The sequence below is a fragment of the Sciurus vulgaris genome, assembly GCF_902686455.1.
Source record: "Sciurus vulgaris genome assembly, chromosome: 2".
NCBI lineage: Eukaryota > Metazoa > Chordata > Mammalia > Rodentia > Sciuridae > Sciurus > Sciurus vulgaris.
The window spans coordinates 46,416,896-46,705,253 of record NC_136462.1 but is presented as its reverse complement, the minus strand read 5'-3'; the positions used below and the strand labels follow the sequence as shown (position 1 = coordinate 46,705,253).

At 39.6% G+C, this 288,358-nt stretch overlaps 1 protein-coding gene across 4 annotated transcripts; it reads left to right on the top strand.

The window, feature by feature from the left end:
* The first annotated feature begins 106,651 nt into the window (after positions 1–106,651).
* PELI2 (pellino E3 ubiquitin protein ligase family member 2) lies at positions 106,652–272,775 on the top strand. Of its 4 annotated transcripts, XM_079126307.1 has the most exons (8): positions 106,652–107,055; positions 124,754–124,827; positions 156,604–156,733; positions 184,101–184,205; positions 252,545–252,646; positions 262,708–262,905; positions 264,749–264,937; positions 268,037–272,775. In XM_079126307.1, exons 2-8 carry the CDS (start codon positions 124,793–124,795, stop codon positions 268,601–268,603), a joined length of 1,326 nt encoding a protein of 441 aa, XP_078982433.1. In that variant the 5' UTR covers positions 106,652–107,055; positions 124,754–124,792; the 3' UTR covers positions 268,604–272,775. The 4 variants fall into 4 exon arrangements, with proteins under 4 accessions (XP_078982433.1, XP_078982432.1, XP_078982435.1 ...); XM_079126306.1 differs by lacking the exon at positions 124,754–124,827 and having other exon boundaries at positions 106,653–107,055; XM_079126309.1 differs by lacking the exons at positions 124,754–124,827; positions 184,101–184,205 and having other exon boundaries at positions 106,656–107,055.
* The last annotated feature ends 15,583 nt before the right edge of the window (positions 272,776–288,358 follow it).

Genomic DNA, 288,358 nt, shown 5'->3' with positions numbered 1-288,358 from the left:
CTGGGATCCCAGCACTCAATGACCCCTAGGAAATTGTGAGCACCTTGAGAGCCATGTCTTATCTTTTTCAAGCACCCAATTTGTGTCAGGCACATGGTAGATGCTCTGTAAATTGTTAATGAAATCTCAAACATCAAGACCCATTTTTATGTAAGATATAAAAATGTAAACATTATACATTGACTCCTTTGTTATTTTCCTCTTGTGATTTTATGTGTTATTGCTATGATTACTGTAAGGTTTAAAGGAGGACATAGAATCTATATTTTAGTATAAATATTCCCCCTTCCTTCCAAATGCATAAAATAACCTTCTGCAGCTCCTGGGTTCTACACTGGAGCCTCCAGGTACTAATGGTGGCTTTTCCTCCTAGCCAACCTAACCAACTCATGAGAAATCACAGAATGTCACCAGGGCCCTGTTACATCTTTCTTTGATAGATAAGGAAACTGCAATCACAAAAGGATTAATAAGCTAACCTCAGGACATTTGGTTGGGCTGGTAAATAGAAAAAAATAATAATAAGAGGGGCTGGACCCCAGGTCTTGGTATTACTAGCATCCTGTTTTTTTAGTCGGTTTGCAAGTTAAAATGCTGTGCTCTGAATGTGAACTTGCACTTTCTGAGCATGGAGGTGTGGGGTGGGTGGGGGTGTAAGGGTGTGCCTAGGAGGCTGGGCAGTGGGGACCTTTTGTTCTTCATATCCTCTGAATAAGATTCCTTGTTGGCTGGTACCCACAGCCTTTTCTTGCTCTTTCAGCCAATCAGTCATTCCCTTAAAACAGTGACACTCATTATAGCTGGCAAACAAATGGTCGGGAACTAGGCAACTCCAATTATTTAACTCAGCATGAGAAATCATTTAACCAGAGCTCACAGGACTGAGGGGCAGTATGAGAAGGAAATAAGCACCCTTTCTGGTCCCCAGAATGAACTCTTTTCAGGAGAGAAGAGAGCCTATATTATTTATTGTGGCAGTTAGAAGATATACTATAGTATATATATGAGAAAAGAAATAGATGATAAAACTTTGGAGACAAGCATTCCCTTTGAGCTCTGTTCTTATTTTTTTCAGTTTAATTATAGAACAATTATTTAATTATTGCATAACACCATTTTCCCAACATAACATAGAACTGCCTTTTTTTTTGTACTTTTGTGATAGCGCCATGGGACCTGGTATGTGCCATCTGCGTTATCTTGCATTCAACTGTAAGGTTGCAGTTCCTGAAATACCAAAAGGACTGTATCTAAAAATGGTTTTAGGGACTGGAGCTGTAGTTCAGTGGTGGAACACTTGCTTAATATGTGCAAGGCCTGGGGTCCAATCCCAAGCACCACACACTCACACACACAAGAAGTACTTTTAACCCCAGGATGAATACCAAGGTAGCGATTCCACAGATACATTTTTAAAAGCTTAGAAGTCATAAACACAGATTTTTAAAGTAATTTTGTGTTCACCATCAGTTGCCTTTTTATTTTAATGGTATAGGCAGTCTTTTGTTAAATATGAGAGTGTAGGAGGTGGAGCATTGGCTGGAAAATGTAATAATTGGAAAACACATTGAAGTCTGATCCCAGAGAGAGATGCCACAGATGGCGACCATCCCTCCTCCATATCATTTCCAGTTTGGAAAGGAGCCTTCCAGGGCTAAGCATGCATGGGAACAGGAGGATACAGAGACAGGAACTCACTTGCCAACCAGTCATGCCTTGGAACAAGCAGGCACACTGGCCTGTGCTCCCTTTCTGTCTCTCCTGAAGTGCTGCCGTAATGCATGACATTGCTTGGAAAGCACTGGCTCTGTTTGTCCTCCAGAATCTTTCATGTGCTTTTTGGAGAAAAACAAATTAATACTCTCCTCCCAACTGACAGAATTTCAAGAAATAAGTGTACAACCATGGGAAATAGGATGCAACTTGTCAATGACCACATGGACCTATGCTTTTCAGAAATCATAAATTCATGGGCTAAACTCTAAGACCACCATTCAATAAATCTAATTTTGCTTTTTTTTTTTCTTTCAGTTCATATTGTCCCTTAGAGTTTTTTTTTGTTTTTTTGTTTTTTGAATCTTAGATGACTTTGGAAGACTGTGTACTAGCCACATATTGCATAGAAAATTGAAATCAGAAGTATGCAGTGTGGACTGTGTGCATTATGGGTATTGCAGGAGTTAGTGGGAATTCAACACGTGTTTAGGGTTCATGCAGCCTTCATGAAGCCTAGACCCTGTATGAGGCCTTGTAAGTGGACTTGATGAGGATTTTAATATGTACTGTCACTCCCATTTTCTTTAAGTTGAGCTCTCTGGGGTTCAATGTCAGTGGAGGAAAGTGGAGTCACTTGCCCTGGGCAAAATGTCATAATCTCTTGATGCATAGAGAGAAAAAGCTGGAGGAAAGAAGGCCTAACAGGAGACCCAGGGAAAGTGGTGAGCTGGCCTGTGGTAATTATGGTAATGTGATTGGTCAAACAATCACACAATAATGTCACTCTTGATATTTTTTCTTTCTGCCTCCTCTGTCTTTTTTGTTATTAAATTTCTATTTCTTTTTTTTTTTTTCCTTCTTCTTTTCTCCTGGAAATAAAAATACATATTCAAAAGACAGATCTTAAAAACTCTAACCAAGAAACGTCATTTTCAGTAGAAATATACCAAACCACAATTTGACTTTGGACCTGATGAAGTTGAGAAATGATCTTTTAAAATATTCTGATCAGAGGCTTGGAAAACAGAAAATGTAAAACTTCAGCTCAGAAGAGTGTGATTAACTCTGAGCGGATGTGCTGGTTCTAACCACGTAATTTTAGGCATTCTAATTGGCAGTTTAAAAATAGCAACCACAGCCTTCTCTGCACTGTTATTCTCTTTGTTTCGATCAGGACTTTGCATTGTATTTAGGGAGACTTCAGGTTGCAGGGGCTGTGAGGGAACCATGAGATTTCACCTACCATCTCCCAGGGTGGGCCAACGACCCTGCAACCCTGCTGGCTTATACAAACTTGTGTTTTCTTAAGAATACATCCAGCCTCCAACTCACAGACATATTCCCTTCCTTCTCTAATAACCAGGTGCTTAAGGGACAAGTTTCTATGATGCTATTCAATTAAATCTGTTTCTCGGTACCTTAAGCTTCCCATTGAACTTATTTCCTTACCAGGTAATAAGAAGAAGGCAGGACATCATCGGGAAAAGGAAGAAACTAATTTCAAATAACCCCACACTTATAAATTCTTTCTCCATCTTCGCAGACCAGTCCAGAGGCCAAAACAAGTGTTTGTTTCTCTTTGGGGCTATTTCAATTGGCAGCAAGATAATGCACTGGGATGGATACCCACAATGGAGCTGGTTTCCCCATTTGTATTTCCAAGGACTCCTAAGAGTTCCAGGTGGTCAGGTCTAAAGTCTCTCATTTTCACCTACTTGCAGCCTCTGAGTTTCTTTCTAGGAGACACTTGCTGCTTCACTAAGGAGGAGCTGAGGTACAAAGAAGGCTTGAGGTATAGAGCTGCTCATAGCAACACAGGACAGTTGCCCCAAGCAGGGGGTTCTCTGGGGCCTGGGCTGATGGGTTCTCAGTTGGCACTCACGTTCCCTGTGGGACGTTGTTAATCATCCCCGCTTTGAGTTTTATTTACATGGAATTTTTCACTTCCTAACCAACAAGGCCACAAACACATAAACTATATTAAGCCCATCAATCCCAGGCTGCCAAGTCCCTGGAATATCAGCTGATGAGAGCGCCTGCTCGCTAACCTGCGGTAATAAATTGCCCTGTCCATTTGCATGGTGAGCCTTTGGTGTGGGGAGAATGCTGTGCTTCCTGCTCTCCTCCCCAAGGGGACCTGCAGCCACTGCTGTCTCATGAATCTTAAATCCTCTTATGCAGCATTTTTAAAAACAGGAATAAAGAAAAGTTGTTTTCTCCTGGCTGGCTGAGAGCAGAAGGGTGGAGCCTGTTGATAGGATTCTTATCTTTCATCCCAGGCTCTTAGAAACAAGGCAGGAATGTTAATGGAAGCATGCCGCCCTCTCCCCAGGACCCTATCTCTTCCAAGACCCCATCTGTGGAGCCAGTAAGGCGTGTGAGGATCCACAGCAAAAGGCCAGTCCCTGTCTCACTTCCTGAGGAGACAGGTTGAGAAAGCAATCTCAGTGCTCGGGAGGGATGAAGGGGGAGCCTGTGCTCTCTTTAAGTCATTCTTAGTCATCCCTGGGACCTGACAAGTGCCCATGGAGAAGGGAGATGATCCAAGCTGGAAGAGATCGTGATGCCTTTTCAAAGAATGAGCATCAGTTAAGAACACACTCTGGTAGTTGTCAGTGAGGCAAGGCTGTGTGTGGCAGAAAAGGCTTGGGATTGTTATTTAAGTCACTGGTAGGGATACTGGTTCATTTTCCCTTTATAATACATAGTGGGATAAGGATCTGGGACATGGGAAGCCCTGCATCCCTGAGGTTCAAAAGTTCAGCCACACCCACTTTTCTTGGACTCATGGAATTCCATCCGGTCCCTGGGTTCCTTGTTTAATCATGCAGAATGGGCTTCCCTTTGTGCTTTGAAAAGCAGCCTCTTCACCTTCTCATTCCTCTTCTCATTCTTTACAACTTGCTGACCAGCCCTTCTGCCTATCTACGGACTCCGAGAGTGGGTCATCACACCCTCTTCCAACTCAGATCATCTCACTACTTCATGGGCACTTGTAATATTTGTGTTTCTTTTTAAAAATTAATGGATTACACTTTTGGAGCAGTTTTAGGTTGACCTGGAAATGAATGCTCAGTAGAGTTTCCACACAGACCCCCTCCCCACCAGTTTCCCTTATGACTAACATCCTTTACTTCCTATTAATGTTATGAAAACCAGACAAGGAGAACTGTGGTCATAAGCAAAGATTTTCACCTTCATTATCTCACTTAATGGAGACCATTCAGGAAATAAGAAAGTTACATGATCGTGACATGCATGTAGTTAATAATGGAGATCCCCGGCATCTCCACACCACTGCAGTTCTCACGCACCTACCTGGGCTCAGGATGGACCCACTCAAGGAGAGGCACCCAAGGTGAGTTCCTCAATACCCAGACTGTTTACCCAGAAGTTGGACTATTGCCTGTGGCTGCCATAACAAGTTACTCTAGATGCAGAGGCTTAAAACAGCACAGATTTATGACCTTTTAGTTCTAAACATCAGAAGCATGAAATGTCTCACTGTGTCATTAGGGCTGGATCCTTCTGGAAGCTCTAGAGGAGAATGTGTATCCTTGACTTTTTGCCTCTAGTAGACTTTCTGCCTACATTCCTTGGCTCTGGTCCCTTCATTATCCTCAAAGCCAACAATGGTGGTTGAATCTCCCGTCATATTTCTCTGGCTCTTCTTCTGCCTTCCTTTTCCATTTATAAGGACTTCTGTGGGACCTGGGGTCTCTGTTATCAGTGAATTCCAACTTCATCCAGGCCAAGAGTAATTAGAGACAAGGCCCAGCCTCCTCATCTGTTAAACTGTCCCTTCCTCCACAAAGCTCTCTATATTTGTTGATCGATGGAGACAGTAGACATGTGTGGCTTTGAGAATTTGAAATGTGAGTCTAAGTATAAAGGACATACCAGATTTCAAAGTCTTACCATGACTATGAAATACCTTATTAAAGTTTCTTAAACTATTGATTACATGTTGAAATGAAATATTTTGGTATATGGGGTTAGGTCAAGTATATTATGAATCTCACTTGTTAATATTATTATCTCACTTGTTATATTATTAATCTCACTTGTTCTTTGACTTTTTTTAATTTGGCTACCAGAAACTCTAAAATAGTAAACGTAGCCTGTGGTATACTTTGGTTTGGTCAATGTTGTTCTATAGTAGCTCTATATTCTTATCTCTAGCACTTAAGGTGTGATCATCCCTTTGCATGTCTACCTTCTTGACCCCATGACAAACTCCCGAGGGACAGAGGTTGTGTGTTATTAATTACTGTATCTCTACTAGGAACAGACGATAGACTGACTCCAGGAAAGAAGCAGGGATAGACAGGGGGACCTGCAGACTGCCTCAGGGTCTTCTGCATGCAACCCACCAAGTGGTGAGGTGGATTGTTCTGACTGTTGGACTTTTTTTTTTTTTAAATGTGGTACCAGGAATTGAACCCAGGAGTGTTTAACCACTGAACCATATCCCCAGCCCTTTTTCACATTTTCTTAAGAGACAGGGTCTCATTGAGTTGTTTAGGGCCTCACTAAATTGCTGAGGCTGGCTTTGAATTCTCGATCCTCCTTCCTCAGTCTCCCGAGCTGCTGGGATTACAGACATGTACCATCATGCCCCACTGACTATAGTAGCGTTACACTTCAAAATTATTCAATCCCTATAGCCTGGATGGAGGTTATCAAACCACAGTGTATGAGTTAAAAAAAATCACAATTTTTAAAACAAAAACTTATTTTGGTCCATGATTCCAAAGCAAGGAAGGAGTCGATCCAGTCTGTTGGAATTTCTCAAGTCACCAATAAATCATTTACTCCTGAGCACGTAGCTTAGCTTGTCTCTTTGCTTGGGTCTGTCCCAGAGGCCTGCCAACCCTGGCACACTCAACTTGTAATTTCTCTGGTTCATCTCAGACTGCTAAAAAGTCGAGGTCACCCTGCAAGACATGGTCTGTAAATTTCCAACTCCCAGCCTAAACGTGCACAAAGTGGTATACGTACATCTCCAGCCAGATTTCACCGCCACAGAAGGTGAGGAAATCAAAGGCAGGGATTGGTCTTTGAAGAGCCTGATGAAATTTATGACTCAATTTAAAACGACTTGTAGTTTATCAAAGCAAGGGAAATGGAATCTCCAACTCCAGGGCAGGAGTGGATTTTCTGTAAGCATGAAGAGAAGACTGTGCTTCTATATCCAGTCTTCCATGCCAGCAGAATCTTTTCCCAACTTTCACACATTTAGCAGCAACACAATAATTAGACGAAATTTATGAATGACTAATTGGAGAGTCCAAGAGCCTCCTGTGACAACCCAGAGCGGTAGAAATGCAGAGCCCGCCGGGAGAGGCAGGGTCCATGGCTTTGGGTTTAGTCTCGGTCTTGATCATTTACTGGATGACTTTTGTCAAGGCCATATTCTTCATGCCATATTGTCCATTTAGGGAATGAAGGGAGTAAAATAGATGGTCCCTCATCAGATGTTCTCTAGTTCTTTGCTAGTGTTCGGGAGTCCATTTTCTGAGTCACACGAACAGATACACTGAAGCACATTGGTAAGTTTCTGTATACGTATCATAGGCTCTGGAACATAACTGTATCTAAGGAGAATTGCATATTTTCAATTTGGTTGTCCTTATAGCTGCTAGGAGTAAGGGCCTGACCAAAGTGTCTTGAACACACAGGATCTATTTCTGTTACATATTGAGAAGTCTCGGGGTAAATAGAAACTGACCTTAGTTCAATAGCACAAAGATATCAGAGCTGAGGTCTCTGTGATTTGCCTGAGTATTTCCTCATTGTCTCAAGATGGCTGCTGGAGCCCCAAGCATTACTGAACTTCAGGTATCAGAAGGGAAAAAGAGCTTTATTGGAAATCTCCGCCTGTGGTTTCTGATTACATCACATCTGGCACAACTAACGGTAAAGGATACTGGAAAATTTAAGTTTTTTTTTTTTTTTCCCTTAGGCTAGGCACTTTTTTGCCTCCAATACAGAGAGAGAAGATGAGGAAGATGGAGAGCAGGTGGGCAACTAGAAATTTCTTTTTCAGTTCACAACCAACAACTCAGTAGTGTAGGAAGATAGGAAGACAGCCTTGAGGATCCTCTAAACTGAACTTGTGTGATGTCTGATCAAACTTTTCTATCTACTTATACTACTCTTTTGTCTCCTTTGAACATTTACCCAAAAAGCTATTTTGCTGTCTGTAAAGTCCCCAGAATTGTCTTATTTGCTCAGTGACCAGCACAGAACTTGGCCCATAGCAAGTTCTAAAACCCATGTTATTGAATTGAATTATTTGATGAATGTGACTAAATGGGGTGCTTGGTAACAGAAATGTTTGCATACATATGTACGTATCGTATGTAATGATAAAGTAATCACTAATATTCTCAATTGTTTCAGGTAAAGAAAACAGTTACCAGGGGGTATGTCTCCTTTAAAATCTCTGCAAGATACATCAGGCTGCAGGACACTGCTTGAATGAGGGAATAAACCCAAGCTTCCTGCTCATCCTTCTAAGCCCTTCTGGAGCTTCTCTCATTCTGTGAAACTTCTCTCTCTCCTTTATCTAAAAAGACAAGAGTCCCATCACCCAACAACAGCACCTGCCATGACCATGCAGGCCAGGGAGAAGCAGCTACTACTGGTTTCTTATCCTCACTGTAAATCAGAATCACTAGAGGAATTAAAAATACCAATTCCCAAGGCTCTGCCCTGGCAACTTGGATCCAACAAGTCGAAGATGGCGTTCCAGAGATTGATTTTATATAGTGTTCTAGATAGCTCTGAGGTGCAGCCATGTGCAGAGGTCCCTGAGGCGACCCTCTCTTCTTTGTCCCAGGCTATGTCTTCCCTGTGGAGCACTTACCATTGCCACAGGGGCTGGCTTACCTGCCCTAAACAGCCCAAGTGGGGGCTACCTTCTCCTTTAGTGTTCCCATCTGCAGGGGATGGCAAGAGCCTGGTGCGTAGGAGGTGCTTTGTACTGTTTGTTACAGTGTTTAAATAAATTGGATGTGTAAGTATTCACCTCCTCAAACTCCACACCATGCTGAGAACACAAGCCCAAAGTAGCTCATCTTACCTACCAAGCAACTTGTCTTAATTTAGATCTCAGGGGCAGAAGAGGCTATGGAAATGATCTGAAAGGAGTTTCTAATGCACTTGGTGGTAAGTCACCTTAAGGAGTCTTGAACAGAAGCTACCTTTTTACAAAACCTTTTTACAAAACATATTTATAAATGATTCTGGTGCCAGTTACCTAAAAATGTAATTGAAATAATTCATAGAAAGTGCTCACTCAGCGTAGTGCCAGGAGTCAACTGATTATTCAATAAATGTTAGACCATGATGATAATGACAACTGTAATTACAAGAGTAACTGCTGCTCGTTAAAAGAAACTTAGAACATACAGAAAAACATAAAGAAGAAACCCAGACTTTACCTGTAATCCTATTCACAAAAGCAATAGTTTCGAGGCATGATTGCATCTAGTTTTTCCCCCAGGAATCTATAGTAACAAGAATTTTTAAAATAAATAAAGTATATATTGAAAGTCTGAATTTTCTATTTTTAAATGTTTTACTAAATCATTTTATTTAAGATATGGTAAATGTTTTAGATATAAGAAATATAGGATAAATTTAATATTTTGTATTTCACATAATACAAATATTATATATACATGTTTCTATAATTCATATATAATACATGCATGCATAATATAAATATTATATAATGTATGCATATATAATTTATACTGTATATATGTTATATGTATTACGTATGGATATTGTTTGTATAATATATATGCATATATATGTAATATACACATTATGGTATATATGTATGTGTGTGTGTGTATATATTAGAAATAAGCACAGGAAACTTTGTGTCAAGCAGTGTTATTCCCCAGATGGCTTCTTGTACCCCGGTTTCCCCAGCTTCATTGGTCTGGGGACCTTCGTCCACCACTCTGTGTACCTCTGTCTGGAGAGCCGTCCTCTATTCAGATAGGCCAACCAGGGTGACAAAGCCAAATCAGTCTAACCAAGATGATAATGGTTGTGACAAGGAGCCTGCGTAGCCTGTCCCTGATCAAGGCTCTCTGCTGAACTCTTGGTCACTTTATGTTGCTAACAAAGGGGACTCTGCCTCTCAAGCTGTGACCAGGTTCACTCACTCACTCCTCCCTTCTTGCCAGTCAGAAGGATGACATGTGGCTGGCCCTCTTGGTTGCCACACGTTAAGCTTCATCTCACAATGGGCACTTGGTCTACAGTTATCCTGGACATTTGAAAGTGACATTGCTATTTCCTACAAGCTAAGTGAATCATTTCCAGCCAAAGGTAAAAATTTGCATTTGAATGATCAGCAAGTTTGAGTACATTTTAAAAACTGGCCAGAGATGCTCAGCCCCCATACACAGGTTTTGTTAATGAATTTGGCAGAGAGGAATTGCATTCCTAGGCTAAGTATGAGAACAAAAAGGACCTGTTTTCCTATGTAATGAATTGCTGAGAAATTATTCAAAATGTGACTTAAAAAGCCTCTAGCCAGTGAGCTCAATTCTGTGAGCCGTGACTTAGATAAAGGGCTTTTATGAACCCACAGAAGGAGACCCTCTGAGGATTTATGTGGGTGAGGAAAGAATGTCTCTCCGGTGCCACCACCCCCTCCCAAGGATTTGTGCATGATGCAGAGACCCAGAGACCTTGCATACCAATGCCAAGACCAACTGGAGCTGCAGCAAGGATGGACTCCGTGGTTCCAGCTTCACCCTTGCCCTAGACTCACCGCTACAGCTCACACGAGAGCACAGAGAACTGCACCTGCCCTGTGTCAGGAGCCCGATGGTCAAGAGTGCAGGGAAGGTATCCTCCACCGCCCTATCACCATCTTAAAGATTCTGTCCCCATCCTGTTTCCCAACAGTAATTCAGATCAGCAGATGTGAGCCTCCCGTGTCATGGAGACTTAGAGCTCTTGAGTGAATGTGGAGGAGACTTTGAAGAGGATTCCATGAGATTGGAACCCCACACAATAGGAACCGAATCCCCTGTACAAATAGAGCTCTAAGAGTGAAAGAAGAGTGGCCAATCAAGAAAGGATCAGACTGTGAAGACAGAACCTCATGATGTCCTTTAACCATGCTTAAGGATAAGGGCATTCCCGGGCACACAAAATGATGCAATGCATTGACTCTCCTCTTCCCACCTAAATATTCTCTGGAACAAAGGACACACTCTTTCTGCCCCCACAGGGAACCTCAACTTCTTTCACTTTGATTACCTATCAGGCCACCTGCCTGCCCTGAACCAGGAATACCTCAGATTGACTCCGCCTCATGCCCCTGCCCGCTCCGGCTGTGTGTGCCCTTGGACTGCCAGCTTGGAGCTCTGGCCTGGCTCCCATGAACCACTTGGGCATGAGGACAACCTGTATATGACATCTGTCGGCCCAATGGTGGCCAAGAGAGTCTGGCAACACCTAGTAGTCTGATCCCAGAACGTTCCAAAAACTATCTAGCAATCTCATGTGACCAGTGGCCATGGAAGCCACAAAGGATTTCCTCTATTACCTCAGTTTACACACTGTTTGAGAAGGAAATAGCAAATAAGGGGCAAGAAGGTTTTCTTATATTGGAATCAGAAAACTGCAGTCAAGAGTGTCCTGTAGTATTGTGCCAGATCATTCCAGCATAAAAACTAAAAAAGAACAAAATTTCTTCTTAGATAGTCACTGGATTTGGAAATGTCATCATTCTAGGGGTGAAAATTTCCATGCTTTTACTTTCTTAGTTATCTTTTCCAAGTTCAAGAAAGCATAGACCTAAGAGCCCACATCTCTTCCTATAAGCTAGGATCGATTGTTACTGACAACAGTTTTGGTGGACCCTGGGGGCAAGGCCCAGAAGCTGTTTGGCTCAGTTGGTTAGAACCCTGCAGCAAGCTGACTAAGTTTGAGTTGCCAGATGGCCCAGCCAGCTTCTTTCCATCTGTGGCTACACTTGTCACCCCTAGTTGTATGTATGGTCACATTAGGATAGATGAGTGTGTGTTTCCTCCTCTAATCCAATGTGCCTACATTGAGTACAATGCCCAGAATTGTCGTAGTCAAAACATAAGAAGTTTATGATTACACAAATGGTATGCCTTTACGCCATGTACAAATAGAAAAACAACATGTCTCCCATTTGTTTACAATAAATAAATAAATAAAAATAAAAAGTTAAAAAGTTAAAAAAAAACATAAAAAGTAGTGTAAGTTTATAAACTGGTTGAAGATTGCTTTAAGTTTATCATGTTCTTTTTCCTCTTTATTCTAAGGTTCTCACAGTTTATTTGGGGCTTCCCAGTTTAAGAGGTCTGAGTCCATAGACAGCAGGCTCCATTTCTCAGGGCTCCAGGTGAGGCAGAACATCATGGTGGAAGAGTGTGGTGGAGGGAAGCAGCTTACATGATGATCAGGAGGTAGAGAGAGACGCCACTCACCAGATACAAAATATATACCCCGAAGTCATGCCCCTAATGATTTAGCTCCTCCAGCCACACCCTACTGGTCTTCAGTTACCACTCAGTTAATCCCATCAGGGGATTCATTCACTGATTGGGCTAAGGCTCTCATAACCCAATCATTTCTCCTCTGAACCTTCTTGCCATGTCTCACATGTGAACTTTTGGGAACACATCGCATCCAAACTACAACATTTCTCTTATTTAAAGTAAAAAGATTCCTAAGAAATATCTGCCTTGTCTTTAGGTTAATAAGAATTTAGCCAGGGACTCAATGAAATTGTGGGGGAGACAGGTGGTAGGTGTTAATATACCCAATAAATGGAGAGGACATTTGTAGTAAGTAATACACAAGGCAAGCTCACAGCAACCAACCAGGTTTGGCTTTTAAAAGTATTTCTTCTCTCAGAGGGAGTGTGACATTTGCAAATTAAAGATTTACTATAGAAGCCCAGATAGTTATGACATGAAAACCACAGTTTTCAAAAATACTGGCTGAAGTCATTGGAAATCCCTGCATGATCAAGCAAACTTTAGGGAAATCCAACTGTTTTTCAAGCATTTGGAACTGAAGTGGAATGAATTAAATGACAAATCTCTCTGCCCTTCCACTTTGTCATGAAAAATATTGAGTGCCTTATCAAATGAACGCATCATGATGCATAATTTATTTTAGGACTGGGGTAATTTGCAGGCACTATCAATTGGCAGCATAGAACAGACAAAGTAAAAGTCGCAGTGGCTGGAACAGGATAAGAGCTTCCCCAAGGGAAGCCTGAAGCAACTAGACCAGAACTGTTCTGGGTGCTGTACTGAATCCTCAGAGACCAGGACCCTCAAGGCTGTCTGCTCTGCCCTCCCTGGGGCCCTGAGTTGGCCCCTTGAACTCCAGCCCGCATATCCCTGCTCCAGGCCGCTAGATGCATCTAGGGGCCAGGAGCACATTCCCCACCTCTAGAGAGACCTCCCAGAAGCCACATGGAACTCTGTGACCTGAACTAAGTCACCAGGTCACCCCATTATTTTATGACCTGGTGAAGTCTTTCAACTGGGTAATAGTAAAGATCAGGAATGAATAATATTAGGAAAAAGGACAGGGCTAGGGATGTAGCTCCGGGGTAGAACACTTGCCCAGCATGTATGAAGCCCTGGAGGCCATCCCACCAGCAGGGAAAAAAAGGAAAAAGAAAAGAAGATAAAAGGGCTGAATGGATATTTGGAGAAAACTAACAGTCCCCGTGTGTGTGTGTGTGTGTGTGTGTGTGTGTGTGTGTGTGTGTGTGTGTGTGAGAGAGAGAGAGAGAGAGACAGAGACAGAGACAGAGACAGAGACAGAGAGACAGGATGGCAGCAGGAATTCAGGGATCCTGAATCTTTCAAGGTTGAAAGTTATCAGTGCTTCCTAAACTAGATGCATCTGAGAGGAAGCTATTGAATTGTTCATGATGATGGATATTTGGATTCTTGCTTCTTTGAAAAACTTTGTGTTCTGGCTTTCTCCGCTTTGTGTTTCATAAAAATCAAGTCCTACCCCCACCCCCATCACCACCACGAAATGCACACACTAGACATTTCCATTACCCTTGGCTCTTTATTCGTTGGATCAGCTAGGCTGTTCATATGTTTGCTGATAATGGCTATAAGTCAAGATTTTAATGATAAAAGTGAAATATGAATATAGTATTTTTCTCTCTTACTATGCATCTTTTCAAGTTCACTCCTCTCTGAAAAATGAAAACAAAACAATCATAGCTCTTAGACTCAATAAAATTTCATTTGGTTTAAACATTTGGATGATGGCAGAAAGAGGAATAATTCAGTTTGAAGGAAGTAGGCTTAAACAAAGCTCCTTCTCAACCATTGTCTGTCAACCTCCCACCACCACCTCCCCACTTCTCTGTAGCCTTTCAACATCTAAAAGAGGCTTTACAGGAAGGAACCCTTTTCCATACACATAGAATCACATGTGGATTTTAATACACAGCTGTTCAGTTGACTGACTGGTAAGTGAGTTGCTTGGTGAGATAAGAAGAATCAAAGAATTTAGAGAGACCTCCAGTCAAGATGTCACGATGCATTCATACTTTGATGTACTCATGTGCAAAACAGGTAGCAGAAATGGGTTTATTAACATGCCATATAAAATTGTCCGTATTTGACAACAAACTTGCCTTTCATGTAACTCAGTCTAATAATGAAGAGAAAGAAAAAAAAAAAAAAGAAGAAGAAGATATATCCAGGATCAAGGATGAAATAAGCATAACTTGAGACCTGATTTGGAAAAGCATCACAAAGTGCTGAAAGGGGCTGTGACCCCCGTGGGATCTTGGACTCACAGTGACAAGTTGGAGTTTGCCTCTGGAGGAATCAGGAGGATGCCACATGCTCCAGGCAGGATCCTTAAGCTGTTGCTTGAATGAGTGAAGCTGCCCTCCTCCTGAAAGGAATCTAAATAAAGCCACTTTAGACTGTTGTCTGAGGCAGTGGCTCTTGGTAAGCTACAGGTCAAGGGAGCTAGAGAGACCCAGACACCATCTCCAAAACTAAGCCACTGGCTGTCTAGGTAGAGCTGTATCTCACCAGCATCATCTCTGAAAAATTGGACTGCTATTATATGACCAAACCTGGAGCTAAATAATGACATCCATAAAACCACTGCACAGGGAAGACTGAGGGAGAAAGAGAAAGGAAAACACTGAAAATCTAACTGCAAAACCAAATCCTTTGAAATTGAATGCTTATGGAGACAACCAACTTTTTAGTCTTTAGCAAGAAATTATTCTAGAGGAAATGAATTTTTTTTCGTCAAAAACTTTAAAACATGAAAAAAAAGGATAAACTGAATAAGATCAGAAAAAATGTAACAGGAAATTTTCAAAATTTTTAAACATAGTCATGGAAATAAAAATGCAATAGATACGATTTGATCAAGATTAGAGTGAATTAAGAGACAACAGATGAACTAAATGTCTCCAACATATACCTAACAGAAGTTCTAGAAAAAGAGATGGGAAAGAGTGATAAAGTTATTCTCTCTTCAATGAGAGAGAATAATTTGACTTCTAGTTAAAAAAATGCATTTACTGTTACTTGTTGCCAAGACTTTACCAGAATGACAGTTAAAAAAATAAAAAGGACACAAATCTATAAAGTTGAAGATAAGAGACAAAAATAAATATGCAACTTTATAAGATGGAAAATAAGTAAAAAATTATAGCATATTTGGCAGATGGAAGCTTAAGCCTAATCCAGAAAGAGAGACGTCAACAATAACCTATCTGATCCACAACGTAGGACATAAGAATGACTCAAAACAGGCTTTTAAAAAAATCTTCATAAAAATAACAAATACCTAGATCCTCTTTCTTATCAGATATATCCAGGTGATTGCTCCTTCTCACTTCCTAGGAGAAGACTGGAGTTTTGCTTTTGAAGAAGTGTACTGAGGGACTCTGGACTCAGGGAAAATAGGCACAGATGAACCAATTTGAGTGCAATTCCAAATACTAAAGAAATGCATTTCTAGATAGAAAGGATCACCAAATTCCACCCTCTCAAATGGAAAAGACCCATATGTCATTTTGAAATTTCTAGGCCCTGGAGATTAAGAGGAGAACCTGATGTATTTTGAATACTATTTCTAAAAATTCAAGTACAAAGTATCAAAAATAAAAAGTGGATGGGGCTGGGAGTGTGTGTAGCTCACAGGTAGACTAGTTGTCAAGCACATGCACAGCCCTAGATTTGATCCTCAGCACTACACACACACACACACACACACACACACACACACACACACACAAGTTCAAACTGCTCAACAACTCTCCAATCTAGAATTTTATACTCATCTGCTATAGTTCAGATGTTGAAAGACCCCCAAAGGCCCATGTATTAAAGGCTTGGTCCCTAAGGTGGTGTTATTGGGAGGTGGTGGAAACTTTAGGAGGTGTGGCCTAAAAGGAGATCCTCAGGCCATTGGAGGCATGATTTTGAAGGGGATTGTGGGACTTCAACCCCTTCCTCTTCCTCTTTTGCTTCCTGGACATAAGGTAAGCACTGTAAGCCATCGCTGTTTGGTGCCTCCCCCAAGGTCTAAAAGCAATCCAGTCCAATCATTCATGGACTGGGACCTCTAAAATAGTAAATTTTTCTCTTTATAAGTTGATTTTCTCAGGTGTTTTGTTATAGTAACAGAAAGCTAACACACCATTCAAACTGTTAATCAAAGGTCAACTCTGTGCTAGGTATGATATCAACATTTTAATGAACAAATTGAATGAGAATATGTTCAGAATAAGAGAAATAAAACATGCAAGGAAGGGAGGGGGTTGCTTACAGAACAGAGCACAGGTCTTTAAACACTTCCATTGTTCACATAACACTTAAAATAATTTTCAAAAACTATGAAACCCTTCGTGCATTTTTAGATTGACACCTGAAACATTTTAACGTAAGTTAAATTTTTTCAAAGGATATAATTTCCAACCTATTGTAACTTCTGGCATTTGAAAATAAAACTTTTACATTGCCCTTTAAAAATTATCCAAAGAAATCTAAATATCATAGTAATCTCATACATGTTATCCATTTTAAAATGGATGTGTTATAGCTAAGAAAAAAATTCTATTGCTTCAAAGGATATATAAAGATAATACCAAAATAGAAAACTGTATAAGCTCAACTTTAAAAATTGGAAATTCTACATCATTCTTTCTTCTCCTTCAGTATTCCCCCACAGAAGTTTACCTTAATGTATTGCTTTTGCTTAAAAATCCTATATTTATCCTTTTATTATATTTTGTAACAAAAAATTCATATATTATACCTAGATATATAAATGAATTTAATTTTTAAATTTCCTGTGACCAAGTCTTTGAATCATAACATTTCTTCTGGATTAATTATTACTATGAATATTAGAAACATTAAGTTAATAAAAAAAATAACAAGAATGTGTTACAAAGTTTGATAATTATTAAATGTAATATGAATACGGCATTTAAAATTTTCAACTTTTTCACACGTATCAATAGATGGGTATAATTGTTGCTAAAAAAGATATGGCTCATCAACAATTCTGTTCCCAATTTTATTTTTATTGATATAAACTGAAAAACTATATTCAGCGCAGCACAGCCATTGTCTCCACAGACTCTAGCACCAATCAACCCGAATTCAAAATCCCAACACTGTCACTGACTACTTGTATTAGTTAGTCAAAATCATAATTAAATACCCGAGGTAAGTTACTTATGAAGAAAAGAGGTTTATTTAGCTCACAGTTTTGGAGGCTCAAGAGCATGTGCTGGCATTGGTCTGGTTATGGTGAGGGCCCTTTCAGCACCATGACATCATGGCAGATGGAAAGGTGGGAGCACATGTGGCAACAAGTGACTGTGTCTTGATATAGGAAGTCAGGGAGAGGCCGGTGAGATTGGGTTGAGGCTTTCTTTCTTTTTTTTTTTTTTTTTTTTTTTTTTTTTTTTCTAAAAGAATCAACAGAAACAAAATTATGGATTGAATTTTTAACTGAATTTTTTCAAAATTCAATTCAAAAACAGTTTGCAAATGTGTTCAGTGTAATAAGGTATATTTCACAGAATAAAATTGCTTTAATATACACATATAACTTCTGAGGCATATTATTATAGAATAAATGGAAATAGACTATAAATGGAATATTTTATGGCATACATAATACTGAAAAAGAATTTTTAAAAATTATAGATTTCATAAGCTCCCAGTTCTACTTGTACAGTATCAGTTCTTCATTGTTCTGTGGTTTGACTGAAGTAAAGTGGAGTTTTCCTATAAAAGTAGCTTCAAAACATGGGTTTGTTTTGACTAATGCTACATGCACCTCTGTACTTCAACATCCAATCTATTTCAGTTCTCTGTGACTTGAATGTCAATATATCTATGTCCCATTTCTTTCTTGTTTTTTGGGTTTGTTTTTGTTTTTTTCTCACCAGGATCATTTCATATACTCTTCTATTAAGAGTTCAACAAAAGATGAAACAAACGCTTCATTTCTTCAGCTTTCCACTTCTGGCCAAAAGGGATTGAGGATCAGGAACCAGATTAATCTTATCAGCAGGGTTCTCATCGCCTCTGACCTTGACAGTGTGGGTGTCCTGTAAAAAGCGGAGCCTTCTTACACTTCACGAGGTAACCTTCACATCTGGCCTTGTAGTCTAGTAATCCGAAGAGCCAGAAGCAGAAGGCACAGCTGTGAACTGGGTTGAGGCTTTCTAATGATCCTCTTGAAGAACTAATCAAGGTCCTCTGAGAAATAACATGACTTTCAAGAGTATGGCCCCAATAGACCTAAGGACCTCTCACCAAGCCCCACCTCTTGTCCCACATCTTGTCATGTCAGAGACCATGTCTCTAACACATGACCCCTTGAGGACAAATCACATCCAAACCAGAGCCCTATCTCAGTACCTTTGGACAAATACTTACCCTCCCTAGACTTCTTTTCTTTCTTTTTTTTTTTTTAATATATTCTTATTAGTTGTTGATGAACCTTTATTTTATTTACTTATTTATATGCAGTGCTGAGAATTGAACCCAGTACCTCACACATGCTAAGCAAGCACTCTACCATTGAGCCACCACCTCAGTCCCTGGATTTTTTTCATGTGTAAACTAAAAACAATGATAAAATTTACCCCACAGATTTCTTATGAGTATCAAATGAGTTAACCTGAAGTTTCACATTAAGCATTTAAGCAAATGCTAAATAAGTAGATGAAATAGAAAGTTTTGCTATGATGGCATTCCCAGTGGTCCTCATTCTCTGAGTTATATGCAAAGAGAAAGAGAGAGAGAGAGAGAGAAATATCACATTATGTACTATTATACAAAATTATTAGATGACAACTAAATTAGGTCCTCCTTCATTTTCGTTTAAAGATGAGAACTGGAGATACCTTCTCAAGTGACTTTCACAGAAGCTGCACTAATGTCTTTAACTTTCCTTTGCCTGGTGACCCAGAGATCTGTATACCCATGGAGCATCATGGTGCATTTCTAAATGGAGCAACAATAATGGATTATGTGTTGGAAGGCAAGGTCACAAGAAGATCAACTTCAGGGAAGGGTGTTCCTGGAAGTCAGGATCTTCAGATTGGCCCCCACAGAACTTTCCCTGGCCTTGGACATCATTGCAACTCCCTAGCCAGGCTGCCCATTCGGAGGTCCGCCGATGGCATTCCAGCCCTGGGAGCAGAAGCACCAGACTGGGGTCCAGTTCAGTATACCCCAAATGAAGTAGCTGGAATAGCCTAGTTTATCAAGTGACCTGGAAAGTTTACTAGTTTACCAACAGTTTTGTACAATTTAGTCTTCAGATTGAAGTAGAGGAGCCAAGACAAGAAGCCACTTTCTCCAGAACCAGAAAGAGATCTAGTGACAAGAATCACCCAGGCGTAACTCCCAAGCTAAATACCTGGATCCTCACTGTTGCCTATTAAAGAATGGTACTTCTGACTCTTACTCTTATCTGGAGAAAATCAGGTTTTGTTTGTTAGTAAAAAAAAAAAAAAAAATTGAGATTTGTCTGCTGTTTGCTAGGATTGGGAGTACAGGGACATGGCCAAGTACTTGGCTCACAATAAAGTGACCCTAGCATTAGCAAACATGGTCAGGCAGAGCCTGATGCAGACCACACTGTCCAGGTAAGCCACTCTGTTTCCAGGACTACCTCCTAACGCTGCATGAAGCCAGAGGGAGAATTTCCCTCTGTACTGCATTCATCAGCACGAACCAAAGAATGGGTTTAAGTCAGAGATGTATTTGACTTTCCCTGTGCCTGTTGATTCCAAATTTTCATATACACCAACCTCCACTGTATTGCTTGGAATGAGATTTTTTTAACTGTATCCACACACATATTTTTTAAACTCACAAGTGAATTTTAGTCAAATAGCCAGTTACTGTAAAAATTACCAGTTATTTTAAAAATTCCAGATCACAGCTGGCTGAAAAAAGCTTCTTTGTTTTCATGAGATGTGTGTGGGTGTGATGTTGCCATGAGGTGCCCATTCGGGCTGTTATTACCCCAATAATGCATTTAACCTTCTAGCCTCACACACTCACACATCAAATACCAATTAAATGTCACCTGATGGGAGCTGCTCTCAGGTTATTATTTGTTGCCTCCCCCAACACTTTTTGGTAGAAAGAGGTATGCACAGAGATTCAAGATGTATGTTGAAATTCTATGTATTTGTAAGAGGATTCTCTAGGCCCTAAATGCTTTACACTATTTTACAAAGGTGTCCTGTAATCAAAAGTTGGAATTTAGAGAAGTTATAGGACATTCCCATCGACAGAAAGGATGAGAGAGTGTAAAAGAAAAGGCAAAAAGTTACACTCTCCAAAACCCTAGATTATTTGTAGAAGCGACATCAGACAATGAGGACTGGCAAAATTATTTTCCAACATTTGATGGTCTAGTATCACCGAGGGAACTTTCCATCTGATTAAAAATAATTACTGCTGGCATTAAATCCAATTGGAATCACCCCACACAATTTATCTTCTAGTTCATGCTGCTACCATATGCCCGACATTGTGGAGCAGAAACATTCTCTTTCATTCTGATAAATAGTACTTTGTAAATATTTAGAGACGGGAGCACTGGATCACTGAACAATTCTGACAGGGAACATGTGCAGACGATCCCATTACTCATGTTCCTGACAGAGACTGTCTTTGAGGTATAGGACCCAAAAGCTTCGAGAAGCTGTGAATTCCTTTCCCAAAAGTCTTGTTCAGAATCAACACAACTGGGCTCTCCAGCATAAGCTGTGCTTTCCAAAAGAGCATGTGTACTTTGGAGTGAGGCGTTTTACTATCTGGCTAGTGCTGTATACCTTGAGAAACTGCTCTATTTATTAAACAGGCTTTCCCTGGAACTCTTGATTTAAGGAAGAAACCATATCTATCAAGATTTTATTTGGAGAAAGCATACTCAATGCTCTTTGGGGATTTCTTTGTTTTGGGGGGGTACAGGACTTGGGGGGGTAACTGGGGATTGAATTCAGAGGCACTGGACCACTGAGTTACATCTCCAGCTCTATTTTGTATTTTATTTAGAGACAGGGTCTCACTGAGTTACTTAGTGCCTCGCTCATGCTGAGGCTGGCTTTGAACTCACAATCCTCCTCCTCAGCCTCCTGAGTCGCTGGGATTATAGGCATGTGCCACTGCACCCAGCTCTTGGGGATTTCTACGGAGGAAAGTTTATTAAGAGAAGGGAAACTTCTCTACTCTTTACGAGGGAGCTGCTTAGAAAAATCCTTTCTCTCTCTCCCTTCCTGTGAGGAGGTTGTAGATCATCAGATCACTGGCACTGGGACATAGGTGACTGACTGTGGGTGGCCTAGGCTTACTCCCTCTGGGGCCGTCAGGCCTCAGACTCACGTCTTCATTTCTCTATTCTTTCTTCCTTGCAGCAAACTGTCTTCCTCACCTCCTGCACTGGGTGACTGTCCTTTCTTCCTCAGTATTTCACTTGGGCTCCATTCAGAGAAAGCACTAAAAAGTCCCAGGTTCCACTCCGCAGGCTCTCCGGCCAACGTCTGCAGTAGCGAGTTTAATAGTGTCATATCTGTGATCTCAGTCCTTGGTGAGAATATTCTAGTGGCTAGAATTCTAGGACCTTTATTTAGAGTTTGTCTGATTCAAATGTCAGGTTGTGGTCTGGCTCTTCTGGGGACTAGAACATGGCTATGAAGTCCATTCTGCCTATTCGTTTGTGGGTATGTGCCCCTCAGAATTGGAACTTTTAAGGAAAGATTAAAAAAAAAAAAAAAAAGTAGTTGCCACATTCAAGTACCATTGGATTCAAGTTGGAAATTTCTCCTCGTGGCATTTATGGGTATTTTACAATTCCCCTCCACCCTGCAAATGAGGAAAATTTCCCCATCAGTGATTCCTCCGTGATCATTGGTAATGTTTCAAGAAGTGTATAGAAAAATCATTCTCTACCTATTTCTAGAAAATTTTTAATAGACTTTTTAAAAGGAGCACCCCCATCTGTTCATGGGGATCTTCATGGGGGGATCCTGCCCCCATTCCGAAGTCTTCAGCTATAACCTTAGCAGTGATAGAGGGCGAGGCTGAACATCTCAGGACATTAATTTATTTTTTGCCTGCTCATTGTTAAAAGTCATTTATCTATCTTGAATATATCTCCCTAAATATTTGCCAAGTGTAATTTATCAAGGTGAAAGAGTTTTTCCACTCAGCAAAGTCAGGAATGGTAGCTCTTTGATACAGAAAATGAATTCTATGAAGCTAATGTCAATTGCCATTAGAAACAAAGAGAAAGAGAAAGAAATAGGAGAAAAATATAAGGCCAGGAGCAACTGCATTGTTATTACAGTGCTCAGAAAAGATGTTCTAAGGAATTAGAGAGCCTGCTTTCCTTTTTCTTCTGAAACTATGGACCAGAGCCCAGCCATGCAATCAGAAAGAGGGAGCAAGAGATTAAAAGGGGACTATTAGCAAAGTTTTGAGATACAGAGGGGGGCAAAAATGTAGGGGAAATTATGTGTCAGCATATACTTTCTTCTGATTAAACATGCACAGATAAAATTAAATACCAGGGCTTTTCCAAATAGCCACCAATTTTTATAGCTAAATAGTAGACTTAATGATACTTTAAAATAGCATTTCTATAGAATATGGGTTTATAGTTCTTTATCCTTTACCAAATAAAAAATACTTTACATAGAAAAATTTGGGTTTTATAGGTTATGCGGCCAGCCAAGACGGGTTTAACACCTCCTTTATGGAAACAATGGATGATTTGAAAAGAGCAGTTTCAGCATTTTTCACCAACTAGTGAGAAGGAAAAGTTGTTTCACTTTGGTAAGAAGAACACACACGTGAGGACTGCAGCCAAAGTTGTTAAAGCCTGCACAATTCATCTCTGATGTGCGCGTGGCATTTTCTGGGTTTTGTCATGGCGGACTATAAGCTAGGCAGAGGAATACAGTTTGAGAAGCTGACAATCATCCTGATGCTTTTTGAAGAATATTGAAAAGTATGATGTAGACTATGTAAGAGGAGGAACCGCTTCTCCCATCACTGAGACTTGAAGAGAACATCTCAGGGAACAAAGCATTGTGCACAGTGATATATTAAACTTGCAGCTCCAGCTTACATGAGCCGAGTGACATGTTAAGAAGTACTGGGGACACTTTAGAAACAGATATGGACACTTCTTGCTTCGAGCTTCAGGGCCATCTCAAAGATGCCATTATTACCATGTGCCTTTAGAGCTTTTGAGAAGTCACCGGCACCTAAAGTGTCTGTCTCCTAGGAATGTGATTTTTGCACATGCCTTCACAATGTTGCCCTCCCCTCCTTTCCACCCTTATCCATCTCTTCCAGTCTTCAAGGATTCTATTGAATCATATTTTTTTCAGTGAAATTTCTTGACATACTCAGGTAGTGGTTATTTCTATGTCAGTCCACCAGACTTAGTATTTATATTGCCTTTGGTTGTTATGAATTTTGTTGTATTCCTATACTGGGGTGACAAAAAAAATCACTGTGTGAGGATTCCATCGCAGTACTCGGATATGATCACTTTATTTTTCTGACCAAACTTAAAGATTCAGAACCCACGCTGGACACACGGAAAACATCAGTTAGTTCTTATTTGGATTCCCCACCCCACCTACCCCATCACACGAAGGCCCAGTGGTTCATCCAGCATGGGCTGGTCTTCTGTCCTCACTGGGTACTGATGAGGGGCTCCTTGTCTATGCCCACTTGGTCCTTGATAAAAGTTAGTTCTGCCTTCCAGGTCACCTGGGGCCTGACAGTCTCCAAAGCAGCTGTGGGTTCTAGAGTTTAGAACGTAGTCTTCTCTAAGGACATTACTCTGTCGTTTGCCTCTTAGGTTTGGCAGACTCCATAGGGTACTTACTATAAGGATTAAGTCTCAAACACCTTAGAATCTGAAAAGCTCAACCCTAGTAGTCTCAAGGAATCTTCAGCTCTCTGGTTCCCTATATCATTTCCAACTTTACCACTCCAAACATTTCCCAGTAAACACCTTTCCTTTGGAGAATCCAAGTGACTGTCTTTCAATGAGTCTTAGGAGGTACATCCTGAGACTGGTGTAGGGGAAGGAGTACTAATGCCCATCAGTATTTTTCTTATTTACCCAATTATACTCTCGTTTATCACTCGGTCATATAGAACTTTACAGTATTACCTTTTCAAGTCCAGTGTCTCATCTGCCCAAGTAGATAGTAAGTTTCTGTTGACATTGAGTATACATCAGAAGTCTTGATGTTCCTACAGGGACAAGCATACAAATGATCTATTTTTATTGAAAGATGGAGAAAAGCTGGGGGGGTTTGCTGTTATTTTTCCTACCCATTCTACCTCTCTTCTCTTTGCTAAAACTCTCAATAAATCAAGTTTCTTGTAGGGTCTTTTGTGTATGTGTGCATGGTGCTGGGGATTGAATCCAGGGTCTTGAGCATGCTAGGCAAGTGCTCTACCACTGAGCTTTGCCCCAGTACCTTTTGGAAAGGAGAAGGAGACTCACTTGTAACTTCTAAATGCTACTTATTTTTTTAGAACTTGGTTTAAATATCATCCCTTCCATGAAGCTTTACCGAACTTCTCTAAACAGGAGCATTCTTTCTTTTCTATAATCGCCCCCCCCCCAGGATTATTTTATTTTTTCATTCTTTTGCTCAGCTGTAGATATCAAGAGAGGCAAGAACGAAGTGACTAAGAGCGCAGATTCTGAGGTCAAATTACTTGAGTCCAAAATATGGCTATGGATTTTCCTTAGGTTTGTGACGTTGAGCAGGCTGCCTCCCTTGGAAAATCGTGATTAATAGTAGCTATCTCATAAGAATTATATGAGTTTATATATAGAAGGCACTTGGGACAGAGCAGGTATCCATTGTGTCTTAGCGTGAACACATGCTGACGTGACTAATGGTATTTTAGTGTTGATTTAGACATCCCAGATCATTGTAGTGAGATGACAATAATGTGGAGTGAATGGAAGGGCAAGAAAGATACACCAAGAAAAATAAAATTTAAAATAAATCACTACAAAACTAAACAGATAATGTGTTTCCTAAACAAGGTCCTTTGATGGTCTGCTTTAAAGAATGAACTATCTTCAGTGAGCATTTCAATTTATTTTTCAAAGAGTGCTTCTGAAGTGCCTGAGTATTGAAAACAACTGAATCTGCTTTAAACAATGTATATTGGGTCTACACATAATGTTTTTACAAAACCAAATAAATAAGAGTGTGGTTCTACCTTTAAGAAAAGAAGACACCAGGGGCTGAGGTTGTGGCTCAGTGGTAGAGCACTTGCCTAGCATGTGTGAGGCACTGGGTTCTATTCTCAGCACCACATATAAATACATGAATAAAATAAAGATCTATCAACATCTAAAAAAAAAAAGAAGAAGAAGAAAATGAAAAAGAAGACACCAAGCCAGGTGTGGTGGTGCATGCCTGTTAATCCCAGAAGTCTGGGAGGCTGAGGCAGGAGGCTCTCCAGTTCAAAGCCAGCCTCAGCAACAGCAAGGCACTAAGCAACTCAGTGAGACCCTGTCTCTAAATAAAATACAAAATAGGGCTGGAAATATGGCTCAGAGGTTGAGTGCCCCTGAGTTCAATCCCCAGTACCAAAAGAAAAAAAAGGGCACACCATGTTATTTTAAATAAGTTTAGCTGGGAGTGGTGGTGCACACCTGGAATCCCAGCTGCTTGGGAGGTTGAGGTAGGAGGATCACAAGTTCAAATCCAGTCTCAGGAACTTAGCTAGACTCTAAGAAACTCAGCAAGACCCTGTCTCTAAACAAAATATTAGAAGGCCCAGGGATGTAGCACAGTGGTTAAGTGCCTTGGGTTTAATCCTTTGTACCAAATAAATAAATAATAAATAAGTCCAGTTACGTGATATCTAAAGGATAACAAATCCTAACTTGGTCCAAATCAATGATGTTTTCCAACTTTGTAATTCTTCTGGAAATGAGTTATGGCTATATTCAGCCTTTGAAAGGGTAGCAGAGATGTGGCTTAGTTTGAAACAAATTTTGTTGGAAACAAATTTTGAGATGGAGTTTTGTTTGCAGGTGGTGCATTGGGGGAGTGCTCAAGAACATACTTGTCAGGAAGTAAAGCAAGTATGATTGGGCAGCAGGAGAAGATGAATAATGAAGTTACAACAGAGGTCTCTTTTGATCCCACAAGGAGCTCAGAAGCTGCCCTTCCAAGTCATTCAATACTGAGGGAAGAGTCTGAGCCTTCATATAACCACCACAGCTCCACAGCTCCCCCTACACACACTGATCAGCCCAGGGAAGGAGGGGGCAAAACATTGGGCAAGGTAGCTTCCTTCAGCTATTGGCAATTCCTGCAGGCAGCTTAACTGTGACCCTTTAACACTTGACAATGTAGGAAGTTGGGGAAATGAGTATCTAGATTCTAAAACCAGGATCTGGGTTTCACACCACAGTATCCACTACACTACACTAAAGAGTCAACAATTCATATTACTTGACTCTAACCTTCTGGTTTATGAAGCAGGTGACATAGACCCTCCTAGTGGATCCTAAACAAGTACCTGTGTGTAAAAAACACAGAGGTCTTATGTGGAAATTGGAGATGCTATGTGAAAAGTGGCCAGGTTGGAAGAAAAGGGTCACCTGGATCTGTGTTAAATTGAATAACCATGGACAAGCACTTATCAAGGCTTACACGGCTTTAAGGATCGAGTTACAAATCCTTGTGACTTTTTCCCTAGGGTCAAAAGAATAGCTCATCCATCCCTTTCCTATTGAATTTATCTTGATTCTCCTTGGGAAAGTAAGGGCAGGGTGGAGGTAGAAGTGGATCTAATAATTATGTGCACAATGAAACTCACAGATTTTTCTTCCTCACCATCAAATCTATACCGAAAACAAGAAAATAGAAGAATTCTGCACATCTTTTGCACATCTTACTTATTCAAGATGTCATAACTCAGAGCATTTGTTTGAAATCTGAGAGTAAACAATGCATATTAATTGATCCATGCATTTAGGTGAATAATAAATTTGAGTCTCTAGATTGATTTTTCTGAGCAAGCCAATAAAGTGAATAAACCTTGCATTATTTATCACTGGTCATCCAGTGCAATGTTTAAGTCAACAGAACCGGTATGCTTTCTGCATCTCCTCCAGGAAAGCAGCAGGCTTATTTGGGAAAGATCAGATTTGTATAGAGCATCAGATTTTTACTCCTCGTTTTTCAAATTTAACAGAAGGGCCATCAAGAGCATTCTGCTTTCTTGCCTGTCAGGTGGGTAGAAATGTGTACAAGGACAGATAGTCCATCTGTAACCTTAGAAAGAAAACAATAGGCCAAAATGAAACCAAGTGTATTTCTACCAATCAGATGAGTCATTTTCCCCAAGAGGTTAATTATCATTAATGACTTTAATTAAGGAGTCATGTGAAGTATTTATCTTGGAAAATGTGGATCCATGTGGGTTTGCACTATCGGATTTTAGCTCTCTGCTGTGATAGCACTCTTTCAAAACACTATTAATGTTAAGTCTCTTTGGTGCTATATGCTAAGGCTGTGTAGCCTGAGGGTGTATTTTACAGTGACATTGACCAGGTTTCGCCTGGCATTTAACTAACTATGGAGCTAGAATTATTCTTGTTCATTTGAGGCTTCCAACTTGGAATTTGTAAGATAAATGAGTCAGTTGCATCTATTCTCTAGCAATTAACTGGTAATTGGGGCATTTAATCAGAATACTGACTTGAAGGACGTTTGCCTGATTAGATGCTGTTGGCATGAAAAAATATACTCCTGGTTTATCTCATTCATAGAATGGATTCACGTGCTAAGTCCAGATCAAACCCAGATCTAGCTTGTCAATTAATATTTTACAAATAAATGAGTATTTAAGAAAATATTTTATGGAAAATTAATAGTTTTAGGGGCAAATATTATGCAAAATACTCAGCTCAATAATATTGTCTATTTTTTTAATTGCATATCAGTTTGGTGCAAGGAAGTTACTTGTAGGGATATAAATACAAATGATATTGTTGCTGAATTCAGGAAGCCTAGTTGACCTATGTTTTACTTCAACCAGAGTATCAATCAAGGTAAATAACTCCCTCAATTTCCTCTCTGAAAACCAAATAACCATCCAACTTTGTGATATATACAGTGAAAACATAACAGATAAGCAAGGCTTTGTGGTTCATTAGCAAAAGTCAGTAGTTTAAGTCTGGCTATGTATTAGAATCACCTGGAATGTTTTCAAAACATGATTCCTAGATAACACCTGATAAGATGTGGAGGTGGTTTGAGTGTGACCCCAGGGGTTCACGTGTTGGAAGCTTGGTCCTCAGTGTGGCTATATTGGAAGGTAGCACAATTTAAAAGGTGGAGCTTAATGCAAACTAATTAGTTCATTAAGGGATGCTGCACTTGGAAGGGATTGGTGTAGTTCCCAAGGGACCCAAGTTAGTTCCCACAAGAAGGGTTATTATAAAAGAGCAAAATTGGCCCTCTCTCCTCCCTGGCTTCCTTTCTTGCCATGTGATTGCTCTTGTAGGCATTCCTGTCACAGTGATGTCATCAGCCATGAGGTCCCCATCAGCTGAACTGACACAGAACCTCCAAAACTGTATGTAAGTTAAATAATCCTCTTTTCTTTATATACTACCCAGCCAGAGATATTTTGTTATAGCAATGGAAAATGGACAATATAACAACTTAGATCTGTTAAATCAGAATATCTGGGATCCAAGATGGTGGACTAGAGGGTGACTGCATCTCTAGTCGCTCCAGAACCCAGGATTCAAGAAGGGGAGGCATTGAGAGACTCGGACTAAAATAGAGCCACGGGGTGAGTCTCCCCCACCCGGTGAATCTCGGCCTGGGCGGCAGGCCCAGATAGGGGCAGCTTATCAGAGTAGGGCAGGGCAGCTAGAGTGTTCGCCAGGCAGCCATGTGCACTCCGGCAGTGGGCTCCTCCCCATGGCCAGCTTCTCCAGCTTCTCCAGCTTCTCAGAGCAGGACCCCCAGTGAGAGCCTTTCTGCACAGAACCAGCTCCAAGTCCCAGAGCCAGCGCAGCGAGTTCTGGCCCGCAGGTAGCTTCAGGGACCAGGACAGGGCAGCCAGGGACTTTCCCAAGCAGCCCGGCTCCCTCCAGCAGGAAGCGCCTTTCCGGCTAGCTTCCAGGAGCAGACCGAACAGTGAGAGCCTTTCTACACAGAGCCAGCCACAAGTCCCCAAGCCAGCGGAGAGTTCGGACCCACAAGCAGCCTCTGGGACCAGGGCAGGGCAGCCAGAGACCTCTCCAGGCAGACCTGCCCCTCCAGCCGCAGGATTTTTCCACTGGGCGACCCAAGATGGCGGACGAGAGGGTGCCTGCATCTCCAGTCGCTCCAGTACCCAGGATTCAAGAAGGGGAGGCATTGAGAGACTCGGACTAAAATAGAACCACGGGGTGAGTCTCCCCCACCGGGTGAAGCTCAGCCTGGGTGTCAGGCCCACATAGGGGCGGCATATCAGAGTACGACAGGGCAGCTAGAGTCTTCCCCAGGCAGCCTTGTGCACTCCGGCGGTGGGCTCCTCCCACATGGCCAGCTTCTCCAGCTTCTTGGAGCAGGCCCCCCAGTGAGAGCCTTTCCACACAGAGCCAGCTCCAAGCCCTGGAACCAGTAGCAGGCTAAGGGCAGCTTTCTTTGGAAGCACTGCATTATCAAGTTACTCCAAGACTTCAGGCTACTGAAGGCAGGAAGGTGATACACTGGAAATCTACAGGGACACTATAAGCCAATAGAAGAAATCTGCAATATCACAAAATCCCACTGACATCTGACCAATATGAGAAAACAAGGGAAGAAAATGTCCCAAACAAACCTAGATACTATATCAATAAAACCCAATGACAGCACAGCAGAAGAAATGTCAGAAGGGAGTTCAGAATGTACATAATTAAAACAATCAGGGAAGCAAACGAGGAGATGAAAGAGCAAATGCAGGCACTGAAGGAGGAGATGAAAGAGCAAATGCAGGCACTGAAGGAGGAGATGAAAGAGCAAATGCAGGCATTAAATGATCGCACCAATCAACAGTTAAAAGAGCAAATACGGGAAGCAAGAGATCATTTCAATAGAGTTAGAGATACTGGAAAAAAAAAAAACAGAAATCCTTGAAATGAAGGAAACAATAAACCAAGTTAAAAACTCCATAGAAAGCATAAACAATAGGATAGAACACCTGGAAGACAGAACCTCAGATATTGAAGACAAAATATTTAATCTTGAAAACAAAGTTGAACAAACAGAGAGATTGGTAAGAAATCATGAACAGAATCTACAAGAATTATGGGATATCATGAAAAGGCCAAATTTAAGAATTATTGGGATTGAGGAAGGCTTAGAGAAACAAACCAAAGGAATGAACAATCTATTCAATGAAATAATATCACAAAATTTCACAAATATGAAGAATGAAATGGAAAACCAAGTACAAGAGGCTTATAAGACTCCAAATATACAAAATGACAACAGACCCACGCCAAGGCACATTATTATGAAAATACCTAACATACAAAATAAAGACAGAATTTTAAAGGCCGTGAGAGAAAAGAATCAAATTACATACAGGGAGAAACCAATAAGAATATCAGCAGATTTTTCAATCCAGACCCTAAAAGCTAGAAGGGCCTGGAACAACATTTACCAAGCCCTGAAAGAAAACGGATGCCAACCAAGAATCTTATACCCAGCAAAACTTACTTTCAGATTTGACGACGAAATAAGATCCTTCCATGAAAAACAAAAGCTAAAGGAATTTACAAAAAGAAAGCAGGCATTGCAGAACATTCTCAGCAAAATATTCCATGAGGAAGAGATGAAAAACAACGATGCAAATCAGCAGTGGGAGGAACTAGCCTAAAGGAATAGCCAAATAAAGGAGAAACCAAATCATGTCAAAAAAACACAAATGAGTCAAAAGACTGGGAATACAAATCATATCACAATAATAACCCTGAATGTTAACAGCCTGAACTCATCAATCAAAAGACATAGACTGGCAGATTGAATTAAAAAGAAAAATCCAACAATATGCTGCCTGCAAGAGACTCATCTCATAGAAAGAGATACCCATAGACTAAAGGTGAAAGGATGGGAAAAAACATACCATGCACACAGACACAGCAAAAAAGCTGGAGTATCCATCCTCATTTCAGATAATATGGACTTCAAGCCAAAACTAGTCAGAAGGGATAAAGAAGGACATTACATACTGCTTAAGGGAAGCATAAATCAGCAAGACATAACAATCATAAATATCTATGCCCCAAACATTGGCTCATCCATGTATGTCAAACAAATCCTTCTCAATTCCAGAAATCAAATAGACCACAACACAATAATACTAGGTGATTTTAACACACCTCTCTCACTGCTGGATAGATCTTCCAGACAAAAATTAAATAAAGAAACCATAGATCTCAATAACACAATCAACAATTTAGACTTAACCTACTTATATAGAATATACCATCCAACAAAGAACAAATACACTTTCTTCTCAGCAGCACATGGATCCTTCTCTAAAATAGACCATGTTTTATGCCACAAAGCTACTGTTAGCAAATACAAGAAGATAGAGATACTACCTTGTACTCTATCAGATCATAATGGATTGAAATTAGAAATAAATGAAAGAATAAAAAACAGAAACTTCTCTAATACCTGGAGATTAAATAATACACTATTATATGATGAATGGATAACAGAAGACATCAGGAGGGAAATTAAAAAATTCTTAGAAGTAAACGAGAACAAAGACACATCATATCAAAATCTCTGGGACACTATGAAAGCAGTACTTAGAGGAAGATTCATTTCATGGGGCGCATTCAAAAAAAAAAGTAGAAATCAACAAATAAATGACTTAACACTACAGCTCAAAGCCATAGAAAAAGAAGAGCAGACCAACACCAAAAGTAGTAGAAGACAGGAAATTGTTAAAATCAGAGCCGAAATCAACAAAATTGAAACAAAAGAAACAATCGGAAAAATTAACAAAATAAATATTTGGTTCTTTGAAAAAATAAACAAAATTGATAAACCCTTAGCCACACTAACAAAGAGAAAGAGGGAGAAAACTCAAATTACTAAAATTTGGAATGAACAAGTAAATATCACAACAGACACGACTGAAATACAAAACATAATTAGAAGCTATTTTGAAAATCTATACTCCACCAAAACAGAAAACCTCGAAGACATCAACAACTTTCTAGAGACATATGAATTACCTAAACTGAAGGAGGAGGACATACACAACTTAAATAAATCAATTTCAAGCAATGAAATAGAAGAGGTCATCAAAAGCCTACCAACAAAGAAAAGTCCGGGACCAGATGGGTTCTCAGCCGAGTTCTACAACACCTTTAAAGAAGAGCTCATTCCAATACTCCTCAAAGTATTCCATGAAATAGAAGAGGAGGGAACCCTCCCAAACTCATTCTATGAAGCCAATATCACACTGATACCTAAACCTGACAGAGACACATCGAGGAAAAAAAATTTCAGACCAATATCCTTAATGAACACGACGCAAAAATTCTCAACAAAATTTTAGCAAATCACATACAAAAATATATTAAAAAGATAGTGCACCACGATCAAGTGGGTTTTATTCCAGGGATGCAAGGTTGGTTCAACATCCGGAAATCAATAAATATAATTCACCATATCAACAGACCAAAAGTTAAGAATCACATGATTATTTCAATAGATGCAGAAAAAGCATTCGATAAAATACAGCATCCCTTCATACTCAAAACACTAGAAAAAATTGGGATAGTGGGAACATTCCTTAACATTATAAAGGCCATCTATGCTAAGCCCATGGCCAATATCATTCTAAATGGTGAAAAACTGAAAGCATTCCCCCTAAAAACTGGAACAAGGCAGGGATGCCCTCTTTCACCACTTCTATTCAACATCATTCTTGAGACTCTAGCCAGAGCAATTAGTCAAACCAAAGAAACTAAAGGGATACAAATTGGAAAAGAAGAACTCAAACTATCCCTGTTCGCTGATGACATGATTGTATATTTAGAGGAACCTGGAAATTCCACCAGAAAACTCTTAGAACTCATAAGTGAATTCAGTAAAGTAGCAGGTTACAAGATCAATGCTCATAAATCCAGTGCATTTTTATACATAAGTGATGAATCTTCAGAAAGAGAAATTAGGAAAACTACCCCATTCACAATAGCATCGAAAAAAATAAAATACTTGGGAATCAATCTCACAAAAGAGGTGAAAGACCTCTACAATGAGAACTACAGAACACTAAAGAAAGAAATTAAAGAAAACCTTAGAAGATGGAAAGATCTCCCATGTTCTTGGATAGGCAGAATTAATATTGTCAAAATGGCCATACTACCTAAAGTGCTATACAGATTCAATGCAATTCCAATTAAAATTCCAATGATGTACCTTACAGAAATAGAGCAAGCAATTCATCTGGAAAAATAAAAAACCCAGAATAGCTAAAGCAATCCTCAGTAGAAAGAGCGAAGCAGGGGGTATCACAATACCAGATCTTCAACTCTATTACAAAGCAATAGTAACAAAAACGGTATGGTATTGGTACCAAAATAGACAGGTAGATCAATGGTACAGAATAGAGGACATGGACACAAACCCAAATAAATACAATTTTCTCATACTAGACATACGAGGTGCCAAAAATATGCAATGGAGAAAAGATAGCCTTTTCAACAAATGGTGCTGGGAAAACTGGAAAACCATATGCAACAGAATGAAATTAAACCCCTATCTCTCACCCTGCACAAAACTCAACTCAAAATGGATCAAGGACCTCAGAATCAGACCAGAGACCCTGCATCTTATAGAAGAAAAAGTAGGTCCAAACCTTCAACTTGTTGGCTTAGGATCAGACTTCCTTAACAGGACTCCCATAGCACAAGAAATAAAAGCAAGAATCAACAACTGGGATAGATTCAAACTAAAAAGCTTTCTCTTAGCAAAGGAAACTATCAATAATGTGAAGAGAGAGCCTACAGAGTGGGAGAATATCTTTGCCACTCATACTTCAGATAGAGCACTAATTTCCAGAATATATAAAGAACTCAAAAAACTCTATGCCAAGAATACAAATAACCCAGTCAACAAATGGGCTAAGGAAATGAACAGACACTTCACAGAAGAAGATGTACAAGCAACCAACAGATATATGAAAAAATGTTCACCATCTTTAGTAATAAGAGAAATGCAAATCAAAACTACCCTAAGATTTCATCTCACCCCAATTAGAATGGCGATTATCAAGAACACAAGCAACAATAGGTGTTGGCGAGGATGTGGGGAAAAAGGTACACTCATACATTGCTGGTGGGACTGCAAATTAGTGCAGCCACTCTGGAAAGCAGTATGGAGATTCCTCAGAAAGCTTGGAATGGAACCACCATTTGACCCAGCTATCCCACTCCTTGGCCTATACCCAAAGGACTTAAAATCAGCATACTACAGAGATACAGCCACATCAATGTTCATAGCTACTCAATTCACCATAGCCAGATTGTGGAACCAACCTAGATGCCCTTCAATTGATGAATGGATAAAGAAACTGTGGCACATATATATACAATGGAATATTACTCCACCATGAAGAATGATAAAATTATGGCATTTGCAGACAAATGGATGAAATTGGAGAATATCATGCTAAGTGAGATAAGCCAATCTCAAAAAACCAAAGGACAAATGATCTTACTGATAAGTGGAGGAGGACATATAATGGGGGGTAGGAGGGTTTAGCATTAGGGTTAGGTTTAGGGTTAGGGATAAGGAGGGTGGTAAGAATGGAGGAAGGAAGGACTGTATAGAGGGAAAAGAGGGGTGGGAGGAGTGGGGGGGAAGGGAAAAAATAACATAATGAATCAAACAACATAGCCCTATGTAAATTTATGATTACACAAATTGTATGCCTTGACTCCATGTACAAATAGAGAAACAACATGTATCCCATTTGTTTAAATAAAAAAATAAATAAATAAAAAAGAATATCTGGGCATGGTGCCTTTACATCAATTTTTAAAAATAAGGTTGATTACTTTGATGTGTTAATAAATGTGAATGTAAGCAAATAAACTTTTATTTAGCTTTAAAGGTATAGATATAGAATTGTAATAAAATGGTAGACTGCAGCAGTCTGTGAGCCATAAGAAACCATAGAAGTGTATACAAAACGATGGAAAGGAGGTTGGGGGGCATAGGAATCAAGAACTCATCCTCTGGCCGTTCGAGTCTGGCTCTGCTGTTGCCTGTCCCCTCATGGAGGATGACCTCGCTTGCCAGCAGAAACTGCTGAAAGAAGGCCTCTGCTTCATACTCACCTTCCAAATCCCAAACAAGTATCACCTGAAGGCTAGCCCCCTGTGGAATGAGAAGACACTGTAACAGCGGGGCAAAATGTGGGTTGAACTGGGCAACCTAAGTATTCCTCACTGCCCCCAAAATAATAGCAGAGTTTAATCAATCAACCCAATTATTTGATAGGATTTCATCTGTGCCCTCCTTCAAGGGCTCCACCTGACCCACACTAAGGTCGGTGTCCCCAGGGTTCTATCCTAAGCCTGTGATGTTTCTTGCCTAACAGGCTAAGAGCCCTTTATAGGAGATCATCCTCATTTTCTTGATCTCAATCATTATTTAAATGATGTCAACCAAATCAATATATGTAGCTAACACCTCTCCCTGGACTTCAATTTTGCATATTTAAATGTCTGCCCCAGGACCACACCTAGATAGTCCATGTAGTGACCAGGTTCTACCTGACTCTCTTCTGATGACTCTAATTTCTATGAATGTTACTTTCGTCCACTCAGGTACCTGTTGTATTCATAGACTGTACTGTCTCCTTGATTTGCCTCATCTCCCATATTTAGTCTCTCACAACTGATTTCTCTCCTGTTTTAGTTAGCTTTTTGTTACTGTAGCCAAAAGACTTGATAAGAATAATTTAGAGGATAAAAGTTTATTTTAGTTCATGGTTTCAGAGAATCAATCCATGGTGGGCTAACTCCCTAGCTCTGGGCTCAAGGTAAAGCAGAACTTCATGGCAGAGAAAAGCAACTCAAGATATGGTGACCAGGAAGCAAGACAGAAAGAGCTCTGCTCACCAGGGACAAAATATCAACCCTAAAGTCATACCCACAGTAATCCACCTCCTCCAGCCACACCCCACTTGCCTACAGTTACTGCCCAGTTAATCCCTATCAGAAAATTAATCTACTGATTAGGTTACACCTCTCATAATCTAATCATTTCACCTCTAAATATTCTTGCCTTGTCTCATCCATGAGGTTTTCGGGGACACCTCATATCTAAATCATTACATCTCCTCAATCTCCCTCATTCATTCTGTCTTTTCCAGTCCTGTTGGCATTTTTCTTAGTTTAAGCCCACATCGTCTTTCTCTTGGACTCCTGCAACAGCTTCCTGGTTGATTTCCCTACATCCAGTCTTCAACTCCTCAAATCTGTCCTCCATGTAGTTGACAATGATTGTGTTAACACAAAGTGATCACATCAGCTCCCTCTCAAACCTCAGCTATCACTCTTCATCACCTATTGCAATGACCTTAAACTCAGGCTGTACATCAAAATTTATGAGTCTACTATGAGACATATCTTGGCAGCTTTAAAAAAACTATATATGCCTGGCCTAACTCTTCTTCTAGTATGTGCAGGGTTTCTGGTCTAATGCCTAGATCCTTGATCAACTTTGAATTGAGTTTTTTGCAGGGTGAGAGTTACGGGTTAAATTTTATTCTACTACATATGGATTTCCAGTTTTCCCAGCAGCATTTGTTGAAGAGGCTATCTTTTCTCCAATGTATATTATTAGCACTTTTGTCTAGTATGAGGAAATTTTATTTTTGTGGGTTTGTCTCTATGTGTTCTATTCTGTTCCATTGGTATTCTTGCCTATTTTGGTGCCAATACCATGCTGTTTTTGTTACTATAGCTCTATAGTTTAGTTTTAGGTCTGGTGTTGTGATGTCTCCTGCTTTACTTTTCTCGCAAGGGATTGCTTTGGTTATTCTGAGTCTCTTATTTTTCCAAATGAATTTCATGACTACTTTTTCTATTTCTGGAAAGAATGTCATTGAAATTTTAATAGGAATTCCATTTAACCTGTATAGCCCCTTTGTTAGTACGGCCATTTTTACAATATTAATTCTGCCTATCTAAGAACATGGGAGGTCTTTCCATCTCCAGCAGAAGGAAACTAATACCAGAAGGAAATCTGAATCTACACGAAGGCACGAGGCACTACGTTTGGCCAACAAAAACTTTCTTATTTTTAATTATTTAAAAAGATAATTTGCCATCTAAAAGCAAAATAATAACCATGTGAGGTTTATATCATCCACAGATGTTAAATATATGAACACCATACACAAAGACCTGGAAAGGGAGAATGAAGATTGTGGTATAAAGTTCTTATACTGTATAAAAAGTGGTGTAATATCACTTATGGCAGATTGTGATTAAGTAAAGATAAATAATATAAGTCTTTTAAACAATTCTTAAAATGAAACAAAAAATTATGGTGGTTCATGCCTGTAATTCCAGTGGCATGAGAGGCCGTGGCAGGAGGATTGCAGGTTTAAAGCCAACCTCAGCAACTTAGCGAGGTTGTAAGCAAGTTAGTGAGACTCTGTCTCAAAAATAAATAAATAAAAATAAAAAGGGCTGGGAATGTGGCTCAGTGGTTAAGTACCTAGACTTTAATCCCTGGCACATGCACAAAAAATTATATATATATAAACTAAGGTGTCCAACAAGATTACACTTCACTTCCAGAACTATAAAATGACCTTACCCACACTGAACTGCAGCAATAATGAGTGAGACTCAGCATGTGATCTAGCCTTCCACTCACTCTCATGGTCACTGCGGACAGTGTCTGTCAAGCTGGGAATCTGCAGCCCTGGTTCTTACAGGTCCACAGAGCTACCCCTCTGGAAGTGGAGTCTGGCTCCACTTCCACCTGTGGAAGTAGGAATCCACCGCTCTGGTTGTTGGGAGACTGGAATGACGCCAGTGTACCTTGAGGCCAGAGATCTTGTCAACACTCTGGCAAAGAAAGAAGAATGCTTTTCTGTATTTAGCCCAGGTAGGGAGATGGGAAAAGAGGACAAATGTTGGTCAGTAAGGTTTACTGAGCTCCAAAAGGCTATAGTGCTTATAGAGCTTGTTCTGTTTCACACAACTGAGCTCTGTTTCTACAATGACAAATTCTGTCACCTGGGCTATGTCAGAAAGAGTCTGGTATCAGCTTTTGGACCATTTCTGGAATCACCTCTCCATTCTGACTCCCTGAGCCCAGACTCCTAGTTCCCTGGAATAACTTCTCTCTGAAGACTCAGTTGTCCTTCTGACTCCTATTGAGGTCAAGCGGGTCCATCAGACATGGCTGTTTGGGTGTGATTCCCAGTAGTGGATGGGATTTGAGTCCTTTGTTTTCTCCTGGATGCTTCAGTCCCCATGTAAATTAGTGGATGGGAAAGGAAATGTCAAGGGGAGGAGCAGAGTCTAAATCTACTTATCAGAGACCTCGAGGGCTCAGTTCCTGCCTGACGGAGACTCTGCACTGTCAGCATGTTACCTTTATGTTTCCTTCATGAGCTTCCATTTGATTATCACATGCACTCTGTGAGCTGGATATTATCCAGATATTTCAATCGAGGCTCAGTGAATTGTAAGTGAAGGAGTAGTTTTAGAGAAAACAGAAGTTAGTTGGAGAAGGTAAGATCAGCCAAGCTTTGAAAGAGAAAGATTTAGACAGTAACTGCAAAAAGTGGCATTTGGAGTGCTGAGTCTTTGGACAAGGTCAATAGCTTAGGCAAAGAATTCAAAGACAGAATGAGCTTGATATACCATGTGGAGAGGGAGTGAGGAGACGGCCCCTGGGACAAGCTCCTGCCGGGAAATGCCTGGTGTGGTTGGGGCGGGCTGTCTGCAGGGGTATTCCTAGTCAGACAGGACAGGTGAGGAAGGTTAGTGAGCAAGGATAGAAATGTCTGCCTAATATAAAAACGATGTGGGGGTCGATAACAGAGTCAGGGTTTGAGAGGACAGAAGGAACTCGGGTCAGAAGTTGCTATTGTAATTCAAACAAGAATGACCTAATGTGAGGTGAGGACATAAAAGAAATGACAATTAAAAGGGCACTGTTGGAAAGGAGAGTCATTTTTGCAGGAAAGACACATTCTCTTTGGAACATGTTGAACTTGAGGTGATGGGACAGTTTGAAATCCAACAAAAGATACATTTAAAAAAAAAAAACCTATCTATTAATTATAAGGTTGGAGTTCAACTCTTGAGAAGAGCAAGGGAAGACTGAGGTCCCTCATTATAAAGCAACTCTGCAATGTCTGGCATTTCCCACAGGTGTACATGGGAAAGTGGCCTCGGGCATTGGAAATAGAGAGTCACCAGGAAAACATTCTGAACTGGGCGATGGATGACCAGAGGTCAGAAGTGTTATTGCAGAGGGCTGCAGTGTATTTGTTCCTTCTTCAGTCATAGCACATCAGAATCAGAAGTGTGCCCCCAGTGGATGAGAAGAGAGCAAGTCTCCAAAGTCTTCAGGCCTTTGGGTATTAGTTTAATAAAAGACATAGTTTAGCTAAAAATCTCAAGATGTTGATGGGAAACTTGGGCCAGAAGTTTGAATTGATTCTATAATGTGAAGAAGAAAAATGCTGCTGTAATCACAACTGCATCCTGGAAAACCCTTTTGACCTGCTGAACATCTTGCAGGTTTTAGCCATGCAAATATAATCCCTGAGCATTAGAAATTCCAATGGATATGTGTTAGGTGGAGAGAAACTGGAGAGTGGGGTTTAGAGCAGGGATCAGTTGATATGATATGATATGATATGATATGATACGATATGATATGGATATGATACGATATGGTATGATAGGGAGGAACGAACAGGAGGTGAAATTTGCCAGTAGCATCTCTGCAGAGTGGTCAATGTGGTAGTTCAGCAGAGGAGAGGCCAGCAGGATGATCTAACGTGCAAAATTGCTGAGATCCTTCCTCTTCCAAAGAGTAAAAAGTTTCTAAGATAATTTTAAAAACACAAACCATGAAGAAAAAGTTTGATAAATTTGATTTCCATGAAATTAAAAACTTTTACTCTTCAAAACACAACATTTAAGGAAATAAATAGGGAAGTCACAGAGTGGGAGAAAATGTTTGCAAAACTTTCTAATAGAGGACTTTTATCCAACATCTATAAAGAGCTCTCACAATTAATTAGCAGGAAGAAAAACAACACAATAAAAATGGGCTAGAGATTTGAACAGATACTTAACCAAAAAGAGACATATGAATGGCAAATAAACTCATGAAAAGTACAAAATAACTATTCATAAAGGGAATGCCCATTAAAATCACAATTAGGTACAATTATATGTCCCCGAGAACAGCTAATTAAAAAAGACTGCCAGCATTAAGTGTTGACACAGATATGGAGGAACCAGCATTCTCATATATTGTTGGTGGAATTCTAAAATGAAACAATAATTTTGAAAAATAGAATGACAGTCTTACAAAATAAATCCCACCTACCATGTAACTTAACAGTTACCACTCTTGCCTATTTTTTCAAGAGGAAAAATATCTACACACAGACTTAAATAAGTGTCTGTAGCAGACTTAGCAGTAATCACCTGACAATTCAAAACATTCAAATATCTACTGATATGTGAGTAGACATTTTGCAATATACTCATACAATGGAATACTACTCAGAGGGGGAAAATATACCTAAATATCCATACAAGCATTCACCATCTAATAGGAATATGTTCTGAGAAATGCATTTGTAGCAGATTCCATCTTGTGCCAACATCACAGAGGGTACTTAAATTAAGATGGCTACACCATTAGTAGGCAATATAATCTTATGGGACCACCATCATGTAGGTGGTTCATTGCTGACCAAAACATCATTTTGTGGTGTGCAACTGTACATATAACATGGATACATCTCAAAAACACATTGAGCAAAAGAAGCCAGACATGAAAGAATATATACAGTATGAGTGGACTCATATGAAATTCTAAAGACAGAAAGCAGATGAGTCATTGTCTGGGACTGGGGTTGGGGTGGGGTAGGGAATGACCAAAGGGCTCAGAGCATGTTTCAGTATGATGGAAGTGTTCTATAGCTTAATTATGGTGATGGTTACAAAATAACAACATTCGTAAAACCTCTTTTCACTGTGCTCTAGAAAATATGCGTTTTACTCATGTATAAATGATACCTCAATAAAATTGATTTAAAAAATCTTTTCTTATCGCCTATATTCAATATAATACCTACCATATACAAAGACTTGCACAAGTGTTTTTAGAAATTAAAACACTTCACATCAGGTTTAACAGAGTGTGAAATAAAATAACATATTTGCCTTAGTGAGAATGACCATAAATCGAAATAGTTAAGCAATGACAGGTTCCTTGAGCCAACAACAAAAATGTGAACATGAACTTGAACCCTCCCACACCCACCATTACTTCCCTGAATATGGCAGAAGTCTCAGGGTTGGGGAAATTTGGGCCTCTACAGGAATAAGAATCACACAGAATAAGGGTGTGAACTAAACTTGTCTACATCCCAGCTTCCCTGTGGGTGATGTTACGAACAACCTTCACCCAGGCCATTCTGAGATGGTTTGCTGAGTTTGGATCAGTGTTTGAAAACTTTATATCAGCGCTTGAAGGATTATTTGAACAAACTCTCAGTGCCTATTATTCTGTACTCACCAAGGAGATCTACTGATGATGTTAATTAAGCCAGCCATTAAATTCTTTTGTTTCTGCTCTTTGCAAAGACTTGCAAAGTCAATCTTTTGTCTCTCCCTATCCCTCTATTCTTTCCATCCTCCTCCTCTCTTTCATCTTCACTGTGCTTCTTTCTTCTTATTTTCTGCTTCTCTATACTTTATCTACCTTTATTGACTTAAATATTATGTTAATCAAAGCATTTCTGTCCATCATAATGGGACCACTAATTATGCAAGAATAAAAACTAAGATTGATTCTATAATATTAAGCATTATTTTTGTTCAACCCCCCAATCATCTACATACACACACACACACACGCGCGCGCGCGCGCGCAAGGCCAAGCTGGACTTCAGATGATTTGTTTAAATGGTATCGATCATGAGGGTGGATTGGATCCAGACTATTGAATTATCACCTAAAAATAAATAAAAATTGACCAAAAGATCTAGCTCATTTATGAATGGGGCTTTTGATCACTTCACACAAAAACACAGCTGTCCTCACATTGTCCTCCTGTTGCTACTTCAAGTCTGTAGCATTTCATAGTAAATACCAGCAAGTGATGTTACACCACGCTTGCAAAGAGCTGAGCAAATTCGCTGACAAGAGTGGCAAAGACGATAAGTGCTATTTTCATGTTTCCTTTGTTGGGATTGTTTTTTAGTCCGAACTTGGTGAAACTAAAAACACATAATCAGTTTTGAGACAGACATTAAAATCTTCTGCAGTTTTCTGGAGAGAACAAAAATAGAAAACTTCCAGAGCAAGAAATAACTGTGGTTACGTGGAAAGCTTCCACTCTGTTTTCTCTCTCCCTCTATCCGAGGGCTCCAAGAGCAGCTTACAATTAGGGGCCGGGTGGGGGGGGGACCTTTGAGAACTTGTTCTAAAGGGGGTTATTTTGGGGAAAGTGTAATTGAAAAAAAATCATGGCCAGTTGGTTTAGAATTTGCTCATGTAAAATGCATGCCTTCCACAATGTACAAAGGATTCTTGTTATAAATCTTCCTGGTACCACTGAGGAGACTTGGTCTACTGGCTAATTTATCTAGGGATTTCTTAGCTTAAGTACTATTTGCCTGTGAAATATTTTGCAGATGGTAAAATTATTTTAGTTCACTCTGATGTCCTCCCAATGTGAGAAGAAAGAAAAGAAAGAAAGAGAGAAGAAAGAGAGAGAGAGAGAGAGAGAGAGAGAGAGAGAGAAAGAAAGAAAGAAAGAAAGAAAGAAAGAAAGAAAGAAAGAAAGAAAGAAAGAAAGAAAGAAAGAAAGAAAGAAAGAAAGAAAGGAGGGAGGGAGGGAGGAAAAGAAACAGACTTACAAATTGTTAATGCTAGGATCTAATTAGACACACCATCCATATATTTTGCAAAAAATCCTAATGTCCAGTTGATGTCAGCAACTCGTATTTAAAAACAGAAATAAAGAAATTTGTCCCAAATAATTCATGTTTTCTGGCAGCAAACATACAACTAAAACACACAAAAAAGATGAAGACGAAGGAAGTTGGGTAGAAAGAAGGAAGGAAGTGGGAAGGGAGGAAAGTTGGTAGAGAAAAAGGAAGGAAGTTTCATTTCACTTCAGGAGAATTTTTGCTAGAGAATGAAATCCATTCATCTTCTACCAAAAGTGTCAGTTTTCAGCAGATGGATGACTGCTTCTGAATAAGATGCCAACTGTGTGCCATACATGCCGTTGACAAGAAAAGGTTGTGCTTTAAAATCTCAGGTTGGTGTCATATCACCAGAAAATCAACCAACCACCAGAGCTAAGGGTGGCATTAGTCTTAAAGACTCCCAATGAACCCTGCAGGGAGAGGTGAGTTTTCATGCTAAGGAAAGCAGAGGACCTGGATTCTCATCCACGGTGGTGAAATGCTGGAAGACAGTGTGTCTTGAACATGCGACTTGAGTACTCTTTCCATTTCAGTTCCAGCTCCTGGAGGGCACACATCTTTGCCTGTACAGTGGATAATCATAACGGGTGTTCAAAGGAGGGAACGGAGGAGGCTTCACTTTGGGAGGTTAAATAATGTATCAAGGTCAGAGAAGAACAAAGAGCAGGATTTAACTCCAGTCATCTGACCACAGATTCCACCTCCCACAGCATATGAGGTAAAGAATATCATTAGGAGTACTACTACTTCCAGTTTTCAGAGTTTTTTCCCAGGGTCCTTTAATCACTTCTCTTACTTTATCTCCATTCCCAAGTGGCAGTGCAGAGAAAGGCAAAGATGTCTCTGAAGATTTAAAGAGAGAAATAAATAAATGCCTACCTCCCCCATACCAGCAGCTTGTCACTGAAGCCCTGAAAAGCAATGTGAAGATGGGATGGGAAGGGTAGGTGGAAGGAGCAGAAATAGGGCAAAGAACACGCTAGACAGAGGGTGTATTTTTCTGTTTACCTAGAAATTTCTGGTTTGGTCTTATCCTGGCAGCTTTTCTGTGCTTCTTTTAATGAAGAAAGGAAACTGTCGCTAGAGCTGAAGGGAACTCTGAAGTTATTGGAAATCGCCAAGAGATTCCAGTCAACTGGTAGAAGAGGAAGAGAATCACTATTTATTGTCGCCCAAGCTTTGTGGGAGACAATCTTATCTATGTACCTGATTTCCTATGGTTAGCCTTCCAGCCCAAAGACAGACAAGCACACCAACTTGTTGGAAGATGAATCATTGAAAACTGGTTCTAAAAGAAACATCTTCCCTTTCTTACTTCAGGGTACAGGACTAACCCCAAGGGAGCACATGGACTGTCCACCCTTAGATATTCACACAGATATAACGGGTGGCAAAGCAGAAAGGACACTGGCCATCAAACACAAGGATTAAATGGACAGACATCAGAAACTTCCTAGAAAGATAGGCCATGAGAGGGCAGTAGCTGGTGAGACTCCATTCTGATGTCCTTGAGGCAGAAATTCAGAGGTACCCCTTGTGGCCCTGAGCCATGTAGCCTTTTGTTGGTCTCTACCTAATACAGTTTCTAGACCCCAATACCCATCCCCCACCTTGTTTCCATTTCCCTCCTCACCTTTCACACTTCAATGAAGAGACCTATGCCGTTTTAACAGTTCATTGGAACCCTCTATGCCCGCCCTTATCGACTTGCCTTTTTATCAATCATGTTAGTCTAATTGTTTTAATAATGCAAGTCTGCCTCACTTACTTGATAAATATCAGCAAAGATTTGTTACACAGATGTGCTTGGTGAGAATTTCTACAAACTAGAGTAACAAGTGCCCTGACCCTTGAACCAAAGCAGGACTTCTTTGGCCGTCAAAGAGGACCAACTTTAGACAAAAAATGATCTGTGAATATGGAACCAAACACGTTCTTTCCCAGTAATAGAGCAAAATAAAATAAAAACCTGGGGAAAAATATGCAATTGATTTAACAACAAATTCAAGTATTATTTGGTAGTCCAGAGCATATTTTTTCATAGACCTTCTTTGTTCTAACTTTTTTCTGCAAGGTTTGCGTAAATATAAAAAACCCTAATAGGAAAAGCAGAATTTACTGAGGGTTTTGAGTTAATTCCTTTGTGTACTTCCTGCCCAGGTCTTGAACTGGTAACAGAGTGTGGGAGGCCTAAAAACCACAGGATAGACTAAACCTATGTTTTAAAAATCAAATTAGTTAGTATCTACCAGCAGTTTAAAAAAAAAAATGGGGAAAAATAGGAAAGAAATTTAAAAAAAATCAGCATTCATCACATATAGGAAGAGTGAGCATCTTTACATTGGGTGTTGACTTCAGTTGTATGTGTTGGTTCTTCATTTTGATATTTCTATGGATCTCATAAAAAAAATTGAAAGTTAATGACCAGAGAGACAGCAGAAAAAAAAAATGGCAATTTCTGTTAGATGAAGAGAGTTGTATTCAAGATGATAAAAATCAAGAGGTGTCTAGCTTCATGTGGAATCCATTGTACCTTCTTAAGTGGAGAAATGACATGATAAAGGTGAAGGTTTCTTTTTTTAAGAGTTTGGCATGGGTGGCTGTTGGGGGCTATGCCATGCAGACTATGCCAATGGCGCGAGGAAGTCGGTTAGCATAGACACTCAGGAGCCTTATCATTGGCCGTGTTCAGGTGAGTCCACGCACACAACAAGTGCACGGGTGTTCTCGAGTGCTCCTGCTCGGGCCTGCTTGTTTTGACCTTGCCGTGATTGGGCAGCTGGCTCTTCACCTGATCTTCACTTAACTGACATGGCCCTGCCCTCCACCTCTTGGAGGGAATATAAGTGGGCAGTAGGTAGAAGGAAAAAAGGAAGCAGCAAAAAGAAGCAGCTAGCAGTAAGAAGAAGCAGCTAGAAGAAGCAGCTAGCAGAGAAGCAGAAGCAGCTAGCAGAGAGAAGAAGCAGCTAGCAGTAAGAAGCAGTAGGCAGCGGCAGAAGGCAGATTGTAGAGCGGAGAACTGAGAACACACCTCTAGGTTGCACCTTTTAGTTCACAGGATGCAGGACGCACCTCTAAGAAGAAGCAGCAGAACTCTAGGAAGAAATAGATCTCTGACAAGTGTAGAAGCCTCTCTTTCTCTAAAACTTTCTCTATAAGCAAAGCCTATCTTTCTCTCAAAGTCTCTCTTCATCTCAAAAAAGTCTCTTTTCCTCTATAAGCTAGAGAATAAGCAAGCAAGAAAGAAAGCAGCGCACTAAAGAGAAAGATAATAGAAGTAGCTCAGTTTCCAGTCCACCTCTGACAAATACCCATGCAATTGTTGCCGCAGGCGGTAATAAATATCCACGGGATTGTTGCCGCCACCGGCGACAGGTGGCATGCATGATAGCCTGTTGGGGGTAGGGCCGGATAGGGAAACTGGAATATTTTTGAAGTTTCTTGAAACAGGAGCTGATTCTTGCTGTCTTAATCATGAAAAGAAGTTTTCAAATGAATTACTGCATCCTCACTCATGGACATGCTGGAAAAGTTAGAGAACCAGGTTGAGGAAGTGAGAAGAAGTGCAGTGCATAGCAAAGGCCATGGTGGAAATGACTCCATGTTATGGTTTGGATATGAGGTCTCCTCCAAAAACTCACTTGTGAGATAATGCAAGAATGTTCGGAAGAGAAATGATTGGGTTGTAAGAGTCTTAACCCAATCAGTGAATTAATCCCCTGATAGGGATTAACTGAGTGGCAACTGAAGTGGTAGGTGTGGCTGGAGGAGGTGGGAATTGGGGGCGTGGCTTTGGGGTATATATTTTGTATCTGGAGAATAGAGACTCTCTCTGCATTCTGATGATGCGAGCTGCTTTCTTCTGCCACACTCTTCCACCATGACGTTCTGCCTCGCCTAGAGCCCTGAGGAATGGAATCGGCCTTCTATGGACACTAAGACTTCTGAAACCCTGAGCCCTCAAATAAACCTTTCCTCCTCCATAATTGTGCTGGTCGGGTCTCTTTTTTTTTTTTTTTTTTTTTTTTTTTTTGTGGTGCTGGGGATTGAACTCAGGGACTTGTGCTTGCAAGGCAAGCACTCTACCAACTGAGCTACATTCCCAGCCCTAGTCTGGTCTTTTTTTTTGCAGCAGTGAAAAGGCTAACTAAAATAGAGCTGGTCTGGGCAGGACACCCAGAGCACAACTGCTGAGCACTGAGCACTGGAGCTTACCTGACCTGCTGGAACCCCCTTGAGACCCTGAAGACATCCACGGGCATTGCTGGCATTGCTGGCACTGCTGCTGCAAAATAATTCTCAGCAAATTCTGCCCCTGTGCACCATTAGAACCACGCTTAGTGTCCAGGGTGAGTGCTTCTGATTAGCCGAGTCCAGTTGTGCACCTGAGCTCCAGCCTCAAGAAAAGCTGCTCTTTTTGGCTTCTCCAGCAGGAAGAAGTCTCTGCCTCCCATCAAGATTCACACATTGGAGAATTCTCTAAACACCAGAAGAAGGCTCAGTTAATCATGGACCAGCTAGAATACAGCAATGTGCCAGCTAAGGTGGTAAGGGTTTGGAGCAGGATAGTGACAAAGAAAAAGAAAGAACAAATCAGAGAGATTAGGGAAGGAAGAAACAGACTTGGTGATAGACTGCTTATAGATGATTAGCAATGGGGAATGGAAAGAGCCAACTTCAGGCTTCTGTCCTGGAGTTGATAAGAGAAGTTGGTACTGCTGACCATTACAAGAACTGAGAAAAGAAGAAACTCAAAAAAATCATGAAGCCATATTTAGTGGGGACAGATGACCTAATTGATTTTTGAGTTAGTGGTCATGGTAAATGTAGCTCCTTCAGCTAATCCCAATCTTTGAGATCATCTGTAAGGACCAATTGTACATCATTGTCTTGAGCAGGTCTTCTGTATGGTGTCACTGGTGGTCTGACATCTTGTGGATTCAGGACTTTCCAAATCAGTGTTCCCACTGATTGTAACCTGCACCCTGAACCCTTTTGATATTTATTTTTACATGCATTTTGTAGACTCAAGTTAGGAAAGAACTTTAAAAAGTGCTTTCTTTCTTTTAAAATTCTGACACATAGCACTCACAAGAATGACAAATTGCCATTGAGATTTGACAAATGAAAAGACCCAAGAGTGTGTATACAGTGCAGATGCAGAAGCACAGATATGCACTGGATGAGAAATCTGCAGGGGCATTCCCCACCCATGCTCTCCCTTGCCAAGATGAGGTGATGTTCTCTACCTGTCATAGCTCCAGTGCCTTTTCTTGTCCCCACTTGGGATTAGAACTAGAACCCCAACCCATTGACCCATCAAGTTGATGGTCAAACTTGCTCGTTTTGCATCTTACACCTGACTATAGCTTTTCACTACCCCTAACTTTGCAGTTAAGAAAGTATAGTGGGTTGGGCTATTAAGAGCAGATGAAAAGACCAGACCAGAGAGGGGTTCCAATTAGCTGGTAGCACTTCACATCTAGAAGAATGGACTTGAACACCACTAAAGGTCCTAGAGTATTCTTCCCTGGTATGCCCATTCCTAATTGTTCTTTCCCACCTCTTTTCATATGCAAAGCTCATCTTATGTGTTTCAAATTTCCTTGCTTTTAAGATGAAAGGGAGATATTGAAGTCACCTTAGTAACTCTAAAGCTCCTATTTTCCATCTGGCATCACAATTTCTGTGCTTCCCAAGTTCTCTTCCTTAACCTGTATTACAGAAAAGAGAAAGTGAGAACGTAGAAATAAGGGATTGGGTTTTAATGGGAGTTAGGTGAATATCAACAAACTGGGAAACTCAATAATCTTTTCCTGTTCTGGAATAATCTAAAAGAAGACCAAAAACCAATGCATTGATATGTTTAAAATGAAACCAGGCAATTTTCAAATTTTTAAGACCATACCAAACAAGCCATTTTAGACTCCACTTTTACCTTCCTCCAAAGCATGGCTAGTGCTTGCTGATCATTGTCAACAAGCATTAGTAATTGGGCATTATATTCTTAAATTACACCTGGTTAAACCAAAGGAAAGAAAAAAAAAAAAGGGGGTTGCTGAAAAAATAAATCAGCTATGATTTGCCTGATTCAGTGGACAAGAGTTAGTCACGGACCCTGGAAAACCCTTAGGATCTTTGCACCTGGAGTCCCTCCTACCTGGAATCTTCTACTCCCCAGGCCACACCCTTCAACCCACTAACTCCTACTCATTCACCTCTTAGATTTCAACTTAGATGTCCTTTCCTTGGGGAAGCCATCCCTGACCCCAAGACCAGGTCAAGTTCCTATTATCTTATTTTCATAACATGCAAGGTTGTACTTAAAAAATGTATTTCTCTCCACACAAGAGGGCAGGAATTCATCTTTTTAAAAAATATTTTTAATTGTAGATGGACACAATAACTTTATTTTATTTGTTTATTTTTTTTATGTGGTGCTTTACACAGTGCCTCATGTGTGCGGGGCAAGTGCTGTACCACTGAGCCACAACCCCAGCCCAGGAATACATCTTTTTGGTTTGTTTTAGTATCATGCATAGTGCTCAATAATTGTTTCCTAGTTTATTAATTAATCATGAGTCAGGTCCTGGGTTCCAATTCTAACCTTGCTTCTAAGTAGCTCTGTGGCCTGAAAAGATTTGTTTTCTTGTGGATCTTGATTTCTTCATCTGTAAAGTGAAGATTTGAGACTGGCTAATACCTCTGAACTTCCACTCCAGATTTCATGGTCCTGAAATGTTATGTGCAAAATTTTTTGTGTGTGAATCATGTAATATTAAAGTTTGCCTTTAAGAAAATTTCTAGAGTAAATCCTCAATGACAGGTGAAGGTAAGACTCCTCCTCACTAGCTCAAACATCAGGACAAGAAACCTGATTAATTTGAGCTGGGGGAGGATGCTTATTTTAAGATGTTGGAAGGTTTTATGAGTTCCTTAGGTTATCAGTTCTGAAGAAATTCAAACTTGGACACATCTCTGAGAACAGGGTGGGGGTTGGGGAAAGCATCCATTAAAAAGAAATGAAAAGGCTGTCACAGGACCAACTCATGGGAAAATAAAAAAAGAAAATGTTTCTGTAGACACATATAAACATGTATTCTGCCTTGCCTGGTGGATAATGAATCCTTTTGAAAGCAAATGGTTGTATGCTAAAGTATTTTGTAAATGCAGGTTTTCATCTAATGGGATTCTGAAAACCATGCCCAACCACATTTTGATCTTTCTGCATACTTCACATCGAATTCTGCATTCTACAGCCTTAAAGACAGTTTTTAGAAAGATGCCCTAGTTGAGGAGAGAGATTGAGCTCCACCCAGCTCCCTGAACACAATGCATTTCCATCTCAGATAAGGGCCAGAAGAAAATATCCTGTACTGATATTTGAAACACAGATAGAAGGTATTTGACAATTATGCCAATGTCTTTCATAAAACATCTGAAAATGCAGCTACCACCCGACCATCTCTGAATGATATCTCATTTTGCTTTAGGACATTGATCATTCTCTGTTCTTTCTTCTGCTCTGCTTTAATCTCATGGGGGTTTTCATTAAAAACTGATCTGAGGAGCAGAAGCCATGTCAATGTTATGAATGGGGACCAGCTTTTGATAACATCTTCTATCGGGCCAGGAGGGAGATGGCAGCTGAACCGGCATGCTGGATAAAAAGCAAATAGGAGCATAGAATCTGCTCTGGGGAAACAGCAGGGAGAGGTTGGCGGCTGAAAGCTGGTGTGTGTCAGTGCATCTTGGGTTCAACAGCTCCATTTTGTAAGCCAGTACCCAGTTAGAGGGATGAGAGAGAACATGAGGCCCAGAGGGCTCCTGCTGCCCACAAGAATCTATGCCATTTACCCAGAGAGGAAGGATGGAGCCAGCCCAGAGCACACTGCTCCTGGCCACCTCTCAGCATGACCTGGGGCATACAGTGCAGCTTCACAGCAGCCGCAGGAACTCTCAAAACCCAAGTAGGGAGATTCCAGCTCAAGATGCTCAACGGAAGTCACTTCCTGGCCCCTTGTGGCACTAATACCACTTTTCTCTTCTCCAAGAGGATTCAAATGAAAAGGTGGAAGCAGGCCAATCCACCCAAACAATTAATAATCAATATTTGTTAAGTGGCTCTGGACCATGCAATGTGCTAAGCGCTCTCCATACACTACCTCTTAAATCTGTACAGCAACTATGATGGAGAAACTATTTTCTAGGTCAGGAAACTGAAGCACAGAGTGAATAACTCGCTCAAGCCACAGGCTGGTTAATAGTTGAGCCAGGATTTGAACACAGGTTATGAAACTTCACAATTCACACTTGACTACGCCATCAAATAACTCCAAGCAATTAGCGGAGGCACCTGACCCATGAGTATTAACAAATGGATTAGTAGGCTTGTGGACTTGATCAGGTTTTTCTTTTTCATTATTTTTAATTTTTTGATAGGGTCTTGCTAAGTTTCTCAGAGCCTCACTAAGTTGCTTAGACTAGCTTTGAACTTGCAACTTGATCTGGTTTAATAGTAGGTATAGTAAAGATTAGTTGCAATAGTGCCTATCTTTACATAATTTATACTACCATTTCTTATTACCAAGACTGTCTTTAATTTTAGAGATAATTAAAATACTGAAAAAATGTGGGAAAATCATTTGTTTAGGATCAAATTTCAATTGGACTTACAAATAAAATCAGGTTTATCAGATCTCTGCCATAAGAAAACCTTTGTTTTTCTATGACTGATACTTGGGGGTTTATCAAACAGGGATGGAGAAGTCCTGAGGTTTAGATCTGCAGTCTGGGAGTCAAAGGGATCTGAACTTTAGACTGTTCTGCCATCTGAAAGTTTTCAGAACTGAAGTTCCAGTTTCTCATCTAAAAACCGAGGGTGATTAAATCAGCGTTGCTCTGGAGGCTGCTAAGAATAGAACTTCCCTGATCTAGGGACTGGGGATATAGAGCTCTTGCATGGCATGTATGAAGCCCTGCATTCGATCCCCAGCACCCCACCCTCACACAAAAAAAAGGAGCTCCAATTTGTAGTATTTGCCCATTTCTCTGGTGTAAACATTCCTACCACGACTGATTGCAAGCTCTAACTTGATGCCACTGAATGCAGGGTTGAAAAGAGATGTGCGATTAACTCTGGTGGACCATTGTAAACTGCTCCTGCCCACCCTGCTCACAGGAGTGTGGGTAAATCCATTAGATTGACTGTCCATGTGGTTGACACACCCCAGCAGCCAGAAAGCTCAGGATGGAGAAGAGGGTAACAAAGGAGAGGATAGGATGAAACGGAAAGATGAGAGATACTGTCTAATCCGTTGTCACTCCTTCAATAGATGCTCACAAATAGCTCTTATTTGCAAGCTTCTTAGACACTGTGTGGTTTGGGATAGGATAGCAGCCCATTAAGGTGGGAGCAGAAAATAACCCTTTTCTGCAATTGGATTACAATCTAGCTTTTCCCAGAGCTGGCTACTGTATCCCGGCCAGTGTTCACAGTGATAGAAGGTGATCCTTTCTCAGGTTATTAGACTCAGGAAATGGATCCTTTATAACAGTAGGGAGACCTGGTGGACAGGGTTACTGTGGATGTGGTTGTCTTGCTATTAACATCTAAGGGAAAGGAGCAGAAATCCATAATGCCATTTTGAGAAGGAAAAGCAAGATGTCCCAGATGTATTCCACCACTCACACGGAAGCAATTAGCTACCGTATTGCAATTGATCACTCTGCTCAGACTTCTTTGGGCTAACTACTCTTGTTTTGGGGGGAAAAAGAAAAAGGAAAACAAAACAAACCAATTCAGAGGAACTGCTAAAACTGATTTGACAGGAAGCTTGATTCAAAATGCCTGTTTTGCATCAGTGGAAGAGTTTAAAGTGATGGTATTTTGCAATATCTACTGCTTGATATCTATTTCCAGGCAACCCCAGTTCAGTTGCCTGACATATTTATGTGTTCTTTCATTTCTACATCAAGTATTTATTAAGGGTCTTCTAAGTGCCAGGCCCTGCAGTAGGTACTAGAGATACAATAAGAATAAGAGAGATACAATCATTCTCCTTACTAAAATCAACTGGAGAAACAGAAAAATAAAAATTTAAAATTTAAAACAATTATTTAAAAATTCACTGGAGGGATTCAGGTTTAGAAATTCACTGTCAAATCTATGGTTACCAACTGTGGAGGTACAGTTGAGCCTCCTAATCAGCAAATCTGAATTCTGAAATATACTAAAATCAAAACCATTTTCAGTGCTGACATGATGTTCAAAAAGTTTCCAATTTCAGAGCATTTCAGATTTTGAATCTGGGAGTTTGGGATTAGGGTGTTCAACTTGTGAAGTCTCTGCAAACATTCCAAAATCTGGAAAACTCAAGAAGAGGAAATACCCTGGTCCCAAGCAGTTTGGATGAGGGATATTCAATGTTTACTAAGAAGAAAACAAGAAACCATGATAAAGGAAAACATTGGTAATCTCACTTTAGGCTACTCAGGAAAGCCCTGAGTAGGTTGTATTCAGTGTAGGCATGAAAGATGAGGGACCAGTTCATCAAGTTGTGGAATGAGGAGGTGGGGAGACCTGAAGGGTAGATTGAAGAGCCTTCAAGGCAAAGGAAATAATACTTGCAAGGCACTAATGCAGGAGGAAGTTTAGTGTACTCAAAAGCTAAACACAAGACTAGACAAATCTGTAAAGACAAAGTAGATTAGTGGTTGCCTTGGGCTAAGGATGTCGGGGGATATAGGGGGTGTTTGCTGCTGGGTACAGCATCAGGGGTTATAAAATGTTCTAACGTTGATTGTGGTGATAGTTATGCAACTCTGAGCATACTAAAAAAAAAACAATGAATTATACACTTTGAATGGGTGAACTGTATGATATTTGAATTATAACTCAATAAGACCATTTTTCCTTTAGTTTTTTAAGCATCTTAATATTGGGGTCTGAATGAGCAAGGATTGGGAGAGAGAATAAGGTGAAGCTGGAATTCTCAAGCAGGCCCACATCATTTAGGGCCTATGCGCCCTTGGCAACAAAGTCAGATTTTATTCTAGGTTTAAGAGAAGCTATCCCATTGGTGCTGTGTGGATTTGGGGTGGAATGGAGCGGGAAGGCAAGAATGGAAAGGGCGAGAGTAGTTAGGAAAACATCACGATAACCTATGTGAGAGGTGATGACGAAACCAGATGGTAGAAGTGGGTAGGGAACAGATGGGATTCAAAATCCATTTTGAAGGGCAGCCCTGATAGGAATTGGTGAAGAATAAATGTAGGAGGTGAAGCTACAACAAAGAGAAAGCTTTCTCATGTTCTTCTCCCACTGTAACTTCTAGATCCTAAAGCAGGAAACATGGATCTCCAGAGCCTGTGGTCATTCCGGCCCAGAGAAGCCCTTAAGAATCATGTTCAGGGTCTGGACTAGAACAGGAGAGATGCCCCGCTGCAGGCTCTACTGAACTCCTCCACCTCTCTCAGAGACCCCCTGCTTCTCCATCTGGAATGGTCGCAAGACCCACAGATCCCAACAGCCCTTGGCGTGTCTGGCAAACTGTGGAGAATCCCTTCATTTTACATAAATTGTGTCAGGAAAAAGACATTAACTGGGCAAAGGGAAGAGGAGGGAGAGCCCAGCAAACAGAAGTCTGGATTTTTCTCACTTCCTCGGGAACCTGTCCACTCGCTTGCGCATCATCTGCACTGCAATCCCATTTGGCATGAAGTGCATTGGGGGCTGGACCAGCCTCCTCAGAATAACTAACTTGTTTGACTCCCGAAGAATATTGGGATACTCAGCCCTGGGCCTTCGGCCGTCTCTCACTGTGTGTACACGGTGATTTGGGCCACATGCTGACTCCAGGAGCAGAGAGCCTTCACGGAACGGCCTGGATCCAACAGTAGCTTCTCCAAGTCCCTGGAGCTCCCCTGTTATCCATATGGCTCTCAGGCCAAAAATATGTATTTCCTCTTCCCTGTTCACACCTCCATCCCGTCTTTCCCACCTGCCTCTAGAAGCAGAGTGTGGAGCGTTGGAAGAGTAGTTGAAGCGTGGACTGTGGAAGCAGACAGAATCCAACCTCCTCTTCCAACTTGCCGGGTTATCTTGACCAAGGCACTAAGTTTCTCTGAGTTTCAGTTTCATATACGTAACAACAACAAAAACATGGGTAAATAAGAATAAAGTAAGATGCATCCCCAGAATTGTTCCTTTACTCCGTCAACAAATCTTGACAGACACCTGTTTTGGGCGGGTCCTGCAGGTGATGGGGATACCATGGTGAACAAGGCACGTGAAACCCTGCCCTCTGGAGCTTATGTTCTTTTCTCTAACTTTAAAAAGTTTGTAGCTCAGCATGTATACAGAACAGGACACAGTTACTTAGTGAATGGTTTGGTGAGTTTTTGAAACCAGAGCCAGGCAAAGAAATAGAACATTCCCAAAATCTCAGGGGTTTTTTCTTTTTCTTTTTATTCATGCTTCTGCCTAATTAGTGCCACTCCCACCCCACACCCACCTCCACCAGAGGTAGCCGCTGTTCTGATTTCAATTACCATGGACTTGTTTGCCTCTTGAATTCATGTAGATGAAATTCATGTCCTTTTGACTCACTATTTCGTAGTTGACTTCTTTCACTAAAGAAAGATGTTTGTGAAAATTATTCATATACTGTTGCATGGATTACTGGCTTGCTCTTTTTTACTGCTATATAATATTTCTTTCCCTTTATTATTATTTTTTTTCAGTCCTCGGGATTAAACCCAGGACCTTGCACATCCTAGACAAGGGCTCTACCACTCAGTTACATCCCTAGCCCATATTGCTGTATAATACTTCATTGAATGAATATATTATCATCTATTGTTCTAAAGTGAATATGGGCATTTTTATATACGTCTTTTGATGGCCTTATGCATTCATTTCTCTCATACATTTAAGTGTGAAATTCTTAGTATATATGTAAGTTTTGGTAAACTTGGAACACCAAAGTGGTTGTGACAATTTACAGACTCATCAGAAATATATGAGATTCCTTCTCAAAAAACCAAAGGACAAATGATCTCTCTGATAAGCAGGTGATGACACATGATGGGAGGTGGGAGGGGGGCAAGAATGGAGGAAGGAGGGACAGTATAGAGGGAAAAGAGGGGTGGGAGGGGTGGGGGGAAGAAAAAAATAACAATGAATCAAACACTATTACCCTATGTAAATGTATGATTACACAAATGGTATGCCTCTACTTCATGTACAAACAGAGAAACAAGATGTATCCCATTTGTTTACAATAAAAATAAATTTAAAAAAAGAAATATATGAGATTCCAGTTGCTTGGGGGAAGAGGGAGAGGATCTAAATTTAATAAGTTATGCAGTGTGTTAGGTGATATATGCTCTAGAAAAATAAAATGGGGAAAGACGGACAATTTGAAATAGTGTTCTCATTTATGTGTACCTATTTATCCTTTTCTAACAATTTTATACTTAGCATATTCAGAGATGATTTGGTCATCAGTTAAATGAAGAAATGTTTATTGATCATTTACTATGTACCTAGCACTACATGCGGGGATATGAGTGTAAGGCAAGGCCTTACAAGACTGAAGTCTCAGGGGGCGCATTTGTCCTTTCCATAGACACAGCTCCGGACTTGGGCAGGCACTTTGCTAGATCAAAAGATACAGCTGCATCCGAATGGTCTCTGCCCTCGAGAAGTTTGGGGTCCAGCAGGAGGAAAAAATAGATATACAAATAACAACAAGAAAAGGGAAAGAAAAAAATGTCATAAGAGAGGTGTTAGTAAAGCATTCTAGGCATTTGGAAGAGAAAAGGATGTGGAGAAATCAAGTAGTCAAAATTCCACGTAAACAGCACACAGGCTCTCTCTCCTTCTCTTCCCTTCTCCCTCTCTCACAGACACATGCACACACACACACCCATACACATCACGCACACACACATACCACACCCACCATACCACACATCCCCCCCACATGCATACCACACCCACCATACCACACATCCCACACACACGCATACCACACCCACCATACCACACATCCCCCCCACACACGCATACCACACACATCACACACACACACCACACCACACACCCACACACATACCACACACATACATACCACACACACATCACATACCCACACATACCACACACCCATACCCACACACACATACCACACATTCCCCACACACACACGCCACACCACACACACACACACGCATGCATACCACACACATATATACCACAAACATTACACACACACACACACACACAGCACACACCCACACACATACATACCACACACACACACCACACTCCCACACGCATACCACACACATATATATCACACACACATACATACTACACACACATACCACACACCTACACCCACACACACCACACACAAACACACACACACACACACACACACATACCGCACACCCATATACCACACACCCACACACCACACACCCACACCCACCCAGAATCAGACATTTCTGCAGCCAGGAGCAGAACCCATTCTTGCCTGAATGACTGCATTTTTTCTGCTTTTAACTTTTTCTATCACAATCTGAGAACTAATTCTCTAAATGTTGTTTTTTTTTTTTTAAATAAGAAAACTTCTACCTCGTGATCCCAGCCATCCGATAGTGGGGATCTGGAATCCCCAGAGCAGCCTAAGGCAGCCAACCTTTCAGCTCTGAGTGTGGCCAGCTGGGAAGTGCGGCCTGTGGGAAGGAAGCAAGAGGAGAGAGCATGAGGGGGAAGGAAGGAGGCGTGGTGAAGGAAGAGAGGAGAGTTCCGAAGAAGCTGTAGAAGCGGGCTCAGACCCTGCCCTGGTCTCCAGACACTCAAGGCTTTATCCGAGTGTTGAACTCAATGAATATGAGGCTGGGGACTGAAAAAAGGACACATGGATGGTAGGTCTAGGACTGCCTGTCTTCTGTCCTTCCTCTGCTCTACTTCTGAGAACAGGAGTGAGACAGCTGGAGCCCCAGGCCCCATCTTGGGCCATGAGGATAAGGTCACATGCTGGGGATGGCAGAGTTGGAAACTGAGTTGAAGGAGCCATCAGGGAAGCAGAGCTGCCAAATCAGCCCTGGATTGTCTACCTCCAAAGGAATACAGTCCTCAACTTGTGTAAGATACTGTTATTTTGGTTGTCTGTTATTCATAGTTAAACATAATCCTAATGGATACAGAATTGTTTCTGATACAGAATGGTTTTCTTGACAAATTAAAATTTACAAACCAATTACCAGATGATTACTATTACACATGATGAGAGCAACTATGATCTTTCTTCCAATTATATTTTAAATCACACAAGTAATTTCATACAAACAATGTGAAAATATTATAGTAAAGACTGACAATTACTCTGAGATTCTCCTCCCCCTCCTCCCCTACCCACCCTATTCTACGCTCAGCCTCCAAATCAAGCATTCAAAGTAAGTGCAGAGATCATCTCATATGTCCCTACCTAGATATTTACAAACACATCAAGGCCCTGTTGCACTTTTGTTTTTAAAAATGTGGTCCTAGGCTGGTCTGAAGGTGGTGAGTTATCTCAATTGATTGTTCACAGTCAGTAAAAATGTGGTCCTAGCCAGGTGTGGCACAAGCCTGTAATCCCAGTGGCTTGGGAGGCTGAGGCAGGAGGATCACAAGTTCAAGGCCAGTCTCAGCAATAGCGAGGCACTAAGCAACTCAGTGAGACCCTGTCTCTAAATAAAATACAAAATAGGGTTGGGGATGTGACTCAGTGGTTGAGTGCCCCTGAGTTCAATCCCTGGTATCCCCAACCCCCCCAAAATGTGGTCCTAACATGCATGTTATTCTTCAGTGTTTGCCATTTAATGATGAAGTGTGACTTCTGTCTATTCTGGGATATTCTTTTCAACCCCTTTGAAGTACTTCATATGTATGGATGAATGATAACTAACCAGTTATACTCTAAGCATTGTTAAGAATGTTAAAGTAGCAATCTTTACTTTCATATCATAAATAAGGCTTCAATCAACAACCCTGTGCTTGTGAATGAGATTTTAGTAAGATGGATTTCTAAGTGGATTTGCAAGGGTTTGACCTTCTGAAGTGGACTTTAACATTTTTTAAGGATTGAAAATGACATGGAAGGTTTTTTTTAGCAGCTGCAAGATGGCAGAGCTAAAGAATGAGACAGGGCTAATGGGAAGGTCAAGTGCCCTGCTCACCCTCTAGCCATAGGAAGCAGAAAAAAGAGATATTTTATAAATTGTGGGAGGCCTTATGAGTCTAGTGCAGGGACAGAGACTATGGTCACATCTGACCCTGTGGCCAGCTGAGTTGGATGCCCCCCTAACAAGTATTTGCTTCACCCAGCTTCATACATTGTTCTTTGTGGCTGATGGAGTCCCAGGCTGGATTTGGGAGAGGAAAAGACCTTCCCAGGGACAATTATGCAGTTCTGCCATGTTTCCCATTCCTCTCATCATATCTGATTTTAACAAACAATTCTAACTCCGCTGCTTGATGTTCATCTTAAGAGTGCCCCGCTACTATGGGATCAGTGCACAGCATCACACTGACTCACAATTTCCCAAGAGCAGTAAGTGAAACCAGCTCATGGCGCATTTTCAGCAGGAGACTGGATCTATGAAGGCCAACTCTTTCGGGAAGGAGGCCAGAGGCTTCCTAACCAAATAAGCACAAATTTCGTTCTCTTTTGCAGTCAACCATTTCCTTTCATTCCCAATCTATTTACAGATCCCCTGGAAGAGGTCATATCCTTCTCAGCATATCAATGCTCAGCAGAAGTTCATGAATTATTGACCAGTTGTGGTGCCTTCAAACTCTGGACCAGAAGTTCTTAACCTTTTCTTTGGACCGTGGGTACATTTGGCAGCCTGCTGAAGCCCATGAATTCCTTCTCGGAATGATGTTTTTAAATACTCGATATAAAATACATGGGATGACAAATGAAATGAGTCATCCAAATGTCGTTAGTAAAATGTTAAAAATAAGTGTGTGATATAGTATGCATGCTTTCTATTTAACATTAAATAGTAATATTCAGCAGCAGGAGGAGTAGCTGGCATCATTCTGAAGAAGTGACAAGTGTGAACAGTGTTTGAAGATGTCTGCAATAACTGAAAAGTGATACGGACAGATCTGTGATTACTAAGGACAACAAACTCCAGGATACTGCTAATGCCACCGTGTTCTGTCGCTACCCTCGTAAAGGAAACACAAAAGTTTAGTCTGAGGTTAATGAAAAGAAAGATGCAATTTTTCTCCACCGAAGTTCACAGACCCTAAACTCTAGTTTAAGAGCCACGCCCCCGCCCAACCTCCGGGCTGGGGCTGTAGCTCAGTTGGTAGAGTGCTTGTCTAGAGGCCCTGGGTTCAATCCCCAGCACCACAAAAAAAAAAAAAAAAAAAAAAAGAGACTTATTTATCAGTCTCAACCCAGTTTTCAAGGTGTCCTCAATCTGCCCCCAATCCTTCTTCTCTGTCTTATCTCCTACCGGCCAGTTTCATGTACCTTCTTCAGCCAGACTGACTGGGTCAGGGTCTCCCCACACTTCCTTTCTGCCCCCAACTCCTTTGCTCACATTATCCCTATTACTCTTCCCCTTATTTCAAAGCCAGGTCTCATCTAGCCTTGAAGGCCAGTTCCATGTGTGGTACCTTCATGCAGTTTTTCCTAATCACTAGAACCTCCGTGTGGTAGATTGAGAATGACCATAAATCCTTTGGCATTCTTCCCATCAAGGAGTTTATTTTCCCACCTTTGTATCTGGACTGGTCTACGACATGTTTTGACCAACAGAATAAGATGGAAGTGACTATGGATAATTCCAGCCCAGGCCTCAGGAGGCCTTGAAGTTTTCACTCTTGGAACCAAGTGAGCTAGCTTGCTGGATAGGTGTGGTCCAGTTGACGATTTACACCAACCTATGGACTGGCAACAAGCCCATCTTAGGCCATTCAGACCTAACTAAGTCACCAAACTGTGGCCACAAGAGAGATCGAGACCAACAGAAGATCATCTAGCTGAGTCCAACCCCAAACTGCCAACCCAGAGAATCTCATGAGCAAATAAATGGTTGTTGTATTAAGGCAAAAAAAAAAAAAAAAAAAGAGCCTTCCTGCCTTCCTATTTTCATGCCTATTGACCTTCTCACCCGGGTGTCGCTCAGGCAACTTCCAATCAGAGTAGAATGAACTCCTCCTCTTGGCTCCATCTCCACTCCCCATCCACATAGACACCCTGCCCACTACCCAAGCCCCAAACCTGGTGCTGACCTGGGGCTGCTTTCTCCTTCCCTGTTGTATGACTCTTCTCCTTGCTGTTCCCCCCGTGAGTCTCCTCCTCCCCACACTCCTACTCCCTGCATTTGGTGTCACTGCGGTGGGCTTTTGCATTAGCCTTCTGCCCCTCTAGTGTGTCCTCCTCACTGAAATGGGAATGATTGTTTCAAAATGGCAACATGTTTACAGCTTCAATGATTAAACCCTTCTGTGACTAGGGGATGGGACCCAGTCTCCTTAGTGGGGCATAAAGGCTTTCTGAGTCTGGCCCTTGCCACATTTATGGACCTGTCACTTAATCCCTTACCAACATTCCACGTCCCGATTGTAAGAAAGGATTTCCACTCCTCTGGCATCCCCAGAGACCTGACCCTCCTCCATCCCCTCCCCTGGTTGGTGCCCTCTCGTCTGGACTCATCTGCCAAGACTTCCATGAACCTTGTCTTCTCAGCCTGGGTCCTATCACTGTCTTGCACAAGTGGCTGTGGGCACACATGCACAGAGACACACACACACAAAGTAGGTTGACCATTTTCTCCTTGGTTTCCTCACCACATAGTAAATACTTCATTAAAATCTCCTGTAATATTTGATTTGGCTTTTTTTTTTTTTTAATGTGACAATCTTTTTCTAGTAGACATTGAGGGTTCCTCAAGGACTGGCCCTGTTTTTGCCTTTGTTAGATTTCCTTTTGATTCACTAACATCCAACACACTATTTAGGACATAGAACATGCTTAATAAATGTATAAGCATTTTTAAAAGATAAACAACCTAAAAAGGAACCCATTCATGAATGTACATTAATGAGGAGAAAGAAATGCACCTGGAACTTCCAGCATTTAAATAAAATGTCAATTATGGCACCAAACCATAGTAAAAAATAGGGGAGTCAAACACACAGAAATTCTGTCGTCTCTTTCACTCCAGGAGGGAACGAGGCACAGAGGCCTGCATTCTGCTTTGTGTCTCGAGTCTGATAAAGAGAATCCTGAAAGTTCCATCCTTGGTAGAGCTGCTGACTTACTATGAAGCACATCCTGGAAGGCATAGGCACTGCTGACCCCAAGAACTTGTTTTCCTGCCGGTAGATGGGAATTCCAATTTCTGTGTAAAACACATTCCAGATCTGGAGATTTAAGGAGGTCAGTTCTGTATTTCTAACAGAACAAAAAAAAAAAAAAAAAATTATTCTTTTGGCTTTCTACTTTATCAGGTCTATGTTTTCTATTTTCTGGGATCAAATGTCTGGCATTCTTATTTAAACTCTGACCCCTTTCCTCAGTTCAATATATCCCTTTATAAATGGCTATTATTCCTCACCCACCATGTTAATTTGCAAGCAGCCACTAGACAGTACTGACTTATCCAGGCAATTATCTACTGGTGCTATGGAATCTCTACCCAAATGGGTGTGCAGCAGGGGTAAGGCAGGGGTTTCTCCCGTTTTCCAGAATTCTTCCAAATCAGAAATTTGGCCTTTTTTCTTATTCCAGCTCCATGCTCAGTCTGGTATGACTAATAAAGATGTTGAAGAGATTTTATGTTCACAATTTGAGGATCACTGTCATTGGAAACATTACTGCATTAGCATCCTATTTCTGTGTGCCTCTGGCCAGCAGGACTCTCCCTGGGCTCTTAACTGTATGTGGAGTAGCTGGGCAGAAACAATGGCCTCCAGCTAACTCACCAGCACATTTAGCTTCCTCGTTAGGAAGACCCTCATTATCACCAACTTGAGAATTGCAGCCAGGTTGAAGACAAATGGGATGGTGCCATGGTCATTCATCAAATGAAGAGAGAATGTGACCTCTGCCATCCATTGGCTGAGATGAAAAGCTTTGGCACTAACTCAGTTAAAGTGGTGTGCATGCCTGTGCCCACCCGTTCACATCCAGAGCAAGGCCATGGCTAGGAGTTATTTGGCTGAGCTTTCTACTCCTGCACAGAGAGAAGTTTTATATAATCCACTCTCTAATTCCAAAAGTCCAAAGCCTTTCATCGTTTTCTGTCTTGTGAGAGACTCCTCGTTCAGGGCCTTCCATGATTTTAAGAACAGGAAAGATCTTTTGCTAGATGTTTTTGGGTACAAAGACATTTAGTGGCAGCTTCTTAAAGGGAAAACAAACAAACAAACAAAAAAACTCTCCCACTAAAGAGCTATCTTTAGCAAGGTCTTCCCTTTTTCTTATTTTGGAGACATGAAGTACTCATTTCTTTGGCTAATTAGTATTTCAAAAGCAAGCTCGGACACAAGGCAGGGAATCCAGAAAGTTTTTAATTTGTAGAAATGCTTTGGTTTTGATATAGCCCAGGCAGTTTAAACACACACTTTATGAGAGGCAAGGAGGTTGGGAAACGGAGGTCTCCTGAGCGCGTGGTTGAGCGGCCTTCAGAGGGCCTAGTCCCTGCGCATGGCATTGTGTGCTAAAGATGCAGACTCAGCAGAGGGGGTCCAGGAGCGGATCCCCTCCACTCATCTTCCTGCACCTTCACATGAATCTACTTTAATCCCCTGCCAGTCCCTCTACTACTCAAACCCTCCAAAAGGGATGATTGCTTTTGAGGGAAAACTAGGGCAAGGTAAAGTGAGAGCGCCACCTGAGCCAGGGTGTTATATCCTCTAACGGTAGCAAGAAGTGTCGCTGGGTCGTCTTCTAAGGGTCCATGGGACAAAGTCACTGCCACAGTCCTGCATCAGGGACTACAGATTCTGGGATTCAGAGCTGAGCACCAAGAACTGTGCCCAGAGATGCCAGGCCAAAGGAATAAGGGAGAGGACAGTCCTGGCACTAACCCCAGAGTTCAGAGATACAAAACTTATATCAGAGCATACCAAGTATGGGCTAAGATGAGACTGGAAGGGCTTACTATTTTCTAGCTATACCTCTTATCAGTCAAGGGCATTCATGAGTTGACATCAATCCTCCATCCTCTATTCCAAAGCTAAGTCTCCATCAGTGTGCTAGATTCCACACCCCACCATTTTCCCTACTACCATTGCTATGGTTTGGATAAGCGTCCCCCAAAGGACTGTGTTAAAGGCATGATCCCCAGAGGGTGCTAATGGAAGGTGCTATGGACCTTTCAGAAGTGGGGCCTAGAGGAAAGATCTTAGGCCATTGGGGACAGGCTGTCAAGCAAGACTGTGGGACTCTCGTTTGTCCTTTCTCTTGTCTTCGCTTTCCGACTCAGGAGGTAAATTTTCTCTGTCATGTGCTCCTGCCTGATGTGCTGCTCTTGCCATAGGCCCAAAATGATGGGGTCACTCAATCTTAAACTGGAAACTTCAAAGTCATGATTCAAAATATACCTTCTCTTTTTATAAATTAACTGCCCCAGATATTTTTTTATAGTAACAGAAATTTGGCTAATATCACTGTGTTCTAATTATTCTGTCTCTGGTATCTTCAATCTTTCTCTCATCACTGGATTTTTTTTTTTTTCTTTTTTCTGGTACTGGGGATTGAACTCAGGATCTTGCACATACCAGGCAAGCACTCTATCACTGAGCCACATAAACTTGTTCTAATTTTTCCCACCTGAGGAAAAAATTCTTTCCCAAAACTGGCTCTTCCCTTCAGTGAGAGAAAGGAGGAGAGGGAAAAGGAGGGTTAGAAGAGAAAGAGAGGAGGAGGAAGTCCTTCATGTTTAGAAAGAAGAAAAAGGAAGAGAAGATGTATATTACACTTTTAAAAATTGAGCAATTTTTAAATATTGAAAAAAACAGTCACAAATCTTGTGCTTCAGTTTCTGTCTCTTCTCCAATCTCTCATCCTTCTTCAGCAGGTTCTCTACACAGCAATAAAGTTTACCATGGGCATACCTCACAGTTTGCAATCCAGAGTGAGAAAGGACAGCTATTCTCTGATATCTATATATCAAAACTCTGGGAACACATTCGTGCTCTGCATGAGTCTATGCCCACATTAGGTGTTCATAAATATAGTCTCTTCTTGGTAGAGAGGGAGGGGATTTATAGTGTCTACCAATTCCTGTGGTGCAAATATCTCTATCATGGAGATATCAGTGTGATGTCCCTTGTAAGCTGGAAGGAGCCCACTCTAGCACATCACTGATCAAATTACTGTGATCAGGATGATGAGATAGAAACTCCTTCCATCTTAAGGCAAAGGACCCAGTATAGTTTCTGCAGGACTGCATGAACATCTGCTTTAGCAGATTTACATGGAGTAGGGAAAGGGGGATGACCAAAGGATAGATGAGGAACTAAGATCAGAGAAATGGAATGAAACCCTGCCGTTGAAAACAGCACATGCCCATTTGGCTTAGGCAGTTTTGTTTGTTTGTTTGCTTGCTTGTTTTCATTTATCCATTCCTCTTCCCAGTATGTGTTTTCTCTGTGTGATCTCATCCATCTCCATGGCATCTACACTTATGAAATAATGATGTCCAGAGTCTTTACCTTCCACTTTGGCTTGGCTTCTGAGCTTCAGTCTCATATATCACCTGTCAATTGGATATCTACAACTGGATGCTCCCCAACCACAAACTGTATTTCCATAACTGAATTCATTCTCTCTCCACACAAGCATATTGACTTAGCAACATCAAAATCATCTCTGAGTCATTTCACTTTCCTTCATCCCCACGCTCCCTGCCCACATACACACCACTCAAGTTCTATTGGTAAGTACCTCTACAACATCTTTCAGATGTACCCCTTTTATCTCCCTTCCAGGGCCATTACCCTAATTCAAACACACACTGGCCACTGGCTGACACCTTGACTCTTACAGTGACCTCCTACTTGGTTTCCAAGCCTCCTCCTACCCTGAAAACTCAAACATAGTCTTTCTAAAATACAAATGTGATTGTGCCCTGTCCTAGGGTCAAACCCCTATAAAGGTCCCTATGTACCTGGGGTACAGTTCAGACTGCTTAGCATGGCACACATGGTCTGTGACTGTCTGGATCCATGTTCATCTCTTTACATGTGCTGTTCTTTCTGCCTGGGATTCCTTCCCAGCCATCTATTCTGATGCATAAACTCTTATCTTTCAAAACTCCAAGTGAATGTGAGTTTCCCCTCACTATCCAGCCCAACTCCAGAACTATCTGTGCTCCAGCTGGTTTGTGCTTTAAACCTTAATAATAATACACTGTATTAGGATCAGCCATTTATTAATAAATGTTTTTGAATGAATGAATTCCAGGTATATAGTGAATGAGAACAGCATATGGATTATATTCACCAAGCTTTTCAGTACTAGTCTTTATTTTGATGATCCAAATTCCTGTTCTCCCTTAGAAACAGTTAAAGATTTGTTTCTGTGTTAACAACAACAATAATAATAGCAATAATAAATCCTCTAGACAAAGTCTTGGCAGTCATCAGGCAACAATTGGTTGAAAGATCCTGACAGTTCAAGGAGAGCACATTTCCTTTATTTAAAAAGAATCTGTACATTTCATATCCAGATGAATATATGTTTTTCTCTTACTTCATTTATAATCAAATATATTTTACTATTAAAAATTATTTTTGAGACTTTACCTTCTGCTGCATCTGTCTGTTAAAAAGGCAAAGTGCTGCATAATTTAACAACAAAACCTCTTCATAGTAAAACTGGGATCTAAGACATTTTCAGCTCTTGGTATGACTCAACATATTAAAGTGCAGGAGAATTAACTCTTATATCTCTTATTTTGGCAAAAGACAAATTTAGGCACAAGAAAAGTCAAGTTTGACTTGAAGGAAAAGAATTGGATCAGTGAGCTCCCATTCCTTACTCTATTTTCTAGGATACATTTACCTTCTTAAGGAGGATTAAATAACTTCAAGTGGGAAATTAAACAAACAGAACTGATTACTAAATAAGTAAGGATTTTGTTATTATATAAATGGTAAGACTAAAGAAAGCTAAAACACAGTCTAACCAAAAAGGGTAGACTGTGGAATGAACACTAAATCCAACTGTAGTGGTTTCAAAATCTCATCCGCCATTTGCAAGTTCTAGAAGACAACATAGTTTTAAAGTCAAGTGTCATCCTTCTTATAATAATTCTCATGATTTCTTGATATTAACACTAACCTGAGTGTCTGCAACATGAAAATGAAGATTATTAATAGGACTTGACTAAATTATCAAATGCTTGACTCTAGACTGAAGCTATTGGCCCAGTCTTATCCACCATGGTAGATAGAGGCCTGTGGCAGGAATAGAAGATACATGGGATTTGGCTATTTGTGTCCTTTCTCCTGCACTCAAGGTCAACAATAACAGAGTCACAGCACTCATTACCATGATCTGCATGCCAGTCTTCAAATCTTCAGGGTAACATTATTGGTGGCAATTATCACTAAGCCATCACCGTAGGTTCACATTTTAGTCAGGGACCCATCAGAGCAGATGATACACTCAGAATGCTAATTTTAGGGCTCTTTGATACAGGGACTATTGTTAGCCTTTACCACTCATAGGCCTGAGGGAACAAGTGGTTTCAAAAATTTAGAAAGAGTGATTGTACGGAGAGAACAGTTGAGGAAGATTTTAGTGGAATGAAACAGGAAAACTTTTGCAACTGGGCAAGGAAAATACCCAGATCTTGCTCTTCTACCACCTCCAGTCTCCTGCCAGCGTGTTTCACTAACGAAGCCTCGTTGGTACAGTTTGTACGGACAGCTCCCTATTGCGTGGAACACATTAGAGAGCAGGTCTGGATGGGACAATGTAGGAAGTCTGATTGCTACCAGGTTGAAAGTGCACTGCCATTTGTCGTTCACCTCAGTGTACTGTCTCCTGCAGGCAAGTGCAAGGGCCAGAGAACACAAGGTGGGTGTGGATGGTAGGATGCCCTTGACCTTCCATGTCTTCATTTTCCCAGTAGTAAGGCAGGAGTGAGCCTGCAGACCTCTCCAATGGGTGATGCAATTCTCTAAGTTTAGCATTCTAAACCCTCTGGATTTTTGGCAAGAGAGTATCAGCCGGTGTTGTTAGAGGGATGTGATAGACTATTTTGTTTCTAACACGTCTCAAGCAGAGCACCCAAGAAAAATTTCCTCCTTCTTTTCATCTGTCTGCAGATGGGATCCTTGTTTCTCTGCAGTCATCTGTCAGAGTTATGATCTCCCCATCTGAGCCCCCAACCGGCAGAGAAGGGTGAGCTTTCCAGAGAGTTTATTCATATCCAGTCTCTGTATTCTTGAGTGAAACCTGAAATCTTGACTCCAAGTGCCTTGTAATCACCCAAATGTGTCTGTCTGTGAGGTTCCATCCCCATGGTGTTATTTTGTATTACAAATAGGAAGTTGTTGGTTTCTTTTCTGTTGTAGAAAATGTTTGTGTTCCAGTTTTCAAAAACAAAGAATGTCCATGGGACATTCTAGGAGGAATGGAGAAAATTTCCTCCGAGTAGGGTTTACAATAGCACCTGGCCTGTATTTAAATGATCACATAAGAAGAACAGCTGTGGAAGCTCAGCTTGCTTAACCATAATATTTACTGTTAATGCAAAGAAAAACAGGGAAAGAAAGGAAAATATTTGTTAAAAATGAATTTAACGGATCATTGTCTCTCCCTTTTGGAATGAGGGAACCCAAGAGGGTACCAAAACAAAGAGATGCAGATATGTATTCTATACATAATTGATCACTGTTTTTCAACTGGTCATTTAAAAACTCATTCAATGTTTTCAGTTAGGGTGGTCAGGGTATCTTATTGATAGTTTCATCAGGAAAGTGAAAAGAATATTTTATGGCATATTTTCTAGTTATCTTTAAAGATGTTTGTCTCATTTTCATATTGAAAGACTACTTACGAAACAGAAAATCTTTCTCTTTACACTTTGTGTTTGAAGACCTTCCAAAACTTTATAAATAATAAGCTTCAGAATATCCTTGTAAAAATGTGATTTTATTCTCCCTGAGCCAGGAAAATTAGAGAAATGAAGGCCCAAACCCAGGGGACTGAAGGAATGTGATTTTCCTCTCTTCTGCCCCCTCAACCCTCGCCTCTGTTCTTCCTAACTCTCCTGGGCCTTTCCTTTCGCTGTCTGTCTTCTCCCATGGTCCTGTCATCCCATGTCCTAGACACTTAGTTCACGTCTCCACTTTCTCCTTTGATTCCCCTCTAACATTCCTATTTCCTGCCTTCCCTGAGTCATCCTATAACTTGGAGTCAAGTTCAAAAGTGGTTGGGTAAACCAAATACTCGCTCACCACCCGCCACCCTTGTCCTTCGTCTTCTTTACTCATTCAATTCAAATCGGTTCACCAACCATGGAAAACACTACATTCAGTAGGTAAATGGGTGACTCGAATATGGTGCCTGCCGATGGAGCTTAGAGTCCAATGCAGAGCAACAACAGCTCAAAGCTACAAGACACACCATGATAAATACAGAAATGAATGCATATCTGAATAGTGACAGGTTTCCAAAAGAAGAGCTGATTCTGACCAAGGGTGAGGCTTTGGGAAGGAAGTGGCTGGCCATGGACCTCTACCAGAGGAGGGCAAGCAGGGAGACCTCCAGCAGATCAGAAGACCCACGGCCTGAGCTAGACACAGCTGCTCAACCAGGGGAGAGGGAGGGCTGTGGGAGGGGGCAGATCATGGAGGTAAAGAGCACAGCAGGGAAAAGAAAGGTGAACAGCAGAGGCGAGGAGACTGGCTATATTTGTGGAAAAGAAGAGGAAGTGTCCTAAAAGGGGCTCAGAGGATAACTGTCAGAGATTAAAATAAACTAGGAGTTCAGTGGCAGGAAAATTTAGGGATGAATTTCCAAAAGAGAGGGTAACTAATAATAGTTATGAGAAGAATAACAACAAATTTTAATAAACTTTTTACTATGTTCCAGGCATTATTCTAAAGCACCCGATAAAGCTAAGAAGTGGCAGAGCTAGGACTCATACCAGACCTGACCAATGCCAGCACTTTTTACTCTGCAGATGGTAAACAGGATGAAAACCTTGACTATGCATTTTCCTTCGGTCATCACAGGAGTCCACTGGAGGAATCTCAAGTGCGAGATTTCAGCTGGGTGATTGGGATAGGTAGCAATAAAAAGAAGTAAAGGAATCGGCCTTAGTGTCGTCTCCCAAATGTTAGCAGTGAATCTGAAGAAAAACTTAAGGAAGTAAGAAGAAACTTTCCAAAATGGGAGCTACTTAGACAATAGGTTGATTAGGAGCTTGAAAATTCAAGAGAGAGAGATTCCTATTAAGAAGATGGGAGGAAGTGGGATCAAGAAGAGAATAGAAAGATTATCTTGGAAAGATGAGGGACCTGGCTCCCTGCCTCTGAGTTAAGAGAAGGAGGACAGGATAAGTATTAAGCAAATCAGATGCAAAGGATGGTGGAGTTAAGGGGGTTCACTAAGGTCATTTCCACTTTCCCACCAAAGATTGCTAATGAAAGGGACTAGGACCTCTGAAAACAGAAGATGCTGTGACCCCTGTAGGTCACAGACTTGGGAAAAGTAGACCTAGACAAACTAGTAAATATCTACTTGGAATGCCTCAGAAGTATATTTGAGACACAGAATGCAGAATACAGAAACAACCCTGCATGAATGGAAACTGGTTTGAAAGTAAGCCTTCCCCCCAAAAAGCAAATTCACATTCCAGTTGGGTGCCTAGACTTCTACTCTTACTCATTAAGGGCTAAGAAAACAGTAGACCAAATACTTGGGACATCTATAAAACAGAGAGGCAGCTGATAAATTAAAAGTCACCCTGGCAGAAAGCAATGTTCAGAATGCCCATCGTATAACAAAAGGTTCTTTGTAGCAAAAACCACACAGAAAAAAACCACACAAGGGCTTAAGATAGGAGATTCTGCATTATTCAAAGAGATAAGGACCAGGTCAGGAAAATCCTTCCCTACTGACACTTCACCTGCCTCTCCTAATCAATCACAGAGCAAAGTATAGTGAAAAGAGCGTGGCCATTGGCCTCTGAGAGCCCAGGGTTCAAGTCCATGTCCCTAGCTGCACTAGTGAGAAGCTTTTAACAAGTTACTAATCTATCTGACTCTTATTCATAAAATGGAGACACTAAAACCCACCATCCCAAAGTGTCAGAATTGTGTGACAATCCTCTTTTCCTTTCCTTTTGCTACCTAATCTGCCTGGACACTTTGAAAACCTCCAATTCTAAGTTTTGGAAAAGAGTTAACAAGTCATGCAAGCAGAGTCCTATTTTGTGTCTCACAATGTACCTACCCCTGACCCAGCACTACCTTTCTCTTCTGTCACTAGCATGACCTGGTCTTATCCCTGTTCATGGCCAGAATTACCTGGGCATTATTAGCAAGCTACCTGAGAATGTTTGCCGTAGTACTTCTCCCCATCTCTCTCCTGCATCTTCAAGCTTTCTCTCCAGGATCATCCTGATCAGCTTACAAACATGCTGTTATTTTGCCCCACTTTGTCTCCTAGTTAGACCCCATTATTCTCCTTCCTTTTGGAAGGAAACACTTTGAAAGAGACATCTGTTCTTATGACCTCCAGTTGCTTCTCTCTCTCTCTCTCTCTCTCTCTCTCTCCATCTCTTCCTTCTTCTGCACGGTCTCTGCTCAAGGTCACCAATGATTACAATATTGCTAATTTTTTTTCAAACTTTATCTTAGTTTACCTACAGGCAGCATTTGACAAAGTGGAATAAATACTTTCCTCCTTAAAACACTTTCCTGTCTTGGTTTCTAGGCTTTCCTGGTGTTGTCCCACCTCCCTGGTTGGTGACTTCCTCACCTCTCCAACCTCTATGTATCGGACTTCCCCAGGGCAGTCTGTGGATGCTTTGTTCTTCTAATTACATTTTTCTTCTTGGTAAAGTTTATAGTTTTTTTGTTTTAAGACTAGCTCTAGGATGATGACTCCCAAAATTGTATCTTTATTCTGGATCTTTCCCTAAAACTTACAGAAACCATTTGCCCACTTGATATCTCCAACTGCATACCTAATTGGCAACCCCAAACTTAACATGTACAAAATGGAACCCCTAGCACACTCCCTCAACCAACTTTTCCTGCAGTCTCTGGTTGGTGGTTACTCCATTCTTCCTCTGATTTCATTCAGAAGATCTTAAGGGCACTCTTGATTCTTCTCTCTCTCTCTCTCTCTCTCTCTCTCTCTCTCTCTCCCCCTCCCTGTATATGCTCTGTCATCAGAAGCTATTGAATCTACCTCCAAAATGTCCACATCTTTCACCTTCCTGCCACCATCCTGGTCCAACTCTCCATCATCTGTCACCACTGTGGCCATCTAACTAGTCTCTCTGCTTCTCTACTCTTGAACCCAAGCAGTTTCTTCTCAATGTAGCAACCAGAGCTGCCTGTTAAAACATGAAATCTGATCATGACACTCATACTCAAAACTGTTCAAAGCCTTCCCGTCTCATTCAGAATAAAAGTTAAGTCCACAAGATGATGCTGTCTTATCTCTTGACCCCCATGGTCTCACTGATTTCCCCTCAATCACATCAGATCTTCAAATGCACATCGGGTCTTTGCATTTGCTGTTCCCTCTGCCCAGATTCCTCCTCCCCCAGATTTTCTGATCACCAGATCCCTCACTACCTTAGTTACTCCAATATAACCACTTCAAAAAATCTTGTCCTACTTTTCTGCTCCATTACTTTCATCTTCTAAATATTTATCACTATTTAACTATATGTATTACTTATGTTATTCATTATCTTCCCCAATAAAATGTTTGTCCTATAGGGTTAGGTGTTCACAACTTTATTCTGACATACAACAGCTCCTGGCATATGGTATTTGTTAAAAGACTGAATGAATTTTTATTAATTGAATGCATTTGAGCAAAGAAATGGTTATTAAGTTTTTTAAAAAGCTACTTGGAGGGAAAGGGGACTGAAATCTAGTGATCTAGAGTGTTCACACATATGCTGGATTTGAGGAAAATATTGCCCAGTGGGAACCTGGTGAGCAAATGTGAGATCATGGGTAGCTCTTGGTCACGTGCTGATGGCAGGACTCCAGCCAGAGAGCTTCCCATTGCCAGTGAAGAATCTACTCTGACTCTCCTGCAAAGAATAAGACTAAGGTGGTCACCCTACCCAGACAGTAGAATTGCTCCTCAGTGATTTTTAACATCAAAAACATGGGATAACACGCTGAGGCGGTGAGGGAAGGCAGTGTGTTATGGTCTTGGTTATGGTTATGGTTATGGTTATAGATGGGAATATTTGTTCTGTCAAGCTTGTGACCCAGTCACATTTAAAGGTCTCAGAAACCTGAACTGAACTAGATTTAAAGTTCCTTTTGTGTGAGTAAAACATGACCAACGTGGCCTCTTTTGTTCTGTGGATGGAAGCTGTATTTCAAGAACCTGGGTCTGAGCTTCATGGATAACCAATATGAAGTAGCACCTGAACTTGTAAAGAAATTCCTAAAACTTTCTCCCCCAAATGTTAATTAAATGACTAAATATGTGATGTCCAAGAAATTGCTTAACCTTTTGGAACTATAATATCCACATCTGTAATATAATAGAGTGCCCCACTATTTTACCCTCATAATCTTTTAATATGACATTAATTAACCCTTTTCCTGTATAATTATAATCTTTGTCCTACATATTTCTTATTTTGCTTATGAGTAGATATATTCTAATAAGTTATGGTAAAAGTTCTGGGTTAATGAAAACATTTTGCCCATACAGAGCATTTATTATTACCATTCTGCACTAGTTTGGTAAGATAGGCTGAGAATGTTACTGTTTCTAAGACAGTATAAAACTCTAGTGAAAAATGAATTTGAGTATCCCAATATATAAACATAGTTGGATAATTTTCATTTGAACTTTTTAAAATGTAAGCTAGCAATTATGATTGTTTTGGCTGTACATCCAGACAACATAATTCAAATCAGCCCATTCAAAACCTTGCATAAAAACTAAAGTACAGGGAATATCAGCTTTGGGTGTGACTCAATCAGGCTTAAGTGATGTAATCAAAAATTGGTTGCTTGGGCTGGGGACATAGCTCAGTTGGTAGAGTTCTTGCCTTGCATGCACAAGGCCCTGGGTTCAATCCCCAGCACCAAAAAAAGAAAAAAAAAAAAAATCGATTACTCTTTTTGCAGATCTTCTTCCTTCTTATCAGGTCTATTCTCAGATATTCTATAATCATAAGGTGTCTTCCTGAAGCTCCAAGACTACAACCTTCCAAATTTGAATACAACAAGAATTAGCAAGACCTTTGTCCCTCCAATCTTAGCAAACATCTAGCGATTCACATTGCAAACCTGAACCAATTTCTGTGAACAAGAGAAATACAATATGTTCATTGAGTATATGCTGTATGCTAAAACAAGGGCAGAGTCAGCTCCCCAGACCAAGAGTGAAACAGGAGTGGATATCTCAACAAAAATTTATCCATTGAGAGAGAAGGCAGGATGCATGCATTTCTCCTAAGAAAAATAGAGGCATCAGCTCTTGCCATTACTGCTGTATAATTTCTCCAGTTGCCAAGAAAGCAGCACATCCTTTCTACTGTGCAAACAAGCAAGCTGCTGGGAGACCATATTAACTTTTGCTAATAGAAAGCTTTGAGTTTGCAGAGTACAGCCAAATCTCCCTCAAGAGCTGGTGCAGTCAGCTGTGTTTATCTTGTCCTTGCTTTCAGGCAGTGCTGGCTGGAACAGATCAGTCATGCCGTGGATAACCATGAGACGTACTGTATTGTGCCCAGGCTCTGGTACAGACATTTCTGAGGTGCCGCAGTGAGGTATCACTCACGCACAGTTCAGGGAGGAAAACTCGGTGCAAGCTCCAAGAGCAAATTAAACACAACTTTGTGGGTTTCGTGGTTAGCTGCCAATGAGAAGACTGATCTCTGAGTTAATAGTTCATGACAGGATGACTCCAGAGTTCTTGGCAGGAAGCAATGTTCTCAATACTAACCTCCTTATGGCGAGCGAGACACATGCTAACTCGTCCATATTTACTGGTGGTATTTGCATAAAGGATCAGCTCCATTATTGTATTCAATGCCCAGATTTCCCAAGACGAAGGAGATGGTGGATCCTCAACATGAATATGGTGATCAGCGGCTGGTGCCTCTAGAAACCCTGTGAACAGTGTAACGGTGGGGGATGTGCCATCAATGTGACAGGTTTTCCCGTAAGATTACACTCTCCCACGAATACGAATTTCCCTCTGTGGCATACAAGTACTGAATCTTATAATGTAAGCTCTGCTACAAGGAGATTTGGTTAAGCTGTCAGACCATTAAATAAATGGTTTCACAATTTGTTTATACTTCTACTGAGCACAACATTTCAATAAGGAAGGGAAATTTTAACTGCCTGAAGGGAGATAGGAAATAGATTACAGGATCTTTGTTGGTGGCTGAACTTCATCTCATTTCAGGAACTTTATTTTTCTAACCATTGAGAAGAAAACATGAGGAAAGTTGCTTGTAGGAAAGATTCTATGGGAAACCCCACATTGGTTAAAATAACTAAGTGAGCCCCTGGTAACCAACACAGGGTCTTTCCTACAATAATCTGCATTGAGAAATGGTAATCAAGGTCCTTGGCAGCCAAGATAAATTTACCTTTTCTTTACTCTCATTGTGATGCCTTTTGATTTAAGACAACACTAAGCTAGTCCCTCCTGTGAAAGCAATATTAAAGAACAGAAAACATCATTCTAACATTTGGGGTTCACATTATTTTTCTTGCAGTTTTCTCACCTAAAATATTTTGTTTTTGGTTTTTTTTTGGGGGGGGGGCGGAGCTGGGGATTGAACCCAGGGCCTTGTGCTTACAAGGCAAGCACTGTACCAACTGAGCTATCTCCCCAGCCCCAAATATTTTGGGTTTTGAGGTTTGAGTGCTTGTTAAATTTTGTCCCAGAGAATTTGTCATCAGATGACTATTACAGAAAAGTTTGGTTAACAACAAAGTGTTAAAAACCACTACTACAGTTAATTCTGATGTTCCCACCTGTCAGAACCAGCTGCTCTCCACAAGGGACCTGTCTCTGGCCAGGTCTATATTCTTGTATACAAAATGGTGGGGAGAGATTGGCATAAGCATGCCAGTGGAGGCTCAGTTTGTGACAGGATTGGCAAACATTTCCAAGGTGAGCTTTCTCTTGAGAAGTTCTAAGGAGACAATCATTCAAATTTGCATTTGCATTCATCAAAGGTAGGTGGGCGAGTGTCATGGTTAAAAGGGAGCAGATGGTCCCACCTAAGCCACCTACTAACTGTGTAACTTTAGGCAAGTCACTAAGTCCCTCTGATTTCTAGTTTTATCTCTAATTTGAGGATAATAATAGCATCTAATGCAATATCGTCTTAATCGTTAAATAACGTAATGAGCACAAAGTTCTTAGCAGGGTTTCAGGCTCATATTAAGTGGTTGATAAATATTAACTATCGTTATCTGATTTACTTTAAATTTTTGCTTTTTTTCCTATTAATGGAAAACTCTAAAGGCAGAAAAAAGCTATAATAATGTTAGAAAATGCCTGTCTCCATGTTTTCAGAGACACAAATAGCCAATCTGTTTGACCCAAAAATATTAAATCTTAGAAATCCAAGATTTTAATTCCAAGAGCTGATTAGAAATGGCAAGGGATTTTAATTTTGGAGGTAACATAAGGTTTATTCAAGGATTATCCTGGTGGAATATTTACTTTTATTTTGAATGTGCTGTTTCAGAAAAAACTACTGAAAATTATCGAACAGGCTGTGAAGATAAAATACAAATTTCCCGGACAATTTTTCCTCCTTTCTCTCTCCTCTCTCTCTCTCTCTCTCTCTCTCTCTCTCTCTCTCTCTCTCTCTCTCTCTCTCTCACACACACACACACACACACACACACACACACACACACACACACACACACGATCACACCATCTGAAGCAGAACTGAATTTTCTCTCAGACCAGAACAGTCACCTCTTTGTGCTACTGCTGAATTTGCTGGAATGTTTGCATTCACGGTAGTGCATTTGAAAAGGGGATTAAAAATGTAAAAGTTTTGTGTGAACTTGACAGAGTTCGTCATTTCCTTGGGGATGCCTAGGCCTCTGGCCTAGAGGAGACCCCAAAGGCCAGTTTCTACTTACTGATCATCCATCAGTGCCTGGCCAGATGGTGAAGACCAGGGAGGAGAGTGCACAGCAGGCTCTGCAGCCACGCACTGGTACCTGACTGAGGGTTGACCAGACCTCCTTTCTGCCAACCATATAAAAGAAGAGAAAATGCAAATTCCAAATCCACACACTCTGGAAAACCACCCCACAGGCACAGACGTGTGCCCTGATTTTTAAGAGAAAAACATTCTTCACGTTTCCTTTCTATGACAAAGAGAAGAAATGTTAAGTAGGGAAAATAGGTGATGAGACCAAAAAATATTTTTATTTCCTTGGCCAATGACCTTTGAGAAATTGGAATTTCCTTTGGAGGAGTTTAAGTGGAAAATGAGTGAAACCCCAGGCCACCTTCCGGCTTCCTTTGTTACCCCACACATTGGTCCCCGCAGCCAGAGTGGCCACCGCAGGACGATTTATAGGCCTCGGTTGTTGAGCGGTGGTCTCAGGTGGCGCTTTGCAGGTCGCTGAGGCTTTGGCCTGCAAATGGAATGAGAAGGCCATTTAACAGTGTGGCGCATTGCTAATTAGTGGCAAATTTGGCCAGTTTCTGCACATAAGGAAGCTTGAGCTGACTCTGGCCCCATCTGCTCTGAAAATAATGATAACTGGATTTTATGCAAAGGTTAGGTTTTTGCAGGGAATTCCTCTTCTGTCTTTCACAGGAAAATGATCTATAAAGATTTTTTATTTGCACCATTGTGGTTATTTGTTGTTTAGCCCAATTACGGATGCTTTTCTGTATGACTCTTGTCAAGGGTCTGATGAGAAAGCCCTCAAATCTGAGGAGAAGTTCTCTGTTTCTTTTGTTAAGCTAATTCTCCCAGGAACTCTGAATTCTGCAGAAAACCTTCTAGAAAACTCAGTCTGAACTTAGCTCTGCAGGGTAAAGTAGCATCCCTTTTTTCCATCTGCCTCTGTTCAACTTTCACTGCTGAACAGAAGCTATGGCTCCAGACGTTGGTTTACTGGAGGTTAACTTTTCTTGGAGAAAAATGTCAAATCTGCCCTCTCTCTATTGTGGTTCTGAACTGGACAACTCACTTTTTCTTGTTCCTACTTGTGCAAGAATTGATGACTTTGTTCTATCATAATCATATTCACCTAGGCTAAAAACCAGAAACGAAGTAAATAAAACAAGTGCACACCGCCCCCACATAGAAACCACCAAAAATAGTGTATGGCTTTTCTCAGATCCCATGGATGGATTCCAAAAAATAAGCAGCAAAGGTTCAGACCTTTTAAATTTTTCTCTCTTTCTAAAGGTTTGAGTGGAGACATGTCCCCTCCCTTTTTGTTGTGTCAGTCTTTTTCCTGGATTTTCTAGGCGCTTTCATGCATAACCCTCATTAGCTGGATGCTCCAAATAACTCCCGGCAACTCATTTTCAGCAGCATTTTTTTTTAATTCAGGAAGAATGCAAAAGTCTTTGTACCACTTGCAGCAGATAGGCATTTCTCTCTTAATTAAGTCATTATGATCTTATTGCCGTGAGAGGGAGTTGGCCTGTGTATCTACCCACTCTGTAGCTCCGAATAATGAAAACTCTGCGAGACCCCCTCGCTGATGGGTGCACCTTTGAGTTTACAGAGATTAATGATTTTTAAATTGACTCCACAGACCACTAGTAATGAAATTGACCATATCCAATTTTGAAAGCCCTAAGACCCCAAGAGAAACTGCAAATTAGCAGTGAGAAGGTAGCGTGTTCCTAGTGATGTGAAGCCCAAGCTGATTATTGTCCCGTTGCAGAACTGGGCAGGTCAGGTTAGTATTGCTGCACTAGGTTAAAGGTCAACCTGGATATGGAATGTGTAGGCAGCCTTAGGCCTGGTACATTTGCAATTCCTAAAGAACTGAAGTAGTGACAGGATATTATCCTGTACCCTAATGGCATGAGACACAATTAAAAAGGAAGTAGCTTAGGCTAATATCTTGCTTCTGGTGAAGTAGTGATATAGTAGCAAAAATAGTAGCTAATATTTATTGATATTTGCTGTGCTTCAGACACAAGCATTTAATATGCATTATCGCCTTATTTCTCACCAGAACCCGAGTGGGACACACTTTCGTTATTGTCCCCATTGTGCAACTGCAGAACTAAAACTTAGGGAGGCTAAATGACCTGCTTGGCATAATCAATAGTCAAGTAGTGGGTCTGAGAGTTGAGCCTCCATCTGATTCCAAAGTGAAAGCACTTGGTCTTTGTCTTCCACTGCCTCTCTGTAGACACTGTTGCTATGGTTCATAGAAACACAAGAAACAGAAGGTGGAGCCAACAAGACCCTTACAACCAAGGCTTTAGTCATCTGGAAGTCTTAAGCAACATCTTCTTGTGAAACCTCTTTGTTTAACAACCAACTTAAATTCTTCATACTGCCCTTATAAACTTTTTTTTTTTTTTTTTTTTTTTTTTTGGTACCAGGGATTGAACCCAGGGTCGGTTAACTACTGAGCCACGTCATAGCCCTTTTGATATTTTATTTAGAGACCCTGTCTTCCAAAATTGTTTAGGGCCTCACTAAGTTGCTGATGGCTTTGAACTAACGATCCTCCTGCCTCAGCCTCCCGAGCCACTGGAATTATAGGTGTGCACCACCATACCCAACTCTTTCGAACACTTAACTGTCACTTTCCCTTTGTGCAATTAGAAGATCAATTGATATGACCCTCTTCTTTTCTCAAAGAAGATAGAAGCAAAGACAAGTAGGTCCTTATGCCTCCTTAGTTATAGTCTCCAGATTCCCATCAAGCCCTTGGTGAGCATCTTCAAGTTGTAAGTTTGGACACCCTGCTGGCTGACAAATAAAACTTGTGATAATCAAATGCCTAGACCCATAAAATGAGTGACTGAATGCTAAGGTGCAAGTCACATGAGGGAATGCGTGCAAGCCCTGTCTCACTGTTCCTGTTCTCCAGCAAATCAATTTCCCCCTTTAAATATTACAACATGTCATTTGAAATTCAGCTAAGGAAAGAGTTGTTCATTTTTTTTTTTTTTTTCAAATGCAGGTTTTCTTGGTTGTTGTAGGTTAAAGAGAAAGTGTGATTTTAAAGACTGACTTTTATGACATCTAAAACTGTATTCACCTGTTTCTCTTCTCTTTCCTCTCCACTGCCCAATCCATTTAGCATTTCTCAATGATTTTATTCTCAGCAATACCACTTTTAAATTGAACATGTGCTTTACAGTAACAAAAGCTGAAGAGTAGTGTGTGTTCTGGATTGATTTTCAATTTCTTTTCAAGGAAAACCAAGAAAGCTTGACCAAAGAAGGGCCATCAGAAACAGAGTGCTCTCCCTATTTCTCTCTCAGTGTTTGGTTTCCTTCCTTATTTTTTCTTTTTTGAGTCTTACTACGGATTTTGGGCTAGCCTCACCTGGACTATTCCTCAGGCTTAGCAGTCTCAGTGTTGGCCAGTCTCCAAGCAACTCCTATTTATGTGATAGGATATTAGAAAAATAAGAGGAGTTTGTCATCTCAAACACTAGAAAAATATGCCATGTCACTTTGCGGTTCCTCCTGCTCCATCTTTCTCCCCCACTTCATTAAGCTTCAGGGCAGCAAGGATACTCGGGAGCAAGTTTTCACTCTAAATGAAGCTCCCTCAAGTCTGGAGGTCATAAAATGGAACAGATAAATGACTTCCTTTGTCTTTATATGACTGCTTTATCAGTTTAAGAAGCTGAATGAAGCCCAGGTTTGCATTTCTATCTCATGGAAGATGGCAAAAAAAAAAAAAAAAATCTTTTGTAGCCACCTCATAGTTTATCTAAATTTGAATATGTGAGACGTAAGAACCCAGAGTTAGGTTCTCGGGCTGATTTCTATAGCAACTAGAGTACAGTGCTATCTCCAGGGGACCGCTCAATACGAATGTGCCAACTTCAGCACCTCTCAGCCTTCCACAGATGCTGGGAAGCTTCAGCAACATCCAGAGAGATAGAAATGAGAATGACGAGCACAAAATCAAAGAGGAATGAGTTATTCCTATTATCTCAGCTGCTTGCCTGGAGCCTTGGTACATTATGACATTGTGGGCTGATGTCAGCTTCTGATTTCTGTGGGAAAATTAAGGGAAATCCCAAGGAATCCACCAGGAAGAAAATGAACCATTGAAATATATAACTGGAAGCAAAATGACTATTGAAAATTAGAGGACAGGGAACTGTGACCCAAATTTGATGAAATCATTTAATTTAAAAATATGCTTAAGCACAGAAGACCAGGATGGAATTAATAGCACAGCTGGAGTGTTTGTTCACAAATTAGAGAAAGACCAGGATGTGGAGTGACTTGAACCTTGAGAAAGCAGCATGGAAAAGGAAGTCGAAAAACTCGGAGGTTTACACTTGTCTGTTCAGCACTACTTCCTGCAGCCTGGCCGCTTCCCCCTTCTCTCCGAAGTCAGCAATGAGATGGAAGCTGGAACTTAGGACCGCCAGCTCAGGGAAGGAGAAGGAATGAAGGGAATATTTTTACCGGTTAAATATACATTTGGGACCTTAGGCTCCTCTTTTAAAAGTAAAATCAACAATAATGATTTCATAGGGGAAACAGTAAAAAAAAAAAAAAAAAAAAAAAAAAAGGAAAGGCACAGAATTAACTGTTTGAGGCTTAGTTCTGTGATAAGGGCAGGTTACAGGACCTTTCCAAACTTCAGGTTCTTCATCTATCAAGGTGAGATTAGGTATCAACTTCTGCCTTCCTGGGGAAGAGTTGTTGGAATGATGTATGAAAAACTCACTGCTTACTAGGCCCCTAGAATGGAGGTGGTCAAGGTTGCTGGGTGTATTCATCTTCTAGGGCTACCATCACAAATTATCACAAACTGAGTGGATAAGATCAACATACATTTATTCTTTCATGGTACCAAAGGTCGGAAGTCCGAATCAGAAGTACAATTCCTCTGAAGGTTGCAGGGGAGGATCCTTCCTTGCCTCTTTCAGCTTCTGGAGGTTTCAATAGTAGCTTAGCTTGTGACTATTTGACAGTCATTTATTCTAGATAATAACAAATGTGCAATGAACATTCAGTTATGTTGTAAGCACTGTTCCAGGTTCTGCTGACATTTTATTTCTTTAACTTGAATCTTGCAAGGTAGGAATACCATTTTCTCCACAGTGAAGAAACTGATGATCGGAGAATTTAAATCACTTGCCCAAGCCAAAGTTGTAAAGCTAGTAGGTATGGGATCTAGGAATTAAATCCAGGTGTCTCTAACTACAAAGCCCATGCTGTAAGCCACAGCACTCGGGGGTTTACTCCTCAAGTTGCTTGCACAGGAGAGGGAATTGGGGAGAGAATCAGGCAAAGAGCAGCTTCTCACAAGGAAGAAGGGCTCAATGTCCTAAGTAGTGAGACAGGACAGGAACAGTCTGTCACTTCCTGGCACCCTTGCCTCTTACTTCTTCCTCTGTTAGCATCCTTTCTCAAACCCTCATTGGACAGAATGGATCTGCCTGCCCAGGAGAAGATGATGGAATCTAACAATAGGGTAGGTTTTCAGGTCAGCTTTTACTAGAACTTCTATTTTGGAATCAGGGAATCCTGAAAACATGAACACACACACACATACCAGATGGTTGTTCTCAGAAAAGTTTCTTTTAAGAAAAAGGATTCTCCGTCCTTACTTAACACATACTCAGTGCTGTCTTTGGGTGTCCTGTGTACCTAACCACAACTTTCCCACTTTTGGAAACATGAGAGAGGCCTCTCCACAGTGACAGCACGATGAGAGGTGGCACAGTTTGCAGACAGAGATTCAAATACATATAGAAATGTTAATTGGTAGAGGCCCTTTCTCCATATTAGCAAGGAGCAGTGAATGGCTCTGTATAGGAGACCACTGGTTATTTAAAATGCTCAGTAATAATTGAATACAGCTGTTGGAATATTGCTGCATGATTTCTATTTCAGAATTAGGAAACACCAGCAACTTTCATTGCTCCAGTTACAAAACAAAGAATTTCTTCTTGGGAACTCTAGTTCTAGAAAAATAGTTGTACACATGTTAGAGGAAGAAAGCCAAGCAAGCCTTTTTGACATGTCATATATAAACACCCATTCCAGGCCTTGCCCATCAACTCATAAAACAAACATATAATTTTAAATGTCTACTTTTCAAGTTACTCCCATGAATAACTGTGAAAAAGTCCATATTTTCTGTTTAAACTTTTTTTCATGTTAACTCCAAAAAAGTTGGCATTAATGGACATTCTCCTTGAGAGAAAGTATTTTAGGTACTATTATGGCATAATTAGCTGTCCCAACATATATCAGTTTAACCTCATAACCAGTTTGATATGCTCAGAGACTCTGCAGGTTGGGAATTTGGATAGAGCACAGAAGGAATGTGTTGATTCTGCTCCAGGAAGCCTGCAAAGATGAGGGTGACTGAGCTCATATCGCTCTTATATTTGGAACCAGCACTCAGGTGACTTTCAGAGTAGGCTTGCAGACCAAAGCACCTATATGTGGCTTCTCTGTGTGGCTTGACTTCCTCATAAGCATGACAGCCTCAGGATTCTCAAAGCAAATGTTCCAGTAGCCAAGGTAGAAGTTGAATTACCTGCCATCTCCCTTGGCATGACTTTCACTGCATCCTATTGGCCAAGCAGTCACAGGTCCTCCAGACTCAGGGGAAGGGGACACCACCTGTTGATGAAGAAGTGACATTTCACATTGCAGAAGAAGCACATGAGATGGAAATTACTGTTGCACTTGTCTTTTGAAAAATGCAGTCTGCTGTAAGAAGAGATAAGAAATGTCAAAATAGTTCAAAATATACATTATCCAAGAATGAGTTGATGGAGGAAAAAAAATGTGAAGGGAACAATCTCCTAGTAGGGTATATGTTATACCTAGGCTATAGGTGATACTGAGGGTAATGATAGTTACTAAATTTTACAGTGTTCACTGTGTGCCAGACACTGTTCCAAGTGGTTAACCTGTAGCAATTCAGTTCATCCTCAGTGGAAATAGGTATAAAGATATTAAGTAACCAGACCAAAGTTACACAAAAAGCAGTAAGGCTGGACTGTGAGTCCAGGCAATTCACCTCCATGTGCTGTGTGCCTTAACCACTCTGCCAGAGTGCTTCTCCAATCTGAGGGAAGAAATAAGAATAGTATAAGGAAAAGCAAACTATGAAGTGGCATTCATTTCTAGGTATTACTTGGGAAGGAGGACAATCTTTACTGAATGCCCACCAAGGCCAGGGATTGTGCTCTGGATGCTCCATCTCCCAATTCTCACTATAACCTATGAGGTGGGTATTATTACTGCCACATTATAGAAAGGAGAACTGAGGTTTAGAGGCATTAAGTGACATGCCCAAAAGTCATAAAGATGACAAACCGTAGCCATGAGTTTCAAAGACAAATCCATCCGACTTTGGTCTACCTGTTTTTTCCATCTTTCTCCAGCAACAGGCTACCTTCTCCGGGGTTTTTGTGTGAGTCCATGTGAATCCTGAGTTAATTCACTGTGGAGTCTTTTGCTTCTTGATAGCCTGACATTTGATAACACTGATAGCTGAAAGATTCAGAGCATCCAAAATCCTTTGGTTTGATTATGGAGCTTTGGGAACTAATATTGCAACATTTGTGTTCGTCTTTGCAAATTCCTGTTAGACAAGAACTATGACTTTTATCTTAGATAATAAGCCTGAATTCTGGAAGGATATTTTTTCTCTTTCTAAGAATATATCTTATCAAATACCTGACATTTTCAAGAATTTATCCTTTGCCCTATCAGACCATTAAGTAAGCAGAAACTCCTCTGAAGAAGTCTGTGTTTTGCTTGGGCTTTAGCTATAATTTGATAGGCACTCAACCATAACATCATGATTATGAAGTACTTAGGACTGTGCATCTGCAAGATGCTTTCTAAATATATATATATATCTTGTGCTTCACCCTCTAAGTCTTTAATCTCAACTGTGTCATGTTTTTAACCAATTTTGTGAAAGATCCTTGAGCTGCCATGGAAGATAGAGGCAAGTGGATTTGGGAAACCAAAGATATTTGTATATTCTACATTTTTTTCATTAATGTGACTGACAGATTCATCTCTAGTACCAGATAGCTCTCTTTCAACTTCTTTCCTGTGCCAATGACCAAGGTTTTAACTCCCTTGTGACCAGTGGATTCAGAGGGCTGTATCCCCTGCCCTTTTTCTTTGATGATAAAAATGGCACCTATCATTACTTAAAGTCTGACACTGTGCTTTCCAGAGCTAAAAATAAGTGAGCTTTCCTAGACTCTGTCCACAGATTGAGGGTTTTCAATTATTAATACTCTTACCAAGTTATAATGGCATTATTTGCAATCACAACTGTTCCTAATGGAGCAGAATTTAACTAATGACAGGAGATCCGAGAGAGTCGGAAAGGTCTTAGACAGCGGCAGAATCCACCAACCCCACAGTCAGGCATCAATACAAACAGCTAGGGTGTGAGTGATCTCTCTTATCACAATATAAAAGCCATTTGGATGTGTTTATCTTAGTTCACTTTCTGGAACAAAAGTTCTTTGACAAAGAGCACAGCCTTTTTCATCTTAGTGTATGTTCAATGCCGAGTACAAAAGTTTTTAGTAGATGTCTGTTGACTTGTTCAGAATTGTCTCAGAAATTTGGTCACAGCACTTTGTGAATCTATTGTCAGAGTCATTCAAGGAAGAAAGAGCTGAATTTTTCATGTGTGATTCAAACCTCCCAACTTTCCAGTTCAGTGCTTTTTGTTTTAAATCATCCTTAGCATTCAGTGAGCTAAAACGTATTATACAATAGCTATGATGTACTCATTGTCCTCCTGGAAAACTTTACTTACAACTCATCTAATCTCCTTGAGGACACCAGAGCTGTTCACAGTACCTGGCTCATGTAGTGGACACTCCATATAATTTGCAATTACATAACTGAAACATTCGTCTCATCGGGAAAAGCTTTGCTATCAAGTCCCATTTCGGTGGCAGAAGTTGCTCATCAAGTGTCCTATCCTGGATGAAACTGCTGTTCTTTGCAAATGCTTAGGATATGCATGCTTCCTTGCTTGCCTTCAGTTTTCTTCAGAGAACTGGAAGGGGTGGAAGCTAGTTCTTTTGATCTTTAGAGGCACTGCTAAATGAAGTCTTTATCCCGGATTAAAAATATGCACACAAGCAATAGAATTATCTTAATCTCATTACAGCACAAAGAAAAAACACTCAAGCTAGTAAAGAAGAATCTACGTTAGGGTTTGAAATCCTATGCCTAACATAAAGCTGAGACTTAGGGGAACTCAAATATATCGGAGCAGACAATTTATCTTGGTCTTTCTCACTATAGAATCTTCACTTCTCTTTGCATGTCAGCTCCATCTTCCCTATGAAAATAATCTTCATTTTTAGACCTGCTTCCCTGTACCTTCAGCTACATTTAACTTTGGGGTGCTCTAAAGCCAAGTCTAAAATGGGTTGAGTATGTTATCCAAAACACTTCAGAAGTGTTTTGGAGTTGAGGTTTTTAAAAAATATTTGCATATCTATATAATGAAATAACTTGAAGAGGGGGCCCAAGTATATGAAATTTATTTATATTTAATATACAACTTATAGACCAAAGGCAATTTTAGGAAATATTTTAGGGGCAGGTACAGGGGATTGAACTCAGGGGCACTCAATCACTGAGTCGCATCCCCCGTCCTATTTTGTATTATATTTAGAGACAGGGTCTCACTGAGTTGCTTAGTACCTTGATTTTGCTGAGGCTGGCTTTGAACTCATGATCCTCCTGCCTCAGCCTCCTGAGTTGCTGGGATTAAAGGTGTGTGCCGCCATGCCCAGCAGGAAATATTTTTGATAATTTTGTGCATGAAACAAAGTTTCATGATGGGAGAATTTCTACTTAGCCTCATGCTGGCATTTGAAATTTCAGACTTTGGAGCATTTCAAATTTTGGATTTTTGAATTGGGGAAGCTCAAGTACTAATTCTATTTACTGATTTATTCCATCTCTATGTTTCAACTTCCAAATTTTCTGGGAGTTTGGATTCAAATGGCTCAACAGACTTATAGGCCCACTTTTGGTCTAATTACCGAATGGGACAAGTTCGATCTTTTTCAGGCAGGGTTCGTCACAGCTAAAGTTTTCAGTCAGTGTGTTGGCAAGAGGAAATCATGGCCAAATCTTTAAAAATTACCATATAAATCTATCTTTGCAAGAAGGTGATTTTAATTAGATTAATCATGAGAACATTTAAAATGAAAATAACAAAAACTAGTTTCAATCTTTGTACATGATGCTACTTCATTTTTATTGCTGAACTACCTCTTCATCTCTAAATCCTCTAGTTTTCTCTCAAAAATTATCTTTAGAGAATAATTTTGTGACCCCCTGACCTGAAGATCCTATATTAGAAGTCAAACAATAAGGATAAATCCTTTGAACATTTCTTGTTGCTTCTGGTAGCTTCATTTGTAATGACTATTTGCCCTAAATTAAAGTGAGGTTGGAGAAAGTAGAAATCAAACTCCAGGGAAAAGATCTGAAAAGCTGGGGATACTTTTGAAGCTTAAAAAGATGAAAGAGACTGTAAGTAGCCTCAACCCTTCTTTGATAATTTACTCATGTAGAAATTTGCTTTCTTCAAGATAATGCGTAAATTTATTGAAAAATGAACTTTGAAAAGTATGGATAATCTTATATCTTAAAGATTAAAATAAAGAGGGCTATAAATGAGTATCAACTGAATTTTTTAAAATGTTAATGGTCTCAATTTAATTTAAAATTCATAGTGTTAACACCCTATTACCAAGATCTTGCTTCAGTTTACCCCGCATACCTATACTTGACACGTTTGTCACTCCCATCAGCCTGTGGTAGATCCTTGTAAGGTGAGCTCTACTGAGAGAATGAGAGCAGCCCTGTGCTGGGGAACAAAGGCACTCTTTCTCACGACCCTGATGATTGGACCAGAAGAGAGGGCCCAGCCCAAGGCCAGCCTATAACTTCTCACATGATGTTCAAAAAACTGTGTTGAGCCAATCAGATTCCATCTCTCAAAAAATGTGAACTAATCCATGACCACAGAAGGAATCTAGGAAATATTTTAGGAGCAAGTTTGCCCATTATGGGGCTGGGGTTGTGGCTCAGTGATAGAGTGCCTGCCTAGTACATGTGAGGTACTGGGTTCAATCCTCAGCACCACATAAAAATGAATAAATAAAATAAAAATAAAGGTATTGTGTCCATCTACAACTTAAAAAAAAAAAAAGATGGTCCATTGTGGTACAAAAAGATTTGATTTCCATCTTGCTGTGTGAAAACCAAACAGAGAAGAAAATAGGAATCAACAGAGGAAGCCCACCTAGAGAGAAAAATAACATCTTAGCAATGGATGGAGTCTCTTTGAAGAGAGGGACAGCCCACTGGTCCCTAGAGCAGCCCTTGATGGTGTTTTAGTCTAGGTGGAGATTTGCAGCAAAACCTCTATTTTCTATAAGTATCACAAGTGACTCTGTCTCTTGTAATTCCAAAGACCTAACTCCGACACTATCTTATCCAGGGCTCATGGAAAAAGACTAAGGGCTGCCAACTTACATTAGGCAATGGAACTTGTATTTTGACATTTAGGATATTGACATGGATCCTCCAGATAATGAAATTTGAACAAATAGGGAGTTAGCCGAGATGAAAGCATTTGCATGTTGGCTTGCTTTCTTGGGGCAAGTTTATCTCTCTCCCTCACCAGTGCTGAGGTAGGCAAGTCTAGCTGTGGGCTAGGGACTCATCCACAGAGGACGTATGCCCTATTAGAAGGAGGACCAACCTGTGTTACTTGAAGATGACTCAACCATTCCAATCCAGAGTCTATTGAGAACTGTTTGGGGATGATTTCCTCTTTCTGAACAAGGAGGCTGGTTCCTCAGCCAGGCCAAGAACTCTGGTTCTTAGTGAGAGGAATTGGAAGGATGCTAAAGTTGAAGAAAGATTTTTAGTCACCTTGCATATAGTAGAGTCTTGAGGTAGCTGGGGTGGAGGTGAGCTGGGAGTGACGTGGTGACAGTGAGGAGAGTGAATGACATCTATGCTGTGTGTGTGTGTGTGTGTGTGTGTGTGTGTGTGTGTGTGTGTACAGACAGGCACATTGCTGAGGCAGCAGAATAGTGAGCGAAGATGGAGCTTCTAATCACTGCTTCCATCAGGAGAGAAATGGCAGTCTGGTGAGCTCGGGGAGAGTATTGGGTGCCTCATCTGGACTCAGGAATTTGAAACTCACAGGAGGGTCGACCAGCACAGGCTATGATTCCCCCTTCCACATCCTCCCTTCACAACCAGCACCAGTAACCCTGTTCTTTTTGTTGCTTTGGAGCAGGGAGGTAAAACTAGTTGTTTTATGACCCTGCCTGCTGGTATATTATGACCAAAACTGATGACCATGATAGACATATAAAAGAACATGCAGATAATATTGCCAATAGGTATAAAGTAAAAATACAAAATGTTCTTAAGAGGTACCATAGCATATTGTTACAAAAGGCATGGATTATGGAACTGGACATGTTGGATCTAATACTGAACATTATCACTTATTAGCTGTGTAACTTTCAGCAAGACACTTAAACTCTTTATGCCTCAATTTCTTCTTCTTTGTAATGATGGCAATAATAACAATAGTCAATACTTCACTCAGTTATTGTAAGGATAAATGCAGTCTTTGTGTGAGGTGTTTACTAGCATAGCTGGCAAAGAATAAATATTCGGTGTTAGAGATGTTATTATTTGCTGCACTTCAAGAATAAGGCATGGAGAGGAACTTGTCGAAGTCCATGTGGTGGTCAGCTGCAAGGTTAGGAGGAATTCAAGTTCTGTTTGACACTGGTTCTTTTCTAACACACTATTATAAAACCAAGCTTTGCATGTGTCTTCAAGGAAATGCAATGTGACCCACACTTCATCCTCAATTCCAGGTGAGAAAACTAGAGAATGAAAAGTGAGATGTCTCTGTCTGATTTGTCTTCTTCTGTGTCACCACGCGGTTCTGACTTGGTTGGGTTCTCTGCAGTAATATGTCGCTCTCTCTGTTACATGCATCCCTGGAATCCTTTGGTTCCCCTCCAGGCAGCACATAACATTCACATGCTCTAGAACTTTCAATCTAAGAATCCACCCAGGGCTCAGCATGGGGGCCTGGCACATAGTGGACACTCACTGAGTCTTTATTCGACATGAATGGATATCAAATTTGCCCCTGCCTCAGCAAGTTTCCACAAGACCCCTGTTCTTCAGATTCAATCATTTTTCTTATGTTTCAGGCCTTTTGGTGGCCTAACCCTTCACATTCTTTACTTACTTCAGTTAATGAGTCTTCTCTGGTCATGTTCTTCTAACCTATCTTTATCCCTCACATAGTACTAAATATAACTCCTATACTTGAACATTCTAAGATCCATTTTTGTGCTCCATCAGAATTATAGTTGGGGTGGACAAATTGGAGGTGTTTTCTTTCACATGCCGTCTTCTCTAAAAATTGCTCTCATGGCAGCTATGTTTGAACTACATTGACCTTGACCTTTAACCCTAGCTGATGGGACCAGAAATGACCACCTGGGCCATGCTAGGCCAATCAAATTCTCTCCTCCTAGATTATGGAATAGGTTTTGAGAGGAACTAAGCAGTCTTTATTTGTCACAGGAGATAAGGTCATGTAACCCCAGAAACTATAAGGTCAGGCAGCCATCCTCTGTCAGGTGAGTGGAGAAACAGAGAAGGTGACTGAAAAGAGACAGGAAAAACAAAAGGGAAGGAAAGAAAGAAAATTCATGCAGTCAGTCTCAGAGGAAAACAGACAGAAATTAGCTGCCTTAGATGCTGGTCAGATTTTTCATTTTCTGGTCCTAACCCTGAGGAGAACAACTGCACTTCTGCCCTTGTTTTCTATAAACTGTCTGCATAACCTTGTTATAAATTCTGTGTCTTTACATTTTTTTCCCATTTTTATTCTTTTTAGATATACATGACAGTAGAGTGCATTTTGACATACATACATGGAGTGTAACTTATTCTAATTAGAATCCCATTCTAGTGCTTGTACATGATGTGGAGTTTTTTATATCTTTATTTAAGATTGGCCACATAGGTTTCTGACACTAGCCAGTAAAGACTCTTAAAAAAGACTAGAGTACATAGAAGGATAATGTAGCATCTTATTTCATTTGTTACTGGGTTATAAATCACCCCAAAAGATTGCATATAAAAAAACAAACAATTATAAGGCTAGGGGTGTGGCTCAGGGGAGAACATGCACAAGACTCTGGGTTCAATCCGCAACACTGGGAGACAAAGAAGAAAGAGATGGAGAAGAAGAGGAATAGTTCTGTAGATCAACAAATAGTGCTGAGCTCAGCAGGATTCTGCTGGCCTTACCAAGGAAATTTCATGAAGTTGTTGGCATCGGACAGTTGTAGAGGGCTGCACTTGCCTGACTGGTGTTGGTATTGGCTGCTGACTGGGTGCCTCGGTTTGTTTGTTTTTGTGGGGGCTCATCCCTCAGTGAGCTGGGTCAAGTACCCTCACATGCCAGTGGAAGCACTCTAAGAGCAAGCCCAGTAGGCAAGTGCTTCAAAACAGTAGCCACTGATCACCAGTGGCTATCAATCACTTGCAATGCAGCCACTATAATGAAAGAAACGAATTTTAAATTTTATTTAAATTTAATCTTTTTTCATTTAAGTGGACACTTGGGAATAATGGCAACTGTATTAGACAGTGAGGCTAAATAGTCTTATTTAAAAGCAGAAATTGACAGAATGGTCTAACAATAAGATGATACTATTGCTGCCTACCATAGACATACTTTTATACAAAGACAAGTTGAAAGTAAATGAATGGAGAAAAGTACTCTGTGCAAACAGAGCATTAGAAGTCTCGGCCAAGTACTTTAATATCAAATAAGATACAAAACAAAAAGTGTTCCAACTTCAGTGCCTTTTATGGCAGATCAAAACAGACATCTTATAATGATAAACAGGAGAATATAATACTTACAAAGGTATATGCACCTGATAACAGAATACATGAGGAGAAATGTCAACATTAAAGGGAAATAGACAACGCTACAATTATAGTAATAAGTATAGTAGATTTTAACAGTACTCTTTCAAGCAGTTGAGAACTAGAATATAATAATAAAAACAACAGTATCAAAATTAATTGACTCACAAGCACAAGGCCCTGAGTTCAATCCCCAGTATCACAAAAAAAAAAAAAAAAAAAAAAAAAAAATTAATTGAGATGGGCATGGTGGCACAAGATTATAATCCCAGCAACTCAGGAGGCTGAGGCAGGAGGATCACAAGTTTGAGGCCAGACTCAAGAATTTAGTGAAACCCTCAGCAACTTAGCAAGATCCTATCTTCAGATTAAAAAATAAAATGGGCTGGGGATGTAGCTCAGTGCTAAAGCTCCCCTAGGCTTAATCCCTCATACCAAAAACAAACAAACAGGGCTGGGGTTGTGGCTCAGTGGTACAGTGCTCGCCTGGGGAGCATGGGGCCCTGGGTTCGATCCTCAACACCACAAAAAAATAAAATAAAGGTATTGTGTCCACCTATGACTAAAAAAACCAAAATACTGAAACAAACAAACAAACAAAAAAACCTAACTAACATTAATAGAACACTACCTCTAGTAATTTCAGAATACACATTTTTTCCAAGTATACAATACATTCTTCAAGATAGACATATGTAGAGCAATAAAGTAAGAACAAAATGTCTCAATATACTTAAAAGACCAAAATAACACAAAATGCTTTCTCAAAATACAAGATTAAATTAGACATCAGTAAATAACATATTAAGAAAAACCCTGAATAGTTGAAAAATAAAAAATTTAATTATTTATTTTAAATAAGTCATGGCTCAGACAAAAATATCATAACAACAAAAATTGACATGAGAAGAAATACAAAATCCAAATAGTTCTATATCAAGCAACAAATAAATAAATGTTATCAAAAAAAATTTATTATCCAGAGACAAATATATGCCCAGACAACTTCATCAGTGACTTTCATCAGCTACATTGGGAAGAAATAGCATCAATTTTACACCAACTTAAAAAAAAAAATAGATGTGGGTTCACTGCACAACCTGTTTAATGCAACCAATGTAGACTAATAAAAAGTCAGATAGAGACATTCCTGAAACAAAATTACAGACCATTTTCTCTTGTTAATACAGTTGAAAAGATATGTAGCCAAATAACAGCAGATTACATTCAATTGTAAATAAATAAAACCAATAATATATTATAACCAAATAGGACTTATTACATACAAAGTTGATTTAACATTTGAAAAATCAATCCATGTAACTAGTATATGAATAAAATAAAAAAGAAAAACCATACAATCATCTTAATAGATGCAGAAAAGGCAGTTGATAAAATTTAATACTGTACTATTTTTTTTAAAACTCCCCAAAAATAGGAATAGTAGGGGACTTATTAAAACTGATAATGGGCACCAAACGAAAATTTCAGCTAACATCATATTTGATGGTGAAAAGTTCAATTTTTTCATCTTGAGGTCGTGAACAAGGCAAGGATGCCTGCTTTCGTCACTTCTATACATTTTCTTGATGTCCCTGCCATTTCAATAGAAGAAAAGAAATAAAAGGCATAAAGATTAGAAAGGAAGAAGTAAAACTGTCCCAATGGTAGATGATATTGTTTACATAGAAGAATCCAGAGACTCTATAAAACAACTATTAAAACTGAAAAGAAAGTGTAGCAATTCAAAAGACACTACATAGTATTTTCAAAAAAACAAATTTCATTCTTATGTGTTAATGGACTTTAGAAAATATCATTAACAGTTGTGCTGAAAAGGCCCTTACAGTGCCTGGGAATTTTTTTTTTTTTTTTTTTTTTTTTTTTTTTTTTTTTTTATCTAAACAACAGAAAATAGTGCTCAAGTGAAAACATTGCTGAAGAAATAAATCTTAAGAAATAGAAAAAAAATCATGTCCATAGATTGCAAAATGTCCCAAAGTGAACTATACAGGTTTAACAGGATACCAACCAATATTTCAATAGGATATTTTGCAGATATTAACATGGTAATTCTAAAATATATATAGAATACAAAAGATATGAAATAATCAAACTAATTTTTATTTGGAAAACTTTTTCTATCTAATTTTAGGATTTACTCTCTAGTTCCCTTAATCAAGACTGCTTAGTATTGACAAAAACTAGACATAGAGTCTGGTTTTTTGAAAAATAGACTAAATATGGACTCATGCATACAGGAGCAATTCTGTTTTTGACAAAGATGCTATGCAAATGGGGGGGAAGTCTTTTCAGCAAAAGATTTCAGATCAACTGGATATCTGAGTGGAAGGAACAAACATTAACCCTTACCTCACACCATATAAAAAATTAACTTGATGTGGATCAGAGACATAAATGTGAGACTTGAAATTATTATACCTCCAGAAGGACATCAAGGAGAAAATATTTGTGACCTTTAGATATGCAACATGTTCTTCTTTTTCTTTCTGTAACTAATCATATGCAAGTAAAAGAAACCAATTGATACTTTTAACATTTTGCCTGGGAACTTCCTTGGCCAGATGCACAAGTTCATTAGGTACAATTTTGTTTGTTTTTAATCTTCCACGTTTCCACAGGCAATGCTTTTGCAAATTGTTCCTACCACCGCATCATGCTGTTCTGTCCTTTTTCCATCTTCCAAGAGTACTTTCCTCATTGCTATTCTAGCCTCCACTAACAGCCTCCTTTCTCTGTCCTCTTAGCCTTTGTCTTTGGCCCAAAGCCAAAGCCATGAGTTTTAGATGTTTATTTTGGCAGCACTCCACTTATGGACACCAAAACCCTATCTTACCCTTAAACTTAGAGCTTCAAGGCTCACCCTTTTGGAAAACTGTTACTTTATAAACAAACCCAGTAAGTGCATATTAGTAAATATGTGTTGAAAGTTTCCTGTACAATGTGCAAGGAACAGTCCTATAATAATAAGCAAACTTGATACATACTTATTTAGTGTCTATGATGTTTGAGACTGAACTGTCTTGTGGAAAGGGAGACCACACTGAGAGAGAAAGCAGCCCCACCAGCGAACTCTTCTAGCCAATCCAGCTGAGGCTCTGGACATGTGAGTGGCATCTGGGACCACCCAGTGCCCAGTTGACCATCACTTAATGGAAAATGCAGGAGTAGGCATCTCAAAAAGGTGGGAGCAGACCAACCAACCAGCTGAGCTTAGTCCACATTACTGACCCACAGTCTCATGAAGAAATAAAAGGATTTGTAAAAATTTTGGGGTGTTTTGTTTTGCAGTAATAAATAATTGATACAATCATTATCCTCAAAAAGTTGCTTAATAAAATCTAGCTGTGAATAAAAATTTACTTAGAGCACATTGCAACTTAATATCCATGTGATTTTATTGTAAAAAGATTATTGCAAGCAATTTCTCTGCTGAATATGATCTATAGTACCAAACATATGGTAAGTCTGTGATAAGCACAGAAAGATTATGAATTTTAAAATGCCTAGAAGAGGAGAGAGAGGGGGCAGAGGATTTGATTTTTAAGTTTTTTTTTTTTTTTTTTAACTGGCTTTTAGCATTTGTTCTTCTGGATATAGAAGAGGATAGAGCTAATAAAATGTTTAACATTTAATAAAATGTTCATCATTTCATAGAGGAAATAGATTAGTTCTTTTTCAGAAATGACTATCTCTTAAGTCTTGGAGCTCAGTTAAGAGAGTTCCCTTTCCTTGTTGCATATTTGTGGCTTTCTTTTTGTCAACAGCAGATCTTTTTGGCATATTGACTTCAGCCAATCACAACACAAAGAACAGAACACAGGAGGGGAAAGGCCCCTCAGACAATTGACTGGTGATCAAGCAACAAGAAAGGTTAATAGGAACTAACCAACTAGATGTTTTGTGAATTATCAGTTTTGATTTGTAGATGTTAAAGTGTTTAATTTTCCCATTATTGTGGTTAAGCTTCAACCTTGGCTTAAGCACTTTCAAGAAGAATGAGAATGTCATTTTGTCTCACTATTTATCTTAAGAGAATAGTTATAATTTCTACCTGTTATCTGATGCTCGTTCCTACTTTAATGGTTGATGATAGGGGTCAGTTCCATTTGTTCTGGGCCGTGTCTGTCAATGTACCCTTGGATTTTTTTTTTTTTTTTTTTTTTTTTTTTTTTTTTTTTTTAATGTGGACTGGCACTTGGGAATGGAGATTAGGTCACTCAAACTTGGTGTGTTGATTTTGCAACTAAACACACCCACTGACTTCACATTTGCAATAGTAATGGTCAAATTTATAAGATTATGGAAAGGTAAGAATAAAATGATTGCATACAGCATCATTTAAGGTCAAAAGGACATTTATTGGCTAGGTGGAGATGATTGATGTATTAGATCAAAATTTTAGCTCTAGTTTCCTGATATAAGTTGATCTCTCAGTATTTCCTCATAATTATACTATTGCATTTCACCTTACAGATTAGAAAGCATTCTCATTTAGATTCATTACTTTCTTTGATTCTAAGGTTCTAGTTGTTACAATTGGAACATTTTCACAACTAGTAGGAAAGCTAAAAGATTCTGTGGGTTCTGCCAGCCAAAGTAAATTAAATTATTTCAAAAATGTAAATGACCTCAAAAATATAAGCCCTTGGGACTCCTGGATAACAGCTGTCTTATTTGCAGCTGTATTGTTGCTGTAACTATCACTGTGCCTCCAACATCATAGACACTAAATAAATATGTATCAAGTTTGCTTATTATAGGACTGCTCATTGTCAATGCAGGAAACTTTCGACACATATTTACTAATATGTTACTGTTTAATATTCCCACATACTCTTTCCCATAATATTGTTCATATAATTTTATTAAAGAACAATGATAATATATACTTTTAATACTCTACAGTACACAAATTACTATCACAAGCATTATCTTATTTGATTTTCTCTAAAACGTAGTGAGCTATATAGGCAGACACATATTATACTATTTCACAGATGGGATAACAGAGGCAGGCAGCAGGAGATTAAGTGATTAGAATTCAGTCTCTGACTCTGAAGCCAAGCCTCACTCCACTGTTAGTGCCTTTCTCAGTGGTGAAGGTAAGGAGGCCTTCTCCCAGTACCATCTCATTGTTACAAGTTTGTTTCCTTATTTGTGGTAATTTCGGCCTTGGGCTAAGAACATAAGAATGAATTCCTTTATTAAAGATACCTTATTACGTAGCTTCTAAAATGTGTATCTTGATTTCAGCAAAGGATTTTATGGTCTCTCATGATATGTAGGTAGGTAAAATTATTAGATGATTTTTAGTGTTTCAATAACTATACCCAACCCTTCAGTGATTTCCAATAGGAAAGGGAAACAGTTTGTACATCATTACCCTGAAGGCTGTGTGTGGTCTGGCTCCTACCCACTTCTCCAACTTTATCCTATATCCCTTTTCTGCTCATTTGGTAGACTCTAGCAACATGAATTTCTTTCTTTTTTTAAATATATGCCAAGCTCATTCCAGTCTTAGTGCATTTGTACCTGATGTGCCTTCTGTAGGGAATGTCTGTAGTCCCTCAGATCTTGCACGGGTGACTCTATTTTATCATTCAGTCATCTGCTCAAAAGCGTTCTTGGACAAAACTTCCCTGGTCTCCTTGTTGAGTACAAAAAGCTAGGAACATAAGAGTGTGCTTCCACGTCTGTATCTTTTCTTAAATATTAGTTATACAAACACATACACATACATGGAGAATATTGTTGGAAAAATACATAAGAAAGTATTAACAGTGGTTTTACTATAGGGGAGAACCATAGGATGAAAGTAAGATCAGGTATTTTTATTTTTTTGCATTATTTGAGTTGCTTATCATCCATATGCATTAGCTATTGAAATGACTAAAACATCTTTAAAAGAATAAAGAAAAATTCATTGGTCTGTCTGAAACTAACAAATTGGAAACAGAAGAAAAATAAGTATTTAACATTTCACTTAGATTCAATAATTCAGCTGCACAGGATTTAGTAAGGTAGATCATGTTTAAAAGCAATTCCATTGGCCAAAAAAAACTTAATATCTTATTGATCCAACCACTTCACTGGGTTGAATGTTTCTGGCCAGCACCATACATGTTCTTTACAAGTGCACAAAGAAATATTTCCAGGACAGATCACATGTTAAGTCACAAAACGAATTTTAACAAATTTGTAATTTATAATTTAAAACAATGCCAAATATCTTTCCCAAACACAGTGGGATGAAACTAAAAATCAGCAGCAGGAAGAAAATTGGAAAATTCACAAACAAACACGTATTAAACAACACACTCTTGAACAGCCAAGGGGTCAAGAAGAAACCAAAAGGGAAATGAGAAAATATTTTGGGTTGAATAAAATGAAAACACAACATATATGATCTGTATGCAGCAAAAGCAGCATTAGTAATGAAGTTTATAGCAGTAAAAATCTACATTTAAAAATAAGGTTCTTAAATAAGCAACCTGACTCTAAATCTCATGGAAGTAGAAAAAGAAGAACAAACTAAGCCCAAACTTAGCAGGAAGAAGGAAATGATAAAATTGGAGCAGAACTTAATAAAATAGAGGCTATTAAAAAGTGGGGGAAAATGAAACTGAGAGTTGGTTATTTAAAAAACTCAATAAATTGATGGACTTCTAGCTAAAATAACTAAGAAAAAAAAGAAGATTCAAATAAATAAAATCAGAAATGAAAAAAGAGACATTACAACTGGTGCCATAGAAATGAAAAGGATTATAAGAGCCCACTATGAATACCTATACACCAACTGTTTGGACAATGTTACAGTTTAGATGTGGTATCCCCAAAAACTCACGTGAGACAATGCAAAAGGTTTGGAGGAGAAGTGATTGGTGTATAGCCTTAACCTAATCAGTGAATTAATTCCTGATGGGATTAACTGAGAGGTAACTGGAGGGAGGTGGGGTGTGGCTGGAGGAAGGGGTTCATTGGGGGCGTGGCTATGACGTATATATTTTGCATCTAGACAGTGGTCTCTCCCTCTCCCCTCCCCTCCCTTCCTCTCCTTTCCTCTCCTTTCTGATCATCATGTGAGCTGCTTCCCTCTGCCACACTCTTCTGCCATGATGTTCTGCCTCACTTCAAGCCTGGAGGAATGAGTCTGTTGTCTATGAATTGAAACATCTGAAACTGTGAACCCCCCAAATAAACTTTTCCTCCTGTACAATTGTGCTGCAGCACAATTTAGCTGCAGCAGCAAAATAGCCAAATTTCTAGAAATATATACTCTACCATGACTGAGTCATGAAGAAATAGAAACTCTAAAACTAAAGTAAGGAGATGGAATAATCCCAAACCTCCCAACAAAGAAAAATCCAGCATCAGAGGGCTTCACAGGTTAATTTTACCAAATAACTCATGAACCAATGCCAATCCTTTTAAATACTTCCAAAAAATTGAAAAGGAAACAATATTTCCACACTCATTTTATGAAGCAGTATTACCGTTAACAGAGCCAGAAAAACATACTACAAGAAAAGAAAACTACAGGCCAATATCCCTGGTGTATATAGAGGAAAAAAAATTCTCAACAAAATACAAGCAAACTGAATTCAATAGCACATTAAAGAATCATATATCATGACCAAGTAGGATTTATCCTTGAGATGCAAGGCTTTTTCACAATATAGAAGTCAATGAATGTGATACATCACACAGAATACAGGATAAAAATCATATGGTCATCTCAACAGATGCAGAAAAAACATCTGAAAAAAGTCAACACCTTTTTATGATGAAAACATTCAACAAACTTGAAATAAGAGGAAACCATCTGAGGCTGTAAGTAAAACAATAGTAAGTGGAAAGTAGTAAAATTAGCTCTGTGTGTGGATGACATGATATTACACACAGGAAACATTAAAGATGCCAAGAAAACAGCTAATAAATTAATTCAGTAAAAAGTAAAAACCTTAGGAATAAACTTAACCAAGGAGGTGAAAGACTTGTACACTGAAAACTATGAAATAACTGGATAAAATTAAATAAAAGATATCTCATGTTCATTAATTGGAGGAATTAACATTGTTAAAATGTCCCTTTTACCCAAATATATAATGTGAACCATATGTATAGGGTCAGCTAATTTTGATGAGGGTGCTAAGTATACACACTAGGGAAAGGATAGTCTCTTCAACAAATGGTGTTGGGAAAATGGGAAATCCAAATTCAAAGGAATGAAATTGAACCTTATTTTACACCATTTACAAAAATCAACTCAAAATGGATTAAAGACTTGAAAGATCTCAAGCTAAAATTCTCAGAAGAAAACAAAGTGGGAAATTTTCATAGCATTCATCTTGCCAATTATTTCTTAGATATGACACCAAAAGTACAGGCAACAAGAGCAATAATAGGCAAGTGGAACACTATCAAACTAAAATACTTCTGGAAATAAATATTTGCAATCCATATATCTGGAAGGGGTTAATTTCCAAAATATATAAGGAACCTCTACAACTCAATAGAAACAAACTTCACCAAAACCCCTCCCAAGAAACCTGATTGAAAAATAGGCAAAGGACTTAATAAATATTTCTCTGAAGAAGACATATATATAAAAAAAAAAAAATATATATATATATATATATATAAATATGCTTTCCCTATCCTTTTCCCTATCCTTTCCCTAGTGTGTATACTTAGCACCCTCATCAAAATTAGCTGACCCTATACATATGGTTCACATTATATATTTGGGTAAAAGGGACATTTTAACAATGTTAATTAAATATATATATATATATATATATATATATGAGGATGCGCGGTATCTCTAACCATCAGGGAAATGCATATCAAAAGCACAGTGAGATGAAGCCTCACTTACATCCTGTAATCACAGCGGCATGGGAGGCTGAGTCAGGAAGATGTAGGTTCCAGGTCAGCCTCAGCAGCTTAGTGAGGCCCTAAGCAACTTAGTGTGACTGTCTCAAAAAAGTCTGGGGAGGTAAGTCAGTAGTAAATTGGCCCTGGGTTAAATCCCTAGTACCACTCCCTCCCCCCGCAAAAAAAAAATCCCCAATGAGATAATCATCTCAAATCCATTCAGATGACCTTATAAAATGAAACATAACAGATAATAAGTTTTACTGAGGATGTGGAAAAATAGGAATCCTTGTACACTGCCAGTAGAAATGTAAAATGGTGTAGCTGCTATGGAAAACACTATGGAGATACCTCAAAAAATTAAAAATGTAACTACCATATGAGCCAGCAAACCCACTTTGGGGTTTTTATCCAAAATAATTGAAATCAAGGTCTCAAAGAGATATTTGTACTCCCATATTCATTGCAGCATTATTTACAAAAGCTGACCTAAATGTTCATCCAAGATGAATGGATAAAGAAAATGTGGTATATACATACTATGGAATACTATTCAGTCATAAGAAGGAGGGAATCCTCTCATACACTACAACATGAAGGAACATTGAGGCCCATTGTGCTCTGTAAAATAACCTAGTCCCAGAAGGACAAATACTGCATGATTCACTTATATGAGGTATCTAAAATAATCAAACTCATCAAAGCAGAAAGTAGAATAGTATATGCCAGAGGCTGGAGGCGGGGGTGGGGGGGGGGTTGTTGTTCAAAGGGTAAAAAGATTCAGTCATGCCAGATGAAAAAGTTCTAGAATCTGCCACAGAATATGGTGTTGATAATTAAAACTGTAGTGTACATTTAAAAATCCATTAAGAGGGTAGATCTCAGATTCTGTAGTTTCTTTACCACAATAAAAATAGTGAATGCACTGCACAATAATAATCACAGAAATGCAAATAAAAAATTATCACCTGTCAAATTAGTATGAATTTTAAAATGCTGGTGAGAGTTCCCCCAGGCAGGCTCTCATTTAGTGCTAGTTACAGTATAAACTGGCAGGCACAACCGTTTTGAAAAACACTTTGGAAATACACATCAAAAGGTCTTAAAAATGTTTATACCCTTTGATGTAAAAATTTTACTCATAGAAATCTGCTTTTAAGAAATAACAAATATAAATGTTTATTATTTATAATAGCAAAATTTAAAACTCCTCCAAATGTTCCATGAGAGGAGAATGGTTAATACATGTTGATAATTTCTATTTTAAAAGTTTATGAGCTTTTAGTGACAAGAGAAAACTTTACAACATAAAACTAAGTGAAAAAAAGCTAGGATGACAAACTTCATAAGGGGTGTTTACACACAGTATTATCACCACCATGTTAAAGAAAAAGAAAAAGATGTAGGAAATACCCAGAAATGAAAAAGGGTTGTTTCTGGGTAAGGAGATAATGAATGGTTTAAGACAAGGTTTTTTAAAAAATCTTTTTCCCATGTTTTCCACAATTTTGATAAAGAACTTATATTATTCTATCAGGAAATGAACAGAAAGACATAAAAGATCAAATGTAATCTAAAGTTCCACAGAAAAATGTATTATACCTTGAGCAAATATGCATTTTTCAAACTGTGTACTCACTCTTTGCAAACATAAATATGTGAGATAAAATGTACAGGGACCAAAAGTTAAATTCTTCATGCTAGAAATATTGGGAGGTATTTTACTGATTTTATTTTAAGGTATGGTTAAAATAAACATAATTTTTTTCACTAAATCTTTTAATTCTAAAGTAAAAGAGGAAGGCATAGTAGGGAGAGAAAGCAAAAGAGAGCATTACATTATTTATTTGTATAGTAAACATATGACTTCTGCTAACTCAAGGAAATAGCACTGGGTCCCTGTGGGATACTGTGTGCATCCTCTTCAGGAGAGTGGTCTGCAGGGACATAAACGGCATGACCAACAGGAAGAGTAGGGAAGGGTCTGTCCTGGCAGCAAGGACAGCCAAACCCACCATGGCTTTCAGTGGATTGGCAGATGGCACAGCCAGATTGTCCCACCAGCCTGGAGCTACTAACTAAAACAATTACATTCAAGAGGGGATAAATTCATGCTACAATCAGATTCCTAGTATTAGCTGGGATGGTGGGGGTCATGTTCCAATTGGTTTGAGTTGTGAGCAGATAACGGATAAGGGATGGGCCGAGAGGTGCAAGCTGGCTTCTTTAGGGACAGAAGCCATCAACTCTGACAAAATCAAGTTTTTTGCCATGGCCCCGGTCCTCCTGTTTGATGCCACTTGAGAAGTGTTCCTTTACTTTTACTCATATGTTTCTTGAAATCAGAGAAAATCAATTTGGAGATCTTGGGTACAATTTGGAAACTAGACATGGTTTTGGTAGGCCCATGAGATATTTAAAGGTGTGTGTATGGGGCCGGGGGTGGGGAGGAGCTTGAATACATTGCCGACAGTTCAAATTTGGGAAATTTGGCATAATCAGGATTTGGGGTTTTTAAACAAGATTAAATCTATCAAGAGTAAGCTGTCATTGTACAGATCACCAGTATACCACAGTCTTCACTCAGTTCATTTGCTCATTTGGATTTCTATGCATGGAGCCTGTATGTACTCCTAAACCCTGATCAATAGGCTTGCTTTTACCAGTAGGAAGCTTTCAGGGCTCACAGTGACTGACAGATCTACTCACAAGCTCTGAGCTGCCTAGGATAAAAAGCTTCCATTGAGAGAAAAACTCATTTAAAGCAACACTACCTGTTAGTAACTTTGATAAAGACAGACCTGATTAAGCACTATAAACATGCTCAAAGATGCACTGGGGGATAAGAGAGATGCTCCTCTGGAAGTCATGGGTGCTCTAAGCAGGTAGCTAGAATGGCAAGGGCTTTCGAGGAAGATTGGGACAGACTCTGGGAAGCTCTCAGTTTAGTGTTTGGAACTTGGTAGGAGGTTAATAAATATTTGTTTCTATCTTCCTAACAGCAGATGCAGAGCACAGCAAGGAAGAAATGGAGCCAGAACAGTGTAATGCAATGCACAAAAGCACAGCATGCCAAGAGAGAAGGAGGTAATTGTAGCCTAGAGATCAGTAGATGCACTAGAACAGACCTCTAGTAGTTAGGATGACAGTGCCAGGTACTGTCATGATGGGGACTGCAAAATTGCAGCAAGATTCTGACAGATCTCTGATAGTTACACATCTACATGGTAAGCTGGAGCACAGAATAGATGAAAACAACATTAATCAAGAAGAAATTTAGGTAGAAATCACACCAACACTGAAGTAAGGAGAAAGAATTCAACCCTTTAGCGAATGATTACTGGTTGAAACCGCAACAAACTCTTTATAACATAAAAATACAAAGAGTATGTAAAATACACAGGATAGTTACATAGTTTAAGTACAGGATTTCAGTAATTAGCAGAAATAATTTAATTCTTTAATAAAATTTATTTTTGGATTATCAATGGTGCAGCTTTTGTTACTTTGGAACAATTTGTTTCTAAAGGCTCAATTTTTAAAAAATCAGTTACTAACTGAAATAAAACTATCAGAAGCATCATTGTCACCACAGTAATAACCGGTCTGGGAGTGCTACACAAAGGGTGTTTAACAGCAGAATGGAAGGTTATAGATACAATTATTTCTTCTCTAGCCCTTTACTTAGGGTCATAGCCAATCAGTCGCTGTTTACACATAGGGTAGCTTCTGCAGTATTTATTTCTTTAAATATTTAACAGTCTTGAAAGGCAGCAACTGGCAATAATCTAGAGTTTCTAGCATGTTGTAAGTGCTTAATAAATGTTAAAATATTTAATAAAATTCTGTATGATGAAAAACAGCAGTCAGTAAAACTATTATAGTCTACAATATTTTAATGCCTTAGTAGTAACTATTTCAAAATATAAAAAGCAAACAGTGCATTGACTAAACCATGATAAAAAAGGAATATTTATAGTCACCAAAAAAAAAAAAAAAAAATCCATCCAGGTAATTTCCTCTTAAATTCCTTAGGGAATCAGAAAAGTGCGTAGAAAATGGATTAAAAAAAAACTTTTTTTTTTTTTTTTTTAAAGGCATGTGGGACTCTACTAAAGACAAACCAGAGTAGTTACATCCTGTACAATGGTGGGGGTCTCCGAGTGCCTTCAACACTACCTCTAAACCAGTACCAAAGGGAAAAGCCTTCCTATTCTTCAGCTGCCATCAACTCTGAAGGAGTCGGTTTGGGAAGAGGAGGTGCGTGGGTGCGACGCTTCCAGATGTAAGCCGGGTCGCAGTGACACGCAGAAGGCAAATGCTCTGATGCAGAGAGGAAGTTCTTCATTTCCGTCTAATCCCGGGAAAACGTCGGCTAGGCTTGGGAAGCGTGACTGCTGCGCTCCGGCGTCTCCGGCGCAGCCCTCGGCGGCAGGAGCCGGCGGCGGCGAGGGCTGAGGACCCCGCGCTCCAACTTTAGGGAAGGAAGTGAGGAGAAAAACAGAGCTGCTCCTTTAAGAACTCCCCTTTCCTTTTACTCTATGTTTACATAACACCCGACCGGTCCTGGGCCGCCCGAGGGGGCGGGGAGGGGGCGCGGGCGGCCCCACGCGCCGGGGGCGGGGCCGGGGGGCGGGGGGCGGTGGCGCTCGGCGAGGGCGGAGCCCCCCACCTGCCCGCGCCGGCGGGGCGGCTCCGCGCTCCGGCCCCCGCCCACCCCGCCTCGCGCGCTCCCTCCCTCCCTTCCTCCCTCCCTCCCGCGGGGCTTCGGCGGCGGCGGCTGCAGTGGCGGTGGCGCTCGGCGCTCGGCGCGGGCAGGTCCCCCTGCTGCCGGGTCCCATTTGTTGCCGGGTCTGGCTCGGGGCGGCCGCGGCGCGCGGAGCTCCGGGGAGCCAGGCGGGCAGAAGCGCAGCCACGACGGAGCAGCCGCGGGACTGGCCGCCCCGCGCCCCCTTCGCCGCGGTGCCCTTCCCGGGCGCGCTCACTCCCTTCTCGGGATGGGATTGTAGCGGCGGCGCGGACTCGGCGGGGATCGCGGCGGAGGCGGCGGCGGCCGAGCGGGGCTCCATGTTTTCCCCCGGCCAGGAGGAGCCCTGCGCCCCCAATAAAGAGCCGGTGAAATACGGGGAGCTGGTGGTACTGGGGTGAGTCCGGGGATCCCCGGCACCGGGCAGACGGGCGGGCGGCGAGCGTCCCCGAGTGGGGCCGCGGGGTGGCTTGGGCGCTCTCAGGGGACCGCTGGGGCTCTGGGAGCGGCTCGCCGGAGGCCGGGATGCTCCGGTCCGCGCGCGCGGGACGCGGCGGCCGGCGCAGGGACGTGCGGTGCGCGCGGAGGCGACCCGGGCGACCCGGCGAGGCACAGCGCGGCGCTCCCGGACCCGGTCCTCGGCGGTACCGCGGGGGCCGGGGCTTGACTTCCCGCGCGCTGCGGTTGCCCTCTCTGGCCGGGGAGGGTGAGCAGAGGCTCCGGCACCTCGCGGGGTCGCTTCCCGAAGCTGGGAAGCCAGCCGCCGTGGCCCTTGGGGGTCCTTAGCCCACCGAGGACCCTTGGCCCGGAGCACCCGTCTTCCGAACCTCGAGTGCGGGCTGTGGGCTCGCGCCGCTGCGGACAGTGGGGTCTGCGGGCTGCGTTTTGCATATTGTTATGGTGACCGCCGCGGGCGGTGAACTGTCTGTGACCCAGGCTGGCCGGTTAGCCCCGGCTTCTCGGAGCAGGGAGGGGACGATCGGGGACGCGGCCACAAGGGGCCTGGACACCGGGCGCGGGGCCTCACTCCTCCGGCCCCCGGCCCGGGCCTCGGCCTTACGGATGCCCTACTGGCGGCGGGGCAGCGGCGGGGAGCGAGCCAGCCGCCTCTGCTCCCTTTCCGCTGGTGAAAACCACATTTTGAAGATGGTAATTATCTACAGTCGTTAAACGGCAGCAATTAGAGACTTCATCTACTTCCTGAATTTCCTTGTGACATTTCTATTGTTTACCCTTAATAAACCAGGAGAGAGGCTTCGCAGGATTAAAGCAGGATAAAGTGGGCAGTGAAAGGGGAGTGGAAGGGGGAGGAGAAAAGTGCAGGAAACTCGGGAGAAGGAGCAACTTGGCTTTAGTGTTGGAGGAGAAAGGGTTATTTTTCCCTTTGGATGTGCCGCTCCTGGGAACCCGCGCTTTTGTCCTCTGTTGAAAGACTTGTATTCAGAGCACATGAGTGCTGATAGGTGGTTTTAGCACACATGTGAGGAATCCTCGCTATGGAGACTCAGGGGACTTTGAAAAACGTGTTTTCATAACTTGAAGATACCAATTTAAAATAATTTTATAAGAGAGGTGTTTTAAAGAGAAGCTCTTAGACACATGCCTACTTTTCCTCACTTTGTTGCTAGAGTAAGTGGGATAGTGCTGAAAATCCCATTACTTGTCTTGAAACTATCTGCAGCTAAGCGTTTATCACACCTACATGGTAATTGCACTTAAAAGACACATGTCAGGGTTCGCTGGACAGGAAGGAGGAGTGACAGGGAAAAAGCCACAGTTTAGTCTGTCTTATGTAACTTCAACCCAGCCTAATTTTGTGGAGTTTGGTTTTGTTTGTGTGGCTGGCTTCAAAGTATGTTTAACACTGTGAACTTGACATGGAAGATTAACTTATGCCAGAACTTTATTTCATTATTTCCTTTTGAGGCAATCATTGTTGAGATGTTTCAGAACAGCAGTCTGTGAGTAGGACTGGAGGAGATTTTGTGTTCATAGTTGGAGTGAAGGACATTCCAAAGCCAGGAAAAGGATTTATACCCTGGATTGTCCTGGTGTCACAGGCTTATTCCAAAGTAGGCTATGTATATACGTTGCTAGTTGCATATGAACTGCTCTTTACTAATGCTTTCCAGTTGACATTGAGTCTGACATTGCTGCTGCTTACCTGACTGTTGGGATCAGACAGGCAGAAGTTATTCTTGCACCTACTGTGTGCCACTTCTGTTTAGGCATTGAGGATCCAGCAGTGAACCAGGAACTTTCATTTTAGTGTGGTGTGACAGGCATAAACACACAAAAGTGAATAAATTAATAAATGACAACTTCAAGTGTTGCCAGATTCTCAACAAAGTTGGTTAAAGAGTGACTGCTGGTTATTGCTTTCTTCAGCTAGGTCAGGGAAGGTCTCTCTGAGAAAGTAAAATTGAGTAGAAGGTGCTAGTCTGGTTTTTATATAACTTGAATTGTCTTTTTTTGAGAGTAGATTTCTGATTCTAGCAATATTAAGCTTTGGAGAACAGGTAAAATAGTGAATAAATGGGTAGATTTTTAAAGAGGCCCTTATTAAATTACATCCTACCCTTAGGACTTGAGACAGTGTCTTCCTTCTTAAAACAACAGTAACATTCAAAGAATAATCACTATCAACTTTGCATGTCTGATCTTCTAGGACATAAATATTGGTATATAGTCTATTAGATTTTCTTACTCAAATTATTTTTGAGGTTAAAAATCCTCAGTGTTTGATATTGATGGAATTCTTTGCTTGGCTGTAAAGTATAAGGGTTTTTGTTTGTTTGCATTTCAAGAAAATTGTTGTGACTGTCCTTTTTGCTGTCTTCTGAATTTCATAGTAAAATGTTACCAGGAAATTCTAGAGGACAGGCTGAAAGTTTGATAGATATCTGTATCTTTATACAAATAATCTGCATCTTTTCATGTGTTACACAATATTAAGAGAATTCTATGTAGTTGGAATTGTAGCAGGGTCATACTTTTTGTCAGGTTAGTGAAATGTGAATTATTTTGTAATTCTAACCAGTTAATGTATTACAGCCACACGTCTTTATTGTGCCCACTAATTCATTGAAAGTGCAGAAAAATGACTTGTCTGCCCATTGGGTCTTTCTTGTTCTTACCTTTAAAATTGAAAGTTGAGGAAGTGGCTTAGGATTTGAGAGGCAGTTGAGTGGAGTGGGAACAGCATGCATTCACAGTTAGGGGACCTGATTCAAGTCCTGCTTTCTTGCCAAGTGGCTTTGTGATTTTGGCTTAGTTCCTTCCTGTTTCTTTAGCAGTAACAAAATATGATTGGATTAGGTTGTCATAAAAAACTTTGTGTTCATTGGCTCAAATGTAGAAAATGTATAGTTATTATATTTTCCAAATTGCTTGACATTTGATTTTATATATTCTTAAAGTGATGGTGCTAGAATTCAAATGGGCACACATCCTGTATCTGCAGCAGAAAGGTTAATGCTGTGATTGCTTTTTATGAAATAGACATGCATAAACCAGGCTTAAAAAAAGTAATATTCTACGTATACTTGACTCCTTGGTGGTAGGTTGTGCATGAATACATTCAAATGGGGTAAAACTTGCTTTTCCAAGTTTAATAAATGCAAAGATGGTTTAAAGTTAAGCTAAATAGACTGAAATACTAACCTAAGGAGGAGATAATGTGATGATAGAATTTAGTACTGAAAAGGGCCCAAGAAGTGTTGGTACGTATTCAGCCCTTTTATTATTCACAAAGAAACTGGGGCTCCTGGAAGGAGGGAGACTTTTTCAAGTTCCTGCTTGCTCCTGGCTGAGCTGGGTCACTGTACACACTATTTCCCTGCTGTGGGGCAGACTTGAGCGGTGCTGTCAGCCACTCAAAGTACCCTTTCTGGATTCAATTTGAAGCATGCAGCTCTCTTGCTGACTAATGGCCCATCATGGTTTTTGGAAAAATACTGCTTGCTCTTAGTTCCCTTACCTCACAGTTGAATGGATAGTGCATTTTGTAAGACTTTATTTTTCATTAGATGCTTCACAAAATGCATTTGCATTGGCTCTCTCAACCAGGGTTTCCTAACTGAGGGTCCACAGATGGAATTCAGGGAATTCACAAACTTGGATGGGGGAAAACATCTTTATTTTCACTGTATTCTAACTGAAACATAGCATTTTGCTCTATTATGAGTATATGCAACAAAAAGATCTGCTGCTAGATTTGTCATTTAATGCCTCAACACAGAAGTACATGTATGATTATTTACAACTTAAAACTACTTGGATAACTCACTATAACTGATTTCATTGATATTCCATTGTATACATTGAATAAAACCATTTCTCTGACCAGAGTTGAGTGGGCTTCGCCAGACTACCAGAGAGATCCTTGGCACAAAAAGAGCTTAAGATCCTTACAATTGAAGGTTTATAAATATTACTGAAAAATGAAGTATCTTAGTGGAAACATTAAGCACTATAAAAGGGGGAGGTACCTGCCTGGTTTCCTTTGGATAGTGCAGTTGCCTGTTAGATTAAAACAAAGAGGACTGTTGCTTGAAGAGGCTATGGTCTTTCTTTTTTAAAGGCAGTCCCCAATTTCCATATGCTTTTTGTGTTGTTCCCTAGGGTCCTTCCTTGACTCTGCCTCCCTTTGGTAGTAATAAGGAACCTTAAAATGTACCCTGACACTTTTTCTTTTCTCGTCCTCCACTCTAATTTGGGTACAAAGGCATCAAACACTAGTATCTTTTATAGACTTAAAAGCCTTTGAACTGTTTTTTAATAAAGCAAAATCTTTGTTGTCACTTGGCATGTGGGGTGACTGAAGAGTTCAGATCTGTTTGTGTGGACGTAGTGTCTCATTCTGTAGGCTATTAAGGGTTATGATGTTACTGGCTTTGGGTTGCTATATTTTCCTTTACTAACTTTAGCCTTGTTTGGAATATGCTGCTGTCTGTGTGACTTTGTGGCTTCTGGTCTGACTTTCTCAGATTTATTTGTTTCTCTCTTTAACGCAACAGGACTGAAATCTTTATTGGGACTTTTCACTTTGGGTCATATGTCGTCATGTGATCATTTGGGGGTGCTTTTTATAAACAAAACAAGCTTGATTCAGGTTCTAACAACTTTACCAAACATGTTGTATCTGGAAGATAAAACACAGACACAGAAGACCAGAACAGAATAAAACACAACAGTTGCTGTATCAGGGGGACGTGGATGTTGTGGCCCCAGAGCCATGGTTCTGTGACTGCTGTGCAGGGGTGGCCGTGTGGCCTTCCTGAAAAGACCACGTGAGACTGAAAGTTGACTTTTGAATAGAGACAACCGCAACTGGCAGACCTCATTGGTATGGGAGAAAAATAACTGTGAGAAGGAATTTCTAAATCTTTTATTTAATTAAGGGTTTCTTCTGGGGTGAACAGGAATCTATTTTACAAAAAGAAAAGTGAAGGTTAGAATGATTCTGTTACTAGTTCTTACTGAGCTTATTGTCACCTTCATCTTCTAGAAAATAAAATAATAAGAGCAGAAAGTGCGTCATATTTCTTAGCTTTGTTTAAATCGGCTGTTTCAGCCTCTGTCTCAGCCACCTCATAGGTGATGATCAGTCTTGAGGTATGTGGCCAGTAATTTACGACATGTAATAAAGTGTGAATCTTTCAAATGATTCAGGGGTGTTCTTTTAATAATGCTGTTTTTCACCTACATGCATTCTGATGTTTTCTCAAGTGGGAGAGAAAGGGGTGGAGTCACATTAGGCAAACCAGATATTTATTCATTCAACATATATTCCCTGGGTGTCTTCCAGGGTTGGCGAAGATATTGGGACAAGGCACACAGATTCCCTGCTCTGGTGAATTGCTAGATGTTCTTGTCATAGCCCTTTACTACTATGCATGTACGGTGTGTGTGTATTTAGTACATACAAATATTTGTCTTGTGCTGTGCTTGGCACTAAGGGATGCACAAGACAGCAAGGTTCTAGCCACTGAAATTTACAGCCCAGCTGGGGAGAGCAGAAGGCTAGGATCCTAGTAGGTCAGAAGGCTTACATAGTCTCTGCCCTGAATGATAAGGAGACAGCCCGTGTGGAGATGAGAGGGCGAGAGAGCTCTAGAAAGCGTGTACGACCTATAGGGGCATGCTGCATGTAGTGGCATTAAAGAGCAGGGCGGAGCCCTGAATGGCTAGGGAAGTGGTTGCATAAAATAATGGGAAGATGAGGATGGAGACAGGTGGGGGGGCTTGTAAATTATTGGAAGTGTTTTGGACTTTTAAGAGTGTGGGAGACTATTACAAGGTTTTCAGACACGAGAGGGATATAGACAAAGCTTTCAACCAAGAAGACACAGTGGAAGTGGAAGAAAAAACTGAGTCTGGAGCCCACCAAGGCAAAGAATGGACTGTGAGCCCCCGGGCAGCTATCTGGCTTCCAGGTCTTGCTTCCTGTCCCTCTTAAGATTGAGTTGCATCCCTTGCCTTGTGTTCTCTGTGGTTTACCAGAAAGTGCGGGCTGCAGACCAGCACCGCTCTCTGACCCTGATGCTGGGTTACAGGCATCTTCCCTGCCTGCCTTCCTGGATCTCACCTTGGGAGAGATGACAAGCCAGCAGGTCGATAAAGTGTGGGATTGCAGAGTGCTGCGAGGAACATACAGCAAGATAAGGGAGAAGGCAAGCAGGTGGGTGGGGAAGAGGGGGACTGGCAGGGTAAAAGTTCTAGGGATAAGGTTGGGGTGCTTTTAAATAGAATAATCAGGAGGAACTTTCCTAAGGAAATGATCCTGTGTCCTTTGAGAGCCCCCATCTTTTTCAGAGATCATTTATACTTTTTTCCCCACTCTGGTCAAGCCACCAAGAGAGGGTTCTGCTCCTAAAGCCAAAAGGTTCTGAGTATTCCATTAGTTAAGAAGCAAAGTGTATAAGCAGTTGACAAAGGGAATATAGAAAAATGTAAGGACAGATACTTAATGTCCCTCCACACAAACATGGTTCAGTCCACAGTGCTACCTGCCACTAGCCTGGAGAGGTAGCTGCATTCCACCAGAGTTCATGGAAACTGTCAGGACTTCCCTTGGAGTTTGCCCTCAAGGGCAGGGATGCCTGCCTGACTCTACCCTCTGTGGATTGTAGGCACACCTTTCTGGCACACAGTGGGCATTCATGAGTGTCTTGAGGGAATGGATTTTAGGAACACACCCCAGCACCCTAAACCCGGGGTGACACCTGGGTTTAATAGATGTTTCTTCATTTGGAAAGAACACTGCTTCTGTAGTGCAATTGCAATTCTGTGAACAATCCTGCCAGCCTTTAGGGCCCAAGTTAAAGATTCCCTAAGATACTAAGCTACTATACTGACATCAGCTATTCCAATTTCAACTTCTGTTTGTTTTTCTTTTCATGAGTTACCTAACAGTCATTTTGTCACCTGCAGAAAGTTCTGCCTCGAAGGGAAGCGGACCATCTGTTGTAATTCCACCAGCTGCTCTGAACTGCATTGCAGTGCCACGGTGGCATTGAAAGGCTGTGGCCATTAATGTCTGTTAATGATGGCTGGAGATACTGTGGCATACAAGCCTCTTAGATGACAAACCTGATAAATATGCATCAGGTATTTTCAGCAGCAGGTTTAAGTCTTGATTGAGGTTTTCTTTCCAGCCATACACATAATGCTTCTCACTCTCAAACACTTAACTCTGCTTATTCCCTGCTTTTCTGCTCATGCAGAATCTGTTTTTAGGATAAGAAATCATTATTTCAAGCTTTGTATTTCTATTTTAATTAGAACCAGTTTAACAGAATCCAACCACAACAGGCGGTTGTATGTTTAGCTTCTAGGCTAGTGGTAGGAAACGGCTGTTTACTATTACCAAGCACCTCAGAGGAACCTGGGCAGCTCTGCCTCCCTCCTCACCTGTACCTGCTTCTTCCACTTTCAGCTCCTCAGTTGTAGAGCACTCATTGTAATGAGAACTTATGATGGGTGTCCAATTAAGTTTTCCTGAGGCACTCGATGGATTGATTACTTTGAGTAAAGCTCATTCGTGCACAAGGACCATAGACACAAAGGAATATACGTTTTTATACCAGATCCCAGAAAATTATGCAGACTAGATCCTTAGACTTCTCAAGATAGTTTTTCACACAAACCATTTTCACTTGGTAAGCATTCACTTGTTTGACCCGTCAAGATCTGTGGAACAATCACAATAAAGGCTGAGTTACTGAGGTGGAGATTACCCAGTTTCTGTAGTTGGTGTTGCTGATGGTTGGAGATCAGACAGGGAACTCAGTTCTTTTACTTCATCTCCTGTTCTTTCAGCCAGAGGGAGTTCCTCCTATCACTGAACATGTGTTCCAGACTTCCCATCAGAAGAATCCCCTCTCCTTGAAACAGGGCTGGTGCTGGGATTGCATTGACCCCTCCACATGGCACACGTGATGCTGTGTGGCTTCTGGGGGTGTTGCCTGAAGGGATGTTGTAGACTGTTCTTGTTCTTACATCCATGACAAAATACCACTTGCTGGGGACTTCAACAACAGAAACTTGTTTTCTCACAATTCTCAAGGCTGGAAGTATAAGATTAAGGTGTCAGCTGACTGGTTTCTCCTGAGACCTCTGCCCTTGGCTCACAAATGACTACTTTCTCACTGTGTCCTTACATGGCCTTTTCACTGTGCATGCATGTCTCTGGTGCCTCTTTTTCTTCTTATGACACCTATCATATTGGATTAGGACCTTCCCATATTACCTCATTTTAAGTGCCTATCTCTGGGAGTTAGTACTTCATAAGAATTTTACGGGGGTTACAGTTCAGACCAAAATGTCCTTTTAGAGGGCAGCTGACTTATCAAGAAGTCTGACTACCCTACTGGAAGTAGTTACTCTGGCAGATGAGAGATTATAAAAGGAAAGGAGAAGTTCTGCCAGCCCCCGGCCATTGCAGCCACTCCAGCTGAGGCAGTAGACCTGTGATTGAAACATCATGGGTCCTTTGGTCTATCAAGCAGCCAGTTCATATCACACCGAGCGAAGATGAGTTCTTTCCAGCACCCAAATGAAAGCAGCATGAGCAGATAAGCAGCAGTTGTTTTAAGTCATTTGTTTTTGGGAGATTTGTTATACAGCAATAGACAAAACACCAGAATACTACATTTGCAAATGGTTCAGTTGTCAGATTTGACAACTCTAACATGAAATAAATTCGAATACTCATTTCTTGTTGAATTGTTTTTTTTTGTTTTCTTCAGGTTATTAATCACTTTAATAAGCACAATTTCAGCCTTTTGGATGAGTTATTTCAGACATCATGTACTGTGCTGTTTGAAAGTCTCAGCTGACAGAAGCATTTGTGGAATAATTTTATCACATGAAAGTCACCTGCAAGTTTCCCTGCCTTCCCCCTCCGTAATCAGTACAGTCTCCTGCAGTTCACTGAGCAGTTGAATAACCCAGCTGAGCTGAGAACCATGCTTCTGGGAGACTCCCACATAAGCAGCTTTCACCCAGGACAGCTAAGTGCATGACACAGATTTTCAGGCTATTAAAGGTCACCTGACATGAAATAATAGAACTAGCAGAGATTTGAGTAGGGGAAGTAATCTATACCAGCATTCTGCAGGTACAGGGTGCCAAGTGGACCAAAGAATGTTTTAATACTGCAGTCAGGTGATTAAATGACAGGATGAAAAGCTCATTTATATTGGTTGTACCTGTCTGTGATTGCAGGCAGTAAGAATGTAGAACAGTTCCTGAAGTACTTCTTGTCTCATGCTCATAATGAAGAACAGTGTTGTGTCAGTTAAGAAGCAAGCAAAGGCAGAAGATTGCTCTGGTGCTCCCAGTTTGGGGTACTCTCTGAATAGAGGCCAGGTGTCATAGCAGCACTACTACGAACCACCTGCACAGCATACAGGGTGGAGGGACCTGCAGGCATGGGAGCCACCATCCACTGCCTCCAAACTGAACATGTCATAATAGGAAGAAAAGAGACTTCTCTAGTAGCTGAGACCAATGTAACTTCTAAAACTTCCCCATGGGAGAATTTTCCATTTTTAATCAGGGATTGAGAAATGCAAAATCCAGACTTTTGCCTTTAAAATTGATTAACTATGTGTTAAAGAAATTAAACTTCCAAATCATGTATTTTGAAAGTTTAAAGCTTTTATAATTTTTTTAGATTTTATAACAACTGTGGTAAGACTTTTGGGACTATATATAAAATTTCATGTGTTCTGAATGGATATATTTAACTAAAAATGGAATCCACTATATGTGCAGAAACTGAGCCATCTAAACATGTTCACTAAACATGAGCCAACTCTGTTTGTGCTAGGTGATAATGATGTTGCTACTTGATAATAATGACTGGAGGATAAGGGGTGCCGGAACTCACATGTCATATGAGGAAGTGTGGAGCAACAAATCGTGGCTGGTTCAGAGGAAGGGTGGTTGAGGGGAGCAGCTTCTGGGAGCACTGTGTGCCAGGTTGTGTTAGTTGTTTCATGTCATCGTTCTGGGAACTTGTTTTTATTATGTGGGCAATAAGGCTCAAGCCTGGTGACTCGTCCAAGTTCACTCCCTCTTGGAAGGTAGATCTGCATGATTCTGAAGCTGATTCCTTCTGCTTAGTGAATGTGGGAGGCATGTATACTGTTAGGAGATGGGAAAGGATTTCCCAGGGCAAAAGGCTTTGAGAATCTTGAAGGGTGATGCTGATTTTTATAGAACAGTAGTTAGGAGGTCACAGGGGTTTTGGAACATAAGGAATTTGCCTGGAGGTTGAAATTGGAGGAGGAGATGAAGTTGGAAAGTTAGGTTGGAGTAAGATCAGGGTGTCAGTCAGCAAATTCATATGCTAGGCACATGGTGGTGGTGGTTCCTGCCTTCATGGAGCGTATAATCTTATCAGTAAAGGAGGACTTTAAGCAAATTAAACCTGGCAAGATGCTGCTGGGTTTTGGGGGAGGGGGATTTCCAGGGGACAAAATTTGTGTTTGTGGTTGGGGTAGGAAGGATACCATGATTCAACGTAAGCTGAGATGTAAAGGGTGAGCAGGTGTCAGCTGAAGGTTATTGGGAAGAGGGCAGAGTACACGAAGGTGTGGCACATGAGGAGGAGTTGAGAGACCCCTCAGGAGTTGAGAGACACCAGTGTGTTGGGAAATCAAGGGGTTGGAGGGCTAGGGTAATGAGAGAGGGATTTGTGAGCCCAGGAAAGACTTAAGCTCCTGGGAGTGGGAAACCTTGCTAATTACATGTCAAAGAGTTATTTCAAGTTGTAGGTAGCTGGCACTGTTGAGTAGGTGAGTGATCCATAGGATCCGATTTCATGGGAAATCTCCAAATAGGCCTGTTTCCTCTTTTTTTGAATTTTTTCTCCCTTGACTGTCTCTCTTCCCTTGCTAAGGGACAGTTGCTTATGCTGAGTGTATCCCCCATGTGCATGATGACACTCATGGAGTAGATCAATCATTCAGTTGCTCATTGGTTTGTTCTGGGAATTTGGGCTGCAACTGATGAATGTTTTGGGGTTAAATCCACTAACCTAGCAGTCAAGAATCAGAGAACTTGTCTTCACTCAGCCACCTGTGCCCTAGGCCCTGGCATTCCTGGCAGGCCCTGGTGATGGTGTCCCTGTGCGTGGTCTGCAGGGGAGAGGTCCTCAGGGAAGCTCAGGGCCCTCCTTTCTGAGTCTGAGGAAGCATTGCCAGCCACTCTTTGTGTAGGCTGTCATTGCGGTCTAGGCAGGTTCTTTCCTCTGTCGCAGGTCTCCACTGTCTTTGCTCTCTGTTGCTGAGCTGTCCCAGCAGTAGTGTGGGACTAGTGGGCCTGCTGTCTCACCCCCAGACCACCCCCCCGATGATATAATCGAGAAAATTTTTGTGCTTGCCCTGACCCTGTGCTCCGCTCAACCACTGCCTTGTCCTCTTGGTGCCCAAATCCTTTTGAACTGAAGTGGAGCTTCTTGGTTAGAACCTAGTTTAAAAATCACCATTAGAGAGAAAGGATTAGGATCTGAGCTTGTTTGCTTGCTTATTTATTTTCTACAGAAAAAAGGGAATTCCAGTTAGAGTTGCTCCTTAGTGGCCTGATTCTTCCTCCTCTTGGGGGAGGTGCCCAGAGGCCTGGCTAATAGGTCATGATGATGGCATCTGTCCCTCCTTGAGAGCTTCTTCTCAGCCATATCCTTTGCAAAGTGTTGACTTCTCTGAACTCCGACTAAGGGAGGTGGGTGCCATCACTTGTTACCCTTAAGTGAGGAAACTGAGTCATGGTGCATGAGAAACCTGTCCAGATTACTTGACTGGCATAAGATTGAGCTCTGATTTGAATTTAGGCCTTTCTGACTCCAACACAGTTGTTTTTAAATCCTGCCTTTACTGAATGAGTTCAGAAGCAGTTTTGCACTATTTTAATTACCTTTTTTAGTCAAATACTTGCATTCTGGGTATTCTCATTCAACACATGACACAAAGCTTTACTCCTATAATGAAGTTGCTGGCAAGGTTAAAAAAAATGGTTTTTCTTATATATACAGCTGAGATGAACTTTTTGTGGAAAGTTTGCTTTTTTGTGTGTTTTTGCATTGTATGTTTTAAAACATTAAATATATAATTTCCAGGAAATAAAAACTAATCCTTATAATATCTGTCTGCCTTCTTATTTACCTGACTATGTTACACTTGAATTATGCTTCAAGGAAGACCTGCCTTGGTCATCTTGAGGAATTCAAAGTTCATTCCCCTAGTTTCCAGGATGATTTATTGAGTTGTTCTTCCCTGACAGAACAGCCCTGTAATTGCATGGTGTGGCGCAGCCCTTGAAGTCTTCCTTTGTCTTTGTTGTTGGTGGAAACAGGCTAGCATTTGTATTGGGCCCATAGCTTGGAGAAAGAGCTGCAAAGGTTTTCCCTCTCCAGTAAAACCTGGGATCTGCCTGGAGACTAATGCTACTGCATGTGGAGTTTTCCCTTTCTGTCTCTTGATCGTCCTGTTAGTATTGATTACAGGGAAAGGACTTCACAGTTTCTGTCTCCTCACTAACAGCACTTTGTACAAGTTGTTCCAGTAATGGCACTTGTTCAGCTAATCTGGAAAGTACAGGCCAACAACAGTCCAGGAAAACTGCCTTTTATTTGCTTATACTGAGTGTTAACTTGGACCAGATGAGAACTTCAAGGCGTTCATGAAACTTGGTTGACATAGACCCTTCTGAAAACTGGTGTAGCTTTATGTTTTACAGTTCCAACCTTCCTGTAATGGCAGTGAAATCTTTTCAGTGACAAATATTAGGAGCTGCAAATGACCCAGGATTTCTGAAGAACGTTCTTAGCAAATAGGCATCCTAAGATATCAGATGGTAAAATACCAGAGGACAATACAGCATCTTGATAAGCACTATTAGATGTTATATGGGGGAAAAACAGAGACCTGAAGCACCGCAGGGAAGTAATTCAATCAGCAGATTCTGATAATGTAATAAACTACACAGGGTGAAACTTGAGTGGTTTATACACACCAGAATGCCCTTCAATTGAATTATTATCTCATAATAGTTGTCTGCCCATGTACTACTGTTTTAAATATTAAAAGACAATGCAAGTCACTTTTTCCCCCTCAGATGAAAAAGAAGACACAAATCTTCATCACTTTAATAATTCATGTGCCACCCCCAATGACTGTCAGAGCTCATGTTTTGGGTTTATTAGTTGGAAATCCTGTCTGGGAGAGCAGAACATGCAGACTCTGTATTGTATTATGTGTAAAGCTGCTTCTTGATTGTGTGGGTGCAGTGGAGAGTAGCTTCTCTCTTGGTGGTGAGGGGGACGAGTGGAGGGCTCCTCCCTCACTGGGTTTTCCCTGCTCCTGTACCTTTCTGCAGCTAGGAGGCAGACAGAATCTCCTCTGGCAATCATAGTGTGAGAGGCATACTAAAAGGGCCGGTGCTCCTGCCACAGGCTAGGTGTCCCATTACAGTCCTGGAGGAGGTGATGCCATCCACACTGAACAAATGAGGCGGCGGGGGCCAAGACCTTGAGTGACTTGTGTGAGACTGTGCATGACTGTAATGGATTTTGAAGTTCCAAGAATTTGAGTCTAGTTCTCAAATTCTAAAGTTCATGCATATTCCACTTCTTAAGGCTGTAGATACATCTTAAGCTTGCAACAGGGCTTTCCAAGACTGGACACACTGCACTCTAAGGCCCTGTCATTATCAGTAGTAACTTTAGATAATGATCAGAAGGGTATAAGTCTTCAGGTCTGGCATTAGGTTCCAAAGTTGTGATTTTAGCTAGAAATGCTGGAGTTGTCCGCACTGGACAGGGGATGAGGTGGGCTGCAGTGTAGGCTGACAACCCTGCTGGACCTGCACCTCCCCGTGAGATGGCTCTGCCTGTTTACATTTCCCTTTCTGCTCTTGCCTCAGGCCCAGGAAAGGGTCAGAGGATGCCTGCCCCTGTTTTTCCTGTTACTTCCACTCAGACCCAATTTGGACAATAGAGCTCAACTCCCTTGAGGGAAGAGATTTCTGTAGTCCTTTAAGCTCAGTCTAAGTGAATCTTTCTCTGATCTAATTGGGTCTTTTTATCCACTTGAACACCACCGTGGTAATTACACAAATCACACCCTCTTCCATTGGGTTTGCAGAATTTTTTCACCCCAGTTTCTTCTACATTAAATCAGTTTCAAGTTATATGTCATGGGTTCTTAAAACTTTTAGACATTAACATTAATTTCATAGCTTTCTTTCACTGAAAAATTTGTAAATGAAAAAAAATGTTTAAAGAACATTTGTATTCAGGTAATATGGTATTAATTTAAAAAGCTGCATGCTGAAAGCATATATTAAGAATATTAACAAAAATTTTGGAAGAGGAAAGAAAAATCACTCATGATGTTAATATTTTCTTTTTTTTTCCCCACGTTTACTTCTAGTTGTGGTTCATAAGTAAATGTTTTTATATACTTCATGTTGTACATGGTATATGTGCCTATTTTTAAATTATTAGCTAGTTGACCTTCATTTTTAGGAGGGTTTGATTATTGCTAAAAAAAATTTAAAACAGGCCAAATATATTTTTTCTTGAATAAAGCAGGTTTGTGTTAATTGGTTATTTAATGCAAATTCTGCTCTTTTGGGGGAGCATGAGGAATTGCTATGTGATTTTTAAGGTCTCTGTTCTAAAAGAATATATAGATGGAGGAGAAACAGACTGGCCTCTACCTTGCTTGAGATTCCCCAGGAGAGCAGCCTATATGTGAAGGGCATGTCTCCTGAAAATGTTTCCTAGGTGCTGAGAGGAAAGGACACTCTGGAGACAGTAAATTCTACTATGCATGATTGTCCAGGATAACTAATTTACTGTCCTTGGGGCCACCCCTGGATCTCTGGGATGTGTCTGTATAGCTTTCTTCCTTCTCTTTTCTTCATCTTCTGTGCTTTTGCACATATAGTTCCCTCTGTCTGCAGTTCCTTCCATTCTGCTTTCTGCCATGTGTTGCTCTCTTGTTATGTAACTCATGTGTCACCTCCAGCAAGCTGCCCTGACTCCCCTCTGTTTTCCTCTGTCCAGGACCAGGGGTTTCTGGTTTCATTCTGTGCTGTGGAAATGTCTCCTCCTTATTGGGTTCCTTCAGGGCAGGTTCTGGGGCTTGCTCAGTAGCTCTCCTTCCCAGAACCTCAGTAGTACCTGGCATTGGGAGAATGGAGAGGGTGAAGAGATGTTCTCTTGGAAGTAGGAACATTCTACTGAAATGGCCTCCTCTTCCCCTTTTCTTCCCCTTTGCTTCCTGCTCTAGTTTTTAAGAATGCATTATTTATTCTAAAATTAGTATTTGATTTATTTATATTTCTTCAATGAACTTTCTAAAAGTATTCTCCTGTTTGTGTCTTCCAAGGTAAGGTAGATGATAAAGTTCTTTAGCGCACAAACATGATGGGTACTCCCTGATGATTGACTGGCCCTGAAATGAGATGGTAGTGACTTTAAAATTTTCCCTTTAAGCCTTTTGTGAAGAGAAGGGTTAAAGCAGATGAGAAGAGATGTAACTGGAAGCTGACAGTAATTTCAGCTTTTATCTTTAAATGACTTTTCTTACTATGTAGTATTAAAATTCTCCCCAGAAAAATCAACAGACCCAGCCACATTTTTTTGACACTGATAAATCTTTATTTTTATTCAAAATTTGTTGCTCCGAAAAAAACATTAGTTGCTCTGGTTTCTTATCTTTTCACTTGAAAGTCACAGATAAATATTCTTTCCATTATTTTTTCCTGATGTATCACAGCTGCTTTTGCATTTGTGTGCTGGCTGGGTTCGTATGTGCTTTCCCTGTGCATCTTCTACTTGTCAACTCCTTTCTTTTGATTCTTAGAGAACTTTATGCTCATAGTGTATATGTGATGTTTGCTGTTCATCCAGTTGCCAGGTTTTCTTTTTTCATGGCCCTACACACATACTTGCTGTTGGTTGACCCCCTCCTCCCCCAAATATACTGGGTTGAGTGCCACTTGTTATATATTTGAAGCAAGACAGCTGGAGTACTCTGAAAGCAAACTTGAATTTATTTTTTCCCCTTTTTTTCTTTCTTTTAAAAAACAAGGGGCTGGGGAGATAGCTCAGTTGGTAGAGTGCTTGCCTTGTAAGCATAAGGCCCTGGGTTCGATCCCCAGCACCAAAAAAAAAAAAAAATAAATAAATAAATAAATAAATAAATAACAATTGAAACGTTTTAAAATGTGAAATTATTATATAAAACTTAAAAATTTTATGATTCTATCCTTTGATTCTAAGAAAATGTGTTTCTGTTGGGCAACCTTTCTTTAATTCCGCATCTTAAATAAAAAAAATAATAAAATGAATCCATAAACACACACACAAAAGAAAAAAACCTCGTTTTCATGAGGAACCAGAGATCTTATCATTAGACTATTTCTTTTTGCTAGAGAGGATTGTGTGTAGCAGGGGAACATAAGGCATCCTGCCTTCTGATTTTCCTTTTCTGTCCCCCTTCTCCCCAGTGCGGTCTCCTGCCCATCCTCCACTTTGTAGAATTCTCGAATGAATATTCATCTCCTTTCTCCAGTCCCATTCCAGTTCTTTTGAGGGTCCACAACAGATAATGAAATGTCTAAAATTCGGATTATTCATGGGATTCGTAAGAAATAAAAAGGGAATGTGGTGATTTTTTTTTTTTTTTTAAATTACATATACTTTGGAGAGCAGCATAATAGCATAAATTATTGTGAATTAAGGTCTTCGTTCCTAGTGGTGTCGGCAGGGAGCCCCGAAGCTGTATTCTAAGTATAAAACAGCCACAGACACAAACCAGGCTCTGTGAGCACGTGCACTGCCTCATGACGTGCCAGCAAGAAGGGAGGCGGTCTGCTGCTCAGGGTGTGCACAGATCTTTGGGAGAACACTGCAGTCCAAATGATTTGTGAACTGTGGTTTTGTAAAGTGCCTTAATGAATTCTTTCATTTAGTTTTGATTGGATTATAGGGAACTGTCTTACAGTGTGTATCTGGCTGATTATTTTTGCTTTGTAGATTTTCTTTCTGGTATATCATGGGCACATACTCAATAAAAAATGACCCAGAAATTGCAGATATTTCCTCAAACTGAGAAATAATGCTTAGGGGTGGTAGCCCAGAAATTTTGGGGAATGTTGGTGGTCATTGAGTCAATTTATTGCTGATGATCTCTCCAAAATGAGATTTCTCTAAGAGCTGACAGTTTTTGGCTTTCTGTTGTAAATGTATTAGCTACATATGGTGACTATTACTAAATTGAAAACAGCCTTTATTTTTCTGATAGAATATATTTCAAAATCTGAAACACTTACTTTCCTAGACTAAAAAAAAAAAAAAAAAGGACCAAGACCTAGAGTATAATATGCCGAATATTTTGCTCATTAACAAAACTGAACAGTCAACAGCCTTGGTGTTACATAGTAAAGAAACCTGGTTAGGGGTTGCCACAGGAGTGACCTGCTTGTGGACCACCGAGGTTCATGTTAACTGATTATTTAGCAGAAATTTCTGTAGAGGATTATTTTTTTTTTTTTTAATTGGTGCTTCTCTTTTTCAGATACAACATTTGGTGTCTACTTGAGTCCTTCTTTGATGCATGGAGCTTGTCTCATTGACCTTTCTGCACATTAGGTATCATTGGATAACTTTGTAAATTTAAGAGGTAGAAAACCGGAACTCAGGAGAATCCTCTGAAGGTCCCTTTCAAATATTCTGTTCCTACAAATAAAGTTAAAAAGTAAAAGTCAAATGTTAATGGTAACTTAGGCCTCTGTAAGGACAGACTGTGTGGAAGGCATTTCTGTCCCCCGAGGGTACCTTTGGTTCACTCATGTTCTGCACAGTTGAATTTTTCACTGCCTCTGAGGGAGCGCGTAGTGGAGTGTTGAGTCCACAGTGTCTTTGATCATGCCCTAGATCTCTGCATTATCGTAGATAGTGTGGCAACAAAGTAAACATGCTTGTTGGGTCCATTTGTGGAACATACAATTTAGAAGCATCACTGTTAACTTCTAAATTGTATTTTTAACCTTTTGAACTGGCAGTTTCTTGGAATGTGTTGAGCTGTTGAAAATGAGATTAAATCAAGGTTTCAACTAAGAATTGGGAGCAAAAAAGCAAAGCTGTAGGTTTCATATGTGATCTATCACTTTCTAGGACTGTTCAGTCAGAGATGCCTTTTGTTTAAATAAGAAGAAAAATAATAATTGACTACTTCGGCCTGCTGACCTCGGTAATTATTAGCTCCTCTGATGTAATTTATTAGTGTAATTTATTGAGTGCCAGGGGTTTGACTGATGTATGAAGCACAGATTTATATGGGACTCCTGCCAGTGGTCTCACTCTGAAGTCAATATGGATCTGTTTTTTCTTTTTCTCGTCCCCCTGCCTCTCTCCTCCCCTTTTCTTTCTTTCTCTTCTCCTCATTGTAGGTATGGCTGACATCATTCCTTTCTGGTAGACCTTGTTGGTTTGCCTTTTGCAACTTCTAGGAGTCTTATGTGGAGAAAACCTCACAATATAGAATTTGTTTTCCAGCTCCCCCTTAGAAAACCTTTTTACACTTGTTTACCTTCTGAATAGAGGTGGAAATATTTTGCCTGACTGGTGTCTGGTCCCACATAGAAAGGTTTGGTTGGATATTAGCAAAACAGTGAATTTTTACCTATCCAGTAGAAACTTCTTTTCATTTACTTACTCCATAGGAGGTGACAGCATCAGGTTTATAAGAAAGAGTAGAAAACAAGTTTATAATACTTGTCAAAGTGTTTTATATCTTATCACTAACATATGAATCCCATGTAACTTTTTTCCTTAGAAGGGAGAGACCATTGAATGTGCATAGTAAGAGGATTTTCTCCCATGAAATATGAGAAATTGGCTTTCTTAGTCATTGGAATAAGCAACAGAGGAAAAAGAGCTTTTTAGGTCTTGTGACATGTAATTGCTCTGTGTCTGGATTAAAAAGTGCAGTAAAAGAAAGCAAGTTTAAACTACCTAGGGCTTAGTGGGTCATTGGATTCTGTTTCTTTGCCAGGATAGCATACTTTTTTCCAGGTCCCTTATAGGATATGCTGACCCTGGTTCCTTGTTACCTCCAGAATGTTGCTGATTTGAGTGTCTTAGGTGTGATTCTGCTGCAGATGAGGCAGAACAGTACAGGAAAGGTGGTTTTGTACATGCTTTCTCCCACTTTGGGATATTTAGCAAGCAGTACAGTTAGTACATGATAAATGACAACTCAACATTCATGTGTGGGGTTCTGACTTTGTCGTCCATTTTTTAAAAAGCAAGATTGTGATCCAATTGAAGGCTAATGGTTTGAATTGAAGATATTAAACTGCTCTGAGTTTGTCTAGGTTGCTGATGTGCTGTGGTGAGTAAAAAACAGATGATCTTTGCACAGGAGTTCAGAAACTGTTATGGTTTGGATCTAGAATGTCCCCCAAAATCTTACCTGTAGAAGATTGGTTTCTAGTATCCAGTGCAGTAATGTGTAGAGGTGATGCTTTTAGGGAATGATTGAATTAGAGGGCTTTAACCTCAACAGGTGGATTAATTGATTTGATGAATTAGTAATTTGAATGGACTACTGATGGTGGAAACTGTAGGCAGGTGGGGCATAGTTGGAGGAAGTAAGCCACTGGGGGCATGCCCAGGGGAACTATTTCTTAACCTTGGCCCATTTGCTTCCTGCCCCCATGAGCTGAGCAGCTTTCCTCTGCCATACCCTTCCTTGTTCTGGCTTGGAGTCAGGCAGCCATGGACTGAAACCTCTGAAACTGTGAGCGAAAATGAATTTTTCCTCCTCTAAGGTGTTTGTCAGATATTTTAGCCACAGCAATGAAAGACCAACACAGAAACATTTGCATTGATGCTTGGATCATTCTTTTAGAAAAGTTATTTGATCCGAATATTTCATTTTGAAATATTGTCTTCCTTGCTGAATGTCACTTCTTTACCTGTAGTGTCACCTGGGCTCTAGGTTGTGTTTCCTGGGACAGACTTGGGAGCTACCTTTGCTGGAAACACCCACCGGAGGAGGCTGCTGCATGTGCTCTTGGAAGTGCGGAGACGGGAATCTGCCAGGCCATGTGCCCTCCCCATGCTGGCCGCCTCTCCTTTGCCAGCTCACCACTGACGCCTGCCTCTGTTATGTGCTCACCAGAGCATTACAGTGCTCAGAAAATTGCTTTTTCCAAGAACTGGCTGTTTTTGTGTAAAGTAGTCATTTTTCATGAGAAGGTAAAAGTAACTTCAGGCATATTCTTTGAAAATTGCAGATGTAGTTAGCAAAAAGTGCAGTCCAAAACATAGTATATTTTTACATAGATTTTGACACAGAAAACTATGTTTGGAGTCATGGTCCTATTGTGGGATTATAAAAGTCATCTTTTAAGATTTAAGTATTTCCTGTATTCAGAATTTTCTGCAAGATTTAATTAAATCTAAGTACAGGTGTCACTATGGTTCTTTTTGTCTTTCAAAAACTGGGAATTATCATAAATTTTCTATAATACCTATCTGCAGCAAAAGACTTGGGTGGCAATTATTGAACAGGGGTGTTATATAATAAGGAATTTGCTCAGTTTGAAATGTGTCAGATTCAGAGTTTAGAAATTGTAAAATGTCCTCTTTGGCACATTTTTTTAAAAAATCAGGTTTTACTGTTAGATATGTGAAAAATGATAGAATATTAAAAATTTAAAGATTTGATTCACCAAACTAAGCATTTATTCCACCTCTCCCTCTAATTGATTTGTGGAGTCACTGAAAGAGCAGGTTGTTTTCCGTCTATTGTCGGTCTAGGCTGTGCACTCACTCAATTTGCTTGAACCCTCAGTAGTGTGATTGCGGAGACCTTTTAGTTCATGTTGAAACAATTCTTTCTTCTGTGTTGTTGGTGAGTTTGTTTTCTCAGGTGTCTTTTCACAGCCTCACTTTGCTTCTTCCCTGCTGACATAGTTGGTGAGCATGTGGGGAGGCGGTGGGAAAGAAGTAGGGTTACTTGTGATTCAAGCTGGTCCAGCTGACGGGGGAGGTGGAGGGATTTTCAGAATGTGGCAGTACAGTTAGAGGGACAGCTGGGTGGAGGTGGAGTCATTGGATAAGCCACAGAATCCTTACTTATCTAACCCAGTGCCTTGCCTCTGGGATACCCTCACTGATAGGGCATTACATATTGCAGGAAATGGGGCTTCTTCCTTGGTTTGGTGCTGACAGGTGGGAGGGAAAGGAAGGAAGGAAAGGAAGACAGATGGGCCAGGGAATGGGGAAGAGGAGGTAGAAGATGGGATAGGAGAGAGAGAGTGTGGGTCTGCTGAATAGAGTGGGGTTTTGAAATACTGGGATTTATTTGTATTGGGTAGCTTTGGGATTTAATTGTCTTACACTAATTAGGAAACTGTGAAAATTGATCAGTATGTATTTTGTAGACAATTGCTTATTTTCTAGTGGAGTTTACCCTGTGGTTTCTTGCTCAGAACCATTGAAGTTCAGGTCTTATGGAACCTGACTCCCTCACCCTTCCCTGTTTTTGCTTCTTTTATCATTGTTTACCTTTCCTTTTCTGTTCTCTTCTTTGGGTACATTTTGTTTTGGCTCATTTTTTAAATCTTTGATTTACTTTTGAGTCAAGTGCCTGAGGGTTTTTTTTTTTTTTAAAAACACTGTCTTTAATGCTTCAGTTTGCCCCACCACCACCATCAAAGTTGCAAGAATTTTTTTAAGTAAATTTTCTAAAAATATGATTCTGTGAGACCCCGCTAGCACAACTGAGAAATAGAAAAGCTGGGGCCAGCCAGAAGTCATGAAAATAGCCCTGTCACAAACCACTCCCATGCAGCAAACTTCTAGCTGGTAAAATCTGACTCCATTCTTTGAAAAGGGTGGTGCAAACCAGCTTCTTTACTAAAAGGAAAAGGTGGGATTTTGATATTTGAGACTAGTCCTTGGCAGGGCATTTAATTACTGCTAAAATTGACTTTTATCAGAAATGAATAATTGTTGAGAATGGGCTTTCCTTCTTCATGTGTCTAAAGGAAATGAACTTGGAATTCTGTTGATTATGGCTAAGTCATGCCTTGTTCCTTAAACCTGTGTAGTTCAGAACTGAGTGCCTCAGCTGAGTATTCTTGAGTCTGAAAGCTCTGTACTTTTACAGAACTGATGCATCTGTCCCATTAATATTTTCAGGACTTGTAAAGAACAGTTAAATAACAACCTACTTTCTCCAAAACAAACTCCTACCCCAATTGTAGTTATTCATTTAAAATGAGTTAAATAGTATCAATCTTTGCTTTAAATGAGACTCATTTGAACATATTTGTTAGTTGCAAATTAGTTTTTCAAAAGTAGTCAGAGCAACAGTAAGCACAGCTATAATATATCCCTAAGATTTGTTTTGCCTTTATAGTGAGATCTAACAGGAAAATAAAATATTAACTTTAAGCAAATCCTTGAAAATGCCTCCTTTGAAAAGTAGTTTCTTTTGCAAGTTTCTCAGTCAAGACCATTAGATTAAGGAGTTCTGTGCATATGCAGCACAGCCCTTAATAGGATCATTAACCATCCATGAAGGTCCTTGTTAGCCTCTGTTTATGGATGGCAGTAAGAAAAGACAATGTTGAAGGCTTAAACTTACTACTTTTTAACTGACAGTGTTTTCGTTTTTAAATTCTGGTTTAACCACAAGGTAGGGGAAAATGGATGATGTAAGAACTAGCCCTGATGGGGTCAAGTGGACAGATGGAGGTTGACTTGGTATCACAGGAGCTTCCTAGTATATTCAGAGGCACAAGAGGGAAGGCTGAGTTTTTTAGTCAGCTTCTTCATCACTGTGATCAAAAGACCAGACAAGAACAATTTTCAGGAGGAAAAATTAATTTAGGGCTCACAGTTTCAGAGGTCTCAGTCCATGGTTGGCAGAGTCCATACCTCTGGCCTGAGGTGAGGCAGAACATCATGGAAGATAAGCATGGCAGAAAGAAACAAGCACAGGACCTAACAGAAAGGACAGAGAGAGAGAGAGAGAGAGAGAGAGAGAGAGAGAGAGAGAGAGAAAGAGAGAAAGAAATAGAAAGAGAGCTCTGCTCACTAGGGACAAAATGTAAACCCCAAAGACATGCCCCTAGGAACCTATCTTTTCCAGCCACCCCTGACCTTCCTATTGGGCAGTGGATTAATCCACTGATTAGGCCTCTACCTCATAATATGATCATTTCACCTCTGAAAATTCTTGCATTGTCTCACACATGAGATTTTGGGGACACCCTATAACTAAACTGTAACAACAAGAGAATGGGGCAGATGTGTCAAACTGGCAGTTTTGCAGGCCAGAGCATGTGGATGCTGACACAGCAGCTGAGCATTGATTTCTATCCTCTGTTTCCTGATACTTTTATTATTTAGTTGTCCTCCTAACCAAGGAGAGCTTGAGCGCAGTAAATGTACGACTGAAGTTTGTCCTGGCTGGGTTGGAACCCCAGAGGCGGTTGGCAAGGCTTGGACCAGCAAGTGGGCAGTCACACAGTTCTGAGCTGTTTCCTAGTAAGTCTGAGCTTCCCGTGGGTGAGAAGAAAGTATAACTTGTTTGAATTGACTTAGGACAGGGATCATTTGATTCACAGTGAAGATGTTTAACATTCTTCAGGCATTAATTTGTCTGCAGTGTGTTGTTGGGGAAAGTTAAGTGGAGGAAGAAATGTTGTGAGACCAGAGTCTTATGTGGTGCCCATGTGCCCTTTTTGACTGCCTCAGAAACAATCAGAGGACTGGCAGGCACATGAGTGGCAGAGAGGCAAACCAGCATCTGCTCCCTGTCTGCTACCATCTTTCATAGTTTTTAGGAGCTAATTTGTGTCATGGACCATATTCCTGTATTTGAAGTATTTCATTACAAGGAAAATGCTTTGTAGTGTTGTACAAAGGCATCGGCAAAGCTTAAACAAATGGCAGTGTGTATGGCCATGCACTACAATGTCAGCATAGTTCTGATTGTTTCCAGTTCTAGAGGGTTCTTTCATGAGTGCTGATCTCTAATTTACTGTGGCTTGAACCAACCCATCCCTCCATCGTGGCCTTTAAAATAAGAGTTCACTGTGGACTCATGAGCAGAGCTTCAGATATTGATGATGTCCTCTGTTTTACCTTAAAACATTTTTCTCACCATTTAAAGTTCAGACAAACTCAACTTTTTATAAATAATTAGGCAACAGGTATATCACTTATTTACAAATCCATGGGCCTTTCTGCATCCTGAATGTTATTATTTCTAATAGGGTCTTGGTCCACTGTACCATCTGAGGTTATGAGGTGGCTTTCAAGAAGAAACTTCCACCTACCATTATACTCTCACTTGCCAGTAGTTGTCCTGGGATGTCTCACAGTTGATATATTTTCAGAATTAGGAGTTTAAGGCTTAGAATTGATAATTTTCTCTGCTAACCCTGAGCTTCTTAAAGAAGCTAAGAGGTATTAAACTTTAGAAACTTCCAGAGTATATTTTATGTAAAGTTATTTATTTTCAAATATGAAAATGACATAATTTTCTGTTTTATCAGGTCCTTGAACACTATTATTAGAAAAAAAGGGTTATCATAGGAATTCTCAAGGTCGCTAGAAATGTACAGGTATAGCAGTGATAAATTGAGGGGTCTCTTGATTTCTTTTTACAAATCATTATCTTTCCTTAAATAAGCTTTAACGTGTTCATCGTTGAAGATTTGGGAAATACAAAAATACATGAAGGGACATATCATAAGCTCTTGGAGGAGGCAGCTGCTACATTGGAAGTGTTCTCCTGGCCAGAATAGGTTCCTTCCTGCTTCCCTGCTTGCCCTACCACAGGGCAGCTTGGAGACCTTTTCAGAAAGTTGATTAGCTAGTCAGGACTTCCAAGACCCTGGTGATCTGGCATGTGTTGTGTGTTCTCTTGCCTGTCCCTTCGTCTATCACAGCATACTTTGTCCTTAATAGACTGTATCCTAGTGTGTGTTTATTTATTGGCTTACTTGGGTTTTGTCTCTCTTTCCTATTGGAATGTGAACTCCATAAACTTGGGGAGCATGTCCCAGTAGTATCCTTGGTGAGTACCTGTAATATCATATGGGCTTAGTAGGAGTTTATTAAACAACGAATGAACAAGTGACCCTTTCAAGTCACTCCCTTTGTATGCATGTGTACACATAATTACATATACATTTGTCCTTTACAAAATTCTTAATTTTTTTTATCCTAAGCAGGTCAATTTGACACTTAAGACTGACCATCCCACCTACTAATGTGCAAAATGTAGTTACAGAATTGTTAATATTTATAGATATGATTGTAAAATTTTATAAAATTTTAAAGAGTTGTGGAAGTTACAAACTTGTTAGAACCTCAGTTGTTCCCCTTATTTATGATTGTCTACTGTTCTTCTTCTTCACTGGGCTCCTGTGCCTCTTTTCCTGATCCCCAGCATTTAGTAAAGTACTTGGTGTGGCTACCTGTTGAGGGAATAAATTCAAAAATAAGGCCATCCATTCTAATATTTTTCTTAGTACCAACTTTCCCCTTTGCCAGTGTTTCCATTAAGAGAGAGGAAGGAAGTGGAAAAGAGGGTAGAAAGAGACCAAAAGATGAATTTAGGTTAAATTCTGGATCCCCAGGAAATGTTTTGTAAATGTTCTCTTCACTTTATTAGTATTGAAATAGTTCACTGCCTGCTTATCCTCCCTTGCTCACTCCTTCCCACCACCCCTTCTGCAAGTTCTGCTTGGTTAATGTTTCTACCTAACTCTCATAGATTAAAGCTTCACAATAGTTTAGTTGAGGGCAGAATCAGTAGTAGCATTTCACATTTTTGTTGTTTTGGAATAGGAACATAATGCAGACTCATTTATTCAGCCATGTTTTATGAGGGCTTCTCTTTGCCATGCATTTGGGCTATTGAAGAGTTGTATTGTGGTATACTGCCTCTCTAATTTGAATGATAAATGGCTCTGTTTCAAAGGGGAAAAAAAGTATCTGAAATCCCTAGTATTGACTTAGCTTACTTTTGTTTCAGTGTTATTTAGATATGTAGAAAACCTGTAACTAGAAATAAACACCTTATGTGTATCTCTTTTATGACTAGAAACAAAAGCCAGTGCATAATGAAATCTGAAACTATAGTCATTGAAATCCAAATTTACCATATTAATTTAATGTGACGGATGATGCTGTTTTGATAAAACAAAAGCACCATTTGTGATACAGACCCTGCGCTCGCTGTGCAGGCGGGGTTTTTGAGTCTGGCCTGCCTCTGCTGCCACAGGTTTCCCACCAGGGCCATCTGGGAACTGCTGAAGTCTTGGTTCTTGGGGAGTGTAGGTGGTTTCATGTGGTCCTGTGACCAGTAGGTCTGCTTTGGTTGTTTTCTTGTCAGTGCCAGACAGTGAAAGTGGTAAGTTTGACTTTCTCTATTCCAAATGGAGTACAAACTGGGATGTTGAAAAACAAAATTAAAAATGCTTCTTGACATGTTGTGGACCCCTAGGAACATTCCATGAATCTATCTTGGAGAAACATTGGTTCAGAGAAGAGAGGGAGAGGACACGCCTGGTACCACACCATGTGCTCTTTGCTGTACTAGAGTGTACGGGTGCCATGTGGTGGTAGGAGGAGGTGTTAGTTTTCATATTGAAACCCTGAGGCAAGAGAGGAGTTTATACGGTTGACAGGCAGGGAGGGCATTTCACACAGAGCTATTGGTCTGTACGAGGTCATGGGCCTGGAGGCTTGGATATTCTGTACTGTTAAAGAATCCTACAAAAGGAGAACTTTGGAAGTTGAAGAGAGCATTTTGACACAATCTGTATATAGAGTCCTTGCATTTGCATGCTGACAGATGAATTTTGCTTGTGTTAGAACATTGTAAGATTAAAGTCTTTATTTTTTCCTTTTTTGAAGTGTGATTTATATGTCACACTTTATTCTGTGTAGAGTTTAGTGGCTTAGTAAATTTACATATCATTTATAAATTGACCACAGCGAGGTATAGAACACTTTTCAGGATCCTCAGTGCTTCTTCCTGCCAGTTTGTAGTTAGTTCCCACTTCCAGCTCAGCTCTAGGCAGCCACTGATCTGTCACTTTAATTTTGCCTATTTTAGAAATTTCATATAAAAAGGACCATATAGTAAGTAGCCTTTTGTGTCTGGCTGCTTTCATTTAACATAATGTTCTCAGTGTTCATCATGTCATAGTATATATCTTCATTCCTTTTTTTATGGCCAAATTATATTCCATTGTATGGATATACCACATTTGATGTATTGCCAAATGATGAACCCTGGATTGTTTCTAGTTTTTAGCTGTTATGAATAATACTGTAATGGACTTTGCTTGTGAGTCTTTGTGTTGATATGTTATAGATTTTTTTTGGTAGGTACTTGGAATTGCTGGGTCCTTTGAGTATCTGCTAAACTTTTTAAGAAACTGCCAAATTTTTTCCCAAAAATGCATCTTACTGAGTGTATAGTCTTATTGGCAGCAAGCCATCATGTTGTCATTTGCAGTTAGGGCGAACAGCACATGTGTGTTTGTGGTAGAGGGAAGATGATGTGAAAGTCACTGTGGTGGAATGGGTTCATTCTTCGTTTCCTGCTTGGTGTTTTTAATTCCTGTACCAGTACCAAACTGCATAGACTAGTGTTTTGAGGATATTACTTTCTTTGTTCTGAAGTTTAATGTTAATAATGATCCTTTTTCTCTTTATGAGCTTTGGTTTTATGGGAACTATTTGTCAGTTACCGAAGTCTGGAAAAATTCTCCTGTAGTGATCCCCAACTGGGTTCAAACAAGACCCCCCCGTAACTGTCTTGTGTTGGAATTTTCTGGTCCTAGCTTTTAGGAAGAGGAAAGCTATGAAGTGTGTAAGAGAAATAGCAAGTATTTTGAAGTGTGTGGTTTGGGTGTGTGTCCAAAAGGGAAACTAGGTTACTGTTACATTATTACCAATGTGGTGTTTTGACCACAACATTATTGGTGTGACAAATGATCTTGGAATCAGATTTGGGACAAGTCTGAATGTTCTGTGTGCAGGTGGCTTAGGAACAGACAGGTTTAGCGTGGTGTTATAGTATTGTTTGATGGAAGCACAGATTGTTTCATACCTTCGGTCACGTGAAGGTCAGCACCAAGATTGGTGTTTCTCTCCTTAAATCTGCCTCCTTCCTCTCAGTCCCCTCCGGGCAGTCGGAACAATTCACTGTGCCAGCCAGAAACTGGAGGTCAGCCTGGATCCTTCTCTCGCCTCTCATAGCATGTGCGTCACTGAGTTTTTGAAATTTTCTTCCTTGCAGTCTGACTTCTCCCTCCTATCTGGCTATGGCTGTAAGTCTCCTAATTCCTTTTCATTGTTTCTTTATTCCAGTGTATCCTTCTCAGTGCTGCTGGAGAGGTCTATCAACAATGAAAAGCAATTCATGTGACCCTGTTAGGATTTATGGAAAAGAGTGTGTGTGCACATGTGTACTCTAGGGTAAAGCGTAAACATTCCGTGATCTATAAGGGCTTTATAGTGATAGCCGTGCCTACCTCATCCTCCTGCATCCTCATGGACTGCTTGGGGTTCCTGAGTTGTCCCCTGCTGTCTCATTTCCAGGTATTTGGGAATCCTGCTCTGGTTGTCTGGGAAACAACCAGGGTTTAAGCCTTAGTATATATGGATCCTTCTGTGAAACCTGCTCCTCCCCCTCCTTTGTCTTCAGTGAACATGTAAGTTCATGCTTCCAAGACAGTGTACCTCACTACAGAAACCTCAGATTTTACCCCCTTTTTCTTCCTGGGTTCCCATAGCACTTTCCAAAACTTTTCTACTTGATTTTGTCCCTGAGTAGTGTCTTTGCTTCTGTTTTTCTGTTGGACCTGTACTCCTGGGTAGCAAGCAGGGACTTCTTCTGTGTAAAAGAAGTGCAACCCTGGCATCCATCAAATGCAGTGCTTGCCACCAAGTGTGCACTCAACAGGGACTTGCAGAAGTGGGAAGTGGAGTCAGAGCTAAAAGGGAGGTGGGAACTGCAGATGCCTGTGAGAAATGATAAGCAGTCTGAACATCACAGGAAGTGTGTGGGGTCACTGTCTTCCAGTAGATGGAGACCCAAACCATACACTGATTGAGAGAGCTTCATAAGAAGTACCACCTCCTTAGGTGACTCGTCTCAGCAATCAGAAGCACTCACGCCTGGGAAATATAGACTGATATTTTACCAATATCCTTTATGCCAGGGTTTAAGCCTTAGTGTATACGGATCCTTCTGTGAAAGCAGAGAAAGCATTCAAATCAGATTTGTAATAAAATTGAAACAAGAGTTGTAAAGTTAGATGCCAAACGTGTGAACCTACTAGCTGAGATTAAAGCACGTATCTGTGCTGAGCACTTTGCTCACTTTTATATACTTAGAAAATACCTTGCAACCTTTTATTTTTTGCGCACAGTGTGCTTTTCCTGCTGAACTTCTGCATAGTTCCGCCATGTGTATTCTGGCTAGTTGATCTGCATACTGCAGTTCACTCTTTGTCCTTTTTTATTTTTACAACGTGCCAGGTGTAATCATGCGTGGAATTATGCTTTATAAAGCAAGAATGCCTGCCTGAGGGAGCAGGGGACTCCAAGAAGAAATGTTGTTGGGGAAAAAGCGCAGGGATATTTTCTCCATTTAGTCACATTGTTCGAGTTCTTTGGGGATTGGAGCCCACCTGTACTTTGGGGTTTTGCTGAACCACATCACAGCAGTGATGGCTTTTTTTCATTCTGCTAGATTAATTTGTATCTGGCCTTCGGGACCCATATCACCTCTGTTTATTTCCGGATTATCTTCCCTCTGCAGCGTCTGCCAATAAGATATTGAAATCTCTATTTAAAATATTGTATACTTTGTATTTCTGTTCTCGTCTAAGAACTCAAGTATCTTTCAAGGAATAATGTAAATATTTCGCGTTTTGCTCTTGTTATTTTTAAAGGACATATAGCATCTTCCCTTCCATGATAGGAACATGCATTTTTCCTGCGTCCTTCCTTTTTCGGTGCTGGTGAGAGTCTTAACAGGTCCTGCCTTCCTATGATTTTTTATGCTGGTCTCAGCTGTGCTGTGAGAAGATTGATGACTCTTCTAGAACTCTGTGGCATCACCAATATTGTCATTAAGAGGAGACTTGAATAGCATAGGCCTCCCTGGTTGCCCTTGCTGCCTGCCTTTTTAAGGCAGAGGTGATGATAATTGAAGAGTGTTTTGATCTCTTCAAAAGCAAAATAGTTTAAAGAAGAAATATTGTAGGGATTAAGTCCCTGGCAAAAAGCATGGTGTAACTTTAAAGTGTGGCTGGTGGTTAACATTAAGCTCTACTGTTAACTGCCAGCTTACCAACATGAAGGGAACCATTTCCCCACATAGAAGCCAAAGTAAAGAAATTCACTGAAACAGATTTTGAGAATGAAGATATATTTCAGAGAATGCTCTGTGTGTTGATTGATCCAGTGTAATCTCATTATTGATCCCATTATTGGTTACCATTATGATTCTTAGTATTATTATTTTATCATTTTTAAATACATTCAGTAGTCACTCTAAGGTAAGTAATTTTTTCAGATTAGCCTACTATCTGACATAATAGTGGAATATTTATGAATGAATTTTAGGAGTAGATACTTAAGTAAGAGTATTTAAATATCTGTTTACACATATTTGGAGGTTTTATATACTTAGAAAATACCTTGCAACCTTTTATTTTTAAGATTCTAGATATTTGAAGGACCAATTTGTATAAAATAGCAAACTTATTTTTGTTTGTTAAAAAGACTTGATACAAACATCAGGCAGTGTACAACAAAGAAGACAATTGAATTTAACATAAGGAAGACCTTTACCAGAGACACGGGTCCCCCATGCACTGGCCTTCCCTGTGACGGTGTTCCAGTAGGACTGGCTGGTCCACCCTCTCAGAGCTGGCAGAGTGGATATGTGGTAGCACTGGAGTGGCTGGACCAGGTGCCAGAGGTGCCCTTGACCCTATATCCTGAGAAATCTGATGTCAATTTTCAGATAAGGCTGAAGTCTAATCAGATTGAATGATTTTACCTTTCGAATATAAGAACTTAAAGAAATGAGAGGTTCAATCACCTCTGACATGTTTGAAACTGGAATTTAGAAAGAAAAAGTTACAAATGAGATTTCGGGTAAAGTAGGCACTTCTTACCAGTTTTCTGGCAGTGTTACTGCTCACCCCACCCACAGTGCCTTGCGTAGCCTCTTTGACGCATCTTTGGTAATTGTGGGAGCAGCTGCAGGAGGTTAAAGCCCACGCAGGGTCTTTAGTTTCTCCCTCCCCATCACCTGGTGATTTTTTACTTGCATTCAGTGCATTGCTGTATGGTCACCTCCTTTTTTGACTCTTGTTTCTCCTTTCCACTTTCTTACTAGTTGTCCTTAATGGCCCCAGGTGGTCTGACCTTGGCGCTCTTAGTATTATACACAGAGCTGTTTGAGAACAACACTGTATTTTAAATGTCATACATTTCTTGAGGGGCTGAACTTCCTCAGTGTGTTACATGACCTTGGTGATACCTCAGCCATTTGAACATACTTGTTCAGGTAGGACTTGAAGTGAGAGTGTTTGGATTTTTATCCCAGTTCTGCCACTTCTTACTTCTGGGATGGTGAATACATTACTTAACCTGTGCCTCAGTTTCTCATCTGTTGGATGAGGATATTAACAAGATTATTATGAAGACTACATGAGTTAATAATACATATAAGGTGCAGTTAGAACAGTGTCAAGTAATCTTTTAACAAGTTGTAGTTGATGTATGGACTTAAGCTGAGAACCAAGTTTTATTAAGAAACACATTATTAGTAGAGTTAAAGAAGAGAAAGGAAGTTTGGGGCCAAAACAAAATGAAATTAAGCTTCCTTTAACAGATATGCCCCAAAGTTACTGAAGTGTAATATATTAGGGTTCTCTAGAGGAATAGAACCAATAGAATATACACACATATATAACTGTTGTAGTCAGCTTTTTTGACTAAAAGACCCAACCTGCACAATTGTAAAGGAGGAAAAGTTTATTTGAAGGCTCATGATTTCAGAGGTCTTAGTCCATAGAAGGCTGACTCCATTCCTCCAGGCTAGAGGTGAGGGAGAACATCATGACCAAAGAGTGTGGCAGAGAGAAGCAGCTCACATGATGGTCAGGAAACTGAGAGAGAGACTCCACTCTCTGAACGTAAAATATGTACCCCATGCCATACCACCAATGAACCGCTTCATCAAACACACCCCACCTGCCTCCAGTTACCACTCAATTAACCCCATAATTATCAATTCACTGATTAGGTCAATGGATTATTTCTCCCCCAAACATTTATTGCATTGTCTCACGTGAACTTTTGGGGGACACCACATCTAAACCATAGTAAGGGGATTTATTAGGTTCGCTTATACAGTCAGAGGGTGGGTTGATTCCACATAGCTGTCTATAGGCCAGGAACACAGCTGCTCAGTCCAGGAAGCTGGAGCCTTAGGGCAAGTGGGAACAATGTGCAGCCCCAGTCTAAGACTGAGTTATTTTCTTTTATTTTTTAAAAAATTATTTATTTATTTTTAAATTTTTTACAGACTGCATTTTCATTCATTGTATACAAATGGGGTACATCATTTCATGTCTATGGTTGTACATGATGTAAATTCATACCATTCGTGTAATCATACATGTACATAGTCTGTCTCATTCCACCATTTTTCATACCCCCACTCCTTCTCATTTCCTTCTACATAACCTAAAATTCCTCCATTCTTCTCTCACTCTCCCAACCCCCTTATATCCTCCACTTATCAGGGAAAACATTCGGACTTTGTTTTTTGGGGATTGGCTTATTTCACTTAGCATGATATTCTCCAATTTCATGCATTTATTTGCAAATGCCATAATATGATTCTTCTTTATGACTGAATAATATTCCATTGTGTGTATATACCACAGTTCCTTTATCCAGCCATCTGTTGAAGGGCATCTAGGTTGGTTCCACAATCTAGTTACTGTGAATTAAGCTGCTATAAACATTGATATGGCTATGTTACTGTAGTATGCTAAAAAGAGTGAGTTCTTGAAAACCCCCTGGAAAGCTTCTGGTGTGAGTCCATGCAGACTGAGGAACTGGAGTGTGGTGTTTCTGCTGTGTGTCTTCTGGAACCCCAGCCTGCCGGATGGTGCCTCCCACATTCAGGGTGGATCTTAACCCTTCAGTTTGCTGTCCTGCATGCCTGTTGTCTCAGGAAACGTTCTCACAGACAAACCCAGAAGTGCCCTTTACTTATTTCATAGACATCTCTCAATCAGTCACATTAACAAATCAAGATGAACCCTTACAAGTAATATAGGTGAAATTTCTTAGGTGTTTCCTCTTTCATAAAATAGCCCAAAGTCAAGCAGTCCAAGGCTGCTGGAATCTAGAGGATCATGCTGATTTCCTGCTTCCTTTAGTGTTGTTACTCTCTGGGAGTTGGTCTCCCGTAGAGAAACTGTCATGTCTCCAGTCTGTTCTAGCCCTCAGGGCAGAGGAAAACCAGGGGAAGTGGTTTCAACCTTAAGGAGAGAAACCTGAAATTTTAAGTGTCACTTATGGTTACATTATCCCACACAGTCACATGACCACACCTAATAGCAAGGGCATTTCTCTCAGATGGGCTGGTTAGATTCCCAGCTCTGCCTCTTAAAGGCTGTGACTTGGGAAAGTTTCTTAAACTCTGTGCCTGTTTTCTTTTAAAATGGGGTAGTGGGAGTACCTGCCTCATAGTGTTATGGTAGGGATTACATTGTTAATCCACGTGAAGCGTTCCAGAAAGGGCCTGAAAAAAGGAAGCATTAGATAAATGTTAGTGATTTTGATTATTGTTTTACTTAAAGGAAGAAGGGAGAATGAGCATTAGGGGACAATGAATAGTCTCTCCGTGGGAGAAAAACGAGAGACAGGGTGACCACAGGCTTATTATTACTATTGGTCCCAGGAACTTTTTGTTTCCACCTAAGTTTGCCTTGCTGTTAGGTCTTATGTAGGCTTCCCTTGGGTCTGTTTGAGAAAGGATTATTTTCTGTGTTTATGGTTTTGACCTCTCAATTTTCATTTCTGTTTCCACTCTCGTTATAGCTTGCCATTAATATACCACGGAAGTAAATGTAAAGAAACTTTCTATTTGTAACTATTAATTTATAATTGCAACCTTAATTTTTCCTTATATGTATAGAAATATGACTATAAAGTTAAGTTTTACATTTTGAAACCTATTTTTGGGGGGTGGGTACTGGGGATTAAACCCAGAGGTACTTTGCCACTGAGCCATATCCCCAGCCCCTTTTATTTTATTTTTTAATTTTGAGATAGGATCTCACTAAGTTCTTAGAGCCTTGCTAAGTTGCTCAGACTGGCCTTAAATTTGTAATCCTCCTGCCTCAGCCTCCTGAGTTGCTGAGATTATAGGCATGCCACCCTGCCCGACTTTGAAACCCATTTCTAATTGCTATCAATGAGAAAAAGTGTATTTTTAGGCAGTATGCAGTCTAGTTGTTTCTAACTGCTCTTCTCTCTTCAGAGCATCATCCCGTATCTTTGTAGTAACATGGTGGGCTTCATAGTGTGTATACACACACCTACCTGACAGCTCCTACCTTCGCTGCTGAGATGGCACCGTGGTGGTAGGATAGTAAGTCAGGTGAGTCTGGGAAATATTGCATGCTCTCTCTTCCACTTGGTGATTGGTAGAGTATATTAGCATATGTATATGTTTTTAAAAAGCTGCGAGAAAGATGATAGAAGAAAGGTCTGTTTAATTTTGTTTAGTTCCTCTCACAAACTCATTTGAAAATGAACACTTTTGGCTTTCTGTTTTTGAGGAGCACCACTGGGGCCTATCTAGGAAGTGGGCTTCTGTGTGTGCTGGTTTTGGCAGTGTGAGCAATCCTGATCCACCTCAAGACGTGGTTCGTACCACACTAATTCTGAGTTGCCTGCACTTTCTGTTCTTGTTGTTAGAGTCCTAGTAAAGAGAAAGCCCAATACCCTGATGAGCATTCTCTTGTAATTTTAGGAACTAATTGGGAAGCACCCTTTTTCAGATTTAAAATTTTTTCAAAGTTTATCTTAAGATCCTAGAAATCAATTTTGTACTCAATGGCAAATTACTGAGTTAAAAATTTGGCTAAGATTCCCTGAAATAGAATGAAACATTCGTGTCAAGCATATCTGTGGCAGAGGCTGAACATTGGTACGATTATTTGGAAAAAAGTACGAGAACATTAGGAGAGGTATTTTGTGTTTGTGTTTGTTTTTGTTTTTTGGTAGAATAACAGCTTTTCCAACTGTGTCTAGCATCCCTGTCCCTCACTCTATGCTTGTGTGCCAGAGTTGATCCTGTGTGAATGGTGTTAGTGGAGCCCCCTAACCCACTCCATACACTGTGCATGCTGTGCGTGGAAATTTAAATCCTCTTCTCATTCTAAGGGTTGATTGTATTTCTGGATTTTCTTTCAAATCTCAGTTGAGTAATTCTTGACTTGGAAATTAAAACAGTGAGGACACCTTATTTAACAAAATGTATCTTTTTAAAAATGTTCTAATTTAAAGAAATATATTCAATAGACAATTAGAAGATACAGACACTATACATCAAATAGAAATCACAATTCTTTCTTAACCACAGTTAGTATTTGGCATATTTATTTGTTCTATGTTTCAGCATATTAAAAATACTCTATACATCTTGTGTTCTTGGGTTTTCATAATCCTTTTCCATTACTCTTGAGAATTTGTGGTGAATATTTCACCATGTAGAATTACAGTCTAATTAATCTATTATTATTGAACATTTTTGTTATTTGCTATATTTTTCCATTAAAAATAATGACATAATTAACACCTTTGTGCCCAAAACTTGTCTTTCATTTAAAAATTATGTCTGAGATGATCCCTCAAATTAGAATTACTGGGTCAAAGTACATGAGTACTTTTAGAAGGCTGCAGGTATGTGTTGCTAAAATATTTTGTGGAGATATTGTACCAATTAACATTCTCTCCAGTGGCATAGTATAGTACTATATCATTTGAACAGAATTTAGTAATTTGACTGGCAAACAATGCATTTTTAAAAAATTTCTGACAAGATTGGATTAAAAAAAGGTGTCCACTAGTCATTGGTTTTTTTTCCCCCTGCCAATTGTTCTTTGCACTTTTTTTTTTTTTTTTATTGTGTGTCTATAGGGAGTCTGTGTTTTCTCCATTTTATTTGTAAAAACATATACCTACGAAAGATACTATATTTTTGTCATATTTCTGCCAATATTTTTTCTAGCTTTGTTGAATGGATAATTTTATAACTTTTGATATGCAGAATTTTCATAAGTCTACACACTCAAGTGTGCCAATTCTTGATTTTATGTTTAGAGATCACATAATCAACTTTGTTTTCTTTAATTCTTTGATTGTATTTATATTCATCTTTTGAGTATTTTAGAAAGTATTGTGTAGTGATGTAAGATGCAGTGCTAAGCAACATTTTTTTTCTTTCAGAGTAACTTCAGTTTCCCCAGTAAAGTTGATTGAATGACCCAATTTCTTTCTCACTGAATGGTGGTCCTTTCTTCATTGCATTACTTATTCTAGGATCTATTTCTGAAGTATCTCTTCGGTTTCGTTGGCTGGTGGTTTTTCTTCTCAAGTAATACATTGTTGTAATTGTTATGGCAATAACATTAGTTTTGTACCTTCTTTCCAGAGATAATACTTTTGCCGTCTTATTCTTGAATAATTATGTGAATGAAGTATTCTTTTAGGCTCTTGAAAACATTAATCTGGAAAGGTAAAGAATTTTATCAAATGCCTTTTTGGTATCTGTAATAAGTATGAATTTGGAAGCTGTTTATCAAGTGAATTTTAATGTGTGAATCACACTTTGTTAGTAACTTACATTGTAAATTCCAAAGTGTATCCCTAGAGAAAATGCTTTGACCCCCAAGAGAAATATATTTTTTTGATGCCAGAATATTTCATTTCCCTCAAAAAGCAGGAGAGCATTTTCTTAATTACCAACTAGAGAGAAAGCATCTTAAAGCAGAGAGATAGAGTTTGGAATATCTTCTAGCCTTGACATTTTCCCAAGGAACTCTTTTACAAGTGTAGTGTCCAAAGACTGTCAAACCCTAGAGTCTTGAAGATAAAATCGAACTAGAGTTCAGGTCACTCTGTTGATTGGCTGTGTGGCCTTGAAGATGCCTCTTCACTTGACATGCTTCACCGTGGATGTGTCTGTACCTAGTAGGCCTTTCTGTGGTGATGAAAGTGTTGTATCTGCCAGCTGTCCAGCGAGGTAGTCACTGACCATGTAGCTCTTGAGCACTTAAAAGTGTAGCTAGTGTGACAAACTGAGTTTTAAATTTTATTTAATTGTAACTAATTAAAATTGAAATTGAAATAGCTACATATGGCTATTGAACAACATAGATTTATTAGTGAATCTCTAAGGTCATATATAGTTCTTGAACTGTGCCTCTAAACACTGGTAAGATTTTCTAAGAATCTTCTTATATGTCAAGAAATTGCAAATGGGAAGATTTTGGGGAAAAATCTCTGATTTGTCCCGATTCTCGAATTGCTAATGTGCGTACTTCCTCTGTTCAGATTATGTACATGGTAGTTGACTGACTCCTAGTAGCCACATAAATATGTTGTTTGTGATAATTGATAATGCATTCTATATTTATTTTCGTGGTATTTTCCCCCACTCTTTATTGTTGTTGCAGCCAGTGGGTTAATGCTTCAAACCAGAATTAACTTCTAGGTAATATACTTCTGTAGCATTTACTACCGTTTACTACTGAGAGACTCAGAAGCACTTTTATGTAATTAACATTCTTCACCTGCTACTTTGCAATTATAAAGTGCAGCTTTAGAGAGGAGTGCATCTACTTCTTGAAATAAAGTTGATTTTATATATATTTTTATTTCTAATATTTTCTATTCTCATGTTTCTGCTATTAGTTATATAAAGTGTTTTGGAAGTAGAAAAATCTTTAGAAAACTCATGGAAGGGAGTGAATCAACATGCTTTGTGTAAAACCAAGATCGCTTTATGTTTCATAGCTTGTTAAAAAAATATTTATTTTGTATAAAGTAACTTTTCCCCCTGAATTCTGCCATGGATAATTGAACAAAGCTAAAATATTTTGTAAAAAATTGCCTTGAGAATTTATTTTTGCATACAATAAGCAATTATATATTTCTTTAATAAATAATTGGGGCATTGCCCAGTAATGTTCAGAATTGAATCTTCTTGCTCTGGATTGTCTATATTTTTAGGAATTTCTAAAAATTGTCTGTGCATACACTAAAAGTTTAAAGCAAACATACATTAGAGTTATTTTTCTAAGAGTAGCAAGAGGGGCATTCCTTGAAAAATTTAAAAAAGAAATTGGAAATAATTATTTTAATAGTCTGCATTAATTAGGATACAGAGGAGATTTCAATGCTAGTTTGAATTTCTGTCTTAATACTTACTCCCACACTTTGGTTTGGGTGAATAATCAAATTTCTTTGTACCATCAAGTTTCTTTATTTGAAGTGCCCATAGCTTAACACGTTTGATGATGGGGCCAATGCTAGTTGAATATGTTGACTAAATGAGCCTTTGAGATGCTCATTTTTAGAGGATTTTTACCATAGTAAAAGTTATGTATAAACAGATTCAAAAGAATCATTGCTTTGCCAAAAATTACTTAATTCTTTCACATAAATTTGATCTTTAGAGATTAAGAACTTTGAAGACACATATTATTTGTCTTATTGGAGGAACCACAGATTTTAATGGATAGATTTCAATAACAATTTATTGAAAAGAAAGATAAAATACATTTAGTTTGGTATTACCATCCTTCTTCTGTTTAATAAGTATGCATTTTATTTTTATTTTTTTGTAGTACTTGGGATTGGATCTCAGCTTCACACATGTGAGCAAGTGCTCTACTGCTGATCCACATCCCCAGTCCTTTTTAAAAAAATTGTAACTTTGAGACAGGTTTTCACTAAATTACCCACGCTGGCTTCGAACTTTTGATCCTCTTACCTCAACCTCATGAGTAGTTGGGATCAACGGTGTGCACCACCTTGCCTGACAATAATTATACATTTGCAAAATTTTATATCGTTTTTATATCTCATTTTAAAAGGGATGCATTTGAAATCAACTCCAATTTTAGATTTCTTCCTTCTGAATGAAATAGTATTCTTCATATATTTAAATTTCAAAAGCTATGTAAGTTTATGTATATTTAGCCCAAAATATTTAGGCACTAAGGAAGTTACTTAAGTTAATTTGCCTTTGAGATGCACAGCATCAGTTAATTATTGCCATATGCTGCTGTATAACCAATCATCCCAATTCTCGGTGACTTAAAACAGCAGTCATTTATTCTCCTGAGTCTGTGGGCAGTGGAGGAGACTGCTTTGGGCTGTGGTGAAGAGGCTTTGCTCCACACTGCATTTCTGTGGTTTGGTGCTCCTCCAGGTTTCTCTCATGTTCCTTGGCATGGCAGGCTGGCTGGACACATTCTCCTATGGCCATGGCAGAGGTGTCGGAGGATAATCTCAACTATCAAGCCTCCTTCAAGCCCTGTGACCTCACCTTTGTTAGTATCTCCTCCATGGACCAGAGTTGCATAACCTAATCCAAAGTCCTGAGCAAGGAAGTGAGCTGAAACCTTAAGGTTACAAGGCATAGGCATATATTTAGGGAGGAATGAGGAACCGGGACTAGTATTTCAGTCTACCACTTACAGTTTATGCTACTGATGAAAGGCCAAAATAGACAAATGTTAAAGCAATGAAAAAGTAATGTTTAATCATTTTTCAAAACTATAAATTAGTAAAATATGTAAAAAAGTGTAGAGTATAAAATGGCACTAATTCTGGAGTAAAGTATATAATGATAAATCTTCCTAATATGTGAGTTATACAAATCACACTATTAAATCCACTTGTTATATAAATCATACACTATCAAATCCATTCTTGCTACACCTCATTTTTTTCTTTTGATGTGACATTTTCTCTTCTTAATGAAATGATTCAAGCTGGGTGTGGGGATGCATGCCTATATTCCCAGCAGCTCAGGAGGTTGAGGCAGGAGGTTTTCGAGTTCAAAGCCAGCCTCAGCAACTTAATGAGGTGCTTAAGCAGCTCAGTGAGACCCTGTCTCTAAATAAAATATAAAAAGGACTGGGAATGTGACTCAGTAGTTGAGTGTCTCTGGGTTCAGTTCACAGTACCCAAAAAAAAAAAAAAAAAAAAAGAAAAAAATTTACTGCAAGACAGTACTTAAAAATTAATTTTTATTCATATATTCTTTGGCATAAAGCATTAATATTATATTAATATATACTTAATTGGAGAGATTTTGGGTTGTTGGAGCTGAAGGTAGAATAGAAGTAGTAGTCTTGAATAGCAACATGAATAGCCTTCCCTGTTCCTGGCACTTTGCCTGCCTTCAGGTGTTCAGTGAAAATTGTTTTCTGTTGGCTCTCCAGCAGTGCTCAAAAATCAAAGATTCAATACAGTAAAAAAATACACACAAACACACACACACGCAGGGTTTACTGACAGTTCCAACGTAAAATGAAAAAGGGAGGAGGAAAAAAGCAAATAGCTTGACATAGGATAAAACTGCTCTTTTCAGAGACAGTTAATTTTTTTATTTTAGGTACACTGGATTTGCTTTGCATGCTCTTGTTTTTGGTGGCCTGGTTAAAGGAAGAAGTGGGGAAGTTTGACCTTCAAGAATCAATAGAAACTGAATAAAAGCAGGAAAGAACAGTGTGTTTGTCCTGGGATCAGCGTAGGTGTGGTGCTAATGAGGCTGGAGTTGGGGTTGAGGCTTCTCATGAGCTGCTTAGTTTTGCCCTCAGTGCCAGAATCCAAACTAGAGAAGGTTACCTCCTTTCTAACTTATGGGGAAGGAAACTGAGGCTCTGAGAAGCTTGGGGACTCATGCAGAATCACATAGGAATTGGAGATAGAACCAGGACACAGGCCTTTTGCCTCACATCGAGCCTTTTGCCACAAAGAACTGTTGCAAAAACCTAGGAAGAGCAGGTGGAAGTCTACTGAATGCGGGTCAGAACTATGTTCCTGATACCAAAAACTTTTTAATGGCTAGCCGTAGGAAATATTTTGGCATGAGGAAATCATAAAATTTCAAGATAAGAAAAAAGGCTACCTATAGTAAACTGGCGTTTCTCATTTGCCATGAAGATGTGGGGGTCTTCTGTACAATGTAGTAGCAATACACATCCAAGATGAACTTCACTCCTTTTAGACAGGAGGCAGATATTTTAGTGGGTAGAAATACCTTCTGTATCCATGTTGAGTGGAAATGTTTGAGAGAGATTTGGGAAATCTCTCTTAAATATTGAATTTGTAACTTTGTAGTTGAGCTTGGTCAAGGTTAAGTACCTTCACATCCCCAGCTAAGAAAAGATGTGGGGCTATATTTCCTGTCTCCATCCTTAGACCACCACCATTCTTCCTGCACTAATGAGGTGACCTTTATTATTGAGTCATCCTCTGATTCAGGGTACCAGCTAGAGGCAAAGGGGGGGATATGCAAAGAAACAGGGAGCTCCTCAGAGAGCACCCAGTTCAGTGGTGGAAGGTAAGTGGAAGATCAATTTGTGTTGTCATACAGGTCTGGTATAGAAGACTTTTATTAAGGTGTCATGACTGGACTCACGCCAATAAATATACCTTCAAAGACACCAGGGCAGTACCCTAATTCAAAATGTACTGTTCAGGGCCTGTGGGGGTAGCCCGGGGTAGAACAGTGTACGTACGAGGCCCTGGGTTCCACTGCCAGCACCAAAAGGCAAAGCATAATGATACTACTGTTTAACGGTGACAAGTTCTGCTCCATCTAGAGTTGAAGTTTGAACGTTAGAGAAGCATGCCAAGGAAAGCATATTAAGCAGGTTTTATTTAAAGATAATAATACAGACTTCTCCCGGGAGGAAGAAGGGGGCCATGGCTGATGTTCTAAAGTCCCCAGAAGTGAGCGCTACCTACATCTTTTATAGGTTAAATTCTCTTGTGTTCTCCAGTTCTCTCCCCCCTTATCTCTCCTTCCTGCCTATGTGACTAGGCCTGGTTTTGCATTAAGTGAGAAGCCATGGGCAGGGGGAGGGCCAAGGGATTCAGGCAGGTAAGGGCCCAGGGGGCATTAATTAGCAACTCCATGCTTGCAGTCCTTGATAAAGGCAGGTAAATTTGGTAATCAGTGGGCTCCGGAGATCCTTGACATTCCATTCTTCCAGGGGCAGTCTCCAACTTCCAGAGGCAGATGGCTTCATGGCTTCATTTCCTCGATTTGACCAGATCCTCTATTTCTATACTAACTGCCTGTCCTTAATCTGGCTTCAATAATAAAACCTAAAAACAAAACTTGCCATTCTGATTTCTTTTTTATTTTTACCTATTGTGTTTTCTAACCCACTTTTCATCAGCATTTACCAGTGTTGGTTTGTATCTGTCACCTTGTCTGCCTTCCCACCTGGCTGAATCTCTTAGAAGACAAGGTGTCTTTGTGTCTCCTTAGCCCCTTACACCCAACTCTCAGCCTGACACACCCCATGCACTTTGCCTGATCCATTTTGAAAGAACATATGTATTTTTTTTTTTTTTTTCATGTTCAATGGGTCTTAGAAAACTCCTTGGAGCAAAGACCGTTTCCAGACAGAAATGGGGACTTGAGAATCTTCCATGTAATGCCACGGCCAGGAAGATTTTCTGAATGAATTGATGTTTACAAAGCTGCAGCAGGTTATCTCCAGAGGGGATAGACTGTTTTGTTGCTGCCATAATTAGTTCTCTGGCTGGAAATCAAAGTCTACTTTTATGGGACTTCATTGTGAGGCTTTTCTTAGGCACAGAGAAGTAAATGTTGTGTCCTCGGGCTTTGCAGTTTATTGGGGCAGGGGAAGTCCATGTATATGGCAGATTAAATAATGAGGGCATTGGGACTATAATTATGTAAAACCAGTATCAGGCATTTATTGGTTTATGTGCATTTTCATACAGTTGCATTTGTAATAAATATGAGAGTGACCTCAAGACAGGTGCCATCTTACGGGGGTTTACCAGACCCTGTGCCCTGCCTTTGAATCTCTTGTCTCTAGAGTCACATCCTGTTCATCTGCAGTGTATGGTCTCCTTTGGTTACAGTAGTTGCCTGTGATTTACTGGTGCAAGTGACAGAGATGTTGCTTCTGAGCGAGGACAGAGCCTTCAGTCTGTAATGAAAAGCCTGGCTGCTTCTGGAACAGGCTCACTGGATGCTGACGACGCCACTGCTGGAGCCCATGGCTCTCCTATTCTACAGGGCTAGTTAAGATCCCAGGGAATGTCTCAAATTGTGACCAAGGGTCCTGGCATCCCTTCTCTTGCTATTGTTCCCTGTAGGAAAATCTGCCAAATGCATTTTAGGTGGCAGGCATCTTTTCAAGGCTGTCTCTTTGCATCGTATCCCAAGAATTGCAGTGTCTGTGTTGTCTTCTGGAAAAGAGCATGAAATTCGGTGTCTGACCGACTGGGTGTGGCTTTGGGTTCTGTTTGGCCTTTCCTGGCTGTGCGGGTGTGTTTCGGCCATTCTGAATCTTTTACATGTCTACCAGAAGCAGTACCCCTTAAACAGTATTTCTTGCCCACAGCAAGTGTTATGAATTCACATTAATATGTGAACTCTAAATCGTTAATAATTCTATATTACTTGGTGAGGTGTTTTCATTATCCTTCTCAGCTTCCCAGTGTCTCTACTATTAAGACCAGCTGTTGTTCTGTACATGTGAAGAGTTAAGTTTTCATCACAAATTTCCTAAAACAAATGGGTGTTTTAAAAGGTCTTCAGATTTTTTTTTTTAAAAGTGAAGCTTGAAGGCAACCCCCACACTCTCCCCACCCCTCTGCAGCTGCTCACTAGGTATGTCAGCATGTGGACATTTTGTTTCCACAAACTTACTGACTAAAAAGCTTGCCAGGCCAGGGAACATTCTGACCTTCTTTTGTAGAACTGTAACTTTTTACCTTTGTAAGCAGAATTTCAGCTTCACACTTGAGTCATACTCTAGAGAAGATGGTCCTTCTGTCACCACATGGTCTGGAGGTTTTCAGTGACTACTGTGCATCCCCCCTGCATTGTGCCAGGTACCTTACTTTCTTGGAGTCAGAATGCAGATGGGCCAGGTGGGGAGGTAGGGAGGACAGAGGGAAAGAGCTGGTGATGGTCGTCAGGATTAGGTGACAGTGCTTGGCTTAAAACAGATGAGGGGCTAATGCAGAGGCTGTGGAGCTGGGCAAGTGGAACTGTGCTGAGGATTGGGACTTGTCGTTCCAGGGATCTATTACTGCATAACCGACTACCCCCGCGCTTACTGGCTTAAAGCAGCCACCATTTTATGCATTACGCAATTCTAGTTCAGGAATTTCGGCAGTTCTGCTCCATGTGATGTCATCTGAGGTCACTTGGTGGTAGTCAGGGTGGACTCACCTGCAGAGGCCATAATGGCCTCAACCCATTGCAGGCCAGGATCAGCTGGGACTGCAATTGAAGTGCCTATGTGTATCTTTCCTAGCATGTCACTCACAGGGTAGTTGAGTTTCTTGAGGCAGCTAGGGTCCCAAGAGACCCAGGCAGAAGCCACAAGGCCTTTCCACATCTGGCTGTAAAACTTAAGACTGCCACTTCTTTTGTATCCTGCTGGTAAGCAAGTCACAAGTCACAAAGGTAAGCCCATATTTAGAAAGAGGGGAATCAGACTCCATCAATCAGCAGAAGTAACGAGGAATTTGTGGCCCTCTTCGATTGTCACATGGTGTTCCTTGACAGAAGATCCACTGTAAGAGACTTTCAGGAGGAAAAGATGGAGGGATGCTGGTACACATGATCAAATGCACTTTCACATTTGGTGGCTGAGACCAGAGGATTGTGGGTTGAAGAGTAGGTGTGGGCTGAGGGTGGGATAGCAGGTGAGGAGTGCTTTTTCAGGATTCCTGGCTGTGCGGGGAAGATGGGAATGAACCCAGAGGCTGGGGGTAAGCCTGGGGTTGGAGCATTTGCATGCTTGGCTTTGTTTCATTTGAAGATGGGTGACGTCACCAGTGACTCTCACTGTTCCAGATTGTGGGTGTGCATTTTCATTCTCATGGCTGATTGCCGAACTGATGGACCATTGTTGACATTCTGTCTGGTCTTTGGTGATATAACTTTCTTCTGGTCCTAGTCTTTCTGCCTGTGTTCAAGAAGGGGTTGTTTCTTTTAGTGGTTGTATTTCCCAGGTACTGTCTCAGTCTTCTTGCTTCCTTATTCTGTACCCTTTCCTTGAAGTCCATATATTCTTGTGATTTTAACAGACACCCCATGATGAAGGCCCCCAGATCTTAGCATGTTCAGAACTCCAGTCCTGCCTATGCAGTTGCCTCCTGCATGTCTCCCCTGAATGGTCCTTTAATTCCTGTTTCTAATAATTCCATTACTTTGCCCAGGCCAGAAACCTCTATGATCTTCCCTTTGTCTATCCCTCACCCTGTGCATCCAAACACGCCACCAAGTGCTGTTGATTTTGTGGGTTCTCAAAAACATTGCTGCGCATAAACACTACCTGTGGGGCTTTGCAAATGCAGACCTGGAGCCCATTCCAGCCTTCCTGAATCAGAATCTCCTGGGATTTAACTCTCCATACTTTTATAAAGCTTCCCAGGTGATTCTGATGTTCACTGCACATTGAAAACAACTCTAAAACTTTTCTGTTAATACTTCAGCTCATTTCCGTCATCATTGCTTTGAGTCGGGTCCTTATAGTTTCTCCTGTAACAAATTACCACAATTTGGTGGCTTAAAGAAATTGACCAAACTATGCTATGTGCATTGAATATATCACAATTCATTCCAATTTTATGTATATTTATAATGTACCAATTTAAAAAAATAAAAAAGAACAGAGGAAGGCCAATAGAGTAAAGGGAGGGGACCAGGAGGAGGGAAGAGGGGAGGAAGTACTGGGGATCGAAATGGAGAAAACTGTTTTATGCATTTATGACTATGTCAGAAGAACCCCATTATATATAACTATAGTGCACTATTTAAAAAAAAGAAAAACAGAAAAAACAATGACTTTTCTCTCACAGTTCTTGAGGCCACGAGTCTGAATCAGGGCGATGGTAGGGCTGTGCTCCCTGTGCAGGTTCTAAGGGAGAGTGCTTCCTTACCTGTAGCCTCTGGTGGCTCAGGTGCTCCTTGATTTTGTGGTTGCATGACTCCAGGCTCTGCCTCCATTTTCACATGGTTGCCTCTTTGTCCCTTTGTGTCTAGAAGGCATTTGCTTTTGGATTTATGGCCTACCAGTAATCCAGGGTAATTTCATCTGGAGATCCTTAATTCCATCTACAAAGACTCTTTCTAAAAGGTCATATTCACAGGTTCCAGAACATGGTCATATCTTTCTGAGGGCCACCATTTGCACTGCCACATGCCCCCTCTGGCTCTGATGGTTCTTCCAGCTGATCATCTTGCCTCTAACCTGGGTATATCTTCAAGTATATTCAGTCATGTGATCCATTTGCTTACACCTTACCAGATTCCTCATTCCCTTGGGGTAAAAAGCCAAGTCCCTTATCCTGGAGAACCTGCTGTTAGGATCTGGCCTCTGCCTGCCTTTCCCATCCTTTCCCCTTGCTTCCTGTGCTCCTGAACTTCAGCTCATGACACTGAATTGCCTGCGTCCTCCTTGCCTTGTGAGGCTCTTGTCTCACACTTCCTGTTGTGTTCTGACTTAGATTCAGGACAGTGCAAGCAGCATCTTCCCATGAAGCCTTCCCTAAGGCCTCTCCTGTGTGCTCTGTGCTGCTAGTACCTCTTGTTCCGTGTGTGTGTGTGTGTGTGTTTGTGTGTTTGTGTGTTTTAATCACACTTGTTTTTGTGCCTTTCTCTCCCAGGCATAGAGCCCTGTGAAGGCAAGAAAGCTGATATTCATCATTATAGCTGTAGTACTTGGCACTATAAATATTGAATGAATGGTGCTGTAGCTTAACCTAATTAGCTTCTCATCTTATCTTGATTTTGGTTTTTCCACCAGTACTTTATTTCCGATAGAATTTTTCACCTAACGTTATCTAGACATGTAAATAAGCAGTCAACTATAAGTAGACTGGCTTTTTATTTGTTTAACATGCAATACCTGTGCATCTCTGTGGGCGAATTTAAATTAAAATGCATTAAGGTTGACATTTCTGGACACCCCCCCCACCCCCCCCCCCCCCCGCCTTTATGATGGATATGGCTTTGGGGTTGTAAATAGCAGAAACCAGTCTGAGTTAGTGGAAACTGAAAAGAAATTTGTGAACAAGAGTTGGAGTACAACTGGGCCAGTGAAAACCCTTTAGGATCCTCTTTCCATCTCTTTTTGCTGCTTATCTCTTTGTCCATCTGCTTCATCCTTCACTTTCTGTGCTTCCTCAGCCACATGCAGGTTGTGACGCGCCCATGGCCCCCATGTTTACAGAGCCAAGCAGCCTCCCACAGAGGCTGGTGTGGTTAGTTGCCTCTCTTCCCAGTGTTGTGTTTCCCAGGATGAGAATGTCATTGGCCAGCTTGGGCGCTATGCCACCTCTTTCCAGTCAACTCCAGGATGGTGGTGGAGAGGATGCTGGCAGGGCCATCTCATCCAAACGTAGTAGAGCTCACCCTTGGGAGTTAAGGGACAGATTCCAGGGAAGGGAGTGTGCTATTGTGAATAAATAGCCTAAGAAGAACTCAATCAGAAGTGTGGTTGAGAGAAGGATGCAGCAAGGGCTGGGTTAAAACCGGGGGCACAGGAAACCTAGCCAGATCTTGTAGTAATTGTAGATCACAGTAGTGAAAATGTTTCTCTAAATTGTTTACTGTCTTGGCTTTAATTGGTTCGCATATGTTTCCTTTAACACAGAATGTTCATCTTGAGTTAAGTGGTGTGAAGATATCTTAAAAGAAAATGGGTTTATGATGGTTGTTTACTCATGGATATTCCATAGAAGTGACCACAAATAAGAAAATAATTTAAGAAAATAATGTACATTTTTCTATGTAGCCTGAAAAAGAAAGTAATAAGATTTGAAATAAAATATCACTTCATTCTAGAGACATTTTTATATAGCTGACATTCTTTTGTGATGGGAATGGAAACAGATTACACACACAGTGGGAATAACTTCCGGTGATTATGTTGAACCATTGTCAGACTGCAGATACTGACTCAGCTGTTAAACACACACACACCCCAAGTCCCTTTGTTCCAAAGTCTGCCGTTCCCAGTGGGCCTCATGTCCCCACTTCCTTACCCTGGTGACCATCTCCTCTTCTGGGTAGAGCTGGAGAAGTGGAGAAAGCCCAGGGATCTGTTGGACAGGACCCTTGGGTCAGAAACAAGCTGCCAGACCTGCTGTCCCCTGACTTGGGTGTTCTGAGGGAGCCTTGGAGCAGCCATATTAATCCATGTGCATTTTAAATGATTCCTTTCCCTTTTCTTGAAAGGAGCTTCTGCCAGTGTTGACAGAGAATAGTTATGTTAGTGTGGCCACATGGGACAGTGGTCAGAATAGTCAGTAATAGGTTAATCCAAAGTTAGAATATGCAGTCAAAAATTTAACTGCTAACTACAACCTTGCCTTTGTTTTAAATTCTCATGTTAGCAAAATATAAAAAATCTGCATATGAACATCGTGTGTTTTCCTTGTAACTGTAAGTTTTTGACAGTTTATGGGCTATAAAACTCAATGTATAATTTGTGCAAGTTATTTTTTGCTAACCAGCAGTGTAGGATTCAATGAAAAATGAGAGTGAATGTGTTCGGAACTTTAAAGAAAGCAGGTGACTAAATTTGGTCTTCTTACAAGTAAAGATCTTATAGAGAACATTAACATGATTTGAGAATGAGGGATGAGGTTTAATTAGTATACTGTTTTCTAACTAGTTAATTTAAAAATATTTCTTAAGTTTCTCTGGGGTCCATTAGATGATGCTGGCTGAATTGAGCCAGCTCTTGATATGGCCTCTGCAGAATCTGCTTGTTTATACTGGGTTTCAAAAAAGATTTGAAGAGTGACTTCATAGAATAGGAAACCTATAATTACTTGTACATCACTCTTAAATTAAGTTTCTGGAAGTGATTTGAATTTCATTACCACTAAAGTCTGTTTTGCAAACCTTTCCTTTGTGAGTTGTTTGGTGGGCAGTTGTTTACTCCTATCTTTTTCATTATTTCATCTAACTTTCATGCCTAAAACTTTAAAAATCTGCAAATAATTGAACCATCTCATCTCTGTTTTTAGGTACAATGGTGCTTTACCTAATGGAGACAGAGGAAGGAGGAAAAGCAGATTTGCTCTCTATAAGCGGCCGAAGGCTAATGGTGTTAAACCTAGCACGGTCCACGTAATATCCACACCCCAGGCATCCAAGGTAGGTGACTGGTCTGTTTGGGAGGGCCTTGGCAAACAGTGATTCAGGATCATTCCCTGTCAGCTGCTTGCTTTCCTTTAGTCCTATTCCTGTTGGACATTTTCTCAGCCACCTAAGGCGGGGTATTTGTTGTGAGGGGCTGTGCTGTGCACTCTGGAATGTTTAGCAGCGTCCCTGGCCTCATCCTACTAGATGCCAGTGGTACTTTCCTCTCTCCACTCCCTAAAATGTTAACAACCAAAACACCCTGACATTGAAGGATGTCTTCTGAGGAGGGGTTACTAGGTAAAATCTGCCCTATTATGAACCCCTGCTTTATGATGCAAAGTAATTAGCATTTATCAAGTTAGAATTCCTCTGACTGCATGCCCAAATACGTAACAACAAATCCTATCAGTGTGCACAACTAATGGGCTGATAAAAAAGTAGGGGGGAAAAAAAAAAGAATTGTAGCTGAAAGATACATGACGTTCTTTACCAAAGAGTTAGGGCCTGTGCTTACAAGGCAAGCACTCTACCAACTGAGCTATATCCCCGGCCTACCAAAGAGTTCTTGTATTGAATCTTGGTATACACTGCAAAGACTTAGTGATTCATTCTATTAATTGGATATATTATGTGTTTTCACATATTCTCCATGTGCATATAATTAAATTTGTGTGATTATTGGAAAGATAGGAAGAAGACAGAGCTAAGTGATATAAGTCCACTGTACATATTTGAAATGAATAAAATGCTAAATTAAAAAAAGGATTATTTCATTTGCTTCCTGATATACAAGTGAAGGAAAATGGGAGTTTTCATTCTGGTTGATACATTTTATATATTAGACTTGTGAAAGTTGTTCTTTCAATAAGACAAATTTTTTGAGGTATAAAAAAGTTTCCTTTTGTATAAAATAATTATATATATCTGCAGTATTTCATATGGGGCTACTGGCTGTACATGTTTATCTTCATGGGTTTGGACCATCTGGAATAAGTAAGTATTGATTCCCATCTTACTGACAACCTGTATTGAGAAAGGGATGGCTCCTTGGAAGCAGGCTGATGTTTATACAGTGATTATAGTGCATCTTTATAGGTGCTTTTATTTAAAAACAAAACAAAACAAAAAAACCCTTAGTGTTCCTGAAGCAAAGCTATGGATGAGTTTGTTAAATGTACCAGTTAAGAGTGTCTTGTACTAATGAAAGAATGACTAGATAAGAAAATATAAAGCACCAAGGAAACAGAGGAGAGATTAATATTTAGTGGGCAAGTTTTCACTAGAGAAAGAGAAATAAACTAAACATTTTAGGGAGGAAAGAACAGTTTATAAGGAAAACAAAGGAAATCCAACTTTGCAAAGATTCTGAAGAAAGAAGGCAAATAGCAACAAAATCTTGGGATGGTCAAGGAACTAGGAGAAACATTTTATGTAAAGAACAAAAATATTTGATGTAAAAGAAAACCAAGACAATGTTTTTAAGCATGTGATGAGAGCCATAACTGTTTATTCTGATACTACAGATGTGGTCATAATTTTGCATATTTGTTGACATTCATATCTGTATCTGTACCTTGTTATGTTGGCTTTTTTTTTTTTTTTTTTTTTAAGTTTTAGGTCTATAATAGAATGACTGGCCCTTACAAAGTTAGAGAAATCTTTGTTACAATTGTTTTGCAAAGAAATATAAAAAATTGCTACTATAGGGATATCAGTGGTCTTCTTTATCATTCCCTACCTCCTAGTTCTCCCATTTTAGCCAAAGTTTACCTTATGCCTAGATTTTACTTGAAGTTACTTAGATTATACATCTTTTATCTTAAGTCTGTGTTTACTCAAGGTACTAAGAGTAGGTCAAATCGGGTTTTGGTCTTTACCCTTCTTATGCTGTAATCTGGGAAAAATAAATTCTCAGGATATCAGATTACTCATTTACGAAATAAGCAAATTGACTACAGGCAGAAGCCGTGTTAAAACAAATACTACATTTTGGTTATAAGCAATAGAAATTATGGACTTAAAAAAAAGTAAAAATGGAGAAATTATTATAGGATAGAGTAGGAATAACTCTTAGAATCAAGGAAAAGTTGAGTAACCAGGTTTCATTAAGAGGAGAAATGGAGTGTCAGTGGAAGTTCACATGGCTATTCTTTCAGTATGCAGTGACTTGACTTCAGTCACCTTCTGCCTCTTCTCAAATTTCCAAGAGAGAATCTGATAGGCTGCACCTGGCTCACCCAATTGTGGTAAAGGGAGATGGCAGACCAGGCATATTTATTGTGAGTTGATCACTACCCAGTGCTGTCTTAACCTCATTCATTCATCTCCGTGCCTCTACCTTGAGGTCCTTGTACTTAGTAAGTACTAAATAATGGTTAGGACAGAGACTAGGTACTGAATCTACTTTCTTCTTCCCTATGTGAATTTCTGACCTCAGCCACAAATCCTTCACTTCTTCTGGTCCCTCCCAAATTTGCATCTCTCAGCAGCTTGGCCCTGCCACTCCTGCTGCTGGATTTGCTTTATTGGCCCCTTCCACTTTGTAGCCCCATTCAGATGTGAACAAAGCTCCTTATGCATTTAACTGAATCTGACTGTAAGTAATATGCACTTATTATTCTCTTTTCCATTTCTTCTAGTGGAACTAGAAATGATTCTGTTCTGCTACTCCATTCTACTCCCTTCTTGAGATTATTAATCTAAGCTATCTTTTCCCCAGACTTTCGGACCTTGCTGACCTATAGCTCACCTCTGTATTTCAGTGCCTTAGGGCAGCTCTTTATCTTTCTCCTGGACCCCTATAACTTCTATGGTTCATTATACTTTAACTCTTTCAATTTCAGAAGCTGTCACTTCTGCTCCCACTCATACAGTACACTTTGCAGCCAGTTGTCACTTAGAAGTGATCATAATGTCCTGTTCATTCTACCTGTACATACACACTTTCCTATCTACTCTCATTAGGCATTCCATCCTTCAGTCTGTCCTTATTGCTGTGGTTATTGGTCTGCCTGACTTCTATAGTTATTATGCTAACTTACCCCAGATTCTTTTTCTCTGGTGCTTTTTGGGACCCTCTCTCCCTGAGTCCCTGGCTCCAGGCTCCCCTCCCTGCTGGACTGTTCTTTTTGTCCTGCTTATTGCTTACACCATGTCCCATGAGAATGCCATTGTGCGTGGTGATACCTGGCAGAAACTGTTTGACCTGAAATGACAGTGGTTTGCCTGTCCTAGAACTTTTGATTTTTCAGTATTGGAAATAAAAGGGGCATCTTTGATTTGGGTTGTAAAAGTGAAACCTAAAAGGGTGGGTGTGTTAGGATTTGAGCACTGTGCCTTTTGGCTGTGTTGTTTCTTTCTTTGCCCAACAATCCAGAGCAGAACAAGGATGGAAACCCCTTTGCTGGTTGGAGCAGCAGCTGGGAAACAGGACCTCTTAGTCTCCTACGCATGCCAATATCCAAGCGAAAGCAGATTAGGGTGGCAAACATGTGCTGCTGTTGTGTAATCTCTGTTTGTATAGTCTTTATTTGTGCACATATTTGCTCTTGGAATAATACAGGTATTTTTCTGATTATATAATGCATTTAAAAAAATCAAAAGTCCTCTTTTACTTCTGGCTGTTCTGTTACATATGCACAAGGCCTTTAGTAATTTATTCACCCACTCATTTACTCAACAAATATTTATCCAGCACCTTCTATGGCCAGGCATTATGCCAAGTATTGGATAGACTGCAGTGAACAAACACATCAGCATGGAGCTAATCGTCCAATGAGTAGGCAAACAATGAAGAATCATGTGAATACGTATGAAACTGCACATTGTGAAAAGTACTGTGAGGAAAGGGGGCTTAGGGTGGAGGCTGGGTAGACAGGGAAGGATGTCTGAACAAGGGGCCTGTGAGCTGGAGGAAAGAGGGATCGATCAGGACAGCAGAGCGATTCAGGCATTTGTGGACCTGGCTGTAGAAGATTTGAGTTTTTTCTCAAAGGGAAACATTGAAGAGTGTTAAGCAGGGGGAATGACATGCTGTGACAGAATCTCAGTCCATTTATATATGCTCATTTACTTTTTATTATGTGGGGCAACTATTTTGCTGTTATCACTAGTAAATAGTGTGACAGTGTGATGGTGCTAACAGTGTCTGATGGAGGGATATTTTGCTAGTGCGTGGTTTAAATTTAGCCATGGAAGACTCTTTTTTGTGTGTGTGTTTTGTTTTTGTGCTTTTTAGAAATACATGACAGTAGAGTGTGTTTTGACATCTTCTATGTACATGGAGTGTGACTTAATTTAATTAGGACCCCAGTCTTGTGGTTGTACGTGATGTGAAGTTTCCCTGGTGGTGTAATCATATATGAGCGTAGGAAAGTTATGTCTGGTTCATTCCACTGTCTTTCCCACTCCTGTCCCCCCTTCCTTCCCTTCCTTCCCCTAATCCACTGCACTTTTATTCCCCTCCCCCATTGCCTGTTAGCATCTGCATATCAAAGAGAACATTCACCTTTTTTTTTTTGGAAAACTTTTTATCATGATTTTCCCTTCCTAGGTGATGCTTTAATGAAATATCCTTTTTTTGGAGGGGGTATTTTTGCCTTCAAAAAGTAATTGAAAATAACTTTATTCCAGTTAGCATATTTCAGCATGGAAAATATCAGTGATCTTTAAGTGATAGGTTAGAGAAAGATTAGTGCTCCTTAATATTGACATGACCAGGCAGAAGCCTATGTCTTATTCCTCTTTGTGTTGCTACAAGAAAGTACTTTATAAAGTACCTGGGACTTTATAAAGTAAAGAAATTTATTTGGCTCTCTATTCTGGTGGCTGGAAGGTTCACACAATATGGTACCTGCATCCTGGTTGTATCACATAATGGCAGAGAAACAAAAAGGGAACCAGCCACGTGTAGAAGGGATACAGATACAAGCAGGGAAGTAGAGAAGGACAAGACTCGTTCTTTTTTAACAGCCACCTCCCATGGTCACTAACCCATTTCTTCAAGACCTCATCTGCTCTGTGAAACAGCATTAACCTCCTCCCAGGGTGGTACCCCTATGATCTCCTAATAACCTGCTAGGTCCCACCTCTTAGAGATCCACTACCTCTCAATATTGCCAGAATGGGCACCAAACATTCAGTACATGAACCTTTGGGGACGAACCACATCCATACCATAGCAGCCTATTTGAGCTAGTATGTCTCTTTTGCTTAGTAAAATATTGAAATTCATCTGTATCAGTCAATGAATAGTAATAATAGTAATCTTGGGAAGTGGTAAAACTAATACAATTTTCATTGTGAACTCATTACCCCAAGCTAATTTTGCAGGATGTAGTGAGGTCCACTTTTGAAGCCTTCATTGTCCCTGCAGCCTGTATCTTGGTGCAGTAGGTAGCATATCTCCACTGCACATTCAAACGAGGCTCCGTCTATGCTTTAAGGGGAATCATCAGTTTATCAATATTCTCAGACTTTCTAATTACCACTGCTTTTAAAGAATTAAAAATTCTTTAAAGGTTTTAAGTAGTTATTATTTTGGTCTCTTTCGTAATTATTGTATTGTAATTCTTGGGTAAGTAATTATGTTGTTTGATATTTTTAAGTTCAGTAAATAATTTGATGAAGTAAATTATACTTTAAAAATTAATTTGATAAAATATTTTATTAAAAAAGGGGCAACATTTGGATAAGGTTTATCCTTTTAGATATCATGAATATTCTGAATCTGTGAGAGGAGAAAAAATAGTAAAAAATAAGAGAAGGAAAAAAAGAAATAATAGTAATTAATTTAATTACTATTAATAGTAATTTAATAATAGTAATTTCAGCCCATAATATCTTTTGGTTCCATTTAGAATACAAACCTAAAAACAAATCATTTTATTTCCAGAATGAGAAATAGGTTATTTCAATAAAAAATATAAACATGAATTAGTTTCTAAAATATTGAAATAACAACTTTCAAAAACTTTTAAGCAATGAATATTGATAAAGCAAAGGCAAAAACATTCAGGAAGTACCAATATAATATGCTGTAAGTTAAAAATAATTTTCGGACATAGAGTATACATTAGAACTTTATTTTTATAGGAATGTATCATGCCAGTTTAGATTTATGATCCTGATTATAGCAAAACATATATCTATTGAGATGAAAAACACACTTTCTGGAAGACTTATATATCAGGGCAGTAAAATTTAGTCACCATTGACAAAGCTCCAAACATTTCACATAGACATATTTGAATAATTTACTTAAAATGCAATATTTAAGACTTTGAAGATAGTTTGATGGTTTTTGTTGATTCCATGGAACTAGAAGGAACAACATCTGAAATATATTAAACTTTATCATCATACTCAAGAGAAATTGTTTCAGTGAGAAATATTTACATGAAAACCTTATGAATTTTGTACAGATGGTACAAGTATAGTGCTGGGAAGAAGAATCCTTTGAACTGAAGTTCTAGGAAAACTTCTGAATGTTTTTGTTTGTTACTATCTCATTTGTTATTTTGTTGTCTCTGGATGATTGAAAGTTAAACCAAGTAAACCACTACCATTTTTCTTGAAAATTTTTGTTACTATACATCCAAAAATTACTAGAGAATTAAGTATCATTTCTAAAAATTTGGAATTGCAATAATGAAGTATTTGAACTTTGTGGTACTACATGTAAACTCAGTTTGGAAACTGTATAGACTTTAATATGTGAGATAACAGTTGGGCAATTAAACATTTTAGAGGCTTTATTGCATGGTATTCTAACCAGTGTCAAGATTTTCCTTGGTTTTAAGAGAATGAAAAATTCCAGTTATTAACATGGACAGATTAGTTGACAAATAATTGGTGGTAGGACATATAAAGCCAGAAACAGAACTTCTGTTCTCTCCCCACTGCCTCTGATTGTGGGTTAGTTTCCATGTATCCGTGAAAACTTTGACCTTTGCTTAGCTTATATAATTATGTCAAAATGGAGTCTACTGTCATGCATATTTAAAAAGAACCAATAAAAAAATACAGGAAACCATGGTAAAGAATCAGGATATTAGAGAAAAACAAATTTAAAATAAAACAAAATAGTAATTCTAAGAGAAAGTCTATCAAGTTACCCAGTAAATTACATGAATATCTGCTTATTTGGTGATATTTATGAAGAATACGATTTATTTTAATAACATACTTTTAATTTATTGATTCTTAGAACTCGGCCAGTTGATGTTTTCAAAGCATCATAGATTGAAATTGATTTTCGTGGCATAGGTGGTAACAGAAATAGTGAATATGAAAACCTCAAGCAGGAAAGCTTGATTCTAGCACTCAGCAAATTAATTATCGGTGCAATTATCTGCATTACCGATAATATAATAATTATGATTTTGCCTTGATGCATGTAGTATTTGGAAAAATTATGTAATTTGTGTTGTCCTTAAAGCAGTTTTCTTAATGACTTGCTTTTAACATGTCACTGTGGGAGAATACCTGTACTTATATTTATAATTATGCTTTTATTCATACTTATTTTAATTATGTCTCTGATTCGGGCACTTGCACTTTGTGTGTGTGTGTGTGTGTAGGGTCTTTTGCTGTAACCCTCCTTTTCAAAACAACATTAAAATTGGAAGGAGCTTTTAATCAGACCAACTTCTTTTTTTACCAATGAGGAACTTAAAAAAGCCTAGAAGAGTTCAGTAGGTTATCTTAGGTCACTAAGCTAGCTGTGTTGCCCAGGACCCAGAAATGTTGGTCATGGCTGCAGGTAGGAGGTGGAAATGCTCTGAAGGGTGCAACTCAAGCTGGTTCTGTTCCTCTTTCCCTTTCTCCCACTTCCCAGGATTGTAACTTGGGAACTTCATAAACTAGGACTAATGTAATGATAAAGTTAGTTAATATGGCACTTGCCAATAAAAATCAAAGTTGCTTTGTAGGCTTATGGGATAGTAGTGCTATTTCTGAAATCAGGTGCTCTTCAGAGAGCCTTTTCTATAAAAGAAAGGAAGGTGTTTAGTTTGTTTATAGTGGTGGTTATGATAGCATGTAGTAGAAGGTGCAGTGAAATAAAATTCTGTACAGTGGAAAAGAAGTCACAAAGGGTCACAGAGGTATCATCAGCTGATACCTCATCAGCTGACTTGGAATGGCTAGTCCTCTGTTTTGTTACACTTTTTACATTAAAGTGTATGGTGGTCTTATCTTTTTCAAGAATGTACTCTGAGCCTCTTGAAGTACTAGTTGTGGATGACTGATTCATAGGGGTGCCTACTCTTGATCGATCAAACCTGTGTTCCAGAGGAGTGTGAATGAATGTCTTTGGGAATTTTTTATTTTGTCCAACTCAGAGTTAATGGAGGACTTGGTAAACTGGTTCAGGTGCTCTCAGATGGGCAGCCCATTTGTGCTTCTCTCTTTGTTTACTCTGCTGCCACATAGTCCCTGCAGACTTCCCTGATCTTCTGCTGTGTTCCCTAGGTGGCCATGTTTTCCCTTACCTGCATACCTTTGCTGGTGATGTTCTCATTGCTTAGGATGTGCTCCAGCCTCATATAGTAACCTACACTGCCACCACCCTTTAAAACACAGCCCACTTATCCTTTCCTTCCAGAAAGACTTCTTTCATTCCCATCCTGGGGCTGAGTGTGTGTGTCTTCTTTTTTGAAGTCCTAGAGCAGTTTGGGTATCCTCTCCATTGCTCTGATGCTGCGTTAGAGATATTACCTGACTTCTCTTGTCATCCTGGATAGCAAGCTCCTTGAAGGCAGCAATCTTGCATTTCTGCACTTCGGCTGCCTGGCACAGTTGGTTGACCTGACTTGGGAATTTGCTGTACAGTAGGTGTTCCTAGTCTTAATAGAGTCTGCCTCCAGGTATGGCTTGAGAGAAACTCTTGGAACATGTCTATGTCTATTACATGGTAGCAATCGATTCATGTTAGGTAATGTTGTTAGTGATGGTTTCTTAGGAAAGTATTAATGATCTGTTATAAGAAATTATGAATAGGCACAGGATACAATGAAATATACTTAATGGCTGTCAATTTTATTAAAAAATCCTTCTAGCTAAAGTACACTAATAGATTAAAAATTAAAATTGCATCTTCATGATTTGAATATAGGCTTGCTTTGTAAATTTCACAAGTTAAATTTATCATTTTCTTTAAATCACAGCAATGAAGCTTTAATAATGAACAGTTTTGGAATTATTGAGCCCACTGACTTTGAAAATCAGAGTATTTCCTCACTGGAGAATGTACTTACATTTAGAACATTTTTGATAAGGCATTCTTATGTGAAAATGCATCTGGCTAAATTGGTTTAGTTCCTCATACATTCTTTAACTTTCCAGCGTTTGTTTCATTTCTTGTGTTTTGAACAGAGAAGTAGTTCTGTATTTTTTTTTTTCAATGTAGAGTTAAGCCTTTGTTTCACACAAATAGATATACTTAAAATTTTTTTTCTAAGTTGTTTTGTAGTGCCTCTTTGAAATTGTTAACATGAATATCAGCAGTCTTTCCCCCAGCATTTAAAAAAAATCATTTTTGTTATTTTCCTCTGCAATCTAGTATCATATTTTAAAACTTCTAAATAGCATTGATACTACCAAATTAAAATGTTTTTGCACAGCAAAGGAAACAAGAATATGAAGAGAGAACCTACAGAATGAGAGAAAATCTTTGCTAGCTACTTTTATGACAGGGAATTAATAACCAGAATACATAAAGAACTCTTAACACTAAGAAAAGCAAATAACCCAATTAATTAATGGGCAAATGAATTAAACAGATACTTCTCAAAAGAAGAAAATACAGATGGTCAACAAATAATATGAAAAATGTTCAACATCATTTAGTGATTAGAGAAATACAAATCAAAACTACACTGAGATTTCATTTTCCTCCAATCAGAATGGCAGCCATCAAGAATACAAATGTTAATAAATGCTAGAGAGGATGTGGAGAAAAAGAAACACCTTTAAACTTGGTGGGATTGTAAATTACTACAGCCACTATGGGAATCAGTGTGGAGGTTCCTCAAAGGACTAGGCATGGAACCACCATGTGACCCCCATGTGGTATATAAACATGAGCCATGAAGAAGAATGAAAATGTGTCATTTGCAGGAAAATGTATGGAACTTGAGAACATTGTGTCTAGCGAAATAAGCCAAACTCAAAGTCAAGGGTAGTATGTCTTCTCTCATACATGGAAGCTGAGAGCAAAACAGAAAAGAAAGTTATGTGTGGAGGTCTCATGAAAATTAAAGGGAGATCAGTGGTGTGGAGGCAAAGGACCACGGGGTGGAAGATGAGGGGGGAGGGAGAAAGTACTGGGCAGTGATATTGGCCAAATTATATTTAAATTGTGTGCTGTGCAAATATGTAACAACAAATCCCATCATTATGTACAACTATATTGCACTGAGAAAAAATATACCAACAAAAAGATAAAACAAACAAATGAATAAATAGCATTGATATTTAAGTCTCATAAGCTAGATAGAACTTACTCCTAGCATACAGGTCTTATTTAGTTTTTTAATTTTTTTCTTATTATTTATTTATTGGATGGTGCTGGAGATCAAACCCAGGGCCTCTCATATGCTATGTTGAGCTACATACACAGCATTAACATTTTTTGTTTTAAGAACTTTTTTAAAAATACAAGTTCTAAAGTGTGAAGTTTGATGAATCTTCATAAAGTGAACGTGCACATATACACAGTACCTGATCAAGAAGCAGAGCGGTGGAGCTGGGGCTGTAGCTCAGCAGCAGAGCACTTGCCTAGCTCCTGCGAGGCACTGAGTTCAATCCTTAGCACCACATAAAAATAAACAAATAAAACAAAGGCATGCTGTCCATCTACAACTACAAAAAATTTATTTATTAAAAAAAAAAAAAAAAAGAAGCAGAGCAAAATCAGCATCCCAGCAGACCCTTACTGCCACTCCTGGTTGCTGCCCCACCCCAAGTAGTAACCAGATATCCATCATTCTAACACCATAGATTTTTTTTTTTTTTTTTGCTTTGTATAAATGAGACCCATAGTAATACTATTCTGTTTCTGACTTCTTTCATGTAGCATCATACTTGTGAGTGAAATACCCATCTTGGATGTAAAAATAGTTTGTTCATTGCTATTTAATATTCTACTATGTGGATACTCATTCTAATACCTAATGTGCTTTAAAGTTTTGATAGCACTAAAACCTCAATTAAGTTTTTGTAAATTATGAAATATATTTTCAAAAGTTAGCTATTTTACTTTAGATGTGAAGTCAAAATAAATGGAATTCAATACTGGCTACCAAAATTCACATTTATAACTTGTGGCAGTTTAAAATCTAGCTATTTATTGTGCAGGTGAAGAATATATCCTCACTTAGAAAATCGGTTAGCTTACTAGAACAGTAATTTTACAGAACTAAATATTTGGGGAAGAACTAGAATTTTATGCTAACCTTTGGTTTTTATGTTTTTTTTTTTTTTTTTTTCTTTTCTGAAAAAACACACACCTAATACAATAATAGATGTTGGAGAGGGAACCTGCGTATCAAATTTTCCTTGATTTTCACATTTGTGAGATAAGGAGGTAGCCTGATATGGGAGGCAGGAATGACATAGACTTTGATGTCAGATGAACCTGATTGGAATCGTGGCTCTGCTTTTTCCTAGCATGAGCCCTGGACAAGCCTCTGAGTGCAGTAGCCTTTTCAAAATTGCTCATGAGAATTAGGCAGGATAGATAGTATACACAGCTCCTGTCTGAATAGGCTCTGGGGAATCAGAAATGTTCTTTTAGTTACTGTGCAAGGATATTCTAAAGATACAGTGGAATCATATGATCTTTTGAAAGCCACTGTACTGAATACCAACATATCATAATCAATGCATTGAGAAGATTTCAGACTATTCCCTAAGTGCATAAATGCTCATTCTCATGGGCTGTGTAGCTCATTTTCAATATTTAAATATAAGCAAGTCCTTAATATTTGCTCCCTTAATTGCACACCAAAAAAAAAAAAAAAAAAAAGTCTTTGAAACTTTATCCTAAAAGGTGAGTGCCAGTGGCCAGAGGCCACCTCCACTGTGAATCACTATCTTCTAGGGTCTAGTTCCCCTTCCTTGCATGGGGCTTGGCAAATCTCTGTTCCCAGTAGATTATAAGATCCTTGACAGTAGGACCTACTCTTATAGGCAGCCTCCTCAAAGGAAATTTCACATAACTGATGGAATGAACACTGGCCATATATGATTTAGAATCTCTTGCTTTTCCCTCAATTTACATGATTTTTTGAAGTGCAAAAGAGTTTAATAAGTTAGGGCCAGAGTCAGAAGAAAGCTTTTCTCAGTAAACACATGTTTCTAGCATTCCAGACAATTGAATTACTTGAAATATTTTCCTTTTCTTTGTGAAAATAATCACTGCCTGACATTCAGATGAAGTCCTCATATGGGAAGAGAAAGTGAAGTGTGGGAGGTTGGTAGCAGTAATGAGTCACAGGAGGAGGGGTCAGAGGGTCTGGACAACAAAGGCCATAACTCTGCTGTGACTGTGCCTGCCAGATTAGCTCTCTGCAAGGGCAGGGCCTTGCCTGCTTTCTGAGCTGTGAGATTGGACAGGGTCACTATGAAATTCTTCTGAGGTACTACCTTACCATCATCTTAACAGCTTGCCAACCCAAACTGCAATTTTGAGAACCATGATCCAGAACTAGTTTCTTAGGTTTGATGCTAGTTATTACCTTTTTTTGGTTTTATTGATGTTTGATAGTACTTTTGTTTTTCAAAAACGAATAAAAACTTTCAGCAGTGATTTATTGACCTTTCTTCCACTTAGTCTTTCATTACACTGACGCATTTCTAGTGTGTATTCCTTGTTCTGTACTGTTCCCTAAACGGAATCATACTGAACAGTGGTAAGGAGGACTTGGGGAAAGTTTAGGAATATTATTTCTAATTGAAGGTTGAGCATTTCTCAGCCTTGGCAATCGCTGACAGTTTGGGCTGGTTACCTCTTTGTTGTAAGCAGCAGTGCTGTGCATGGTCAACATTATCTTTGGCCTCTACCCACTAGATACCAGTTGTACTTCCTGTTCCTCATTGTGACTGCCAAAAATGTCTCCAGACTTTACTGAATGTCCCCTGGGGGTGGGGACAAAATCACCCCTATTAAGTAATAATGACTTAGATTCTTAAACTCTGGTTAAGTATGAAATCTGGTTAATAATTGAGCCCCAGAGTCAGAGTCCCTGTTTTGAAATCCCAGTTCTTCTTTGGCCAAGTGACAACCACACTGACCCTCAGTTTTCTCATCTCTCAAGCTGGGGAAAATAATATCACTGAACTGTTAGGTTGGAATAGCTGGTTTAGTACATGTGAAGTTCATTGTCAGTGCTCAGTAAATGTTAACCATGACTATTATTACTACTTATAAGATATCAATTATCATAATTAGACCTTTCCTTCTTACGTTTTCACCATGTCACAGAGTGGAAACTTGAGGGGAAATCGTAAGCAAGAAAACTTCTTAGCAAATTCATCTTTATTTTAAAAAGCTGTATCACCAATCCTTTGGTGGGCAGTGTGGCAAAGTGAATGGATATCAGGCTCATCCGACAAGGCCTTTTCTCTGAGTAATTTCGCGCTGCTTAGCAGAAACCATTGCTTTAAATCAGGCTTTGTGGAGATAGAGGGAGATTCTTTACAATTGACTTCCATATGGGGTTAATCTGTCTTTGGCCTGAATTAAGAAGCACTGGTCTCAGTTCTCTGAGCCTCTGTCTTCCCAGGGTTGGCAGCACATTTCAAGACCTGTGTCCCCAGCCCAGGACAGGGTAGTGAGAAGCCTGCGGGTGGGAAAAGGAACTGGAAGGAATGCTGATTTTTTTCTATTGCTCCATCAGTGAAGCTGCCTCCTCCCTGAATTCAATCCATTATCTGATTTGACAAGGATGAATTCATTTTGCCAAAGCCTTGGTTGTGGCAGTGATTGCTAATTTCATAGAGTGAATAAAGGAGGGTTGGGTGGAGGAGGGACTCAGAAAGAGCAGCAAAGATCATGTGGAGGGAAGAAAGTTTCCCTAAAGTTTGAGGATGGAAAAGGAAGAGGAGAAACTGCAAATAAATATAGTCATACAAACCAAAGACGACTTCAAATAGTTTAAATTAGCAAAACATCTCTGATGATACATGCAACTGAGTTATACTCTCTAGTTTGAAGGTTCAAAAAAATCCACAGTTCATCCCAAATAGGTTAACAACATGTATTCTTTTAAAATTTTATCAATCTTCTTTTTTTTGTTGTTAAGTAATTAGAATTTTCAGTGAGCTTTTAAAAGTAACTTTTAGCTCACTCACTTAACTTTTAAAATCAAAATAAAGGAGTGCAGTTATCCCTTGCAATTCATGGGGAATTTGGTCTAGGACCCCCCCACACCCCCACAGATAACCAAAATCTAGGATGCCCAAGTCTCTCATGTACTTGCATAGAATAATAATTGCATAGAATCTACACACATCCTTCCATGTACTTCAGATCATCTCTAGATCAGTTCTAATCTAGACCTAATGCAATGTGAAAGCAGTGTAAGTAGTTCTGTACTGTAGACTACATTGGGACATATCTACACATCCTTTGTGGGATTCAAGGTAGTGCTTGACATCTGGAAAATTCAAGGTTTGCTTTTTGGAAACTTCTGAAAAAAATTTTTTTCCAAATGTTTTCCATTGGTGGTTGGTTGAATTCATAGATATGGAGGACAGACCGTATATAATTTGCTCCTGGGGTTCAGAATCCTTTTTTAACGTGTTACCTAAGGAATATTCTAGTTCTCCTGCCTACCTTTCCTAGTGTGAAAACTGATGCCTAGAATTTCATAGACACTTTTTAGGGTTGCTTCTCTGGCTTGAGCCTCAGGCTCTTACTTCTGTTATTTTATTTTATTTTTTTATGTCTGAGGGCTTCACTTGGTTTGATAAGTTGATAAAAGTCTTTTTACCACCTTTTTGTTTTTAACGTAGTGATGGTTTTTAAGCTTTGTGTACCCATATGGGGCCCTAAGCCGAATGTGAGGCACTGACCTTGAGCATACAGTTTACTTCCCACTGGAGGAGCAGTGTTTTCCGTGCGTCTCTGCCCCTCATCCTGCTAGGGCAAGTACCTGTCCCTGACCTCAGCCTCTGGTCCTAGGCCTGCTCTGCCCTCCAGCTCTGCTGTCCTTGATAGCATACTTAGAGTTTTCCTTCCCTTGGCCCCTAGGACCCACCCCATCAAGGAGTCCCCAGACCCTGTGCCATCTGCTTCTACCCCATCACAGTTCCAGGTGTCAACATTTGTGGTGGTTGAAGGATGAATGGTTGAATGAGACCTTAACAGTTTTCCCTTCGCCCCTGGCCATAGTTTATTCCTGCCTTTCAGGGGTGTGTCAAGTGCTAAATGTGCTTCCAAGATGACTTGGGACTCTTCCCTTCACACTCTTGTGTGTCTTGCCTGGCTGAAAACCTTGACTAATTCTCCAGTGTGTGCAAGGCAGGGCCCCAAGTCCAGGGAGCGGCACACAGTCTTTCCCTGAGTGGCCCCATACCTTTCTGACCTCCGTTTTCCACCAGTGTGCCTTCTTCCTGCTTTAGAAGTCAGTCCATGGGGAATTGTTAGAGCTTATTATACATTTAAGATCTACACTTTATGGAGGTGAAAATAAGGACCAAGTGTTGTCCCTGTTATTAGAATTCAAGAGCCAGCTGTGTGGAATTAAAATACCCCATCCCTCACTGTGCAGCGATGACCCTAATGAATGCAGCAGAATTCACTTTCCACTGACGGAATTCAATCTAAAACTGTAAACTGGATGCTCATTAATTTAATGCTTTTCCTTGACACATCTTTCTGCAGCTTTTGGCAAAATGTTTTTAGGCTTCTGTAGATGGAAGGATGCATGCCAGCCAGAGGTAGATAAGTCTAGAAAATGAACAGTCTGTCTTTGGTGTTCCTTATAACCACCCTTGTAAGAGGAGCCCTCTACCCTAATTCACAGGACTCAGTCTTTGCACTGTTTGCTTGTAATGTTGTATCTTTATGTTTGCTTCTTTCCAGTTTTCTGTTTCCTCCTTTCTGGTAGGGATATGAACATGGAGAGACAAACACTGGAAGTCCATGGGAAGAGGTGTGTCCCCTTCCCCATTTCTCTTATCTACCATTATCCCTTTGCCTTCACAACGTGTGTGAGGCCAGTGCATTTTCCCAGCAGCTGTTCACCACAGCAGTTCTGAAGCTAGCTGGGATTGTAGCAGCCATAGAACAGACTTGCTGTGTGAAAGGCTGATTAGCCTCCAGCTAAAGGCCTTAGAGGCCGAGGTGTTTTCACTCACCAAAATTGGTGCTAATGAAGCAGGTGGGGTTAGCTGTCCTCCAAATGCCACCACCTCCCATATTAAAATTACCCATACTTCCTGTCAGAAGAAACTTTCCTGTCTTTGTTGTTTCTTTTTTTTCCCCTTCGGGCTGTATATTTTGTATCTGGTGAGTGGAATATTTTTCTCTGCTTGGTGATCAGCATGGGAACTGCTTCCTTCTGCCATACTTGTCCACCTTGATGTTCTGCTTCACCTTGAGCAGCAAGGAATAGAGCCTGAGATCTCTGAAACCTGAGCCCCAAAACTTGTCATCCCCTAAAATTGTTCTTTTAGGTTTTTTTTAGTCACAGCAGTGATAAAGCTGACTAAAACAGTACTCCATTTTAAATTAAGCTTAATTTATTCAATTAAGAATAAAGTTTGAGGAATAATATTTGTTTCCTTTTTTCATATTTCCTACAGTTCCTAGTAAAAGGATTTGTAAAGGTGTCTGTCTACCAAATATTTGCTTTTAACTATTTTAGTCTAGTTATAATAGTGCAAAAGAGACAATGCACACTGCCCTTGAGGATTTTTTACACTCGTAGTATACATATGTGTAAAAATGATTCCTTTATAAAGTATGTATGTATGATTACACAAATGGTGTGACTCTACATCATGTACAACTAGAGAAATAAAAAGTTGTACTCCATTTGTGTACAATGAAAAAAATAACAAAATTTTTTAAAAGTATGCATGACTAATGATTTGTTGAAATAGAGCAGGGCTCTGCATTTTTCTACCAATAATTTTTTCTTTGTTGTTTCATTTATGCTAAATGGCATCTTAGGTTTGGGGCAGTTCTGTGGAGACCTTTTGGTTTGTCAAATGTGGTTCAGATGTCAGAAAGCCTGATCTGTCCAGCAGGCAGCTGGGAACCCTGTTCTCATGGGCCATGTGTCTCTGCAAGCTACAGCTGGCACATGTGACTGTCAGGCCAAATCAGGGTGGCACTCCTCACAGGAGGCCACCATCTCCACCCTTTATTCACAGTTGGAGGAGCAGGGCCTTTGTTAGATTCCAAAATGTCAACTTGTGATTGCTGGGGGTAGGTGACTCTGGTGGGGGAAGTGTTTACTCCCCTTAACCAGGGAAGCAGTAGAGGACAGAAATAATTAAGTACAATTTCCTGGCACTGTCAGGGAAACAAGTAGTGGATAATACTGTGAGGTCCAAGGACACAAATTATGCTGAGTTACGAAGGGGTGCACACAATTTTGTCTTGCAAAGAGAAAGGGGCAAAAGTGTAGCTGGCAGCATATTCCAAGACCATGAGACTGACCTGAGGGCTGAGGAGTTGGAGCCTGGGATGAGGTGAGGATCCAGACGTAACAACCCTTCAAGTCTTGGTAAGGGGCCTTGGTCTTAATGTAGGTGCAACTGGAAGCTGTTGGCAGCTACAGGGAGATGTGTGACGAAGATATTCTGGCTTTCATATGGAGAGTAGGGACAGAAACTGAGACCAGTAAGACTCTTGCAGGGGTTAGACTAGATAAGGTGACTTATAAGAGTAGTAGGATGGTTAATTTTATGTGTTAATTTGTCCAGGACTTGGTGCCCAGGTATGTGGTTGACATTTATTCTGAATGTTCCTGTGAAGGTGTTTTTGTAGCATTTAGATCTCTGGACTTTAAAACAAATTGCCCCTCACAAGCTGACCAGGTCTCATTCAATCAGGTGAAGGCCTGAATAGAACTCCCTTGAGCAACAGGGAATCTGAAGCAAACAACCTTCACACTCAAACTGCCCACTGGCTCTTTCCTGGGTCTCCATCCTGCCTGCCTCCCTACCCTGCAGATCTTGACTTACCAGCCTCCATAATCATGTGAGCCAATTCTGTAACATAAATCTCTTTGTATGCATCCTGTTGGTCTATTTCTCTGAAGAGCCCTGACTAATATGACCAGAGTGGTGGTAGCAGTGGAAACAGGGAGGTCAACATGTTTTTGAGGAGGAAGCAACAGGAGTCTCTCAGAGGAGGAATTAACTGTAATTAATGGATGGTGAAAGAAAAAGGAGCCAGTTTAGGGAGAAATTTACGAGTTTGGTTTGGGCCTGTTTAGTTTAGGGTGCCCATGAGATATGAGTGGAAGAGTCAAGGATGCAGTTGGATATGTGATTCTGAAACTCAGCAGTTGGGGGAGAGGCAGAAAACCTAGGACTGAGCAACCCAACCTTTAGGAAAAAACTAAAAAGGAGTGACCAGAAAAGCAGCAGCCAGCCATGGAAGCACTGTGGAAGACAAGGAGGAGGATCGCCAGAGCAGAAGGCAGTAGCTGACATCAACTGCTGCTGAGCAGTCAGTGAGATGAGGAGTAAAAGGAGGCCACTGTTAAATTCCACCCCTTGCAGTGTCGGGGCTGTGGTGGCGGCTAATGCAGATTTGGTGAAGCATTGGAAGCTGAGTCAAGCATTCGTGGTCTGAGGGAGTGAACAGGAGATGAGGAAGGAAGAGCTCACCTTGTGGCAGTGCATCCATGGGAAACAGCAAAGCCAAGGATCGGAGATGAGGCTTCAGGGGTCTCTATCTTTCAGCATTGGGTGTTAGGCGAGCATTTCATATGCTGAGGATACAGGGGACTGCGTGCAGTGGAATATTGATGACGAGGTGGGTGGATAAGTGAAGGAACGGGCCCTTAAGAAAGTGAAAGAGAGGTGTGTCTCAGAGCACATGTAACTGAAGGAGTGGGAGTTACGAGAGGTAAAGGGCACTAGAGAAAGGGTCCAGCAGCAGGTGACCTTGCAGTTTTGGAAGATGAGAGACTGCCCACCTGGTGGTTTTTTATCTCAGCACTATAGGAGAGAATGGGTGGTGGGAAGGAAGTTTGAAGAAATAAGTGGGAAGTAGAGCAGGGGAGAAAGACTGGAGACAGAATGCCAGGTGGCATGGGGAGCCCACTTGAGGGTCCACTGACCTAAAGTCACCTAGTCTGTCTGGGTTTTCTAATGTACACATTTTGCTGCTTGGCTGTATCTGCAGAGAAAGGAGAAAATAGGGTTAAAAGTGAGTCCAAGAAGCAGGATAGAGAGGGAAGGGTTCTTACAGGAGTGGCAAAAAGCAAGGGGTGGAATTTGAGTTTGATGAGAAGGGGACTGATGAAGAGTCATGCCAGGACCGTGGGGAAGGGTTCCTCGCGGAAGGACTCCGAGGCGAGAGGTCGCGAACGCTGTGAGTCGCGCCGCAGCACTGCTTCCTGGAGCAGGTGCCACAGCCTTCACTGCTGCCTCCGACCCTGCCTGCTGTACTTCCACCTCCTGCTTGGACCCTTCTCCGGCCCTGCGTCGCGTTCCCCACACCCTTCACCTTTTGTGGCGCTGGCCCACTGCTTTGCCATCGGCAGAGGCGCTTCCCTCAGACGCACAGGCCGTGGTGTCCCTGCACCTGCCACCTCCGTGAGGGTGCCCGGTAAGACCTCAGTTCATCCCCAGTGTCATGAACTACTGCAGCCTTGTTCTCCGAAGGTGCGTCGCAGTTCACAGCCCTGCCTTCTCGGGAATGTGCAGGTGTTACTGGAGTTGATGGTTGTGTTTGGAGAAGAGGATTTTGTTGATCTCTGAGTTGCTGGGAATCAGAAGTCTTTAATTTTTATGCAGTCAGGTAAATTTGTCTCTCTCACTGCCACCTCTTTTGTTTCTGGTATTGTATTTTAATAAGTTTTAAAGGTTTTCTTTTTGTAGGTAGGAGTTTAAACCATATGGAATTTATTTTGTGTAGGTAGTTAGCTTTGTAAAGATCCAGTGTGTTTTCATGTAGATAAGTTAATTTTTTCTGTACCTTCTCTCATTAACTGGTAATACTTCTTCATGACATCCAAAATTTCTACAAAAACATGAGAACCCACATGTAAAACTCTCTGTTCTCTTCCATTGGTCTGTTTGTCCCTGAACCAATCAATGCCACATTCATGTCTGGTCAGAGCAGTCCCACCCACCTCGTTCTTCAGGAATTTCTTGATGATTCTTGACTTTTTTCTCTATGCGAACTCTAGGATCAAATTGCCAGATCTTAGCAAAAAGCATGTTCCAGTTTTGATGGGAATTGCATGTAATTTGTAGATCAATTTTGGGGAAAATTGTATGGTATTGAATCTATTAACTTGATCTGTAGGTCATCTTTTATGATTTTAAATAAACCTTTAGTCCATAGAGATCTTCCATATATTTAAAACGATTTAGATAACTAATGGTTATGATTGCAAACAAAGTATTTCTGTTTTTTAAGTTATTATGTTTTATAGATTTTGTTTTTGGTAATAAGACATGCTATTGATTTTTAAATATCCATGCATATAGTTAGTGATTCTTGTTTTCTGGCTATTTTTGCAAATTTGGTTTTTGTCTTTTGGTTAATTTATATTTTGTTAGAAAATCTTTGCATTTACTAAGTTATATTAAACACAATTATCCATGTCTATAATCACATCACTTTTTCTATTCCTAATATTGTGTAGTCTTTTCTCTTTAACTTTTTTCTTTTTTTTGCTTAGATACTTTTTACTCATTTTCAGAAAGGCAGATTTTGACTTTGCTTTTTTCTACTATTATTTATTTTCTTAAATTTTATTTGTTTTAGCTCAGATCTCTTCCCACTCATCCTACAATAATTCTCTAAACAAAAATAATTTTATTACAGTCATATGTGAGCCAAATTTTCTATGTTGCTGCCCAAAGTCTTTTTCATGAGAGGGATCACATGATGCTTCTGAGTCATCTGAGTGACTGTCCTGGATGTCTCCACATATCCATGTTTGGAAAATGAATGCAGCAGTGCTGCCTGGGCCCTGGTAGCCTCTTAATTCTGTTCTGTTTGTGTTTATATGAGAGACATTTTAGCTGCGTCACTTCTCTTCGTATGTTGCTGCTGCGACAGAGTTCAGTTAAAGAACAAAGAACTATGCAACTGAAAGTGTCCCACTGATCACAGGTGGTAGATTCCCAAATGTAATGAAAAATTGTTCTTTATTATTGGGAATATTAAAAAGGAAGAATATATTTAAAATAACACATTAATTAAGTTCACCCAGTGCTTCATGGTTCTTCTTGTTGATTTCTCAGAGTGTGAATAGCAATGAACCAAAGTTTATAACTAGCAAGTCAGAGTGAAATTCCCCTTATAATTAAGTTTAATGGCCATTTTGGCATATGTTACGGTTTGGATATGAGACGTCCCCCAAAAGCTTGTGTGTCAATGCAAAGTTTTTCAGAGGTGAAATGGTTGGGTTATAATAACCTTAACCTAATCAGTGACTGAATTTCACTGATATGGATTAACTGGGCAGTAACTATAGGCAGGTAGCCTATGACTGGAGGGAGGTCAGTAACTGTGGACTTGCTTTGGGGGTTTATATTTTGTTTCTAGTGAGTGGAGGTCTCTCTCTTCCTATTGCCATTTCCTGAACTACTTTCCTCTGCCATGGCCTTCTTCCATGATGTTCCGCCTCACCTTGGGCTTAAAGGTATGGAATTGGTTGACTACGGAATGACCCTCTAAAACCATGAGCCCAAATACACTTTTCCTCCTCCATGTTTTCTTGTCAGGTCTTTGGTCACAGCAACAAAAAAGCTGACCGAAACAGCATATTCAGCCAGATTTAGAAACAAACCCTACTCATTGTATAGACAGATAAAAGTTTTTTGGAAATTAAATTTATAAGAACATCATGATAAACCAATGAGGTATTTTTTCAGTGTTTATGTATAGTTTTCACTCCGCTTGCCAGGATCCAGGGATTTAATCAAGTTGTGCTGCAGGTTCTGTTTAGGGGCATGCCATATATAGTTGGTGCTTGAGAGATCTTTGCTGACTTGATGTTGATTGAGTGCACCTGGTAGAAGTCTTCCAGGTCACTAGAGAAAGTCCTCTGCCTTACAGAGTGGTAGTAGTTCCAGGTGTGTTCAGCTGGTAGACAGGTCAGTATCAAGTTTAGGTTTTCTGGAACTCTGCAGTCTTGAGTAATTAATGAAGAATGCTACCAAACAGAGCAATGAGTTAGTGCCACAATTCAAGGCCTTAAAATGTTTCTATTCTTGGTGATTTGGATCATGTTGCATTTTTCAAATATTTATTGTTGTTGTTATTTGAGGAAAACGGGATGCGTTTCTTTTGACTTTTGTGTACTACTCTCACCCATATGCCATAATAATAATGAGAATGCCTTCATTGAGTGCTGCTCCTGCCAGGTATTGTGCCAAGAGCTTTTCATGTATTTCATTATTTTTCCTCACAACAATGTGAAGTAGGGATTTTGTCATTTCTATTTTTCCAGTGAGGAATCTGAGTTGATTCAGTTAAGGTCACACAGCTGGGGAAAGGTGGAGTGGAGACTCAAGTCTGGGTCTTTCTGACCCAAGCCTGCTTTCATAACTGCCACACTCTTCTGTTTCCATGCAAGTAATAAAAGTATTGCCCAGACTGGAAAATATGCCTTTAGAAGGAAAGAAATCTTATTAAAAGGTGGGAAAGTTATCAATAGAACCACCATTCAACCAAAGATACATACACATGCATTGAAAAATTGAATTTTTGATTTTTGGACTGCTAATGCTTGTAAGCAACCAGTCTTACAGTTTAGGCAAAGATGATTCTTTGTTTTAGTAACTAAATTCCTGACTCAGACACCTCCTTATTAAAGTTACTTTCAGACTAGTTTTTGATATTATAGTAGGACTTAGCAGAACTCTGGCTTTGTTGTTAATCATCTTACCTTTGTGTTTCAAACAAATATGTTTAGCTCATGGGTTTTGTGTGATCTAAAAGCCATTAGTGATCATTATTCAGTGAAACTGTCTAAAGATTTCACAAGTCATTTGGATTTCATAGGTCTTCTTTTCTTACATCAAAAGGCATGCACAGTCATCTTTAATATTAAAATTCTTTTGATGTAGGCATAAAACACCAATTAAAATAACCTTAAGAATTGGTCTTGAAATGTGAACCCAAAGAAGAGCACTGGCCTGTGAATTTGGAAGCCTGGAACTTGCTCCCTACTATGATATGGCTCCAGACAGATGATCTACTCGCTCCAAGGATGCCATAAAGTGCGACTGTAAATAAGTCCCACTTCCATGCAGTTCTTCACATTTCATTATCCTATCAAAGGATGATTCTGAGTTTGCTGGTTGTTTTTCCATGAGATTTTTATTTAGGAGAAGTGTAGAAGACAGAAGGATTAACTAGAAACTGGGACATAGTATTTTTTTTTTCTTTAAGCAGGCCTGAAAGCCACCTTTCACTTACTGTGGTAGTCATTTTTCCCAGCGTCTTGGAACAACAATGTACCCATAGAGACTGGTTATTCAGGAAAGAGGGAGGTATTTTAAAAAGTGTAGCAGTAGTACTCTTAAGTTGGTGTTTCTGTGAACAGAGGATTTTCATGCATTCAACTAACATTTTAAGGGCCTTCCATGTATATATTATTATTATTTTTTGTGTGTGTGTGGTACTGGGGATTAAACTCAGGGCCTTGGGCTTGCGAGACAAGCACTCTACCAGCTGAGCTATCTTCCCAGCCCTATTATTTTTGAAGAAAGAAAAAATACTGCCTGTATAATGTGGTTGAATTGTGTTGTCAAACTCTACCTGAAGCCATTCTGCTCTCTTAGTCTCTCATCTACTTGATTTCAGAGCAAGGTGAAGGGCTGCTTTTGAACTGCTACACTTTTGCTCTTAGTGGGTGGTTCAGTTGCACTGGATTTACAGATACAGTAAGGAATATTTAACCAAGAATTCAGCTCCCTGTTTACAGAAATCTCATCCATGGTCAATCAGTATACATTCGTTTTTCTACAAAGGTTAAGTCCTCGTGGTTCAAGTCATTTTAAAATTAAAAGAGCTTCTTAACCAGTTATTAATATTAATAGCTCACCATGACTACAGAAATGCATTGAACATGAACCATGTGCTAGAATACTGTTCTAGCACTTAACATGTGCCAACTCGTTTATTCTCACAACCCAGTGAGGTTATTCCATATGATAGATGAAGAAACCCAGGCAGAGAGATACATGAAATGCCTGGTGGTTACCTGCCAGTGAGGTTACATGCCAGGTCTCCAGAGCCCACAGCCTAAACAGAGTTAAGGTCATTCAGCTGGGGCTGTATAAGATGGTCTAACACAGAAATATGGCTTCATACCTCTTGTCCCACAGAAGTATAAATTTCCCTTAGCGCAGTCAGACTCCCCTGTGATCTGTCAGCTCTCTTTTTCTGTGGAGACAGCCCTCCTGCAGCCTCACTCCTGGTCTGCTCACAGCCAGCTTCCTGCTCGCTCCCTCTCTCTCACTGGGACTTTCCTAATCACCTGATGATACTTGGGTATCTGTTCACATGGAGGGCCAGCTGAAACCTGGGTGCAGGGAAGGAGTGGGGCTCCTGCAGTCTGGGCTTAGTTGCAGTAGGACTGAGTAGGAACAAGACTGTGTCTTTTGGGGAATGTGGCTTCTGATGTGCTGCAGTGCGAAGTCCACAGCATCATACACAAAATGTCATTAACGATATCTGTGACCTGAATCAGATGTCACAGTACAGCCAGACAAATGCAGACCAGGCAGCAGTCTGCAAGACTGCTGGCCTGAGCTCTTCAAAACCGGCCGTCATGGAAGACCAAAGTGCTAAATAAAAATAAAAGGTAGAATGACCGTTCTTCATTAAAGGAAATCGAAGAGACAGTTCAACCACGTGCTGTGTGCGAGCATTCCTTGGATCCTGGGTTTTAAAAAAATCCCACTGCAGTGCATTTTTAAAAATGATTGAGAAAGTTGGAATGTGGAATAAAGTATATTATAATTGTATGAAGGTTAATTTCTTAGGTGTGATAATGGTATTATGATTATGTAGGAAGCTGCTGGAATATATAGCAGTGAAATAATGTCTGCAACTTATGCTGAAATAGTCCTGCCCCCCAAAAAGCATGTTGTGCACATATATCTTTTTCTCTGTGTGTACATATAAAATGTGTGCATGTACATTATTTGCATATGGATGTCTCTGTGAACATTCTGGACATTATTATGAAAACATTAATTTTTCAGAGTTGAACAATGAAGGACAAAGCAATGATTCAGAATGAAATGCAATAGTTAAACCATGATGTTTGTGAGGGCATTTACTGGCTTTATAATTTATTAAACAAAGATTTATGAAGTACTTGCTAAGGGTGCCCAGGTGCTTGTGAGCAAGGTAGAACCCGCCATCCTAGTCAGCCTGGAAGCCCAGTGTAAGTGTATATAAGTTATCATGGCAGCTGTTTTGGAAAGGGATTACGGCTGTATATAACAGTGGCTCTCACCCTACTCTGAAGTGTAGAGGGAACTGGCTTAAAGACAGTTAAGTATCCTGAAAGAAAGAGTTAACTGTGCTGAATTGGGAGTTGGACAGGAGACTGGAGGATGGAGGCGAAGCCCTGTATCAGGAGAGGATGAGCAATTCCTGCATCCAGAAGGGGTCAGATAGAGACCAGAGCAGGAAATAGTGCCGAGCTCCCAGAAGGACTCCTCAGCCTGGGCATCAGGCAGGCACTGGAAGGCTCTCAACAGGAGACTGACCCATGCATTCACCTTCCATTTTAGAACAGGTGGTATTCTAAAAGTTGGTGAATACCTGGCGATGCATTAGAATTGTTATCCAGGGGATGTGATGGTGTAGACTAGGTTAGTGAAATGAAAACAGAGAGCCGTGAACAGCTTAGAGTGATGTTCACATAGTGGATTAATCTGGGTGCTTGGCCCAGTCCTCAGGCTAGTTGAACGTGGTGGATAAGAGAGCAAGAAGGCTAGGATGATGCCATGCTTCCGGTTTGAGGAAGGGGAGGCACACTGTGAGTCCTGCGGGAGACCCATGGTCTTTGAGTTTGGGGCAGAAGAGGGCAGAAGTTGGTTTCAGTTTTGGATATGCTGAATTTGAGGTATTTGTGAGACCTGCAAGTGCTGGAATTCAGAAGGCTCTAATATATATGGGTCTGGAGCCCAGAAGTGAGGTTTGGGTAGAATTGGGGAGTTTCTGGCATGCAGGTGGTATTTGGAGAGAATGAGCTCCCCTGGAAGAGCTTTTAGACAGTGCAGAGAAGACTGGTGTAGTTAGGGCCTGATGGAGAGGGAAGCGCCTGTGAGTTAGAGCCCAGAGGGCAGGGAGAGAACCCGGGGTGCCCAGGCCAGGCAGGGAGTAGGTAGCAGACTGGAACTGCAAGAGACCAAGCAAGACAGGACTGAGGGAGCCCATTAGCTTCCCCAGTGTGAGGGAGACACAGAGTGCTGGTTGGTGCTGGTACACACTAGACTGAGTGAACGGTAAGCAGATGGGGAAGAGGAGGCAGAGCACAGGAAGCCAGGCAGTCTGAGTAGCTGAGAGTGGGAATGGTGTGGAAGTAGAGTCAAGGGTGCATTCATAGACGTGTTTTAATATGGAGAGTCTTGAGCATCCTTCAGCATGGAAGGTGGTGGGCCTGTGGAGATGGGGAGGTGGGAAAAAAGAGGGGGCAATGGACTGGGCAGGATCCTAGAGAAGACAGCGGGGCGAGTGGCTGGAGCTTAGTCAGAACTGGCCTGAGGAAGCATAAAATTCCTGCTGGAACAGGAGGGCAGGTGAGGGTGTTGACTCAGTAGGATGTTAAAGTGAATATTTACAAGAAAAAACATTCCATGATTTTGAAAGTAAGTGAAATCTGTTCCTTCAGATAGTATTCATGTGGAGGCATGACATGATAGGTGCTCTTGCAAAACATAGCATGGTTCCAAGGGGGTGCCTCAAAGCCCTTTGGTGGGTTTGCAGGACACCCATGCCCAGAGAACCTCCTGTTGTACACATCTGACTCCAGATTGGATGCCACATCCTAGAGTTAGAAAGTAGTTTGGAAGGGGAAGAGGGTAATTAATTAAATGCACTTGGAATAAAAGGCTGTCCAAAGTATCATGGGTATTTAAGGGATAACTGGAAAGTTGGATTTTTTTTTTTTTTCCTGTGAACTAATCAGTAACCATTATTTTGATGCAGGAAAAGATCACAGATAACCATCCAAACAGCAGCAATCAGCTTTCCAGTGATGCTTCCCAGCAGGAAGAGTGGCAGAAATTCACACATACACTGTTGTTTGAAAAGGTTGAGTACTGAAGTGACTGACACACTTCATTTACTAGGGTATTTGCAGTAGGAAGGTGACCTAATTAGAACAAATGGTAACCTCAGGAACTTTCTCATCTCCTTATTATGGGGTCAGTGCCTCCAATTACTTGCCTTTACTTGATCAAAAGATGAGTTGTGACTCATTCCTAGACTTAATCAAGGAAGAAAAGTTATATTGGAATCTATGTGCATGCCTTCCTGAAATCCCAGCTATTTGGGAGGCTCACCCAGGAAGGTCACAAATTCAGGGACAGCCTGGGCAACTTAGTAGGACCCTGTCTCAAAATTTAAGTGAAAGACTGGGGATGTAGCTTAGTGGTAGAGCACTCCTGGATATAATCCTCAGTACTGGGCAGGCGGGGAAGAAAACGAAAATGGGTTTTGCATATCATCCTTCCATTTCCCATTGAAGGAAAAATAATCAAGTTATTCTAAGTTGATGAAAGTATTTCTTCCACCTCATCCCACCTACAAAGTTTCCTTCGCCAAATGGATCATATTTTGTAAGTCCTTTGAGAGTTTCCTTCCAGTTTAACTTCACTGTTTTGATAACACCAAGTGTTCCAGAAAGTTGTCATTTCAGAGTGCAGTAAATGACTCTTAATGTGTTAGGCTGGATGTGACGTTTTTTGCTTCTGATTTTCCACAAAGGGCCACTTTGTTTTGCTAATGGTTCTACATCCCTAGAAAACAGTGTTTCCCCTTCAGATGTTTTAAAATAACATCAAAACCCTGGACTTTTCACCAGTCCTTGCAGTATTCTGTGACTTTTCTCTTTCCTCCTTGAACATTTCCTTTGTTTCCTGCTGTTGGTGTTTTATCAATCTAATACCAATTTCCCTCTCAGCGTATGGCTCTCATGCACTGGCTGTTAACCTTTGATATGGAACTCTGTCAAGTGTTTTCTGAATTCCAAGATCACTGCCACTCCTTTTATTAAACTTGCTGGTATTATCCTCAGGGGGATTTGCTGCATGTTATGTGAGAATGACTTGCTGTTCCCGAAAGTGGGTTGGCTGTGCCTCATCCAGTGTGCTCAAAAAGTTATCAAATAAGACCCTTAGTTTTCAGTGATTACATGGCTGTTGAATTGTAATTCTGCAGTGAAATCCTGGGGAGACAGAAATTAATAACACAAATTACTACCCAAGAGCAGAGTGAGCACAGGGCCTTAAGATTCATGAATCACATCATTTCTCATTGCCCTTAGACACATGCTCGGATTGTTAGATCCTAATAAATAATATACTTTACACATTGCCAACAAGGCCAGTAGAGCAAAAAATTACTATTCTCTGCATAAACCCTAACATTCTTGTAATTGTCATCTCATCAGAATCAGAACAGCTTCCCTATGGACTACTGACTGTGTCCCAGTCACTGTGCTGAGAACTTATATACTTTTTCTAAATTAATTGCTTCAGTAGATATTTTTTGGGCACCTGCTTGTGCCAGGTACTATGGTAGGTACTGGGGATATTATGCTCACTACCCTCAAGGGATTGTAACTTTATAGGAGATTCCAGAAAAAAATGTCAGAATTACCACCAGTATTATTGGATGTATTAGAAACAGAAAGTGGGTGGGGTTGGGGTTCAGCACCAGCTATAGGCTAAAAGGGGTGGGAACTGTCAAAAGACAGCTGAGGCTTTTCTATGTGGCCAGAAGGTAGGGAGACCTGCATTGGCAGGGACTGCTAGTACAGAGCACAGCCCTGCCCAGGAGAGGACCTTGGTGCCTTCAGGCATCTTACGGACCTGGCTATTGTATACGAACCCTTGGACGTTTATCCGAATGACAGGCACATTGGAAGTCGCCAGGCATTCAAACTGGGACTCAAAAGGAAAATAGAAAATTCTGATTGTTGCATGATAAAAGTCAGATTCCTCTTTCATGGGACAAGATGGCAAAGTGCTGTATTATCAAGGTGCATGAGCCAGTTTTATAGAGAGAGGTTCAACAGTTAGGAGTCAGCCTAATCCTTCTTGTGTGCTTGCCAGGATGGGTGCAGGCGCCACTGGGAAAGCGAGCGTCTCCTGGCTCCTGCTCAGGCCCACTCACCACAGCAGACAAGTGCCATGGAAGTTCCTGGGAGGGCACCTGACCTCATCTCAGGGAGGTGGAGAGGGCTTTGCAGAAGAGATGACGTTCAAGACCTGGAAAATAAATTAAGGTGGGGTAGGAGGGGAAGGAACAGAGGGAAGCAATTGTTCAAATAGGCACAGCAAGTTTGCTCCAAGAATTAAAAATATTTCCATTTGCTTGGAAGATGTAGGGAAAGGAGGGCTGTTAGATGACTGTTGCATTTTACTTTCTCCCTGTGTTGACATTTGCACTAATGGTTCAGAAGCAATGGTGGGTAAAACTGCTGGCACTTTAGCACGAATCAGTGTAGTGGCTCCAAGGTGTAGCATTTTGTTCTTTATTGCCACAAAGCACCTGCAGTTTTAAAAAATGCATTTTCACTTGTTGAAGCAGTACACATTATTTTTATTTAACTTCTACCCTTGAATACACATCTTTATGTTTTGCATGATGAAGTGGGATGTATATACACAGAACTTCTGTCATATAACAAAGCATGAGCGGTATCTCTAAGAAAAGCATTTGTGCAATTGTTTGGCTTATAGGTTGCACTGACCACTTTCATAGAGCACCATTTTTATCTGAAAGAACGATAAATAAAGTTATTCAGACTTGAGTATTTAGCAACCCAAGGGAAACTACGGAGGATTTTTGTTGTCAATATTATGATCTAGCTTTCAAGCAAAAATTAGGATGTTGGAAAACTTGAATCTGCTACCCAGAACTTGACAGTTTCCAGTAATTAAAATTCTGATGAGGATGGTGGTGATATTAATAAATATGAACTTTTGATATATATAATGAAAAGTGTCATCATTTGGAATATCTATATAATTCTGGGAGCTATTTCCCAAATGACCAATGCATGATGTTACAGAATCATACATAGTTAAAATATCCATTCAGTGTAAAAATTAGACCAATGGATTTTGATACTACCGCATAAGAAACTCTCATTGCTATAGTTTGAGATTCCACATTGTAGCTAGCCTTTAAGAAATGACTGGTTGTTAAGTTTTAGTGTAGTATCAGAGAAGTGTCTGTAATTATCTGAAAAGGCTATTAAAATTCTCGGTTTTTTTATCTACTTATCTATGGAAGGCTAGGTTTCCTTCGTGTTCTTCAGCCAAACTGATGTATCACAACAGATTCAGTACAGAAGCAGATGTAAGAATCCAGCCACACACAAACATTGAAGAGATTTGCAAAAATGTAAAGCAATATCTCATTTCTGAAAATTTTTTCATATTGGAAATAGAGGATTGTTCTCATAAAATATTTTGTGATATTACTATTATTAAGTGAATTAATGAATATTTAAAAATTTTCGGTTTTAATTTATGATATGGCAAATGCCTCTATAGATACAATACATGAACAGAAACTTTTGGGGATTTTTCAATAGTTTTAGAGAATGTAAACAAGTCTTAAAACTAAAAAGTTTGAGAACCAATGATCTGAATATTTAAAACTTAAAAAGATTTAATACAGGGAAGTAGATGCTTACCAAATAATTTGGAGGAGCAAAGATCAGGGAAGATCCTCACTAACCCTTAGGTTTACCTCTAGTTCAAAGAAATGAGACATCAATACGTCAAGGGAGTCAGAAGCTGTAGGGAATCCTCAGTGATTTATACCAGATGAAGGGAGATGAGGAGAGGAGGCAGAGAAATAAAAAGCATAATCATATCCTCGATTGGGGGGGACAAAAGTGATATGGCCATTACTGGGGAAATTTGATTCAATCTGTAAAATAGATACTATTATTGTTAAATTTCTGAAGGTGTAATGTTATTGTGGTTATGCAAGTATCCTTGCTCTTAGAAGCAATCTAAAGTATTTAGTAGTGAAATGTCACATTTCAAATTGACCATAAAGAAAAGATACATTTATAGAAAGAGAGCAGATGTAGTAAAATGTTCACAATGGATAGTTGAAAATTGTTCAGAATAGTTATTTATCATAATATTTTTTTTTTTTTTTAGTTTTGAGGTTTTTAAAGATAAAATATTGGGGAAAAGTATAATACCAGCATAAAATCAATCAATCAAAGGTTTAGAACATAAAGTAAAACTATGTCTTAGAGTGTAGAACACAAAAACAAAGTGAGGAAATTAAGAAGGAAAATTAAAAATTAGAGGATCAATCCAGGAAGTCTAACATTAAGTTAGTACAAACTAAGAGCAAAGTAAGAAGAACAAAGTTAACAAAGAATAGTAGAATAAAATGAGATAAAATATCTCAGAACCAATTAAACGAATCTCCAGTTTTAATACTAAGAGCCCAACAGAAAAACTGAAGAAAGAGCCACAAAAAGGCATATAATTGTAAAATTCAGAATAAATTCAGATAAAGAGTCCTAATAGCCTCCAGAGAGAAACTCATCACACATAAAGGGCCAGGAATTAGAAAGTCCTCTCACCAGCAACGCTGTGAAGCAGTGTTTTCAAAATTGTGAATAGAAATGATTTCCAGCCTAAGATTGTGTTTCTTGCCAAATTTCTGATCAAGTATGAGGATAAAATGAAGATATCCTCTAATATGAGATGTAAAAATGTCACTGCTCTGTAAAAGGTGGATTATATCTAAATGGGGGAGGAGGGAATGCATGGGGTCCAGGGAACATTCTACACAAGGGAGAAACAAAGGGAAGATGAAGGGAATCCCAGGATAGAAGCTGGCGAGCAGACCTAGAGAACAGTCTGTCCAGGTTAGAGCAGTAGACCCAAATTTTATTTGCGAGAAGGAGTATCAAAAGACAAAAATAAAAATGCAACTAATGTATTATCTAATGCATATAACTATATTGAGAGAGATTTGTACTTTTACAGGAGAGTTGGGGTTAATTAGTTATTGATAACAAACAAAATAAGCAAATCAAAAGATAAGTAAAATTCCAGGTAAAACAAAAAGTTGAAGGAAGGAAATTTTGTCATAGTTTACTGCAGGGTTTGGCTTTGACCAATGTTAATGTAGTCACAATACTGTCAAAATTAATATTGATTTAACCAAAAATTGTAGTATAGCCCTGTTGGAAGAATGAAAAGAAATATGTGCATGTACATATTTCTTTATGTAGAAAATATAAAGGAGGGGTGTGTTCAGGAAGTAGAGCAAAAGAGATCAATCTATGGGTACTGTCTGAATTTGAAAAGTATGCTGTTTAGAATAACAAAATTAATTAACCAAAGAAACAGTTCCAAGAGTTGAAAGTGGATATCTCTGGGATGGGGAAATCAGTGTTGAAAAAGGGGTGGGTTCAGGTCTTCTGTATTTGATTTTAATTCTTGGACTATGGTTTGATTTTTTACTATCCTTTTCTTAAATAAAATCTTGAAGAAATAAGATGGAAAATGCTAGAGATCAATAAGGAGGGCTTGATGAATTGCAAAAGCAAATGTGGAATTTACAAAGTAAAAGAATTGAAATAGGAGCTTGTGATCCTGTTGATTTCAATGTAAGATTTCCACCATAAAGGGGCGATGAAATCAGGCAAAACTGGCACACAACTGTAATCCCAACAACTTGGGAGACTGAGGCTGGAGGCTCACAAGTTGAGGCCAGCCTCAGCAACTTAGCAAGATCCTGTCTCAAAATAAAAATAGAAAAGGGCTGGGAGTACAGCTCAGTGGTAGAGCATTTGCCTAGTGTGAGTGAGGTCCTGGGTTCGATCCCAAGTATTGCAAAAAACAGTGATGAGTCCCAGAGAATGGCCTTAGAGATAGGTGAATAGAGTGAACATCTTTGCAAATAGTGAAACAAGCAAAGGTCAGGGCCATCAAGTGTGGTGAAGCTGTTTACAATAATGGTAGATAGGGTTTGGAGTGCCAAGCAGACAACACCTGGGGTCAGTCTTCAGTCTGGAGCCTTGTGATCAGTAAGTAGAGGAGCCAGGAGTTAGCTATTCTGCATGCCCTGTGAACGTTTTCCCTCCCATATAAAGGAAAAGTGAACCCCTTTCTCTCTAAATAATTAAAAATGCCTATTAAATAACTGGTACGATCGCTTTTGGCATTAGGTACTGCTCATGGCCTTGGTCTTAAATAGCTCTCAAGAGAGTTTGGGCATGCCCTACGCTTTTTGAGCATATTATGTGTGGGATTTATAAGTGGTTCCGAAGTGGTTGTAGCCCACCTGCAATTCTTGATCCTGTACATAACTGGCTGAGAAGACACCATAAGGATGGATACAGTCTGAGGACCTTGGGCATTTACTTCATCCCCTCTGTCCATTATTTTCCTCCTTTGAGGTAACGGCGAAGGCAGCTCTCATCCTGAAGCATCTTCAGTTACTCTGAGGATGCCAGTTGCATAGCTGCTGGCTGGCTGGCTGGCTGGCTGGCCCTGGCCTTCGTGAAGGTCATCATGGGGTCATGAGGAGATTGTTTTTTTCTGACTGGTGGCCAAACTCCCGAGTTGAGGTGTCACAGCTTTATTTTGATCTGTCACCTCCGTGTCATCTGTCCTGAAGTTACCAGCTCTTCCCTGCCCCTTCTCCATAAACTGAGTTAAATGCTCACGTGGTTCTTACTGTGCCCTTCTTATAAAGCATCTTTTAATTTTATTGTATGTGTTTTCCAGATATGTTTTTGAACTTTGTTAAGATAAAGAATGTACTCTATTAACATCTGTATCTTCAATGCTTAATCATAGTTCTTGGCATCTAGTAAGAAATCAAAATTTGGGGGGTACATAGATGGGTGAATATAAATTAGATAGACATTTGACCTTTACCAGTTTTAGAGAAATTTTGTTATAAAAGTATTAAATGTGTTATTTTTGAATGTGTTATTTTCAACTGGTAATGTTGCCAGATGACTGAATTGCAAGTTGGGGGTTGGTGTTAGAATACTATAATATAGGCTCTTTATTTTTTTAATTTTAATTTTTCTGTAGATTGAGCTAAATTACCTCTTCTTTTTTTAATAGTAATCTACATGACCAGACTTAAAACCCATATGAAAGTGTGCATGTTGCTTTTCACCTAGGAATGAGTGTAATGTTGTCGAGCACTGAAATCAAAGGCCTGATATTAATAGCTGACTGGTAGTTCTATTTAGTCAGCAGTAGCTTACCAAGAGCCTGTTATGGGAGCTGGGGTGTAGCTCAGTGGTAGAGCACTTGCCTAGCTCTACCATGTTGAGACCCTGAGTTCAATCCCACCACCATAAAAATTTTAAGAAGAGCCTGTTATAGGCTAGGAATAGCCCTGTAAACACCATTTGGGGCAGAGCATATTGGAAAACCCAGTGAGGTATATATCACCAAAGAGCAAGAAGGTGGAATCAGCCAAGGCAGAAATGGGACAGAGACATTGTTTACTTAAGACATTAATATATGTCCCAAGCTAGTTGGTGGTCTGTGTCTAGAGCCAGCAGTACAAACCACTCTTCCACTGTTTGGTCCCGAGCATGACTGATTTTTCATGTTCTAACCTACACTGTTTAGCTTTCCATAGCTCCTATGCTGTACTTTTGTTATTTTAAATAATATTTTAAATAATTCCCATAAATTCTGCCGGGTCCAATTTTTCAGTAGATCCCCAAGTCTTAAAGCTCCTGTGGGGAGTTGAAGACATGGGAGATGAGGAAGGGTGATGGGCAAGAGGCTTTCCTTGTTGCTGTCCCCTTGCTATTCTTTTGGGGGATGAGGTTCTAACTTTGAAGATGGCAGATGGAAGCTCCACTGCTGAGCTATCTAACAAGTGTCTGAACCAGTCCTAGAGATCATTATGACTCTTCAAAGCTCTTCAGTCTTCCTTTAACAATTCCTCATTTGCCTCCTGGATGCTGTTTCAGGACACGGATAGTCTGGGCACATACTCGGAGACTGAGCACACACCTGTCCACAGGACATGGGAGGCATGAGCCACAGCTAAAGATTGTTCAAGCTGAGGTCAACAGCCAACTGCAGCTGGGGGCTGGGGAGAGAGGCAGGGAAGTCAGGAGGTGGCTTTTTTTTTTTTTTAATTTTATTTTTATTGTAAACAAATGGGATACATGTTGTTTCTGTTTGTACATGGAATAACAGCATACCATTTGCGTAATCATATATTTACATAGGGTAATGACGTTTGATTCATTCTGTTATTATTTCCTTCCCCCCCACCCCTCTCACCTCACTTTTCCCTCCATACAGTTCCTCCTTCCTCCATTCTTGCCCCCTCCCACCCCCCATTATGTGTCATCATCTGCTTATCAGTGAGATCATTTGTCTTTTGGATTTTTGAGATTGGCTTATCTCAGCATGATATTCTCCAATTTCATCCATTTGCCTGCAAATGCCATAATTTTATTATTCTTTATACCTGAGTAATATTCCATTGTGTGTGTGTGTATATATATATGTATATCAATCATAGTTTCTTTATCCTTTCATCAATTGAAGGACATCTAGGTTGGTTCCACAGTCTGGCTATTGTGAATTGAGCAGCTATGAACATTGATGTGGCTGTATCTCTGTAGTATGCTGATTTTAAATCCTTTGGGTATAGGCCGAGGAGTGGGATATCTGGGTCAAATGGTGGGTCCATTGCAATTTTTCTAAGGAATCTCCACACTGCTTTCTAGAGTGGCTGCACTAATTTGCATCCCCACCAGCAATGTATGAGTGTACCTTTTCCCCCACATCCTCTCCAACACCTATTGTTGCTTGTATTCTTGATAATCGCCATTCTAATTGGGGTGAGAAGGAATCTTAGTGCAGTTTTGATTTGCATTTCTCTTATTACTAAAGATGGTGAACATTTTTTCATATGTTTGTTGATTGCTTGTACATCTTCTTCTGTGAAGTGTCTGTTCATATCCTAAGCCCATTTGTTGATTGGGTTATTTGTATTCTTCCTGTAGAGTTTTTTGAGTTCTTTATATATTCTGGAAATTAGCGCTCTATCTGAAGTATGAGTGGCAAAGATATTCTCCCACTCTGTAGGCTCTCACTTCACGTTACTGATAGTTTCCTTTGCTGAGGGAAAGCTTTTTAGTTTGAATCTATCCCAGTTGTTGATTCTTGCTTTTATTTCTTGGGCTATGGGAGTCCTGTTAAGGAAGTCTGATCCTAAGCCAACAAGGTAAAGATTTGGACCTACTTTTTCTTCTATAAGATGCAGAGTCTCTGGTCTGATTTCAAGGTCCTTGATCCATTATGAGTTGATTTTTGTGCAGGGTGAGAGATAGGGGTTTAGTTTCATTCTGTTGCATATGGTTTTCCAGTTTTCCCAGCACCATTTGTTGAAGAGGCTATCTTTTCTCCATTGCATATTTTTGGCACCTTTGTCTAGTATGAGAAAATTGTATTTATTTGGGTTTGTGTCCGTGTTCTCTATTCTGTACCATTGATCTACCTGTCTATTTTGGTGCCAATACCATGCCGTTTTTGTTACTATTGCTTTGTAGTATAGTTGAAGTTCTGGTATTGCAATACCCCCTGGTTCACTCTTCCTGCTAAGGATTGTTTTAGCTATTCTGGGTTTCTTATTCTTCCAGATGAATTTCATGATTGCTTGCTCTATTTCTGTAAGGTACATCATTGGGATTTTAATTGGAATTGCATTGAATCTGTATAGCACTTTTGGTAGTATGGCCATTTTGACAATATTAAATTCTGCCTATCCAAGAACATGGGAGATCTTTCCATCTTCTAAGGTTTTCCTCAATTTCTTTCGTCAATGTTTTATAGTTTTCATTGTAGAGATCTTTTACCTCTTTGATTAGATTGATGCCCAAGTATTTTATTTTATTTTTTTAGGCTATTGCAAGTGGAGTTGTTTTCCCTTTCAGCTGTTTTGTCACTTGCATATAAAAATGCTTTAGATTGATGCATACTGATTTTATAGCCTGCTCTTTTACTGAATTCGTTGATGTTCTCAGCAACTTCCTCTAGAAGTTTTCTGGAGGAGTTTTTTGGATCCTCTAAATATAGAATCATGTCATCCACAAATAGTGACAGCTTAAGTTCCTGTTTTCCTATTCGTATCCCTTTAATTTCTTTAGTCTGCCTAATTGCTCTGGCTAGAGTTTCGAGGACAGTGTTGAATAAAAGTGGTGAAAGAGGACATCCCTGTCTTGTTCCCGTTTTTAAAGGGAATGGTTTCAGTTTTTCTCCATTAAGAATGATGATGGCCATGGGCTTAGCATACATAGCCTTTACAATGTTCAGGTATGTTCCTACTATCCCTATTTTTTCTAGTGTTTTGAGCATGAAGGGGTGTTGTATTTTGTCGAATGCTTTTTCTACGTCAATTGAAATAACCATATGATTCTTATCCTTAAGTCTATTGACATGAATGATGGATTACTTTTATTGATTTATGGGTGTTAAACCATCCTTGCATTCCAGGAATGAACCCCACTTGATCGTGGTGCACAATTTTCTTAATATGCTTTTGGATATGGTTTGCCAATATTTTGTTAAGGATCTTTGCATATATATTCATCAAGGATATCGGTCTAACAATTTCTTTCCTTGATGTGTCTTTTCCTGGTTTGGGAATGAGGGTGATATTAGCTTCATAGAATGAGTTTGGTAGGGTACCCTCCTTTTCTATTTCCTGGAATACTTTGAGAAGTATTGGAATGAGATCTTCTTTGAAGGTCTTGTACAACTTGGCCGAGAATCCATCTGGTCCTGGGCTTTTCTTGGATGGTAGGTTTTTAATGGCTTCTTCTAATTCATTGCTTGATATTGATCTGTTTAAATTGTGTATGTCCTCCTGGTTCAGTTTGGGAGGAGCATATGTCTCTAGAAAGGTGTCAATGTCTTCGGTAGAATCTATTTTGCTGGAATACAGATTTTTTCAAAGTAGCTTCTAATTATGTGATGTATCTCAGTGGTGTCTGTCATGATATTTCCTTTTCATCATGAATTTTAGCAATTTGAGTTTTCTCTCTCCTTCTCTTTCTTAGTGTGGCTAAGGGTTTGACTATTTTATTTACTTTCTCAAAGAACCAACTTTTTGTTTTGTCAATTTTTTGAATTGTTTCTTTTGTTTCAATTTCATTGATTTCAGCTCTGATTTTAATTATTTCCTGTCTTCTACTACTTTTGCTGTTATTCTGTTCTTCTTTTTCTAGGGCTTTGAGCTGTAATGTTAGGTCATTTAGTTGTTGACTTTTCATTCTTTTCTGGAATGCACTCCATGCAATGAATTTTCCTCTTAGTACTGCTTTCATAGTGTCCCAGAGATTTTGATATGTTGTATCATCATTCTCATTGACCTCTAAGAATTTTTTAATTTCCTCCCTGATGTTTTCTGTTATCCATGTTTCATTCAATAGCATATTATTTAGTCTCCAGGTGTTGGAGTAATTTCTGTTTTTTATTTTGTCATTGATTTCTATTCTCAGTCCATTATGATATGATAGAACACAAGGCAGTATCTCTATTTTTTTGCATTTCCTAAGGGCTGCTTTGTGGCATAACATATGATCTATTTTCAAGAAGGTTCCATGTGTTGCCGAGAAGAAAGTGTATCCGCTCGTTGATGGATGGAATATTCTATATATGTCTATTAAGTCTAGGTTATTGATTGTGTTATTGAGTTCTGTGGTTTCTTTGTTCGGTTTTTGTTTCAAAGATCTATCTAGTGGTGACAGTGGTGTGTTAAAGTCACCCAGAATTATTGTGTTGTGGTCTATGCAATTCCTGAAATTGAGAGGGATTTGTTTGATGTACAGGGATGCACCATTGTTTGGGGCATAAATATTTACTATCATTATGTCTTCCTTATTTATGGTTCCCTTAAGCAGTATGAAATGTCCTTCTTTATCTCTTCTGACAAACTTTGGCTTGAAGTCCACTTTATCTGATATAAGAATGGAAACCCCAGCTATTTTACTGAGTCCATGTGCGTGGTAGGTTTTTTCCCATCCTTTCACCTTTAGTCTGTGGATGTCTTTTTCTATGAGATGAGTCTCTTTCAGGCAGCATATTGTTGGGTCTTTCTTTTTAATTCATTCTTCCAGTCTATGTGTTTTGATTGATGTGTTTAGGCCATTAATGTTCAGGGTTATTATTGAGAAATGATTTGTATTCCCAGTCATTTGGCTTATTTTTGTTTTTTAAGTTGGCTTGGTTTCTCCTTTGAGTGGTTTTTCTCTAAGGTAGTTCCTTCCTTTGCTGACCTACATTGTTGTTTTTCATTTCCTCCTCATGGGATATTTTGTTGAGAACATTCTGTAGTGCAGGCTTTCTATTTGTAAATTCTTTAAACTTTTGTTTATCATGGAAGGATTTTATTTCATCTTCAAATCTCAAGGTTAGTTTTGCTGAGTATAGGATTCTTGGTTGGCAACCATGTTCTTTCAGAGCTTGAAATATGTTGGTCCAGGCCCTTCTAGCTTTTAGAGTCTGGATTGAGAAGTCAGCTGCTATCCGTATTGGTCTCCCTCTATATGTAATCTGATGCTTTTCTCTCGCGGCCTTCAAAATCCTATCTTTATTTTGAATGTTAGGCATTTTCATTATAATGTGCCTTGATGTGGATCTGTTATGATTTTGTGCATTTGGTGTTCTGTAAGCCTCTTGTATTTGATTTTCCATTTCATGCTTCAGCTTTGGGAAATTTTCTGATATTATTTCATTGAATAGGTTGTTCATTCCTTTGGTTTGTATCTCTGTGCCTTCCTCAATCCCAATAATCCTTAAATTTGGTCTTTTCATGATGTCCCATAGTTCTTGGAGATTCTGTTCATGATTTCTTACCATCTTCTTTGTTTGGGCAACTTTATTTTCAAGATTAAATATTTTGTCTTCATTGTCTGAGGTTCTGTCTTCCAAGTCTGTTGGTGATGCTTTCCATTGAGTTTTTTATTTGGTTTATTGTTTCCTTCATTTCAAGGATTTCAGTTTGGTTTTTTCTTGAGAATCTCTATCTCTTTGTTGAAATGATCTTTTGCTTCCTGCAGGTGCTCTTTCAGCTTATTGGTATTATCATTCATTGCCTGCCTTTGCTCTTTTATCTCATCCTTTGCTTCACGAATCATCTTAATCATGTATAATCTGAAGTCCTTTTCTGACATTTCTTCTAACATACTGTCATTGGATTCTATTACTATAGAATCTAGATTTGTTTGGATCATTTTCTTCCCTTGTTTTTTCATGTTGTTCATGTATCTTCCCCTCTAGCAGTGCAGATCTGGGGTATTGTAGATTTCCCCCTATAGGCTTATAGTGGCCCTATAGGTTTCCAAAACCCTTTCTTTAAGGGGAGATCAATATTAGAAGTGCCCAAATCAGACACTATGCAATCCTAGACCAAATAGCTTATATGAGGACAATAACAAAATTGTCATAATAAACAGAATGAGTTTTATCTTCAGTAAAACAAACAGATTTGCAATAAGGTCTGCAGTTTCTAATGGAGGACAAAGAGGATGCAGAGGGATGTAGAATGTGGCTATTAATGGGATAAGAAAAGACTGTACAGAAGTTCTAGATAATAGAAGGTGTGAGAGTGTAATCAAATGAAATTGGATGTTAGCATGCAAAAAAGGGAGAAAGAGACTCTGAGGGAACAGGTAAACAAAAGGAAGAGAGAGCAAGAAAATTAAAGAAATAAAAACTTAAATTTTTTCTATAAGGAGAAAAAAGAAAATCTACAGTATAACAGTCATATAGTAATGAAACCCCCAGTGTTCAGTAGCCTGATACATGAGAGGTACCTAACAATGAGCTTCAAGCCTCCAGCAGATGTCTCAGGATGGGATTTGCCCCACCTAAAGATCGGAGCTCAGGCTTCCAGGATTATCCAAGATGGCCGCTCTGGCTTTGAAATGTGGGCAAATGGGGAGCTGCAGCTCAGGGTGTGGACGTGGTCAGCTGGAGGTCCTGGAGGCGGGATGCGGTTGGTCAGGCAGGGGTCCTGGAGGTCTGGTGTGTTTGATGTGGTTGTGGGATCCTGGAGGCCGGGTGCAATCAGTTGGTCTGGGGTCCCAGTGATAGGGTGCAGTCAGTTGGTCTGGGGGTCCTGGCAGCAGGGAGCAGTCAGTTGATGTGAGGGCCCCAGAGGCAGGGAGTGATCGGTCCGGCTGAGGGATCCTGGAGACGGGGCTCAATCAGTCTGGCCAGGGGTCCTACGGGGCCTGGCTGTTGTCTCAAAATGGCGGCAGCCACATGTAATCAAACCTGCAGGTACTGTAACAGTGAACTTCCAGGCAGCAGCAGGCAGCTGGTGCTCGACTGGCGGTCGGCGATCAGTTTGCTGACTGTTGTCGGACAATCGGGAGGGGAACCTCGTGCGTTGGGTGATGGATAGGTGTAAGGCAGGCGATGGACTGGCCAGAGGCAGGCAAACGGCGGATGATAGGCGCCTGACAGTGAGCAATCTGCACTCAAAAAAGGCGTCAATATCAGGTAGATCAATGGTACAGAATAGAGGACACGGACACAAACCCAGATAAATACAATTTTCTCATACTAGACAAAGGGGCTAAAAATATGCAATGGAGAAAAGATAGCCTCTTCAACAAATGGTGCTGGGAAAACTGGAAAACCATATGCAACAGAATGAAATTAAACCCCTATCTCTCACCCTGCACAAAACTCAACTCACAATAGATCAAGGACCTCAGAATCAGACCAGAGACCCTGCATCTTATAGAAGAAACAGTAGGTCCAAACCTTCAACTTGTTGGCTTAGGAGCAGACTTCCTTAACAGGACTCCCATAGCCCAAGAAATAAAAGCAAGAATCAACAACTGGGATAGATTCAAACTAAAAAGCTTTCTCTCAGCAAAGGAAACTATCAGTAATGTGAAGAGAGAGCCTACAGAGTGGGAGAATATCTTTGCCACTCATACTTCAGATAGAGCGCTAATGTCCCGAATCTATAAAGAACTCAAAAAACTCTACACCAAGAATACAAATAATCCACTCAACAAATGGGCTAAGGATATGAACAGACACTTCACAGAAGAAGATGTACAAGCAATTAACAGATATATGAAAAAATGTTCAACATCTCTAGTAATAAGAAAAATGCAAATCAAAACTACCCTAAGATTTCATCTCACCCCAAGTAGAATGGCGATTATCAAGAACAGAAGCAACAATAGGTGTTGGCGAGGATGTGGGGAAAAAGATACACTCATCCATTGCTGGTAGGGTTGCAAACTAATGCAGCCACTCTGGAAAGCAGTATGGAGATTCCTCAGAAAGCGTGGAATGGACCCACCATTTGACCCAGCTATCCCACTCCTTGGCCTATACCCAAAGGACTTAAAATCAGCATACTACAGAGATACAGCCACATCAATGTTCATAGCTGCTCAATTCACTATAGCCAGATTGTGGAACCAACCCAGATGCCCTTCAGTTGATGAATGGATAAAGAAACTGTGGCATATATATACAATGGAATATTACTCCGCCATGAGGAATGACAAAATTATGGCATTCGCAGGCAAATGGATGAAATTGGAGGATATCATGCTAAGTGAGATAAGCCAATCTCAAAAAACTAAAGGACAAATGATCTCGCTGATAAGCGGATGAGGACATATGGGGGGGGTAGGAGGGGTTAGTGTTAGGGTTAGGGTTAGGTTTAGGGTTAGGGATAAGGAGGGTGGTAAGAATGGAGGAAGAAAGGAATGTATAGAGGGAAAAGGGGTCGGGGGGGGGAAGGGAAAAAATAACAAAATGAATCAAACAACATTGCCCTATGTAAATTTATGATTTTTAATTAAAATTTAAAAAAAATTAAAAAAAAAAAAGGCATCAATATGCTGGCAGACTGCAGGTGATCACAGCAGACAAATGGGGTAAACACCGGGGAATCGATAAGCAGCAAAAACTGCCTCACCAAGAAACAGATATCCTCTGCTTGAAACCAGAGTTATGGAGCGACAAGGAACGCAGCCTCCCTCTAGTCTGCCATCTTGGATCCCCCAGGTGGTGACTTTTGTTCTATACCTGCTGTGTGTGTCCATCCTGAGAGTGTCCTGGCTCTGATGTGGATGGCTTTTTCCCAGACCTTGGGTCATTGCCCTTTGCTCTTATTGACTCTAGCCCGTCTTAAGAATTATTCCTGAAACTGGAAGGTGATACAAGCAGGCTGCCTGCTTGGATTGTAAAGAACATGAACTCCGGGTGGGAGATGTCTTCATTGGCTCTCTAGGAAGTAGAAAACCCCTGAGTAATGATAGCTTTTCTCTTCTACCAACTGTGAATGAAGTTACAGGTTTTTTAAAAAATTATTATGGATTACTTTTATTTCTGTTTTACATTTATCTGTTGGACTCAGGCACATTTTGCACAGTAGAGGCTGAAGAGAATGCAGAACAGAATTAACTTGTTGGAAGCCCAGGGAGAAGAATATTTCACAGACAGGACCAAACTTAGGAAGGGAGGCATTAGACAAACCCGTGGAGCAGTTTAGGGCAGTTACCAGAGAGGGGAATAAATGCTAGATTACAGAGAACAAAAAAAGAGAGCAAAGGCTAAAGAAGTGTGTGGACTATTGTCCCTAAGAAGTTTGGTGATTTGACATTAAAGGGAGGAATTTTGGTGATGGTCGTGTGTTTTTAGAATGGAGGGAGCACAGATGTGCTGGAGTGACATTGGTAAACCTGTGATAAAGAGATTGGAATTGAAGTAGGAGAGGGGCTCAGAGTGAGCAGCATTGATAATGAGTAGGAAGATGCCAGAAAGGAGCACAGGTCTGTTTGTTTAGTTGACTTCCTATCAGTTTTCTGAATGACAGATATGTGCCTTGTGTTAATTTTTTTTTTTTTTTTTTTGTTCTGGGAATTGAACTTGGGTATCTCAACCACTGAGCCACATCTCTGGCCCTTTTCTGTGTGTTAATTTTTAAAGGCTCATTTATAAGACTTGTACTAATGTCACTGATATGATTCAGCAAAGCTCACAGATCTCAAGCTGGGACCCACAGGGAAGTATATTGTTAAATTATTTGTGATACAAGGCCAAAACATGTATCTTGTTTTCCCATCTTGGATGAGTGGGAGCCTGCGACTCTGAGGGAAGGAGGGTAGTTAGAGAGGTTGGAGAGAGGACCAGAAGGCATTGAACCCTGTGCTGTGTTTTACAGGTACCGGGATGCATTTGGGACAGGAAAGGATGCTCTTACTTTTCTCAGTTCAGTTTTGGGTGTTGGCAGCGTTCTCCAGTTGGATTAGTTAGGCTTGGGGAACATTGTTTTACAGTACCTACAAATGATATGATAACTTGCATTTAGGTACCATTGCTCTGGTAGTCTCTCCTTACTTTGAGTTTTTCTTCCTCTCCTAGCCTTTGCCTTGAGCTCGTCCAGTGGGGAGACTTTTATCAAGTGGTTTCTTTGTTCCCTTGATGGGAAGAGGGTGTGGGACCTGTGTGTCCCACAAAGAACCAAACTTGGAATAAGCAACTGCTCAATGACAGGGGCAGCCCTGAAAGGGGCTGGAGGACATAGCAGCACAAGGACCTCCAGAATTCAAAAGATACTCTTCCATTTTTGGTGGAATATTAAGTGTACATTTAATGCCTTGAATGCGGCATGGGGGTGTTCTTTTAGACTTCTGGGGCAAGATTCTAGGGAGAGATAGGCTAAGACAGCTGTTACCCTCCTGGACTTCACAACAGTACAGTGCAGGGTTGCCGAAGCTCAGTGGCAGAGCATTGAGGACCAGGAGGTGACTGCATAGGTTTGTGCTCTCCAGAACATCCTGTTTAAAAAAAAAAAAAAAAAAAAAAAAAATGAGAGATGCTGGGCATTTTAGTTACTGTTTCACTTAAGCCTATGTTTTGGAATTAATAGACACTTGCTTAATAATTTGAGAATAGGAGATTTCAGTAATTAATATCGATTTTTTTTTTTTACCTAGCTTCATGATGCTGACACATGTCATTCATGAATCACACAATTATAATTATCTGCATAACATTCTTGCTTGGTAATGTAGATGACAGTGAGACAGCTCTTTATCAGTCTTGAGACCCAGCACTTGGGATTATTTTCTGCTCTCTCTTCAGAAGTGTGTTTCTCTCTAGGAAATATGATGTCTTACAGGCTAAAGCCTGTTCATGAGCACAGGGGCTTTGGGGAGAGGGCATTTAAGGGTGGTTACCCTTCTGCACTGTTGCTAGCAAAACACAGCTCACTGGAAAACCAGCTGAGGGGAAACCGGCTGATTGTGTTGAGGCAAACATAACTTTGGTGGTGTTTTCATGTGATTTTGGGTTTTCTCAGTAGGCAAGTAGAAGGAAATAATCCTTATTTTCTAGCTTTATGGCTTATTTCTAGCTTTTTAGAAACATGATTAGTTCATGAATCAAGACTAAAAAGAAGTGACCAGAAACAAAACAACTTAAATCAGTAGTTGAAAATTCATATTTGCTATTAAAAATGTGATAATATTTCAATTGAACCCTATATTTTGGTAGCAGAACACATGAATTCAGGGGCATGTTATTTCCAAAATTCACTAAGTCTTAAGAAAAAGATCAGAATCTTGAAATGTAGCCTAGTTTTGAGATAAATTTTTAACTGAACTCACTGTTACTTAACGATGCCTGTCCTATGTTGTCACTATCACCAGTGGTATAGAATTTAGGTACCTAATGCCTGAGCATCAGTAAGTAACCTAAAACACATAAAGTGACCACAAAATAATGACACCGTTGTGTTTTATAGAAATTGTGAAGATTTTTTTATTGTCATATGTCACACTATGATGCTGTGAAATTTATTTATCACATTGGAGCTATTGCTGTAATTTTATTTTTATGTGGGAAATGTGTGCCAGTACTTCTCAGGAATTTGCTTAATCTGGCTTATATGTTGCAGAGATGTCATCCCTAGGCTTTCAAGGTAGCAATTAATTTTGCTTCATTCTTTAATCAACATTATAGAAAGGCAAAAACAAAAGCCATATGCTGATGCATTTGCTTTCTATGTGCCTATGACATAATTAATCTTTTTTTTTTTCTTTTGGTTTAGATTTTACTGCAATTGTATGAGTGCTTGACTGGGGGTGGGGTGGAACTTGTCAAGGTCATTTGCACTCGTGGGGTTGCAGCATTATTTGTTAAGGCTCTTTGCTGTTTCATTTTCTACTTTCTAAGCCAATTGTAGAGTTACACTATGCCCAGTCTTGTTCTCTAGCATCATTTCCCAGTTTATTATAAAAGCATATTAAACTACTTGTTCTACAGATTGTAGGCTAGTATTGTTGAATGTTCAGGCTGCACTGTTATTTTGTAAAACATACATACACTTTCTCAACAAGTCATAAGCTATTTTGTGCTGCAAACAAGGTCTCTTCTAAAAGCAGATATTTCACATAATTCACAGCATTTTTGTCAAATTACAATTCTGTCTTAGTTGTAGCAACTGAGTTTTATGCATTTGATGATAGTTTTTCTGTGTACACTGCTAGGTGGTTTGTTATAAACCAGTTGTAATTGCGTTCATTATAACCTAATTCACTGGCAAGAAAAGAACAAAACTCTGTAGGCAGAGGATGTGTTTGGAGCTCCATTGCTATCAAGATTCATGTCAACAGGGCTCAGTTTTCTGGCTCCTGAAAAAGCTAATTCAGTTTCTTCACTTACCCAGCAGACAGTTGGCTCTTTGCCAGGAGCTGTTGACAGTTATTGCTTCTCTTTAGGCTGATTAGCATGCAAGGTTACAGTGTCTCTACGAATCATTTTGCTTACCTATATAATAATTTAAGAATTTAATCATTTCCAAACATGTCCTAAATCATTCAGCCCTTTGTCAGCATCTCAATTCAGTCCTAAAAGTATTCACCATGGTTGTAGTGTGTCAGATACATTAAGGAAAGTGTTTCCAAATAGGTTGTTGTTTCTAACAATAGAGTTCTTACATTCCTTTGGTGTGTTAAATAGTTTTATATACGCATCCTCCTTTGAGGGTGATGACTGTCCTCTGAGGTAGAAACATCAGTGACATGTCCCCTGCTTCTCACAAAGAAGGAAACCGGGTCCTTGAGCAGTAAGGGATTCATCCAGAGTCACATAGTTCCCCAAGTATTGCAGGGTTCTGCAGCCCAGCCCTTCTTGCCCCTTCACCTTCAGGCAGGCCCATGCAGGCTTTCCATCTTTGGGGAGAGAAATTGACATTGGAATCAGCTAGAATAAGGAGAGAATGAAGATGTCCTATTGACCGTCACAGGTGTTGCATGGCGGTTGATGGGGGGTGGTTACACTATTGTGGTAGGAGGAGGGCTCCTCTGAGGCGGGCATCCTATGTGGCCAGGGGTACACCCTCTGCCACTTTCTGTGGCACTCTGAATGGCCGCCGGGGAAGGCTTGCTCACTGCATCGAGAGTCTTAGACAAATGTTCAAGACCCTTTTATTCTGCTCCATCCTGGAAACTGAATATAAATTTCATTAGGAAGAAAAACAAAAAAGCCAATGATAGAAAAAGGCAATTCGTCTATCATTTTCTAATCTCTGGGTTTTTAATGGCTTGACCCTGTTTATATTCCCCGTGTCCCTTTCAGTTTTGGTCTGACGTGGCATTCTTCTTGTTAGAGCTGCCTCTCCCTCTGCCCGCTCCTTACCAGTGTCATCCTCACCACCTCTCTGCGCTTTTATTTATCAAACATCTCGTTTTCTACTTAAAAACTCCTGCTCAGCTAATAAGAGCTACTTTTCATGACGTGTCCTTCCCCAGTCAAGCACCCTGCCTGGCACTTTTCACACAGGGTCTCCTGCAACTCCTCCAAGCTTCCTGTTAGCTGGGTGTGCTGACAGCCAGTTCAAATGAAAGGAAACTGAGGAACGATGAAGAAAGCTGACCAATATTACACAGCCTGCATGTGAACCACGTTTAGTCTTACTCCACAGGCAGTGATTTAACAAATGAGCAGACTAGACTAGTTCTCTTCTTCCCTGGCAAGATTACATATCCATGCTTTACCATTATTTTCTAGGACATCTGCTTTCAGATAATGTAACCTTCCGGTTGGTTTTACCATTGTTGTTGTTGTTGTTGTTGCTAGCAACTTCTGCACTTTTCCTGTAAATAGTCTGGTGTTTATAATATAAGCCAAGAGTTGCATTTTCTTCTTATTTATACCTCTGTACTCCTGGAGTAGATAAATGGTTCCAGGTAGATCTCCTAGTAATAAAAATGATTGGTGTTGAATCCAACATTGCTGCTCCTTTAATTGTCTATTTTGACTCAGCTACTGTGTAGCCAACTGTGTAGTCAACTCTGTATAGTTAATATTTTGTGCTACATTTTAAGATTAATTTCTTGCCACCTACCCTTCTATCTCCTAAAAATTTTCCTTTATTTTCCCCAAGATATGAAAATGGGAATTTTTTTTCTCTTCATCTTTGTGGGCAGTACCTTAGGAAAATTAGACCTTTTGTCTAAGACCTTTGTGTGTGCACAAAACACAAAGAGAGAGAGAGATCAAGACAAGATTTAATTTGCCCAGATTACAGATTATGCTACCCAAAGCAGAGAGCTATTCATCTTGAACTGTTGTGTCTGTGGTGCACACTCTGGTTTGTAGACAGAGAAAAGTTGATCAAAGTTAAATGTGTTGGGATTTTTGTTCTCAAAGATGGTAAGTATGAAAAGGTTTGCCATGGGTTGCAGTGCACACACCAGAACAGCAGGTAGTGGCCTCTAAGTTTTGCCTAAGTTTTATAAGATTCCTAGTCCTTTCACTTTCTTGGACCTGACCAGATCAATGCCTTGTATTTTCCCTTCACCCCTCTTTTTTAAATAGTAAACAGAGTCCCTGGAAGTAAACACATTTAAGTATAAGCCATTAGAGGTATCCTTGTCTCTTCATTCTGTGCAGATTGTTTTAAAAAATTAATACTAATTTACCTAAAGCCAAAGCTTGTCTTCAACGCTGAGCAACTCCAGTTGTCTTTCACTGACCAGGTCTCCTCCTTCTTACCATCCTTTCTTCTCCCAGTGACGGCCAGGGCTCCGTCTGACCCTTGAGTGCTCAGCATTCACAGGACTGTCTCCAGAATCCTCTGCTTCCATCTGGAGAGACCCTGATAGCATCTGCAAGAAGCCAGCGATGGCCTCAAGCTACAGTCACTCCTAGGAGGCCTCCTTAGTCCCACCCAGGACACACGTGTTCTTGTTAATAGACTATTCTAACCTGACTGACAATTCCCTTCCATTTCTGTCTTCAGCTTAGAAGCAGAAGCTCAGATGGGGGACACGATACATAACTTGGTAGACTGAAAAGTGGGTGACACTCGTCCCTTCTAGTCAGCTCCAGTTGTTTGTTTACTTTCACGTTTATAATTTGTCCTGATGCACAAAGGACTTGAGGCCACTGCCATCTTTACAGAGAGTCCCTTGTTACATCTTTAATGGATACAGCCTCCTTTAGGAAGCTCAGGATTGAAAAAACTCCTGCAACAGAACAGATAATTTAAGTGTTCTGCTAACACTTTTTATTGCTTTATTAATGCTTGCTGTGGGAGTCATTTGAAGCAGTGCAGGTGAACAGGAAGCTAACAGCAGACACGAAGAATTGTGCTGTCTCACAGATGTGCGTCTTATCTGTAGGCTGCAGACACTGAGCTCCAGCTTGCTCCTTACTTCTCTCTCCATAAGGCTCTGAACAAGAGGCGCACAGCAGACGTGCCCCTGCTGCTGATGCCTATGACAGAGCACCGTCCCCAGCCCTAGGGTGACTGCAGTGGGCCACGCTGTGGGAATAACTGTTTAACTCTCTGCAGCTTTAAAATCAGATTAATTTCATCTGGGCAAAGGCACATCGGCAGGGGTGTATTTTACTGTTTGACACACAGATGACAATCTAGCTGGAAGCTAGTATTTTGGAAGAAAATACTGAAAAGAAAATGATGGTTTTGAAACAACATGGTTATAAGACACAGCATGTGTCTATATTTTTCTTCTGAGAAAAGTCAAATTTTCACCCTGGAAAAACACCCAGAAACCAAGCAGTCACGTCCTTGTGTTTTGGCATTTATCTAACAGTTTGTATAAAAGGAAAACACTGTAAAAAGTCATTCCAACACTGTGTTCTAATTTTGCCAAAGCCATGAGATGAAACAATCAGCGTGTTTGTACTTTTGTGTTGAAAATTTGAGGAGCGTGACAATACAAAGGGAAAATTAGGGAGGAGAATCCTGTCTTGCCTTTGAGGAGGACAGGGCTGAGGCATAGCTTTACTCCAAGGAGCTCCATAACCAGTGTCCAGAGAGCCACCACAGGAGGGGAGGAGATAAATGAGGCACGCAGGAATTTGGAGAATGGCTAGGACAAGGCAGCAGGTACAAAGTGGGCCATCTTTGGTAACTAAAATCCAGATTCACCCAAGAATTTCCAGAAAATATAAGCAGCTGCACAGTTCAAGTTAATATGCGTATGACACTTACCCAGAGTTTTCATGAGCACACGATTCCTTCCTTCCAACAGCGCCATGCAGGCGAGGCACACAGCCCTCGTTTATAAACCAGTTGCAGTCAGGCCATGTGACGTGTGGAACAGGGATAGCTGCAATCTTCTTGAGACAAAGTCCCCCTAATAACTATGCTCTTCAGGAACTGAGGTGAAGTTCCGTAGGCCACACCTGAGAACAAACATCACATGGGATGCTTAATCTAGGCAGCTAAGAGGAAGAAGAAAGGCCTGGCTAAGGAGAATTTGGGCCTGAGGAGCGCTGCTTAGTCCCCAAGACAAAGGGAACAGCAGTGGCTGGCTAAAGAATGAAGGAGCAGGTGGAGGCAAGGCCACCAGCGAAGGTCACATGAGAAGGTAGAGGGGTTCTAAGCTTCACTTGTGGGAACTTGCAATGCTAGAAACAGATTCCAAGGATTTGCCTGTCAACTGTGGAAGCTCCGATCTTTAGGTGAGGCACACACTTTCCTACCCCCAGTCTCCGTCTCCCAGTGCTCAGGAGTAATCATCTCATTTTATAAAAAAAAAAAAAACTATAGAAACGTCTATGTGCCAGATTCCAAATTGGAAATGAGTATCTTCTCTAAAGTATCTTTGCAGCCAAGACAAGTTCTGTTACAACTTGAGGAGCCAGGCTGAACATAGCCCCCTAGGTGCCATAGATACTGTTTGGCAGATTCCTCTCTCCTTTTTTTTGTGTGTGGATGCACAAAAGGAATTTTTACTGGTGCAAACTTGAGTTTTATAAAAAGTTGATGGAGTGAACATTCAAATTTTCTTTTAGTCTTTTGAGTGTTTCCATCCTTCCTTGAGACCAATCACTCAGGTCATTTTTTGCAGAAGAGGAATAACAGCCTTGCTCAGCTGATAGAGCTGGGATGAACTTAGCATAGGCATCCTGATGCTGTGGGGCAGCCATGGGAGGAGCTCAGTAAAGGTCAGCTTCCCGACTATGCCTCTCCCTTCTGAAGAAAATGCAGAGTAAGATGTACTTGACATGAATAACAGTTATTTTGCATTAAAGTATATTTCTTCTATGCATAGTGGCCCGAGGCTGCTATTTGTTTTTAGTGTCAGATTGCTATTTAATAGTTTTTCCACCTCTTTAATTCTTTTCGAAAGGTACTGATCTCCTGCTATGTTATGCTAGAAGTTTTATCTGTGTCATCTCATTTAATCTTCATAGCAAGATGTCCTTTTCATTGGCCTGCACATGAGTACCTTAATTCAATACATTTTGCAGCTGTGATCCATTTTTTTTTTAATTGTAAAAATCATTTTGCTGGATGTGGATCACTCTGTCTGTGGGAAAAGGTATTAATATAGTGGCATGCCTTAAAATGACAATTTAAAAAATTTTTTTAATATGAAATGCTTCACAAATTTGCATGTCATCCTTGTGCAGAGGCCATGCTAATCTTCTCTGTATCATTCCAGTTTTAGTGTATGTGCTACTGAAGTGAGCACAACAAGTTTTTTTTTTTTTTTTTTTTTTAATCAAAGGGAATTTGAAAAGTATTTGTTTTGTCAGGAAGAGCTGTCTTTTTAGTCCACAGTGATTGCATAAGAGGGTTGGAAGCAGAGCTAACCGTAGTCCATACAAATTAGAAAATGGTGTCCTCTCTGGGCAGATACTATCCCCAGGGCACAAGACTTGTGCACAAAATGAACCAAGGCCTCCCTTTAGGTGGGTAGACACAGCCTGATACCACAGTGTGTGGCTCAGAGAGCTGACAGCAGGCTGGATATCAGCTTCTAGTGCATCTTGTGCGTCTTGTGCATTGCACAACCTGGCCTAACTACATGGTGGCTGAGGGGTGTGTGTGTGTGGGGGGGGGCTGAGGTTGATGGGAGAGCCAGGTGTTGATGGAGAACAGTAGACAATGAATGTAGATAAGGGGGAACACGTACAGGACAAAATGATAGATTAGCAATTGGTAAATAATCAAAGAAATTTTATAGAATTGGAAGGGGGGAGAGAATGCCTACAGCTGATCCTTGCTCAAGCCATGCAAGGCAGTTTGAAGCTGGTGGCCAAAAACCCAATGGAAAAAAGAGGGTGCTGCAAACCCCAGCAAGACACCGCCAAGGCAGTCTTGTTAACCCTGACTCCCTTTGTCGTTCCTAATTTTTCTAACTGCAGCACTTTAATGCCAAGCTTATTCTTAGGGAGTGAAGCTTATTATTAGGCCCCTGAGTCTCAGGCAGACCAATTAGAGATGATGGAGGAATGATGTGAAGTGCTCTGGAGCCCGGACATCCTCCCCTGATTCACCCGTGGAGATCTCCAGAGCAGCCAGACCCTGCAGCCCTGTTCTTCAGCCTGTTGGTGGTGAGCTCTCCCACTCGGCCTCTGAGGAGCAGCCTGCTCTCTACTCCCACATTATTCTGCTCCCTGTGGACCACAGATGTGCAGAGAAAGGCCAAAACGGTGGGTCTGCACAGTCATAATAATAGGAAAGCCAAATATGGAAGCAGAAGATGGAGTGTGCAGAGAGGAAGGTCTGTTTGTAAAAGTCTGTTTAAAAATGGGGTCCAAATCTTATTTTCCTTCCTTTCATACAAGAAAATATTTGATCATTTATTATTCACTTCATTAAGAATTAAATAAAAAAAAAAAAAGAAATACAGGGTTGGGGAGATAGCTCAGCTGGTAGAAGGCCCTTAGTTCGATCCCCAGTACCACAAAAAAAAAAAAAAAAAAAAAAGAATTAAATACAGATTTTAATACCATACATAGTAACTTTCAAAAGTTACAGAAGGGTAAAAGAAACCACATTAGGTTTTTCATACATTTTTATTATTTAGACATCATTTACTCTAATTTTACAAGAATCAAAATCTATGCTAAAATTCTCAGAGTTTAATTTATCAGTTCATGTTATATAATACTTGTTTTCCTCCACCTCCATTCCCAGCTTGGCAAATACAAACATACAAGAATGCCAGCAGTGGTGGCGAATGCCTGTGATCCCAGCAACTTGAGAGGCTTAGAGGATTTAAGTTTAAGGCCAGCCTCAGCAAGCTACCAAGACCCTCAGCAACTGAGCAAGACTCTGTCTCAAAATAAAAAATAAAAAGGGCTATAGATGTAGCTCAGTGTGTGTGTGTGTATATATATATATATATATATATAGAGAGAGAGAGAGAGAGAGAGAGAGAGAGAGAAAGTAGAGAAGTAGAGATCAATGTACTACTTTAGATTATATTTTTGAGAGCAGATGATTTTACAGTTGCAGAATAATGAAACAGTATAAATTGATCTTATGTGGAAATAAAGATGAACATGGCTTTTAAAAGGAGATTGATGAATGTGCGTGTGTACTTTTAAAAGTTCTGGCTTAGAAATCATAGCAGGCTCATAAGTAACCAGAATAATACCTGGATTGCTTTTGATGGTCATTTAAATGATCTGATTTCATTTAAAGGGACCTTTCAGTCATAGTAATACTTGCTTCAGTAAAATGATTTTATATTGCTTGCAAATGTAAAGGCTTTGTGATTTAGACTCAAGGAAAAGCAGATTCTGGCATTCATTTCCTACATCTGTCCCAAATCTTATATCCCAAGTCTTATATATAGTAGTGACTATGAACTAGTGTGATCTGCACAGTTAATAAGTTGCAATCTCCTAACTTGGAACGTCCACCATGATTTTGCCCTCTGGTGTCTTTTTAAAAACTCATTAATAGCTTACTGTGAAACCTAGCTAGTAAAATTGTTGCTCTTGAGAAAAGGGTCATCTGTTCAAAGTTCAGTAGAGATAAAATTCTTACAACACAATATAATGTGTTTTGAATCTTTCCCTTCTTTTAAACACTTGAGCTCACAGACAAGTTCTGCCCACTGTAGTTTGGCAGAATTTTGTTTTCATTATTAACTCATAAAAGCAATTCAGACCTTAAGTAATATATTTTATGTGTAATTGTTTCATTTCTCTGTGTATATACTGAGGGAGGTGTTTTATACATTTGTGCAGGTCTTGTTACATTTTAACAAGGAAATCTTTTCTTCATTGGACTTGAGAGAATCATAAAGATGTCAACATGTAAAGTACAGTTGAATCTGAATGTGAAAATGTGGACCCACACCCACACCTGCCTTCTCTGGGTTTCCTTGTGCTCTATACGTAATTCTGACATAGCACCAGCCTCTCTGCTATATAATTGCTGATTCACCAATTGGTTTCTCCCTAGATGCTCTGTCTGCTTCGAAAGTCTTGGTATGTGTAGATAACTACACCTTTGGTGTGTGTGTGTTCCTGGAGCCTAGGAGCCTACTGTATGCTGGGTGCTTAGCACATGGAGAGCAAACAAATAGAGGTGTGCACATGCTGATAGAATCGGTGTGTGATAAAGATGATCAGTGAGAATGGAGGTTGTTCCTGAGAAATGGAGAAAGGAAAAAGCCTGTCCAAGAAGTCCCAATATTGTTTTAACATACTGTAAAGGTAACTAAGTTGTTTTGCTGAGTTCCTAGCTCTCCATGTAATAATAATACCTTATCATTACTTGTAGTCATCTTAGGTAACATAAGCCATATCCTTGTAGTTAAGGGGAGATCTTACTTTATTCATCTTCCATTTCAAGATGGATCTAAAGTTAAAGACTTTATATAAATATGTGTAAGCCTGGCTGCATTAAAAAAGTTGTCTCAGCTATACTGTTTGCATTGTTTATACATATATATATATATATGAGTTATATATGTATATTCTTAATTGGTAAAATAATGTTAGTTCCTGTAGTCTGCATTCAAAATTTTCGAGGTTCTTTGAAATAAAAAGGAGTCTAAAGATGTTGTTTAAAAAAAAAAAAGTTCCAGTAACAGCTGAGTCTGAATGATGGTGGGGACTCCAGAGTCACAGATGAAGGTAGATGTTAGGCTGCTGTTAGGACAGAGGGACTGGATGCTACAAAATTCCAGGCATCTGAGGGCAGCACCGAGGCACAGGGTGTAGATGAGGTTAACTACAAGGAGTGACAGTGACCTCGTGCTGTCAGGGCTAGGGAAGAAACTACTGAGAACTCGGAGCCCAGAGGAGGCGTGCGCACCACTCTCTCCAGGAGCTCCCTGAACGATGTGAGGTGGCTTCTGTGAGCTGACTGAGCACTTTGGAAATGTGGTCCTGTGCTAGCTGAGAGGGTACCAGGGTGTACGCTGTCCTCCAGAGGGCACGTCAGTGAAGAGGGTCAGTGGTCCTAACTCCCAGCAGCCTTGCCTTTTCAGGAGAAACTCTGCGGGCTTTGGTTCTTCTGCTTTTATTGCCCTGGAAGGGGAACAAACTCTTAAGAAGAGCACTAGGGGAAGTCTGTGTGGAGAGTCTTCCAACTCAGGGCAGCCCCTAGACTGCTGCCCAAGCTCCCTCCCATGGTCCCGCACACCAGCAGACTGAGGTGGGGGCTCCTTGTCCCGTTAGTCCTCATTCTGGGTTAGGATATTTATGTCATGTTGGAAACAGGTACAGAGAGGTCGTGGGCCTTGCCCAAGGTCACTCAACCAATACACTGTGAAACCTGGATTTTAACTCAGTCTGGTTTCAGAATCTGGCCTTTTAATCCTAGTCTACACTCCACAGGGACTGACTGCCCCAAGCAGAGTTCCCAGGGCAAGACCCAGCAGACCAAAACAAAGCTTCTCTGGCCCCCAAAAGTCAGGTCAAGGAGACTAACTCCTAGTAGATCAGACTTCTAAATCAATACATAGGTACTTAAATAACCCTAGAATTTTATTACTTTATGAATTCCTGGTTTAATCCCCCTTCCAGACTTAGATGCATTGATACTTGTTTTAAGATGGCTTTTTGTAAGCCATTAAAAACTTCCTGAACGTGCCCTTTAGTTCATTTTACTGAAAAAGAAGATTATGCTCTAGGGCTTCTGCATTCCAGTGAAATGGTGTTTTGTTTCTTTAGGCATTATAAAATCCTGGAGTACATTGATTGTGTTTAGTGTGGTTCATCTCTTACCTCAGGTACTGGCACTTTAAAAAAATCATGTTTGATGAAAATCAAATTTTGCAGAACAGCTACAGTAGTAGGGATTATTCACACTACAAGATGACTTTTTGCCTTATGAAATAACTCACCACTGTGTTCCTTTAAATGGAAGGCCTCAAGGGCTCTAAAATGGAATTTCTATAAAAACTTAAATGAAGTTTTCAGGAATGTACTATTATATAAACTGAAAATGAACCACCTAATAAAATATTAGTTATATTTTATTTTAAAGATAATTACCAGGTTCTTATTTCCCCTTCCTCAGCAGTTCAATCCAGAAACCATTAGGTGCAACTGGCAGAGTACCTGTGGTAGGGGGGCATGGTGGTCCCACTGGGGTATAGGGTGACCTCCTGGGAGGGCTGCCCAGCACACATCTTAGAGCCAAGTGGGGGCCGTTGGTCATGGCCCATTGTGGGGTGAGGAGGACACTAGGTGTCTCATTCTGAGAGGGAAGAGGGAGGGTGATGTGAGTGGTATGGCAGGTGGCAGTCAGGTGAGTTCAGGTGGAGTAAGGAGAGTGCCTCACCTGGACCAGAGACTCAGTGGCGCAGTGGAGATAAGAAGACATCAGTATAGCAAGGATCTGATGCCCAAATTTTTTAATTCATAGAAAAAAAAATACAAATTAGGGGGAAAAAACCTGGAATAATCACTATTGTGGAAGATTTTCAAGTGGGAAATATCAGCATAAACTTGTTGATTTCAACAAATGTAGATATATGGAAAATGAATATAAATGTGCATATCTGCATATACATATGCACTTGTAGACTTACCTGTAGTCCCTAGTGTAGCGCCCAAGACAGCAGCACTCCAGTAGCAGTGAGCACACCCAGTATCCGGATCTTGGATTCTAAAGGCCATTCTCCTGAGAGGAACCAGGGCTCATAGGAGAAAACTGACTTCAGGGCTGGGGAGTCTGAATCCATGCACCCAAAAGTAAGGAAATGCTCAGAAATGATAGAGGCCTGTCCAAAGGACTCTAAAGCCAAGTGGAAGGAGCCCACTGGCAAATCTGGACCATATGACCATCAGATTAAATTAGGATGATTCCAAAAGAAATGCTGGTCCAAACCGAGAAACAAATCTGTGCCACTGCTAGAAATGGAACTAAAAACCAGGGTCACCTCATTTTTGCTTATAGGCATCTAATATAATGTGTCACTCCTAATACATAGAGTGCAATGCTTTTTTGTTTTGAACTCAGGGATGGTTAACTAACCGCTGAGCCACGTCTCCAGCCCATTTTTATTTTTATTTAGAGACAGGGTCTCACTGAGTTGCTAAGTGCCTTGCTAAGCTCCTGAGGCTGGCTTTGAATTCACAATCTTCCTACCTCAGTCTCCAGAGCTGCTGGGATTACAGGCATGTGCTTCTAGGCAAGGCTATGTTTTAAAAATAGAATCTGAATTGAAAAAGGCCTTGCTTCCAAAGAATCCCCCCACCTTGTAACACTGTTTCAGTTCAGAAGTAATTTGATGATGAAAACAATAACTGCATGTAAAACATACCATCTTATTTAAAATAGATATTCAAACATTTCTCATTTGTGGCAGGGACAATATTAGATTATTTATTACTTTAAGTCAAGTATAGTGGCTTATCTTGGTGTCATCTGTAATTGCTTTTTCTCAGCAACATAGAGCCAACCTTTAATGCAACTCTGGGGACCTGCGTCTATATGTACTCTAAGAAAGAACAATTAAAAAGTCGAAGAGTTAGAATTCTGATCTTTACCCTTTTTCTATGAATTTCTAATTTTTATCCAGACATACCTAAGTAGAGTATCTTTTATACATTTTTATATTATTGACAGCTGTACTTGTGCTATTAGGTGACTAAACTACTCAGTAGCTTTTATGTATAACAGGAAAAAATAAAATATAAACTTAATCTTTTAAAACTAGATTTTAAAAAATTAGTCTATACAATTCACATTAAGATTTAAAAAAAAAACCAAAAAACAAAAACTGGGCAGACCTAGGAGTGTGCTGTCATTTTGTAGGAGGACTGGAAATGAAGAGAAGAATGTGCTGAAGAATGGAAATGGTCTGGAGTGGGCAGAGCTGGTGAGTGGGGCCACCCACAGGGACCCACAGGTCTGGCTGTGGAATGTTGGCAGGAGCTTCTGTTTCCCAGACTTGACATTGGGGACTAGGGAGTATGGTTTTTCTGGTAGAGGTTTGTATGGATCCTACCATGTCTTTTCTGAGGATGTCTTGTTTGTTTCACCTCTCCGAAAATTGAGACAAGACTGAGCAAAGTATATCAGAAAAAAAAAAAAAAAAAAAAGGTAATCTCCATCTCAAAGTTTCATAGTCAATATTCCTTCACTGTAACCTCCTGGGGAGGGGTGTAATATTGTGGTACATACCTGCTTCAAAGGTAGTTAATATTAAAACTCTTAATAAAAAATAGTATTATGGGATAGACACTAATAATAGTGTCCAAGTATTTGGACACTTTTCACAGAAATCTTTGAAAATGTATGTGTTGCTCTAAAGGGAACCCAAGGGACCTAATGCCCTTTTCACTTTATTACAAGGTCATCTCTTCAGTGGTGCTGTGGGGTCACTTTGTGAAGGCTTATGCTTTCAATTTCTAGACAGTTACACGTGTTTTGCCAAGATAAGAAATAACATAAATATTTGTTTATATGTCCCAGCAAATGGTAATTTACCTACCTCAGTGACTGATTAGAATATTAGTGAGCCCCTTATGGGGTGGACCTGTGTCCACTTTCTCCTTACTCAAATAGTATACAAGGTGTCGGGGATCCATATACTCATCTCAGTGACAGGAACAGATTGAGATTGCAAAGCTGGTTGCTGTGGTGTGGTCAGGATTTCTTTAATGCCAGAAGAAACTCACTGGAGTTGGGTCAGGGTATGGTGGGGAGAATTCTGGTGCTACTAGGCTCTCATTCTTACTGATCCTCCTTACGAATCTCCTTCCTCTCTCTGTCCCTGGCTGCTTGTGTAGTTGCTTCATTCTTATGCTTTTACCCTAAGCTGTGGTCCACCCAGGCTTGCTAGGATCCAGTTCACCTTGTCAGCTTTCATTTTCTCTTCTACACGATGGGCCACGTCTCTGTGTGTTGTTTAAGTCACCTTTGAGAGCCAGTTCCAGAGCTGCTGCAAGAAGTGCTGCAGTCAGTTGTGCAGGGACTGGCCCTGCCAGAGTCACATGTCCCAAGTCTGGCCACTCAGGACGGCAGTGAGCTCAGCTGTACTTGTTTGTAGTCCATCATGTTCATGGCAGATCCAGATCTTCCAGTTTTATAGAAGAATATTGAAGGATGGAAAATGCGTGTTTTCATTTCCTTAGAACATTTCTCATGTATCTCCCCTGCACAAGGGAGCTCTCCACCCAGTTTTGTGGTTGACTCTTCTCATTCTAGGGAATATGGTGACAGGCAGTTGTGCAGACAGTCGGGCACAAAGACATATCCTATTTCTAGATGGGGAGACTAGTCTCTGCTCTGTGTGCATCTGTAGTTTTTTAAAATTTAGTTTCATTTGCTGTGTAATTACAAGGAATTAAATTCAGAAAGTAATTTAACTCTTGGTCCTTGAAATTTACATTTTCTTCTGTTTTGGTGCTAGTAGCATTTCACTCCTTTTGCCCTTTTCTGTGTCTTGCTAGTTATTTAGTGGGATACTGGAAGATGTTGACTTAGGAGTGGTATAGCTGGATACCCTTTTAAATTTGAGCATCCTTTTGAAGTTTGAGACTCTATTTTAACATGTTTTCCCATGTGTATTGCATCAAATAGATGCTTACAAGCTTTGATTCATCCTTCTGACTCATCACCATCAGCTTTGTGATTGATAGTGTTAGGAGTGTTTAGACCTCGACCGACCTTACTAGTATAGGTACATGTGAGGCAGTGCCAGGTCCTGGATTTCTGACAACATTAGATATCTTTTCTTTAGATAATCAAATCTGTGACCTGAGAGTGATGCTGTCCTTGGATGATTTTGCATGCATGTGTTTTATAAATGCACATTAGCATTAAGCATTAAACATGTAAAGAACCAAGGAGAGCGCTCTGGTAATGGAGAACCAAGGGGAAGCGGTCCAGACGCTGCACTTGTCTGTTACTGTAGTAAACCTGGACAGCTTCTCCAGTGGTAGTAGAATTTCCCCATGTTTAGTTTTTATTTAGTCTCACATTTGGTTGGTTGAAGACTAACTTGGAACCCGTGTTGATAGGACCATTTTTTACCTTTTCCTCAGTGAAAGGGACAGCTGGGTTTACAGTAGAGCATTTCCGTTTCCAAATGGCAATATCTGCTGCACGGCTCATATTTCACTCTAAAATGTTTGTGTTTGTTGTGATATTTTTTAGTCTATCTTTTGTGAGGTTGATATAGTTAAATTTTAGGGTGTAAAATTGGACTACTGTTTACTACTTTAGCATGTTTCAAAATAAACATACTTATTGACTTGAAACGCATGCACATGGGCATGTATGAACAAGGACTTTTGCACAGCACTATTCTAAGTTGTGCAGAGATAAGCTGTAGCATAATGAATGCCTGGAGGGAGGAGACCGCTGTTCTCGGGCTTTAATTACACTTGTGCGATAACTTTTGTAGTGGAGCTTGAGACGCTTCTGAAGAGCAAATGAGGTTTCAGCCCTACCTGCTTGGCTTGGAGTCTGGTGTGTGCTACGTGTGTGTAAACGCACAAAAGCTTTCACAACTCTGATTCTACTGTCTGTTGATTTTGCTGACTCTTACTCATGGTGCCTTGTTTTTTGTGTATTTTCTTCCAGTTTTTTACCCTGAGATCGTATTTCTTAGTTTTATCTGTGGCTGTTCTCTGGAACCAGACCTGAGGGCAAATTGCTCCAGAGGGTATTGCTTACTTCTCAGGGGTGCCTGGAGCCACTGATCCCAGGGCCACTGGGGACTCAACTCTCAATTTGAGATCTTTTGCACCTTCAGCTATTTCTGGCTACAGATTTACATCAGGGCTGGTTTGTGGTGACAAATGGATCTCTCCCCATTCACTTAGTATCAAGATTTGGGACAGGCAACTTTCTTAGTGATCCTGAGGTGTTATTTAATCCTATTTTCCCCAAATACAGGCGGTGTGGTCCTCTGGTATGTCCTGTTAAATGCTCCACTTTGGGCTGGCATTGGGTGTTTCCCCTGCTTCTACCAGTGCTATGAGACTGTGAAAACCAAAGCTAAAATCTGTCCCTCCTTCCGTAAATGCCCCAAGGCGGAACCAGTATTAGTCCCCTTAATACCTCTGGAATTCTCATCTTCACTTCATCTTTAACTTCTCATATCCCTTACTAACGAGACAGTCATATTTACCTGGTGGTCTGTCCTTAATGCGTTAGCCAAGTTTAGTTTTCAGTGTGAGAATCTGGCAGAATATCTGCCTAGACAGATCCCCAGAAATGGAAGTTCTTAATTTGAGATTGCTTTGGACTCTTCCTTGTTTAACTTGTCTACCTCCTGCCCCAGGAACTGGAAGAATTCACAGAATTTGCATCAGTGAGATGTTGAGACCCTGCTTTACACTCAGTGCTCTCTACTTGCTCAGAAACCCATGTGAGTCAGGCAGCTTTTGTGTTTTAGACCCTCATTTTTTTTTTTTTTTTTTTTTTAAACATGGGACTAAATTCTCTTTCCTTAGAATTTCTCCCAGTTAAATTCTGTTCCTTGAAGCAACAAAGACAAATCTCCCTTTTCCATGTGGTATCTGGTATTTTGTGCCTCTTGCTTCCTCGGCTCTTCTAAGCTTCTATTATCTGGGTTAGCTTCCCTCAGGGTCTCCAACTGTGTCTTGGGCAACATGATTTAAGGTACCCATCCCAAATATTAAGATTAATAACAATTTCCTCTATTTGGTATCTAGTTTGTAGTTTCTCAGGCATTGTGTGTTCATAACTGCACACAGTGTTCCAAATATGACTGATAGTGTCAGAGTACTTTAATGCTATCCTCTTCACTATGTGTCTTTACAGTTGACACAGCTAATAGTCAATCACTTCTCCTTTCCTCACTCCTTAACTCCTTTTGCCCACAACCCTGATACCTTTTTTGTGTAAATTGTTTTAAGCTGGATCTTATTCATCTTGGAACTATGGATAATATGCCTTTTTTTAAAAAGTTAATCAATGGGATTATCTCAAACTAAGAAATTTCTCCATAGCAGAGGAAAAATCAGCTGAATTAAGAGATAATCTATAGAATGGAAGAAAATGTTTGCAAACTATTCAACCCAATAAGAGATTAATATCTAAAATATGTAAAGAAATATATTTAAGAAACTGAACACTAAAAAAATCCAATAAAAAAATGGGCTAAAGAACTAAAGAAACACTTCCTATGCACATATATGATTACACAACCAATGTAATTCTACATATCATGTACAACCAGAAGAATGAGAAGTTATACTCCATTTATGTATAATATGTCCAAGTACTCTCTACTATCATGTATAACTAATAAGAACAAATTTAAAAAAAAAAAGATCTATCAGTAAGCAACAAGTATATGAAAAAAATTCCCAGTCTCACTAATCATCAGGGAAGTGCAAATCAAAACCACAGTGAGACGTCGTCTCACCCCAGTTAGCAGGGCTGTCATCCAAAAGGCAAAAAATAATAAAAAGCCAGAGAGGATATGGAAAAAGGGGAACTCTAAAAAATTGTTGGTGGAAATGTATATTAGTATGACCATTTTTGAAAACAGTGTGGAGACTTCTTCAAAGACTAAAAATAGCCTGTTAAATCCAAGTGAAAGGTTTTATACAACTCTGGGTTTTTTGAGAGTCTAGATAATACTCTATTCAAGGTATTCTTAGGTAAAGGCAAGTAGAACCACATCCAGCCATTCCACTGCTTGCACTACCATGTTTACTGCGGTGCTGTGTGCAATAGCTAAAATACGAAATCACCCTAGATGCCTGTCAGTAGATGAATGATCAAAAAATGTGGTTTATACACACTGGAATATCATTCAGCCATAAAAAAGAATGAAATTCTATCATTTGAAACAAAGAGGATGGAAGTGGAGGCCACTGTGTTAAATGAAATAAGCCAGACGCAGAATGACAAATACCACACATTCTCATATGTGAAGCCGAAAAGTCAGTCTCATAGAAGAACAGAACAATAATGGTCACTGGAGAATGGGAATCCATGATATATTTCAAAATGACTAGAAGAATATGAAGTTCCCATCCCAGAAAGAAAAGATGGAAGTTTTTATTCCCCAATACGATTATTACACATTGTGTATATGTACAAAATTAACCAAAATATGTCCCATGAACGTACAAATATTATGTCTCAATTCAAGAAAAAAAAAATAAACTGTAAAAGGTAAATGGTATGCTGCTTCTCAATTCAAGAAAAAAAATAATAAACTGTAAAAGGTAAATGTTATGCTGCTATTTAAATCCCTTTTTGAATGAGCATATGAAGGTCCTGATATAATTCTGTTTATCTTTGCTTAAGAATACCTTGAACAGAATATTATCTAGAATCTCAAAAATCCCAGAGTTGTATAAAACCTTTCACTTGGATTTAACATGTTATCAATCAATTCTATCTATAGAAGCTGATAGTTATTCAGGTATCATTAATAATAACCAAGCCCATTGACTTAATATGCCTGTACAGTTATATTGACTTTTAAAAGATTATCTTTTACAGACATTTCATTTACCATCTTTAAGAGATTTAAGTTCATAAAAACTCACTTTTTCCAACATTTGATGTCAAATGCATTTTGTATTGACAGCATTAGTAGATTTGTTGAGTTTAGTCTTCTACACATAATATATCAAAAAGTCTATTAGTTATAATTTAGGTTCTTGTCATAAATGTTTTCAGAAAGCTATTCTAAAGCTGCTATTAGCAGCAGTAATAGCAGTTAAAGGTTTTTAGTGTTCTTAATCCATCTCTACAATGACTTTGTGCCTCTCAAAATAAAACCTATTTTGAGTAACTTTCCCTTTGGATTTGCTGAGTTTTGACTGTAGGACTCTTTGGTTGAGTAAAATTAAGATTACATATGTAATGAAAGAGTTTTGTGAATTCAGAGTCTGATTAACCCTTTACTGGGAGGATTCATGATGCTCATTGTGCAGAGAGACTTGAAGCATGTGTCTGAAAGCCTGATGAGTGAGCTAGTTGACAAAGATGTTTACCTGGGAGGATTTGTGGGTTAAACTTACTTTAAGGTTCATATGTAAGAATTTGTTCAGTGAACTTGAAAAAAAATCCTTTTGTACAGTTAAAAGACATTAGAAGAATAACAATTTGGAAAGTAGCTGAAAACTTTCTTGATGTGATTAAACCAACTCAAGCAGTAAATTAAACATGCTTTGTTGTTGTTGTTGTTGTTAATGGTGAAAAATGCTTTGTTCAGTGGTTTTGATTGGAAACATGAATTAACTGTCTTATCACGTGTTTTTCACAGAGGACTTTATATGTTAATAATTGTTAGTGAACTGGAGATACTATTTGAAAGTATAAATTGATCTTCATAAAGAGCTAAAATAATTTAAAGTATTAGTTATTAAGCCACAAATGATATTTATTGCCTGTCTCCATACAGTTTTATAAATATGAAACAGTTGCTTTGTTGGTTTCATATAGTCTAGAAAGTTGAAGAGTATTTATATGTTCTTTCTTTGGGATTGAGAACAGGGAAATAATCCTCAAGAAAAGAATAATTCAGAATATCTTCTTTTAAAAATTCCCAGTGGGCCCAGGGGTACTGCACAGGGGATATGTGGCAGAGCACATGCTTATTAGCACCCAAGACCCTGGCTGAGACTGCAGCTGAGGTTCAGTACCTGGCACCAAAACCAATTCTCAATGGACTGCACAGAAGAACCCCTAACCTTGTCTGAATGAACTTAGATATTAGAGTTTGGTGGTCCTGTGGACAGGTGAGAGAACTGTGTAAGAGTAAATAGGTTCACTGCCATGCTGTTTTGTTAATAAGCGTGCTCTGGACCTTTGCTTTTAAACCTGCCTCTGTGAGTACTGATTGCAACATGTATAGTGTACCTCCCTGTTTCTCTTCTCATCTGAGTTCCACAAGTTTGAGGATTCTGCTCCTTTAGCGAAATGATTTGGACTCTTGATCACCAGTGTCACAAGAAAGAACCAAAACTCAACATTTTGTAACCAAAGGTTAAAGCGGCTTTTAATGATAGAAACATAAAGATGGAATAAACCTCCCAGAAGGTAGAACAATGAAGAAAAAAAGGAATATTGGGGAATCAATTCAGGAAGCCCAACACCCAACTAATAATGATTTCCAGAAGAAGTAGTGAGTAGAAAATTATAAAGAAGGAATTCAGGAAAATCTGTGTACTTCCAAATTGAAAGGGCTTGGCAGGCACAGGCACATTTGTTGTTCACTCTACCTGTGTTCCTTCAGTGTCTGCTGGACGGGCGTTGTTAAAGGCAGGAGGACTGTATGGATGAGGGGAGGCCAACAGTCTGTGCCATCATGGAGTTTACATTTTGTTGGAATTACACTGGAAATTTAAAAATAGCTCATACCAGGTCTCTTCACTGTGAAATTTCAGAACACCATGGATAAAGGAAAGATAGTAAAAATTTTCACAAAAGAGAAAAGTCAGGTTGTGTTTGAATAATTGAGAATCAAATAGAATCGAACTTCTCAATAGTAAAGCTCTGTGCTACTCTTGAGAACAGATGAGTGCCAACCACTAGTTATATGCCCAGCAAACAATTACATGGGGGAAGAAATGAGACATTTTAGATAGACCAGGAATATAAAAAATATTTAGCCATGGGGAATATGCTTGACAAACAATGAAGGAGTGAAATTCTGAAAGAGGAAGCAAAGATGAGATGTAGGAAATGAGACCCAGCACAGGAGAAAAGCGAAGGGAGTTCCTGGGAAGGTGAGAAGGCATGCAACTCTCAGGGTCCTAGGGGTCAGGGCACCCCAGAGAGGGCAGAGGTCTCTGGATGAAATGGCCCTCTGTGAGGGGTGTGAGGACAAAAGTACTCACTAGTTAACCACCTCACGGCTTTCTCTACAGAGAAATTTTATGGTTGTATTAGAAGGTTGGGAATAAATTAGTAATAGATAGCTAAGTGACTGTAAACAAAGTTATAATTAATTCCAGCAGAAATAGAGTTATCAAGAAAGAAAATTCACTGATGATATACTACAGACACAGCTGTGAGCTTTATAGTCATAGTCATAACCATGGAAATAGTGAATAGCAGTTGAATTTTTAAAAACTCATATATTAGCAGGATAGGGAAGGGGAGTCTGTGAGAAAGCTAGTTGCACCTTGCAAAGTAGGACATCAAAAACGACGCATCAGGAGTAGTGGTACATGCTTGTAATCCCAGCTGCTGGGAGGCTGAGACAGGAGGGTTTGAAGTTCAAAGCCAGACTCAGCAATTTAGTGAGTAGCAATTTAGCACTTAGTGGAGACCTTGTCTCAAAGTAAAATACAAAACGGGCTGGGAATGTGGCTCAGTGGTAGAGTGCCCCTGGGTTCAATTCCTGGTACCAAATAATAATAATAATAATAACATGTCATTGAAAACTCAAGAAAGAGATTAATTTGGTAGGTTGTGTGATAGTGAAACAACCTGTCAAAGAATTCTGTGTCATTTTCACCCCAGTGTGACTCAGCACAGAATGAAAAGCCCTCATTCAGGAGTGTGGCCTTCCAGAGTCCTTGGCTGATAACTTCCACAGCAGACATACTCTCTGAGGGAGGCGGGAGGCGGGGCTTTGAGGCCCAGCTGGTTTCTACAGACCCTTGTGAAGCAGCTACAGGGACAGCATCTTGCCTTTGTTTTGATTCACAAGGCCCTGATCTCTGTCCTCATTTGTGATGGATTAGAGTGTGGGATGAGCCTGGCCCCAATTTCTGGCATTTTGTAACCTTGGAGAAGTGAAGTCACATTTTAGTTTTCCTATCTGTAAAATGGAAATAATACTTACTACCTCCTTCCTAAGGTGATTTTGAAGAGTAAATCAGTTAAGATATGTCCAGTCTTTCAAATAGTGATAGCACACAACATGCATACTGTGGTATGTCATTTATTTTTACCTTTGCATTTTCCTTCCTTCCTTCCTTCCTTCCTTCCTTCCCTCCCTCCCTCCCTCCTTCCTTCCTTCCCTCCCTCCTTCCTTCCTTCCTTCCTTCCTCTCCTCCTCCTCCTCTCTCTCTCTCTCTCTCTCTTTTGCTATCACTATTGTGATGTTTTCTTATCCAATTCAAAAAAATGCATCAGTAATTTAGAAGTGGTTCTTTGAAGTATAAAAAAGAGTGATAAAATAAGAATAAAATACTACTACAGCTCAAGATAACATTAGAAACATAAATAGTGAACAGAAACCCAGAGTAATCACAGGCTGTGAATCCCAGTGTCCAGGGACCAGTGAATCTGCCTGATTGATCATTTCACTCAAGTAACCAAAAAAGGAAAATCGTTAAGTAGAAAGTACCACAGTAGTGACTCTCTGAAAATTGAATTTTACTTGGCAGGTGATTTATTTGTCCACAGTCTCCAGTGTGTTCTCTGTTATGAAACTTTGTCAAATAGTGGCATGAAACCCTTAATGCTTTTGAGTCATTTTCAGGCAAAGTACGCTAGTCCCTCTGGTAAACCAGTTGAGTTGTCCCAGATCAAGTTCAAAATAGTGTCTTCCAGGGTGAAACTGATTAATTCTGTCCCTGAGGGCCCAAAATAGAACAAAACCTCAAAGGCATCATTCAAAGTTACATTCCTCATAACAAAAGCAGATTTGCTGAGAAGTTTGCAACATCAGCCCCAAAGCTGATGGCAAACATATTTAAAGGGAAAGAAGAACAAGTTTTTGTCAGAATCCTTTATCAAATGCTGTTGTTGCCTGTCACGTAATGTCAGTGGTATGCAGTATGAAGAACAATCGTGTGTGAATGACTGTTTGACTTTATAGTTTGTTGAAATCACTGGTGCGCAGAATATGCATCAGCCTTTAGCATATGTCTGGTGACACATATGAAGGAAAAGTGTTCAGTGATTTTTCATGCAGTTTGTCATTGGAAACCTTTGCATCAGGAGAGATTTTTTAGTTGCTTATTTTATGGGCCCCCTTATTGATGGAGAAGTTCCTTGACATTCCCAGCAACAGGCACCTGCTGAGCACTCAAGGAAGATGCTGCTCAGGGAATACTGGTCCACACTCCACTTTCTCCACCAAGATGGTGAAGCTCCCTCATTGAATGTGTTCCACTGGGCTATATGAATTTCTCAGCAAGTAGATATCTTAGCTCTTCTATGTTGAGTTTTGCTAGCTGATGAGGAAATCTTTTTCCAAGAAAGTGTGAAATAAAATATTTCTTCATGGTCCTGATGCAAGTAAAGAGCATTTCTAGGACATCAGATGGCTTAATCCAATGACTTAGTGTGTACTTTTATCTTCTTCCACTGAATCTGTTTCTTTCTGGTCAGAAATAAGAATGAGAATTTCTAAAATCTGCATGATGATGCCGATGACTTGATCACTCAAGTAAGAATTGGCTCTTTACTAGCCGTTCTGATTTTCATCGGGAAGAGGTTGATAGTTGGCTCTTTGTAAAAATAGAAGACAAATAACTAAATGATTGAAGTATCATGTACTTCAGTCACTATTCATCTCTTTCCCAAGTTGAAACTCCATCTCCCACCTTTTAAGGATAACTTAGGTTCTTGTTGATACCAAAGGAAGCCTTTTAATAAGACTTGGATTTTATCTAGGTTCATTCTTTTTTTTTTTTTTTTTTTTTTGAAAGTTCATTTTTTTTTTTTATTGTAAACAAATGGGATACATGTTGTTTCTCTGTTTGTACATGGCGTAAAGGCATACCATTTGTGTAATCATAAATTTACATAGAGCAATGTTGTTTGATTCATTCTGTTATTTTTTCCCCTTCCCCCCACCCCTCCCACCCCTCTTTACCCTCTATACAGTAGTTCCTTCCTCCATACTTGCCCCCCTCCCTAACCCTAACTCTAACCCTTCCCTCCCCCCCATTATGTGTCAACCTCCACTTATTAGCGATATCATTCGTCCTTTGGCTTTTTGAGATTGGCTTATCTCACTTAGCATGATATTCTCCAATTTCATCCATTTGCCTGCAAATGTCATAATTTTATCATTCTTTATGGCTGAGTAATATTCCATAGTATATATATACCACAGTTTCTTTATCCACTCATCAATTGAAGGGCATCTAGGTTGGTTCCACAGTCTGGCTATTGTGAATTGAGCAGCTATGAACATTGATGTGGCTGTATTTCTGTAGTATGCAGATTTTAAGTCCTTTGGGTATAGGCCAAGGAGTGGGATAGCTGGGTCAAATGGTGGTTCCATTCCAAGTTTTCTAAGGAATCTCCACACTGCTTTCCATAGTGGCTGCACTAATTTGCAGCCCCACCAGCAGTGTATGAGTCTAGGTTCATTCTTGATGCAAATATTTGTGCTACCTACCAGAACAAAACATTGCAACAATTTCCAACAGTCTGTACAGTACAGTGGATTATAGTCTTCTAATTTGTTTAAATTAAAATATATTAATTCACTTAAATATGGAGGCTAAAAGCAATTATGTCTTGAACACAGATGAGAGATTGTGCTGATATGGAATATTTGCAATTTTAAAATATTACATGTCACTGATATTTAAAATTTTGAATGAACATTTAAAAATTATTGATCATAGTAAAATTGCCAGCATTTGTACCATACCCAGTGAGTGAATTCATAGTTGGCAAAGGTTTGGGATGTATTATTGCCCCAGGAGTTGGAGAGTTATTCTGGACTGATGTTTATGTGTCTAATGTTTATGTGACTCCATACAGGCTAATTGTCTTCCTTTGGGAACTATTTCTTCATCTATAAAAATGAGAATAGCCAGACAGTTTCTCATATCAAAATGGCAATTCTTACTAAACCAGTAGATGTTTTGAACTGAACAGCTTCTCTGAATGTCATAGGTCCTATAAATCTTAGTTGCAGGAGACTTTAGAAACAATCTAGTCCACCCTTCCTTGGTAAACTAGAAATGCCTCTGCAGCACGCCTGGTGTAGTCTCTGAGCTTTCCCTGTAGGGCAGGCAGAGGGTGTGGAGCTTGCTGTGACTTGGGAAGGATGGCAAGGCCAGTGCTGGGCAACTCGGAACCATTTTCAACAGCTGCAGCTCAGATAAGTCTGATTTATTTGTACCCAAGTCTGTTTGTCTTTCCCTGTAATATTTTTGTATTCATTTTAATTCTGTCCATCTAGGCCAAACAAAAAAATAAATTTTTCTTTTATATTATTATTTTTTAATTATTTAAGTCAGCTTACTAATCCTCTGCTATTCTAGGGCAGATGGCTGTAGTTCTTTGAACAACTCCTCCTGTGTTTCTTATCTCCTTCTGTTCTGGCCCCTCTGTACCTTTTCAAAGTACTCTTCAGGACAAATGTGGTCTACCTATATGGAGATAGATCAGTGATCTTTTGGTATCTATATAGATCAATGATTTTTTGTTCTGTAAGAAGTACTGTTTAGGGGCTAGGATTGTGACTCAGTGGTAGAGTGCTCACCTAGCATGTGTGAAGCACTGGGTTCAATCCTCAGCACCACATAAAAATAAATAAATAAAATAAAGGTATTGTGTCCATCTACAACTAAAAAAAAAAAGAAGCACTATTTACTGAGATAGACCAATCATGTGCCAGGACCTTCAGGGTTGGCCCAGGCCTGGTTTCTTTTATTTTAACAACTTTGCCAGAAGATTTGATTATCTGTAGTAATATAAAAACTAAGACTCAGATATTAAATTAATTGTTCAAGATAGCTAACCCAGGAAGTAACACAGCTGTGTCTTCTTTTCATTTTAATTATGTCGTCACACCATTGATTCACGTCACCTAGACACACTGCCTTTGTTGAATTTAAAAAATATTACATTCTTCTTAAAACCTTTGAATATACAGAAATATGTAAGAAAACCCTTCCTCAGCCCAGTAGCCATGCTAGTAGTGTGATGTGTGATTGCCTTTTACATTCTTGTTCTACCACTTACTTTCAGAACCTGAACAAAATGGAGACAAGAATATGTACCTGTTTCACTAGAAGTAATGAGTAAGTTAATGAAGTACCTGCTGAATAGTGCTTGATACCTAGTAAGAGCTCAACTGTTGCTGTTGCATACACAAATGCACGAAGTACATGCATAATGTGTGACAGTAAACACACATACTCAAGTGGAATTCAAAACAAAAACAATAGGAACAGTTTGTGTATAATATCCTCAATCTTTTCACCCACAGTTTATCACAGCATTCTTCCATATCATTACAAGTCAGTCCACTGTAGTACTTTTTTCTTTTCTTTTCTGCAGTTAGAAGGTATGCCATAGCCCCTTAGTTTCCTTACTGATGGATGTTTAGGTTGTCTCCATACTATAATAAGTAATGGTTCAGGGCATCATCTTGAAATATATCTTTATTCATGAGAACTGATTTTCTGAACCTACACTGAGAAATTTACATTTATCTATTAAAAATGGTTTACCTTGTTATATTTGGCCTGCGTTCATAATGTATTTATCACTGAATGTGTTTTGACCCTGTCATCCAGTGGATTCACTATGTTTGGTTTTACTTCATTTTTTAAGTGATGATCAATCTACTCTCCTTAACACCTTAAGAATCATGAATTTAAAAAGGGTGAATTCAACAATTTAGGACAGAATTCTGTAGTTGCCACCAGAGGGCTCCTGTTAGGTTGAAACAGATCTTTTAGGAGTAGTCACTCATCTAGGTGTTAATCTCCTTGGGATACTACCTTAAAACTGTATTCCTCCATTGTGTGTACAGGCGTGTCACAACAGACCTTGACAGGTGCCTTCATGGGATCTTGTTAAGAACGTTGTCATTTAATGAACAGTTTTTGCTCCCCAGTCTGGAAGAATGATACTGTACTCTATTTGGAAAAGCTTGAAATATAAATGACAGACATCTATTCTTTGGAAAATGTCAGAAAAAATATCTAAATTACCCAGTTTTATTGCCCAAAAAAATGAAGAACGAAAAGGATAAGTGCTATTTTGCTTACATTAGGCTAGCTGCCACATAACTGGCACCAGTGTTGACGTTCCATTTGGAAATTTTTTAGCAAGATCAGATGTAATACCATCAGTTAAAATATATTTTCAGAGTTTTGGGTTGATTTAAACCACTAAAATTAGTTGCATAAATGTGAAATAAAGTACAAAAAAATTTTTTTTCAGTGTCTGCTATGCTAACTTTGATGCAATGAACATGTCAAACTGCCAACTGAGAACATGGCATCAATCACTGAACATAGTAAATAATGAGAACATTAAGTTTTGTGTGTGTTTATTTATTCTTCACTTCTTTAGGTTTTAGAGATTAGAATGACCATCCCATTTGAACCTTTCAAGAACTCTGAAATGACAGAGTATAGATGGTTATTTTCCTTTTTTAGTTGAAAGAATTGAAGCACCGAGTAATTTTAACACTGTCCAGAAAAAGGAATGATGCATTCTGATCATCTGGGAAGTCTCAGTCGTCACATAAGAGGTGGCCCTCAAGCAGGATTTTGTATTTTGTTAAGTGAGAACATGACAAGGAGCATCTGGTTGGGAAGTAGAAGGAAGGCATGTGGCTGGCCCAGCAGAGGGTGAGGCCAGTAGGCCACATCACAGAGGCCTCAAAGCCATGCTCCGGAGTGTGGCCTTCAGTCTGAAACCTGGGCAGGTGAGAGGAGTAGAGGAAGGGGAACAGCACTCATCGGACAGTAGAGTGGAGACCGAGAGGATTACTGCTGCTTCTCATCCTTTGGCCTTTCTGTTTGGAACCCACAAACTTTGCTAAGTGTCGTGGAGAGGGGTGGTCTGTGTGCTGCCATCTGAACTCCCATGTCCCATTGAGAAAGGACGTGGGTTTTCCTTTGAGTGAACACCTGAGTCAAGTGTGTTCAAAAAATGAAAAATACCATCTCAATGTCTGCCTGGACTTCTCAAAGAGGTCATGTTGGGCTTCTTGCTTGGAGGTCTGCATCCTTCATCTGTCAGTCTCTGAGGTGATGGTACTGCAGCTTGGCTACAGGAGATGGATTATGTGAGCTTACAAGTATTTTTGGCTTTAAAAGATTGATATGGGGCCAAGCACAGTCACATACTGCTGTACTCCGAGAAGCTTGGGAGGCTACGGCAGGAGGGTTGCAAGTTCAAAGCCGCCCTAAGCAACTCAGCAAGACCCTGTCTCAGAATAAAAAATTAAGAAAGACTGGGGATGTGGCTTGGTGGTTAAGCACCTCTGGGGTTCAATCCCTGGTACCAAAAAAAAAAAAAAAGTTGATAGTGGTATGGGCATCTTTTACTTTCTGGAAATTCACATATGAGAATTCTAAGCTTAAAGAATTCATAAAATTTAAGCCATGTTGAGCATTCACTCTATGCCAAGCACTAGGGGGTGAGAGGAAAGAAAAGTAAGGCCGATCTCCAATTAACTATCCTCTATTTTTTTTTTTTTTTCATTCCTTTGCATGTGTTATACATTTGCTTATCTACCCTTACCACAGTGTTTGGTGATTCTGTCTCTATCACTGTGAAGTCCACCTTTCCCCATACCTTTGTGCTCCCATCTGTTCTGCTGTCTCAGCAAGGACCACTTCTTCCTGGAATCCTTATCCAACTCTTCCAAGATGCAGTCAGTTAAATTCAGCAGATACTTCTAGAGCACTAGTTCTGTGCAGTGTCCTATGTGACAAAAACTGTCCCTAACTTGATCCTTATAAGCCCAGTTCTGACCATGGGACAAGGCACAAAGTAGGGGCTCCAGGTATGTCTCATGAGCAAGTAAGGAACTGGTGTTCTTCTGAGAAGGCAACATGCAGATACACACCAACGAGTTAAATAGCACTGAGACAGCATATGGCTGATGTGTATGTGGCCCATATATTCAGTTCTGTGCGAATCAGGCTCAAGACTGGAAAGGATTGGCATGAGAAGTGTATTTCTCAGTGCTCTGTTCCCTTTGATGAATGACTCAGTCATTCATCAGAAGGTCATGTGACCAGGTGCTGAGCAGGGGCAATGCAAATCCCAGTGTCACTTAAATACTAATTGTGGGGGATCACTTTGACTCTGTGAATAGACCACACCAGAGGGGAGTTTCCTGTAGGGAGAGAAGGTGTTCTCTGGTATTCTCCAAGGGACACAAGTCCCCTCACCAAACCCTTTCTTCACTGAGGATGCTTCAAGTGGGGCTCTGTCCTCTGCCTCCTAACACCATGTTCTCTGCCCATTCTTGGTATCAAGTTTATTTCCAGAAGCCACCAGCATTGGCTGGACTTGTGGGACACTATCTGATGCATGGTGGTTCCTAATGAAATTCTGGGCCATGTGCTGATGGTTGACAGATCAGCCAAGTAAGCCAACCCTAGAAGATAATGGTCCTGCCTTAGATCAGGTTTCCTAGATACAAAGCCTGTGCAAGTGCTGAGGAAGTGCTTTCAGGACAAGCTAAGGAAGAAACTCTTAGCTCATGTCCTGATCCCCCAGGAAGCTCTGAGATATGACTGGTCACCCCACCTTGAGGCAGTTGCTCAGTTTTCTTTCCTTTTCCTTCGTACTGGGCTATAGGCTGAAATTAGTTCATGTTCCCATCTGCAGAGTGGAATATAAAGAAAACAAGATATAGGGAAAACAGGATAGAGTCTATAAAAGAACATCACCTAAGTAATGAGGGTGAGTTATCCCTAGATCAAAGTCTGCCCTGGACTTGCCCAAACAAAACTTAAAAGCAATCTTTGAGAGATAAAACTGATCTGAAGAGACTTAAGTGCCTGCTAGAACAAGCCCAACATGCTTAACAAAATTCAGCATCCAAAAACCTAAAATTAACAATGTCTGGCATCTAATCAGAAATTACCAGAAATGCATAAAAACTATAAAATATGACCCTATACCCTGAGCAGGGGAGTCAGAGAGTATCAATAGGCACAAACCTAGAAATTATAGATGGAATTAAAGACAAGAAAGTTAAAGCAGCAGCTAAAAATATATTTCCTAGGATCCTGAGGGCAAAGGAAAACATGTATATGTTAACAAGAGAAATGTAAGAAAGAATAAGACTGAAACAAAATTTCCAAAATTGAAAACTGAATTATCTGAAATGAAAAATGCACTGGACTGGGTATAGTACATTAGAAACTAAAGAAGAAATCATCATGAAATTTGAAGATACAGCAATTAAAATATCAATATGAAACGAGAGAAAAAATACAGAAAATAAGAGCCACAGTATTTTGAAAAAGTATCTACTTCTCCTATATTTGCATAATTGATGTTCTAAAGCAAAAAATGAGGATAGAGGAAGAGGGAGAAATGCTCAATGATAAAATTAAGATCCCAGAAACTTAATGAACTCTAAAGAGAAGATAACTACCACAACACACAGCACAATCAAATGGCTGAAAAGCAGTAATAAAAACAAAGTCTTAAAGGCATCCAAAGAAAAAAGGTAATATGGAACAAATAAAAATAAACCAGAAACAATACCAATCAGAAGACTGTGGATCAATATTTTTAAAATACCAGAACTGTGGGACTACCAATGGAATTCTTACCTAGCATAATTTTTTTTCAAAAGTGAAAGGAAAATGAGTGTTTATTTCAGAAAAATAAAAGCTGAAAATTGTCATCACCAGGAAACCTGCACAACAACAACAAAAAATTCTTGCAGGCAGAAGGAAACAAGTGTTCCAGATGTAAAATTTGGATTTACACAGAAGTTTAGAGTACTAGATGTGGTTAAAATAAGGGTAAAAGGCATTTCTTTCTTATTTTATCTTTTTAAAAGATAATTATGTGTAAAGCCAAATTAATGATAATATATGGGATTTGTAGCATGTTAAAAAAATGAATGGCAGTAGTATCAGGGACAGGAAGGGAGGAAATTATAAGAGTCTTGCATTGTTTATCCTGGGAATGCAAGGTTGGTTCATTACTCAAAAATCAGTCAATGTAATTCACCATATTAGCAAACTAAAAAGAAAATTACACAATCATCTCAGTAGGTGTGCAGAAAGCACTTAATGAGTTAAAACACTCATTCACCATACAATTTCTCAGGAAACTCGCAATAGAGGAAACTTCCTAACTTGATAAATGGTGTCTATTAAAATTTGCAGGTGATTACACCTAACAGTGAAAGAATTAGCATTTTCCCTTTCTTAGACTGGAAACTAAGAGGGAATGTTTACTTTCAACATTTCTACTTAATATTGTGCCAAAGGTCTTAGCAGTGTAATAAGGCAAGGGGGAAAACAGAACATGATTAGCCAATAAGGGAAGTAAAAGTACTTTTAATCACAGTATGATTATATATAGAAAATCTTATAATAGATACAAAAAACCAAACTATTCACACCGATAAATAAGTGTAGTGGGCTTGTAGGATACAAGACCAATATATAAAAATCAATTGTTGTCCATAAATAATTGAGAATGGAAAATTTGAGAAAAAGATCATTTACTATAAAAGATGAAATACTTAGGGATAAATTTAATGCAATGTATGCAACACTATACACCAGAAATTGCAAAAACATTGCTGATAAAAGAAGACCTAAGTAAAATCCATTCATTTTCAGTTAGGAACAGATGTACTATGTTCATGGATTGGAGGACTAGTTGTTATTTAGATATCAGTTTTCTAAAACTTGATCTGTAGATTCAGCCCAATCCCTAACAAAATCCCAGATTGATTTTTAGTGGGGAAAAAAGTTAGATGTATATTGATCATATGACCTAGCAACCCTATTCTAGGTATTTAGAAAAAAATGAAAACATAACCATAGTTAAATTCATAATGGCCCCAAACTTTAAATAATCTAAATATCCATCAGTTGGTGAATGGACTAAATAAACTATAGTATATTCATATAATTGAATAATCACCAATAAAGAAAAAGGACTAGATTACCAGAACACACAATAACTTAGATACATTTTCAAAGGTTTTGGTAATTTAAAGAAGCCAAATGCAAGAGTACATATTAATGTTTTCATGTATATGAAATTCTAGGAAAGACCGAACTGTAGTGACAGAAAGCATATTACTGGTTGCTGAAAAAGATGGAGTGATACAGTCATAATGGGACTGTTTGTGAGGACAGAACCATTCTACATCTTGATGGGATGTTTTCATTTGTCAAAACTTCTCAAATTGTATACCTAAAAGTGATGAATTTTAGTAACTATATGTCATTCAAAAGCTGATTTTTACCACAGTGAAACTTCACATCATGTACAACCACAAAAACGGGATCCTAATTAGAATAAGTTATACTCCACATACATATAATATGTCAAAATATACTCTACTGTCATGTATATCTAAAAAGAACAAATAAAGAAGAAAAGCTGATTTTTAAACTCTAGGAAATAAATTTTTATGAAGTAACTTTATAGTTTGATAATACTCCCTGTGTGGGTAAATAGTATGATGACTACTTCGAAGAGCTAACATATGTTTACACTAAAATGATGAAAGCAGAATTGCTTAATTTGCTTCCAGTAGCACATGTGTTCTGTAAAGGAGACTTCAAAATGAATGTGGACAGATCTGTGTTTTGAGTAGAATAACTGAGAAAGTAAAGAAATAAGAAGCCATATGTTTTGAAGAAAATCAGGAGGCACGAGGGAAGATCCACCAAGAGAAGCAAATACTAGCAGTGAGATTCAGTATACTGAGGAGGTCTACAACTAGATATTTGAAGGACTCTCATATCAGAACAGATTGGGGTAGTTTTCCTCCTCCCTGAATGTCTGACCATGGGAAAATAGGTTTCTATCTACCACAATGCTTTCCAGCTTATATAATTTTTTGGACTGAATGTCGTTGACAGAAACAGGTGTGCTGCTGTAAAGGACAATGTAGACACTTCTGAAGAATAAGCCTGTCCTGGCTTGTGTTAGTAATTATGAACTATGTTCTGTGACTCCACAAATGACTTGTATTTGCTATCCCCTCCTCATTTCTCCTGAGTGATCTCTCTGCTCCAGCTGACAGTTGTGATTGGTGCTTATTTTTATAGCTCATTCTTACAAATTTTACTTGCACAAAGCCATCCTTTCCTGATTCTCTTGCTTATGAGTTTTTCTTTCCAGTGATGAAAAGAGGGTTTGATAGGTGACTGAACTTCATCACTTTCAAAGTGATTCCCAATGTTTTGATCTCATAATTGTGAGTGATTATGCAAGTTTACATAAATCTCCTCCCCTGAACTTGGAAGCTCTTCTGTGGAAGAAGAAATGTGTAGACTCACTCACCTGGAAATCCCTCCAAGTGAGTTTCCTTGTTTTATATAGTAGTGATAACTATACCCTCTTTATAGTTGTGGGGATCAAATAAGTAAAACAAAACATATGAAAATGTCATACCTTGAAAAGGCACTTTATAAACAAATTATTACTGATTTAGTTATGAAGTTGATATTTATCATTTTATAAATCTGGGGTTTCTTATTTTTTAGCTCATGGGATTCAAACAGGATTTTATGGATTTAGAGTGCTAATCTAATTAAACTTACCAGATGAATATCTTGATGGAAGAATGCCAAGTTTCCTTATACCATAAACAAGACTTGTTTTCTATGGTTCTTACATAGCTTTACTCTCTAAAAGTTAGAAGGTGGTGTCTTTAGAGTTTACCATTCAGCACAGACTTCATCCACAGATAGCAACACATTTATTTTATTTGTCTAACTTATTTATATCCTGTCTCTTCCCCAAAAGTACCAGAGGCAGGGCAGGTTTATTTTAAGCAGCAATTTGCAGAGTCCTAAGGCAGATCTGTCCTTTCATTTGTCTTTCTCTACCTACATAGCAGTCTAATAACCCACTATTGACCCTGGTCATTTTTAGCTGCAGTTCTAAGAGTTTTGTTCCTCAACATCACCTACCTGCATGGATAGACCTTGTAATCAGTAGTAGTGTCTTATTGGCTTAATAACTGAATCAATTCTGAATCCTGGTGTAGTCAATAGCAAGCCATTGCACCTCTTCTACTGATTTTTTGACCTTGTGAAAATGGATTATCTACAGATTTTTTTCAAATCTAACTCTTTTCTCTAATTTGCCTCTCGTCCCCTATTCCTGTCTTTTCTCAAGAAATGTAAACTCATTTTACAATAGTTGAAGTTGGGGAGGGGATTATAAAGATTATTCTTCACCATATATAGAATGTATTCTCACAATGGGAAGTGACATTTAGCACCTGTGCACTGCTCTCCTCTTACCAATTAGTGAGGCTTTAGTCGCATGCTTGTGACTCACGTTACCTGATACAGGGACTGGGCCTTAAGATTGTTGGGCTCCTGTCCTGACATTCTCTATGGATACAATGTGTCGTGTGCTTATATAGATTCCTGTTATAGAATATTCCTGATCACTTTGGGTCATATCCTTGCCAAATATAGTTAGAATGTTTAAATACAGAATATGCACAGCAGAAAGCCTTTTTGTGTATGGTACCTTTCACTTGTGTTCTAGCAACTAATATCACCTTAGGGTTTTCAGAAGCTTCCTGCCAAAGACTGCAGGCTTTGATTCCTTTGCTCGGAATCATGAGCTAATGACTCAAGTTTTCTTTACTTATCTCAAATTTCTGTTAGACATACAATCACTGAGCAGGTATTGATGAACCCACAAGAACTCAGGATTCAGAATGTGTATGACCCCTTGCTGAAGGAATCACTAGAGGAGAAATTTCAGCCACTCCCCCCAAAAAATGAAAGAAAAGAAACAGGTGATTGGAGTGCCTATGGCAAAGGGACCGTCATTTAAGCAGTGAATTCTGCTTCATCTGTAGAACTAAAACAAAGCAGGAAGTGATTACTTCTGACTAGAATGTAAGTGTTACAGTTCTGAAGTGTAGAAACAATGGAAGTAGTAAGAGATGAGAATGAAGGGGAGCAAAGGAGAGTGGTAGTGTGGGCATGCTATCATCTTCAGATTTTATAACCAAGAGACAAAAATGTATCACTGATGACAGGTGTGTGTGTGTGTGTGTGTGTATGTTTATGACAGGAATCTTTAGAGGTAAAAAGCAATCAGCAATAATCAATATAAGAACAAAAGTGTGTGGAGGATGGTACGGAGAAATGAAATTATTATTTATCATTGCTTTTACTAGAAGGTTAATGGATACAACCATATTTTACAGTTGTATACACAAGAATAGAACTATACCCCTTCTAAGTAATTATATGAACTAAGAAGATTAGGCAAAGAAAGGACGGATCATAATGCGAAAGATTTTTCAAGAGGTAACAAGTTCAGGAATTAAATTTAAAAAAATATACCATTTACAAGTGCATCAAAAATGCACTCATTATTTGCAGATTACATATTACAAATGCTCTCATGACCCTTTTGCTGTGATTTGCCAACGTACAGTGGCAGATTTTTTGAATGACCTCATATACACATTCCCAACTGATGTACAACAAAGCAAAGATCTCTGCTTGACTCAGTTCTAAAGTTTTTCTCTTTTTATGCTTTTTCTTGGTAACTTCCTAAACCATAGTGTTGACGTGCTATCAAGTGTTCCTAAGTGTAAGAAAGCTGTGGTGTGCCTTACAGAAAAAATACATGTGTTAGATAAGCCTTTTTTTAGCTAAAGTGCTGTTGATTGACTGTGAATTCAAGAAGCTACTCCAGAAAGTGCTAAAGTAAAATCTGTAGTGTATGAGTTAAATATGGAAAGGTCGCTAAATTTATGGATTCATGAGATGATGACCAATTAAAAAAGCATAGTAATGAATAGCATTGTTGTGAGGTTGAAAGCCAAAGAAATTTGTAATCACATTACCCAGGAACTGGAACATGCTAAACCTTTCTCAGCTAGTCTTTTATTATGAAAAAATACTAATTTATGTAATTGTTTGTAAGAAATATATAGTAGATGAGGTGATTTAAACAGAAACATAAAGCAAAGTTGTATATTGATCAGTTGACAAAAATGTTTTTACAAGAGACTTAAAGGAACCTAATCTTAATCCTAGGAAAAATTTCCCCTAGGAGCAGTGGTTTAATAATCACTAATCCAATGCTTGTGGCAAATCTATATAACATGACTACTGAGAATAATTATAATTGACTGTACTTAGGGATAAATTGAATAAAAGACATGGAAGATCTTTATGCTAGAAACTGCAAGACATTGCTAAGAGAAATTAAAGACCTAAATATCTAGAGAGATATGCCATGTTCATGGATTTGAAAACTATTGATGTAAATTCTGCAAAAAGTCACCTGTAAATTCAACATAATCCCAATCAAAATTCCAGCAGTTTTTATAAAAATTAACAAGCCAATTATAAAATCCATTTGAAAATGCAAACCTGAAGTAGCCAAAACTACATGAAAAAACAAGAACAGGGTTGGAATATTTAATTGATTTCAGTACATATTTTGAAGTTGCAGTAAGGCAATGGCATGGGAATAAAGATAGATAAATAGGTCATCAAAGTAGAGTCTGGAAATAGGCCCATATATATATGGATATGTGATTTTTGACAAAAATTCACAGGCAGTTCAACTTAGAACAGCCTTTTAAATAGACAATGCTGAATCTCTTGAGAATCCATATGCTGAAATATGAACTTTGATCTGTACCTTCATCCATTGTTTTAGTCAGCTTTTGTGTTGCTAATACTAATACACCTGAGAAGAACAACATAGAGGAGGAAAGGTTTATTTTGGCTCACAGTTTCAGAGGTTCAGTCTAAGGCAGGCCAACTCCATAGCTCTGGACCTAAGGTGAGGCCAGACGTCATGAAGGAAAGTAATGGCAGAGGAAAGCTGCTCAGGACATGGCAACCAGGAAGCAGAGAAAGAACTCTGTTCACCAGGGACAAAATGTAAAACCCAAAGGCACACCCCCATTAACCTACTGCTTCCTGCCACACCTTGTCTGTCTACAGTTACCACCTGGTTAATCCATATCAGTGGATTATTCTACTTTTAGGCTATGCTGCTCATAATCTAATAATTTTACCTCTGAAAATTATTGCATTGTTTCACAAATGGGCCTTTAGAGGATACCTCATATCTAAATCATAACTACCATATACAAGAATTAACTCTAAATGAATAATAGACCTAAATAAAAACTTTTAAAAGAAAATGTCAAAGAAAAATCTTTGCACCTTTGGGGTGGGCAAAGTTTTCTTAGACATAAAATCAGAAACACGGTTCACATAAGGACTAATTGATAGGGCTAGGATTGTGGCTTAGTGGTAAAGCACTTGTGTAGCATGAGTGAGGTACTGGGTTTGATCAGCACCACATATAAAGAAATGAATAAAATAAAGGTCTATCAACATCTAAAATTTTTTTTTAAATGCTAATTGATAAATTGACATCAAAATTAAAAATTTTGCCTCTTTGAAAAAAGCCATTTGGAGAATGAAAAGACAAAGGTGAAGACTGGGAGAAAATAATGACTTCTCCTTTATCTGATAAAGGTTTCAAATTCAGAATACATAAAGAACTCAAAACTCAATAATAAACTAATTTTTGAGAATTGGCAAGTTAGACTGAGCCTTCACTATAGACAATACATGAATGGTATATTTGCATATGAAAGATTCTCATTAGGAAAATGCAAATTAAAACCCTAATGAGATATCACTTCACATTCATAAGGGTAGCTAAAATTAAAAAGCTGACAGTCCCAAAAGTTGCTAGGACCTGGAACTCACACTGATAAAAATGCAAAGTGGTATCACCAATTTGGAAAATAATTTTAGTAGTTTTTTAAAAAGTTAAACATATACCTGCCATATGTTATACAAAACTTACACAATGGAAAGGGAGCTATGAAAATACCCCTACTGATGCTAAAAATACATTAAGGTAATATTGCAGTTGTATGCAAACATGTGATAGCTTACATAACATGATCTGTATTAGAGAAGGATCTTTGTGTTGCTGAGAAGAAAGTATATTCAGTCATTGATGAAATAGTCTATATGTCTGTTAAGTCTAAATTATCAATTGTATTTTTTACTTTTATAGTGTCTTTTAGTTTTTGTTTAGAGGATCTATATACAGTGGTGATAGAGGCATTTTAAAGTTACCCAGTATTATTGTGATGTGGTCTGTTTGGTTCCTGAAATTGAGAAGAGTTTGTTTGATGTACATAGATGATCCATTGTTTGGGGTATAGCTCCCTTTCAATTGATATTAATTTTCGTGTTCTTGCTTTTTTCTTAATTAGAATTGTTTGATTTTATCAAATTTTATCTGCATTATTTCTTTTCTATTTCATCTATTTCTGTTCCTACTCTTATTTTTTCTTTCCTACTATATAATTTGAAAATAATTTGAATGTTATTCTAGCTTCTTTCTCATACAAGTACTTTAAGTTGTAAATGTTCATCTGAGTACTGTTTCATCCCAAAGATCCTGATATTTTAAGCTTTCATTATCACTTAGTTCAAAGCACTTTTTCTTTTCTTTTTATACTTTCTTCCTTAACCTCTGATATATTTTTAAAGTTTGCCATTTAATTTTAAAATAGTTGACATGTGGGAGTGGGGTTCTATATATCTTAAGGTGATTGAATTCTAATGTAATAAATCATGCAGGAAACAGTTTCCAATATTTCAAATTTAAACAAAAAAGGAAATGCTTATTGTATTGATTGTATTGATTATATACATATCAAAACTGATCAAATTGCATACTTCAAATATGTGCCTTTTATTGTACTTCAATTTTAACTTAATAAAGCTTTGGGGAAAAAAAAACTTTAAAAACCTATACAAAAACATTCATAGCAACTTCATGGAACTAACTCAATGCTCATCAACAGATGCATGAATGAGCAAATTGTAGTATATTCTTACTATGGAATATCTCTCAGCAATATAAAGTAATGAACTATTGATACATACATGTGCTGAAAACAGGAATTATGCTTTTTTATATAAGCACCATGACTAAAAAAGTATTCAAGTAATATTTTTAAAACTGGAAAGTAAGACCATAAATATATTAAAGAAAAATGAAGAATTCATTGCTTAATCTAAGAGTGAGAAAACCCTTTCAGTTATGAAGGAAAACCCAGAAATCATAAAACACTGATATAGAATTCCTATAGAATTGCATGGAATTCTAAAAAATCTGTATAGCAAAAAAAGTACTTAACGTGAAAACCCAGTATGTGGGAGGATTAACAACTGTCATTGCTAAGATCAACAAGCCAGAAGAGTAGTGGGCAAAGGACAGAAATAATTCTTAGTACAGAGGTGACTCTTAACATTCTTAAAAACGTTAGCCTTATTTATATAAGGCTATATAAAAAAAATATATTTGAAAGCACAATGGGAGGGAAAGATTATAACAGTAACCCCGTGTTTTGATGACACTGGAGAAATACACCCTCATATACTTGTAGTAAGAATGTCAATTGGTATGACTTTCGTGAAAAGTAGTTTAATACTTTTACTATTAAAAGTACACGTACCCACATCCCATTTGGTCCAGCAATTTTATTTCTAGGACTTTATCCTATAGATATACTAACTTATATACAAAAGAATACCTGAATATTTATTGCAGCATTGCTTATGAAAAAATTTTTCTAAATTTTAATGCCCACCAATAAGAGAGTTAGTAAGACTATATATATCAAAAAGAATGAGACAGCAATAAAGCTACATGATACAGACCATTTTACAAGTTACTGTGCTAAGTGAAAGAAGCAGTAGGAACACTGTGCAGTATGCTGTCATTTCTTGCATAAACACTGTATAAACATAAAATTTTCTCTGAAAGAATACCCAAGAAACTAGTAATGGTGTCTCTTTGATAGGCTGGCATTGAAAGGAGTATGCTATTTACTGGTCACATTTGGTATCTTATGCACATTTTACCTTATTGAAAATTTCTTTGCCTTATAAATGCAACCAATAACATGGAAGACTCCATAGAATTATTAAATTCTCTGTTTATGAATACTATAGTAATCAAAATAATTGTAAGAGTAATTGCGTTGGGCATTGTAGTCTGGGTACTCTACAAACATTATCTGCATTTTTACAGCAACCCTTGAAGGTAGTAGTGATAGTAGTACTTTACACGTTAGGAAATTCAGACTACGGCCCAAGGACGCACAGCTAACATGGAACTTTTTAAGTTCGTTTTATTGAGGATTGAGGTGTAACATCCAGCATACCTAAGCTTCTGTCAAAAACAATTGTAAATGGTTTTGTGTGGTGGCAAGTACTCCAAGGAAAGGCAGCTATTGTCTTACAATTTTATGTATTGTTTGTAATTTGCATAATGCTAGCAGGCTTAACATCTTGAAAATGCCACCTGCCAACATACCTGTTGTCTTTTGAAAATAAATATTTTGATGTTTCTATATATCTAGGATTGCAGACTTAAGTAGGACGATTCCATAAAGAAAATGAGATTCTTCAACAGATGGACAAATTTTAAATATAGGCCAAATCTTTGGAAAAAAAAAAAATCAAGTTTAATGAGGGAAAAAAATTGAACTTCTCCCTTCTTTTTTACAACTTTTAAATAAGGATTTTTGCTTCTATCATTATAAATAATCAATAGGGTTTTGTATTTTATTTTGTTTGGAACAGAGTAAATTTCTGTCTTTTTATTTCTTGGTACTCAAGAAATTGTTTGGACAGCCAGTAAACTGGACTATATATTAAAATAATTATATGGCAGCTCTTTGGTTATCTTAGTATAAAATCAGTTTATGTCAGATCCAATTTATAGCATCTGGAAATTTGCCTGCTCAGCCCAACAAATTTGGGCTTAAATTTACTACTGACTCACTAGAACAGATATTATATGTGGTTGCCTATGTATTTCTTCCTTAGTGCTTGTGTTATAGTTTAGATGTGAGGTGTCCCCCGAAAGCTCACATCTGAGACAATGCAAGAAAACTTACAGGTGAAACAATTGGATTATGAGAGCCTTAACCTAATCAGTGCATGAATCTCTGATAGGGATTAACTGGGCCAGGCAGGTATGGCTGGAGGAGGTGGCTCTCTGGAGATGAGCCTTTGGGGTATGTATTTTGTCCTTGCTGAGCAGAGCTCTCTCTGCTTCTTGGTGCTGTGCTCTCAGCTCCTTTCCCCTGCCACACATTTCATGGTGTTCTGCCTCACCTTAGATCCTGAGAAATGACATTGGCCACATATGGACTGAGAGACCTCTGAAACCATGAGCCCCCAAATAAACGTTTCCTCCACTAGTTGTTATTGTCAGTCCTTTTGGTCACAGCAGCTAAAGAGTTGATTAAAACACCTTATTTTACACAGTAAAGGCATTATTAAAAAAGGAGTAAGTAAATGAAATTATTAAACAATGAATTTTGCTTTTTAAGTATAGTTATTTGCAAGATGCTTTATTCTTATTTATGATTCATTTTTATTAGAGTTCAGTCTTTCAGTGAGCTTTGCTTCCTGGAGCGAGTAGCTCTTTATGTGCCTATATGTCAATATTTAGAGAAATAAATGTTAGAGATCATAGCAGATGGTTTCACATACGTCGTTTAAAGCATTGTCTGTTGACTTATTAAATATCTCCCTCTAAAGTTTAACAACTCCTGTTCTTATGTGTACAGTTAGGTGTCGTCCCACCTCCTCCTTAATCTTAAGGTATTCAACAATGAGAAAGTGTTGTTTTATTTTCACTGAAGTACTTGGCACTTCACGAGAACACTTCATCTTCTTTCTTCTCATGCTTCTTGCTCCTGGCTAGAGCTGTAAATGTACAAGAGCGAAAGCACTGCTATTTCAAAAGGGGTCTGTTGAGAGTTACTTTCTCTGCCTCTCAGCAGGAGAGCGCCCCCCGTCGCCCCTCTGGTGACCATGCATGAGTGGTCTCTGTGGCAGGAGCAAGCCCTGGGTGGCCAGTAGTCCTAATGCCTGGATTCTGGAGCATTGCCTTTTGCCATAGATGTGATGCTCAGGACCTCGTCCTTCCTCCTTCCCTTCTGCTCTGTCAGGTGCCAACACCCAGACAGTGTGGAGAGATGTCATCAAGAAGCAGTAGAACTTTGAAAGTCTTGATTTTAAATGGTCTGTCATTTTATGGTAACTAGTGCACAGTGTGTGTTAGGCAATGTGAACTCGTGTGTACATAGATGTGTGTCCAAGTCACAGCACTCCTGTGTTGGAAAACTCCACTCCAACTTTCCAAGTGAGATGAGACAAAAAGAGCAGGTTGCTTAACAGGAGAAGAGTGCCTTAATACGTTTTAAAGCACAGTTAAGCGCTCCATACAAACTTGAATATAACCTTTCACTTGGTCAGCACTTTGTGATATAGTTGGTGGATACAGAAGTAGCTGAAACATATCTGCTTTTCTACAGTGGTGACCTTCCCAGGGACACAAGACCAGTGCTACACAGATGACAAAACCAAGGCACAGAGCACTTGAGTAATATGCCCAGAGTTCCAAAGCCAGCTGATGGTAGAGTGGCAATCTGGCCCCATCTGTACCATTAACCACACAATATACTGATAGAATTAGAGGGTGATTTAAAAAGACAATTCTTCCCTCCTGGAACTTTTCATATGGCTAGAAGTTGTACAGTTCCTGGGGACAGATCACAAAGCACATGAACTTGATCTTGCTCAGCTCTCTAGCTGCAGCCAAACTATGTCCGAGTCAGGTCATCTTTATGATCAGAACCACCAATCAAATTCAGCTTCATTATAATTAGGAGTAACCCCAAATTAGAAACAGGAGAGCCATTTTCTACCCTCAGGCATCTGTGTGTGCTAACTGGATCTTCCCCACTCCTGTCAGCCCTGTACATGTAGTAGATTCTCTGCCTGGTTTACTGAATAACTCAATAAGCTGATCCAGGATGGGAATAGGAGTGGCCCACTGCCAACTTCAAAGCTATTGCCTCTAACAAATGTGTGTATCATTTTGATTAACTAGGAAATACTCTTGATTTTGATAGAACCCAAGTTAGCACTCAGTGACTTTTGCTACCATAGCCATGGTCAGGGCACTCATTTGAAATATGGTTCCTTGAAAAGACAGAATATTTTAAAGAGCTGTGCACGTAACATAAATTGTAAATTCCTTTAGCCACCTCCTCTCTTTAGAAATAGTACTCATACATATTTTATATATAAATTGACAAGGATGGCAGAGACCTCATCTTCCCTGTAGCAATTTGAACCAGACTGATTGAGGATTTATTGCCTAATTATACTTGTCATCCTGACATAAAAGTCATTAGTTCTGGAAAAACATGTTTGTCATGCCAGGATTATCCCTAATTAATACAGTCAATAGCTAATGTATATTTAAAGCTAAGAGAATAGTAACCTCCAAGGAATATGTCATGGCAAACATCTTTAGGTCATGAAGCAGTGCTCAAAGTACAGGTTTGCATCTGAGAAAAGAAGATGCCATGTTCTACAGCGTTCCCTCTGCGTTGAAAGTAGTGAAGCTGGCATCGACCCCTTTTGTTGATGAATTATAAAGGTAATAACTGAAGAGTCAAAGAGGTTATTTAATTTGGTTTTAATTAGCGAAAACCCAACTAGGATTCAAGCCTGATCTGGTGTGGTGTTTCCTCAGCGTTGAAATGTACTAGCCAAGTTGATCTCGGCAGTATCCACATAGGGATTCTCCTTTCCTAAAATACACGTGAAGTTGGAGCTCAGCAGAATAGATCAAGTAATCATAGTCAGAGAGCCACTTTGGCATGAATGTTTTCTTTGGCCTGATGTTCAGGCATGTGCTGGATTGTCAGTGGGTGCTTCAGTGAGGCAGTGCAATTTCACATGCAGTGCCCATGGTCCCGTTATGTCCATATGTGCTCGATAATCTCTAGGACCCACGCTACTCTGCCCAGCATCACAGTGTACACGGTGGTTGGAATGGGAAAATAATACAGGACTTACTTCCAGGCTGCCACAGAGTTCCAGCAAACTCATTCATAATCTCGTGAATGGGCACATTTCCGCCACAAGCATACATATCAAAAGTTATTTTTTAAATTAAATAGGTGCAATTGATTGGCCCCATTCAGACCTGTCTCCCTACAGTTTTGTTATTATGTTTTCCACAGCAGTTAAAATGCTTCTCCTGCAACATACTCTGTTGCAGACTGCTTGTGTTTAATAACCAGAACTTCATGAGAAGTCAGGATAGTTATCTTCTAATTTTATCAGTTCTTTTCTGCAGTAAATCATCTTGTATAGCTGTTTATTTTTAAGTTGTATGATGGACTGAAATATTTTATTGCAAATTAGAAATAGCAGTTAATGTGGGTGAACATAAAGTTACCTTTTAAAGTATGCAGACCCCTCAGCTGGGGAGCTTCTACTCGGCCCACCAGGCCTATGGAGAGGGCCTTGTTGTGCCCATCATTTAAAGGCTGTTGAGAACACAAACTTAGCTTATGTTTCTTCATGGACCCGGAATGACAAAGGGGTCATAACTCCCAGAGTCAAATGTGAGGACACATGTCAGGCTGTGAGAATGCCTCCAACCTCTCCCCAGAGAATGTGATGGCCGCGTCAGATGGGGGGCCCTGCGCTTGACCCCAGCTCATCCAGCCCACCAGCTCCTTCTTCCCAGACCCTCATAAGGGCCTGAGTGACAGTGCAGTGGGTCCCACCACCCTCAGACATCTGAGGCAGAGTCCTCACAGCAGTGCTGTGAACCCTCAGGGTCTAGCTGGGAAAGGCTCCTTTAGCCCCTGGCCCTCTACTCTGAGAGGCAAAAACAGTGCCAACTGTGTCTACACCCAGCGGAGACAGCGCAGGGCAGGCGCCTCCAGGAACTGTCCTGTAGTTAGTCACACTGCGCTGTGCCCTGCGGTTCTGAAATAATCGGCATCCAGGATGTCTAGACAAAGGCATTGTTAAACCTCTGAGTCATTTGCTTCTAAGGAAGACAGTAATAGGCAAATTGGGTGTAGTTCTGAAGAAAAAGAATTTCATTGCCTTTCATTCGAATCTCTCTCCCTCCCCCACCACACTCCATTCCCTTAAATGAGGCAGACTGGTTTAGAGAGCATACATACCCTTTTAGTATACATAGCACATGGAGTTTGCCAAAGTTTGTTGTCATCATTTCTAAAATAAGCAGTTATTTTCTTCTCCTGCCTTTCTGGTGCCCCCCTCTATTCCTGTTCCAAATATGTAAGGACTGAAAAATGTACATGTGACATGGTTAGTGTCTTTTGCCTCCTCTGACAATGCTTTAAATGAGTGCCTTACAGATTTCTTTTATAGTACTGATGTACAAATATTAAGTTTAGATACTGATATAAATTTTTCTTAAATCTTCTAACAACTGGAGAATACTACAGTACAAATGTATCTTTGTTCTAACCACAGACAAGTGTCTTATCAGACTTTCAGGAGCCCACAAAACTTCCCTCAGGAGCATCACCCTGCTGCCCACCACAGTAGATACCCTAGCCCTCACCCGTGGGCATAGGTATGCTGCACACAAAAAGAGCCATAACGTCTTCTGTGATGAGTCACAGAGATAGAAAAAAAATGGCCTTGCACCAAGTCTCCTTGAAAACTGGTTGTTCCATTTGTCTCTTGTGTAGCAAATTACTCCCAAATTTGGTGACTTAAAAGAAATCATTCCATTGTTTATTATTTTGTGGGTCAAGGCTGTTTCTAGCCCATGTGCTGTGTGCTGGGGCATCTGGAAGGGAGTCTCCACTCCCAAGGTGGCTTCCCACTCACATGTCTGCATCCCTGCTCCTTGGCCTCCCCCCCCCCCCCCCCACCCCATGTGGTAGTTTACCTGAGTTAGGCTTCCTAGCTGCAGCTGAGAACTCAGAGTGGCATGTGTCAGTTGAGGGCTTCTCCTGACTGAGCCCCGAAAGTCCCACGTGTCACTACCACAGCATTCTGTGGGTCAGTCAAGTTACCAAGGCAGACAGATTCAGAGGAAGACAAATTAGATTGCAGAAAGTTGTGGGCTATAAAGGAGCTTATTATAATACTCCTTCAGGGGATAATGTTTTGTAAGTACTGATTGCCCAGTAGCTACTTTGTATTTGAAGAGAAAAAGTAAAAAGTTATACATTGTTTACTCTGCTTTGTGTTTGAGTTTTGCCTTAATGTGGTTTGACTCCCTGTTAGATTAATTATAATGCAATGGCAAGAGGGGGCTCAGAGGTGGCACAAAAGTTTCTGGAATGAGGGACTGGGAATGTGGGGGTTCTGTTGACTGAAATAGGAAGCCCAAGAGAAGGGCAAGGGCATTCGACCAAAGTGTCAGGATGCTTTAGAACAAGTAACAAAATGCAAAGTGCCCAACCAAAAGCAGCCTACAATGCACTTTTCTCCTACAAGTCTGGGGACAGGTAGTTCTAGGTTTGGCTCAGCATCTCAAAGATGTCATGCTGTCAGTCAACTTCTCTGAGTCTTTTGACATACTGTCAATCAACTTCTCTTAGAGTCTTTTGGCACCCCTCTTATGTTGCAAGATAACCACCTCAGCTTTATTGCTGTATTATTATAATAATGACAGAGAAGGAAGGAGCCTCTTCTGATGTCTTTCATCCCCAGGAGCCTGACACCAGATTTCTGTTGATTCATACTAGCCAGAATGCAGCCACATGTTCATGAGCTAGCCTCAGGGAGAGCTGGGTTGGCATTGGCCAGGCTTTTCCAGGGAAGCAGGGAGAAAGGCATTAAGTGGCACCAGTCATGGTTGCCACAGGGTCACATGCCCCCTTCCCCAAATGGGCAAAATCCTAACTATAATAAATTAATATTTTCTGGAAACCAGTTAGTTTCTCTGTTGACATTCTCTCATTTACTCTGTATTTGAGAGCTACTCCCATTTCCTCTTACCAAATAAAAGTTTTTATTATTTCCCTTACACTTTAAAATTTGAATGAAAGTTCTTTGGCTGCATGAAGACAGGTGTTACCATGATGCATGTCATTACGTTATACATCCCCCTGAATGCCTTTATGTGCATATAGGTTTTACGTAAGGAAGAAGATTTTAGATAGGCACATGCTTGTTTTAGAGGACTCCCTGACATTTTTTAGTTGTAATTTGAACTAGGACACCAATTCTAACTACACTCATTCCTGACTGGCAAAGGGTGGCTAAACTGAGCGGAGTCTGAAACACAGGTAGTGTAGACCTGAGAAAATCCAGATCCTCAACTAAGAAGAAATGCCTTGGTCCAAAAGGGCCTGGTGTGGGATTGCCAAGTGATGCTTCACGTCTTAGGCTTCTTTAACTAGTGTATCTGTAATTGTCAAGTTGTATATTTTTAACTCACTAAAATTAACACCTGTAACAAAGTAGCTTTTATAAACTCAAAATAGTTGAGCCAAGTATCACTCCTGGGAGGGACAATGGGAAGAAAACCCAGGGAAAGGAGCTGTAAATGTCATCTTGTATCTGTAGCATTCATTCATTCATTTGTCCTTCATCAAATGCCTGTGGGGCCCTCATTGCTGGGGATGGAAGAACGAACGAGTCCAGGCCTGCCAAGGAGCTGTCACAGTGTTGTGAGAGTGGGGTAGGTGGCCCATCCTCTCAGCACAGCTGCACGGGAGAAACAGTGTCTATGTCTATCCCACAGGCTGCTTGGGCCCATTTTCTTTAAGATGTTAAAAGGCGTAGTTTTCAAAGTAAGCTTGTAGTAAGATTGCACGCAACATTATGTTACAGAAATTGTGTTTGAACGGAATTACAGTGAGTGTCAAAAGAGGGCCTACCTCCCTCCCTCCTTTCTGATATTTCAGAAATAAATTTCAAAACAAATGCTTTGGAGAAATTTTTATTTCCAAAATACCTAAAATGATTGACTCGATTCAGTGAAATTTGTATTTCTAAAAGTGTATTTAGAAGCTGTATTTCTAAAAGTGATATTTTATTATTTCTTTTTCATTTCCATAGTTTTAATTGGTACATTATAATTATACAAAAGGTGGGCTTTGTTGTTACATATTCATACATGCACACAACGTAACCAAATAATTTGACCAATATCATTCCCCAGTATTTCTCCTTTCCCTCCCCCTGGTCCATTTACTCTGCTGATCTCCCTTCAATTTTCATGAGATCTTCCCTACCTGGAAGTCATATTTTAAGGGTTAAAAAATATTGTTGAAAATTGATACTTCTACTAAAAAAGAATAGGGGAGAGAAAAAGATTAATGCTTTATGTACTTATAGACTTCTCTATAAGATACCACCCAAGAAAGGAAGTGAAAACTGATCTCCAGCTTGAACTCTGCACTTTCCCCAATCACATAAATCGGACCCTACCCTGGAGTTTAATATACACAGAGCATATGCTTACTACTATAAAGTTTAGCGTCTCCCCAGCATTACTGAGATATAACCAACAATGAAAATTGTTTATTTGCAAGGTGCGCAACATGATGATTTGATATATGTATACATTATGAAATGATTCTACAATCGAGTTAAATTAATATGTCCACCACATCCACCTGTGTAACATTGAAAATAGTTCCTTATAAACTTGGCTTTCAGACAGTGTCACCCAGCACCATGGACTTTATCTGACTCGGAGCAATGAAAATTTAGAAGATTTTATTTGTTAATGAAGTTGAGTAGTTTAAGAACTATTTTTCAGATTCCTGAACTTATTAAAGATCTATATTATCTTTAATACTTTTATTATCTTCATAAAACATGTAAAATAAAGCATCAGTTCAATCACAAAGTTCCTCAGGGCAAATGATTCAATAACCATGAGATTAACCAGGTTAACTTCAAAGATAAGATTTGGAATGTTGTACTGTTTATTGCTTTGGGCAGTTATAGTAGTCAAATATAAATGTTCACAGAATACATTTTCATTAACATGCTATCTGTGTCCAGCTACTTCCAGATGTTTTGTGGGTCTTCACATAATGTCATCATTAAATAAATGTTTTAATAGAAAGCCTATTAAAGTTTTATTTATTATACTTAATGTTAAAGAGTAGAAATGAAGATAAATTAAGTTAAAAGTAATGAAGAAACATAACTGAAATAACTTGGAGTACAATTTAAATCAATTTCTTTGTTAATTTAGAAATGTTAAAAGTTTTTGACCACAACCTAAGATGTGTTCAAATATATCATTATGGAGAAAATAAGAGCAATGTCTTACTATTTCTAGCTTATTTGAATACAAATATTAACTCTTGTTAGTCTAAAACAGAAAAAAAGACAAGTTCTCTACCTTATTTATCAATTCATTTTATATATATATATATATATATATATATATACACACACACATATATATTCCGATGTGGCTGTCATTGGCACATGTGTATTATCATATAGAAATCCTTACAAGGCATTGACATTTTTTTTTCATTGACTTTTATACTATGCTTCTAATCTCTGTAACCTAGGAAAAATAATATAGCATAATGTTATTGACTTACCTGTTGTGTGAAATAAATTTTAACAATTTAAATTTTTAAATCACTATGTTCAGTCTAAAAATTGTATCACTGAGTTTAGATAAATGGAGAAAGTGTATGTTCCTGTGGAAATGTTACATCAAGTTGTGCAAGCTAGTAAAGTAGCTTTGATTTGATTTAAATAAAATATTGTTCACATCAGGATGCATAATAAAACTAGAATTCTGACTATTGGCTCCAAGCACAGGGACAGGCTCTGACTGTGAAGAAAACGCTGTCCTGTACTGGAGTTTCTGATGAAGTAGTGACTCTTAAACAGATTGTGATAAGTTGTCAGAATAAACTTTTGATAAGTGTTTTTCTTTTTAATTTATTTCATGATCAGGCTATCAGCTGCAAAGGTCAACACAGCATATCCTACACTTTGTCCAGGAATCAGACTGTGGTGGTTGAATACACACATGATAAAGACACAGATATGTTTCAGGTAACATCTTTCTTTTCTAATTAAAATGTTATTGCATTTTTCCTTTTCTTCTGTATTTTGATATGTGACTAGAACATCCAGCACAGTAGTGTTTGATGATGTTGAGGGGGAAGAAGTGAGGATAATATAAAACTTACTCCTATTTGGTTTCGAAAGGTTAAAAAAAAAAAAAAAAAACTTTAAAAATGTAAAAAGAAATTACAAATGCCACATTGTCGGATCTCAGTGCAATCAAAATAGACATTAATAATAAGAATAAAAATTTTTTTAAGCCAACTACTTTTGAAAGCTAACGTGAACATAGTCAAAATACTTCCTAAGTAACGCTTGGGTCAAAACTTCAGTTCTAGGCCTTTCAGAAAAAGCTGTGGGAACACAGTAGGCAAAACTCACATGACATAGTCATCGTCTTACTGTCTTCTAGAAAAACATAAAACTTAAATACTTTCTTTATTAAAATATAAGAAGATAAATGAAGATCATGGTACCATTTATTTTAGAAAGTTCTTTTTTTTAAAATGACAATAATTAAGGATAATAATTAAGAACCTGGTTAATTAAGGATGAGCTCAGGAATAGTTTTAGTGGTACATAATTGCAAGTTCATAAATATACTAATAGAAAGCAAAAGGAAAAAAAAGTCCTCAATTAATGAAGAGAATTAATAAATCCAAGATTTAGCACTTTTAAACAACAAAAATTAAAATTGGGGCTAATAAAAGAAAAAAGCAAACATAAGTTGCAAACAATTAGGTTTTACATTCTGTGTGGAGAGTTAAATTTTTAAATAATGTTGCAACAAATGTCAAAAAGTTTGCTAGATACTGATACTCTCATACTGTAATGTGCCAAAATAAATATGAGAGAGTAAGCATTTGAATGTAAAAATGAAGGAACAAAGTCCTAGAACAAAATTTAACTGAATTCATGTTTTTGGAGTGGGGAAGGGTTAATAGCAAATGAAAACTTAGATTTTACTTTACACGACTTCTTCACGAATGTCAAAAAATTGAAAGGCATTTAAACTAGGGGACAACTTAGACAACAAGTCAAGTAGACAAAGGATTATGACTGTAATACATTAATCGCCATTCCCAAACCTGAAAACACAGACAATGAGCAAAATATGCAGTTCTCCAAAGAAGAAATGCATCCTGGCACAGTGGCACATACATGTGATTCCGGTGGCTGGGGAGGCTGAGGCAGGAGGTTTGCAAGTTCAAATTCAAGGCTGACCCCAGCAACTTAGTGAGACCCTGTCTCAAAAGAAAAAAGTAAAAAAGACTGGGAATGTGTCTCAGTGGTTAAGCACCCCTGGGTTTAATTCCTGGAATCAAAAAAAGAAAAGAAAGGAAGAACAAAGACTATAAATAGCCAATAAATATATTTAAAATTTTTAAATGCCAGATAAATTAATAGTGTAAGACTCATTACCTATTAATTGGAAAATGTAAATAACAAAGCACTGCAAAGCCTTGTATGGAAGTGGCATGTGGCACTGTGAACGGTGCAGCTTTTCTACAAGGCAGCACTGTGGTGTTACCGTTGACTTAAACGATGAGACCCTCTGGCCCAGGAATTCTATCATTAGCAAGTTTTTATATACAAATAATTAAGGAACAGGGACAAAAGTGTATCCACAAGGATGTCCACTACAGTGTTGCATATACTAATAAAAAACTAGAAACAAATCCATACTTCAGCATTGGAAGAGAATATAGTAGAATACATTTAAATATAAAATGCCATGTAGCCATTGCATGTTTATTAAATGGGAAATACAATAAAAAGAGTAAAAAGGCATATACACACACATATACATACATAAACATGTATATGAAAGGTGGACTGGAAAAAATGCCCCAGTTCTTTTACCCCGTTTTCTGTAACATCACGGAGTAACAACCTGGACCACCTATGTCAGATCTTTTAAGCAAAAAAGATATAAAAATCTGTATCTTTTTTTTTAAAATACACATAGTGGCCATGAACGTCAACAATTCAGACTAATAAAAAGACCCAGCCTAAAATAAAGTTGTCTTTTCCCTTTAAAATTTCTCTCAAAATTTGGAAGTAATACCTACTTTTCCTTTTGTCTATCAAATTAAAAATCAGTGGTAAAAATGCAATAAATTAGCCACCTGGGGGAAACATGTTTTAGCATCTCATACCATCAAATTCCAAATTAAAGATTCAGAATTTTTTTCTAAAAAGTTCAGAGAATTAGAAGAAAATATGAGGAATTATTCAAGTTATTAACTTAAAGCTATTAACTTCAAGTTAGGAAGAACTTTCTAATTCTGAAACAACTCACAAAGCACAAAATAAATGCTTAATAAGTGTTGGTTTTTAGGTAGTTAAATATCTGTGTGGCCAAAATATTATAAAAGTAAAAACAAAAGGCAAATGGGAAAATATTTGCAATTCATATTACAAAGGGTTAACATGTCTCAAACTTGTGAGGTCTTCCTAGAAATCACTAAGAAAAGACATACAGTTGAATAGGCAAATCAGTGAGAAACTTGACAGGGGAAAAGAAATAAGTCTTAGAAATAAGAAAGTACATTCAACTTGACTTTCAAAAAAAAGAAAATGTGAGAAAATCACACAAAGATCCTATTTTTTACTTATCAGATTGGAACAAATCCAGAAGGTTTTGTCAAAGATTTGGGAAAGCAGATACTCTCTTACCTGACATAAATTGATATAACCTCTGTGGCATAGTGATTTGTAAATGACTATGAAATACTTACATGTGTTGACTCAGCTCCCTTCTTTATAATGTTCTCCTCTTTCTCGATATTCAGCCCAGAGATATCGATACATAGACATTTGTACAAAGTTCTTGCTCAAAGCATTGCTTAAAAAGCACCATGGAAGTGTTTCAAGTGATTAATTAATTTTAAAATATGGGAGTCATGTGGCTCAGTGAAGCACTGGGTTCGGATTCTCAGCACCGCATATAAATAAATAAATTAATAAAGGTCCATTGACAAATAAAATTTTTTTAAAAATATATAAAAAATGCTATTCATTTGGATTTTGTGGTATTTGTAATCTTTTAAATTTATAGTCTGTTGTGATTTCCTTATTCATTCTAAATAAATGCTTTCTCTCAGACACAAAAAAGCATTACTTAATAGCTCAAACTGGAAACAACTGAAAAGTCCTTCAATAGGAGACCAGGTCACTAAATCTGAGAAGAGCTATACAGTAGAGTCCAACAAGGTTATAGAACAAGGAAAGGCTCTTTGTATAGCCTCAAAAAAGAAGCTCTAAACATATTAAATGGACTAAGTATTAATATTATTAAATACGTTGGGTCCTACTGATATGCTAAATTCAATTAAGATTACCTAATATTAAATATTAATAAAGGTGTTAAATATAGGTAATATTAAATATTACATTATATTAAATATTACACCAGGTATTAAATGTTAAATTAGTATTGTTAAATGATTTAAATAATGCTTACATCAATTAAAAATCTCCCAAAAGATAAACAAGACATTCACAAAGCAGTGGGGAAGGTGCCTGGGCAGGTGGTACAGAGGAAGATAGTTCATGCTTTTTGATTTGGGAACCATATGAATGTATTAGTTGTTTTAAAGAAATAATCTTAGATGAAAGACAGACATAGTCATAAAAAAGATGATATTTTAAGTGCCACTTTTGACTCAAGAGTAAGATTTCTTATTTAAGTAAAATAGTAACAGTAATTTTACTTTCCATGCCTTTCCATTATATAACCTTCTAAATGTCCTTTCTTCTCACTACCAAAGAAAACCTTTTCCTAAATAGGAGTACCTATTTACTTCCCTGCTGGTGTTTTTATGGAACTTTATAATGATGTTTTTTAATACTTAGCAAAATTATGCATTTTCTATTTATAAGCTTTTTTACTATTTATAGTAAAGAGTTTGAGATTTTTACATAAATAGGGAAAAATCTTAACACTGAAAAATGAATTAAGACTATATTATGATTGTCACCACTAAAATCAACAATTTTAAGTACTACTGAAGCACGAGACATTGAATTCTTTTAAAGATAATCTTGTTACTTAGCAAATTTCATATAGTATTCTTTTGTGACATGTTGTGACATAGCGTATTCTTCACTCTTGTACAATTACATTATATTCTTATTATTCACTTCCTACCTTCTTATCTCTGCAGAATGAATTCAGGTTTTAGTTGGATTTTTTCAGCTTCCTGTTATTAAGTTCCAAGCACTTTATTCTGTTACACAGAGTATTAACTACTCAAGATTTAATCAAATTAATAGGCATCTTTTTAACTGCAAGTGCATGGCAGCGAAGCCTGCAGTGACCATTAGCACACCCTGGTGTACTGCCTTGAGTTGCTAAAGCACCTGCTCCGTTAAGCCTCTGTAGCTTTAGCACCCTCCCTGCAAACACCAATACTGGAGGGGCAGTGGCATCTTTGTATTATTATGGACTACATCCGTTGACATGGGCTAAGGGACCCTCAAGGTTTCATGGACCATTCTCTAGTTTACGCTACCCTCTTAATTTCATAGAGTAGAAATCTCGTTCTTCAAAAGAAAAAGTAACTCAAATTCAGAGCAGTAAGATTTATGTCTCCTGAATTCTTGGTCCTCTACACAGTACTGACCCAACCTCTTTAAATAAAACATAGTAAGCTGAAAATAATTTGTATATATCTTGAAACATAACATGTTTTTCATTTTTACCCAAGTGATTAGATTCCATTCACAGGCTAACTGGACTTGTTGGAGGATTAATGTCAGAGCATTTGAAGTAACTCATAGAAGGCCTTGTAAAGGCAAGCTTGTTTCATGTGTACCTCCTCTTAACAAGTTTACATGTCCAAAGCCTGCTGCTGACAAAAGTCACTTAGCAAAAAGCCCCACAGCATTCACATTTCCCAAGTATGGACCTTGGTGTAGAGGGCTCTTCACATTAGCTCCTCCCGTTAGAGTGATATCTAGGTTGACTGAGTATTTAAAGAAGAATACCAGAAAAGGAACTTGTCTGCATGTCCCATGGTGGAAGCAGAGAGTAGGCTCAGAGCTCAGAATATTACCAGCTGAGGGGGGAAGGATAGTCAAAACTAGATCTGAATTTAAGGGAACGGGATTAAGGGTGAGAAAATCTGAATATGATCAAATAAGATCTTAGTAATCATTTTGTGGAGTAAGGGTAAACAAAGAAAGAGGAATCTGACAATAAAGTAAAAACATAAGCAAAGTTTGTGGAAGGGATCAAAGGAAGTGATGAATGTCTTACCGAGTCCCGCAGGTGAAGTGAGATACCCATGAGTTCTGACTCCACAGCTGGGCGAAGTGCTTTTTTTCCCTCTGACTTCTCAGTTTCACAGTCTGTGAATCTAGGTGCTGCAGTGCCTCACATTTTGAGTTTCTGCTTTTCTTTGTTTTAACTTTATAGCATATGTTTAATTGTATTATGGACATTAATTCCATATACCTTAATAATTTCATTTGGATAAAAAAATGATGGCATCATGGTGGTTTAAAGTTGGTTCAATCATAAATTTATAAGTGTATTTACCAAGAGCAAAAACAGAAGACTATGACTTGGTTTATTTTAGTTTGTGATGGTAGCATTTAATTAAGATCCTTTTAGTTGGAGAAAATGTTAAAGAATATCTGCAGTTTTTTAGTAGATATTTCTTTAAAATTGCACTTAGCAGTGCGTGTGTGTGTGTGTGTGTGTGTGTGTGTGTGTGTGTGTGTGTCACAGGCTTCAAACTCACTGCATCATTTTTATTTCCTGGGCTTCTGTTGTGTTGGTTACTCATCTGGATCCTGGGGCTAGAGAGCTGAGGCTCCCCTCTTGTTCCAGCAGCCTGTGTTCTGAGCAGGCAGAAAGAAGGACCTTCAAGGAGCAGCATTCCAGCAGAGGAAGCAGCAATCGAAGGGCTCCAGGTCAAGAGCAGAAATAAGGAGGGAGTAAACTGAGATGAACTTGGAGAGGCCAATGGAGGCTGAGAAAGAAAACCTTTAGGTCGATTCAAGAGTCTGGGTTTCATCCTAGGAGTGTTGGAAAGCTGTTAAAAGCTGAAAAACAAGGGAGAGATATAATCTGGCTTCTATTTTTGTGAGTTATCTCTGTGTATGGAGAATAGTCTAGGAGGCAAGGATGAACACAGGGAATTGGGAGGCTAAAGTAATGGAGTCCAAGTAAGAGATGGTGGTGACTGGAACTGAGATGAGAAAAATAGGAAGATCAAAGGTGTAATTGGAGGCACAGTGGATGAGGTTTACAAAGGGATAATGTGGAGGAATGAGAAGAATCATGATAATTCTTGGGTTTTGATTTTTAGCTTCGCCAAGGGGAAATCCAAGGGTTGAAGGGGGATCAGTGTTCTGTTTGAAACGTGTTATGTTTGAGATGCTTATTAGAACTAAGTGGAGATTGGGTGTGTTAGTCTGAAACTCAGGGGAGATACCAGGACTTTTTGACTAATGATGGGATTTGATGAGATTGCCTAGAGAAAGAATGGAGAGGAGGAAGGCGACTAGACGTGTTTTGCCTTTTTAATACCGGGGCAGATGTGCTGGGTGATTATAACCTCTGGATTTAGCAGTGTATTAGTCATGGGAACCTTAGCATGAGTGGGTTCAGTAGAGGTGAAGGGAGGGAAGCCCAGCTGGGGTGGGTCGAGGAGGGAGTTAGAGACAGGCAAGGAAAGGGAGGTGGTACTTCCCAGGAAGTATTGCTGATCAGTGAATCTGAGACACACGTGGAGGAAAGCTTTCTGAGGAAGAGAGACCAGTGTTGCAGGGCTGTTCTCACTGTGCTCTGTGAGCAGCGAAATGTTCGTAACAGTGCAGAAAGTGACAGGCCGGAAATTGAATCTTTTATAGCAGTTTGGCATCTCTGGGACATGCAAGCAAGCAGAGAACCATTTTTCTACTGCTCATTTTTTATTGTTCTTTTTTTTAAGTATCAGTGATATTGGAATTTTTAACAAAAACAATCTGCTCCTTCAGCCATAGTTTGAGAAGCTCCAGAATAGGATCCAGTATGAAGGAGTAAGTGGTAATTGAGGAGAGAGAAGGACAAGCAGGAGCAAAATTAACAGGAAGGCAAGACTGTTGGATACCAGGCTCTGTGGAGAGGTGGGTCTTGGGTAGGAGCAGCAACATTGAGCCTTCTCATGGGAGTGAGGTTGTAAAATAAAGTTATAGATGCAAGGTGGGGGGGGGAGAAATGAGGGACAAGTGCTTCATGCCACACTGCTTAAGCTGACATCCAGGCAAACACACACACACACACACACACACACACATCTTAAAGTATATTGGATAGAGTAAAATATTTGCTACCGCTACTATATGAATACCAGCACTCTATCAGATGAAATTCAGAAGCATTTTGGCTTCTGTACTATATGAATATCAGATGAAATTCATGAACATCTTGGCCTCTCTACAAGACTGCCTTTAAAATAATGTGGAGCTGATCCAGTAGTGAGAAGAAAGGCATGCGGCAGACTCTCCATACTGAGTGAGTTTTCAGTAGGAAAGTGACTTACATTTTTTTTTCCTGACAAAAGCAGCATGTGGCTTGTGTCCTAAAGTATAAAATTTTACTAGCACTCCAGAGGTTAGACATAAACAAAAGGGAATTGATGAACAAATCTTATATGACCAGTCAGATAAGATCATGGCTTAAAATAATTGATCCTAGCAGGTGGTTCCAGTTGGATTAAATTTCGTGTTTTAGAGTCAATTTCAGTTAATTCCTGAAGACATTAATTTAATAAATTTGGATGAACTCAGAATGTGGCCTTCTAGAGGAGAATAACTTTTGTAGACAGGAAAGAGCAGAGGTTGGGGGTGTAGCTCAGTGGTAGAACACTTGCCTAGCATGCATGAGGCCCTGGGTTCCATGCCTAGTGCTGTAAATAAGAAGTAAAATAAATAAGAGAGAGGAGAAGGAGCAATTGTGTGGCATTCTAGAAGAGGGCAGTTTAGCTTTGAGCTTAAAAATTGAGAAATGAGCTTTGAAATAGCTTTGTCTTCTTTCATGAAGTCAACTGCCATTGTGGGGGCTCCTGGTTTTGTGAGCTAACCAAGGAATTTTTGAACTTTTCATTTATTTCACTCCTAAATTTCATTGGAACAGAGGTTCAGGAAAGGTGTGTTTCTGAGTTTGGAGTAGACCTTTCTTTCTCCTTTATGCTTTTCCGTATTTGTTAAATATTTTGCAATAAGAATTACTCTTCTAATTGTTTTTATTATAGCTTTTGTGGAAAAAAAAAAAAAAAATGACAGCATCATGAACCAGTAGAGATTCTGAGTTATACACCCAGCTTCTAAATGAATCTAGCAAAGGGAAGATTCTACAACTTGAGAAAGATGAATTGTATGATTTGATTTTATAATCTCCCTCATTTATATTTTATGTCATTTTTTTTAACAAGCTATGTTTTCTAAACCTGAAATGCATACATTCAGGCATTATATGTCTGCTCAAGTCGATGAGTTTCAATGAAACCAGAGGTTTAGTTTATTCCGGGCACATTTCATTAGGACAAGAAATTAAGAGTTGTAAAAAAAAAAATGAGAAAATAGATGCTTATTGTTTTTCTTTTAGTTAGTCAATGCATGAAAATGTATATGAGAGATTTACAAAAGAAACTTAGTAATATTGTTTCAGGAAGCAAGCATAGCTAAGTGATACAGGATATTTTCTTTTTATTCATTTGGATAAAAAATACTTTACATTGCTTATGTTTTAGACAGAATTTTGTGATAAGAATAAAAATACCTTGGAAATTGACTTTCAAAGCCTTATATGTACATCTCATGTGCTCCCTCCATTAGCAACTTCAGAATCAATGTCACTGTTGTTAGGAGAGGACATTAAAATGATATTTGGTGAGAAATTCTTCATTTACATATAAATGATTTTGATTTAAGAAGGCTTTTTCATCCATAATAACATTTATCACTGTTTTCTAGTTATAGATTCATAGAACATCATTATATAAATGTTCTAAATTCCATCTTAAGGATTTCCTTAGTTTAAACAAATACTTTTCCTAGTTCACAGGAGAAAGCAATACCTGTTTTATTTGAATTTATTGAATAGGAAAAGCTGTGTTAAAGAACTTTTAAGATCTTCCTAATGAAATGTGTTCTTTCTGGCAGCATTGAAATCTTGCCAAGCAAAGTAAACCAATACAATATTATTAGCAACTTTTTAGACTTTCCCCAGAGATTTTTTTTTTTTATTCTTTTTTTTTTTTAATCCAAGCTTGAAATGCTAAGACCAACTTTTTAAGTCTTTCATTTGGCTACCTCCCAAGCTTTGGGCTGACGTGTACAAGCCTTTTATATGTTTCTCATACACACTGAGTAATGACAGTAGACATTTTCAGTCTGCATCTGGGTAAGGGCTATTCTTGCTCGGTGCTATGAGTCACCATTGGATTTACTTGGGAAAGCCATTCTCAGGAGCTAAACATGGAGTGGGAGGCAAGAGTTCCTTTGTTTTTTTGAAAGCTTGCTTCTCTCTAGCCATAGAAAAAACATTTTTTAAAGAATGATTTGCTATGAAAGTGTTTTTTTTCTGCCTGGAACCAGGAGATAATCTAATGTGTGAGGGAAGATCTAATATTTTCCTCCAGAACAGAAAATTAAGCTTTCTCTTAGTATTTGAAATCTGATGGCCTAAGCAATAGACATAAAATTTCAATTAAAAAAGATGAAAACATTCTAGAGATCCACTGTACAACATTATGCCTATGGTCAACAATTCTGGTATCGTGCATTCAAATACGTGGCAAAGGTAGATCTGATATTAAGTTTTCTTACCACAAAAACATAAAATCAACAAAGTTTTAAAAACTCTGGCAATTGGGTGCCATAATTTCTTCCTTAGTTAAAAAGAAAAAGGAGCACAATTGGAAGATTTTCACTAAATTCCAATACTCAGGGCAGAAATAATGAATGTTGCAGGGCTTCTGAGCACCCATCCCATGTGAAGAAGGTATGGTAATCTGGCTTTTTAAGCAAATCATGAGTGTGTTTGGTTCACTCAGGTGGGCAGATCAACAGAAAGCCCTATCGACTTCGTGGTCACAGACACCATTTCCGGTGGCCAAAACAATGACGAAGCCCAGATCACACAAAGCACCATATCAAGGTTCGCCTGCAGAATTGTGTGTGACAGAAGTGAACCTTACACGGCACGGATATTTGCAGCTGGCTTTGATTCTTCCAAAAACATATTTCTTGGAGTAAGTACTGTTAATAAGTATAAATTTCAGGAAAAATACTCATCATTAGATATAGAACATTTCATTGAGACCAGAAATTTGCTCCTAGTTAGATTTTGAGATTTTAGTTTTCAGGTGACCAGTTTGAAAACTGTTATTAGAAACCATTTAATCTGTCTTTGGAGGCAGAGACAGGAGAATTGCAAGTTCAAGCCTAGCTTCCGCAACTTAGTGAGGCCCTAAGCAACTTAGGGAGACCCTGTCTCAAAAAAATAAAAAGAATTGGGGATGTGACTCAGTGGTAAATTTAAGATCCCCTGGATTCGGTCACCAGTACCAAAAAAAAAAACTAATCAATGGTTAGATGATTAACAGTATTTTGTAAGAAAACAAAATGGCCACAACTTGTTGGATTAATGTTTTTTTGAAATTTCATACCTTTAATAAAGTCATTTTTTCATGATTATCCTTTGTATATCCAAAGATGCTTAAACAAACAACAGTCATTGCTTATTATTTGTTATGTTTGCTCTATCAACTATAATATGTACATTAATTACTTTTTTAAGTGCATATGTTAACATTGTGCATATGTATTTATGCTGGATATAAGAGGTTTATTTCAGGAGGAAAAAAATGGCCAAATCTAGATCATTAGAGCTCCAAAGAAAATGTTAGTGAATTATTCATTCATACGTTAATCTTTTCCTAAGTGTGTTCTGTGTTCCATACTGAATTATAGATATGGTATCACAGAATTAAAAAGTCCATGCCCCTATAGGTTTTCCTTATAAATGACCCCTCAAAATTTTATTGAATGTCCAGTTTCAATATAGTCCCCTTTTGAATCAGTATTATTTTGGCAGGGTAGGAAAAAAACACTTATTGTGACCCAAACAATAATAAAAATATATTGTTCCACGTAACGGGAAACACGGAGGCAGGCTGGTTGACGCATAGTTCTGTATCTGGGACCCTGTTCTTTCTGTCCTGCCCTCTGCCTCTCTGAGCACACCAGCCTCCTCAGGGGAGGTCTGCTCCTGCGTGGGAGCCAGCCCTTGCGCTTGTTGACAGCCCCTACGTTAGGGACAGAGACGCTCTTCTTTCCACGTCTCTTCTTAGAGCAAAGAAGCCTCCTAGAAGTTGTCATCCATGTCTCACGGACCAGAACCCAGGCACATCATAGCCTCAACACCAGTCACTTGGAAGGGACTGAGATTGTCATGGGCAGTCTATACTTAACAGGATTTAGTGCAGACTAATTCCCCTATGTGGACTGTACCTGGGCTCTGTCACTAAGAAAGAAGAGGGGAATTGCAGTGGCTTAGGCAACCAAGAGTGTCTGTCTTGCCATTTTTGCCCTCTACCTTTGAGTATATAAATGCTTTGAGTATATAAATGTTTTGTAAGAAAGCAAAATGGCCACAACTTGTAGGCTTAGTGTTTTTTGAAATTTCATACCTTTAATAAAGGTATTTTTTCATAATTATCCTTCTTTCTATATCCAAATAATGAATGCATATAAAGTGTTTTTAGGTAATAGGATAAAAGCACTGCACAAGAGCAACTGAACAAAGAAAACAGATTCTCCGATTCACACAGGGTGTGGGGGAAGCTGATGGAAAAGCCTAGGCATCAGGGATTTATTTAAGCTCCTGAAGTGAATATAATGTATATCCAGTGATAAATCATTTATCTATTTTAACCCATCTTTCATATTGTCAGAATAATTGCATGTTTTATCCTGTGATTATTAGCTTTAAATAGCTCTCCTCCACCCCTGCCTAGTATTTAAAGAGATTCCAGAATCCCCTCATTTTGAATGTCACCTTAGCATTTTTCTGGTCTGTGATGTACTCTCCAGGAAAAGGCAGCAAAGTGGAAAAACCCTGATGGTCACATGGATGGGCTCACCACAAATGGTGTCCTGGTGATGCATCCCAGAGGAGGCTTCACCGAGGAGTCCCAGCCTGGGGTCTGGCGTGAGATCTCTGTCTGTGGAGATGTGTACACCTTGAGAGAAACCAGGTCGGCCCAGCAAAGGGGAAAGCTGGTAAGTGGGTCCTGCTCTGGGAAACATACCAACTACAGAAACTCACTCATGGACTGTCATTCTCCCCTCCCCTGAGGCTCAGAAGACCTTTGTACAGGTGTAAGTGCTGAGCACCCTGGCCCAGGAAGAATGAGAATTCTGTGAACTCCTGAAAGTTAGGGGGACATGACCATCCTTCTGTTAATGTTTTAACTTGTCCATAGTGGAAATAAGTTATCTTTTGCTCCTTAGTATCTTAAATACATAATCATTTATTACTTACCTCAGTACAAAATTCTCCTTAAATCCACTGTAAGGAAATTGAACTTACATTTAGAGTGAAGTTTTACTGATTTGAAAAAATCCTGAGTAATCCAAGACAAGCTGGTGAAATTTTGAATTAAAGAATGATATAGGCTTTCTAGAACTAAGAAGTAATTAAGTTTTCAATTTTTCCTTAAGTTCACAGTAAGAAATGAATACAGAATTCACTACATATTTTTTTCCAAAGTCATAGTTCCAACTTTTTACCTGATGGTTCATGTACTGCATTGACCTAGCTCATTAATGCTTTCCTGCAATTCTCACCACTTAGAGTCAAGCCCAGAACAGTTGGTTTGGAGCCCTGCCTTCTCTGGAGATTCATTATAATACCTTAAATGGGGAGCTTTAGGTTTCTGATCTTGACAAAACTATGTGGCACAGCCCCTGAAAGGTTCTTAGTACACTTTCCAGTTTGTACTTCAGTTATCACTAAGTTGGAACAAGAGGAAACAAATGCCTTTTCTAGATGCTGGAGAAGGGGAAGTTCTTTAAGATTCCCTTAAAAAAATATGGAGAATGGTGTATGTGAGCTAGCATTTTTCAGAGTGAAAAACCATAACCAAGTATTTCTAGGAGAGTCTGTGGTCCCAACTGCCACTCGGTACCATCCCTTGGAGGGCCACACTTAGCTCTCACCAAGAGGGTTTGCTCCTGAGTTCAATCCCCAGTATCCTCCCTCAAAAAAAAAAAAAAAGAAAGACAGAAAGAAAGAAAGAAATCAGCCCCACTTTATGGCTAAGGAAGGTTTGGCATGGACAAGTTAAATGCTTCGCAGCATCACAGAATTCAAAGGTGGCTGCAGACAGGATTTAAATGTAGTTCTCCCTGGCTGAGAGTCTGTGGTCCTAACTGCCACTCGGTACCATCCCTTGGAGGGCCACACTTAGCTCTCACCAAGAGGGTTTGCACCAGAGTTTTTGACTCCTGGTGAATAGAAAGCACATCCTAAACTCCACAGAGAGCTGCCTAGGCCAGGAGGGCTTGCCACAGGGTGTTTCTTATCCATTCTAGTCCTTATGACCTAATTTAGGTAATTGTGTATGCCAGGAAATTTTGCCAATGCTACTGAAAAGAAGCCACTCCAAAAATGTCTTCTATTGATGGGTTGTACTAGAGAGACTAATTTTAAAGTTAGTCCCTGTAAGTAACACATAGATCTGTATAAAACCGTAGATATCTTTCTCAAATTAGGAGCTCAGGGTTCTCAGGTCAGATACCTTAACATCCAGTCCCTGTGCCTCTTGGCTGTTGCCCTTGTTATTCTTCACTGAGGCGCATTCATGCTCTTTGCCTAGAAAGAGAACCCACCCCAGCAGACTCCACCTCCTCTCGTCTGAGACCCCACCTGCCCACTCTTCAGCCTGGCCCAGCCACACGGGAGCTCCAGCCTGGTCACCTGCTGTGGCACCGGTTAACTCTGGTTCTCCCTCCGCACTTTCTGCCGGGCCTTCTTGTGCCTCCTGCACGTGTGCCTTCCCTATAGCCCACCTTCTGACCTCTTGCTCAAATCTCTGTTCAAGGAAAACACTTTTAAAAATGATTTCTGACCTTCTGTCTTCATCAGAGTGACAGCATCAGCCGTTGATGTAGTATTTACTGTTTGCCAGACCTTGACCTAGGAACTTTATTTACATTAACTTATTTAACCCTTATGACCACCTTGTCTGAATTTTACAAAGAGGAACTAAGGGACAGAGTGCTCCAGTAACCTGCCCAAGATTACACAACTGCCAGGTTGACAGAGCCAGGCTCAAGCAAGAGTCACAGCCTGAGCCACGGTGGGGCTGTGGCCTCGTGGCTCTTGAGTGGCCCTCACTCACTCTGGATCGAGGCACGTCTGCCTCCCACCCCTGAAGACCAGGACTCTGTTTTAAGGTCTTGGTACCCTCAGGGCTTCGCCTGCATCTGGCACAAGGAGGCAGAGGTCAGACTCCTGACCACGCCCACCTGTGCTGCTTGTCAGCTGGTCATCAGTCTTGTGAGCCCTCGGTGCAACGCACAGACATCCTTTGAAAACAAAGGCTCATAGTGAAAGCTTCAACCTCAGTCCTTAGAAATGAAGGATGAAAGAGTTTCAAGGTGTGTGGGAAACAGAGTCACCAGGAGTGTCAGACACTGCAGTAATGATTGCAGCCCCAAAAGGTGTTCTGCATTGGCCCTGGTCTAAATGAGTATGAGTCTTCCCTGCTGGCACTGGTGGGACATCTCTGTCCTTTCATGAGATCAATGACTAATTGTATTACTGACTTGAGGAGTTAAAAATAAGAGTCTAAGCTGAGCATGGTGGTTCATGCCTATAATCCCAGCAAAACAGGAGGCTGAGGCAGGAGGATTACAGCTTCAAGGCCAGCCTGGGCAATTTAGCAAGACATTGTCTCAAAAAGAAAAAGAAGTGCTAAGGATGTAGCTTAGTGGTAGAGCACTTGTCTCGCATGTGTGAGGCCTGGGTTCATTCCCCAGTATCACCAAAAGCTTGATTAATTAATTAAATTTTTAAAAAATTTAAGGAGATTTGCAAAGTTCATTAAAACAAGCACTGCATTAACTGAACCTAGGTATTTTGTGTTCGGGGCTTTCTATGCCAGACATATGTATTGTCTAATGTTTAAATGAGGAAACTGAGGCTCAGGGAGGATAGATTTCTCCTCTAGTTACTCCCTATTAGTGAGATAAATTGCCTCCCTGTGTTTTCTTCAAAACTAACTCTTTATTTATTTTAAGAGGAAGGTCAGAGTGATTTGCTCCATGATTTGCAGAATTCTGCTTTTAAAGGCATGTCTTTCAAACCCATTGTAGGTGGAAAGTGAGACAAATGTCCTGCAGGACGGCTCCCTCATTGACCTGTGTGGAGCCACTCTTCTCTGGAGAACAGCAGATGGGCTTTTCCACACTCCAACTCAGAAACACATAGAGGCCCTGCGGCAGGAGATCAACGCTGCCCGACCCCAGTGTCCTGTGGGGCTCAACACCCTGGTCTTCCCCAGCATCAACAGGAAAGAGGTGGTAGAGGAGAAGCAGCCCTGGGCATATCTCAGCTGCGGCCATGTGCACGGGTACCACAACTGGGGCCATCGGAGCGACACAGAGGCCAACGAGAGGGAGTGTCCCATGTGTAGGACTGTGGGCCCCTACGTACCTCTCTGGCTTGGCTGTGAGGCAGGATTTTACGTAGATGCAGGACCACCGACTCACGCTTTCACCCCCTGTGGACACGTGTGCTCAGAGAAGTCTGCAAAATATTGGTCTCAGATTCCTCTGCCTCATGGAACTCACGCATTTCATGCCGCCTGCCCTTTCTGTGCCACGCAGCTGGTTGGGGAGCAAAACTGCATCAAATTGATTTTCCAAGGTCCAGTTGACTGATGCCCTTGACAGCCATCTACAACATCATTAACAAGTTACTGTGAAGGTTTCGCCACTAACTCTAGAATTCTACCTTTTTGTAATGCTGTTTATTAGGGAGAGGGTGGACGGGGACTGGGAAAAAAAGAGGGGACACAGTGATGAAACATGGCAGGAGTTTAACAGATACCAGTGGTGTGTTGCATGCTCCAAACAGCAGCATCGTCATTGAAGTCTGCTTGATTAAACCATAATATCTGTGTAATAATTGGATTTCAACTGCCATGCTTTTATTTTTAACCTTGGGCTTTTAACCAGGTTTTTTTCCTTGGCAAACTTGGACAAGATTTTACAATATAGAAGAAATTTATTTGAAAGTTGGCTGTGAATGTGCAGCCCTCAGTGCTGCATGGGATGGTGTTACCAGAAACATATGCAGTGTCTGGAGTGCCTGACATGGCCAGGGCGGCACTAGGCACAAGACTGGTGAACAGGAGACCTTTAGGCACAGGGGCTTGTTAGGAAATCCGGGGCATTTTTCTAATTTATTTTTCTGACTTTCTTGGGGGGACAATATTCATATATCGTGGGATTTTTTTTTAAACTTCATTGGAATTCACATGTGCACTCATTCATCAAATACTTGGCATTTCAAACAAAGAATTTCCCGTAATTTTTTAGTCCACCTTTTGTTACTTATGCCTAATGTTGTTTGTCCCTGACCCTCACCTTACATGACCAGAACTGTTTGATTAGAAAATAGCAGCTCTTTAAAGTTCTTTAATGGAGGGTGACTATTACAGCAGTAGACATGGCGTAGGTCCTATAAGACCAACTTTATTTGCATACTGAATTATTTAAGACTTTAAGAGTGATTAAAAATACACTGTTACTTTTTAAAACCACTTGTTGGGGTTTTATAGGGGTTTTCTTCCTCTTCCTCTTCTTCTTGAAAGCCAAAATTCTCTGAGCCTAAAAGCAACAATCACAATGATAGTCATTTTTGTTCACTCGCCTTCCACCATCTGTCACCTTTCCTTGCTGCGAATAGAGCCCTGTAAGTTTTGAAAATGTTTGCAAATCAAACTAAATTTAAATGTGATCATTAGATATACACAACACCAAGTGGTACATCTGCAGAGATAATTTGAAATTTCTGATTTTGAGAGAGCAAATGAGTATTTACTGAGGAATAATTAAATCAGAATTTCATATGAGCTCCACCATCCCTCTCTGTTAGTTTCATTTCACGTCGGTTAATAATTCTTGGATGCTCATTCTCTGTGCTTGGTACCAATAGTCTCACTGTTCCCAGAATGTAGCAAGTCTGGCTGAGCTAACACAGGCCTCCTCTGCACAGGGAGCAAGCATTCATTTAAACTCACATCCTCATAAATGGACCATCGAAGATTTGAGTCACATTTTCTAACCTTTGTAAATATATGTAATTTATATAATTCTAATGTACTATATCCATACTTGAATTGGTTTTTCCATATTTTGCCTACTGGCAAATAGTTTGCCTATTTTCAGTCATTCTAACCTATTTGAATACTCTTTTCCTTCAAGTGATAAGATTTCTTACTCTTAATTGCTGCTGCTTAATTTGACTTATGTCAGTTTTAAAATTGCTTTATTTTTCAATGGAGATCATTGTTGAGGATGAGATGTTTTTGTTTTGGGTTTTCTTTTGGTAATTTTCAAGTGATGTGAAAAGCAGTTCTCTTATTGGTAGCTTCCTCTATTCTGTATATCGTACTCTACCTGCAGACAGAAAATGAAAGGAAAAGATGGAATTGCCTAGAATAATGTATTATATACCATCTGATTTAACCAAGAGTCTCCGATAACTAACTTTTGCTGACAGAGTATGTCTTTTCAGCCTTTGAGTCTGTGGGCTCTGAAGAATGATAAAGAGGTAGGTACTTGTCCCTTTTCTTGTTATATGGCCAGAGAGTGGTTTGAGGGTTCTTGATACTCCAGGATCGTCTTGTAAGGTAAATGGTCTTGTACCCAGAAAGGCTGGTTTTCACCTACCAAGAAAAAAACAAAAACAAAAAAATCTTTTTTTCTAGAAAATTATGTTCTAATATCATAATTTTCCATGTTCAGGACTACATATAAATCTAGTAGTTCTGCTTGTGATATATGCCCAAAAGTAAGAACTCTCCAAAGTTCTGACTTTTAGTAAACTCAGATAGCTTAAGTACACGTTGATATTTGGTCAGTGAATTCCAAGCTCTTGGAAGAGGTGAGAGTGCTGACTGCTATCGGCTCTATATCTTTTCCTTTGGCTTCCAAGTGAGGTCCCCTCCCACCCTGTCTAAGGAACCTCAGAGGTGGCACATCTGCAAAAAGGAAACCATGCTCACCTAGGCTACTCATATAAGATCCCCTTATAATTTTGACTAAGATTTTTTTTCAGACTTGAAAGCAACTTAGTTTGTGAAAATAAAGAACACTAGCTCACCAAAGTAGAGTGATACAGTTGAGAAAAGGTCACATCTCCAAGGTCACTTCTTGCTTTTATGTCTGGCTTTTATGTCCCACTCTCCCACTTGTTCACATAAGGAATCCAGTTGTCCCGGTCTCAGCCTGACTGAGATGCCTTTTTCAAATAGGTTTCCAGAAGCAAAACTCCAGTGACGTATTTCCGTAGATTTTTTTTTTTTTTTTCAGTTGTTTATGTCAGTTTACTACAAAAAAAAAAAAAAAAGAAAAAAAAAAAGATTTGGAGTGAAATGGGGTACAACTCTTTCAACTCTGAGTATTTTTCTAGTCTGGAATTTTTTATTAATAATCGGTGCTGCCGGGTCATGCATGCTGCAACTCTCAACATTTCCCTTATTTGGTTCAGCTTTTTGCAAAAAGGGCTACAGGTCACACTGCAGAGTATTAAGCTTTCTGGGTTTTTTTTTACCCCAACTGTGGCCCAAAAGAATTAAAAATCTTTTAATATAAATAGAGAACATATTTATCATTCCTTGATAGTTAATTAGAGTTTGGTACCTTTGTGCCTCAGGGAAGCCACGTGATATAACTGGTTATAGAATTTCAGGGTTAGGGTTTAAGGAAAGGAGAAAGCCATTGGAAAACAAATGGGCTCCATTAAGGAGACTAATGAATCTGGATGCAGAAATGTGCCAGGAACTGGCATAAACATGATTGTAGTAGAATTTATTTTCCATTACCAATAGGAAGATCGTTTTAAGTTATTATATATACTGTATTAGGAAAGTCAAGGTGGACTCTTCATAAAGCTTCAATGCCTTTTATTTTTGCTGACATAGAAAAATCTCAAACCTTTGTTATTTGGGAGCTCAGTATTGTTATTTGGGCACTTTTGAGGGCTTAAGGAGCACATTTTCTACTTAATTTAAATGTACTATATGTTATAGAATTGTTACCTTCAGTTCTTGGATTTTGCTCAACTTTGTTTTTGAAAGCCATTCTGTCCTTTGGATGTGCACAGGAGGTGTGGTCACACCATTCTTGGTGCTGCGTAAACCCCTGATAGTGTCATGTGATCTTGCCTCATAACAGGGGCATTGCTGATAGACAAAGCATGGGACCTTGATTTTAAGACAGATGCAGGTCCATTCCCTTGGCTGTCACTTTTACATCCCCATGGTTTAGCCTTTGTGGGGCAAGAGAATGAAGTTCTTCCTGCAGCTGTGGACAGAGAACACCGCCCTGTTGTCATTTATGACCCAAAGGCCAATGAGACAACTTCAGGATCTTTTTAAAAGAATGTAAGCGTTACTGAAGCAGTAAAACAAAAGAAGGTTCAGTATTTTCTTTTTAGTAAAACTTACACCCTTTCAAACAAATTTTCACCCTCATGAAGAACCCCTAGAGGAGGATGGGGAAAACAAATATTTTTCCAGTTGTATGTAACCCTTTCTTAACATGTTTCTAAGCAAACAAAAATAAAGTCAATGAAAGGGAAGTGTTTCTTTTTAGCTGAGATGGCAGATTGCTTCTCTGTATTGAATAGTCTAGAAGTTAAGGGGGTGGTCATATTTACCATGTATAGTGTTATGAGCAGTTAAATTTTATGAATATATTTGTAAAATTGTTCTTTTATATTTCATGTCAAATTGAAAAGTTTATTTCTTCACTATTGTACCTGTGGAAATATAAGCCATTTTACAGGAAAAATCTTCAAAAACTATTAAACAGATCTCACTATGTTTGAGTCATTTGTCTTCAGACTCTGGTTGTCATTGGGTTTATCGGGACATTCCACAGGAAGAAGAAACAAAAGTAGACTTGATTTCTGCATTTCTCAAACTTCCCAGTTAATCCCAAATAGTTGAGTTTATTATTAATTGTTTTATACTCTGCACAATACATATTTAAATCTGGGTTCTGAAAATCCCATTAAATTTTTTATTAAAGGAATTCATTTGGTGCTTATATTACTGTTTCTTGGGACATTTTATCACTGTCTAATAAATCTAATTTCCAGGAAAATTTAAACTGGATGATAGAATTAATTTTCTTCATGATCATTATAGTCATTAACTGCTTTTGTGACAATCTTTTTCATTTTTAACAAAATAATGATTGTATTAAAGCCTTCAAACCTTAAGCTAGTATTTCTATAAGAAGATATTTACATGTATGATAGTTTTTTTTTTCTCATCACATTGATATTCAATGATTCTTAGTATTATTGATGGAAATAGTTTTTAGTTCTAAAAAATAAGACGCACTTATATAATAAGTCTTTTGTTTAAGAAGGTGAGTGTTCCATACTTTCATCGAAGCTGAGATGCTATGAATTGTAAGATGTGTTACTATAGAAAAAACACATCCATTTACAATTATACAGGCCATCCTGCAAGGCACCAAAACTGTGTAATTGAGGGAGAATGTTATTTTCAACAAGTGGAGCTCGATATCCACATACCAAAGAATGAAGTTGGACCCCTACCTCAATGAACAAAAATTAACCCAAAATGGATCAAAGAGCTACAACTATAGAGTTCTTAGGGTCGGGGGGAGGACCTTTGTGACCTTAGCTGATGATGTCTTAAATTCTATACCAAGAAAAAAAATACGAAAAAAGTAGATAAGTTGGACTTCATTAAAATTTAAATTGTATGCATCAAAAGACACTATTAAGAGTGTAAAAAGCACATAAAATAAAACATGTGAAGCTCATATATTTGACAAAGAACCTGTATCCAGAATGTGAAAGGACTCTTAAAATTCATGATTAAAAATATAACTCCATTAAATGATGGTCAAATATTTCAATGGACTTTTTACAGAGAAGATACATAAATGGCCAATAAGCACATAAAAACATGTTCAACATCATTAGCCATCAGGGAAATGCAAATTAAAATCAATAACATTTTATATCAAGATGGTTAAAATTAAAAGAAAATAACAAACGTTGGCAAAGAGTTTGGAATATTCGAGTCCTCAGACACCTGGGATGGTAAAATGATGCAGCTGCTTTGGAACAAAGAATTTGGCAGTTCTTCAAAAGGTAAAATATACAATTATCATGTGATCCAGCAACTCCATTGCTTTATATATCCCCAAGAGAATTGAAAACATTCACACAAAAACATGAACACCAGTGTTCATAGCATTCATAAGAGCAAAACAGTGAAAACACAAATGTTCATTGAGGAACGGAACCAAATGTAGTGTGTCATAGAAATAATATTTGGCTATAAATATGAAGTACTGATACATACTACAACATGATGTACCTCAAAAACACTTGAGTGCAAGATACCAGATGCAAAAGGCCATGTCGTATGTGTCATAAATAAGGAAATCCACAGAGATAAAAAGTAAGATTAGTGGTTGCCAGGGGTTAAGGAAAAAGGAATAAAAAAAAAATGATTAGTGTTAAGTACAGAGTTTATTTTGGGGTGTAATGAAAATGTTATAAACTTTGTACAATTACGTGAATGTACTAAAAACCACTGGACACTTAAAAGGATGACTTTTATAGTATATGAATGATATCTTGATAAAAACTTTTAAAGATAGATTCTAAATTCAAAGGTGTTAGATTGTCTTAGAATCAAAATACCATTCTAAAATTTTTGGTGATTCAGATGAAAAAATGCAGAGTCTTTCAAATTTTGTCTAACTTGAGAGATGTTTTCTGAAGTCTTACCATGTAACTCATTCCATTTTTTAAAAAATACTGAGATTCATTGCTACATATTCCTGCATGCACAAAATTGAAGAATATAATTTGGTCAATGTCATTCCTCAGTGCCTCCGCTTCCCTATATTCTCTCCCCCAGGCACTTTCCTCTTCCTTCCTGAGATCCCAACACACCTTTTCCCCTGTTTTCTCTCTAGCTTCCACCCAGGAGTAGCTCACTCCATCACACTTGTATTTGCCCATTAAAGAGAAACATAAACCTTCCAAAAAACAAAAAAAAAGATTAGAAGACAACTTCATATTCCTATGGATCTGCTTTTTTTCCCCCCCCTTATTAAGATGAAAGCATAGAATGCTACTCTGAAAGCCTTCAACATCTACGTTACTAATGAACTATTTTTCTAAATGGAATAAAAACCAATACAGACCTATTATTAAAAAGTTGAGACATGGGCAATAAAAAGAGAAAAGCCATTCATGATCCCATCACCCAGAGATTAACACTGTTAACATTTGGAAATATATTTTTCTAAACAAAAAAGGAATTTTTAGCTGTGATGTCACTGGTTTTAGTCTTACTTTCAGATGTTTCGCCAGAAAAAACTGTTCTGTGTCAGCTTTGAAATGTGGTTTTGGGAACAGAGGGAAACTGATGACGTGTGTGTCCACGGAATGTGTCTTGAGTCCTGCAAAAGGAGGCCACAGTCGTCATGGCTGCTGAGCTATAAGCCTCAAGAGACTACTTCAAACTCTTGTGCCACCCTGAAGAACCACTGCTAATTATGGTGCCTGGGGCACCCAGAGGAAATGTTCTGAAGCATCATGTCCCTCATTTTGTCTTCTAAACTAGATTTAATTGAAGAATACTAAGGTCATTCTCGTTAGATAAAAGGGATATGATGGTCTCTTTCTTGCCTAATTCCAGGTCTGAACTTTGAGCTTCCATCAGTTTCCTGAGACTTTGGCTTAAAAGAGAGATTCTTTAGCTGCATCTATAGAGGCTACATTCTTGTTTTCTAGATCTCTCCAGTGTTATGGTTTGGATGTGAAGTGTCCCCCAAAAGCTCATGTGTGAGACAATGCAAGAAGGTTTAGAGGAGAAATGATTGGGTTATCAGAACCTTAACCCTATCGGTGAATTAGTCCCTTGATTGGATTAACTGAGTGGTAACCAAAGGTGGGTCAGTGGGGGTGTGACTTTGGGGTATGTATTTTGTATCTGGTGAGTGGAGTCTCTCTCCTCTGTCTGTCTCTCTCTCCTGTCTGATTATCATATGAGCTGTTTCTGTCTGCCCCACTCTTCTATCCTGATATTCTGCCACCTCAAACCCCAAGGAATGAAACCAGCTGTCTATGGACAGAGTCCTCTGAAACCATCAGTTCCCAAATACATTTCTTCCTCTAAAACTGTTCTTGTCGGGTCTTTCAGTCACAGTGGTGAAAAAGCTGACTAAAATACTCCCGGGATTCTCACTTTGGACAGACCACCTAGAGAACAATGCAGGTGATCCATGTTCCATACTTTGAGAAGTGCTTCTTAAACTAACTGATGATACTAAGCATATGCCTCTGCTGTGCTCATCAGTTTTATCAGACCCAGCATGGTTTCCTGGGAACTTGAGGTATCTTGCCCTGCCAGTCAAGTGTCCCTGCCCTGTGTTTCCAGCTGCCATTTTCTCTCAGGTGAATGGACATGACTCTCCAAACTTTGTTGTCTCCTCCTAAACTTATATTTCCTTTCCTTTGCCATTGGTTTCTTTAGTTCATTCCTTTTAGTATTTCCTTCCTGCAGAAAACAATGCCCAGAGATTTTCAAACAGGGTTGAAGAAGTTCAGAGTTCAAGATAAAATTTATACATGATTCTGAAAACCTGCTGAGTCCTCAGAATTCTCATTAACATAATGAAAACTTGTTTAGGTCAGCAAACCAGTTCTCATCAGCAAACATTTCGCCAACTTTGGGTTCCTATCATCTACTGATAAAATTTGGAAAAGGAATGTTTTTTAAAATTTCAGCATTTGTTTCTCCATACATTCTGAAAATGTTCTATTGTTTAGATGTTTTGAGTTACATTTCCTCATTTCTAAAACAGAAGTATTACTTCTATAAAACAGGGTGATAACCATGTTCCCTTCCTTAAAGATCTTATACAATTAACATAACTCATGCACTGTGATATATAGTAAGTGCTTAGTAAATGATATAGTCGCCTATATTACTCTCTTGCAAGAACATTACCCAAAGAGTCTTCCTTAGAACTTCAGTTCAAGAAATGCCCTGCCAAAAAGGTCATAAAATCTTACAACCTTGAGAAATAACCTAATACTTCCCATTTATTTGACTATTTTCCCCCCTGTATTTTGTATGTTTAAATCTTGGGGAACGCTAAAATTTGTAGGCTTTAGCTATTCTGGAACTATTGCCACACGTTCCCAATATTACTTTTATTTTAAAAGCAATTATCATGAACACAGTGTTGGCCATAGCTATTCATGTAGCTCTAAATCCTACTCTTTAAAGAAAACTACAGTTATTGCTCATGCACAACTCTGCATCAAAGCCTCTGTGATTTTAAAGTTTCACTTGATATGGCTAATGATCGTGGAATAACTATGAAAAGAAATACACAGCAAATACAATTGAGTACATATTCAAGAATATAAAACTATTGATGATTAATGTGTGACTCAGTTGCTAGTGTTTCTCAATTTTAAATTATTTTTATAACCTCAAAAATACTAAATTAGAACTAGTTTATTTATTTGGAATAAGTACCTCTTGAATTAGGTGGATACTGAGCTGGCTTATCAACCATGTTGCTGATGGGAAGCCTCAGAATACTGACTGATTTTCTTGTTCATTTCTTCTGTAGAGAAAGAGTGAAAACTCATTTAAATTTCCACAACCTTTGCTATGAAATTCAATAAACTATCCAAAGTTGAAGTCCCTGCAGGTCACCAACATTTCCTTATTTATCTGAACCAAGTTATGGTAGGTAAAACTTTTAATGAATCAAATTATCAGTTTACATTCATAAATCTTTAGGATGAAAATTGTTTTCGAAAACAAAGATGTCAATGATAAGTTTAGTATGAATCAGCATGGTTAAAATCAGAAAATGCAAAATCAATGTGGTCAGTGGGAAAAGCACTGAGTTAGGTATCAGTTTCTGATAATTGCTTAATCATGTGATCTGATACTAGTTACTTAATCTCTGCTTGATTTTTACCTTGTGAGATGATGAAATTGGACTAAATATATGGTTTGCAAATTGTGGGTATATGTGCACAATACCTTTGCAAAATCAAATGAAATTGTGTACAGATTCCCAATATGTAAAAACATAAAAACAATATTTTAGTAGTAGAAATTTTGTAAACTCAAATAGGAAAAATTATCTAATAAGAAAAAACTAAAATCTAGTGTAAGGGAAAATAGTTGTCTCAGCCTTATCATCATCGTGTGTGTGTGTGTTGGAGAAAAAGTGATTTGTAGCTCACCTAAAATCTTAATACTCATTTATCATAATCAGAAGCTTGAAAGAGAAGTAATAGAAATTTTTTCAAAGTTAAGTCATTTACAATATTAACAATTATATCCATTCCTATTAATATTCATGTCAGATAAAAATTACCTAATGGAGTAAGTGTAAAATCATCTATGATGTAATATCTTGGCATAACTTACAAGTGTAGGTAGGCACCAAATAGACCTGAACTCCATTCTTCTTATAGGCCTGACTTTTTTAAAAGATAAGAATGATATTCTTGGAGAACTCATGTTGGTAGCATCCTGTATACAGTGTCAGCTCTCTGCTCTGCTGGCCAAGAGCCTGCTGTCTGAAGTGGCCTTACCTGCCACATAATTATGCATGAGATTGTTAACCCACTATTTGGGAGCTTCTGATAATTCAAACAGGACCAGTTTCTGTCTATCAAACCCTTTCTTTTCCTCCTAAAATGATGGATGAAGATAGCAAAGGAATACTTCAAATGCTTCAAAAAGACTGTCGAGTATAGAATAAAATATAACTTACATTAAATGTTACTTAAAAAGGAATAAATACTTGACTATAAATATTACTCTTATATGTACATGCAGTGGTGATATATGTATTTATTATTACCCATTCTTTACTATGAAATTTGAATCAGTACTTTAAAATACCTAATTTGATCAGTTTATACACTATCAAGTACACTGGAATACTCACCCTTCGCTAAAGAGATCTGCTCCTCATCCTGATAACACATGCTATAGAATGTCTAATGTGACGTCTACTTCACTTCCTGTGGAATAACACTGCTCTCTATTCCTTCTGGAAAACATAGTGATGAATGGCCATAGCATGTCCATGCTCACAGCTAGCCACCCACTACCTCTGCGAACAGTCTTCTGCTCCCACCAGTTGAATTTCATGCTTACCAAGAGTCAGTTACATTTGTTCCCAAATTTACACCAGTTGTCCTATTGATATTATGTACTGAAGTATTATGTAACCTCATGAACCAGGAATTATTTTTGATATCAGAGTTGTTTCATTTGTGAATTTAAAAAAAAAAAATGGTTTCCACTATGGGCCAGAAAACTGAAATGTTGGGAAATGCATGGGTTTTTTGAAGTTTTTGTTTAGAGTGAAACTGGTGTATTTTGGATCTCACTCTAAGGAACTGAAAATCAGAAATGATTCCTTGTCAATGTGGTTTAATTCCTTGTCAATGTTCTTTCTTGAAAGAACACTTGGATTACTGACCAATGGATCTATACTGAAAGAAAAGATTTTGGCACACCATCAAAAACATTAGTGTGCAAATGTGCATTCGTATTCTAAAGCTGAAGTGAGACATTCCAGTAAATGCAAAAAGTGTGCCTTCTTTTTTGTAGATTTCAATTAACTGAATAACTACCCTTTCAAACTAAAATAAGAGAGTTTCTGTTATAGTTCAAATTAACTTTTGTGCACCCAACTACAAAACTGTATCATGATCTGTTTTCCAAAGGTAAGTTACATGTTGAGCTTATTTTTATTTATTTTCTCATTTTTGATTCTATCAAAAATATTCACACCACTGTGTTCCAGGTACTATGCCAAGAGGCTTGTGGAAATAAGGGACATATAATCTGTGGCCCTAGGTTAACTCTTCACACTGGCAGGAATACCACCAAGTTAAAGCATGGCTCTGTAACCATGGAGCCCTTAAAAGGAAGCCTGACCTTTATTTGGAGGATGGGAGAAGTAGATCAGTTATCTAAATTTATTTACCTCCCTTTTTTACCCTTGGAGTTTGATTAAGTACAATTTTTCTTTTCTCTTGTTTTTGGTTTAGTTGGTTGGTTAGTTTTGGTGTTAATTTTTTCCAGAAAAAAAAAATTAATCCTTCTTCAAAACTCCTTGGCCTGGAACCAAATAACAATAATCTTTGGCAAATTTAACTTTCAGCGTATCCCTGTGAGTTTTGGCACTGCCAGTTTCATAAGCAGCTACCGTACAGCCTGGAGGCCAGCTTTACACACACAGATACCCACCCATACACCTTGGCACTGTTTCCCTGACTGCCAGTGGTGACTGCCCCAGGAAGCCTGAGATCTACAAACTCAGAAGATGCATAACAGCTGTTATCATACTAATTACCAAGTGGGCTGCTGGTTCCCCCAAATTTTTGATCTAAAAGGAGATGTGCAGAGGCTGCAGAGGTTCTCCTCCTCTGGAGTAGCCACGCTTCCCTTTACCTGGGACCATCAACATTCACTACGCTGAGGTAAGTCTAGAATGTCAAGGCCTCAACAAAGACCTGGTGTACTCACCAGGGCCCTTCCCCTGGTGGATCCTGAACCATAATCCTCTTTCCTAAGCACAATGACAAATAGACCACACTTGTCAGAGGATTCTGCTCACATTTTAACCTTGTGCTCAGTCAAACTCTTAAAGTGAAAACCTACCATGTACCAGGGGCAGTTTTCTGTCCCTCACCAGGATCTTGGCCTCTTAAGTTTCCAACTTTGTCTTTTAAGCCTTGCAAGACAGTCCAGAGCTCGGCTGGTTCCTCCACCTCCACTAGCCAGTTCTCAGCTGCAGATCCTTACTTCACAGCTGCAGTCTGTCCCAGGGTGCAAGCTGTGGATCAATAGTCACCTGTCTTCAGACTGTGTCCTTTCCAGTCTTCCATACACCAGCAAGCCTCCTGTGCCTTGTGACCAAGTTTTAATTTAACTTTATATGGCCTTTTTAGTTACTCCTGGTGAGAGCATCAGTCTGCTCCGTGGTATCCCCCTCAGGGGTAGGAGGAAGCCCTGAGCCTGTATTTGAAACCTCAGAGAAGGAACTGTGTTCAATCCCACAGCTTTTATTTATCCAGTCTCTATTCAAGAATCTGAAGAGTGCTTCTCTGCTCAAAGTTAACATTCCTCAAGATTTAGCAAATGCATACCAAAGTTCATCTTTTTCTTCCTTTTAATTCCAAATGGCAAGGTTTTCTTACAAAAACATCAAAACCATCAAACCACTTACTGCTTCTACTTTAAATGCTCAGTGAGGATTTGTGAAATCCACTTCATTTTAGCGGGGCTTGTGGGCCAGAACTGATTTGGGTGGGGAGATACATCTGTCTCCTTGGAGGCTTTGTGCATGGAAGCAGAGAGATGGTTCAGACTTTGGTAGTTCAGGCACCAAGAGAGATGCTGCAGTTGGCGAGTCTGGTCACTTGTGCAAACAGAGCCAGTGGACTCAACCATGGGCAGCTTCCTGCTCCCAGACCTCTGACCATACAGAGGGATTGTACTGTCCTCGGGAATTCTCAGCCTTTCACCTTCCTCTGAGGCCATGGCAACATGAGGTAGGGCAGAAGTCAGATCGATGTGGAAAACAGATTACCCCAAGGCAAGCCCAAACAGCAGAGGGCTTGTTAAGCCTGTCTGACAGCTTTGCTCCTTGGCTTACTTTCACTTTGATCTAGGACCTGGAGGATATCAGAGTGGATGTCAATTTCCATTAAGAAAAGAGAAAAACAAATGCTTCCATATCCCTATTCCTCTCTTCCTGACCCTGAGTCCGTGCTGTTACTTATCAATCATCTGCCAGGAAGATCACTCTGGGCTGGCAGGAGCCTCTAGAGACATCATTGCATTCTCTCCATAAGTACTCCTCTTTTTAAGATGCAACCTCTTGACACCCCATGCCAAACATCTAAATGTTATAAACCATGCCACTATTTTTAACATGTGTCCTGTGCTTCTGCACCATGAGTCAGTGACATCTTTTTTTAAAAATACTTGGCATCCCTCAGAAGAAAGATACACCCATTTAAGTGTTCTCAGTTGCTACTATTCTAATCTTAAAGTCAAGAGTTGCTCCTTTTCTCCGCTGAGCCTGGGAACTGTTTGGGCTGCTCCCCGTCCCCCTCCCTGTGTTACTGCTCATTTCAAAGGCAACAGTCAAGGCAAATGCAAGGGAGATGCACTGGTGCTCATAAATTCAAGGAGCTGAAATAGCAACAGCTGTGGCAATTTCAGAATTTCAGCAGGTAATCAAGTAACTAAGTGCAAAAGCGAGATTTGACAATTCTGTCGGGGACTGGGACAGAGGGCCGGGAGAAATTGAGCTTCAAGGAGAATCTTCAGGAGCTATCAACAAGAAATGTAAACCCAGGGAAGCAGAGCAGATCTCCCTGCTCTTGACTCTAATCCCTGAGCGGTAGGAACCTTTCTCATCTCCCAGCATTTGGCTTTCTTTGGTATGTTTATCTCATGTTATATACTGCAGTTCACTCTATATTTGGAGTTAAGATCACTGGTTTAATACTATCTTTCAACAGACCCATGAAAAGATGGGCAAGTGCCAACTGAGGCTGAAGCTGGTCAGTAGTGTTTCTTCTAAAATGTTCTTTCCAAGTCTAGAGGACAGTGATTCTCAGTCTCTATACAGGGTAGCTGGGCCCTCTTGTTCACTGTAGAAGGTTAGAATAGCACCCAAGGCCAGGCAGGCATTCACGGCATAGAAAGGAGAAAGGATACAGTGTCTGTTCTCTTTTGTCACTAGACCACGATGAAAGAGGTCACATTAGGACAGAACTCAGTTATAAGTGTTAGCATAGTGGCTAAGGCACAGGCTCAAGACTGACTGCGTAAGTTCAAATCCTGGCTCTGCTACTTACAGCCCTGCAACGTTGTGCAAATTTCTTAACTGTTCAGTGTCCAGTTTCTGCACCTCTGAAGCAGTGCAAACAATACCGCCTTAAATCAGTTCAGTGAGGACTGACTGATCCACTACATGGGAAGCACTCAGTAAATGGTATCTCACATAATTATATAAAACATGTCTCTCTTCAATAATAAGCACCTGAAAAAGAGTGAGAACCCCAGCACATTTATAAGAAAAGTAAAAATATCATTTTGATATTGTTAAGCATCTTTGTGTTAGTTGGAACTATGTTGTTTGCAAATTCAGAAATCCAATTTCTGAACTAGCCTAGGAGGATGTAAAAGAAATGTATCGGCTCTTGTATCTTGGCTTCAGAAACACCTGGAGTTAAGAGCTCTGTCTCTCTTCCTCTCTTGGGCTGGGCTCACATAGTTTTGCCTGCAGTCATCCTTGGGAAAGATGGTCACCTCCAGCCCCATGTTTATACTCTCTTGGCCTGACATCTCCAGCAGAGGAGTCCTGGAAAGGGTTGGGATTGGCTGAGCATAGAAGAGTCAGTATGGATGGAGGGATGTTGTTATCTAGCTGGGATCAGGTGCCTTCTCCTGGAAAACTGGGGGTGGGGAATGGGGAAGCTGGAGAAAGAGGCAAGATTTGCAACAGATGTCCCAGCCAAACCACACCTCGCCTCGCCAAACTGCATCTGTGGAATCAGATCCCCAGGGGAAAGAATGGTCTACTATGGGAGGAAAGTGGTACTGGGGGAGGGGGGTGAGGTTGTGCAGTCTGAAGCCAAAGGTGCCCCTCTGAAGCTAACAGGAAAGAACCTTCATTCTTCTGTATAGAGATGGCAAATATATTAAGTATGTTTCACCTGTCATGCCAACGTAGAAAAACTGAGTGGGAGCGCCTAGCACATGGCATGGAAAAACATTCTGAGGCTGCATCCTTGCTCAGACAAGGTGTGACCTGCCGTGGGTATGTTTGGGGAGTCGGGGTACATAAGCCGGTTGATAACTGCCCGTATAATGCCAGTTGAAGAACCCTTACCCACAAACCGAGGACACCACACTGGGGGACTTTCAACCAGAACCACATGCCAGCACAGAGCTTCCCAACTACAGCTGATTCAACTCGGCCACCTGACTGCCAAACCTGGCAGGTTGTACACCTGGAAGGGCCACCTTATGATACCACACACCCTGACCCCTCTCTATTAAGAAGACAGAAAATACTGATTTACCTCTTTCGAAACCCCTTGGATCAGCCTTTCACAAAACTTACCTTGAGATACTTTACCAAAAAACAACAAATAAGGACAATAACGTAATTTAAACTCTTTAATTCTTGCTTTCTTATGGTTTAATGCTTAAAGTGAGTTTGTATCTGTAGTGTTGTACCAACTGCTAGGCATGCTCAGTGCTCTTTAAAGGTAGTTCTTTCATGATTATTTTCACAATTTTTCTTTCTTATAAAATATGCATTTTGGACAAATATGCATTTGGGGACGTAGCTCAGTAGAGTGCTTGCCTAGCACATGTGAGGCACTGGGTTCGCTCCTCAGCACCACATTAAAAATAAAAATAAATAAAATAAATGTGTTATGTCCATCTACAACTAATTTTTTTTTAGAGTGAAGATGCTGTGCACTCAAATGTAGTTGAAAGGTTTGGTTGGAAGATTTCAGAGAAGATCCCCTGTATTAATGATGCTTTTTGTTTTTGGTGTTTTATGCTGTGTCCTCTTGGGGGCCTGTGGACTTGGGAGGGACTCTTCCACACACCTCCCCATGCCGAGGGTGAGCTAATCCTTGGAGATAACAACTGCACATCTTTCATTTACAAATCAACCAATCCACATCCCCAATTACCTCTTTCACTTAGCAGGACCCATATTTCCCTGCCCTAAATCACCCTAGGACCAGGGACCAAGCAAGTATAAACTGCCCCGATAGCTTAGAGCCCACTGGGATTATTCCAACTATCCCACCCTACATGTGTTTGAGCTCGCCTACCCTGCCTCTCCCATTCTTTCCCTTAGAAACAACAGTGAAGGCTTTGAGCCCTCTTTTTGCCTCCTTCTTTCTGCCAGCTGGTTGATGTGGGTGCTTCCCCATGAAGCCCTGCCTGACCCACATGCCCCTCTTCCTGGCACCTGTGAGCAATACACTCTTCTTTCTTTCTTTTTTTTTTTTAATTTTTATTTGTTCTAATTAGTTATACATGACAGCAGAATGCATTTATGCATTTTGATATATCACACATAAATGTAGTATAATTTCTCATTTTTCTGATTGTACCTATTGTAGGATCACATCGGTCATGTAGTCATACGTGTCCATGAAGAAATAATGTCTGTTTCACTCTACTTCCTTTCCTACCCCATACCCCTTCCCTCCCTTTACTCCCCCTAATATAATAGTAACCTAATATAAAGTAACTCTATTCTTCCCTAGCGCCTCCCCCTACCCTTATTGTGAATTAGCATCCACATATCAGAGAAAACATTTGGCCTTTGCTTCTTTGGGTTTGGCTTGTTTCACGTAGCCCGATATTCTCCAACTCCATCCATTTACCAGCAAATGCCATCATGTCATTCTTCTTGAAAGCTGAGTAACGTTCCATCATACATATAAACCACTTAAAGGCAGTTGTCTCTGTCTGTCATCCTACTACAACTGATCATCACAAATCCCAAGCACATTTTAAGCCACTCCCATAACTACAAACAATAGTATTGAAGAATAATGCAGAAAAAAAATACTCCCAAAATCGAAGTTGAAAAGAAAATGTGGGAAAAGGAAAACCTGTCTCTAATTTTTTTTTTTTAATTTTTATTTTTACAGAGTGCATTTTGATTCATTGTATGCAAATGGGGTACAACTTTCGTTTCTATGGTGTACACAATGTGGATTCACACCATTCGTGTAATCATACATGTACGTAGGGTAATGATATCTGTCTCACTCCACCATCTCTCATATCCCCACCCCTTCCCCCGTCTCATTTCCCTATATGTAATCCAAAGTTCCTCCATTCTCCTCTTACCCTCCCCCTGGCCCCATTATGTATCATCATCCATTTATCAGGGAAAACATTTGGCCTTTGGTTTTTTGGGATTGGCTTATTTCACTTAGCATGATATTCTTCAATTCCATCCATTTATCTGCAAATACTACATTATTCTTCTTCTTTATGGCTGAATAATATTCCATTGTGTATATATACCATGGTTTCTTTATCCATTCATCTGTTGAAGGGCATCTTGGTTGGTTCCATAATCTAGCTATTGTGAATTGAGCTGCTGTAAACATTGATGTGGCTGTGTTACTGTAGTATGCTGTTTTTAAGTATAAAACAAGGAATGGGATAACTAGGTCAAAATGGGGTCCATTCCAAGTTTTCTGAGGAATCTCCATACTGCAGAGTACTCCATACTCTAGAGTTTGATTATAAATGTGTTGATAAAATTATTATTCATTTTCTTCCTGTAGTTTTGTTTGGAAAAGAAGTTATCAAAACCCAAGCAGATATATACAATTTCTATACGAATAAGTATCTATTTGCTATAGGATTTGTGCCAGAGTTTGAACAATATTAAGGAATGTATTAACACTTGTAGAAATTGTCTCCAATATGACCTCTAGCAATGCAGCAATAAATCTCAACAAACATTCCAACTTGGACCCGTCAATTTTTTTTTTTTCACTATTCTCATTTATTTTCAAGAAAATTTTAAATGAATTCTTTTGTTTTAGTGGAAATTTTAAAATACCAGCCTCTTGGGTTCTATGTGGCACCCTCACGTGTGAAGTTAAGCATCAGAGGAAGAGCCAAGTTCTAGGGCTTTTTGGAGTAAGGAATAAAGGGGGGTAATTTTGATGAAGCAAAGGCTAGGCCTGCCTGTCACTCCACTATCACAGGAGGGAGCCCAGCCTCAGGGACCATTCCAGGGGCCCAGAGACTGTATCTCAAGAAGAGGGTAAGTGATTTCCAGGCAGAAGAAGACCTGGGGGGAGTCATCCATTTTCTGATGGCTATTTGTGCCAAAGCGATGAACACTTCCTAGAGAGCTAGCTATTTGGGGAGGCGGATGTTTGGGTAATGTATGGCTGCTTTGCATTCCCACAACACCTTTCATCTAAGAGCTGGGAGTGTAACGCAAACATTAACTAATAAATTAAGCCTGGTGGCACCTCTGCGTGATCGATAGACTTAATAGCCATTTTTATAGTGTAGCAAAGGCAGCAACCTGCTCACAAGTGCTCAGGTCAGTTATCCAAGGTCAGGAAGGGGGAAACAGGAAACTTTCAAAACAAAGGGCCAGTTCTAGCCACACTCAGACTGTGCGCTTTTCCTCACTTGGAAGATAAGCCATTTCAAGAGCACGGTGCCCGCCACGGGGTTTCAGCAGGCGCCAAGAAGGTGGCGTGTGTACGTTGGTTTCCAGTGATTCACTTCAGGAGGTATCTCTTTAATGTAGCTTGGAGATGATTTGAAAATGGTAAGTCTTAGATGAAAGCTTTAAATCCTCTCTCTCCTGTTGACCCAGGAATTGATTTGTTTGCTAACGCTGGTCTCTTTCTGGTATGACGGTGACTAGCTCTGGAGCTATGTGCTCATGTTACTTAATCTGATTATGCAAAAGATGTAACATATTCCAAGAACATCAAACAACACATCCATGTAGGCATTAATGGAGTTATTTTAATTACCATTTTAATTTCTGAAAATCCTCTAAAATTGTCATTGAAAATAGTGGAACTTCTCAACAGAATACAGAACCACATCCCTAACAGAATGGAACTGATTTGTTTGTTCAGGATTTGATTCTTTGGTTGAACATCACTGTATACCTTTTTAAATGATGCTTCTCTCCACTCTCACAAGCAAGGCTCAGTTAACAAGCCATCTTATAGTGAAATTGTCCCACCCTCCCTTTCAGTCTGTTAATCACATGATCTCTACAGTGGCATAATCAGAAGGGGGGGGGAAGCAAAGAAATTTAATATAAAAACTCTGGTACTCATGTTCCCTGTTAGACAGAAAATGGCCACTTCTATTAACAAAGCAACTCTGATTTCTACCTCAGAACATGTTACCAAACTTCTCAGAGAGGAGCTAGCTCACCCCTAGGTCACTCATGTTCTTAATTTTTGCTTTTATTTTTTGAAGCTGTTTCAAGTGAAATAAACAGGTGTGGCTGTTCAGTGTTCCGCCTCTTGGCTTTGCAGAGCCTGTCCTTCAAAAATTCTGGAAACTGTTCCTTCTTAAAAAAAAAAAAAAAATCTGTCACAGTGTCCTATCCTCTCAACGAAAAATGGGAAGCTTATCCAGATGGAAGAGTGGGAGAAAAACAGGTGAATGCCCATAGTTTAGGAAGAAAAAGATACCTTAAGTGATTCCAGCATAGCCCTCTGGGAGGCTGGTTGAAATCATCCTCAGAGGCTATGTAGCTCTTTCAAAGCATGGTTTGTTTTGAGTTAGGGTGTTAATA

What these genes read in the sequence shown, in the direction of transcription:
- PELI2 (XM_079126306.1), top strand. Translation starts at nt 106,979, where the DNA reads ATGTTTTCCCCCGGCCAGGAGGAGCCCTGCGCCCCCAATAAAGAGCCG. An exon ending in ATACACTGTTGTTTGAAAAG is followed by an intron (nt 184,206 to 252,544) that starts GTTGAGTACTGA and finishes TTTCATGATCAG; the next exon opens with GCTATCAGCTGCAAAGGTCA. An exon ending in AAGACACAGATATGTTTCAG is followed by an intron (nt 252,647 to 262,707) that starts GTAACATCTTTC and finishes TGGTTCACTCAG; the next exon opens with GTGGGCAGATCAACAGAAAG.